The 213,434-nt window shown below is 38.5% G+C and overlaps 2 protein-coding genes across 7 annotated transcripts; one reads left to right on the top strand and one right to left on the bottom strand.

Moving 5' to 3' along the window:
* Positions 1-27,500: 27,500 nt before the first annotated feature.
* On the top strand, positions 27,501-171,923 carry cadm1b (cell adhesion molecule 1b). Of its 3 annotated transcripts, none has more exons than XM_062418713.1 (11): positions 27,501-27,799; positions 127,214-127,234; positions 132,595-132,741; positions 140,147-140,299; positions 141,672-141,809; positions 146,536-146,694; positions 148,034-148,130; positions 148,443-148,615; positions 157,673-157,723; positions 167,101-167,229; positions 167,391-171,923. In XM_062418713.1, the coding sequence occupies exons 1-11, from the start codon at positions 27,724-27,726 to the stop codon at positions 167,507-167,509; spliced, it is 1,263 nt and encodes a 420-aa protein (XP_062274697.1). In that variant the 5' UTR covers positions 27,501-27,723; the 3' UTR covers positions 167,510-171,923. The 3 variants fall into 3 exon arrangements, with proteins under 3 accessions (XP_062274697.1, XP_062274698.1, XP_062274696.1); XM_062418714.1 differs by lacking the exon at positions 27,501-27,799 and adding an exon at positions 72,264-72,355; XM_062418712.1 differs by lacking the exon at positions 27,501-27,799 and adding an exon at positions 115,665-115,792.
* A 9,776-nt stretch (positions 171,924-181,699) lies between these two features.
* On the bottom strand, positions 181,700-207,305 carry arhgap32a (Rho GTPase activating protein 32a). 4 transcript variants are annotated; one of them, XM_062418855.1, is made up of 22 exons: positions 207,055-207,305; positions 200,341-200,779; positions 199,301-199,406; positions 198,319-198,410; positions 197,973-198,057; positions 193,602-193,688; positions 193,358-193,495; positions 193,102-193,194; positions 192,294-192,416; positions 192,096-192,173; positions 191,521-191,602; positions 191,161-191,310; positions 189,544-189,646; positions 188,963-189,107; positions 188,488-188,570; positions 187,499-187,606; positions 187,194-187,339; positions 186,891-187,107; positions 186,215-186,363; positions 186,003-186,077; positions 185,187-185,891; positions 181,700-185,011 (listed from the first exon to the last, which is right to left on the bottom strand). In XM_062418855.1, exons 2-22 carry the CDS (start codon positions 200,427-200,429, stop codon positions 182,748-182,750), a joined length of 5,118 nt encoding a protein of 1,705 aa, XP_062274839.1. In that variant the 5' UTR covers positions 200,430-200,779; positions 207,055-207,305; the 3' UTR covers positions 181,700-182,747. The 4 variants fall into 4 exon arrangements, with proteins under 4 accessions (XP_062274839.1, XP_062274837.1, XP_062274835.1 ...); XM_062418853.1 differs by having other exon boundaries at positions 200,341-200,454; XM_062418851.1 differs by lacking the exon at positions 207,055-207,305 and adding an exon at positions 206,591-207,015 and having other exon boundaries at positions 200,341-200,454.
* Positions 207,306-213,434: the final 6,129 nt, after the last annotated feature.

Here is a 213,434-nt window from a genome sequence, read left to right as displayed (position 1 = left end):
AAACCATTTGCCAAGTTTAAAATTCATTTGACTGATTGGACTGGAAAGGGGCTGCAGAATACATTACAATACATACACACCAAATTAATTCATTACCAACTTGTAAAGCGTTTATTGATGGATTTCCAACATTTATAATTACCAAATAGAGAGTAGCCTGTAAACACAAGCTGTATGAATGTTTCACAATCTGACAATGCCAAAATGTGTTCTAAGGCTATATTGATGGCTTCTAATTGATCTGTAAAGAATTAATAAATCATTTATGTGTAAACCCTTTATAAATGGTGTGAGTGGTATCCATTATTGTATTAGGTCACTTCTGCCACTAATCCCAACTAGGATGATAGCCAGGAAGTCAATATTTATTTGTCACATTTATTTGTTCATTGAATTAACAGTTATGTTTCTGTAAATATGATCCCCTAACATGATGGTTTAAAGGCTGTTTCAAAGCCTTCAGCACACTGCCAGGAAGGCCTATATAGTCTCCATCTATTTTGTTTTATTTATTTTCCAAAAAAACATCTAAGAGAATGCAAACATATCAGAATGAACCTTGAAACCCCCACCATCTATAATTTCTGTGTAAGTGTATAATGTAAACTCCTCCTAAGGTCATTAAAACACCCACATTACCTGAAAAAGGGACTGGATGACCATGGTGTCTTCAATGGTTGCTGCGGTCCTGATAAAAAAGTCTTGGACAAATGTCCCAAGTGACCATGAACTGGCAAGGTTATTTCTTAATTAACTCAATTCATTATTTTTTAGTCTTATGGTTAGTATGTTAACCTCTGTCTGTATCTGAACCTGTTTTCAGAAACAGATGTGCAGATTAAATGAGCTGTAACATGTTATAATTTGTAAATGATAGCAAAAATATGAATTGTTTTAATTTTGTAGCTGTACAAGAGAACACAATGTTTTATTCATATACTGTTAACTAATAAATGACATGCAGCGTGTCTAACTTTAAAAATGCAAAACAAAGACCACCTTGCCTCTATATTTCTCTTGCTTTACTTTTTGAGAAGAATTACTGTGAGTTGAATCTCTCTTGACCCCCCTCATCCCACCAATGACCAAGAGCCCTTTGTGCAATGCACTTTTATTTAGGCTGTAAAGTGAATAGTACCTGAGAGAACACAGATGCAAGGGAAGAGAATCTTGTTTGCTTGCACAGTAGGGAGGTAGCGATCATTTGGCACCCTGAGAGAGCGGTTTGCCTTTGATTTGCACTGTTGGCCAGCAGAGAGATGCAATGGGCCAAAATTTAATAAACCCAAATCAATCTGTGGGCTGGCTGAAAATGTGTTGTGGTCTCTCACATTTTCTGCAACCTATCTTTTTGCAGTAATTCCCTGCAAACATAGCACCACAGGGAGTGTAGCCCCAAAAATGTTCACAGACATTTCAGTTCACTTTCCTCCCTTCCTCTTTTGACTACCCATATTCTAAGAAGTAGGAGCACAGTGGGTAAGATGGGTGGGTGGGTTTTAGGGTATTGTGGGGGAAAAGGAGGGGGATATGACAGCCGTTTGTGCCCCAGCATCACAGACAGGAAAAGAGTGACTCAGCTGATGACTCATGCATATAAATGCCCTCTGAATATACTGTAGTGTTTTATTCAGTGTGCATTGAAGTTGCAGAAACACTGACATGGCTTGTTTTTATTTGTAGGTGATCTTGTTAGCGTAACCACCCACTAATGTTTGAATATCCAGGAAAATGTTCTTTATAAGGATGAAAGAGTATCCATTTATAAATCAACAGCTGCAGTATAATTATCTATGGCCATGAAATCTCACAGGTCCAATCAGCTAAATTCTTTGTTATTAACTGATGAAAAGCTAAGCTGGAGAGGTCTTTCTCAATTAGTCAGTAGAAAACGGACAAAACCATTTGGTATTGTATTATTTGCATTACTCTCATTGTCTGTGTGCCGGCAGAGCTTGAATTGCCATATGATTACGTATTTATAAGAAATATATTTTGCATTTAAAAAAGATTGTATCCCCCCATGAGTTGTCAGCTCAAATCGAGCTAAAGTGAATATGATGTCTGTTTGTGGTAAAATACACACAATATGTTTTTTTCATCTTCTCAAATCGCCCCAAATCCCTTTTGAAAATTTCACTAAATCGATTCTCTTATTTCTAATGTTCAAACACATACAGCAGCATTAGTAGCGGTAGTAATACAAGTGGTCATGTTGGTAGACTGCAAAACCTCTATGTTTCTTTCTTTTCAAGCTCAGCTTTAATTCAATATAGAGAATATAGAGAAGCACAGGAAGTACACAAACATCTCTCTACAGCTCTCTCAAACTTCAAACGTATGTTTTGTTGTTTTCAGTAGCAATGCACCAGGCGGTCTGAAGGTGTTTCATGCTGTCTCTTTTGCTTTTACAGTATCTCTCCCAGTCTCCCTCTCTCTCCTGACTCCTCTCATCCTGTCTCACCCATTAAAACCATGACCACACATGCATATTCTCTTGAGCTTACGCCTACATGCACATACACATGAGCATTACATCCACATCTATCTATCTATCTATCTATCTATCTATCTATCTATCTATCTATCTATCTATCTATCTATCTATCTATCTATCTATCTATCTATCTATCTATCTATCTATCTATCTATCTATCTATCTATCTATCTATCTATCTATCTATCTATCTATCTATCTATCTATCCATCCATCCATCCATCCATCCATCCATCCATCCATCCATCCACCCACCCACCCACCCACCCACCCACCCACCCATCCATCCATCCATCCATCCATCCATCCATCCATCCATCCATCCATCCATCCATCCATCCATCCATCCATCCATCCATCCATCCATCCATCCATCTATCTATCTATCTATCTATCTATCTATCTATCTATCTATCTATCTATCTATCTATCTATCTATCTATCTATCTATCTATCTATCTATCTATCTATCTATCTCTATGGGTAAACTGGCCATACGGCGCTGGAGAGGATACATGTGAACATCCTCCTCTGTAGGTTTTAAAATAGCTTCTCTTACCTCCTCCACTACTGTAACAGAAGGCAACATATTGGTATGAACATGGGTTTCCAGGTCATGGGACAAAAAAAGAAGCCATTTAGGGAGTAGTATGCACACACATTTAGTATGTGTGTGCATACTACATGTTCTGCTCACATTAGTGTACCCAATGAAAAAAACATGGATGCTAAGATGACTGGTTAGATTAGTTTTAAAACCCCTCCCTCTTACTTACTCTTGTGGTGCATATTACATAATCAATTACTGCAAAAATCAGGCAAAAGAAAATCAATAAAAAACACACTATGGTGTTTTTGTGGATCAGTAGGCTGGTAGGTTTACAGCATCATTGCCTGGCTAAACAGTCATTTTTAAACATGCACCGTTGCATCATTATTCTATCATTTTTGTGAACGTGGTTGCATGTTATGCATATCAATCTCAAAAATAAACACTGAATATTCCTGTGATTAAAACATCAGCCTACCACAACCCAAATATTACAAGTTGAGGCACAGGTTGCAAAAGCTAATGGCTAATTGAATGTTCTGTGCACTCTAGATGAATGACTTGGTGAAAAGCTTTGAGAGGGCTTGGAGGATAGCTCCGTCATTCAATTATCACCTTTAGTGCAGAAAGACTGAGCTTCCGACAATCTCAGGACTAAGAAGTGCATATCAGTTAGCTTGAGTGCGAGATGGTGTTGTCAGACAGGGGATTCATTGTCCTGAGAGTCTGTCCTGCAAGGCACACAGGCCTCCTTTGTGGACTGCAGATATTAATCTGCGTAGACAGAGATCTGGAGGAGTCTGACTAAGCTCACATACAACCACACACATCAGCACACACAGAGACACAGACACAGAATGAACCATATACATATTCATTATGTAACAGCAAAAGAGAGAGTGCAGTGTCCAATCATGCAGCATGCGCCATCAGAACGAATTCCTTCTTTTGAGATGATTTACACAATGCATTCAAACTGACAGCTTGTCGTCACCACTGTAGATGTGTGGTGTCATTGCCAGATGTCATTGTGATGCTAAAACCAACTTCCATCATCACCAGTACAAAGAAGGCTTAGACTGCCAGACCAGTGACAACACTTTACCTCTGCCTCATCAGTATAACCCAGAATACAATAAATATATTCTGTAACCACACAGTGTGTCAGCTCGGTCACACAAAGAAACCTTCATGAAAAATGTTTGGAAAGTGAGTCCCTCAGTTGACATGATCAACACTCTTATTATATTATTACTGAAAATGTTTTCTTTTTCTTCTTTTTTTTGGGTGGCATCACACTATACACACAATATTAGAAGTCAGCTATAATTGCTGGATAAAATAAGTGGACAACCTTACAACAAACTAGGGTTGAATCAACATATTTCTCTGACACTGCCTCAGCATAAGCAAACAATATATGCTTCACAAATCCATTTATTCTTTTGCATTGGATTACACAGGTTTTCACTGTATTTTGTTCATTTCCTGTACCTATCTGCCTACATATGTCCTGAATCAAATCTAGAATTATACTTCATATTCAAATTGTAGAAATTTTGAACTTCCAAATCTGTTTCAGTTTTAAAGTAAACTACAGTAAGAGATGCATGCTTGTGACCTCATAAACACACCCAAAAAACCTTTTAACAAGATGTGAAATGTATCTCGGATATCTGCTGCCACCTAGGGATACAAACACATTACAGCATGGAAATGGAGCCTTTGATAAAATGGCAACGCAACCTCAAACAGCGATTTACATGTAATGTGATGTTTGTGACATTTGGTGGCAGCATATCTCTACCTTAAATGTGACACTCAACAGATTTTCTTCTCGCTGTGTCATTCATGCATGGACAGTGTACACATACAATTACATTAATAATTAATGAAAACAAATGTTGATCATTTTTCTACTGTAAAAGTGGTTTAATCTGGAAAATACTAGGTAGATGCACAATGGCACCAACCTGACTGATTCAACATCACAACAGGATGGGATGTTTAGCACGCTGGTCAATACAACTGCAGTGATATTTATTGAATCTAGCATGGTTGATGTTTGATTGATTGTTTTCTTATGTTGCATTACAGTTATTCCTGGAGGCCCAGTGTTTTTTATTTAAATCTCACCTGCACAACTCAGCAATTTACATCTGTTCTTTTAGTGTTTACATCATGATATTTTCTCTCTGTTTTCACACATCATGCTGCCTCTGTGATTTATCACTGTGCAGACACATTCAGCTAAATTTAAAGTGGCAGTACAAATGGCTATTCATATTATTGTAAAAACATCACTGGTAGTCCAGATAAAGATACAAGTTATTGTCTAATACATTAACCCTTACATGTTTCCTCTGAAACAAGTTTACAATCCAATTTGATGTTTGGTGGACAGTATACCTAATGAATCAAGCTGGTGAAAATAATAACACAAAAGGCTCTGAAATGTTTTGTATTTGTGTTAAATTTGACCATTGTAATGACATTTGGTAACTATTTCTAGTATAAGTAGAATGTGTTATGCTCTCAACAGCAGCCTTCATTGCCACCATTACCATAACACAGATACACCATTTACACACCGCCATAACAGACAAATTATTGTAATAAATCTCTGAAATTTCCCTAAATTTCAATCTGGTAATAACATTTAACACATGTGTATCTGAACAGGTGGCAAAGAGTTGGCGAGTGTTATAAATCCACCAAAATATAAGCAAGAGCCTCACCAAATACACTTGTCATTACCGATTCGAGTAACAGACTGATTTTTAAGACTTTCACCACAGTCTTCTCAAACATCCTGTAAACTGAGCTTAGCATGCGCCAGCTTCTGTAATGTGCAGTGACAGTTCGTATCAGATCCTCAGTCTTTCAAGAAGCCTGTCACTTTGGATTTCACTCAAGATGTATGACGAGCCTCTAACACACTCAAACCCCATTTCAAACCCCGGGCTATGCAGAATTCTACTCTCAGTCATCAAACTGTGTTCAAGATGCTCTCTGCAATACGGAAAGACCAAAGACTGTTCAACTAAAAGGATCAGAAATGCATGAAATATGTGTGCTTGATCAAAAGGATAATTTTTTGCATGTACAGTACAGAGATTGACAAAGTCTTTACACAAACAAGGATATACATCTTAAACAGGTTACAGGAAATATAATAATAATAATAATAATAATAATAATATTAGTGCAATCTGACTTGAACAAAATAGGTCATTGCTTTGCTTCAATGTGCACCCTGCATGTAAGTGCTGCACCTTAAAAGCAATGCTTATTTTCACTGTATGTATCAGTGCCAACTTTAATACTACTGGTATTATTAGGTGCCCAGAAGGAGTCCATAAACCTGAGCTGGATTCAGTGTTAGTTCATTCAGTCTTATGGCTTTTCAGTGTGTAGTGTTTATGTGAATCCTGTTACGGCCTCTACAAGCCTCTTGAGTCCTTCAGTGCTGTTATCCTGCAAACCAACCTGGAAGTTAACTCTCATTGGCTGCAGCTCCACTATAAATATAGTGAGGTTTTGAATGGGTCTTTAAACTGATACTGAAAATAAGGTGTGTGTTAAACATAGGCAGACAACAGCGAAAATACAACTGAGGTTGCAGCCATACCATCAACACTCAAGGATTGGCAATAGTGCTATAAGCTACTAATCTAAAAATATATCTCTACATACGATGAATATAAAACTTTGTCTACGTAATGTTTGTGTAATTTGTTCAGTGCTAGAGGAAAGATTTTTGGATTTACTGACAATTCATTATAGTGATGTGAGATTATGACAACCCCCCCCCCCCCAAAAAAAAGTTGACTTTCAAGGACTAAGCTATTAATTAGCAACTTACATCATCAGCATAGACAAATGCTTCAAAACTCTAAGTAGCATTTTAAAGGCTTAATTCATACCCTAATTATTTTCAGCTGAGGGAAATCAGGACTCAAAGTTGCAAACAACTCTGGAGTTCAAGACTCAAAAATGGACTGCTCATTAGCTTAGTGACTTTTTTTTCTTACACTATATGTGAAAAGCCAAAGCTGAGAGAAATGCATGAGTTTAATACTGTATTCAGTGATTCATTTACTCTGTGCTATCCTATGTTTTGAAAACCACAACTCTCTCAGGCTACCCACCTACCTGTTCTCTATAGCAGCAATAAATTGTAATCACAAATTTTCTTTTTGCACAACTTACATAAGTGTATAGCGACACATATTGTCATACACATAAAAAGGCAGACTGTTTTTATTACCACTGAAAAAGATACAATCTAATCACATTGAGACCTTGGACGAAGAATTGATTTGTTATACTGTTTGAGACACTGTAATGTTATTATTTTCTCCATATTTCAGAAGCAAATGTCTTCATGTGTGCTAATATAATATTGCATTGCTCTAACTCCACATCGGGAACTAAGGGCAAAGAGGTACCTTTGCATTACTCTAATTTTAAAGTACAATATGCACTTCAAACAGAATGTTTTACTTCTATTGATTGAGTGTGAAAGATAAGAACAAGGACATTTTGCCTATTGCTCATTTCCTTTGACCCCACTCACAATTCACAGCCTTTCAATCATCTCTCGGCTTGTCATATGAAAATAAGCTAAGAACCAGAATGACTGAGTTCTGAGGTAAGAAATATCAAACTTTTTTGTTGAATAACCACACAGCACTGAAGTTCAACAATAGTCCTTGTAATTATATGAATTATTATAATAGAAGAAAAGTGGACAAGTTCGTGTTTATGCAGCGTAAAGAGTCTAATCTAATGGAAGCAATTTGCCTAAGAGGTTGATATATAGAAAGTCCATCAGTTCTCGCCCTCTCTTAGAAACATTTGAAATCATGAAAGCATGTGCTATCTTTGAAGTGATTCCATAAATTTTTCATACCATTCTTCATTAGACCCTCCATCATGTAGTGAGAGGGAGGCGGACGTAGTGAAAGTCTTTAAGGTATTTTTTCTTTTGCACTTTGAAGTAATCAAGTTATATTTTACTCCAGTGAGTGTCACTGAGAGATGAGATCATAAGCATCAATTTATGTATGAAATCCATTTAAATATCATTTATGTGTTTCCAGCCAGGCTGTATTTCTGTATCTGAGCGTATGGGCGTAGTAATTCATGTTTGTGCAGAGTTGGATTCTTTGTTATGTATTTTTTTTCAAAACGTTATTTATTGACTTTCAAAACAGATAATCGATAACAAGTTATGCCACGTTTCAATTCTTTTCAATTCATTTTAGATGAATATAAACAGAACAAATAAAACAAGGAGAACAGCCCCAAAAAAACCCTAAACAAACAAACAAACAAATAAACAAAAAAATAAAGGTTTTGCAAAATGAATTGGTCATGAATGAGACAAAAAATGTAATAGTTACACAGCCACTATTAAAATAAACTTCTATTCATACAGATATTTACATACTGTATGAAATGGGGTACACAACAATAAAACACAAAATAAATTATTTGAATAATGTATCTTTTTCCTCTTTAACAAAGTAGAAAGTGTCTCTTATCCAAGAGTGATGGGTATCAGAAGCAGGGGAATTTACACCTGACATGAATCAGGCATCAAGCAAAAAGTGTTACAAATGCTTTCATATGATTTGCTGTTACAGGTGTAGGGGTGAATAATCAGTAATTGCAGATAGTTTGACATGGACTGAGATCATTTATGAAATTGTCCTTAATCCCTTTAAATACCACCAATCAAAAAGTGTCCAAAACATATGAATCTAATTGACAACATCTACCACAGACAAGATGCCCTCATCATATAGTATATCCTTGACAGTCTGACCTTAGTTAAGTGACAGTGGTAAATAATCTCACATTGTATTAACCCAAAGCTGATTCAAAGCTCTTCTGAAGTCATCCTCTTTCAATGAGAGTAAGAGACTATACAAAATCGAGATCATGCCCTTTATAGTAGGCAGTACTGTAGGGCCAGATAGGGGTCAATAGCTAGTGGTAGATTTGTGAAATGGGAGTAAAAACATGCTGGATAAAACTGAAAACCTAGTACCTCAACTAAAAAAAACTAAAACTAAAAGAAGAAGACTAAACCGCTCTAAAAGTTGTCCGAAAGATTATAACATTTAATACACTGTATGTAATTATTTTCCGTTTCATTTTTTGAATAGGGGGAGAGTATGTGCAAGATGAGACAGAGGAGGCATGTTTGGAGGAAGAAGATCCTATTACTATCCATTATGGAGGAAGCCTTCTACAGAGTAAGCCAAAACTGAAACAATCACAAGTTAAAGGCCAATAGTAGAATCTAAAATCAGCGCTTTTGGGTCAAGTCTGGTCAAGAGTGAAATCTTGTCATTCAGATATTAATTTATCAACTATACAAATAAAGAATTAGGGAAGAAAGATGGCGACCAGATTTAAGGTGTCACATATCCGACCAAATCAAGTAAATATTTTAGAGATATACACTAGAAGATCATCTGCGTGAAACGAAACACTTTTAATTACATATCTGAATATGCCTGTATGACCAATGAACGACATTGTGAGGGAAGTGTATATCCTCACCCAAGAAACAAATTCATCACCAAAACCAAGCTTCTGCAAAGACTGAGTAGTCAGTTTCCCACAGAAATCTATTGAAAATTAGTTTGCACCATCTTGCATGGAAAAAAGCTGCTTGGCTTGGTTCGGCAATTGCAACGGGCTCTTCCACCATCTGTCTAGCAATTCCAACAATTTGGGATCTGCTGTAACACCTGATGGTGTCTGGATTTTTGGAATCTGATGAGAGGAAGATGCCTGCAGATGGCTTGCTTTATTCGCATGCTTATAATGTATGTTTCTGGATTTATGCGAGAGATCTTCAACCTGACCGGAGGCAATAATATCATGTTTTGCTTTAAGGGACAGTTTCTGTTAAAAAATCTCTGGGGATGGGGACGCAGCATAAATATTGTCATACTGGGTTATTTGTTGACATCATTTATCCAGTTTCCCTTTTTTTAGATTCAGCTTTATAACTTCTATACTTGTAAAAGGGCCCTTAGCGCCTCGACCCCAGTCTGCACATCTCACACCTTCCTAGAAAAGTGTCTAATTGGCAAAGTAAGTGAAAAAAACCTGTGTGTGGGAACTATGGGTGAGAAGCTGCTTTAAGACACTAAGGGAGGAGGTGTAGAATCATGACCCTTAAATTACATTTTTATTGTGACATAAGCATGGACTGAAATCACATTTGTCTTCTGTGTTTTTGAGTGTCTTAGACATAAAGAACTTGCCATTCTCATTTTACTGTCTTGTGATGAGACGACAATCTATAAAAGAGCATCAGTCAAGGCAAGCAGTGCATAACAACGGCAGCCTCCTGGTTTGATATACCTGTCTTCATATCCATTTCACTGTGAAAAATGTCCTCATGTTATCGTTTGGCCAAATTTTGACAGAGAAGAAGAAGGAATGCAAATGCTGTGTGCTAATTAATTATAGTCTGATGGCTCAGCTGCCTGTATTTATCCACCTGGCCCATTAACTTTAAATTCAGGGAGTGGATTTTTCACTCTATTTCTACTATTAAAACAGCCAAGACATATATTTCTCAGTTCATTCTGCTGACAATTCTTGAAATTGATTGCCCTCATTAAACCGTTAAATTGCCTTTTTAAAAAATAAAATAAATAAATAAATAAATAAACAACCCTTGCAATTGCTTGTCAATACAGAGCCCTTTTACTAAGCTCATTTGATGATGCTATGGGTTGAAATTAGTGAGTCCTCATCAATTCAATCCCTGCCCCTAATTTCTAACTGAGCTCAGACAGTGTTCATATGCATGTCGCTTCTGCTTAATTCAATTCATCAGGAGAGAAAGAGACACACGAGGTACTTTCTGCCAGATTTTTACATTTGAGTCATGGTTAATACACTATAGAACAAAGAGTGACATGAAATATGTCAAATAAAAAATATCCTAACTGACGGGTCTGAATTTGGCTTTTTTGCTGTCCATCACTCACACAAAATTATCATTTTTATGAAAGAAAAGGCCAACCTGATTTTACAGGCAAACTGTGCATTAGCTGTCATGTTAAGGACCACATCCTGAAAAGCCAGATGACAGTTATCTCACAGAATGTGAGTGTACCACTTTCCTGATTTACAATATCCTGCTATTTTAATACCTACCAAATAAAATAACAGTTTCTAAATAGTGTTCACAGACAGGTGTTACAAAATAGGAACTCATCTCAAACAACTGGCCTTATTAATGCAATCTACCTTCCTAGTCTAGGAAAATGTACATAATGTACATAATGTAATGTAATGTAATGGGTTAGTGCCCTCATAATCAATGTTTTTGCATGAGACTTCTCCATTGACAATAACATTTGAACCAAAAAGTTGAGGATCTGCTTTTTCTCAACTATACAGTAAGTACAAAATAATTTCACATTAGATGATTCTTACTGCTGTTTTGAAGACATTTGCGGATTAATCCAAAATCCTCAATTAAACCAGAGACAAAATATTCTATTGGCTAACAGAATGTAATAAAAAATACACGAAGAAGACTTTCAAGGCATTAAGTTGCAACTCTTTTCTTTAGTCAAACAGAGAGATGGTAGCGCAGTACTACTTGTCTGCAACAAAATTGAAAACTGTATTATTAAATTAATTAAATCTATTATTTTATATCTTACCACATACTGATTTATTCATATTCATGTTGCATCGATTACTTCACAGACTGTAGCACAATATGAATCCTGGTGTTATTCATCAGTTGTCAAAATCATTAAGCCTTGTGAACATGCTGTAGCATTAATCACACTAATAGTTAGCATGCTAAAATCTGCATGGCTTTGTTGTATGACTGCTTGCCTCTGCTTTTACATGAGTGACACATTTCAAGATATACATTGAAAGAAATCTGCTAATCCTGGAGCTCTGTCACATATGGCTGTGTAGCTATGTCATTTTGCAATATCTAAGTTGCTTTACCTTTAAGTAAGTGGACTAGAGCTTAATTAGCACAAACAAACATCATCCAGCATCTTATTCCCCACAAATGTTTAGGCAAAAGCCCAAGGACTTGAAGTGCTATGAGTCTATTTTTTAAGTATTTATTATTTACAATAAAACACCAGAACAAGCAGAACATAAACACATAGTTCAAACCCTAATTGTCTTTGTTATGCTCGTGCATGCATAGTTATCAGTGCTCAGAGCCAGACAATGTGACTGGCAGCACATGTAAGCACAGACTTCTTGGTTATAAATTTTATGATTAATACAGACTGCGTTGTAATCTAGGAAGGCATCCTGGCATGAAGGATGAGGATTATATATTTTTCATCTAAGAAACTAATTGAAAAGGCCCATGATGGTGCTGTTATCACTCATGTCCCCAGCTGAGTTATGGCCAGGACGAGATATGACTGACAGAAAAAAGGGAGACTTAATGAACAGCAGGTGACTGTTGAATAGGCAGGTGCTGGACTGTAGACCTGGACATGTTTTAATAAAGATATCTCATATTAGTCAGTATTCAGCCATTCAGATTAAGTGATAATACCTGCAGTACTGTATGTTGCAAGCACTTTTGTAATGGATGAATAAGCAGGGGGAGTAATTATTTGGAAATAATACATGCAATATAACTCCTGTTCAGTTACAGGTGTAGCACAAGTAAATGTATTCACTTTGTTCTTAAAAGCTGCATCTGCATTGAAAAAAACTGTCTTTACATTAATTGCAGCCTACATGTTAACATATCAATAGAAAATATGATTATTTTGTGAACATAACTTTAATATTTCAAATTATTTATATATCAGTGATCATTTTGCAGTTGTGGATGAGCATGACCTATTGACGGATTCCTACAGGCAAACACTGCTCATTGTGTTAATTGAATGACCAAGCCAGCACTGTCAGGACAGGAACTGAACCCAGGTCTCTGCAGTGGTAGGTAGGTGTTTTGCCTCTGCACCCAGCATCCTTGATTCTACATCATACTGGAATTTCTTGGAGCCATAATTGGTGCTTGGGCACACATAGTTTTTGCCAACTTTTTTTTTGTTTTTCCTTGTGACTCCTATACCCCTAAAGTAATAGTTCCAACTTTAAGGGAAATTTGCTTTCTTGCCAAGAGATAGATGAAAAAACTGACACCACTTCACTTTTATGTTTGTACATTAAATATAAGCCAGACTGCCAGCTTAGTTTAACACAAAGACTGAAAACAGGGGGGAAACAGTTTGCTTTGCTCTGTCGAAAAGTAATACACAATGTTTTTACACTTTAATTTGTGTAGGCATTTAACAAAGAGGATATAATTAGTGAATACAATTAGTGGAGTTTCTGGTAGGCAGATTTTGTTCGTTTGGGTCAGAATTAGGTTAACTTTGGAGATAGCATTATGAGTATTGACATTTATAACTCTCAGCTATAACATTGTTTAACCTGGTTTAATTGTCCAAATCATACTGTGATGTATTATAAGACTATTTTATTTATATAAATTGTTGGACCTTGCAGATGATCTGGTAACCTGCAATCTACTGCCATTCTACTACATAATGTTTTGAAAAATATAATTTCAAATATGAAATAGCCATTCCTCTGATAATCATCTGCTGTCTACCCAATTATATACTGTTCTTGATGCGCTATATTAATGATTGTTTTTCTTGACTTAATCGAAGAGGTTAGGTTGGTGTAGAAATGCAGGGAACTTGTTTTAAATTTCTTCTTTTTCTGGGGGAGGACCCACAGACCCTCACTACCAACTGTGTCAGAGGAGCATAGATCTTTCTTATCCTATGTTTTGAAGGAAACTATTTGTAATGTCTGGAGTGTGTAACTAAAATGCTGCCAAATAACACAAATTAGCAAAAGGGAAAAGTGTTATGAAAAAGATGTTGGTTAATATGGCCAGAGAAAGAGAGGTCGTGTTTGGTCAATTGACCCCCCACGATAACAAATCTCTCTCCAAGCTGAAGTCAGAACTTGGCAGCCCTGTTATCTACTTGTAACCTGTCACAAATTACAGCCTTAGTGTGGGCATGAGTTATGAAAGGTTCAACTAAAGACACATTTTTCCTTCTCGAATTGTTGCATCTGAATTATTTTTAGATGCCTGAAGAGAAAAAATACTGTGAAAGTGACAGTATTCAGTATTTCACCTAAAATACGACAACATTTGGAGAAGATTCAGAGAAAATAAACTTAATTTTGTGTCACAGAAACATTTTCTTTGTTTTTATGCTTGTAATCAGTACTTAGATTTAACTTTGGACCTGATCCCCAGTTTGAAAATTACTGAAATAACACCTGTTCATGGCTGGTTACATCACGGAATGAAGCAATGAAATGTATCATCCATTCCTTAACTTTGTCCATCCAGCATAGCCAGAGATGTTCAGTAATTTGCAGTAGTTTTTAGCACTGTATGAGCATGACAGATGCTTTTGAGACCTGAGAGCGTTTCTTAGTGTTTCTGGGGAGGAATAAAAACTATTTCAGAAGGTGTAGTCAAGTCATTTTGGAAATCCTGAACAAGTGGCCTGTGAAGCTGACTCTAGATCAACCCACTTATTCCTGAATCTCTTACTTGCTGCTGAGATCATAGATAGTCACAGAGTTACAGTGACTTTTACACAGCAGTATTTAATAGGTAAGTTCTAGAAGTAATTGCCGTATCAATCACCCGTGAACCAACACAGATGAATAGACATTTCAGCAGTGAATAAAATGGGCATGTTAGTTTCATTACTATTTCTCACAGTGACCTGTTATCTCTCACAGAGGAAATATAAAGCAAAATTCATCCCTAGCTGAACATTCATTCGTAGTGTGTGAGCTATAGTGATGGGTATTATTAAGTTCCACTGAATAGGGCACAGCATATTTGATTCACTTTCATTTTCTAACTTAGTGTAGATTAGAATAGTGTAGCTAATGTTCTCTGTCAGATACAGAGGCAGAGGCATACACCTTATAAGCCAAATGTTGTTAAATAATATCAGAAACTAAGAATTGACTATTTTTAGTCAGAACACGAGAAAGATACCTAGTAATAATACGTTACATCAATTTATCTTTTTGGATTTTAGAGTGTTTCAGAGTGTTTTCGCAAAGTTCTATATAAATCATACTATTACAATAGTGTGTGAGACCGTAGGTAAATTCTTTGAAAGCAGGTTCAACCCTTAAGTAAGATTTTTTTATTTTCCACACTGTATGGCAACATCATATTGTATATACTGTATTGTTCCTTTTGTACCAACACTTTAAAGCAGATAACTCATATCTAAAATACCACCTTTTTCACCATTAAATCAACTTAAAAAAAAAACCAAAATCAAGTCATCAATGTATACACACTTCCTTGTAATACAACAGGTAATCTAGAATTGTGACTAGAATTTAAAATAAAAATCTTTGTCTGGGAACAGCACTCAGAACAACTTATTTGGGGTTTTGTATGATATTGACCACATGGGACATAGCAGTAGATTTCCATCAGGATAAAGAATTCTCTTGACTACTTGCTATGGACTTGCATCATGGTGACATAAAATAAGTGTATAACTTACCTTTTTGTTTCATCAGTATGACTCTACGTATGTGATGCAGCACTATTTATCCGACTATTAAAAACAAATTCCATCATACTTTGCAAATAAGGATTGATAGACCACAGTTTATACAGCATAAGTCAGTTCAGAGTCCGGCAGCAGCATCCACTTCTTTATCTTGCCTTTAAAGCCTGCCACTGGACATCCTGCTGGAGGACAAACCAAAGGTCAGATCGAGGAAGGTTGAGGATGAGTAAGGCAGTATCTGGAGGCCAGTCCAAGTGGTAGAGAGCGGAGCAGAGGCCGGTTTGGCTCCACATGCTAATGCATATGACCTTCCTGTATTTTTACTCAAGATTTTACACTTTCATCAAGGAAATGTTTGGAGAAATATTTTGTGTTAAAATAATGCTCATAACTGAAAAAAATCCAAACAAAGTATATGCTTAGATGAGGTGGTTGCTGTTTTGAGACTAAAATTATGACATTTTTAAGCTTATTAACAGGATACCACACTTGACCATTTGAAATGATGTAATATTTTTGCAAAAATGAATGTGCTTTTTACAAAAACAAAACAAATGTGAATGTGCAACAAAAATGAATGTGCTTTTTATTTTTAGGGTTCGTGAAGTTATCAGTGAAATGTGCTAAAAGTTGGAAGAGCACTCCCTGTGTTCATGTTAAATGATGTTTTGACCTACAGTATCTAGACTTGCAATGGGTATCAGACTGTACCATCTTAAGTATATCGAGCCTCATATCTACACCGCTTATGCTAAACTACAGTGGCTCGCCCAACCAGTTTAACGCAGCTTCAAAAACATCACGCCTGTCTTTACTTGTATCTAAGGCTCTGTACTGTATCACACTATAATCAATTCATTCAAATGTCTGTTTTTCCCTACTGAAACTGATTATTAAAGTTGATGCACATGCTCTACTTAGTTGGACCATCTGGCACTGACACTCAATAGCTGTGTGGTATAACTTGTATCTAATGTGTAATGATGACAGCCCTGCAGGTGGTGCAGGTCTTTCATTATTCTTGCATAAAAAAATATTATGTTTCAGTCCTGCATTTTGCAGGCAAACAAAAAACGATTAAAATTGTGAATTGATCCCAAGCTTGATTTTTTTGGCCATATTGCCCAGTTCTACTTGTACCTGCATCCAAACTGTATCCACTTATGTCTATAAAATCATTTAGTTTACTTGCTTCTCAAGCAGAACATGAATAAGAACCATATCTGAACCATAACATTGCATTGTGGTATTATTAAATAAATCGTGCTGCAGGGGCTATTCTTCTATTGAAATTAGATATTTTCTTAGGCATTTTTTTTGAACAGTTGAAAGTACAGACAGACAGAAAACGGGAGAGAGAGAGGTATAACATGCAACAAAGGTCTGCAGACACTGGAGTTCTGCTTGCAGGCTCCATATTTATGAAGTAATTGTATTTGGAAGTGTTTTTTCTTGTTTTGTCATCACATTCATGTCCAGATTATGATTAAAGTATATTTCTTATAAAACTCTAACTGTAACATTTTGTAACAGAATAAAAATAGTAATATTTGTACTTTGCGATTATCTAATAATGCTTTCATAAACATATTTTTGACAATATTGTGCAGCTAATTACAGATACATTAAATCTTCATTTTAGAGTTTACTTTAGCAGTGGGGACACTTGCATATACGTAATTATTTGTGTGTGGCTTTGTGTTTACGCAACTGAAAGCAAGAGAGATAAAACATTCTTTAGAGGTTTAGAGTATGTTATTATTCATGTCTTCATTATATGATGATGATGTCTACATACCAGGGGATTATGACCAAACTGCAGAGGTCTGGGAATACTGAGAATATGTGAACACAATTTTAAAATACTTAATTAGTGTGTGCTCAGTCAAACACTGGAACATTATACATGATGTTTTCCATATAGGGCTCAAAAGTATTTACTTTGCCAACATGACAAACATTGTAGGCCAACATACCAGGACAGTGCACATTGCTAATGAAGTATTTTGATAATTAGGGTCACTGTGTAAACACAAGCCATCATTCTCCCCTGCTCTCTGATTTAAATAATTCAAATGTGCAAATTAGATAATGAAACCAATTGCATTCTCTCATCATATTGTGTATCTCTTTTCAAATATGGCCTCTTTTAATTTACAGTGATTTGCTATCTGGTGCATTGCACTGTGTGAGTGATTATGAGAAGCTGGCATTGTAGTTTTCATTTTAGTAATGTACTGAGCTTGTCATGATTCAGTTCTGTTTCACACAGACTTTGCCCTGTAACATGCCCTACAGATCTCACTCTGAACAGTGAATATTTGCTTATACATGCATATCAATATGAGCCCACTCAACTGTGGAAGTATACAGTATAAAAAGGCAACTGCAACTCTGCTCTACTGTCTACTGTTTTTGACAAGAACGGAGTGAACTTTATCAACTGACTCATTCACTATACTGTATTTTGCTACCCTTAATTTAGAGTGGTTACTGGTGTGGATCCTCTTTCCATATATTTCACTTGACTCTGTGCAGTGCAAAGGCCTAATAACACACCTAAAGTGCAAAGACTGCTGGGCTCAGCCTTTGGAGAGACAACTGTAGTGTTGTGACTGTTCTTATTTTGTTTGCAGCTTTGTGGCAGGGCCAGTAATGTAGCTGTTGCTCTTCCATGCATCACTCTATTACAGTTTGCCTACATGTTGGAACCTGTGGATGGAGAGTCTGAGCCACAGTCTGAGCCACAGTATCGTGGAATGAAGGTCTTTCTTTATTTCCTCATGGCATCCACACTGCCCAATTGGTTCAACAGCTGATGTATGTACACAATTTACTGGGCTTTAATTGAGTCACAAAAATGTTGGCTTGAGTTGAATATATTTCAACTTTTGTGAAACTTCTGTGCTCCTCATGAAGCTTAAAATAAAGACAAAAGCTATAATTTATGTTGTTGCAAATGTCATTATACAGTTAAGTGGAACTCTGAAAACAGCTGATTGGTGGGGCACACAGATTGTGTTTTGGTAACCTGACACACTAGACTGTTTGTTACACAGAACCATCTTAGAAGTCGTTAATGGAAACTGTTTGGAAAAGGGCAGGCAGTTTCAAAAAATACTTGGCAGGTGATTGGATGAATCATCTATCTATCACCGTCTTACCTTGCGAGGAAGCTGGATTCGCAACGCTGATTGGACCGAACCATTTTTCACATGATGTTGTGATCTTACAAATCCAGCTTCCTTGCAAGGTATGTGTTTTGGAGCATTGGTTGCACTTTGTCTCAATTATACATGTCTAGGGTACAAATCTGGCTGGAGACCTTTGTTGCTTGTCTTTTCCCTATCTTGCCTCCTGATGTGCTTGCCTGTCAATTATTTCATTTGAAGAATAAAACACCTCTCAGTTGCTTTTGTTCCAACATGAAAATTCTGGAAATCAAACTAGCAATTACTTGAGACCCAAAAGAAAACTCTCTTGTCCTTTTACCTGTTTTACTGTGCCCAGCCCTTCACCTGGGTCTTGCATTCATGAGATTGCACACATCTATTGTAGTGGTTTCTTTTCTTTTCTTTTTTTTGGTTGCTTGCTAGCCTGTGTTTAAGCCATGGCAACATCTTCTAGCTAGGTTGGACGCCTTGTACAAGGCTAGTAGTAGATCAGAAGTGTCTTCACGTATTGACTGACAGCTGTGAACTCCCACCCCTGACTTTGGACTTCTCTGATTGATTAGAAGGATGAGACTTGCTTAAATACTTGACAGGGAACATCTCTGCACTGCTGCAGGCTGTTCAATGAGTGGTGTCACAGAAGCCTTTGACAATTCCACAGTAAAATATACTTTGTAGCCAATTAAATAATCTAAGAATAATAATAATAATCGAAAAATACTGTATCTTTAAGGGTAATGTTCAGGGTATTAGTGGAGCATTTTGAAGATCAGGATCAAGTATATTGTGTAAGTAGCTACTGTATCGTATTTAAGGTCACCCTAAATGCACCCAACCAGAGCACATAGCCCCAGTGGTATTATTCTCCTAACAATTCAACAGGAATTAAAACTGGGTAAATAGTTTAACATACCAGAATCACACCTTTAAAATGAGTTGCTCACTCTTTAAATTAATTAGTGTCACAGAATTATAAATGGACACAATTTTCACCAATGTCTTTACATATAGATTAACTGAGAATCATGAAAGCGTCATGGGACCTGAAAGCCGTGATCACTTCCTAACCTTCAGTGATTTTAGTTAATATAATATGCAGCTTAATTCATTATTGATGCATTTAAAATCCCTCCGTATGGCTTCACTTACCCTATTGTACAGGCACAGTAAAAAAAACAACGAGATATCTCAGTCGATCAGCCAACCAATTAACAATTCAACCTTTTAATCCAACATTTTAACACACTGTTAAAAGCTTATGGTTAATAGTTTACATCAAAATGGCTTTTTTGCTGATAAGAGGACATACCAGTTTGAGACTGAACTGTATGCCACTATACAATCTGATGATTATTAACAGGATTGTTGTTGGGAGATAGAGATATAAGTCCATGTCTTAATAGAACTACAAACAATACAAATAATTATGAATTTCATTTAAAAATAAATATCGTGTTACTTACCACACCTTTGGTTATGTGCTGCTAATTGGTCAATCACAGAAGCGCCACTGTTAGTAGAGGGAGAGGGAAGCAAAAGATACAGGTTTTTGACAGAAAGCTTTGGTAAATTGCAAGAATTTGAAAAACTTTTCATTTCAACTCCATGAAACTTGTTTCTTGTACCCTTGATACTAACAGAATGAGGGAGAGAGGGAGAAATACAAATATGAGACCCAATTAAGCAGGGCTAAAACACTGCTTTTCACACCTGATGAAATCCTGTCTGTTTTCATAAAGAGCCTCATACTGCAGTTCCCATTCATTTATTAAATAAGGGAACTTTTTAAACACAGGGGAAGAAAAGTAATTTGTAAAGCTAAGACTGTTGCTCGATGAGCTGTGTCTTCTCCACAGAGGAACTGAATTAAAAAATGAATAACAGTAGCCTTACAGGGTGAATTATTGTACCTATAATAATCTTTATTTGTTTGTTTATTTATTTAACAGAAACAAGATGTGAACATTTTTAGGAAGGGCAAAAGATATGAAATAGATGAAATATATTCACTGTGGTGTATCTACCTGTAACTGAGGCTGATATGCAGTCTCTCTCTCTCTGGTCAGGATTTTAAATTCCGGTTAAAACAACTAAACAAACAAATGGATTAAACCGATTCAGGATAACAAAACAACAATAGAGCAGTATAATCAGACTGTGTGCATGTGAATATTCATGTGTCCATGTGTATATGCATTGTACATAACTGTGCATGCATGGCATATGTGACTATAATACAAAAAAATCTACCACTGTTGTTGTTTTTAGAAGCGCCATAGTTTATTTTTTAACCATTTTCAACAGAATGTGGAGTACAGTAAAGACTGTACCTGTATTTATGGTTTCATAAAGGGTTGCTTAGCAGTACAGACACAGCACAAGATATTGTAGTGTAGTATTATCATAACAATGGAAATTTACATACAAATTAGGACACCATAAATTCCTCTTAACAATTTACAGGTCACTAACTATCTAATTATGTAATCAAATTAAAACTGAAATAAGACCTCCTGCTAATAATAATAATAATAATAATAATAATAATAATAAACTATTAAAAAACTATAAAGACAACAATATTTCAGCTAAAAATGGTAATGTATAAACTCATAATAGCTTGCATTTTAAATAGGATACAGACTTTATGAATGGTATCTCATTAGACATCTTTGTCTTCATGTTAGGGTCACTGAGTACAAATGCTCCGTCACCTTTGTCTGTAATCTTGGCAGCAAGACCTTCCAGCGGGCTTTTCATGTGGATCTCTGAGTTCAAATAGAGCTCTAATGTAATCTGGGGTCAAACAGTCATTGCTACAATAGCAGTCACTGAAATCTATGAGGAAATCAACAACACGCCAGTGGAGTAGATAAACTGGTAGATAGGATCTCTCTTATGAATTATTGAAGGCATAATGTTGTAGTGTTTTCATATCTTCTCTCAGGTGAATGAGGATATTGTTTTTTTTTGGTTTTTTTTAAGGAATACTGTTTAACAGAATAAGTATTTTTAATTTACTCAGAAAATTAATTGTCTTGTAAATCTATAACCATAAAACAGGTAGAAAGATATTAACAATTCCCTGTTTCTGAAAACATTTGCAGTTTATAATAAAAAAGGAGTGACTGGATGTTCCTAAGCCATATTATTGTCACTTTGATTTCAGTAATTGAAAAATGAAATTATTTTGATGTGTGAAAGCATAGTCTTTGAGACTAATTTGTGTATCCAATAGGATTACAGATGATTGCTACATGCACTGTCAAGGTTAAAGCATTTTATTGGATTTTCTGAGGTTTGATTCTTGCTGGCTTGGTCTTTGGTGTGTGTTTTGCAGTGTCATCACTGATGCACCGTCAAACAGACCTGGGGAAAAATATGAAGCACAAGATGCACTTTTTTTTAATGCTTTATTGTTTATGAAACATAGATGTCTGATGACATAAGGTCACACAAGTGGATCAAGAGTATGAATCCTGATCTGAAGTCTCAGGTCCATAACAGCATGTTTGGCCTCTGTGACATATATTTTGCCAGCACCAAAAATAAATTAGGTGTATCTCAAATCATTCATCTGGATTTTTGATGATAAAAGCTTAGTTTATGGGATTTTTCTGCCTAATTAATATGCAAATGTCTCCTAATCCATATGTGATTTAATTCTATTTAGAGGAAATGTGGTTATTTCCTCATACTGGCTCAATTAGGTAACATGTTGATATCTGTTTTAATGCTTTGAAGCCCAATGCAGTCTGTAGTCAACATTACACTACAGATTGAAATTTCTTGTTTTTGCTGCTAACAAGGTTTTATGAGGCTTTTGTTGCAAATTAATTGTTCTATACATGTGTATATGATGTTATTACAAATATTATATCATTGATTTCTCTCTGAAATCTAATGTGAAAAATGTAAGTGCACAGTGTTCTTCATTAACAGCAGGTAGCCTTCAACCGTTTGGCTCCCAGCAGAAATAGTCATGGACAGTTTGATGCTTATGATCCAACGCCTGCATTATGCTGTTCACTCTACTGTATATAGGTATTTTCAGCCAGGCGTTCCAGCTGTGCCAATAATTCCAGTAAAGCGTGACTATAATACATCACTGGTTGCTATGCCAACACGTGACCAGAGAGGTTTATTTTTTTTTCTTTCTTCCTTGTATTCACATCCATTTATACTAGTTTGGAGAAAATACTGTTTCCATCGCCTGTATTGGTAGATGTTGTATAATTGTTGCTTAAAATTTGATCTACATATTCTATTATGGTTGCAATTTAATTTCATATAGTTTTACTTTGATCTTGGGCTGAAATTTGTGGGTATACTTGTAGTTTTTTAAACTGTATGATCTTTGAGTTCTCTTAAACTTACATTACAGGATGCTGGACTGTTTCGCTACAAAACCTTTGATAATATGCTGGATGTCAGTCAGTCAATAAAAACTCAGCTTTAGGCTTCTGCAGCACCTCATGAATATATACTTTATTGTCACCTCTGGGCTTTGTATAAGCAATAGAGAAACTGTTGAACTTGTTTATAAGGGTATTGGTCAAAGTAAAGGATAAACAGTGGGAATAGTTCAATAAAAATAAAGGATACATGGTTGAAATAGTTAGCTAAAAGTAACAGAGGGGTTGAAACCTCCAGCTACTGCTACTCCATGTGTACGAATGTAAACTTGAACAAACCAACGTAGATGTTGACAGTTTAGTTGTATGAAAAAAATATAACATTTTATATAATTAACAGTGCTAAAGAACAGCCAATTTAAGTCAATTAAAGTGAATTTGGAACATGACGGTGGTGTTGATGAAGAGCCAACTTGTGTTTCTCTGTAATTGTCTACATCAGACAGAAAACCTTGGGAACCACTGCCCTGTAAGGCATATAGGCTACAGTGTGCTGGATTAGATGGACCACTTGGAGCCGATAAAAACATGAAAGTGGGTCAATACTATCCTTTCAAGCTCTGAAAGAGTTTGAAGTGGCCACAAAAAAATGCAGAGTGCATGTTTCTTTGTCTTTCAGAGGCTAGACTAATATAAATGAGAGGACTGAAACAATATTTCTCCTCCACATATACACAGACAAGGAATGCACACTCAGACTCATCCCCAGACTGACTTGACATACACTACACCCTGACAAATTTATTACCATTAAGCCTCTGTAAGGTACCATGTGACCCATGATTTATTACAATCACCTGCTGTACATCTGCAGGTTTGGGGGGATGCAAAATTGCTTGTATGTGCATTGGCAGATAAAATGTGTAGCATGTGTCTAACAATTAAGTATTTATGTATTATCTGTAGGGAAAACGACATAAAATGATGGACACCATTACTGTGTGCCATTTTCAAAAATGCACAGAAACATTTAATGTTTTACTATTTTCAATGTTCGACTGTGAGATATATATAATGTGTATTTGTGCAGGTGTGTTTGTTTGCTGGATGTTTTCTTTAGCAAACAATAATCGACAACTCATCATGTATGCCGTGAAAGTATTTCAGAGTTAGATTTACCTGTGATGAAAAAAGGATTTCCTTTCTCAAAAACATGTATGTAATTTGCAAGCGTTTTCTCCACAGGATGTATGTAAGTGTGACAAAAAAGAAGCAGGAAACCAATTGAGTGCACATGTTTCATCCCTCGAAGGCATAAAGAATTGATGACCTGTGGTGATATATTTGGAATATAATTTCCTGTAATAATTTGCTATGGGGGAAAAGAGATGAACATTTTGCAGTAATATACTGTTCTATCATATAAATGCTGTTGTGCTAAAATAAGTTTAAAAAGTGTATGTGAAACAGGATATACAGTATGGACAGGAAAGAGGCTTACAAACACATATTTCCGCATACATGATTACAGCCCATTATCCTGTCGTCAGTTTTGTCCTGCGACATATTTTACACATGTGAATCTTAGTATTTATTATGTGAGGAAAATTGAATTTTACATACCCCAGCCTGCTCACTTATGTGGTCTAAGCATGAGAAAATCTACATTTCATTTCAATAAGCCTTGTTCTTGCTCAGCCATTGAGGGTCACTTACAAGGGTCTGATTCAATTATTCTGCCTTTCACAACAGGAGGAAAACATTTTCATGGTGAATGGTTTGCCTAAATAGATTACCATCTCAAATAATTCAATTTCCGTTAATTTGATTGATTTCTTACCAAGGGGAAAAGAAATCTTAATTTAAAACCATTGCATTTCTAATCAAACATTAACTCAGAAAGAGGCCTGGGCGAAAATCTTTTATTACCAGTTTCCCCACTAATTTAAATAGAAAATGCTGACGGCTGCCCTATTGAATGGCACCACCAGTATTCAGAGTGTGACTAGCTCATACGCACGATCTCTAGAATAAACTACTTAACTGTTTGCGAGCTGCATGACCGTTCAGATTGAGCGCACACACTTTCCCCATACAGAGAATCTATGGCTGGCCATTACTACAGAGGATCCAGATGAAGCAGTTCAGTCATCTGATCCATTCGCATCCATTATTCATCCTGCTCGGGGAGACAGAAACGCTGGGCTTCTCTTCTCCTGGAGACCCCATCTATTCTCATGAAAGAAAGAATGCCAAGCAGTGGTGGAGTGAATCCTCGACACAGCAAAAGCACAAGGGAGAGACAGGGAGTGCAAACAAAAGTTAGCAGTGCAGTGTATCGGGAGCTTAAATTAACTATCAGGTACCTAAAATAATTACTAATCTTAAAAAAGAGAAAATATGAAATATAATTATTGAGAACACTTCCTCCAGGTGCACCTTGCAGACTGATGCCCATCAATGCTATGCTTGGGAGAGCAAAGCAGCCTGGCCGGGGCTGTGAGGAGAAAACACCTTGTGGAGACATTGTGTGAGTGGCAGGCAGAGCTGGCAAGCTGCCACAGATAATAACATCTGAAATAAATTTGATGTGTGGAATTCAATCTGTAGTGATAGGGACGGCTGCAGCATTAGAGTGAAGTTCTAAATGCTATCTACTCATCCATGGAATGAGGACTGACACGCAGTCTCAGAGAATAGATTGTGCAATTAGCAGCCTTTGTGCTGTTTTGACACAATGAAATAGGGAAATGAGATTCAACGTTGTCATGCACGGTTCTCTGTGGCTTTGTGATTCCCATAAGATATTCCAAATGTACCATGTTTCAGGTTAGAATAAGTTGGGGAGTTGAAACATTAGGAGATATAAGAAGGCACACAGAGAAGATGAAGAATGGATAGTTCATTTGGTCAGACTTGTTAATAATAGGCAGTATTTCATTTTCATGCAGGAAGTATATGTATGACTTTCATATGTGAAATTCTGCTGCGAGTAAAGCAATGACATACTTGTGGAGAAGCATGCCTTTGCTCTAGTACTATAGCAACTACAATTATAAGATGCAATACTCCATTCAAAGAAAAGGGGGCGCTCTTTGAGTAACATTGAACATAAGGACACAAACTGCAAACGTTATTGATAGTTCCTTTAATAAATGAAATCAGATTTCTTACAGATGACAACTGTCTTTTTATTGTTATTTGTTAGAGGATACATACACATATGTCTTATATTTTAGAAAAAAAACGTAATCCAAATGAATGACAATAAAGTTGTTTAACACAACATCTTGCAACTTGTTACAAATTGCAATTGTATTGTTTAGCTTTAATCCTATTGACTGGGGTCCCACCAGACCCCAGAGATATACTTTTTGTCATATCGCACAGGTTCATTATTTAATTATTACATTTTTTTCATTACTTTGTCCATCAGTTTGTTCCTAATGACCCTATCATTGTTTTCTGTTTGTTTTAAATTGTGATTTTTTAAAAATACAAATGCTTAGGGGCATTTGGGGCCCCAGTCAAAAGCACCAAATTACACCTATGCAGTTTTAATAGGTGGGACCATTTATTATGTTAATGTTTGCCAGAGGTCCTAATTTAAAGTATCAAACACTGTCAGTGGGGGTTAGGGGCACTCTGTCACTCATTTTAAAGGCTTTGTGGAAAGATTGTACTTTGGATAATAGCTGCAATTTGTATTAAAGAAAAGTATATTTCGTTTTACACAATATGCAAATTAACTGTAACTTTCCTAAAGTAATAGTAATGATATATATATATTTTTAATTGTTTTGAAAAGAAATAAGTTGACATTTTGCTATGATGGTTGTTTCTTACAATAGTTTATTCTTGGGATCCCTAGGGGCTCAGTTGTAGTATATGTATGCAAATATGTTGGTAAAAAAAGGGTCATATAAAAAAAACAACGTTAAAAGACAGCATCGTTTTCTTATCTGCAGCCTTTAAATTGCCCTAAAACACGCTACAACACACACAAACAGTGTACCTACTTTATAATAAACATAAACTAAACCCTGTGTTATCGCAGGGGAATGATTTGTGCTTCAGCTGTAAAAACCAAAGCACAGCCAGTCGAGTATAGGTTGGTCTCACCCAGATGAACTAACAGACTATAACCGTAAAAGAAGATTACTATAATATTCCTATAAAGTGTCTGTGGTTCTCGGTGGTGAGTTTATGGTTACCTCACCGCGCTCCATGGTGTTTTACACTTCACATGTTATCAATGTTATCATTCCCGCAATATTCCTATTGGGAATTACAGTGAGTCTTTGGTGTTTAATGGAGATATTTACAGACTGTGTTTTTAAAGAATTCTCCTGAGGTATCATTGTAATCCTATATTATTTCATAGGCCTAGATGTCATTGCAACATAATGCAGCCCAATATGATAGCAGGCTCCCTGCTTGAGCCCTCCCTCCGCCTCTCATGTGTCTACATTTTCATCCCATGGCCGTCTCTAGGTGATTTAGCGCCGCCAGTCTCAAGCAGGTGTCCAACATGGCGATCACGGGGAGCGGATCTCTCGCTATTTTTCTCTCTGTTTTCGTGATTTCAGGGGCGTTTCTCCCGAAAGGTAAGTTTTTGTGTGTTGTGTGTCTGTGATGCAGAATAACCCCTTCCACAGCTCAAGCCCGAGGAGTACCGGGGAGAAGTTGTGGTGCGTTTGCGCGTTAGATGCGCACAAGCTTCCCCTCAAATCTCAGCATCACTTTCTATTGCTGTGATACTGCTGGAGCTGCATGTCGACTTGAGAATATCCACGCTTCTTGTGACTGTCAGGTTTAGCTCGTATATTTACAGTTGATTGAAAGGGTGTTGTCTTTAGTTTCACTGAAAAAAGGCTAAAGAGGACTGCTATAAAAAGTAATGTGAGTGCTGCACAATTGCATAGACGGCAAGAGAGTGAGACCAGTAATCGTGTGAATGGTCGTATAAGTGTTTGGACCTGGGGCAAGTTAAAAGCAGTGCTCACTGTAACGCTCTTTATTATGACATGAGACCGATTCTCCGACCATGAAAGACTACGCACTCCTTCAGTCGTAGCCTACCGCATAAACCTCCACAGTCCCAACTCATTCCACTGTCTACAAATTGCTCAAGTCTGCGCTTCAGGTGCGCTTTGGAGGAAAACACGCATTGCAGCTCTAGCCTCTCACAGTGTCCTCTGGCCGCACAACTGCAGCCTCTGATGCCAGTGTGTGTTCCAGTCCGCAGTCTTCACTTCTCCTGCTGTCACTGAGGCTGGAGATGTAAATCTGCCACGTCGCTTTTGGCTTTACAGCGTGCGACTGCATGAGCCAGGGGCGCCTGGATGTGCACGACCATTGCAGTCCATGGTCCGATTATTTCCCCCAGTTATTCCACCGCGGTTGCATCAGAGTTGCATGCGTCAGTGTGTTTTTCCCCCACTTTTTTCCTGGAAAACGTATCTGCTGACAATACTGACGCATGTGTTGCAGTTAACATGTCAGCCTACAGCTGCTTTAAATCCCTCCCAGCGGTAGGATGGACATTGTTCTTGTGTTGTTAGCCCCCAGGTTGTTAAAATGGCAAGCAACAGTTGAGATGACAGGTTTTCACTTGAAGATTACTTGAGGGACCTTTTGTTTATTGGTTTAATTTCAGTTTCAGATAGCATTCTGCCACCAGTGGCTACAGTGGTGGTAGTATCTTCATCTCCCATCAACAGGTCTGCAGAAACTCATCAAAGCATGTGTGTGTGTGTGTGTCTGTGGTGAGATGGGGGACCTGCTCCCAAAATGAGGCTACTAGTTAAACTGAATTTTTAGACATTAGACATTTTTTTCACAGCTCACTGCTTACAAGGCTTTCATTTCACAGTTGTTGAATTTATTATGGTCTGTGTTGAATAGCAGTTGAATGACATTTACAGCATTGTCTAACGTCTCCTTGTCACATTAATTTAATTAACCTCTCAGTCAATTAAAATAATGCATCATGAATGCAATAACCTCCTGCTCAATACACCCTGGGTTGCAGCATTAGGGAACGGGTACATGGAGTCTCTTGGTTAAGGTGAAATCCCAAATCACATATGATATGATCTGAGGTTTTTCATTTGTGTGATTGTATTTGCAAAAGCTGCTTGGAGAAAAAACAACAACAACAAAAAAGTGCAAAGCCCTCACAGTGTTGAAGTGCTGACAGCCTTCTTTCCTGACACCTTCCAATTTGTCATTGTTAATAATCTAGAATAACTAGATTTTAATCTTTATCTGGTGAGAAAAGAATAATCCCACTTACTGGATGTGGTCTGACACAATCGACTTAATCTTGCTGGGTAGTTTATTATCAAGATACACTGATTATTATAGAGGGAATGAGAGACAGCTGGACATGAGGACAGAACACCATGAGGGAGAGTTGTTCCTGTGAGAACTGCTAAAGCTAAAGAGTTGCCTTGTTTGAGCATCCTGTTATGAAATGCTGAGACTTTGGCATTTCAACAAAGAATCTGCAACAAAGACTCATCCAGGCCTGTTGTAGCATATCAGATGGTCGTATTTCAGAAGGTTGCATAATCCCACTTATTGCCAGTTTAAAGTCATTCGTCAGGACTGAGTGATGGTGAAGTGGGTCAATACGAGCTGTCATGAAGCTTCAAGGCGCCGCTGAAGGAAAGGATCTCAGAGAAACAAAAGGAAACATACAGTTATTACGGTGCTATTGGTTGCCAGTTGGCATGTGACATGATGAGTGATTGAAGATGTCGGTCTCTGGCTGCCTATGGTGAGGTTTGGCTTTGAAACAGATACTGCTGAAATATGCTGGCAGTGTGCTGCTTTGCCCTCAAGATGTGCTTGTCTGTTTGTGTTCTGGAGGAGGTAGTTTTTTTATTTCATCAATTATCACACAAGTGTTGAGCTCTGTGGTTTTTCCCACAAGTATTCTGTCAGTGGTTGACACTTGGGGTTACAGGAACAGCAGCAGGAGCACGGAGCTAGGATCTCTGGTGGAAGGATTACTCACCTTATTTTCGCTCAAGCAGAAGTACCAATACAGCAGTGTAAACACACTATATTACTTATAAAAGTCCTACATTAATATTTAAATTGTAAAAATACTTAATTATCTACAGCAAAATATTCTTAAAGTATCAAAAGTTATCCATTATCCAGAACAATATCAGCTGTGAGCATTTCAGTCTCAATCTCAGACTTAATTATTTTTACATTCATTCAGTCATTAACAGTGCAGGTTAGCAGCATCTTAATGTCATAGTTATCCAAGGTGAAGCTCAATTGATCTTCTTTATAAATTGTAGATGATTATTTCTTTTTTCATGAGCTCATCTTTGGATTTGTATGTAAAGTCTTAATCTGTAAAGTAACATAACTATAGCAGTCCAATAAATGTAGTGGACTAAATACTACAACGTTAGCCTCTAAAATGTGATGAAAAATCCTGAAGCAGAAATATTCATGAAAAGTACTGTACTTGTAAATGTACATTTTTTACAGTACATTGCGCTGAGTAGGCGTGCAACTAGTTTGTTTTATTTTTTTGTTTATTTGTATCTCTTTTAGCTCAAGGCTACCAAGAGACTATTATAATCACAATAAGAACATTTTCAGAATATTACGGGCCTATAGCACACATATGTACATATATACACACCATATACAATATATAGATTGATTGTAATATGCTCACAGTCACACACTCAGTTGAGCTTAACTACATATGAAATACCCAGCATGTACACACACACACACACACACGCACACACACACACACACACACACACACACACACACACACACACACACACACACACACACACACACACACACACACACACACACACACACACACACACACACACACACACACAAATGTCTTGTTTTGTTTGACCAATAGATCATTATACATAGATCTGCTGTGTATAGATCTTCACTTTCACTTCACAATTGAAAGGCTGGAATAAAATAAATATCGGCATTTTGGCTTAAAAAATGACTCAAATGAATAATTGATTATCACAATTGTTGCAGAATAATTTTCTTGGTTTCATTTCTTCACAGAGCCACACACAGTACATCAGTGCTATCTCTCCTGAAGTGGTCTTCTTCTCTCTATCTATGGAATAGCACTTACAGTACAATACAGTGTTTCAGGATAAATTTAATACCGCACTTAATGGACCATTGATATGTGCCTGCTTATGAAGTATTTCATCGCCTGAACGTTGAGATCACCACAGTACATCATTTGTAACAATAATATACTCTTCTATTTAAAGAAATTGAATTTATTGCTCATTAAATTTACATTAAACTCTGCTTAATAAGCCTCACTCTAATTGCCAGATAATGCATGGCACTACTTTATGTGGTGGCAGCTAATCTTGCTGTTTAAAGGGAGGTGCTGGCAGAGAATTGGCAGCTGATACATGTGAAGAATTTAGCCACTGGTAGCAGATGTAAGTCATATGAGAAATACTGTTATCTTTTCACTGAGAACATCAAGCCTCTGTACTGTGTTGCTCTACTGTATCTGCTCTAAAATTTGCTTTTGTGTGCTGTGCATATGTGTAAAGGTGCATATCCTTGCCTGTAACACAAATGTATTGAAACCATCACTACCTTGTTGGAGCATGGCATTGTGCTAATGTGTGTCCAAGATCAAACTTCACACTCTCTTTGAGATAGCTTATAACATTTTTCTGAGCCCAAAGGGTCCTTGCAGCTCAGAAGTGAATAGGCAGATTTTGCTTTTTGTCCTTTAGACTCAGGTTGTAACAGGTCAGCCAGTGTACACAGAAAGAGGTTGGTTATGGAGGTCTGTGTTGGGAGAAGAAAAACATTGAAAGTGTCTTTCTATCCTTGACTTTCTATTCTTTTCAGTTTCTGAAAGACTCGCATCACTCCTTAAAAACATCACCTTGGGTGCTGGGTACAAGGGTTTTTATCCACATGCTTTATAGTGTGACCTTCAAGTAAATACTGCACCTGGCTGTTTTGTCAAGGTCAGAGAAGTGCTGCTGTAGACATGCTATCAATTTAAGTCATGTAGTAAATATGAAAAAAACAAACAAAACAAAAAAAACCCTGAAACCCTCAGGACATTTCTGTGGAGGGGATTTGTACCGCGGTGTCAAGCTGAATGACAAACTGAGGATGATCAAAAATGTGTCTGTCCATCTGTGTTGAAATGTAGAAAACAGTCAATTAGGAGAGACAGACAGATGACAGGCTCTTTCATGATTGTGGGGACAGAAGCTTTCATTCATAACTGTGCTGTGGTAATGAGGAGGAGAGCTGATGTCTCTGCTTATGAATATGACATTGTTCTCTGTGTTCCCTGGATCTGAGAGACCCCACTCTATTGGCTGTGTTGCTTAGACGCTAACAATCAAGTCCACAATGAAAAAAAAAAGGAAATGCAATGTTTTTGTTTTGAAAGGGGCATAGAGTGCACATTAGTATGGGTGATGGAACAATTACAAGCCACCATTAAGGCTGTGGTGCAGTCAGTTCCTGCTACATGAAGATACTGGCTAACTGCATTGGCCAAATTTTCTCTCAAACCTGTAACAGACCAACCATGTAGTTCAAACTACTTGTTTAAACAAATGAGAATCCAGTGCAGTTCCTATGTTGGAGGATCTAGATCATCCCTGGTCTGAAACACTACATTGCAGATGTCCCTCAATTGTATTTTACTCAGTTGTATGTTATTCAAGTCTTTATACCATTAAACTTTCCTTACATTTTACCACATTATACTGCATTGCCAGATCATTTTAAAATGAATGTTTTTGTAGGACAAGAGAAGACAACAAAATGCTGAATGTATGACATGATGGAGATTTCATGTGGAAGCCTTTTCCCTAAATGTTAAATAAGAAACTTTAATCCTTAGTCATTTAACAGTTTTGTTTATAATAGCAGACTGTTACATTACTTTTTTTTTACAGTACTTCAGGCAATCAGTTATCCTTTTTGTATTTCACAGTTTTCCAGTATACAACAAAAAAATCTTGAAAGCAGTTAAAATCAATAATTTTGTAACAATGGATGACATGACAATGAGTAATGTGAAAGGGGTCGATAGTAGTGGTGAACCTATAGATAATTAATTGAGAATTTCAGCCTGCAACTTTACTGTTTCCTGCTCATATCAGTGTGTTTTTTGGCCAAAGCATGCAGTATTTATTTCACCAAAAAAGCCCCACAAACACAGTGTACATGACCTGCCCAGCACCAAACAGCAGGCAGACACAGTTAGCAATTAGCTGGTGTGCATTTAACAGCTAAATAGTCAGATATTTCACTCTGGAGTTAGTGGTGACCAACGCAGTGGAGAGTAAATATTGGACTTATTCATCTTGTGGACAGAAACTTGACTTCATATGAGCAATAATGTTGCCCTGCGTCTGCTGGATGCGCAAATTGGTTTGCAAACATGTTTGCGGTATCAAGATGATGAGGTGTACAGCTTGTTTCTGGTCACTCCATGTGGCCAAAACATAAATTAATGCATATTTGACCCAAGGTCCACTTACTAGCTCTTTACAATGCTCTCAACTGCATCTTTACACCCAGGAAAAAGTTAGTATGTGGATTTTGAGTTTTTTTGAAACTTTTACTGTGCTTACCATATGTCACTCTCTGTGAAAATGGTACTGGGTGGTTGCATGTTCTAAAACATGAATTATTTGAAGTATTTCAATCTCTGTCTGCTACTATGATTTCACACACTATGTTTTCACTCATGTGAAGGTAACTAAAATGATTTCGGTATACCATATAATCATATAGCTATCCAACCCAGGTGTATCATTGCTCTGCTCTGATTCACCTAAGAGGGGCACAGCATCTATATTATCTCTATATTATGCCCATCATGTAATTCTATTGCCATGAAACACATCTTTTTGCTCCATAATGGCATCCTAAAAATTGCACTGACTGGCCTTAGGCTCTGCAGCATTTGTTAACTTTTTAAACCAAAAGTTGGGGATGCATCTCACATTATCAAAATTTACACTGATCAGCCCAAAGGGGCGCTCTACATAATTTGTTCACTCATCCATGTGTCATATGCAATATCTGAGACACCAGTGATCTGATTCTCACAAATATTAGATCTTGTATTTCATCACAGCACTCCAGCACTCATAATTACACTGTTTGGGCCAGAAGGAGGACATCAATTACATCTGAAAAATAGCACCTAAAAAGCATATTTATTACTGATTACTGTGCAGACAATGCCACTTTATGATTCACTTGCTGTATATTTTGGATTGTTTCTTAGTTTGGACCATCCAACATGTTTAATTATTTTCAGTAAGAAACTGTAATCAGATCAGTCACAGATAAAAAGAAACTCATCTAACAGAGAACCTTGAGACTGAGACCAGAACTCACAGCAGTAAGACTAAATAACTGTTGCTCAGTGTTGAGGAGAAAAGACTCTTTCCAAGAGAGAAATCTCTAATCAATAAATTCAGTTATTGAGCACTCGCTAATCCAGTGCTTGAATTGGAGTGAAAATCCAATCAGCAACTGCACAACATTCAGCTTTGAAAGAGATGTGTTTTTGTCTGGTTTAGTAAGAAGAATGAACGCTTATCGTTACGTGATTGGTCACATTTAGAGATTTGTGTTGAGAGCCTATTTTGAAGGCAACCTCATTGAAGGGAGTTGGCCAGCCCAATTTGGACTAGTGCTTTTTCTGCTGTGGTGTAATGGCAGACCATTCTGGAGGCAAAAGCTTTTCTGTGTCTGATGGAGCTCAGTTACAACTTGCATCCGAGGCAATAGGAGAGGAGCAGCACCTCTGTGTCTCCTCTCTGGGCTTGTTTGGGCAGACCCGTGCCTGATAAAACGACTGTAAGCAGCAGCAGCATGAAGGTGGAAGTAATGCACAATGCTGGAAAAAAACAAAAATATAAGTACTCCAAACCAGTAAGTACCCGTCCAACGCAAACATTACACTAATCAATAAATCTTGCATTGTTAATAGAAAGGCAACATGCTGCAGATGCCTTTCTAACAGTACAGTGAGTTTTTAAGACAGGTATACTCACTTAACACCATTTTCTCGAATCTGTCACTCCCTTTCTTGTTGGAGAGCTGTTTGCAAATGTATTTATGCAGACCTAATGAAATATTATTCCCTTACACAGCAGGATATAGCAAGACTTGAGGACAGCATTAGAATAGCCTGGACTTTCCACGTTTCTGCTTCTTTTCAGTAGTGCCCCCATTGCACACTAATGTCTCTCTAATTTTATTTGAACAGTACACTCAGGGATGCCAGGTGGAAAGAACAAAAGTCTTCTAAAGAAAGGATGCAGTGGAATACAATAGCTCTGCAATACATTCTACCTCACTTAAAATAAGGCTGATAGGGCTGCAAATAACAATGATTTTCATTATTGATTAGTCTACAAAATGTCAGAAAATAGAAAAAAAAGCTCACAATATCTTTCCAGAGCCCAAGGTGATGTCTTTCAATTATTTGTTTTGTCCGACCAACAGTCCAAATACCACAGACTTACAATGTAGAATGATAAAAAAAAACAGGGAAAAGCAGTCATCACATTTGAGAAGCAGAAACCAGAGAATATTTGAGCATTTTATTTGTGCTACTTCTTTACATTTTGACTCAATGCCTCCGTTCATTTTGGAATTGTATTTTGTGATGTTGCTGTATTGGACTGAATAACATTGATAGGCTTCTCATATTTTGTCCACCTTATTTAAACATTTGAGGAAACAAATAAAAAAAACCATATCAAAGGAATACTTCTATACAGCTAGAAGGCAGTTAGCATAGCTTAATATAAAGACTGGAAGTCTGGCTCTTTCCCTATAGCTAAAACAATCTCTTTCTTTTTCAGTTTCTTTGTATTCTTATATCAAAATCCAATCATGTTTTCATCATGTAAAAGAAATATAACGCCTGCTTATGTAGGCTTGAATCAACCAATTTCACAGTGCTAAGTTTGATTATGACACGCCCTCTTTTCAACATCCAAATCAAATCTCTCCCAACTTTATTTCTATCCTGTTTCACTCAAAAAATACATCATGATACAGAAATTCAATACTCTAAATTCTGTTTCATCTGAACTTTAAAGTGTCCAGGACTAATTGCCAGGCAGCCAGTCGAGACTCCAGGAAGTTACTGGTCTTGACAGAAAAGTAGCCCGATGTATTTTCCTGTAAAATGCTGAATTGCTATTTTCAATCTGTAGCTTTGGAACAAATTAAACAAACAAGATATAAAGTGTTAATTTTATGTTTGGACTGAATTCAAAGATTGAATTAATTGTTGTAGGGCCAGGGTAACTGTTTCCCCTTGTTTCCAATCTTCATGAAAACTTAAGCTAACTATCTGCTGGCTTCATAGCTAGCTTCATATTTAATGGACATGTAAATGAGTGGTATCAATCTTCTCATCTGATGCTCAGTGTGAAGAAGAATTTCCCAAAATGTCAACACCTCCCTGACACTTAACAGCAGTTACGAACATAAGTGCCAGAGACACATTGATATTTATTTGATATACTTGAAGTTTGATTGATGGGTTAACAAAATGAAAACTCCTGCAGTATTTCTGGAGTGCTGTACAGTTTCAGCAGATGGGTATTTTACATCTTCCTTTATTCCTGGTGATCACATAATAAGGACTGCTTGGGGGATAATTTGTGAGGAAAATGTGTGCAGTCACATATGCTCTTTTTTTTCTCTGTTTATATTTGCCAATAACCTTAGTTTTTTTTTTTAAGCAAAGCTGAAAAAGGTAATCGTTATAAAATTGACAATTGATGGATAACGTTTTGTCTCCTCTCAAGGTGAATCATGGGAAGATTTTGATACTGTTTACACAGAAGAAAGCTGTTGTCTGACAGGTTCGTGCTGCCTGCCTTGGGGGCATCATGCTCTTGAGTTATCAGCGTGACGATAGACCCATCTTAATTACTCTCAGATACCGCACTATAATCTGTCATTGTCAGGCTGATCAAGACTGTGCAAACCAAGCACTAAGACTCATTCACCCAAACCGAGAGCCTATTGATTACTTCTCATACTTGAGTCATTGCGCTGCGGAGGGACATGGGAGGCAATAGAGCTAATGGAAGGGGGAAACTCAAAGTCACATTGTTTACATCTAAGATGACAGGTAAATGTATTTGAAAGGAAATATGGCCTTGATCTATTGGTCCCCAAATACTAACAAGGAAAGTAAGCCCTGAGCTGCCAGACTATCAACTGCCCTGCTGTTCAAATGACCTATTTCTAAATCAAAACCATGTTTGTATTCAGCAGTTACACGTAATATAATATTTTGACTAACTGTAGCTTCTTTTGAAAAATTAAGGCTGGGTGGTAAAAACGATAACAAATGTTCGATAGATGTAAAGAATAATTTAAAACCACTAATACCAGTCTGGTTTCTTCAACTTTCAGTCAGGAGAAAAAAAATCGGCCTTTAAACTGGAAAGAAATAATGATTTCACCTTTATCGGGATCATTTCAAATATCAACTGATATGAAAAGGTCTTATTGTGATAACATTTTTGGCCATATAACCCAGCCCTAATAGACATATTTATTGATAAAAGGTTGCCTAAAACTTCCACAGCACACAAACACACCACTTATGTTTCACATCAAATCTGACACATGGCTGGGCTTTTGTAGGTGGTGGAGGTGGTGGTGATTACTATCATATATTTTTGAGTCTTTGGTATAATTTGTTTAATCCCCAAACTACTGTTTGCTGTAACATCTAAACTGATCTAAATGAAAGGCCTGCAGGCTGAAATTGTTTGACCTTGTATATAGTATTTAAGGTAGGCTATATTTACACCCCTGATTAAAGAGCTGGAGTTATACTGATCTGCATTGTGTGTTTCACATCCAACAGTATAGTCATGCTTTACTCCAGCGTTTTAAACATCACCAGTGTACACCGGTTGCTTGATCAGAAAATATTAGTCCTTGTAGTAAAATATGTTACGGTAATTGAGTGATACCAGGTATGTATAGGAATTACTGACTATGCTTCAAAAGAGAAAAGGGTGATTAACCAAAGCTCCAAACCATTTAAAAATATCCTTGCAAACTTATTTTGATAAATGAATCTATTAATTTAATAATTCATTTAACTAGTAACTTGCACCCAGTTGTTGTTTTTGCTCCTGTTATGCTACACTTTATAAAAATATATTCGCCTTTCTCTTTTCTTTTTTTCCTAAGAGGTCTAATAGGGGTTCTGAATTTTGTTGAGTGCCTCTTAATGAGCCATGGGCCTTAATGGAGTCAACAGTACAAGGTTTTCCTTTATCATAATGTGATGATGTTAGTTTTGTATTTTTTCTTCTTTTAACTTTCCTATTAAAAGTCTGATACAAGTGTTATTACTGCATGCAGTAGTTCTATTGGTAAAAGTAGAGATGGATCTCATTACTGGACCTCCATTAATGTGATTCATTTGTCAAGTTAAGCCGATTCCACTTGTCAGATTTTGACTTAGATTTTGAAGTTAATTCTGTCCCTTTGTTCTTCGTTCCACCAGTGTACCAATTTTCGGAATAAACGGAAAAGCGGTCAAATACGCTGTTTTGTTAATCTTTTCTGAAGTTTTATGGCTTTTTGTGAGGGACCACACCCACAACAATTAATCCAATCTTTCTATTCAGTTTTCTTAAAATCTACTCATAACATTTACAAGTATTTCTAAACAGAAACAATCAGGCAAAGATGCTGGTTTGAACTTGCAGCACTTTCTAAATTGGCACATGTTTCTGAAGACTGTATGCACTTTGTAGTGCTAAATTTACATATTTGCATGTGGACTCAAAGCTAGAGACCAACTTCTAGCAAGAGGGTCAAACTGCAGCACCCTTAGACCTCCCTCCTCAGACCACACATACATACATGTAGCTATTTATAGCTTTGTTGCTTCGCTTCGGTGTCACCCACAAGGTTGAAGCACAGCAACGAAAGCAGCGGTAACTGGCAGCGCAGTATTGCTCTGGCCTTACCAATTTTGGAACAAACTTTTAAATTGGGCTTTGTAGATCTAATATGAGTGGAGAAGAGTGAAGCAACTGGATTGCTTATTTCTTGCCTCAGATTGGTTCAGAAATAGATTTGGGTGAAATAAGTGAAGGTTTACGTACTTCATACAATGGACCCCTGCTACTCATGATCAACCCACACTGGTTCACAGACGTGGAGCCCCAGGAGGGAGGTCATGCTCAACCCCTATTGACTCACAGAGCTACAGGAGGGAGGTCTGCAGTTGGACCCTTCTCTAACTTACAGCTCTTGAGCAAGAGGGAACTTTGTCTTTTTGGACAGCGTGGTAGCGTGGTAGCCTGCAAGCAGAAATCCATAGTTTAATATGCAAACAAACCGAAGGAGCACACAAAGGTCATTCATCGTAGTAGATGTGCCCTCTGGTTTTTTTTTATTGTATACTCTCTTGTATAGTCTCATTTAGTTTTGACAGTCCATGAAGCTCTCACGTCGTGGCTCCATAAAATTAATTGCTCAATGTAATGTCTGCGCCCTCTCTTAACTGAGTTTCAAAGTGTTTCACAGAGCTACTGTGTACCAAAACACTTTCAAAAAAAGATTGCTTTTAACATGATGTGGAGAAGGATCTTTACAGTAACTACAAAATGTATCAACACAGCAGTATTGCGCTCAACCCTCAGTGTAGAGAACTTTGCTCTGTCCCTCATCTTGTGCATGGATATATAAGGTTGTTCTCCTTGTAAGTTTCATGTTTCTCTCTTAAAATGTTTCTCTCTTTTGTGAGAGTTACTAGTCCATTCATTCGAAGTATTGCCTGTACTGTGTGGCACTGCTATTTCCTTGTGTGACCTTCGAAGGCTATATTTTCCTGCGGGCTCATGATCCATAACACAGCTTTGCTCTCTGATTTTCTTGAAGTGCTGTTGTTCATAAACAGGATCATTATCTGTGGCTCGTAAATAGGATCATTACTGGAATTGTCTGTTTATGCCACCATAAACAGACAGTTACCCTCCCAGTTTGGCAGTTGTTATATTGTTACGTGCAGATTCAACCAAATCTAATTGAATGGCCCATAATAATAATTAATATAAATAATAATAATAATAAAGTAAAAAAAGAAAGATTAACAAAAAAAAAAAAAAAGCAACAGTTTAATCTACTCTTGTTTATTTGTTAAACCTGCAAATCTAATGTATGCATCATGATGCTTTCCTTTCAGTATATAACTCAAGCAGCTTTTGGCAGTTTATTTTCCTGCTGTATAATTTGCACTTACATTCCTGCACATCCTGGCTCAGATTCCTCTCGGGAGAAGCTCCTGCAAACTTTCAACACATTACCAAACTATACTTCATAATGAGGAGAGCTCCAAACCCTCTCACTGTTAATGTTTGTTAAAAGCTTCCTTCTAATTCCACACTTTTTCCATGTGCGCCCTAAGTGCGCTGCAAGCCTACAGCCACAAAAATGCCAAAAGTGTGCCACCACTCCCTTGATGACACAGCACACTTGCTTTGTGCCTCTAGTTCTCACTTGAGCGTATGTGTTTTGACACAGAATCACCACCTACACAATGATCAGGTTTAGATATGGTGTAGATTTACTCTTAAGATTTATATTTATATTTTTATTAGCATTCATTCATTCACCCTACATGCATGCCAATGACAGTTTTGAAGGATATATAAATCTAATGTTTTTAACTTGATTTGTAAAAGCACACAAGCACAAGTAGTTCAATAAGGTGTCTAGGGGTTTATATTTGTCTTTTTGTTATGAATTTTCAAGTACAGTAGAAATGTTGCATTTAATCCCAATAAACTGCATCTGAGAGAAATATATGAACACATTTTTTTTACAGCTTCAGTCCATGGTCTATACTTACCAAATGAAAAGTTCTGTTTTGTCAGCATAAGTCAAACTTAGCTGTGTACAGCAAACCTCTGAGGAAGACAGACCAGCTCCAGTCTAAAAACAGATATCAATAAATGTAAACAGCACTGGCCTAGGGATGTCATTAAAAAGAATGGCATGTCTAGACCTCATAAAACCAAAACATATTGTTATTTCGAAAGCAGCAGGAGTTATTGCCTGTGAGCACTAAGATGACATCCATCAATTTAGGGTTTTATTGGAAAATGTAGATAGGCTGCTTGGGAGATGTAAATGATTTACTTAGCATAAAGTTTTGCTTGAACAGGCAGGAAGATAGTTTAGTTAGTGAGGGCAGGGAAGTATGTGTGTGACAAAGGCGGTATTGAAGCAAAAGCTGATTTCCCAAGCCTGAGAGAATTGCGATCTGTGCATGAATAAATAGGCTGGACCTGGAGAACGTGGATTATTCTGGTTCAAATATCAGTAGACTTAAGGGTTGTCAAATGGCATACATGTGTAATAGGATTGTTGTACATGATTTCATTTTGTCACTTACACCCAAATGTCATCTTCTAAGGTTTGCTCTGATTGTTTCTCACTGTGTGCACACATTGCTGCTTTATTCTCTCTGCCTTTTTTAAATTGCATGTTCAGGCCAATTTAACTAAACATCCTCACATTTAAAATTATTTTCATATATTATCTAATGGTGTGATGGCAAATGAAAACTTAATTTGTAATAAAGACAGTTAATATGATAGAGCACACACAAATCACTAGTAACTTCATTACTGCCTGTGCAAAATGCAACGTGACAGCAACCTGAATAAATCCAATTAACATGAGAAACATTTTAGATTTGGTGGCACACAGAAGTTTGCAGAATTACACACCACAGCTTTTGAAATGCGACAGCTTCAAAATACAGAGCATTTGCATGCAGTTGTGTATCACTTTGACATGCTGGCCTCATCTTTCAGTATATCTCAAATCTACATTTATTCAAATGTGTTCAGTGCAGTGAAGGTTGACACTGCATAATCCATCAAAATATTACATTTGAAGAGAGAGGCTGGAATTATTTGAATCATCAGAAAGCAGCCCTGCTTGTGGTGGAGAGGCTCACTCTCAGATATTAGATAAGTTTGAAAGCCGAGGAACAAAAACTTTATTTTTATTTTTTATAGATACAGTATATGGCATGAAATCAGTCTTTCAGTCTGACCTTGTCTCTCTCTTTTCTAATACTACTGTGTGTCTCCAGTCACAAAACATAACACAGAGTAAATAATGCATTTTCTGTCAGTAGTACCCATGCAATAAAACAGTGTGTAGGTCCGTATACGGTGTAAACAATCTCTCTTTTTTTTAAAGAAAGAGTTGAATGTTGTGATGCCTTTGAATGTGTTTGTGTCTTTTCAGAGGAAAATCCTCATGATTCAGTATGAATACCATCACTCATCATTTTTCACGTCTGACCTAAATCAATGCTATATTTTTAATTGCTAAAACCTACTGTACTGTTAGACCTAAAATCATCTTCATACAAATTAAATTACTTCACATTTTAAGTAGAAGACAGAAAGAGTTTGCAACAAAAAGATGATATTTTAGATTCATTTTTATTCCAATTTGCAATAAACAGATTTTATTATTCACCTGTAACATTCATAAACATATATCTTGTACATTCTTTCTATTAATTTCCATTATTCATACATGTTGATCCTTTTAATGTTCTGTTGTTTTTATTTTGACAGGTGAAAAAGCAGGGGGACAGCACACATGGGTAGAGTGAGGGGTACGACATACATACTTAAAAAAAGGTTCATGTTTTAACTAATAAGCAGCAGCACCTAGAATGTATTTTGCTGCATTTATATATGACTTTCAGCTCCTGTTCTGGTTGCACAAAGATTTGTTCAATTGTAGTTTCACACTGAAATATCTTTATATTTATTTTCCACTGAGTCTACTCCTTTCTGCCTTAGCTTATATCTTAGATTGGCATGTTGGTGATGAACTGGAACTTTCAAATCTAAAATTGTCAAGTATAGCAAATATGTCAAAATATATTCACATCTCGCACACAACAGATCATTCTTTCCTTTTCAGTTACAAAGAGATGTAAATTTGGACTTACAGGTAAAGATGACAGCTCTTCTTTTAAGGGTTTATATCCTCCAGTCTTTTACCTTAGCTGTATTTTACTTTCCCATCAATTTAAGTCATGAAATCAATTAAAAAGGAATCTGGAAGAGAAAATCAAGATGTGTTTCAATGGCTGTCTTTTCAGTGACATTGTAAAAATACAACTAATAAACAACAACAACAAAAAAGAAGAGAAAAACAATGTTAGGGAAATAAGGTGTCTAATATATCCATACACAGTACATGTTTTAATATATGTCTTATGTCTCTGAAAATATGAAAAAAAGAATAACATAGACCAGATAAGACATATTTTATTAGATATGTGAAATTGTCCATTTTATGCTGTAATTCTGCAGAAAGTGCAGCTTGGAAATGGCAAGATTTGTTGTTGTTTCATATACAGACACCTGTGTTTTAGTTTTTCTCTTCAGACAGTAAATAACACTCATGCAGAGAAAAGAAGATATCTGTTTTGTTTTCTCTTTGACTACGGTAGATAACTTGTTGATTAGCAGCACAGGTAGAAGAAAAAAGAGCAGAGGGAACTTCCGTGGTTACTTGGGTGACACATTGAGCCCATGGCTGATGAACTGTTGAATGACAGTTGGTGGGCCCTCGGGGAATCACCTGTCTGTCAAAACTATATTGTAAGCGTAAGTGACATTATTAGGAAAAAGCTGTCACCCCTGTGCTTATATAACTTGTAAAGTTTTAGATGATATATTCACAGTAAACAAGCTATCTGATGGGTGACATGTTGTGTCCAGTGATTATGCGTAATTGTGTTTAATGATTCCCTAGACACACAAGCATGTCAGACAAACCAACCGCATGTTTGTTTTTGTCTCCTGCCATCGCTCTTTGTGTTGAGTAGGTCACCTTAGAATATTCATCACCTCTTATGTCATCAACACCAACGCAATTTGTGGCATAACATCTCCCTCTTCACTCCGCGGCGCTGTATTGCCGTACCCGGACCAGCTCGGCCATCAGGCATTGACAATGGCATAATTATGGAGTATTAAACGGTCACAATGACATATCAGTCAGACAATATATGCAAAATGCCACAGAGGCCTACTTGGTTTACCCTTAGTGTTGTCAGGATGGCGTGAAAAATGGAGGTTTGTTTGCTGGTGAATCATAATTACGACTGGTATTTATGTAGCCATCAAGCCTTCAGTCAAGAGGAGCTGCATTTGAAGGTGACTCTGGGATGCATCATATCAGACTGCGGACACAGTGAAACAAGGCTTTCAGACAAGCTGTCTCCTCTCACCCAGCCTTTTAAATCATCATCACTCTAGCCAGCTGTATGATAGTTCACATGATATATCACCTGTTAGAGCTGCAGCATATACGTACGCACCGCCAACAGACAGTGACAATGAGTCTGGCAGCAAGCCGTTGCTCATTTCAGAAGCCCCAGTCATTTCATGCTTTTGTTTCCTGTTATTAAGCTATTGCTCTCATGCTGTTGTGTTAAGCATTACTTAAACTGCCAGTTAGCTTTGGTGCATGTTTCTTTACTGTAGCCCTTTTTTGTCCAACGTGTTGCTTCAGTGATGTGGCCGGTTGATCTTTTGCATGGGGATGCTTCAATCAGCTTGGAGCAGCTTGTTAGACTGAAAATTCTGTCCAAAGCTCAGCTGTCTATATTTATACAGGCTGAGCAAACTGGCTATTGGTCAAGCTATTACAGCCTGGATCTTATCTCTATAGGTTTGACTACCAGTCTTATTGTTTTGGTTGTGATAACATTGTATTTGGAAATGTAGCTTTTCAACAGAGAATTTACACAAGCAATCAGTCTGTTCTGACCTCTTGGCCACCAGGACACACTAATCAGACAGACTGTAAACCAATAAATTCAAGTGAAACTGGCAATAATTCAATATGACAATTTATGGAGTTTCAGTGGAGTCAGTGTGTGATGACAATATCTCATAATTTTGTGACTATAAAAACCATAAGTAATTGTGGAATTTCTTTTTTTAGAGATGTTTTGTCACAACAGTACACAATTCACTGGTTTGAAAATTAGTTTGATTATTTTGTAGCATACATTTGCCATACTACTATATATCTATATTTGAAAATATCTTCATTAGTATTGTGGTTTGCAAGTGTTCTAAGATAAATGTTTATATCTCACATTGTCACTTTCATTTTACAGAGATATAGTTTGGCTTAGCCTAGCGCAGCATTTTTTATTTTACTGTAATTTTGTACAATTCTCTTCATATAGATTGTTTGTGTCATTCACAAAATCAATCAAAATATAAATAATAAATAAAAACATATTCTAGAATACTTATGGGTATTTGGGTGCATTAACATTTTCACTTTCACTCACAGAAAAGTAATTTAGATGATATGGTTAAAGCTTGAAACCTGTCAGATTGCCTGTATGATTGTGCCATGAACTCCATCATGGAGCTGAAACAATTTTTTGGATTGACAGAAAATTAATTGGCAGCTATGTTGAAAATAGTTTCAGTGATTTCTCAAGGAAACATGCCAAATATTGTCAAATGTAGATTTGAGTGAGTTAACTGGATATATTTGGATTTTAGACTGATGGGAAGCAAAGGGAGGAGGCTACCGCAAAAAACAAGTGACACTTTTCACTGTTTTTCTTACATTTTATGGACGAAATGATTAATTGATTAATTTAGACGATCAGTTTAAATTAACAATCATGTAAATAAATAATCATGATAATAATTATTCATAAATCACTGACCATCCAGGTAATAAAATCAACCAGTAATAACCAGAATAAACCTCACACTGACTATAAAAGTTTCCACAAATAGACCAATTAACTGAATATTTGTGTCTACTTGAAGTTTCCTGACTAAAGATGTTGCATTCTTCTTGTGAGAAAAAAGGTATGAAAGGTATGTTTTCCAGCTTCTAACACAAAGAACAGAAATGTTCTTCTCAGTAGAATCAGTGGGTCGCTGTAGTCACAAAAGAGAACTGCCTGATGTTTTTGTTAATAACACCCTGTTTGAAGTTTCCTGTACTTGGAGTCTAAACTTAATATACAAGACAGGACAGCATGATTATCTTTTTATGTAAAAGTACACTGCTGGGATGTCCTTGTTTCTTTTTTTCCCTATACCCCATTGCTTTGTTTCTCTCTTCACTCCTTTTTTATGTGCCACCGTCACTTATTACTGTTAGAGGGCAAGTGTGTGTCTGGCCTCAGCTGGGCATTATCCTGGCCCAGATTGTCCTTGGACCCCCATGTCTGTCTTCTAACCACGGCTGTAGCAGCATCATATATCACCGGCTATTCTTAAAGCTTTTCTTACCATTGATTGATCCACTTTATTCTGATTCAGTAATGATCAAAAGCAAAGCAACAAAGCATTTTATAGAGGTAATTACTCACTCATTAGCCATATGTTTGACAAGTATGCCCTCCTGGCATTGGAAACCTCTCTATTAATCATAAACAGATATCTGACAAAGGGGATGATGAAATGATGAAATATATATCCTGACTGAGAATCAGTAAGATCATATTATTGATGGATTACAGAGCAAGCTGTCACAAAATGGCTCAGTCTTTACTTGATATATGACTGCAGAGAATATATTTTGGGTCATTTTTGCTGCCGTCATATTTCTTTGCAGTCATCATTATCAGTCTGACCTGCTCCGGGAGTGTTTCTCCCCATTCAAACACCCAGATGTCAACACATACAGCTTGTTATAACTGAAACAATCTAAACAAATGATCTCGCTGGCCACCTAAACATGTTTTCCTCTGCATAATATGAAGATGAAACCAACCCCCCCCCCCCCCCCCCCCTCCCCGCTCAAAACAGCAACCCGCTCTGCGTCTCCTGTCTTGCTGGGCGATCTCCCCAGGCTGTGAGGACAAGACAGGACAGGAGAGGATAAATTACAGCCACAGAGCCTCGGCTCCCTCTCTCATGCTTTCATTTGCACCAGCAATTAATCAGCCATCACTGGAGAGCTCTTGCATGTCAGGCTGAGGATTTTATTAGGGATGTCCTTTATGGGCCTTAATGAGACTTATGTCTTCCTTGAGTATTTCATTTGCTGCACATAGCCTGGCTGCTTGTAACCTTGAGGTGAAGAGTTTTTTTCCACAACAGTAGAGCTTGGCAGGGCTTTGTTACTCACCTCTCAATGATCTTGACTTTATTCTCTCTTTCATCCGCTAGCTGTCTCCCTCACTATTACAAATCCTCCTGTCTTGCGGTTATCTAATTTTAGATACAATTAAGACTGATTTGTTTTGTTTATGCTGACGTTACTCCTTTCTCCAGTTTGAAATGCAGCGCTAAGTGAGCTATTGAAAATGTGGCAAATCACCTTCCATTTTGTGAAATGCAGACGACAGCTATGCATCTCAATTATTTTATTTTAAAATAATCATGATCAGTCAAACATAACAGATTGGACGTCTGGAGTTCAATGGGATTGGCTTCTTGGAAATTACACAAGGAGCAATGTAACTCAAGCATCTCGTGTATTTCCATTATATTCCACTCACAGAGCTAAACGTCTGATTTTACAATAAAGAAATATCCATAAATCTTTGAAAAACCCAGAAGGCCATTTTAGAAAACCTTCCCCTGTTCTGAAGGTATTTCAAAGACTCTTTTGTCCATATGGGTGATTAAATATTCTTTCTGTTAGCCAGACATGATAGACCTATCTCTTCAATCAATTTGTACAACATTAACTAAAATTTAAAAAGTTTATAATCAGCTTGGCCTACACTGGGATATATATTTATATTTTACTTTTGTTTTTATAATAACTAGTGTTCGATATTTTGCCTATGTTTTACAAAAAGTGCTATTGGTGTTATTAGTTGCTATGGTGATGTCCAATCTGGTGGTGGATCTGCCTGTCTGGTCCAGACTGACATAGCTCAACAACTATTGGATAGATTGAGACATTCATGGAGAGGATGAATCATCATGACATATTGTTGTAACCCCACCATCAGCTTAAGATTTCAATTTGTCCAATACTTTGTTTATGACCAAATACCCTCTGTAGTAATGACATAACCGTCAACCTCAGCTGTGTTTTGTGCTAATAAGGAAATGTTATCATGTTAGCAGGCAACACTAAAATTACATTACACCCATGTGTTAGTATTTCCATTGTCATGTTAGCCAAGCTGCTTCTATAAGTATAGTTACACAGAGCTGGTTGTCTTGTGAAAATATTTATTTGTTCAGATAATCTGATGCTTTGCTCTATGACTCAAATGTAATGGTCAAAAATGAAATGGAACAAACTGGGGCTAACAGTAATGCTAAAAAACATATTTAGGGCTGCTATGTTTGTCTTGTTTAGTTCAATTACAAACCATTGCAGACTTACAGAATGGCCATGTTTACTTTCTGATGAAAATGCAGGGCAACAAATCAAAAAGTTTATTCCCCCTTTGACTATTTTCTCCCTTTATCATTGTGCTGTTTTGTCTGTGCCCAAACAGCACCAGCTACAATCACAGTCAAAAAATACTCAAAGTGGGCGTTACCCAGCTAACCATAACCACAGAGTCAGCCAGTAGGAGGATATGGAAGCCATCTGGTAGCATTTTTACAGTATGGTGTGGCAGTTTGCCCATGTTTTCTACAGGAAGGGTCGTATGACGGTCATGAAAGAGAACGTCTCTGTAAATCTCCAAGGACACAGACATGAATATTCTCTGTCCAATTTTCTGGGTCAGACGTAGCTCAACCAAAGTACGTGACCTGATCACATCTGTCACCAGGTTGTGCATGTGCGTGAATGATCAAACTATGTGACCTTTAAAACTTAAATGATATCTTAGCAGTTCTTTAAGCCACATTTGCAATATGTGATGAAACCATTTGGGGGAGAGGTTTTAAAATTACAGTGTCTGCCCTCTTTTTTCGTTCTTTTTTCAAAGATACCATATGTTAATACGTAGGACATTTTACTGGGCTGCTACAAAGTTTTGAAACTGTTTGAAGAACTAAATTTGGAACTAAATGTGACTGAAAGAAAAGCAGAAATGTAATACTTAAAAAAGCTAATGGTCCACAGCATAAAGGTTTAGAAGCCTACATTTACTCAAGCACTGTGCTTAAATACAAATTTGAGGTACTTGAACATGCAACATTATTTGAATGGGACCCTTCTACATAAAGAGCATTTTCATGTATGATTCCTTAAGTACATTTTGCTGGTAATACTTCTGTACTTTTCACTTAAATAAGGATCTCTCATTTTGAAAAGTCTCTAATACCAGTTGTCCTCTCTTTTCTGTTTAATTATAATTGCCTGAAATACTGAACATGTTGTAACAGAACGGAGAAGATGTAGCCCTTTAATTTAGGTCACACATGCCCACACAGACATACAGATAAAATAATATGAATATCTGCATATCAATGACTTTTAGTTTAAACAAACTGGCCAAAGACTCTCTCTCTCTCTCTCTCTCTCTCTCTCTCTCTCTCTCTCTCTCTCTCTCTCTCTCTCTCTCTCTCTCTCTCTCTCTCTCTCTCTCACATACACACACAGTCCATTTCTCGCTGACCACACATCGATGGCCAGCTGTGCTCCCTGTTTGACAGCCAGGTGGTTCAGTCTTTGGAGCGCAGCAGCTCCAGTTAATTAAGGTTACCCATTTGGATCTTGTCAATGGCTAATTTGCAGATGAAAAAGATTCAAAAACTTTTTCTTACTTCAGCAGCCTAAGCATTGTTTTTGTCTTCCCTAATGGCTTGGGCCTGTCAAGTGGAACATGACTGAACAGCGCCACAAACTCAGTCTTCAGATGCATGGATGGAGAAAGTTTACTTAGAGAAAAGCTGCAGCCGAGAATCAATATTGGACTTAGACAGGCTATTTACAGTACCTTGATAATGTTTGACAGAGGCTTTCAGTGTAGTTAGCATCAGGAGATCACTGGCCAAATCATTTTGTGAAGAGCAAGTGACTGATAGGAACAGATCAGGATGGTTTTAATTCTACTTGATTAAAAATGATTTTAAAATGTTTTATATTTACAAAAGGCTTTTTAAAAATTATATTCTTTTGCTTACTGTTTTCTGGGAATATTGCTTCTCAGATGACAATTGAAATGGACAATTTTCTCCATAGGTCTGGAACTACAGAATTCAATATCATCACATTATTAAATCTTAAATATTACATCTGAAGCTGCTCTGAAATACCGGTGAGAGACTTTGTGAACCTATTGATGTTTTTTTTAAATTCCCATGCATGCCTCATATTCCATGATAGTTGTTATTATGAACCAGTTAAAATATACCCTTACCCCTAGAGAGTCTTCCTAGATGCCCTTACTCTTGGACTGCATCTCACAATTAATTATCTGTGGAGAAGCGGCATATTTCTTGAGTCTGCTTCGAGGAGAAAACAAATCATATCCATGTAAATACATACATTAATAGGTCTGGAACTGGTAGATGTCTTTTGGGAAAGTGGCTGAAAGGAAAATGATGATTTATATTTTACTCACCAGGACTGTGAGCTTTTTTGCCTGTGCAGAATGTGGAAGAAAATGAGGTGCAGCCTTTTTTGCATTTTTAACCCAATTAATTTGTAGTTTGAGGTGTGACAGCAGTAAGAAGCACAAGTGGAGGAGCAGAATAATCAAATGACTCCCTCCCTGAGATTTAATAAACCAGAAAGTGCTAATTTCACCTTTCATTGCGTGCGGTATTTAATGCCTAAAGAAAGCATATCTAACTTTTCATCATGTGCCCAGTATGCCTACTGTTTGGAGCTGCATGCATTATGCTGCACAGTGCCCTTGGCAGCTGAGAACAGACGAGAAACTGAGCAGAACACAGTGACCCACGTTGTTAAGACATTGATCTTAAATAAACAAACACAGTAAATCTCTGCAAATATTTCTCTTCCATACACAGAAAAGACCAAAGCTCCTAAATATTTGTCAATAGTTTAGTGATAAATGGGTCAACATTGATGAGCCTCAGTTAGAGCCTGCTGTAGCTTGGTAAAAAATTTTAAACACACAATTATGTTTAGAGAATCAGCCAAACTCCGACTTAATTTTACAAGCTTTTTCCAGCTTTCTAAGCTGGGGCACATACGAGGATAAAAGCATTAAAGTATAGTATACAAGTTACACACCTTTCTCAGCATGTGAAAACATCTTAACAAAATGTCTGACTTAGGTGTTATTTTTCATAGTATCTTAAACTAGAACTGATGTCTTTAAACTATGGCTGCCACACATTTTCATTGTTGATCAATCTGGTGATTATGTTCAGGAGTAAGCCTTCACAGTAAGGGTAAATATTCAAAGAATTGTGAGACATGTCCAATACATTTCTCATATTCTATGATGAGGGCACCCGCTTCGAATGTTGTCACTCAGCTGAAGGGGCACTATCAGTGGTTATCAGCCTCATATATGTGGGTTAGAAGGGGCCTGCTACACGTACTAGTAGGTTCAGAAGGGTGTTATTATCCAAATTACTTGTTCATTTCAGACTAACAGTCCAATACCCAAGGATATTCAAATAACTGTCATATAAGACAAAGAAAAGCAGCAAATCCTCGCATTTGAGTAACTGGAACCTGTAAATGTTTGTCAGTTTTGTTTGAAAAAAAAGAAGAAGGTGTTTGCTACTCAATTTTCTGTTGTCAGCACTACTTTGTCCTTCCCATTAAGTTAAGTCTTGCTGTTTCACTCACCAATAAACAGGTAGGACTGCACAAAACTAAATCCTTCACTTGAAACATTTTTCACTCACAGCTCAATAAAAAAACCTTTGTACAAGTAATTTACATCTTAACTAACAGAGGCATTCATATAAAATGGAAACTTGGTGTGCCTTACAAGATTCAAGGGGAAAATAAAGGAGGCAGAGTGAGTGACTTTTCAGCACAGCCACCCACCAGCTGCCGGAACATAAATAGTAATGTATCATTATGGCTGCGCTGAGGGAAAACACCCTATGTTTTAGTTCTTTGCGGAGGTCATGTGGCAATCGGTGGGTGTGTTCATGCAGCTCTCGCTTGGAAAAACAGGCTAAATTAGACCTTTATGAGGCAGCCACGTAGACCCTCAAAATCTTACAGTGGCACTTATGGAGATTTTGTTTTTACTGATTTCCCTTTAAGACTAAGAGAACAGTTTTTTCTCTGCCATTGATTGATCTGACACTGGATACTGATGGAATTGACCCTGAAATAAATTGATTTGTCTGCTTCTTATTTATGTCCCATAAATATCATGCAGGAGATTTCTTTTGCTTAAATGAGTTGATGGCGGTAAAAAGAAAGAAAAAAAAAAAGATCAATGAATCTTTCTGTTTTTGCTGCACATACTCAGCTGCAGGTTTGTCTGGAAAGAGGCTCTGTGGCAGATGACTCTTGGTGTGCCCCCCCACATGATGCAACACACCGCAAGTCCATATTTCTTTGAACTTGGGCTTTCATGGTAGTCTACCAAATATTGTTTTGTTGCCTTTCTTTTATTTATTTATTTAGTTATTTAGTTTAGCAGTTGCTACAAATAAAGTGTCAGTAGATAGAAGTTGGAAAAGCACTGATGTCGAATACTGCTATTACTTTTCTGATTAGGATCTGTGTCATTTCTGATATTTAGATTGGATTTAAATTGGAAGGATTCTTATATAAGTGCACATAATTGTAAAGTTGTCAGAGACAAAACTGTATATTCTCACGGTATCTCACTCTCTGGGCTTTAATCTTGAGATCTAGACAGCAAATACCAAAAGAGAGACGAACAGTGGTGATACAATCTGACAGTGCAAAGAGAGGAAGTCATCTTAAAAAAAAAAAAGAAAAAGGAAAAAAAAAAAGAGATGGTAAGGGGATTAAAGTTTGTTTGTTTCACTGGATCTCTTCTCTGAAAATATTACTTTTGGATTCGGAATCAGCTGTTCCACAACATCTGAGTGATTGCATAATATGACTGCTTTTCTTTTATTTCTTTTTTCATCATGTCACGAGCACAGTTTATCATTAGACTGTTCTATTTTCTTGCAGCATTTATTTATTTATTTATTTATTTTTTTTTATATGTATATCTGACATAGAAATATTTGGCTGCCACGATCTTTGACAGAGTGCTGATGAATTCCTGGAATGAGTTTCATGAAGTGGCCTGTCTTCCCCAAGTGAGAGCGACTGTTAAATATGCATGGCTGAAAAATAAATGAAGCAGCCTTCTAAGGAAATGTTGATGTTCATAAGGGACTTCCATATGATTTACAAGTCTGTTTTATTGGGTAGTTTCAATTTTGATAAGCAGTCATCGAAATTCAGATCTGTTTCTCTCCCAGTGCAGTACCTCTCACAAAATGGAAGCTGTTTAACTTGGTTAGTTTTGTCTTTGGGTGTGTAAAAGCATTGATTTATCTATGGATGACACTGTTGTGTTACCAGTGGTCAGAGGTGATGGGATGTTGGCAGTGATTGTCTTGTGTTTACCTGTCAGGGCTGACTTATGAGGGATTTTCCCTTAGATTTTTCAAAGAAAGTTGGATTCAATCACTGAGTTGGCTCATTCTGAACAGTTCTTTAAATCTTACAGTTTTACTCATACTGGCCCAGTCTGCAATGAGCATATCCATATCTCTCTGCAGCTTTATGGTTAAACCAATACCAACAAAAACATTCAACAGCTTCAAAGTTTTGGGACTTTGCAGTGTGGTAGACTGCTAGATTCAATTGTTGTTCATATCAGTATATTTTTGTGGTCATGATTTAGATAAGCCTTTAATAACATACAAAACCACTAGTGATGCAGAGGCAAAATACTCAGACTCCACTGCAGAGGTCCAGGTTCACTTTCTGTGTGCTTGTACATTTCAAAGCAGAGAGTGTCAGTGTTTGTTCATGACTTGTGGAAATGTAATCAAATCAAAAGTGGGGGCAGAAAGACCCAGTGTGAAAAGACCTATTTATTTTGAGGTATTTTGGGGGCGTCTGTGGGGGGACAAAGATGGGCACAACATACACAAAAGATCTGCAGCATGATGCTGACTGAATATGTTGTGGTCAATGGTTAGCACCTTAACCTCTAGGCCACCGAGGCAAGCCAAGACCAGGAGACAACTGCGCCTGATCCGAAAAACACAAATGCTGGCAGCAGCATGATGCGACACCAATTCATGAGCAGCCACAGTCTAAAGGACCAGCAATACATCTTTTTCTTTTTTCCAGTGTCTCAATTACAGTATGCTGTGATGGAGCCTCTGGTTATGTAGCTGAATATGAGCGCAAGAAGAGCAATAATAATTTATTGGTATAATTAAGGAAACCCAAAGCCATTAAACCATTAAAAAAGAAAAAAGAAATCTCTACAAATTTGTGACATTACCCTTCAAAAGTCTACTCTCACATGAACAGATGTAAGCTTTTTGCACGTCTTTTACCACAGACTGAAGATCGAAAAGTAATTTCTAAAATATGTAATAAACTGAAACAAAGTGAGGTTTTGTTGGTCAGTTATCAGTCGTTATAGTGCTGAGCCAGCTGAACTCGTAGGACAAATGATCTCAAGTCCATGAAAAACAATTGACCACGCTAATTAAATAAAGAGTACATTTAGGGATTTGGGGAAAATTTAGAGATGAAAATGAAAGAAGATAAGAGCTAAAGGAGTGGTTTTATACTCTGCATGTGTTAATCCTTCCCAGTGGAGCTCCTCATTGACAGGTGGGGAACAGCGACAAGATGGGGCATGAGATGTCTATCAGAAGAGGGACGTGACTGTTTAAATCAGGGGTAGAGTTAGCAGTGACATGTACAGGGGAGTCAGATGTTTCAAAATTGGGGAGGAACTGGGGGGTTGAAAATTATTTGCAAATATTGTACAAAACACCTAAAATTTGAGTAGTATACTGTAGTAGTGCCTTATTAAATGTGTTATTGGTTTTTACCAACACTATAAACAGGTAACACCCTGACATTCTCGCATCTCAATCCCAAAAAATACCACCACAAATGCTGTTGATGAGCAAAAAGCAACACAGAGTTCTACACAATGCTTTTCATTCACACTCGATGATGCAGTTCACAGCTGTCAGAGATTTAGACATAGTTCAAACAGCCATAGTTTCTGACATCTTCACTGATGAAGAGTACTGAAAAGAACTAAAGATAAATTCACACTCACTTCACACCTCACCCATCACACTGAGCTTCTACTATCATTTGACATGATAGGCATTCACAGGTTTCATATAAATTCTCTAAAAGGAGAGTGTTTATTTTGTTGCTGCCGCTGATGCTTTTAATGTTGCTTTTTCCTTTTTTCCTTTTTTTTTTTCGGGTCAAGTGATTTGTTTTTCCAAAATGATCTTTAGGGCAGAGAGTGTGTCCACGTTGTAATTTACAAGTGACTAGATCAGATTTGTGTGCTTGGACAGTATAATCATTTGCTGTCATGGTTGTCATAGTAATGACACGGACGAGTGTGCACATAGACAAGCGTGTTTCTTTCCAGCAGCAGGGTACAAGAAGCATATGGATGTTTCACTCCAGTGAGATTTGAGTTGCATTTGAATCCACTTTGACCACAGTTCAATCTGACCCATTTTGTTCTATTTGTTGTTGTAAAATCTGACTTGCATCCATCACGCTCTAAATCAATACATCATGGACCATCAGATGACACCATTTAAAAACATTTTAAAGCATTCAGCTGTATTTCAGAGAGTGTTTATGACTGCACATGCTCTTTTTCATCAATGTACTTTTTTAATTTAACATTTGGTTAATGAGTATAAGCCTGCGTCAGCATACAGAATGTCGTTCTTCTGCCATTTCATCAGACAGACTATCCATTAAGCTTGTGGTTCAGTAAATGTGGTACAAACAAACGAAAATATGCTTCCTCTAAAGAATGTCTGGGCTCAGCCTGAAAGAGAGGGTGAGGAGCTCAGACATCAGGGGGGAGCCCATAGTAGAGCTCTTTCACATTGAAAGTAGCCAGCTGAGGTGGTTGGGCACCTGACTAGGCTGCCTCCCGGATCTCGGGGCAGATTCAGAAAACACTGGAGGGATTACATATCTCTTTTGGTCTGGGAACCCCTGGGGGTCCCTCAGGAGAGGCTGGAGGGCGTTGCTGGGGTTAAGGATTTCTGGGTTTCTTTACTCAGTCTGTTGCCACTGTGACCCGGTCCCCGATAAGCGGCAGAAAATGGATGGATAAATGGATGGATACAGCTGCAACAATTAGTCGATTAATCAATTAGTTCCCAACTATTAAATTAATCAAACAATGTTGATAAACGATTCATTTTTTGACTAATGTTTCATATTTTAAAACATCCCATAATTTAATTCACTGAAATGTAAACATTTTCTGGTTTCTGTAGTCTCCTGTTATAGTAAACTGAATATCCTGTGGCTGTGGACTGTTTGTCTAGACAAAAGAAGACATTTGAGGACATCATCTTGGGCTTTGGGAAACAGGGATTGACATTTTTCACCATTTCCTGACATTTTATAGATCAAAAAATGAATGATTAACCGAGAAAATAATTGACAGATTAATCAGTAATGAAGATAATTGTTAGTTGCAGCCATACATGAATCAAGACTGATGTTTTGACTACTGAATGAATCACATGGTCTATTAAATGTCAGAACATAGACACAGATTTCCTCCAAGATTAGGTCTAAATATTCCGTTTAAAAAGTTGGAATTAAAGATTTTTATTTTTATTTTTGTTTAAAAAGTGAAAAAGTTAATTTCAGTCCAATGTCTATTCAAATAATCAAGTAACGTTTTCAAGTCTAATTCTGATACCATGTCAGTGATGCTTTGATAGTATTACTCTTTTTTGTGAGTCGGTATGACAATCAGTGACATCTTTGTGCCATTTAAATTATATTATACACTATATATTGTCCTCAAAAATTCCCACTGAAAAGTAGAGTTCACGGCTTATACTGTCTGTAAGGCATTGCATTGTATAGATATACCTGTAAGCAATGGCACAAAATGAGGATTCTTAAGTGTCCAAGGCCTCAATTTAATGCTCACTGTATATGTTATATTGTATGAAACATAGTCGGACTGGCCATCGGGACCACTGGGAGAAATAATCCCAGTCTGTCTCTGGTATGGGGAGTAGTAAATGAGCGAATGAAGGGGTGATGTTGGACACTCAAGATCTGAATTTGAAGAAAAGCAAATGGTGATATGTACAGAAATGATGTGAAATTAGGCTTTCATGCCTAACTATTATAAATTTCAATTCAATAGGCAGTGTTGAAAAACTATAGATCATTTTATAAGCAGATGAATCCCAACTTCTAGGCCTGTAGTCTCGTGCTACCAGACAATCACAGATCTCCCCCTTCTAAAGTCTGGGGATTTCTAAATGCACAGTAGTTTCAATGTTAATGACAGTGAGAATGGCTGCTAACAAACCTATGCCCCTTACATTTTGTGAAGGACATGCCTTACTGGAAATTATGCTTTCCTTCTATTTTCCTCCATAGTGAATTGAATGTCACCACCCCAATATGATGGACTGCCTTAAATATTTTGGATGGGTTCTGCAATGCAGGGTTTTGTAAAAAAAACAAAACAAAAACACAACTTTCTAATTGTTTCCACCCTGTTTTAAAAATGAAACCTGGGAAATTGTCTTTATGAGCTTTTAGAGACTGACCTGTGAGTCTATAGTAGGCCTTTTTCCGCAGAAGACATTTTGACATTTTCACAGTAGAAAAACACAGGTGTAAATAATACAATTGAATGTGGCTCAGTCTGATTTAGCTGCTTCTGGTTAAGGGTCCTGGTATTGTGCATGCAAGCTCACTGTTGGAACTCATGAATATAACAAAGCCATTGTTAACGTTATTAGTAACGCCTGTGCTTTACCTGCTATCACAGTGCTGTTAAAAAAAGGTCTGTCTGCTTAACGTTTGTGCCAGATATGGGAACAGAGGGTGTAATTTCTTAAAATGTATGTCTCAATTTGCTACAAGCATTTGAAAGAAATGTATCTTTTGTTTCAACACTTTATTGGTGGATGTATGACAAAGAAAGACTGGTACAGCACTTCAAACTGACTTTTTTAATTGCCACACAGAGTTTTCGGGCAAGACGCTTTTCTTCAGCATGTGTACTATAAAACTGCCAGTATACACACTAAAGAGGGGCGTCTTGCCCTAAACGTTCATGTGGCTATAAAAAAGTCAATATGGAGTGCTGTCCTTGTCTTTCTTTTTCAGCATTAACCACTTTAAGGATCCAGCAGCCAGTGTTAATGGTATTATTGTGAATTGAAGGTGTTGTATCTTATTTTTCATGAATATACATTAAACCATAAACAGACAAAGACCAATATACAGGTATGTCAATAAATCTATTACAAAAAAACGAAAAAACTGCCCTGTCCCCACCTGCCTGACTATACAAAATTACATAAATAAATAAAACAAAATAAAACAATTTAAAAACAAAGCACCATTAAATCAAACTACAGAGACCCAATTACAAATACTTCAGCAGTCAGAGTAGTCAGTGATCTGAAGGGACAGGCACTGTAGGCAGAAAATGTATATATCTTTGATATTTCCATTTTGGGATTCATCCGAGTAAATCAGCATGGAAGCTTTATATTTATATGTATTTTTGTTCTGCGGGGTGCTTTATGAGTCATCTTAGTAATATATCATTAAATTAGGGTGGTTTTACTGGAGAATAAAAATATCATATATGAAAAAAAAATATTTGCAGTATGTTATCAAGTGTTCAGGAAGTCACACTGTGACAGATTTGAGTAAAATGTGTTATCATTCATTTACACAAGGAAACTGTGAACCACAATATCTCCATATGATCACGCTGTCATGTCATACAACTCTCAGTTCATCTTATTGATTGTAGGACGCAGTTTTCTTTTTTATTTCCGGCAGTGCACAAAACAGACTCTCTTGTGGCTTTAAGCTCGCCTCGCCCCGAATCATCTCATCCGATATTCTGCCTATTCCTTTCCCTGGGATTATGAATAAAATAATCATTGTTTGCTCAATGAAATTTCTACCTCACTTCCCTCTGCTGATGATTATCTTGTTTAAAGTATATCAGCTGGAAAATATACTCTGTAATTTGAATGCCAATGATTCCACCAAATATGTTTGGGGAGAAACATAATACTGAGCGCTCTTATTGCTTTTTTATCTTTAGAAATGCATTCACAGTTTCCATTCAGAGGCTCAAGATTGTATGAAATGTGCAATTAGACAATCCTTGCACCTGTGAATATGACCTTTATAGTGTGAGAATAGACTCTGACAGCATGTGCATGTCTGATCATTGTTTCCTGATAAACAAATGTGTGTGTGTGTGTGTGTGTGTGTGTGTGTGTGTGTGTGTGTGTGTGTGTGAGTGTGTGTGTGTGTGTGTGTGTGTGTGTGTGTGTGTGTGTGTGTGTGTGTGTGTGTGTGTGTGTGTGTATTAGAGTATCTGAGCTTGTGAATAATGTGTGTGTGTATGCAGCTCTGTATATCATATGTGTGGGAGATTGCTGGTTAGCTTTGCTCTACTTCAGCATTGGCCTATAGCTCCCTTTGCTCTCCCAGAGGATTTAATGAAGATGGCCAAGTGAGGGTCAGTGACCCCTCTCTCCAGAGCTCACAAAAGCTTTTGCTGGTCATTATACTCCTCAAGGGCTCTATTTTGTAAACAAATATTACTCAATGCATGTGTGTGTGTGTATGTAGCAATGTGCGTGGGGAGGGCTTCAGTTTAATGTGGGTGGCAGGGTCAGTGGATGTGTGAATTGAATGACTGTCAGGTTTCAGACTCTAGCCTCTCCTGCTAATGCTCAGCCATCTGGCTGTAATGCAGAAGTGATGGATTGGACTCTTTTCAAAGTGTTTTCTAGAGTTTTCTGGACAGATTTGATCTAGAAAAACGCACGCTATCATCTTTGGAAGTTCTCAACGGGTTCTAACTATAAGTGATCCTTTTTTCTTAATCTTAGCTCATCGCCTATTAAGGATGAGCAGTTAAAATGTCGGGCAAAATGCTCCAGCACGTCCAGCATTCCTATCAGCAATGTTTTGGCTGATATCTCCCCTGAAGGATAATTAAGTAAAATTAATATTCAATTGTGATAACTTTAAGTCTGTCTAGTTTCTGCATCAGTGCTGCAAAGATAAGCCTTTAACTACAGTGCTCTGTCTACTGTAGGAGTTGAAATGAATAATCTGTCCCCGGTTCTGCTGGCTTGAATTTCTGGAGTGAGTTAGACAGATGGTTATAGCTGGGATTTCAAAGTGATGGAGTAAAACTAACGTTGCCTGCCTTCGCCAACTCTAATTCTTTCATCCCAGTGAGTTGCACTTAACGAAAGCAGTCCCTTGTTGCCTAAATGAAAGTGCACAACAAAGCGAATCTGCTGACTGTCACTACTCAGCACATCAGCCTGCTTGGGTGCCATGCCATACTGAGCAGAGCAAAATGAAGCAGCTTTCTGCACTCGACTGCTTCTTCCTTCAGGCTGGTGGAGCCCAGAGTCCAGAGAGGTAAATGGATGAATGGAGGCTTTATGGAGATGAGGAAGTGTAATGGTACTCTCCTCTCAATCCTGTCGGCTGCAACAGTAGCTCTCTGTGTCTTTTATCAGACACATGAAAGGAGGACAATAAGCCTCTCTGCTATCAACAATATGGTGTCATTTGAAGCAGATTATCCCTCTGTTGAGGAAGAGGAAAATAAAAGACTAGGAGACAATGGATAGAGTTAGGCGCCAAGGTTTCTCCTCCCGTGAGGAAATCCTCCGTTCTGCTTTGTCTTATTTCAAAAAATCTCATCTGCCAAAGTGCCCACTCATTGCCATTGTCATGAAAAATTTAACACTCATTTTCCTTATATAAATGCCAAATTTGAAGTTTTCTAGGGGCACAAGCTACATTTGACTTGAATTTGAATGAGTCTTAAATTCTTTTAATATCTAATTATTGTCTATTAATTCATCACTATTGCTCATACATATTTTTGTTTTGCTTAGTTGTTGTCAGTAGGACAGATAATGACTTAACTATAGAGTAAAAAAAAAATCTAATCAAAATTGCTATTAGATCTGTGCCTTTTTAATATTGCTGAAGCCAACTGACAATGTGTCCTAGAGATTTGCACTAATCTGACCTAATTTAGCATCACAAATTGAACACAACTAATAATTTGACATTAATGAGTTAAATTAGTTTATTTTAAATGTCAGCACAGTCTGTGCCAAATGCAGCATAATGGTACTGCATATTTCATGTTTTTTAGGCTCTTCGTGGAATTTCCAAGCACTCCATAAGTAAGAGAGCCATGCAGCATTGTCTCAAGGTGTGCTTCAGTTATGAAAAAGCACATAAAAAACAGAAACCACAAAGTACCTACTTGTATACAGTGCATGGACAAATGAAAATAAATAGAGCGTTCGTAGTTATGGAGTTTATTTTATAATGCTAAAGTTTTATCTCAGATTACAATGCATGTTAATCTTGGTCATCATTTTGTAATGACGCTATTGTACATTAGCAGAGAAAAAATACTTTTAATTTAGTCAATAAATCCAATGAAAATAGTTTTGATCAAATGCATTTATAATTACATGCCTGTGACATGTTTTATGGGAAAGGCTAATATTAAAGGTTGTGTTCACAAACAATTTTTCAAGTATTTCCTAAAACAATAGTATCATGGTTTTCATGTGAACACAAACACATTCCTCCTGTTCATACTGGAAATTAAGAGATCTCTCCATAATGCACTTTCAATGTAAGTAATGGGGGACAAAATCCACAGTCCTCCTTCCCTACAAAACCATATTTAAAAGTTTATTTGAAGCTGGTATGAGCCTTCAGCTTTTCAAGTTAGTCAAATCAAGTCCATACCATTCAAAGTGAGAGTATTTTTAGTGCCCAATTCCCTCATTTTGTTTGATCATTCCACTGAAGTCGAACTGGAAAACACTGTCCATGAACTACAAAGACTGTAGCTGTGGAAGATATCCATTTTATTTGACTAAGACTGCTGAAGCCTCATATTATTATGAAACTGTAGATGCATTTATGCTCAAAATAAACATTTTGACCCCCATCACTTAGATTATCAGCACATTAGGAGGAGATCCTATAATGGGCAGTATGAACAGGAAGAATAATTACATCAAGAAAAAACTGTTCATTGTTCATATGGGCACCTGACAAATGTTTATGGCAAATTTGAAAAAAACTGTGAACTTTTCCTTTAAGTTGTACAGCCTACCTTTAAAGCATCATCACAAATTTCACTTCACCCAAACACCACTCAGTATCTCTTTGTAAATAGACCACCTGTAAGTAGACCCCAGTTTCAAATGAAAGTAAACTCTAAAAGCCCAACTGAACCTTCAAGCTGATAAGTGAACTTTAATCTCTCCTCCTTATAAATTCCAGTTTGGCCTGCCTGCACACAGTTTACATTGTGCTCTGTTTCCCCCTTGGGTCAAATATAAAGTTCACCCATCTATCATCCATCTTCCCTCTCTCAAAAATCATCTGTAGAGAGGCTGTTAAAACCTCCTCCATCACAGCTTTGAAACAAGCCCGAGGCTTTAAAAGGTGTTGATGTCGATGTCCAAATTGAGACTGAATATAGGAGTTGAGTAGCAGAGTTTTTCCACTTCTAACCACTACTTATCGAGCTGTACACATTCTTTCTCAAAGTACTTGTAAAGTACATAAAATATATAGCTTGTGGAGAAGGTTTTGCATTTTTTATTATCTTTCGCTCCGCTGAATTTGGCTGGTGTTCACTTGTTTAATGGTCTTGTTTGATGTAGGACATGAAACAGTGACGGGTCTGATGGTATTTTGCTGAAAAAATATTATGTTTGTCGGGGTAAATATATTATTATTTTTAAAATGTATGGTAACAGGAAGACATTTTTTCACAGACTTTGTTTATATATGGTGTAGTCATATTCCATATACTCTCACACTTAATTCATGTAAAAGGGTCACTGATGAACACTTTGAGATTTTTAAATAAAACAAAAATGGCAGTTTTAAAGAAATAAATCTAGGCTTGATGTGATGAAATGCTGTGATGTTTGAAGCATGACAGTGATTATAATCAAAGTTATAAGATCTGTGCTGTTGAGGGAGATACGTGCGTGAGCAAAGAGAGTTTACGTGTGTATAAACTTGAGAGAGAAAGAGAGAGAGGCAGAAAAAGAGATGAAGACAGCAGAGAACAAATTATTGGGATCAAGCCAGATGCTTCAGGTCTCCATAGAAACTCCCCACACTTTACACTCTTCTCTATTTCCCCTCCATTTCTTTATTTATTTTGTTGTCAGCAGTTCCAGAATAACTTAATTAAAGCCAAGGCAGGCTAGCATGCTGTGAGAGATGACAGGAGGCCTGAGATGATTTGTGATGGATTACTGCATTTTATCTTCCCTTTATTTACTCTGTTGAAATGCACTGAGGCTTGCTATAATGCCAAATGAATGTGTGATAAACAGTGTTTTTGTGTTTGCTCAAAATGATTTAACAAACAAGTCTTTGCAAATATGGATGAGAATTCCCCCCCCCCCTTACTTTATACATAATCCATGTTTTTGTTTTGAACTGGTGTCCTGCTGTCTGTGCAGATAAAAGTGGTGGCAGCAGCAGTGGGTACCTGTAAAAAGCTCAGCTGCAGAGCTCCAGTGATAAACACGACTCTTAATTGGACATCATGGGGGGAGTAAAAGCACATCATCTTCGCTTGAACTGATTAACTAGCAAAGTTTGTTTTTCTGTTTATTTTCTGTTTATATAACATTATCCTGATAATGCCACACAGTACAAGGTCACTGAGATTTCTGAACACACAAATTAGCATCAGTGATAAATTCAAAGTTGAGCATGATTTCATGCCTGAGGGGTTTTTTAAAACAGGTATACATCTTAAACCCTCAAGGTTAGGCCCTATAGGCAAAAAATATTTTCCCCCCACCTACACCTACTTCTGAAATCAGAAAATAAAGAGTTTCAGTCTCTGCTCATGAAAAAAACTTTAACTTAGACTTATATCATCTCCTGACTGAGCTGTCACACACTGTCAGTCAACGTGCTGTATCAAGAGCTCTGTCAATCAGAGATGAGAAGTTTTTTATTATGCTATGTCAGTGGTAAACTATTGAACATGTCTTGGATGTTTGTGACTGAAGCTTCAAAACGAAGTTTAGAGTGGATGCACTCCAGTCCCTTCTTATTCTGTGACTGTTGCCCCAATTCAGAATATCATCCCCACTGTTGTAGAGAGAATAACTTTTCTTTAACAGCTCCTGAGCACTGTGGCAGTTGGGGTGAAACTCTCTGCAGGCTTAAAGTTCAATAATCTGAACCTATGAGGGGCACTGGGTTGGTTAACTGGGGTGGACGTTTGTTCCAAAACATTGTTTTTTCTTTTGGTAATGTAGTATACAGAGCTGCCACTACCTCCGTATTGCACTTAAGACAGTGTAACTGGGCTTTGGCTTTGTGGTTTTCTCTTCCTACTAATGGACTGTCCTCAGCCAGGGGTGCTATCCATCACATGCACTACCTGAAGTCTGGAGCCTCTATAAAGATTAGGACTGTTAAGAGAAGATGGATGGCCCTTGTCGCCGCCAAGCATCATCCCCAAATGCCTAAATTAAATCTAGAAATTCTCATGGGGAGTTTAGAGTAGCTTAGTAATAGCAGACATGAGGCAGGGCTAGCCTCGCCCTGACTATCATTACCGTGGCACATCTTGAAATATTTATGAAAACTGTGAATATTACCTTTAAGAGCCGTTTTAATGTTAGTTGAAGTGGACTTAAAAGGTGGGAAAAAATCTCACCTTGGTTCAATTCCCAGTGGGATCTTTGTGGCATAAGACACATTCTCAATAGGCAGAGAAAAGCAGTGAAGCTAACTGGCTCTTTCCTCAACCACCACCAACCCTCTCATCTTTTTTCTTTCTTTCTCGCCTCTGGGAATTAGTCAAAGAGCGAAACAATCGTTAAAGAAGTCCATATTAGATTGACCTTTGTTTCTCAGCTTACACCTCTTTTGGTCTTTTAAAAGGTTTGTTGGTCCTGTGGCCTTTTAAAGCCAGTGATTATGGATTTGTTTCCTCTCATTGAGATGGTTGACTAAGGTGGCATGGTTTTAATTCGCCATTGGAACCTCTTTAAAAAGAAGCACACCCAGTTTAATAGATGCAAAGCTTCCTCTGGTTTGTAGAAGTATTGCTGGGGGGGGTGGGCTGGGGGGACTACACGATTGTGGCATTGCCTGTTGCCTTTTTACCACCAGTACAGCAGATACACTTACTATGAATGAATGAATACATGATTTAATTAGTTACCACTAATTATATAGAGTATTCATACATAAACATGTTAGTATGTTTTCAATGACTGCCAGACAAATGCTAGTATTTGCTCCTCCAAATTCAGATCATTTGATGGTTAAAAGTTAAGATCAGACAGAATTGTTTTCCCATACTTTTTCCAGGCACACCCCTTGACTGAAGGACAGATTATCGTAATATGAATATATAAATTTGATACAAGACCCTCCATCTGTATGTTTGATGATACTACACTGAATATGCGGATGTACTGTCAGTGTCAAATGAAGGGAGAGGGTTATTTCCTGGAAATCTGGGAGCTTGAATAACAGACCTCCTGACTAATAACATTTGAACATTTTGCATTCAAAGCAGTTCTTACATCGCTAAGACTAAGTCCTTTCATGCAGCGGCTTCATAATTGATTAAATATTCAAGATGTGCAGCTGTGCTGATGCTGAACTATTCATTTTTTAATGTTTTGGGATTTTATTAGGTCAAAACTTAAGACTGGGTGTTTTCTCAGTCTCAGAGTAGTCAAGTCCAAGTTAAGTCTCAATCATAGATGTAGGTGGGTTATGGTTTGACATCACACATTGGTTTGTGTTGAGTTGCAGCTTGTGGTCAGTACCATCTCTTCCATTTGTAGTCAGGACGTTTTAAATAAGGATTGAGGTGTGTTGCCTACCTCACACCAAAGTAAATGTCAGCTAACTGGGAAAACTGAGCGGTGCACACTTGCTCCAACATTAGTTACTTTAGCTAAATTGTTCTCAGAGGACAGGTGTCATAGTCAAGTAACATAAAAGCTAGTAAATATTAGAGTGAATAGTACGACTCGTGCAAGAGCCTCCCAGAGCCGAGGAGAGAAGCAGGTGAGCAAACTGTCAATCACAGCTGTCAATCAACACCCACACAGCAGTCATCAAATCCTATTAACAGAGCAATCATTTTCAAAGTGACCACCAGAGCACTTATAAGGAGGCCTGAATTTAGGGACCATAATGACTGATTAAAAAAATGATTGACTCAGTATTTTTAGAGAGAAGTTGAAGCTTTTTGAATGGTAGTTAATTGGAGCAAGGGATTTTTTGGAGCCAGCATACCGGCTGTCATTGACATTTCACATTAAGTTCGGATACTTCCGCCTTGGCTTTAACTCAAGCCATGGTATTGTCAGTCTGAGGTCTGAAGCTGCAAGTTTGCTGCTTTGCTTTATGTACAGTCGACCATAAATTCACAAAGCAGTGTTTCAATTCAGCATCAGTAGATTGGTTGCTAAGGTTTTCAAAAATTCCTCTAATCTAGTTTTTTCAAGTGGTGTTAAGTTACAGTCAGTGCAAATCAACACTTTCTGCTGAGGTTTCAAAATAAAAGTCATGTAAAGTTATAGAATATCCTGGAAAGACTTTTATTGTGAAATATCTCAACAGGAAGTGTTGTTCTTCATTGATGCTATAACAACAAAAGAGGAAGCAGTAAAATGGAAAAGACTTAATTAACATAATTAATGAATGAAAACAGTTCTGTTGGAGAAGGCTCAGAGTGGTGAGTACAAAATTAGTCTACTGGTGTACTGTAAAACCCACTCTATTCCTTCCTAGTACTTTTCTGATTATGTTCAATAGTCTGTCTTGTGTAAAATACAGTACCCCAACTCTTGTTCCACACTTAGCCCAGGGGAGAGTTGCTGCCAGTCATTTTCAGTTTGAAGTGTAATGAACTGCCACCAATCTTTCCTCCATGGTTTCTACTATAACATTCAAATCAAACATCAAGAATCTCACGCTGCTGTTGCAGCAGTCAGTGGTAAGTCTCTCTCCTCCCCTTATGTCAATGCATCATGAAAGGTTTTTGTAATATTTTTTTCCCCTGCTAGCAGTGTAAAGCCCCATGTGTATCATGTCTGAGTGCTGCAAGGGTGGGAAAGAGTAGCTTTTCTCATTTCCTCTGACTGTTTTGGAACTGAATCACATTAGCACAGTGACAGGGAGTATGACTAGACCATAAAACATCCCGCTTTGCCTCTGTCCAAATGAGAGATGTGTCTGCTCAACACTGCAGGTGCTTGCAGGAGCTGAATGATGCAACGAGAATATTGAAAATTAGTCTCTCTGGCATTCCTTTTTAGACCAGCCTCAGCGCTGCATCTCACTCATGGATGGTTCACATTTACCAGCTTATCAGATTTAAAACCATCATTACTGTACCGAGCACTTGCTGTTTTATGGGGGCTTTTGTGCATCGACTCTTCCGGCTTGGAGACACTGTTGAGCTGGGCTAGCAGACCTGGACAGTGCCAGTTGTGGGTAACAGGCCAAGATCTGTCAGGGGACCAGACTGTTATTATCTGCGATGAAAATCCATGCTATCCTGACGGCTACAATTAGTGTCAGCTGGGGTATTGAGTCTTTAAAAAGGACTCCTGGCCTTTTGGCTCCCAGCCTGTCTGGCTATAGATGTCTCTAATGAGTCATTAGCCGCATGGCCTCTCCTCTCATGAGTCCACCCCATAATGGCACACCTTTCATCTATTTTACAGAGAGGCTGTCGTTGGTCATTAGTACAGCTCTGAAGTCCTATTACCTTTACGTCAATGATGAATGAATAGAATGCGGCTGCCAAGAACAATATCTCTTCGTATCCTGTGGTCAGCCATGACTCTTTTTTAATTCAATTTCTCCTCCACCATTACGTGTAATTGATAATTGATGTGGTCCAACTTCATTGTCAGAAGATGTAGATTTTTTTCCCCTTTTTTCTTTTTTTCTTACTAAAACCACAGGGCAGATTGTCATTCCCATGTGTTCACCAGGGGTATGTTTTGTTGTCTCCAGTTTGCTGTCACAGATGATGATTTGACACTGATGTGATCCACAGGGAGCTGCAGCTCATGGAGAGAAACCTTCTATAATAATAATCTCGCCCATGCCACTCAGTATTGCTTCCATGCCCTTGTCTCACGGTGAAATTATTCATTATTGTTATTTTCTCTTCATGTCTTTGTTTTTGACACAGGAGTAAATTGTAAATGTGTGCTATGGATTGACAACCCTGGGCAAGCACAAAGTCATCAGTTCAAAACTGAGGGCAATATCGATAGGGTTCAGAAGCATATTTTGCATAACACTGCCTGAGGACATTTTTTAACTTCAATTGAATGCAGCTTCTCACCAGAGCGTCAGTTTAACCAGACTCCAGAGCCGTCAGTCATTCACACCCTTACATATTGTATTGATTAAATTGTAAATGCTATATGTGTATTTAAATATAGAATAAACACAACACAGCTGGAAATGTCACATAGAATCATAAAGTAATTGTTTTAGGGTTGAGGTTAATTGATTAACAATAATGAGATGATTTATTGTTAATCGGTGGTCTTAGCTGACAAATCTGGCTTTTTAATTGAACAGACAGAATTGCTTTGCCTTTATTATCCTCAGACAGAGGTGGGAAGAAGTCACACATGTACAAGTCACAAGCAAGTCTCAGGTCTTAACCTTCAAGTCTCAAGCAAGTCCCAAGTTACTGTGGTGAGAATCAAGCAAGTCAAGTCCTCATAAGTCAAGCAAGACAAGTCAAGTCATTGCTGAAAACCTACCCCATTTTCTACATTTAAATCAGTTAAAAGACAGTCATCATGAAAAGTTGAGATTTATTTTTGAACACTAAGGAAAACGTTTGCAGCTTGCAGCTTAAACCTTAAATCTTACTTATATATGACATTTTGTGGAAACCAATAACAAGCCTCCTAAATGAACAACTATGGAGACTGAAATTACAATATAACACTATAGCTCTAAAAGTCTCTAACGTGATAACAGAAGTACAACTCAAAACATTTACATCACAATATTAAACCTCCTGCCCTGGCTTCCTTTTAGAAGAGTTACACCATTTCTCCTGGGCCTATTAACACATCTGTCTAAGGTGCTTATTTTATGACACTGTGTCATTGCTTTCCTACTTCAAGGTGCAGTTTGTAAAATTTAGTGGCATTTAGTAGAATGGACTTGGCAGCAATGAAATATCATATTTATAAGTATGTTTTAATTAGTGTGTATAGTCACCTGAAAATAAGAATCGTTGTGTTTTCATTAGCTTAGAATGAGCCATTTATATCAACATAGGAAGCATGGATCACACATTGCACTAGAAATCACCCAATCACATTTCAAAGACAAGACATAGCTTTTCAATATCTAGAAAAATACACATATTTAATAAAAAAAATGTCAAGTCCTTTTGAGTCTCAAATCATGAATACCAAGTCAAGGTCAAGTTGAGTCTTTTATCAATCTCAGTCAAATAAGTCTTAAGTCCTCAAATGTGTTATTCGAGTCTGATTCAAGTCATTCTGAGTCCCTCACCTCTGCCCTCAGATGAAGCTATTCACACATCTTGGAAAACAGTAACTGAAAATAAAAGCAATTTTAACTTATATATTGTATATTGTATATAAGTAATTCCATTTTGATGGGTGGTATGGGAAGTATAGTCTGAACACTGTATCACTACCTTTATATGGCCATACAACCTTTCTGCAAAAACATTTTGGCTAATCCAGTCAATTAAAAACCTTGTGAATTAAGGTACTTCACCACATTTATGCAAAAATCCTAAGAATTAAATTACAGAAGTGTAATACAACCAGAGTTATTAAAGTCATAGTTGTATAAATGGTGTGCAAAAAATCTCTAATGGTAGACAAATAAATATTGTCTAGCAGTTTTTACCATTTTGTCCAACCTTATCAACTATCATATATGATCAGTAGTACTGTTTGTTTAGGCTTCAGTTGGAGTCTGCAGATATCTGCACTTGTATAACTTTGTTAAAGTTGTGACCTTGGTAGGCAGGTCTGCTTAGCTGTTGCAAATTCATGGCTGAGAGCGCTTTGTAAAACTGGAAACAATCTTTGCTCCGAACACTGCACGGGGCTCTTTGGTTGTCCCATCAAGGCCACTGAACGACAGTGACAGGGTCGCCTTGTGAAGTATTGACAACAGTGAAAGCACTGGAATAAACGCAGAAGTGAAAAGATAACGTTCATGTACAATGAGGTTTTACAGTGGAAATCAGTGATAGTTATTTTATTATTTATGGGTAAATACAACGTGAAAAGTTGGCTTGCATTTGAGATTGTCCTTTCAAGACTGACTGAAAGCTGATGTTTATGTTATTGAATGGGCAGTGGCCAGCTCCCACCATGAGAGACCCACTAAGGTGGACAACCATGAACTTACTGACCCACCAATGCATTTTGACTGATTATCACTAGCAGTCTAGACAATGTACTTTGGTCTCATGTCTCCCAGGCTTTGTGTGGGTTAGTCTGTCTGTGAGTGGATCTTTGTCCTGCTCTATTGGCTGTCACAGCTCAGCCAATTTAAAAAATAGAGAAAAGACCATCTCAAGAGCACCTGGGGTCCACAGTCCAATAGAATGAAAGGTGGAGGCCTTTTTTTATTGATTAACCCTGATCAGCCAACTGGGTACCCAGCTAACTTAACCCTCTCACATATATTCCAAAGCTAACAGCAATGCAAAGCTAACAGCAATGGTTCATTCTTATTCCTTCCACAGAATGCCTCACATATATATTTCTACTGTTATACAGCATTGATGGATATTTTCTTTATGAATTCATTCAATCTTTTTCCTCTCTGGAACCCTTATGTCAGACGTTTGCATAATTTATGGCTCCAGATAGTTAAATGTGGTTCACATCTGTTGTCTCTTTTAGGCAAAATAACCACTTGTGCCAACAGTAGGTACTTGATTGATCAAGATCCCATTCACTGAGGTTCTCCACACACGACATGCATCTCCATTTATTTTCTCTCAGTAGTCGTTCAGCATCCTTCCTTCTATTGTTCATTAGCCTTGTTTGTGTGCCTGCTTGGCTTGGTGGAGGGTTGTGATGTCCCTTAAATGGGTACAAATAAGCCGAGAAATGGATAAGAGAGTGTGAAAAATCAAGCTGTGTGATGTAACATCCGGCACTGGAAGACATCCTTGTCTTTTGACCGAGATGAGTGAAAAACACTTCACACAGGGCTGTGGACTGAATGCAGGACTGAATCCCTCTCAGCTTAGAGCACAGACGCCCTGCAAACTGCTCTCTTTTTCTTTCGTTCCTCTCCTTGGGCTTACCATAGTTATTCCTGCTTGGTGAATAATTAGGAAAATAAGATAGCAGATCAACAGTCTTTGCCATCTTAGTCATGATTAATATGCTTGTAGTTAATTTTTTTCCATATTCTTGATACAATACAATACAATACAATATACTTTATTGTCCCACTTAGGGAAATTTGTCTTGGACTCAGCAACTGCACCATAAATTAACTCCAATTGTTCCCAGGCAAACACACATGTATTGACCTGCATTACTGCCCCTGTTTAGACACATTAGAAAATGCTGAACACCAGAATATATGGGATAATCTCCCTTATCCCCATTTCAATTGAAGCTAGAGAGGGTTAAAACTCCATGGCAGTACACTGTGCAGAGGAGAGATTGGCTAATCTGTGAAACGGAGTCCGCTGCTCACTAGAATATTATGCTCACTGATTTAATGTCCTCTCTGTCTTTTTCTCCTAGGTAAGCACTTTCTCGCTGCTGTGTCAGGGGAAGGGGGTCGGGTCGCTAGTCGTGGCGGCATGCCTACGAGGGCTGGGATGACTTATTGAGGTGATGTACTGCAGTGTGTCCACTCACAACAGAATGGCTGGTAGCGTTGATTTCTCAACACATTGACAACCGAGGACTCGGGCCTGGAAATATAAAGCTCTGAGAGTACCTATACTTCTCACACCCAGTTAAGTAGTTTATCCAGTTAGGTTTCTTAAAGGGAAATTCCACTTTCTTACAGTCTGGATCATTTGTTTGTGGTTTTGGATATTGTACTCTTCAAGTTAAATGCTAAGATCTGTGAACAGATACATTCACACGCCTAAAAAGAAGCCCAGCAGGACAGGATACATGAGCGGTCAGACAATCAGAGGTTTTATACAAACCCTGGGGTTAGAAAAAACTTATTTGGAAGAGTAAATAAGTAGTAAATAAAGGGAGACTGTAGAATTATTACCTATCACCATTTAACTTCATCTTCTTTTTCCTTGGGGGGAAATATGTGTCTGGCAGTCAAGTAACAGATTGAATGCACAGAATTGAACATAAAATAAATAAAACAAAATGCATAAAACATATGAATAAGTAAAATATATCCATAAACCTAACACACAAATCCTATATAATTACAGCATGTAAAAATTAAAGTACAATTATAATACAGAATATTTTTCAAAATTCGATTAACTAGATTAGATGTTTTGTTTGCAGGAATATTCATGAAGGATATATATTTTGGAGGGAGGCTCACTGCAAAGCTATAGTTGGAATCACAATGTTAAGGCTCTCCTTTGTCAAAACTAAATAGAGATGACAGAATAAAGAAATGTGGCATGTTAATTAACAACCTTTACCTTTAATATTTTTCATTTGTCATCCATGGCTGTGTTGTGCACTTCTTAACTGATTAACTTCTCATAGTACAAGTAAATAAGCTAGCACAGCTACCAAACAGTACAGTCCCAAAAAGTGTGGCCCCTTGAGAATCGTCACATACTTCCAGGTTTAACTTTGACCTACTGTAGGCCTTTTTACTTTTGCACATACACATTTATTTTGTGCCATGAGTAATAATTATACACAATTTGTATGGGCTCACCTTAAGTTTGACCTGCAAATAAAATGATTTTAGAGATTCTGCTAAAACTGAATCAGCACTTGGTGGTAAGTTATCAATTGGAAGTTAAAACTTTATTCACATTTGTGTTGCCCTGTCGGCCCTTACAAAAACATTACCATGTTCATGTAAGATGTTATTACTCATGGGGCGGTATCAGCACAAAACAGCAGTTAATATTCCAGTAACCCTGCAGTTTTGACACTGAGATAGAACTACTTCCACATCAGTGCAGCAGTCAGGTTGTGGTGTGGTCTGCTGAGCCTCCATTATGCATGAGGCCTGACCACCCTTCACCAGCTGTCACTGAGCTGACCACTGAATCCCATCTGGACTCTGGGGGACGTCACCGTAGTCCATCAGGGAGGCTGTAAGATGAGCCCACTGACACGGAAACTCCCACCTCAGATCCCACTTACTGCAGCCCTGCCTCTCCCCTCAGTCAATACCCTACTCCTCTCTCCCTTTGAGGCTGGGTTTCTCTCATTCCTTGGTTCAAAGGTCAGGCTACTTCTCTGATCAAGTATCTCGAAAGCCATTTTTCTCTCTCCAGGCACTGGTTGTTTCCAACATGAGCTTATGTTAGGGGGAAGAATGTAACTCATCCTGGCTATTTTAGTGCTCCAGTATGTCTTACTGTAGTCTAATGAAGAAAAATCCCAAAAATCCTTCCACATGTAAATCAGCTTTCAGGATACACTGATAGTGTATAAGCTTGGTGCATGGCCAATCCTCTCTAAAATAGTTAACCGTCCCTTTGCCCCTGCTGTATTGATGATGTCATGGCTCTGATAATCACCGTCTGTGTTGCAAGTACAGTATTGTCTATTCAGCATGTCTAAAAGTGTCCCTTTGGAGCAGATGGTGCTGGAGGCAGGAGACCAACCCTTCTCTCACCTCAATCTGGATAGCAGGGCTCATCACTCCCAGTCTGGATGGGATGGAAAAGAGTTTGCTCAAGGCAAAAGAAAAGGCAGCACCCTTGTGAGGCTAGAAATGCTAAAAACACACTTTATATGTAAAACTATAGATTTGTAAAACTGTAAAGATCTATTTACACACCTGTTATCTTTGGGTTCAGAGTGGCTCTCCCCCCAAATCTATTTAGGGTGACATATGTTTGAATGAGTCTCCCATCTAATATCCTTAGGAAGTCTATAGATTAGTGTTAATAAGCACATACTGTCTTGCAAATGTACATTACACACAGCCTGTCATCATCAAAACGTCTTAGGAATAATCCTTATCAGACAGTCTTTGTGCTCTAACCATCTGATTAAAGAAAATTGAAGGGACTCCTTTATTGCTTTTGCACTGCAGCTGTGAAAGCTAATTAGAAATGTGACCAGTTCCTTCACCCCAAGAAATATCTCAGTTACATTTTTAACATTTAGCAGCATAAAAGTCTTTTGTTGAACGTGTGTGTGTGTGTGTGTGTGTGTGTGTGTGTGTGTGTGTGTGTGTGTGCGCGTGCGTGTGTGCGTGCGTGTGTGCGTGTGTGTGTGTGTGTGTGTGTGTGTGTGTGTACACAGTATGTGGATGTGTGCTTCCTGCTGGTAAGTAATTAATAACGGATCGTCAAAAAGAGATGAACTTTTTTGTATTGTGTGAAGAAAATAATTTCAAATGACAAAATGCAAATTACTGTATGTTACAACTTCAAGAACCAAATTGTTTTTAATTAGTTAATAGTTTTTTCCACATGTTATATCCTCCTGTTTTTGGGTCAATAACACCAGCAGAATTATAAAGTTACAGGCATTTACTAAGAATCCGTATGTGCAGTTTTTATTTAACATTTACATTTTGTGTTTAACTGCTCTGCATTTCAGAGGGACTGTGCTCTTTTGATAACACCACATATTTCTAAAGGCTGCGTCGTCCTGCCAGTAGCCACTAACTTTGCAGTGTAAGATTTTACATGCGGATGAGCTCATAAAACTTGATGCATTGTTAGAGTTTAAACCGGCCAGCAGTATATGGAGTTGTGAGGCTGTCTATAAGTGGCCTCAAGCTTCACTCACCCCTGCAAGAGCTCAATACAAATACAATATTTAATCATATTTTACATAAATTATAAATATGATCTTAGTTTAAATTTGACCAAAATTATAATAATACTCTATTTATAGAAGCTTGAAAAGACAATTACTTTGTATTTAAGTGTCTTGCTTGCTGTAGTCTGATAAAACAGTTTTAAATGTAGCAGTACGTGAGGAAATATCAAAACTCTTAAATATATAAATATTTTTATGCCCTAAATCTGCACCAAAATCCGATCACCTGTCCTATGAATCACGACATTGCACCATGTAGTTTGCAGGTTCTTTAGATTGTTCTGCCAACAGAGCAATAAACAAGACATAAAACATAATCTCAGGTGTAAAATTCGACTGATGTGCCTCGCTAGATCATCAGCATCATCACTCTTTCAACAGTAAAATAATGGCTCAAAATGGTACAAATACATCCAATATATAAACACCTTATGACGGTTTCACAATTATATTGGATACAGATTGCAAAATTTGATTGTGTGTTCTGCGTCTGATGAACCCCATCTTTTTGTTACTGTTTACCATTTTCTTTACAAACAAAACTTAAATGTGCCAACTGCTACGCGGTTAAAGCAGCAGTACCAGTAAATGCTGGAGCTTAGAGGATACACAGCATTTCTCATCTCTCAGTGGAAGTAACACCAAAGCAGTGTACTCTGCACGGTGTCTACTAATGAAGTGGCATGTCTGAGCAAACACTGGTATTATAACTCATCTACATTTGTCTGCCTTTGTTAAGTCGGTGACTCGTTGGTATTTCTCAAACAGACTAACTGGGATTAACCTGCCCCACTCACGGAGTGAGAGCTGTAGGTCCCCATCAAATGAGAGAATATTTTTTGTGTCTGCCAGCTATTGAATTTGAATATCATTCATAATTTTGTTTCTAATATTAAAGGTCACATTAGCATTTGTGTTGATGAGTAGTTGGTATGCAGGGCCTATAGCACTTTGCATCTCTGCTGTTGTTGCTGGGTAGATCAAAGTTGGATTGGTTGCTGAGGTTCCTGGATAAATGCACTTCACATTGTAAATTATACGAACATGTGCTTGTTCTGGTAATGGTTTAACACCATAATATATTGTAAGTAATACAAATTAGAATTAAGAATTAAAAACCTTTATAGTTCATTTAATGCTCAGCTTCAAAACCAATATGTATAGATGTTCATGATCAACAGATTAATGGAAATGACTTTTCAGTACTATACTGTAAGTGCATTAGAGGTTTGAGAAATTTGTCATTCCATGTTAATAACTGTGTCCAAATCATGCATTAATTCAGTGCAGCGAGTTATTATATAACTGCAGCTGCGGGTCGTTGGAAAATCAAGGTTTTCAGATGTACAGGTATATTTTAAATAAATCATGAACTTGAATACTTTTTGCAATTTTCTTTCTGGTCTGTGCAAGTATTTGAAGAGTTGTTTTAGAAGAATGCATCAAAGCCTTTCCTGGTATCTGAGTAATGAGTTAATGCATCAGGATGAAACATCCATCCATCTGTTCATCCATTTTCTATACAGCTTATCCTCTGCAGGTTCACAGGGGGCTGGAGCATATCCCAGCATGCATTGAGAGTGAGAGGCAGTGTACACCTTAGGCAGGTCACAAGTGCATTACTAGACAAAAATATAGGCAGAAAATAATATACATTTGGTAATTATTTCATGTAATGGTGCATGTACAATATAAAACATAAATGACAGCATTTGCTGTATTTTACCCAAAAGAGGTCACAATAAAAACATACTATATATCCAATAACAGAACAGCACTAAAATGATACAGTGTGTACAGTATATCATGCCCATATCAAGAAGAGTTTGTGTAATTTAGAGGAAATCACACATACTGCATGAGGAAACCAATGTAAACTCACACACCAACCTCTATGGATTTGGAAACAAAAAACATTTGTGTGAGACGACAGTTACTGTGCCACCAATGAAGAAACAAAATCCAATACATTAACCAACATAAAAATACTGTAGACTGACAGCTTAAAGTGCTCCTGCTCATCTGTCTAGCAGCACCATTTTACTTTGCCTGTTAGCATATATTGAAGGAACTGTGTTGCACAGATATCCACTAAGTTTTACTCTAATAATGTCTTCATGTATTTTATTGAATGTGGGTGTTCGCAATCAAGAATTATGTGCCTGTACAGCACAAATACACTCAGTATGTCTTAGAGTGCATGTGTATGTTTGTGTGTAAGCTCTCTTGCTATTTTGTGTCAGTGCATAGAGTATCTGTGTTTTTTTTAATAAATCCATTTTCCTTGGTTGTCAGCACTAACGTTACTGTCAGCAACAGTTGATGAAGCTCCACTCTGCTGTAAGACCCTCTGATCTATCAGCTGTGACGTAATGCTCTCCTCAATCACCAGCCCTGGGAACTGTAAATCAGAGTGCTGCTGCTCTGCGTGGTGCTAATGTTGGATCCCTGCTCCCTGCTCAACCACCTAGCTCATCTACAGTCCAAACAGCAAGAGAACACCGGGATGATTGCTTGAGATCTTAATCACTTCTAATGACCTTGCTTTTCAAGACTATATTTAAAGCTCTTACATTTAGAAACTGATAAAATAAGATCAACATATAACAGACAATACCTCTATTAAACCTCTGAAATAGATATTCAGCTGTTTTTTTAGTGGCACTTGTCGGGATTGTTATTAAAGGGACGACTGAACCCAAACTGAAACAGCAGGATGTGATCATGAACATGTCAGCACTTTTCAGATGATTTGACAAATTTACTTTTGTTCCACACGGGACATGATCTTGTTACAGCAGGGAGGCAGGGAAGTTGATGTCACATTGTTGGAATTGATGTAGAATGGACAAGAGAGAGGCTTGTGGGACTCAGGGTGATAAGAGAAGAAGAAGATGAGTATCCATCTGGCTTGACAGTAACTCAATTAAGCATACCGGATACTGCATTTGTCGTTGCTGGGGACAGCTGGTGGCCAAACTTAGGGACTAGGATGTAGTTTTTCATATTTGGGTTAACACTGACGTAAAAGTGTAGTGAAGGAGTGATGAGTCAGAGTGGATTTGTATGGGCACTTAGCTAGACAAGTAATGCTTTGTCCTAGAAGTCCAGAGGCCAGATGAATAACACTGTATAGATTAATAATTACAACTGTGTGCACACACAAAGACAGATATAAGCATTTTTTGTCCTGTCAGAATTGTAAAGCTGTGCATACGCATTGTCCTGTTTCATAAATCTCACTCATTGTGGAACTAGGCACATGTGCAAAAGCTCCATCTCCAATCCTGCAATTAGCCATGAATGGATAAAGACACACCCTGAACCAGCCGCTTTCATATCAGTATTCTATCAGTCTTCAGACCTGTCAATGAAACAAACAGGAAAGATGAAAGGCAGTTTCCTCAGCTGTGTTGCATCCACGAGGTTCTCCAACAGCATACGAACAGCTATCATTATGTGCAGTGATTACATGGCTGTGGGGCTACTTATAGTGTTCATATTATTAATTCATCAGACTTATAACCCTTCATGAGCAGTGACATCTCATCGTCTTTATAAAATATTAACAATGTTATCAATGGTTAGCGTTTTAGCAAAAACTGACGTTACAGGGTGGGTCGCAGTAAAGGATTAAGAAAATAATATTATTAACAGCATAATGATGCATCCTAAAAAAACACCTCAAAGAAATTTTGAGCCTGTCCACTGCTGTTACATGGTCAGGATCCATCTGGGCATAGTTGTTGTAAATAAGCATAATGAATAATGCTTAACTATGCCAGGATAATGGAGATAACAGTTGTTGGTGTTTATTCTCCAGTCACAATAAACCATTGCAGAAGAAGAGAGCACAACAACATGACATAATTAAAAACTAAGGAGATTGTTTTTTTTTAAAGTGGAAAAATTGATGAAATGATGGAAACATGGCATTCATGTTGTTTGAGAAACATTACAGTCTACTCACTTTTTTTTAATGCTGCCATTTGCTGTCTTCAGTAGAAGCTTGAGTGATGTTTATTTCAGTTAAATTGAAACATCATTAAGGACACAGCTCATGCAGGGCCACAATACAATAAAACATAATTTAAAAAGTCAAATGCTTCATGTACACCATGATTTATTTTCACATTTTACATTTTTATTGATATACACCAACTCTCCTGCCTAAACCAGGCATTAAAACCTTTTTGTGATATTTCAACCTTTTTTTTTTGTCCAGTTTCCACAACTTCTTAGATTTGATGGATGGAAATGCATGTACTGATTGAATCTAGCAGTAACTGACTGAAAAGCAGTTGCTCTAATAAGCAGGGAGTAATGAGACAATGGGTAACAGCTGAAACAGGTGAATGATGTATGCAACGGAGAAAACAGTATCGGCAATTGGAAAATCATCCTCAAGAGGAAGCATTTCTGCTCTGCGGGCACATGCAGTATAGTATCTGCGAGCAGAAAGGCATCATCGCAAGGGAGCATTTCTGCTTTGCATGCACAAATGCAGTCCAACAAGCACGGGGCTGTGACGAGCGCCTTACCTACGAGCTTGCAACTGCTCAACGCTTGTTTGCTCGTAAAGTTGACTTTTGAAAGTTTAGAGGTAGGGATATGGCTGACATTTCTACTTTGATTGGTCACTTTTAATACTAACCATGACCTTTGATTGGCTATTTGGTTTGATCACTGTCACAGTCAGAGACAGGGAGAACAACCATTTTAGGTCTAAGCTTGATAGAGGAAGTCAAACCAAAGGAAATCAAAGTTTTTATAGGTTCTGATTCCAGTAGTTCACTAATAAGTATTAAATACATGCAGTCAGATACAAGGCAAGACACGGTTCTTGACATAGTTAATACAATATTCAGAATTAAGAGAGCAGGATTAGAAATTAAATTCATGTGGATTCCTGCACATATTGGTGTAGTTGGAGCTGGCAGATAAATATGCAAACGGAGCAACAGCAGAAAGAGAAATAATTATGGTCATAAAATATAGCAAGGCTGAAGTTAAACATATAATCAAATCAGAAATGAAAAATGAATGGCAGGAACAGTGGGATAGAGGAAATAAGGGCTGATGATACTACAGCATTCAAGGAAAAGTGGGAAAAATGAGAGGAAGCAATAGTAATAAAAAGGAGGTTGGTCACACCAGTCTGAACAGTACATTAAACATAATGAATAAGCTACGGGAAGATGTGAAAATGTTGGACTACAGGAGACGGAGCATACAATTTTATACTGTCCTAGATATCAACAAGAAAGACAGACACTTAAAATTACACTGCAAAGGATCACATGACACTAGTTAGATACGTTCAGGTGATGCAGGGTATGGGGCTATTTTCAGATTTTTAGAAAACACAGGACTAAATTGGAGAATTTGATGTAATAGTATAGTAACCATTCAAATCCACACTCCAATCCAGAAGGTGGTGGTAATGCACCTGAAAGCTGTTTGCCAGCTACCATTAAACAACAAAAGAAATCAGCCACTTTCTATTCCATCCCCGCCTTCAAAGTCTCAAAAGTCAACTTAATAAGCAAGCAAGTGTTGAGCAGTTGCAAGCGCGTAGGGAGGGTGGAGCTTGTGCTTGTCACAGCCCTGTGCTTGCAGAACCACCTTTGTGCTTGCGGGGCAAAACATATTCCCTTGCAAGGATGGTTTCCCACTCACCGATACTGTTCTGTGCGTTCCTGTCACGTGTCTGGTTTTCATGTGCGTAGGTTTTGAGAGTACTTAACCACCATAGGTCCCGCTATGAGAGACCTCGGGTAGACGTTCGGGAACTAGGAGCGAGGATGCAAATAGAGGTAGAGATGGAGCCTCAGTCTTGACACTGTGATCTCTGACCTCTTTTATCATATTTCCTTTCTTTTGTCATTTATGGAAGATGTGGCCACTGCCTGACAAGCAGCAGTGTTGCAACATATACATCATAAGGATCATAAGAGAGCTGACGTGTTGTGCAGTATAATGTAATCACAGTGTATTGTATCATGAAAATGTGTACATTTGCACAATTCAGTAGCTGCAGACAATGTTTTTTAGTGTGTCTTTAATCTTTAAAGAGTTACACAGTTAATTTAATGACTCTCTCAAAATCGTATTGCCATGAAAAACACCACTGAAAAATATCCAATTTCAAGCCACAACACATTCTACCATAGCAACCCACATGTGAGCTGATCTGTAACATAGAAGCTCCAGAGCAAAGTGAATGCTATCAACCATGATTCTCGAGTAAAAAGCTTTATCAACATTTCCTCAGGGCAACAAGGTCAGATGCATCTTCACAATCCAAAAGATAAATGGATCGGGTTTCCATGCCACATGTAGTTCAGGGCCTAGTCTGCCAGCAGCCACATAAACATAGGCTTTCGCGCATTAAACACAGGATGCTCGGTCTAGTGAGGCTTGTCAAAACACAAAATGTCCCCAAGCGAAGGGAGTGGTTTGAAATGATCGATGGACACTGAAGGGGACATTACCATTGATTCAAGTGACCTGCAGATTTTCTCTGCTCTTGCTTTGTGGGATGAATGCAGGGTGTTTACATTCAGGTTTGAAAATCAGTGATGGTGGGATTAGATTAAATTGCCACCTGTGGTAGTTCTGGTTTTTAAGGAAGCAGTAGTTCCGCACAGGTGTTTACAGAGAGAGGAAGACTGTTTACTGTCAACATGTGACTTTACACAAATTTACACATCAAAGTGTGATTTTAAATGTGATACCATATACAGTGTGGCTTCATTTTCCTGCCCTGACTCCCCTGGGATATTGGCGTGAATATCCCTTATGTGTCTATATCTGTTTAACTTGTTGTTATTGCAACAGGTGTTGCCCACAGATAAAATATGGAGTGAGAAATATGATTTTTGGTTGAAGGATAGACATTTCTTATCTCAGATAACCACTTTACTTCTGTCATAGCCTGTCTCTCCCTCTGAGTTTAGCTGTTAAAAATTGTGTTTGAGCAGGCTAGTGTATGTTTGACATGCAGGTTGCATGTTTGTGCGCTGCATTCAGTCTAAGATATATGAACCAAATATTGTAAGCTGAGTGAAGAATTTTCAGCTTTGAATAAAAATCAGATTCAAACCCAATTAATATGGAACTGAAATTAGAATGTTCTTGATGTTTTGGGTAAGGAAATATTAACTATGATGACGTTGCTGCGATTGCGAATATTTTTCCATTTTCCAAGACCGAATAAAACTGTTTTTTGACATGTTTGTGGAAACAGAGTCTGAAGCTTCAAGCTTCTGGATGGGCATCTCCCGTGGCAATTGACATACGAGAGCCACCATTGCTAGGAGATGAGCTGTCAGCTTCTGTTGTGCGCCGCTGACCGGTGCACATCATTGTTCTGTAGCTTTCAGAACTGTCAAAAAAAAAAAAAAAAAAAAAAAAACTTCTCTTTGGTAATTGCAATTTATACCAAAGTAAACATGTCAACACAAACTCTGGAGTGTAAGGATATATTATTTTGTATCAAACTGAATTTTCATTTAACTTTAAACATATTGCATGAATAATTTTCAATTATATATATCTTTATTTTATTGTGATTCATTTTAGTGTTTTTTAACACTTCCTGTGTTTTTTAACACCAGCAGTTGCCAGTGATTGTTGGGTTTCACAACTTTTCTGTGAACAGGTTAGCGTTCCAATTTGAAAGAGTGCGCTCCAAGCCACTGAGGCCTGGAAGAGATTTGCTATCGAAAATCTCAAAATCAAGTCAGGAGCAAAACTGAACATGAAGATGAAGTAACCTCTCAGCAAGACATTTGGAGAGGCAAGATCCTACAGGCTGGTCTGTTGGTGTTACGTATAGAGGTATTGGCTCCAGATCCTTTCTGTTTATAAAGCTGGCGGGTGCGGAGCATGGGGTGGAGACTGTGGAGATCTCTGATATTTGGCAAAGTCAACAGTGGTAACAGGAGGATACTTCATCATAGTCACAGTCACTGTCAGGTACCTGAGACCTTGCCAGCTTTTTCAATTTCTCCTGGTCTCATAGCAATTTGCCAAGCGGAGAAATAGCGATTGAATTGCAATCTGTGTGTAATTTTATTTGTATAACACAGTGGAGAGAGTGACCTAAATTGGGCTGAAGGACACCCACAGAGATATAACCAATAATACAGAGGTGCTATCTTGTATGCCTGCCACTGGAGAAATGCCTCTTAGTTGCTTTGAAGAGGTCACCAGATGGCATGAAAGTCACTAGTCTCTCCCTCGACAAACTGGAAGCCTATTTAGTGGGGACTGTTGTTTACTTTCTGGTGTGAAAGTGTTGGCATGTCTTTGCTATCATGGCACCTAAACAGAGCTTTAGTTTAGGCTGCAAAGAGACAAAGTACCAGATGACTTGCAAATATTAAAGGGTTGATTCATGTACATTACAAAAAAATCAGATCAAGTACATATCCATGAAGATATTTTGGTCGTATGTGCTTAAGTCTTCAGATATCAATGTCTGAATTTTTCAAATGTATTGTTAATTTATGAACACCACAAAGTACATTGCATTTACCTCAGTTGAATTGTGGTATACAGTATAGAGCCCATAAAGTTGGAATAAAATATGTTTTACTTCTTCTCATGAAATGATGTGACAATGTGATTTATTCTTGATAGATAAAGTGTATATATTCTCAAAATTGTATTGATCAATCTCATTGCACCTGGTCAAAGGTGATTAGTGATGTGTATAAATAGAAAATAAAAAGAGGAATGTGTCTGAAAACAAAATTATTCCAACTTTATGGGCAACAGTGTATGTAAAGCAGCACTGCAGATGAATCAAAACTAAAGCTTCAATGACTTGTTGATTGATCAATTTTTTTGATTTACAAAAAAATAATCTGCAAATTTTTTGATTATCTATTAATAATTGAAATAACTGAAATAATTTCCCCAGCAAGCAAGCTAAGCACTCTCTGGCTCCAGCTTCTCAAATGTGAGCTTTTTTTGTTTGTCTTTTCTCAAAGAACACTGAATATTTTTGCTTTGGTCTATTATTTGGACAAAACAAATCATTCCTTCGGCTTAGGAAAATTATTATGGTAATTTTATGGACGAAACGATTAACCTGAGCTGGCAAGAAATATTTTGGGCACCGATTTGATTATAAGATGTAAGTTGATCAGCTTTATGGCTCAACATAGGCAGGATGGTTGGTCTATAGTGGTTCTTGGTTGGCCCTTTGTTGGCATGCTATCTTGAATGTGAGCTACCTCCTCCCTTCAGCTCCAGCTAGTTTATTATACTACATTTGACAGTCACAACGCCCCACGAAATGCTTTTATCACCGTGCTGTTGATTATTTAAATAATTTAATTTGAAATAAATGCTTACTGCAAATCTTCTTAATTACTATTAATGGCCTAGTAATTTTGAAAGATCCATTATTACAGCTAACAGGGAATTGGTAACGATACAAAATAATCACTAATGGAAATCCTTGTCAAAACCTTGGTATATAAAACCAAGAATTAATGAGAAAATGTGATTTTTTATGTTTTGGGGTTTTTTTTTTGTTATTTGGGTGACACTCAGCTTTTAACAGTTTGCTTGTATGGTTTTAATAGTTTTCCCAATTTGGTTGTCACTTCAGGCTGATCCTCCAGGCAGTCACAGGACAGCCTCGGATGGCATTGTGTCAGGATAAGTGCAGTTCACTTGGAGCATGTCAAACAGCAGTATTGGGTTAATGGATTTCCTGTGTGTCCCACTGGGTTGTTTCACTATCGACAGGAGAGTGGCTCAAGTCCTGCCATTCACAAAGTGGGGAGCAGATAACACAGGGAAAGAAAGCAGCCAGTGCCACAGTTCACCTGTCACTCCGGCTCCTGTTCCAAATGGCTGCTGTTGATTTAACTGATTGGAGACAGGCCCACTTAAACAAAACAGAGTGTGGGCGTCCCACTGAGAGTGTTACAGAGACAAAACACGTTGGTATAACGGGCCTCTTGTTTACTCTAACATGGCAGACATGACCTTTCGTGAGCATTTCAAATAACCGGTGGGACCTGACAGAGACTAAGTTGGGCTTAGAGAGGAAGTTCCTGCTAGCGCTGACATTACTGGCCATCTGCTTTAACTGGTCAACTGGGAAAGCAGTGTACAGTAGAAGAAGGCAATTAAAACTGTGCAGCAGCTTCAGAATGTATTTTTAGTCTTTTGGGCTTGACTAAAAAAAGTTATTTCTCCTGGACATCATTTAAATTTTTTTATCTTGAGGTCCTCATTAATTGTTGTACTCATAAATTGTAAAGCTTGACCCGTTCTCCATGTATTGGTTTGTTTTTTCATCTAAAATGTAAAAAAAGTTTAAAAAATAAATAAAAATTCCGCAGTGCAAGTTGATGTCTACAAATAACGTTTTTAGTCCAACTAACAATCCCAAAGCCCAAAATATTCCGATTAGCAGTTAGAAAAAAGAAAACAGCAAAAAACCTCACCACTGAAAAGCCAGAACATGGGAGTACAGTACTTGGCTTGAGAAATAACAACTAATTAGCCAGTAGTCATAATAGCTATATCTTATTCATAGTTCTAAGTTATATTTCATGTGCACTTATATGAAATTAAGTATATGAAGTATTGCTCTGGTTAAACCACAGCTTATCACTTTTTGACTAGAATATGATTATTAAACAGTAAATTGTACATCTGTGTTGGAGAGTGGTGAACGCACAAAGTATTGAATGTGTTTGGAAACACTCTCCATTCTCTGCTATTGAGAAATTTTGATCAGGGTTGTCAGGTCCCAGCTGAAGGTGATAATGTCATCTAATGTATTCCTTCTTCCACTCAGTGAATGCAAAATTCCCTGCCCACCACAAGTAACAATTTTATAAAACCCAACACTCATTTGTTCTGTGATCTTTGAATGTGAGGAAAGTAACAGATTGCAGCTTTAAGACGTGTTTTTATCGCTGCCTTGGATTTCCTGGAAAATTAATTGCACACATTTTCAGTGCTGTGTTAAGCTTTTCTTTATAGATGGGCATGGCTAACTCTCCGTGTTTTGTGTTTTGTGACTCTGCTTCTTTTATGGCTGTGTGTAATCAGACTGCTGTCCTTCTCTGGATTAATAATAGCTGTTATTTCACGAGGTGCTACTGTACCAGCGTGGCTGTGTTCCAAGATGTCATTTGGCCAGAGAGCATGAACCAGCAGCAAAATGAATGACTGCATATCCCATTACCCCCAGTGCTGGGTTTGCATTTTGTCCTCTCTCGCGGAGCTAAACTGAAGGATATTTCTACAAAAAAAAGCCCAGAGTATCTTTAGAGCAGAAGAAAGAAAGTGTGAGATTTCTTTTCCTCAACACCCTGCTGATTTACGCCTCGTCTTATCCTTAAATGAGAATGAAAGCTTGTGAAATACTGGTTATTGCTGGTTGCATAGCTAACAGCGGGAATAATGTAATGACATGTTAAGATTCAGAGTGAAGAGTTTGGACCAGCAGGATAGCAGAGTGACCTCAGCCCAGCTAAGTGATGGTCTCAGCTCGGCTCCATCTGCCCATTGTGTTTGCCCTTGGCAACCCAACATAGTTGCTGGTGTTGGTGAGTTAATGAGGACTGCGGAAAGGTTAAGTAAACAGGAGGGGCCAGCCTAACAGGAAAATTACTACTGCCATCATCACAGACCGTAGCTGAGCAGAGCTCGGGCTGCTCTCATCATTATGTCATTCATCAGCTCTGATTTTAATGATGCGTGGGTAATATTGAACTGTAGATTACAGCTGCATGCCAGTACTACATATTGGCACCCCTGGCTGCTGAAATGATTTGAATTCTAATTGAAGTCCACATTTCTGAGGAAGGTAAAGAAGTACAACCCGACTATTTTTGCTCTCTTTTGAAGCATACAGTGTCTGTGAAGCAGAGTGGAGGGAAAGTGGCCGTTTTCAGTCTTGCCATCCCTCATGGTTTGACCCGCTCCTTGGAGCTTCTCCTCAGGACGAACACAGCCTGCCGACTCCCTACATACCATGATGGATGAAGAGATTGTTATTCAGCATTCCTAGGCTCCGCTCGGCTGCCAAGCTGCTGTCTCTTCCGATGGCCATTGTTCTCCGGTCGGCTGGAAGAGTCACCTTTATCCGATTGAAATAAATGAGATATACTCAAACTGAGACATTAATTACAAAGTTTATCTCCCGGCTAAAGTACACTAATAAAGGACTCTAATAAGGCATCCATCATAGCTAGACTCTGTGGATGTGGCTAAGGGCACTGGCCAGAGGTCACCTGATTTGATGAATGACAGTCACGTATGATGCAACAAAAGATATTATAGATCTCTCCTTCCACACGCAATTCTAATTCATATAAGCTCCAGGTATGTATGCATTTTGATACAACACTGACTAATAATTGCAGATTCTAATGTATTTCAGCAAAAAAAAAAAGTGTTTAAGTGACCCTGTCTGTTATGAACTTTACTCATATTTTTTTCTGTGCACCATTCAGATCCCTATCCCAGCATTCATGGCTGTTTTCAGGGATACAATTCTAAACTTCCTGAAGTCGACCACCTCAATGTCAGCCAACAGTAGAGCTAGTTGTTCACCCGCAGTATGTTTGCTTGTAAAAGCAAAAACCAAGCACAACAACTGTAACTACTATTTTTGTGTGCTTGCCTGCAGACAATTATGACAAATGTGCAGTCTGCACTGCCGGCACTAGCTGCTGACTGCTGCAGGCCAGGCCATGCCAGAAATCGGTCCTGCTTCTTCAGAGATAAACTGAAAGAAATAACCAACACCAACAGGACCCAAAGAGAACAGTTGATTCATCTTTTTTGTTAGTGAACTCTATGACCTTCAAAGATCATTTGGTTGTTGAGTTGAACAGCAACATTACAGTATATGATAGAAGTCATTTTTGTCCACATGCTCCATTACTGTTAAAAAACAATGACTTTGAGCTATGTTGTCTTCAGCCCCTTGTGACCAAACAACATGGTGGTGGACTAAAGACTAAAGGCTACAGCCATATAAGATCAGTGCTCTGTATCAGATTATGCATTTAATGCAAGCTGGATGAGTTTCTTCAGAGCCTATGTTGATGTTTTATGTCAGTTTTTCCAATGTATCACACGAGAATGATCCCTTTTCAACTGATCCCTAACCCTTATGCCCTAACCCTGCAAATAATAAGATAATATTAATGATCACACTCCATATTCAGCTTAAACTCTGGTTGTGTTTAATACCGGTTAGATACAGACATACAGATTCTTTTTACGTTAGATGTTAGAGTGGGACCTATGGGACCACACACTTGGATCACAGGTGATATACAAGGTGGTTCAACAAGAACACATTTCTCAGAGCTCTGAGCTGTTGTTGCAACAAAGCAAATGAAGCGTTCTCCAACATGAAAAATGTCCACAAAAGTGTTTTATTTTTTTAAAGAATAGTGTGTATTTTTTAGGATTTCAGTGAGCCTAATGATTTAAAACTATGGCAAAGATGTTGTTTCCAAAGCAGATGCATATATGGGACTACAAATAGAACTCTTTGCATGCTCTACTAAGTCTTTAAGAGCCTTTTTTTTCTTGTACAGAGAAGCAAATTGTCCATGCAGTGCAATTTAAGTGACCATATTGTGCCTTTTGGCAGCGACTCAGAATGACTGACATCTCCACTGCTGCTCTGCTCTGCTAAGATTGCACCAGCTGTCTCCCGTTTGCTTTCTAATGTCTTCTTTGTTAACATTTTATCAACCGTCTGATAATGGCGTAACTGGAGGGCAGGCTCCCTCCAGCACTGGACTACAATGGCATAGAAGATGCTTTGCAAAGATCTGCTGTATGCATGTGTCAAAGGAAAACAGTTATAGGGCAAGAAAATGCCAACTCTGCTGGTGATCGGGACATTAATAAATAATAATTACCATTTTCTGCATGGTCAATAATAAATAAAATGTTTAAGAGTTTATTTATGAGCATGAACAATAGAAGTGAAGCCACAATAGTTTAATCTAATTAGCTTTTAATGGTCAGCACAAGTACATACTGTACATCCTCATCAGTGTCTCTCTGCCTCACAATAAATGGGTACGACATGGAGTGACATATTTAGAGACCAAAAGAGATGGGGCATGAATTGTTAATAAGAAACATAAGGCAATCTGTTAAAAGGAATTAAAGCAAAGTGTTTGTGGTTTAAATTGTGTATTTTAATCATAAAACAGGTGTCCTCATGCATGTCATACATCATGCAAACATAAAAGCTTATTCATCAGTGAAAGAAAATGACCAGCATACTCAAGTGTACTACTTACAATATGCAAAATAGTAGCTTCCCCTCATATGCAAAACAGCCCTTTTACTCCTTAAGATCTATTATTCACTTTCTTGCTTGCATATCCAATTACTAAATGAGCTTTGCCTCATTCCAATGACTCTAAAAAATTCCTCGTGGGGAAAAAAAAAACTCTGTGGCAGCAATTAGTAACACCAGAGGGTAACATGGCTTGTTTTCTTGTCTCTCATATTGTCTTCCTTTGGTGTCATTAATCACAGAATCCATGGGCTGTGATCTGCGCTGATCATCCAGTTAAATTTAAACTTGCTTCTTCCCAAGAACAGAATACATTACAGTACTTAAGCTACATGCACACAAATGTTCTGAAGATTAAATTAAGACTCTTCATTGTCATTTCTCAGTACTCACATAAAATGAACTGAAATTGATCCTCTACATTTGACCCATACAATACACACACAGCACTGCCTGGGGGCCAACTCCAGTTCTTTTTGCCAATGCCTTGGTCAAGAAACTGACAGCAGTAATAACCCTAATATACATGTCTTTGATGGTGGGAGGAAACAGGAGCATCTGGCGGAAACAATAGGAGAACATGCAAATTCCACACAGAGAGGGTTGGAACCCTGAACCTTCTAACTGTGAGGCAACAGTGCGAACCACTGAGTCACCACGCTGCCCGTGCATATACTTCTGGCATATGAAATTGAGTCCAGTGCTTCCTGTGGAAAACTTTTGCCAGTTAGGGTCTACAAGAGGCTCTGTTTTGGCAAAGAACCAGACAAGATACACTGCCTGTATCATAATGATCTCCCACTGTTTAGTTCCACATAATGCATGCTGTGTACATGTGGTTTGTTTGAAAGGACTGTGCCATCTTGTAAAATGAAAATAATGTTACAGGACCTTGTTCCTTTTTCTCACTGCAACAGAAGTTCACCCCTGCAGGCTGACCAAAGCTCTGTGGTTTGCCCAGGGCAAGCTGTCTTGCTCCTGCCTCTGCGGCTCATCTGTCATTGGCCAGACTTAAAGCTGCTGGATCTTTGCCTGAAGACTTTTAAAACTCTGGCGAGAGGTCATACATTGAATTAGAAAAGCCAGTGGGGGAAATATCTTGGTGCTGGAGCAAACACAAGTATTAAACTGCATTTCTGTGGCAGCAGTGCCTCAAGCTTTGCTTGCCCTGTAGGTCTGGACCTGGTCTGTCATGTGAATTTGTAGTTTATTTTCAGGGAAAACATATTTAAATATCAGGGTTGAGTCCACTGTTCAGTTGACATGTCATTCGGTATTGATTTTGTGGTGTCACCAAGTCTCTCTCTCTCTCTCTCTCTCTCTCTCTCTCTCTCTCTCTCTCTCTCTCTCTCTCTCTCTCTCTCTCTCTCTCTCTCTCTCTCTCTTTCTTGTTTTTGACATACTTTATTTGAAATATACAAAATATATTGTATATGAATGTGTGTATGTAGGCATGCATTTGAATGAAAGTAGCCAAACAGAAGAGCCTCAAGTGTTGTGCAAAGCTGGTGGTGTTCAGAATGGCACAAGAGAATAATTAAGTATACTGGAAAACTAACCAGCAACTGAAATGTGGGGAAAGCACAGGCCTCCTTCACAGCAGCATCTCTCCACTTCAAGTGCGGAAGTGTTTGTCATTCAGCTTAATAAGGTGGCCTCAACAGGGAGCACACCAGCAACCTCAGAACTGAGAGCCTGGGTTGGGGTTATGGTGGGTTTATGGCTGCATTTTGCACATTTGCAATAAATAGATTTGCATAGGGCTGCATATGGAGTTGTAGGAATCAGCTTGCCACAAAAGCTTTCTGCAGGAGTAACATTTCCTCTAAAGTATCTGGTCCTATGAACAAGTATTTGTGCATTAAATATGCATGCAGTTTTATATGCAACCTAAGAGAAGCAAAAATAATGTCATATTCTTATGATCTTTCTACAAACAATATGGATTGCAAGAAAAGTTAATAATATTAAAAGCGTAGTTTATCTAGCAATTAAGTTGCCATGTGTTACACCAGAGGTTCTCGACCATTTGTACCTTAAGGTCTACTTCTGATTGTTAAAAACTTTCTCAGTACTACCTTCCCAAATAAATGAGAGAAAAAACACAACATGACAAAAAAGGAGAAAGAATGAACTGGACTGTAAATATGTGTTACACCACTGTCAGCTGTAATGACCAAAATAAATATTTGGCTTACCCTCAGTGAGACACTTGGGCTTGCCTCTGGGAAATAATGAGATCAATTCGTGGTGGGAACGGTGAGAGGCTGACACGCAGAGTAGCATTCAAAGTTGCTTTCAGTTTGTTCCTTGCCTTTGATTTTGGGACTGTCACAATGGAAAACCCTGACTCACATAAATAGGTGGTGGTGAAACGCAACAGCAATTTGATTGCCCGTTCTGACAGAGAGGTATTGACTGGCAGCCAGTATCAAGAAAGACGTAAGGTTAAGATGAAGTTTCGGGCTGCTGTCTGCTGATAGTTCCATCAGTTCATTTTCCAACACAGTGGATGTCTTCTGAAGCAGGATCCACAGAGAAAGGGTCCAAAATCCAAAGGTTTCCCTGTCGTGAGTCCTCTGGGAAGTAGTCTGCAAACTTTAGTGACAACTGAGTCAAATGCTGGGTTATAACACTGGATAAGTTGACATGTGGAGAGGCTTCACACTTAAGAATGAAACATGTCCGATCACCCCTCATTGACTCCTCTGTTCCAAATAATACATTTTTCTTGAGGCCCTCAATTTTGTCTGTGATGTTTCTGCCTTGCATTAATATACTGAGCTGATTTAACTGATCAAATATACCTGGTAAGTAAACCAGTTTTGCAAAAATGTTGCCATCAGTTTAATGCCCAGCAAGAGAGGAGTGCAGCTCATCTCTTCCGGAAAGGTGTGCACTTCTTTTCTCAGTTCAAATAGGCGATCAAGCACATGTCCCCTTGAAAGCCACCGTACTTCCCTGTGGTAAAAGCTGTGAATGATCTACATCAAGCCATTCACACAGAGCAGCAAAACACCTTGAGTTGAGTGCATGTTTCTTAATTTAGTTCACAATTTTCACAGCCACATGTATGACTTCATTCACATCTGGTGACATCTGCTTTGTTGCTAGACTTTCCCTATGTAAGAAACAATGCATCCACCTGACATCTGGCGCCCTCTCTTGGATCTGTTTGACAACACCATACTGTATTCATGTCATTAATGCAGCGCCTTCTGTGGGAACACCTGTACAATATTTACAGTCAAGACCCTTTTTAGTTCACGTAATCATTGATGCAGCACATTATTAGGGCCCGAGCGGCGACTGCAAGTCGCCTGGCGAAAGCCCTATTGAAATTGTAATGTTTATTATTATTATTAGGGCCCGAGCGGCGACTGCAAGTCGCCTGGCGAAAGCCCTATTGAAATTGTAATGTTTATTATTATTATTATTATTATTATTATTATTATTATTATTATTATTATTATTATTCCGACATTTCGTGCCCCAATTTCGCCCCTTTCCCAAATGCGAAAATGCTTATACTTTTGCACGGACGTCCGGCCTCATCCGAAATTCGATATTTTTGGGTGGTCGCACATGGTCGACGCAGAATGGCGGAATAGCGCCCCCTACAAAGTCCAAAAATGCCCATAGGGAATTTTGCTAACTTTGTCCTATGCTCACAAAATTCGGTACACATATGTTTTATACCCACATATGCAAAAAAGCCTCTTGACCTCATGACCTCAACCCAACAGGAAGTCGGCCATTTTGGTTTTGATTTTTCCCGCCTAAAATTAACTCCTCCCACAGCGTTCGACCGATCAAGTTCAAATTAGGTACGCAACATCTCCAGACCTAGCTGAGCTTAAGTTGTGCTCTGCGCATCCGTAGGTCAAAGGGCGTGTCTGCCAGGGCTCAACTAACTTTGGCGTGCTCGCCATGTACATACGAGTGGCTCTCACGCCCACATACTTCATCCAATCAGCTTCAAACTTGCTGGACATGATGATGGCTCCGCCCTGAACGTCCCGATATATTAACTTCCCACGTAAATCAACGCGCCCCCCGGTGGTAACAAGAAGTGAACTTAAATTCATGAAAAATACATAGTTGACCCCATCAACTTCATTCCACTTCTAAAACATGCAGAACCAGTTGGTGAAGCTACATTATGAACACTGTGAAGCTACGAGTAATGGCGTCCCTGTGGGGGCGTGGCTACCATCAATTCCTCGCCATGAAAATACGTTTGGCTTTTTGATGGCTTTATTGAACACGTATCATCATGAAAATTGATACACAGGTCCAGGGTGGAGACCTCTTCCATCTGATAGGGGTGTCGCTCATGTCGCCCCCTAGTGGAAACAGGAAGTGCCATTTTTTGCATCAACATTGTCCGATTTCCACGAAACTTCACATGTGTGATGAGGGACTGACCCTGAACACACCTGCATGCATCCCATTACTGCCCCCTGGTGGATGAACCATCAACCTCTCATAACTCCTTCATGCTTTGTCCAATTCACTCCAAACTTCACATGACTGATGAGTGGCCGCCCTGAACACACCAGACCACACCAGACCATATGTGTAACTACCTGTGACTGCCCCCTACTGGATGAACGAAACATTGCATTTTTGGCCTCCTTCCAGGTTTTTTCTAACTTTCTGCTTCACGCCACAGCCCCGCCATGCCTCAGGCCCCGCGGTGGCATGGGTGAGCGAGGGCCCGCCATCGCCGCTTGCGGCTTTAATATTATTGTTGCTGTTGTTCTCATGAAGCCCTGTGCAAAACAAATCTTACAAAAACTGACAATAAAGCCGCATTGCTAACATCGCTCAACTCGTCCAGCCGTATGGCAAAGAATGGGCTTGCTGTTATTCTTTATTCTTGTGCTCACGGTGTCATTTGAGAGGTGTATTGACTGAATTTTGGAAGCAGCTGCTTCCCCCAGTAACTCTCATCACATATCAACAGCGCTAGGCAAAATAAGCATCTGCAATGGTAAAGGGTTTCTTGCTATGAGCTACACAAGCAGCAATCATATAGCTTGCTTTTGACTGAGTTGTTAATGTTCTGTTGTGCCTGAAGCCAATCCCTTTTCCTTAGGAAAAAATGTGTTTGGCTTCCCAACACATCCTGGGTGCTTTGTCTGTAAGTGTCTCAGTAGCTTCGATGGTTGTGACGCGTCATTTGACAGGATTTCACCACATTCAACTTTCAGTTCTTGTGCTTTCAGTTCAGCATCACAGCCTGCCATTGTGAATTCAAATTTAATTTATCTAAGGGTCATATTTCCTGGCAACACGTTTGTCTCTACCTGATGATGTGTCATGATTTGCAAGGTGATATTGAAACGCAACTGGTAATTGAAATTATGCATTTTAATTTGTTGTTTTTTATTCATGCCCAAATTTACATGGAAAAATAGCTAGCTTTATAAATTACAAAAAATATTTCATTTTAATTTAACCATTTGGCAATACCCACTGCCTCTTCGGCCCACTAGATGGTGTGCTGAGGCCCACTCGTTGAGAATGACTATGCTACACAACAAATACTGTAAGCCACATAATCTGCTTTTTTTTGTGGCATGTGTTACTCCAGGAAAGAAAACAAATATGAAAAGAGTCTGTGTTTTTGAGGTGTTACTAAGATACATGGATGGTTTGAGCTAAATACTAATGTCAGCATGCTAACATACTCTCCATAACAGTGTACGTCAAAGATTATTGTGTAACGTTTACCATCATCACCTTTTCAGTTTAGCATGTTATGGTTAGCATCTGCTAATCAGCATTGAACACAAAATACAACTGAGGCTGATGGGAATGCCATTCATTTTGCAGGAAGGTGTATAACTTGTTGGACAAATAAAATGATGATGACACTAGATAATGAAAAGTTAAAGGATCACTAAAATTATGAGGAATCATCCTGTTGAGGACATGAATGTGTGCGCCAAATTTCATGACAACACATTGTGACATGGATTATTATGCATTATTATTCACTCAAACCACAAATGTTAACCTCATGGTGGCGCTAGAGGAAAAGTCAACATCATTTGATTACATCATCTGGGGACTAAACATAAAACATTTGGTCCAATTCATGTGTAGGATGTGGTACAATGGATTGCCATCCATCCAGTTTGTGAAGATATTACACTTTTTATACACATTTATACGTTTTTTTAAAAGTCGGTTTATTACCTCGCAATTTTGGTTAATGTTAGTTTTGCCTTGACTTGTATGCTGTCACAATTAGAGTTTTATCCTGCTGTATCTTTGTGTTTTCTTTTCTTATTTGGGTGTAAATTCCATAGAAACAAAACAGTAAGCATCAAAAAAAGAGAAAAACTGTATGAAAAAATTAAGGACTTCAGAAAGAAAGATGGTGACACTTCTGCGGCAAAAGAAAACAACTTAATCTTAGTGGAGTGGAGTGATAGCCTTACATGTTGTTGTCCTTAATTATTCATCTTAATCACTGAATTGTAAATATGTTTGAATAAATCATTTAATAATGGCTGACAATTAATGGAGGAAACTACTGTATGGTAGTATGGTCATTCATTATTAAAATAGCTCCCCACTTATTATTAAGATTGTGATGTTGGGGTCAGTAAAGTTCATAATTTAAACCCTCAGCTCTGTTGACTGAACCTGAAGTTGAATTGCCTGAAGGAAAACTTTAAACTTTAAAATGTAATTTCTCTCATTGAGTTCAAAGCCTTAGTTAGGGCTGTATAAGATAAATCTTTTGGGAGTTATTGTTTTGCATGTTGTTATCCTCCAGTCTGTGTCACTGATCTCTTATCTCGCTCCTTCTGTCTAATTCTAATTTTAAGGCCATGAGAGTGTTTTTGTAATATGATAATGCATTGTTTGTCTGAAACTTCCTATGTGGTGCCCTCTTGCTCACATCTGGTCTGCAAAAATATTTTATCTCATTAAAGAATAAATTAGAGAATATTTAAAAAAAAATCCCTGCTGGTGTCAGTCCAGAGTGGCTTTTAGTTCCAAACTTCACCAAATGGTCTGTCTAGCAATGGATGCTGCCAGCCATTTATTTCATGCTGTATCAGGATTCAGAGAGTGCAATCTGCACATGTCATAGAGGCATTAAGAATTAGATGACTGCAGAGTGAAGGAAGATAGCCAGATGATGTTGATAGTCGAGGTCTCTAGGTAGAGGCATGTATTGCAGTTTAATACACACTATCCCCTGTACATACTGAAAAGTATGTGGACGCCCTAATGAAGCATGCTAAAAGCCAGACGTTACACCCAAATGTAATTTTGACTCAAATCTCTGCACTCTAATATGCTGTTGTTACAAACACCACTCTTCTGTTGAGGCTTTCCATGTGGTTGTGAAACGTACCTGTAGAGGTTTGCTCACATTCAGCCACAAGAGCATTAGTAAGATTATATATTGTTGTTGTCCTCTAATGTCCAAATTATCTAACATCCAATTCATCCCAAAGGTGTTGGATGGGGTCGTGTTTGCGGCTCTGTACAGGCTAGTCAAGTTCTTTCAACTAAAATGAAAGGTGCTTCTTTATACTGTAGACCTTCCTTTGTGCAGGATGGCATGTCACGCTGAAACAGGGTTGACCTTTCCCAAATTGTTGCAACAAAATTAGAGGCACACTGTTGTTTCAAATCTCATTGTATTAAAATGTACGTCCCCTTTATTCACAATATGCTTATGGTCATCTTTTTTTTCACTAGCAGTCAGTCTATTTAATTGTTTATTTAACTGTGTATTATGTATTTAATTACTTGAAAGGACAGCATAGGAAATGACGCATGCATGTAATAGTTTGATCTCACTGATAACAGCCTCATTCTTTACAGTTTGCTCTCTCTACACTCCATCTGAGCTCTATTAAGTTACTGTTAATGCAAATACAATTCCTAATGCTGCTGCTTCACAAAATATGGGGTGGTTTTAAATGTCCAAACCATGAAAAACTGTTCCAGACTAAAAGTACCCATATGTATGGCAGGACAGAAAGAGAGAGAAGACAAACAAAAATGGTCCTCAGTGAGATTTATATGGTATTTGCCTCACAGCCTCTGTCCAACAGGATGCATTGTGAGCAACTTTTTAAAAAACATTTGATGAGTAATACATATGACAGTGACTTTTTGACATTAAAAAAATAGCATGCAGTGAAATTCAAATAGGATCATAATTGTGAGGAAGTAGTAGTAGGAGATGTTGACAAGACACATGTTTGTTCATTGGGTTGTAATAATCTGTAATCAGAGCACAGCAAATGCATTTTTATCAAACTGTTTTGTAGTGCAGATAGATTTGAAAAATTGCCTTAGGACTGTGATCAAACACTGGATTCACATCACCTCAAACAGCCAGTATTAGAACATTTTGTAAACAGTATTTATCTGTAATCGCCGTCTTTTTTTTCTGACATAGTAAAAAGAAACTCACAGGGTAAGACCCTTTTCTTTTTCTTATGTGGAGGCTGGCATTTAGAGTGGAGATGAGTCAGTGCAATGTTTTATACAAATACTGTTGACTTTAGAAATGAGACCTTTGGGAGTAAGTAGTTCTTCAAATAGCCATAGAGATGGGCATTTCCCCAGAGAGAAGGTATGTCCTACTTTGCTCAGCAGTGAGAGACAATTTATATTCTTTGATGTGTGTTGCAGTAAAGGATTTTGAAAGTTGGATCAAGACAAAGAAAGTGTTAAATCCTGAGCCCTGTTCACACCTGATATTAACATGCATCTCGGATGATCCGATCACAAGTGGACAGCTCTTAGTACGCCAGCTCACCCCTGGCATTAGAATGCATCTCCGCATGCATCTCGAGTGACCACTTATGATCGGATCTCACTCCCTGATCTATATGCAAATAAACACCAACATCATTTCCACTTGCAAAGACTAAATGCATTGTTGTTAATCAACGGGAGGCAGCAATGCACTTTCCCATGCCTAGTCTGCCGGAAATTAAAAGAAGAAGAACTTTGCAAAGACCTTACTGTGCGGGCAAAATCAACTCTTCGGCCCAAATGGTGAAACACAGAGATCAGAGGAGAAGAGAGAAACTGAGCGTGACCATAAATGACAGGAAAACGCAGTAGAGAATCTCACACTGAGCTAGAATGAAACGAGTGCCCATGAATTAGGTAAATAACATAAACAAACATAATCTCTCCTGCGCAGACTAGGAATTAGTTTAGTTTTTTTTTTTTTTTTTAAAGCTTAGATGGAGTTAAAAAATATGATTAAAATCAAGTGTTTTATTTATTCACAAGATTTTGTAAGAAATAAACATTATTATTTAATTATTCAAGTCTTTATTTTGTAGTGATAGAGGATACAGGTTGACCCCTAAAGGCCTGTGTTTTTATAATGTTTTTACTTTTAGTCAATATTCCAAGCCAGTGTGTGCATGTATTTAACCCCATCTTCTAGACACCATAACTAAATGCTCTCATCAAATACATTACATTACATACACATAAAGCATGAACATACATGTAAACCCCAATTTTTTTCTTTCCATTCATTTTGTCTTTGTCTTGCTTTGCATCCTTTTTTAATGGTAACTTTAGACTTAACTATAAGTCGAATGTTATGAAATTCGTTATTTTGGTATTTTGCATATTGTTGAGCTATTCTGTCATCATCTATGAGCCGTACTTCAAGCCAACAGGCAGGCATGATATTGAATAAGACTGAACTTAATAGAATTGACACAATAAAGTGACTTGTAATATTATCATTTTTGAGTAGATTTAAAGTCCTTTGATACTGATTGAAAGTTATTAAACTATTAAAGTAGAACTTAATGAATTGTTGCCAGATATTTAACAAATCTAAATCAGTTTTTGTCAGAAATTATGTTCATATTAATCAAGTTTCCATTTAAGATTGATTTGGGTTTATTACATATTTAGCATTAACAGACATTTTGTCTTTGTTTTAGTAATCTATTCAATGTATTTTAATCAACGTTTTTTTTACTTGCCTGTTGCCTGTATGCAGTACCACATAAGATATAATATAAGGTTTTATGATCACTTTAATTATCATTAAGGGAAGAAACCAGGCTGCAAAAATGCAAAATCCTAATCAGTTTGGAATAAATTTAGAAAGCTAATTACAGTTTTGAGGCAAAGTGGACTGTCTTCATCTCAATAGCAATAGTGACTGAGGATCATGGGTAATGTAGCCTTCTGCTATCTAAAACTGGCACAAAAAAACGTATTTTTTTTATATAGAAGGAGAAGTCATTAAAACTGATGGCCATACTATTAACTTATCATATTTTTGAGTTATAAAGGACACTATAGAATTGTTAAAGATGTAATAAAAAATTTAAAAAATGTATACGATGACAGTGAGGAAAATATTTCTGGGCAGCAAGTCTACCACCAGAATGATGCTTAAAGTGTCTTACAGCGCTGCGGTCGGGTTAACATCTGAATCAACGGAAAGCTAACAGTTGTTCTGGTTGTTTAATATTGCCACAGATGGGTTTACATTTGAGTTAGTTGAAAGCCTGGTGCTTCTCATACAGACACTAAAGGGCACCTTGAGCATCAGTAATCAGATGCCGAGAGGCGTGACATAGCAGTAGTATTTAATGATCTGGGAATGAGAACGGTTGTAAAAACCCATTTACATGTATAAAATACAGCAGCATGTTTTGCAAAATGGTAAGCAGTGATGTAAAGTACATGTGACTTAGAGAATGTGGGATAAAACATGCACAACCATACGTTTTCCTCATGTTTAGGAAAAGATTTGGGTTTTGGCTGACTAATGATAAAATAAATTGTGCATTAAGTCAGAATCTATTTTTCCTTTTTATTTAACCAGATAGTGAACTTAATTTATAGCAGACAGCTTTCATATACTGCAAGGGATCTGAATAAATGACATACTGATCATTTTACCCTTGCTGGTGATGATATACTGTATACTGTATACCTTCCAAAACTTACATTTACCATCACCAGCAACACAGTTCTTGCCATTTCAGAATATCTTTGTTATTTGGTACATAAATTGTAATATACTGCTCACTCACAGTTATGTGTTGGAAATACTTTGTTGTGTGTGGTTTGCTGCCGTGTATTGAGCACAAACCACGGACGCTTTCAGATGCAGACTTGTGTACATCTGTGCTGTTAAGTAAGCCCGGCATTGAACATGCACATTTACTGCTTTTTTATGTGTGTACATAAACATTTTAATGAACACAAGTGCTGTACTATGAAATCCCCAGACTCCTACTCACTACAATACATGCAGCCTTTTTAACTTCTGACTCAAGGCCAGTTTTTTTTTATCCTGCAGTGACACATTCAAGTACAATGCATTAATAGCTTTGAATGGCAGTCAAATTGCTACCAAAGATTACCTGATGTTCCCATCTATCCTTTCTGTCACCTATTTCATGCAGTGACTTAGGAGATGCAAAGGTTTGGGGCAAACAGTAATGTAGCAATAACTGAACTGCATTATGTCATTAAACACAGGTTTTATAAGTACGGTCTGCGGATTAGTTTTTTTAAATTATGGTGCATGTTTTTCAAATTTCATTTCAACAAGTTTCTTTACCCTCTCCATTAAACTTCAGCTTTCCAGGGTAATAATAACACTCTATCCTCTGTGATAATTGAGGTAACTCAGAATTTGCACAGTGCTGTTGAGATCAGAGCAACATTGGGCATGTGTATTAAAAAAAAAAAAACCCACAAAAGCCACAGCATGTGTGATGCTTGTGAAACACTGTGTATTTGATGGAAAAATATTTAAAGTGGAAAAGATTTATGTGAACAGTGATGCAGAATAAATTGTGATTTTTTCCACAGTGTGACCATAATTAGTGAAAGACAGGATGAAGGTAGTGTGGTATACATCTGTTGTGGTTTCTGTTTCTCGTGTTAGTATCACAAAACAACAATCTTATGATGTATTAAATTGTGGGTTTTCCTGCTGTAATAATTCCAGTTCATACTGGCTGTTTAAAGTGCGTTCAATGTAAGTGATGGAGACAAAATCCACAGTCTACGTTTTGTGCAAAAATGTATTCTGAAGTTGATCTGACGCTAATATGTAGCTTTAGCAGTCTAAGTTAGTCTAATCGAGTGGATGTCTTTCAATATAATAGTCTTTTTAGTTAGAAAATGTGCTCTCTATGTTACTGTCCCTCCACTGCTGCTCAACAGGGAAACACTGTCTGAGGAAATGAAAGGAAGGAATTATGTACTAAAAGACTAACTGTGGAAAATATCCACTGTTTTGAGACAGATTTGAAAAAATGTGATCCTGTCCTTTAATGAACATGATGCTGTTGTGGAACTGTGGAAAGTACATTTATAAATCTTTGAAGCTGAAAAAAAAGTCACTTAATACACTAGTGTCAAAATTTTGTAGGCACACTAGCGGCATGGCTCTATGGATGGAAATGTCAGCCTGTTGTTCCACTACTAAAATATCTCTACAAGCATTGAATGGCCATTAAATGTTGTACAGAGTATTCATCCTATTGACTTTTGTGTACTCCTGAGCGGGGCCATGGCCAGAATTGTAGAAGTACTGAGGTCAGGAGTACTAGCCTTGCTAGGGGGGGTTGGAGTCTTGCTCTCCTCTTTCCTCCAAGAAAATGTTAAGGCTATAGTATAAATCTATGCATTTTAATACATTTTGAGAGTAACAAAAATCACTTATATAATGTCAGTCCTAACACATATAAAAATTGGTCTAGAATCCAACACAAGCTACCTCACAAATATGGCTAATTTTGAAAATTGTCTTTTTCAGTTCAGTTTCTTGTTGCATTAAATCACTTTCATTGTCAAACAAATTAAGTAGAGGAGCACCACTGCAGTATCTTTCAAGTTACCCGACAAGTGTTCTAACACTCATTACTCAAGTTCATCCAAACAATAAGCCATATTCTGAAAGTTACAAAGGGCACGACAGTGAAAAATGATTGCATAAAATATTGTAGAATGGAGGGAGAAGACTGTAATGGCCAGGACCCCTGACCCCAACTGCAACATAAAAATGTGAGATGAAAAAGATATGTTGAAAAAAGATTTCTGAAGATTTCTGAAAATATTTCTGACATGTATGTCAAGTTATTACTATTAATCTGCAAAACATAACTCATTCATGGACTGTAATGCAGGAAGTATGGGTTCTTCTGTGTCCCTAATGGCAGAGGGTACAGTGTTAAAGTAGACATATGGAAAATGGATTGTGCCTAGTCTTTGTATGGGTTTGGCAGGCTGAAATGTTATTTAGCCGCTGGGGGACAATGATATAAACACAGTACTCCTTGGTGTTTGGCAGGGGTTTGAAGTCTTCAGATTAACTAGCCTAAACAAGCTGTTCAGGATTATGATGATATCACAATGGGGACACTTGCAATGAATTAGCATTGATTAGTTGGGCTTTTTGGAGTCAGTAACACCGCCTAGCTAATGTGTTTTAGCCTACTCTCCAATTTGTAATTACTACTTTTTTTAGTCTTGGGTGTGGCGTAGCCATCCAGGGATGGAAATAATTAATTTTAAATTGCTTCACTCACCAAAAATGGTGTGTTCAATACAGAAAGGAAGAGGTGCTGGAAAATGTTTAACTTGGAAAATCACAATTTTATTCAAACTTATTTATTTGGAAAAATGGGTTTGGGTTAGGGTTAAAACACAATTAACATGTTCCACAGATTCAAGGAAGTTTTATAAAATTGTTGAGAAGTTAAATAGGCCATAATATGTAAATAATACCAATACATAATATGTCCTTTAAGAAATAAAATACCGTCAATGTAATTCTTATTTGCAATCAAATAAAAATAAGACATATTTCTCATTATTGATCAATGGATTACAGTGATGAATGAGGTATTTTGGTGATAATCACTGGACACGCAACTATCTATATGTGCCTCATATCCTGTACATTTCCTATCCGCAAAGTTCTGATAAATGAAGGTACATTAGGGAGTAAAAGGAAATATTTTCATTCCAAAAACTTGACAATGACCCAGAAGAGACTTAGACTACATCTCTTTCACAAATGCTAACATTTGTATTGTGGATGCAAGCTGTATGCCCTGATGTGATTCTTCATCACCATGACGCTCGCACAAGGGCTATAAAGGGTCACTTTTGTAGTAGGTGATAACACACAGCGTAGCATAACAGCAGCAAGGTATACTAAATGTTTATTCAGAGCAGCTGCCGTGCAATGAAACTTTATTATAATGTATTAGCCTATTTCTGCCACTGAAAATGTCAGAGCAGAAACTCCTAATTGATTCTGTGTTCACAAATTTGTTACATTTTGAAAGCATATAGGTTAATAGTTTGTGAGCTCAGATCTTGAATGCAGTTGCTGCTTCTGTTCCTGTAGTGGTAAAAACATTCATTCCTTTCAGGATGAATTGTAATAACTTTGGTGTTTCCTTAACTTCTCATCTAGCAACATAATAAGGTAAAAATGTCAGTTTGTTCAATAGAAATACATAATAAAACAAATACCTGCACATACTTAAATGACATTCCCATCAGTCTCACTTTTACTTTGTGTTTGGAGCTAATTTGTATGCTAACCCGCTAAACTAATAAGAACACAGTACAGTTTCACAGAGCTGCTAGCATGCCTGTAGACTCTTGGTAAAGATATCTAGCACTACACCATTAGTAATACACATTATAATATCTAATGTCACAATCAATTGTAGAAAATAACTAGCCTACGAACATTTACTGAAGTTGTGTTCCCACTGTAAGTGCAGTTCTGAGATACTTGTAGCCCACTTTAATAAAGTATTTCAAATTGATGCTGTTTTTAAACTCTACTAAAAAGTTGCTAAATGGTTGATTTGTATTTTTCCGCCCTTGAAGATCAATATCATTATCATAAAATGAGCTCCACGTCTAACAGCAATATATTTAAAGTGCTGCTTTTTAAATTTAAAGTAAACTTTGCAGATTGAAGTGGAGAGTTAATCTGCTCTACAACTGAACTATACTCAAAATTAAATTTAGCATTACCCCATCATTAAAAATAGAATGAAAATGCATAATGAGAACAAGTGTTTCGGCAAAAGCAGAAGACTTGAACTTTACCTCATGTCACTTATTTATACAGCCACACGGACCTCTACGCCAACGTACCATAGTGAGCAGAGAGTACATTACATTAATCTGACTAATGAGCTATCACATTAAATAAATAAATCTACAAGAACAATAATGTATTTTACTAAGAAATGCTAAAGGCCACTCTGATGAAAAATTACCTCTAAAAAGTCTTAGCCTATAGAATAAATCTGACTTCCCTGTTTTGTTGGCACGTGGATGCCATGTGAGGTTGATTTTAATAATTGATCACCAGAAAGTGCTGGGAGAGAGCTTTGTTGATAAGCAAAATAATAGGTTTTTGTTTTTGAATCACAACATCCTATCGATCCTCTTTGAATAACGCTTAGTGGAGGAGTCACAGACTTAGAGATTATTTATGGATCCTTCTTGACCTTAGTATTTCCCTGGGAGACTGTGCTTACAGCTATGAAATTGACTGCCAAATCTGCACACCTACAATGGTTAAATCTAAAGTGACAGCCACAATAAGAGTGGAGAGATTAGAAGTTCTCAGCTTTATTTTGTTTCTATCCTACAGAGACATACATCATCATCAGCAACAACTAAAGTGGAGCAGCCTCACCTGTAGGGCAGCTTGTATGTCACCTTTCATCCATCAACACTTATTTGCTTGAAACACAGACTGCACCAGAACATAGTGAATATTTTGCATTATACCTGATTCCTTTTCAAATCAAAGTTTAAATATGTGGTATATATATATATTATATATTAAAATATATATGGTGTATATGGTATAGATATATTGTGCAGAATACCAGTCTTCTGGCAGCTTATGGGCATTTTAGAGGCTTTGTAAAAGCAAAAAAAAGAAGAAGTAGAAGAAGAAGTAAATATTTTAGCTTTTAGTGGCCCAACATGGAATCCTAAATATTATCCTTCGTTCTATGGTCTGCAAAAGAACTACTCTTGTCATTATTTCTTAATTTCCGTTGCTCCCTTTCCTTGTCGGTTCACACAATCTGCAGATTTTTGGGTCGAAGTGAAGATGCCCAGAAACAAAATGGTTTAAAGATTTGTTTTATAGAGTGGGCTCTATCTACCCGCTGTGCCAAACGAATACACAGCAGTTTGAGAGAGCAATCAAATGAAAATGGAAATCTGAGCACATTAAAGATGAAGCTCATTTTTCCCTTAAGAGTGAGTGAGTGTTCTGCCAAAATATGCGATTCCCTATTTCACTGCAACTGTACCGAGTGCACGCTGGCAGATGTTCACAGTCTTCCTCTGTTATACATTGTTTAACCTTCTACTGTGCTGGATGCAGAGTTTACTTTACAGGGCAATAAGTCACACTTTATACAAGTTTTATAAGTTGTTATTGGCTAACTATTTTAGTATGTGAGGTTATAGGTTTGAACTGTAACTGGGACATACACTGTGTGGGAGCCAAGACTGAAGTATATCAGAGTTTAGAGTAACCTCAGAGGTTGCCCCGCTCTTTATTTGATTTGGGGAAGGTTACACTTAATCAATCTCCAGCCAAACTTGTGTAAGATAGCGTTTGCCAAAATCATCATCAAATACTTTTTTCTCGCAAAAAAGAGGCAAACAGCATGAATCGTGTTCTGCTGGTCAAAGGATAGATAGATAGATAGATAAATAGATAGATAGATAGATAGATAGATAGATAGATAGATAGATAGATAGATAGATAGATAGATAGATAGATAGATAGATAGATAGATAGATAGATAGATAGATAGATAGATAGATAGATAGATAGATAGATAGATAGATAGATAGATAGATAGATAGATAGATATTCTTTATTGTCCGCAAAGGGAAATTCATTTCGCTCAGGTCAGTACCATATATTGAAATGAATAGATACATACAATACAATCAATTTTAAAAATGTTCTCTGTATTAAGCATACAAATTGTTCAACGGTTATACCAGGGCATATTTTATAATACTTGGACTAAAAGATTTGAAATATAAGAACAATCTTCATTTTCATGTCTTACAAATGGATCATAAGCTGGAAAGGAGACTGACAGTAAGCTTTAGCCTCAGCTCTTAATGTCATGAATGTAGCCCCATGTGCTTATACTTCAGACATTTACAGGTGTTTTTTTTCATTCAAGATGGAGTGCTGCACTTTTGTCTACCCCTTCTGGCAGTGAGAGTAATCACAAAAATAATGTTGACACATTCTTACAGCATGGGCTCCGCTGTTGCCTACTCTGTCTCAACTGCTGCAGCTAAAAACATTGGTTACATTGTTTTTAAGTGTCACATAACCTCCGCAAAAGACTCTTTTCGCTATCAGAATTTAGTCCGATAACATTTGGAAAGTCTAGATGAGCCACACAATTATATAATTGTATCCCCATTCAAGCTGGCAGAGAAACTGGACGTTAACTGGCTCAGTGAATACAGTGAAATACAGAGATTTACCTGGCGATGATTCATTGTGTGAACTTGTTCGGCAAGCGATGAATTTAACAGACATTCAATTATACATAAAAGTTCCACACTGCAGGTTTAAATGAATCAGGTGGAAAAATGAACAAGACTGGAGACAGTTTTCAACCAACTCACAGAGAGTTTGAGTTAGCATTAAGTTGTGCTACCTAAAGCTTCAGTGGATAAAATGCAACAGTTGTCATATCAGCAGACTATAGATTGAAGATGTTAAGATTGTTTAAAAAATGACTGTGATGTTTCAGTGTTAAATGTGATGCCATAATAAGCACCATAATATTACCAAAAACAAAACAGTAACTACGGGGGAGCAGGGTTTGAATTTTTGGGCTACCAGACTGTAAAAATTAATTTGAATATTGCCACTTACATGACATTTATTAGCAACCTAATTTACAGCTGTGGAAGTGATGGGTTTAAAAAATGTTTATTAATGACTTATTTTCATTTCAGGTACAGACTTAACCAACACAATCAGGATTTATTAAGTAATAATTAATGGAATAAATGCTTCACTATTCATAACTGGATTATTACTAAAATGAGAGGATCAACACCAGCAAGGAGAATATTTCACAACTGGCAACATGTTCTTATCAGCAATTTAGAGGTGATATATAATGTAAAGCATCAGTAAATGACTACTTAATCATTAACATAGCCATTAGTTGTCAAACCTTTTATGAAGGTCCTTTTTGAATGTGGTGCCTATAGTTTTATATATATATACTAGGTGATAATACGTCACATATCTAATAGTTCCTTTACTTCAAAAGGGTATAATACTGTGATCAGAAAGACTTCTGTCAAATGCCTGTTTGTGCAGCATCAAGGATTTAATGCTGTTTTCTTAACTTCGCTTCCGTGGTTAAAAGAAAAAAAAGCCTTTGAAGGTACAGTTCCTTCCACGGGTTTATTTAGAGGTAAAGTTAGTTTCTCTTTTTAAAAGTTATACCTTTCAACACACCCGACTGAGGCAAGAAATTCAAAGAATCTGGAGGCAGAGACAAAGAGCTGAAGTGATGAAAGAGTGAGACACAGAGAAGAGCAGCAAAGAAGGAGAGGGTGGATGCCAGTTAAACAGGATAGTTGTCACTATAAAACAGCTGCTGATCTGTAATGACATTGATATATTCATGAGATAATCCTTGTATATGTGTTCATCCTTCTTCTTGGCATGCTGAATCAATACAGACAAAGTAGCTACATCTACAAAATATCTACGTGAGAAATTCTTGCAGCTGTACATTTTGTTGATGTGAAGCTTCAGTTGTGACGGTTGAATATTAATGAATCACTTCGACTGTGTGTATCTGTACATTCAACCAGGACACGGGTTTTAATATGCAGTTGGGGGGACCAAGTATTAGCAGTGGATTACAGGTGACTAGCAGGCCTTTGAATCTCTTTCCTGTGATACCCTTTGAATGTGTTCACTGGCTTTGAAGTGATGTCAGTTTTAAAATATCTCATTCCTTTTATGTTTAACCATGGGTGTTTGCGTTCAAGGATTCTTTTTTTTTTTTTTCTAAAGGGAGGAGATGAAAGCATCACAACAGTCAGCATCCATCAAAGAGTGAAAAAGTCTGGGAAAAGTCCCACACATAACGAAGCATGACTTGTTAAAACACAACATGAGTGCTGGTGGAGGCTGTTGTGTCTGCGCTGGGTGATTAGGGTGCAGTAGCGGGTTAAAGTGTTGAATGACAGGCGGATCCTGACAGAGCTCGCTAGCTGCTCTGTCACTGAATTTGATCGACTGGTTGTGTGTTTTGCAGCAGTAATGAGCTTTACACTATGTGCGTAATGTGCCAGGAGCTGATTCGTATGCTGGATGAGCTAGCTAATTGTTCACAGTGCACATTCCCCCAGTCCCATGGCTCCTCTGATTTGGATTCATTTAGCCTTTATTTTACCTCATTATACAGGCCTGTGTTATTGCCAGGTTGTATGTGAGGTATTTTGCATTGTTGAAACTGACTCTGGTAATTAAATTTTAAAAATCAGCTGTAGTACTCAGCACCTCTTAAATACAAAGCAGAGTGGGAAGGTGCAAATTTAAAGGACCTATTATGCTCATTTCCAGCTCTAGATTTTTATTCCTGGACTCCACTTGAGTATTTTTGCATGATTCACAGTTACCCTTTTTGCAGCTCGTCAGCTCAGCCTCTGTCTCTTAACAGACTGTCTTAGCTCCTGTCTCTTAAGCACCCCCCCCAAATGAGTCCACTTTCTTCTGATTGGCCAGCTTCAGAAAGACTGCCAAGGGGTTGTGTTAAGTTACAGTTGATGCAAACAAATATTTCCTGCTTTACTGCTTCATATTAAAGTATTTTAAATTACCAAATAACGGGAAACTTAACGGGTAATGAAACCTGTTCCTCGCTGAATTGGCAGAGCTTCATTTGTGGGACGAAACCCCAATTAACACAACAAAATATGGAGATATTTGCAGCCATTTGCTCATCAGATCAGTTAGAAATAATTCAGAACTTGCGCACTGTGCGTGGAGCAGATGACCATATATGGAATTATGTCACAAGCCACAGTCGGCTCAGGCTGAAAGTAGAAAAACATGTTGGAAACCAAGAGTACAGAGCAGTTTGAAGCCAGTGCTTCTTGCTCACAGGGATTACTTCTGCATATGTTTGCCTCATTATTTGACACTTTGGCCATGTTTAATGTGATCATCCAACATTGTAACTTTATATGACTGGAAATAAGGAAAACATAATGGGTCCCCTTTAAACTGATAAACTGGTTTTGATATGTGATTTCATTTACTGCAAGATGAACTGGGTCGACTTCAATTGAATTGATGCTGAAAAAATATCCTCCTGTCAATTTATTTTATTGCTCTCTACTACAAGCTGCCCAATAAGTATTTCATTAATTCCTCATATCACAACAAAATGCACAAAATCCCAAGCCAACAATATGCAATCGTTTCACCTTGTACACAACATTTGAGGAGCAGTTGTGAGGAAGTAACAATTGGAAGCTTGGAAGAGGATTCAGAGCTGCAGTTCAGTAGGTCTGTAAGCTGAGGGATGAAAATGTTCTCTGATGCTGATCCTGCAGTTGCTCTGGATCCCAAACAGCAGCACAGAGAACTGACAAAACCGGGTATTTACACTGGCATTCCAGTAGCAGTCTCTTGCCTGCCCAAAGCAAACAATACCCTGTGCCCCTAGCCCCGATCTTCCTGGAATACACAATCTCACCAGTGTGTTTAGTTTTAGGCATAAGAATCCCTATAGATGCCATTTTTTGTGGTCATCAAACAGCCCTAACAGCCTGTCCTGCTGTATTAGCAGTATGGTTGAACCTGACATAAACGCATTGCAGTTAAATTTGAAAGAAGGAACTCCTGAGTAGTGATTCATGAGTGCTGGGGAGTTTCCACAGTGCTATCAGCCCACAGCAACATTCAGACCATTTCTATAAGGATGAGTTTTCCCTGTTAATCATCATATTTGATTCATCTTCTTCTCTTTCTACATGACTGTGTGCATGAACGTACATGTGTGTGTGTAAGTTTGTGTGATGCTTCTCTGTAGCTTGGCAGCTACCATTGTGTGGGCAATGCACCCCCGAGGTTAGTACCCCACAAAGCAAGTAATGGCACTAAGCATGCAGATAGAGGACTGATTTAGACTGAGAGGCGTCCCTAATCTTACAAGGTGTCAGCAGTGTTGTGCCACAGATTAGCAGACTCTCTTTATTTCCTCTAAAATCATCACCTCCTCTGTGTTCATCACCTCCCCCGGCAAGAACCATTGCTGCGCAACATCCTACATTCACATTTTATTATTGTTATTAGTGATAACACCTGGATTATTATTGTTGTTTTTAGCAGCAGTAGTCATAGTTTTTTAAGACTCATGACTTTAGGGCTGGGTATCAAATCTGACTGAAAAGACTGTCAACTAACAAAAACTGGAAGTGAATGTCTGGTCAGATTATAAATCTTTGACAATTTTTAATTCTTCTGAGTAAAGTTCTTTTACGGCTGCTCATATTTAGTCAACATCTTACATTTCAGAAATGTGAATCATATCTGGATAAGTATTGAACATTTGCAACTGATACCCAGCAGGATACAAGCAGTGGTGGAGACTAAGTACAATCACTAAAGCACTTTCTTAAAGGTATCCAGTTTTTATTATTGTAAACAAACAAAAGCTATCCTTGAGGCCTACAAAATGTGTTGAATGTATTTCCTTCCTTCTAAAACATTTGCAAAGTTGATGTTAAAAGCATGTTAAATCCTGCATTGTTGTCCATATGTACTAGCTTGGACTCTCCTTATTTGTTGCCTTTTCTGAACTTCTGTGTTTCTTGGCACATTGCACTACCCTGTAGATTAATGGAATAGTTTGAAACCATTGACAAGAATGTGTGTCACGTCAACCGCATGCATCTGTGTTATCAAGGCAAGCTAAATGGGAACCCACCCACAAAATAACAAACAAAAATTATCAAGTTTTAAAGGGAAAATAGTTTTTAAAAATTTTTACTCTGCTACATTTATTTGACAGCTGTTACTTGGAATATTAAGATTTTAAAACCTGTAACAGTTTGATTCAATGATAATCACTGTGTGTTCAATGTGTGCTACTCACAGTCATTTGATTCATTGTTAATATAAAAAGTATTGATCAGATCAGCTTTAAGTAAAGGATCTGAATACTTCCTCTATCACTGTGCTCACACATGACGAACTGCATTATTTACAAAATACACTGTGATTTTTAAATGCACACAGACAGCTGAAGCAGTGATAGATATACATCTTTATCGGAGGCTGGAAGTGCAGGCAGAGATAAGTGAAGCTTGTGTGATGTGATCATATTAGTATGTCTGCTGACTTGAAGGTACAGACACAGTGTGCTGTATAGCCGCACAGATGCAATGAGCTCCTGTGAATATGTGTGAGTCTGTCAGTCTGTTGGACTCTGGTTTACTTGGCATGCGCTTGATTGGTGAGGAGTCTTTGATGTTGTGCTGCAAGATCTAAAGCTCTGATCTGGAGCATGACAGAGATGACATTATGTGAGACTGCATCAGGAGATTTGGCACATACAATATCGCGTCTCTGCCCGAAACCACACAACATCATAGCCACATGTTCCCTCTGTACTCATATTCTCATCCTACTCTCAAAGCAAATTGACTCGTTGCCATTAGAATAAGCTGCAAACATTACCTTGAAAGTGACAGGACAATGTATGCTAATGGTGTTGGAGCTATGGTCGCACAGTGCATCCCCAAAGTAGTTACAAAGGTGTCTTAGCTGTTTCTGAGATATATGTGGAAAAGCCATTACAACTTAAACTGTGTAAATTGCTGCAACCAAATGTGACCACCCTAAATCATGTGGGTGGAACACTAACAACGAAGTCAAACTCGCTTGAAATAGAAACACAGACAAACACAACGCTGCATATAAATGTGTGTATACTTGCTGTTGCATTATATTGTTCATTTATTTTACACTCTGTGCCAGTGGGGGCACATGAAGATTAAAGAGGTATCTTTAACCTATGGAAGCGGGAAACAGTGGTGACAGAAATATCAGAGAACAAGAGCAAACAGGGACTGTGGTGAGAAAACGACAAAGGCAGCAGAGGGGACGAGGATTTAGAAACAGTTTGACTGATCATGAAGGTGCAGATATTCCCCTAACAAGCTTAGCAAGCTGAGCCTCTAAAGGTTTCTTTTTGAAAGTGTTGACCAACTGTTGTTAACCCACAGATACACACAAAGACAACATAAACAGTGCAGATACCATATTTTAGAACACTTTTAGACTGTCTCGCACTGGGAGTAAGTTAGCAAAGTTAGTTTTCAAGTTAGTCAAAGGCAGCAAGCTCCTGCACAGTATGAGGGCTGAATCCAGATATCAAGCTGATATTGGCCTTTGCAGCAATAGCATAGCAATATAAGGTAATTTACAAGTCAGTTGCAAAAAAATATATTTTATCACTTACCCCTAGTAGTTTATAGCCAAGTATGTTTGGGTATTATTTCCCAATTTTTTCAGATTTTCGCCTCCACCCCAATTCAATGAAAATAAATAGGAATTTTGTTTCTGGTCCTCACACTGAGTCCTAAAAGTAAGCAAGCATCCAACTATCACGTTGCCTAACAAAACACTGCATGCTCTCTGTCCACACCGAATCTGTTTAATTTGCACTTCTGTTACATCATGTTAACAAACCTGCTGTGCACTCAAGATCAGACCGGAGACATAACCACTCCAGTAAAAGAGTAGGAGTACTTGCTACTTCTGTTTGTATTTTATATTGTGATATTTAAATGTTTCTTTACTGGAAATGACAGAAAAGATAGCCAACAGCAACTTAACCAGACGATCTCCCTCAACCAGCTCCTACCCTATTTAGGTTTTTATAGTTTTTATAGAGATAACTCTATGATACTCTATGATACCTCCTTAAATGAATCAGCTGTTCCTCCTCCATGACGCGCTTTGAAGATGAAACAACAAGAGGTAAATAGAAACAGGGCGTCCAACTAACGTTTTAGATTGCTATTTTTCTTGTCTTTTAAAGTGAACAATATTTCATTTTCTTATGTATGGAAGTGCATAATGAAAATGGCAATAAAGGAAATCTTGAAATCCTGAAGTTCAGCTCAAAACGGCAACCTGCAGTGCAGAGATGTAGCTGTTGATTGTTTTAAATTGTAAAATGTCCAGCCCAGTAACCCTGGGTATTATGCCAACATCAAACACGTTTTATGTTCAGTGCTAATTTCATTGCCAGTGCATTAAACAGGGTGCCTTTTATGTAGCTAGATGGATTGTAAGTTGTGGAAGGTGGGGTAGTGGCTGGACGTTTAGCATATTAGTCATTAGAGTTTACATACCATCAGACCTTTTGATTCATCTCAACTATGATCTTTCCCAACCTTAATCATGCTGTAGTTGCCAAGTGCAGGTATTGTAGAAAGACAATGTTAATAACGTGCATTGGACATAAAAACATTGCTGAACTGAATGTTATTCTGGGTTTTGTAGCATCATCCAATATTAACTTTAAATCTGCTGTGAGTATACAACTACTGAAGGTTCAGTGGGGAAAGCAGCACTAGTCACCCAAGCTGCAAAAAGGAAAGAAAACATGTCAGTATACAGTTCTTAGACAATTCAGATGTTACATTTAAAATTCACTGAAAATAAACTGTGCTTTTGAAATATGCACAGTATGAATATGTTTATAGATCTCCCAGCTCTCACGCTATCTACAGTATATGTCACTTGGCATATTCTTCCTTTTGTCTACGAAAATAGTCTTTAGGCAACAAGTCAAACAGAAATGAACTTGGGCAAGCTTGTTTGCCTTTGATTTACTTCTTCTAGATATGGTCTCCCTTTGATCACATGCTTTGGCTTGTTTCTTCTCACATTCAACAAACATACAGTCACAGGGATTGGTGACTAAATTGCCAATTGGTATGAAAGCAAATGTAAACCCCAGCAAGGCTCACAGTCACTGAGGCTAATTGGAATCCAAATATAGAATAATAAACCTGCGCTTTGCCCACACTACTGGTCGTCATGGTTATACCTCCTTGGGGATAAGTTTGAATGCCGACACCAGTCAGACTCATAGCGGCGTTGCTTTTTTTTCCTCTCAGTGTGTTTGAGTTTGCATGCGTGTTTCTGGCCTGTCATTGCGGCACATCAGCAGTCGTAACAGGCGGTCCCTATGGAGGGCAGACTGACAGGTATGTAATGATCAAAGAGGCCGTTTCCTGTGTTTCATGTTGGGCTCAGAGAGAGACACATCTGTACTGTCGGTGCCTCTGCTTTTTAATGGGCTCAGGTTGCAGATAGCACTCGCTCATCTCACACATACACACACACGTGGATGCCTGTGCGTACGAGCACAAACTTTAGTCATTTCCAGACTCCTCACATTAACAGCTACTAACACATTTCTCAGATTCAGCCTCACTCTCCCTGGTGCCACACTCCCTCCCTTCTAATAAATCGCTGAACTCTTGCCGCCTGCACGCCGATTCTCAGTCATCCCGAACTGTCATATGAACTGTATCGCACATCCATAAAATATTAACCTGAAGGGAAAACACAGGCAAAGCCCCCCCCCCAAGTAAGCAGGACTATCTCTCTGACTCAGGTGCCAGGCTACTCACAGATATCTTACCCTCAATCTTGTGTCCACAGTTGCCAGTGGCTGTGTGGACAAGTTGTACTCTGCTCTGCTCTGTTCAACCTGCCAGTTTCTGTTTAATCAATTGAAGAAATTCAGATTGTATTTGAGAGAGGCCAAATCTCATCTCAGATTGGATGTTGTTGGAAATGAAGTGTATCCTTGAGGATGGGTGTAAAAACAGCTTCACTTTATCTGGAAGATTAAAACTTCAGGGTCACGGTAATCTGTTTTAATGAAACTGTCAAGTAATCCAAGATTCTTTCAACTCAGTGTGTCACACAGGTATTTTAGGCACTCAGTGGTGTGTGTGTGTGTGTATGCATGTATTTCTGCTGTCTGAATTAATGCATGATTTTTAAATTACTGATTGGCAGACTAAAGGGTTATGTGATTGCTTTGAGAGGTAAATTAACTAGCAATTAACCAATGTTAAGGTAATGACTTAGCCAATCAAATAAAACTACTCAAAGCAGGTAAGAGAAGCATGAAGAGCTGATTTAATCATCTATAAGAACTACTTTTTTATGCACATGTTTGATCTCATAGCCCTCTTAATTTTGCAGGAGCAGAAGGTTTATTTTTGTTCCCATTTATACGGGAAACTCAATATATTTGTAAGATTTACACCTTTGTACCACTGGCCATGAACAGTGACCTGACAAGACTCAATAGGCCTTTTCTTGATGGAGACTTTAAGTGAAGAAGATTTAGTCATGATTTGCTCAAATGTCATTGGACAAACTCTTTTTCTTAACAATCTTTTCTATTTATTGATCTTTGCTGAGGAAAAAAAAAAAACTTTTCAAAACTATCAGTTTCTAAATAAATCTGCAAGAAAAATAGCTTGTGAAGATGCAGAATTATGCATGTGTTGTTGGTTTTTGATGTTATTCTTTCATTAAACAACATACACATGAGTACACATTTGTATGCAGCAAAATATGTATAGCGCAGTTGTGAAAATGCACCAGGGTTATCCCCTTAATATTAAATTTCTTTAATTTCCAGTCAAATAAGCTTAAGGTTGGAAAAAATAAATGTTTTTTCAACTGTTCACTGAAGCTATACAAAGTGAAATATTCAAACCCATGATTCTGTTTTTGCAGCTGTGCCATTCAATGAACTGGAAATATTCTAGATGTCGTATTCACAATTTTATACACATTTCCACAAAAATCCAGCCTGAAATATTTAGTGTCTTTGGATACTTTGGGATCTTGGCAAGAATTTGAAAGAAAATTCTGTGGGTTTGAACAGGGCTACACAGCATGCATTTGTATTGACTGGTCCACCAGTGGTACAGTGGTATTTAAGATGTTAGATGCAGTTTAAACATACGTGTATAGTTTGCTCATTGGTTTGACACATATTTTATTGAGCTTCTTCCATTTTCAGCGGATGTTTCCCACACTTAAATCTCGTAGCAGGAACTGAGCTTGCAAAATGTAGCTTGCAGTTACTCACAGTTAAATCAAATTGGATTACGGATTATGAAAATAAGATTGCAAACTGTTGTAAAGCATGACGAGTTAAACCAATTTATTTTGTATGACATGTATCTATATATTATTTAAATGTACCAAAGTGTGCAGGAGGACATTTTCTTACTGTAACATGTCCTGAGTCTGTATTCCACTTCCAGAGAGGGCTTGTCAACAAACACCAATGAACCCAAGGCTGACCCTTTTTTTTACACAGCCAAGACTGGCAGCTGATCCCTCTGAAAACTAGCAGAATCGCTGAAAGGGGGAAGGGATGTGTAGCTGGGGAGCATGGAAAGCTTCAAATGATTGATAGCTATTTGTTTTGCCTGCTTAATACAACATAAACTCTCCAGCGATTCATCACCAGAGTGAGGGTTTTTCACGGTGCCTCTGCAAAGCCCACTAAAAATAATTCATTTTCTGTGAGCTACGAGCCAGGCGCTAATGTTAAATATTCATGCGGGTCCAGTCTAAATGATGTGGCCATTGGCACACAGTTAGAGCACACTCTGTGGAAGGGAGGAAATGTCAAGCTGTGAATAAATGAATGCAGTGAAGCCGTATATTATCCTGCCATTGTGAATTTACTATAGTTGCCATTTTGTACGGCCACTTCAAATAGATCTCTTTTATAATCAATACACTCGCTAAAACATCGAGCATATTGCCACGTTGGCAATAATCTGGACTTGTTGTGTTTGCTCATCCTTTTTTCACTGTTTGTATTTGTTGCCTAATTTGTGCCTCATGAATGTTAACAGGGGACTTTGTGTTGTAATAGTCGGTGTGTTTAGAGAAAACACACTATCAAAGCTACTAAGTCGACTCCCTTCGGAGACGTTGATGCAGTGCGAGCTCACAGCTCACACAAGCTCACATTAGATCAATATGGCTTGTGCCTATGCAGCTGTTATGGTTTGATTCGTATTGACTGGGACATCAGTCAAGTGCATTCATTTCTGAGATGTTTTGACATCATGGCATGCTGATATGGAGAAGATGTTGTCATGGCTGCACAGAAATTGTTTTTGAGACGTTATAGGTCATCCTCTGCCATGATAATAGTAAGCACAGTGGAGGGAAAGGGCAAAATATAATAGAACTTACTGGGTTGAGTATCCATTTAGAGGAACTCAAATAGAGAGCATAATGTCCGCTGTGCATCATTTGGATGGAATGGGAAATGTTAAATGGCCTCATATTGACAGACACACTCTACCAGTATTCATTTTTATCACACGCACGCACGCACACACACACACACACACACACACACACGTGTCCACCGCTCACATTCACACACACATTTCCTCCTGCAGTCTCTGACTAATGAGGCCTAGGGCTGGAGATGGTTCCATCAAGGAACTTCCCCCTCTTTCTCTCTCGCTAACACACACTCTCTCACTCTCGCTCTCTCCTCTCTCAAACACGCACCTGATTGATAGCAGTGATTTGACTGAGAAAAGGGAAATGGGAAATTGAAAAATGGTTGAAGAAGATTGGAAACAACGTGCTGATTATAAACTCTGTGAGGAAACAAAAGGCCTTCCCTCTGCCTTTTCTCTTAGCACTGAGGTAGCAGGTGTGTGTCTGACAGGTGCCTGATTGAGGCGCACAAAAGACATTACAACTGTAAACAAATGGACGTGTTTAGCGTCCCCGGATGCAGTTAACGTTTTGGGCTGATAGGTGTGATTATGAGTATATGAGCAGAGGCAGCGAGAGAATGGGCACAGGTGTTAAGGAGAGTGGAGCAGAAAAGCAGCCATGTTATTGTTGTGATGATAATAATCCATCTATACAATTAATGGTATGTCATCACCAAGGTCATCAGCCTTGGGGGATGTGTTTAATATGTCTCCTATTGTAATAGAGCCTCTCTGCTGCAGACGGATACACAGGAGGCAGAAGACCACACAGATTTATCATCATGGAAAATAAAAAAAATGCATGATGTAAAAATGAGAGCGACAATCAGTGGGTTTTAAATTCTCTGATTTACAAAATAACCTCAATTACCTCCATGCCATCACCATTTATTTTGGTCTTTTTATGTTTATGTTCTCATGTTTCAGGATGAAAAACAATAGCACTTTTATAACAGCGGCATAAATTAGTGGCTACCTCCTTCTGAAAAGGCTTTGTGTATTCCATAAATGAGGGAGCGTCTTGGCTGAGGCCCCGGTGGTTTAATATTCTCTGAGAGCTTCCAGACAGTGAGTGGTGGTGCAGCAGCTGTCTCTTGACCCTGCCGGACCCCCACTTACCCCTCTGACCACCTCCTTTCCACTGGGCAGGCTGTGGCGATGACAAGCCTGTCAGAAGCTTCTCCTAATGTCCTAATTACCTCTCTCTCGCTCACACACACACACACACACACACACACACACACACACACACACACACACACACACATATATACACACCCACAGAAACGCTTGTGCAGATGTACACACATTCATAGTGAGTAAGCAGATATGCTGGCAGACAGGCTAGAAAGCAAACACACCATTGCTTCTGTCTACACTGCTCATGTGAGATTTCCTGGCAAGAGACCACGCTATAGTTGAGGTGTTACAGCATCTCCAGAATAGGAAAAAAAACCCTCAAGACTCTTTGGAGGCTTTGATTCGAAACGTTCTGCGTATGTTTTGATCCGGGCAGCACTGCTTGTTGAATCACAGCTTCAGTTTCTCTCCTGTGGTAACAAACGCAGTGCACCTGCCGCAACTTTCTTTCAAAAACTGAGGCCGGGGCTGAAAAGAGGCTTCGCAGTGCCTGCTGCCTCTGAAGAGAACAACACAAAAGATACAGCGACACCCGAAATAGACAATCTGAATGAGATTTGATGTGTCACTTCGCCAGAGGTTAAGCTTTGCCTCTGCTTTAAGCAACAATCTCTCTCTGCTGGATGTTTTGGGTGCACAGCACACAGCCGCTGCTGCACTTAAGTCCATGATCAGTCAACCAGTCTTGTTAACATAACAGAGTGGATGATTGTGCCTAGTAGGAAAAGGAAATCATTGTACCTCCTAGGGAATGCAGTTGGTCGAAGATTTATAGACCTCTGAAGTCACTGCATTTGTCACAATCAGCATGACTTAATAGTGTGTTACTATAATGCTCTTCCTGCTTCATATTATTTTGATTTGACACATCCTGCCTCATAGAGTAGTCTTCTTTCATTATGTCAAATTACCTTTTGATAGATGTGTCACCGGGATATTAAGCACCCGCTGCCTACTTTATTCACTTTTATTTTGCATTTTGATGCAGTTTATTTGTGTAACAGGGAGAGCTTCATGTCTGTCATGTGAATCTGTGTAGAACAGCAGCCTGGCACCTACAGTAGTTAGAAATGTGTTCACGCTCTCCCTTTTTTGTTGACATGACTGCGAAAGCTGAACACTACCTCATCTGTACAGAGGTATCATTAAAGTGGCTGGTTGCTATTTGCCGCTTCTTCTTTTTTATTTTTTTTTCAGCTGCAAAGAGAATTTCATGTGTTGTGAGTGACAGGACCCAGTCGTGTACATGTTAGGATTACACACCTTGTTTTGCTTTCAAAGACTTGACTGATTCTCAGGTGACTTAATTTGTGCCTTTTAATCATAACAACATCCATCTATTGTTATTTATGTGCAATTGTAGATGCCCATAGCACTTTACTTAGAGGAGACAGGCTAACAAATTCAATATATCTGTTTTTATCTGCCAGCATTTCTGAAGGATTATCCTTTAATCTCTCAGAGTAAAAGCTGTATTCAGCTACATGTGTCCTCCTGGCTTTTCATGAGTATAACACAAACACCCAGGCCATAGATTGGAAGCTTACAAAGCATATTCCATTAACAGTGAGCAATTAACCTCCTCTGAGGGGATATTTACTAAATCTCCTTTTTATTACAGTTTATCGAGCAGGAACACACTTTGCATCTCCTGTAAACCTACCTGATTAATATGTTTCAGTCGACTCTGCAGAGCATTAATCTGAATATTCCCAGTGGTGTTTACGGGTGATATCTCTGTTTCTCTCCATTTCTGATATCTTATTGACAGTTTGGTCTGGATTAAGTTGTACCTGAGGGCTGATAATAAAAGCAGCAAGTCAAGTGTGCGAATAAAATGCAACTAAATTACAGTTGTGACTAAAGCACAAAATAACATTTTTTACAGTAGGACAAAACAAGCCAGTTGCTGGTTTTGAATATGGATCTGTTCTGCAATTTTATGACTTCTTGTTCAATTTTGTTAAGCAAACCCGATCTAGATCAACTTACTAGCTTTTTCAGAGCTTTTAACTTCATGTTGTGGTCTTCATCACAATGGGTTAATCTGACTCAATCATCAATAACATGTCAGAAAATAATGGAAAAAATGTCTAAGCTGACATAACATTCTGTTAGAATTCAGTCGGCTATTTTAGAGGACTAGAAAATCCATGAAATATTCATATTTTATTCATTTATTTATTGTATTACTTAAAAAATTACTTCAACAATTAATCAGCTACAGTATCAAAATTGTTGCCCGATTAGGCTAATTGTCTGTAGTTTGAATAATTGGTTAATCATTTCAGCTCTAGTAGGGAGTGTGCTCAGTCGTAATGGAGAATGTGGTCATTGCATCTGCTGATAGAGACCTTGTCAAATGGTTGAAATCTCCAGAAAATGCAAATATGTTTGTTTTGCCAAACCTCCAGTAATAGCTGCCATTTACAAAATAAAGGACATTTATATACTATGTTTTGTAGATAATAATTTACATTATTTTTGGTGCGTTAAGAATAACTATGCCTCACAACAAACACCAGCATACAGTGTTTTTTCTTTTTCCCTCAACATTTCAAGCTCTTTGATCGTTGTCTTTTGTGAAAATCCTGACCCCACAAGTTGTCTGTGTTCACTGGGTCCACTCTGCTGGACCTCGCTTCTCCGTCTGATTTCCTTGAAGAGAAAAAGTCTGAAGTCCACCTCTGATCCATCTAATTAAATCAAAACACAGTGGGCTACAAACAGTAAGACGACATCATGCCATACACACACACACACACACACACACACACACACACACACACACACACACACACACACACGCACACACACACACACACACACAAACGTAACCAATATGGATCTCTATGGGGAACTACTGATTTCCAGCATACAACCCTGTTGTGTCCTCTTACACAACGCGATCACACACTAGGTTGACATGTAACACGCTGCAGATCATGAGCATAAATAAGCAAGGGAATGTTTTACCTGAGAGGAAGAACATTAATTCAAAGGCATCACACTAGTACTAAGAAGAAATGTTGCCTCATTAGTGTTACCCCACTGCTTTTACTGAGCAGTAACGATGGGGAGAGAGAGAGAGAGGCTATGTGCCACTCTTAGCATACAGACATTCTGTCTCCTGAGATCCTAGATTGCCTCAGCGAATAAAAAATAGTGCAGATTATTATGGATTCATTGGGGTGGTAATGGGTTGAACCCTTTGCCTGAATGCCCAAACACTTAAAGCCTCACCTCTTATAGAAAACATAATGCACTACAAGAATATGCCCTTTCAAATGTTCACAATGCGTCTGTTTTTAGCTGAAATTTGGCATCCCTGTAGGTGGAAAAGCAGGAAATGTTCCACTTTTCTCTCTCTGAACATAATACTGCTCATTGTGTGGAACAGGAGGATGAGATTGGGATGAAAAGAAGAAGAGGTGACGAGACAAGGACAGACATTATTTGGTGGACGGTTGGCCTGCCTGCTCTCATCCCGGGTGATTGACAGATTGGTGCAATGGCTGCTACTCGCGTGAATGCCATCACACGCATTTCCCCAGAAATCTGTCTATCAGCACTGTCTAAGCAGAGCGACAGCCATGACATCTAATCACAGGCGAGCTGCCACCTCATAACTTCTACCTAATGTGCTGCAGGTACTGAGGAGAGAAGGGGAGCACAGCAGACACAGCGCCACCACGCTATTTATAGCCCCTTCAGAGGCCACCAGCAGGAAGTGGCCCATACTGAAGAGTTAGGGAAGGTGTCACTACACTATATCACAAGTCTCTCTGTTTAGATATAGGTCTCTGTTGACAAGATTAAACACTGAGATGCCCTGGTATCACAGTGATACATTTTTCTGGGTTACACTCCTGACAAAGTAACATAAAATGAGGGCAGATCTACTACATATACAAGATGATAATGAGTCATTTACATAATGTTGCTACAACATTATAATTACCTGGCAATTAAAGCAGCTCAAAAGCCTCATTATGAGCTGTCCTACGGGCTGGTTCGACTGGGACACATATGGTGTTGTAGTGAGGACAATCCCTTTCTTTAATTCCACAAAGAGACAAGGTGGGTGTTGGTCTAGACCTCTCGCAGTGGGGGTGACAGAGTTGAGGCTGGCCAGACCAAGCACTGGTGCACCCAACCTTCTGAGAGACTGATGACTGGGATGGTCCAACCATTGTAGCCAAATTTGTAGATTTAATGCAGTAGTCACCTTATGACTGTGCTGCCATTTATGACTGTGGATAGTGACATTTTTATAACAGAAAGTAAACAAATATGGTGCGTAAGACAAGATTTTATTTTTATTGTGTGACCAAATTAGTGTTGTTTAACCTCTTTGCATTGGTATTAGAATCACCTTGACAGTTAATTAGTCACGAAGTTCATGCTGAATGATTGAATGACATGCTGAACTAAGACCTGCTGCCATGCCATGTGTTTTCTGAATATTTTATAGAATACACTATTACATACAATTTTATCACAGTTATCATAATTGACCATAGTGAGGGACTAAAATATGTGAATGTTCATGTATAAAGTTGAATTTATTCCCTAAAATCAGGAAATGTAAGCTGCCATTTTAATCACAAAAGATAAACAGCCATTTTAGTTAGAAAAGTCCCAAACCATGTTTACCCCTGAGAACAAAAAAATGAATATTCATTAAAGATTTTGGCGTGAAGTGCCTCTCCACACCCAAAACTCAGCCTACTTTTGCGAGCTGATAAAAGGAACTTTCTTTCGTCTGACTGGTTCTCATCTAAACTCACCAAACTCTGCTATAGTTTGACTTAGTTTTTATAAACGTGTTCTTTATTCTTCTTTTGTTTCCAAGCCTAAAGTACGCACGCTTTTTAATCTTTTTCTAAAACAACTCAGCTTGCACCTCTGTTACAAACTGAAGGAACCATTTCTTTTTTTCTTTTTATATTTTTGTACCACAATGGTCCTGTTGTTACAGTATTTTTAAAGCTTTGTCACCTGTTTTGCTTCTCAGAGCGAAGCCTGACACTGAGATGTCACCGTGGAGGAGCCTGTCTGAGCAGCGTGTGTCCTTTATGGAACCTCTTGCTTTTCATTTCAGTGGCCATGTTAGCAGGTTAGAGCAGCCACACAGTTGCATGAACTGTGTATCTCATGCAGGCCCCACATGCAGCTGCAGCAGCATGCCATCTAGAGATTCTGCATTTCGCCTATTTTTTCCACATGACACGTGTGGTTTTCAGCAAATAAAAATGAAAATGATCAGTTCATATTGATGATATAGTCACATTCACATTATAGCAGGAACATTACACTTTCATTACAGTTTTAATGTCTTTATCTGTGGAATATGTCCCAGACATGAAAAAAATATAAAGTGTCACCACTGTAGGTCACCCTGCGTGATGTTCAGCGGGGCAGGGAGCCTCTTTGGCTGGGAACTCCAGCGCAGAGAGTCAGTGACACACGCAGCTTCTTTTCTAGACTCCTGCTCGCTCTCTGTGATATTAGTTCAAACAGGGCCTCCTGCCTGTTGTTTCACCCACTTCCAGACAGAGATTTGGTTTTGTTATTTTCCTCATTTGTTGTCAGTTTCCCTTCTGACAGTGGAGTTTGTTTGTCAGAGTGTGTTTGGCTTGTTTGGGGAACTTGGTGTCATCTGGAGGGATTTTCTTCACTTAAAGCAGTGATAGTCGGGGTTTAACTGATAGAATAACCAATATAATCAATAAAAAACCCTATGCTGTGTAAGTAGTGTATGTGGCTGACACAGTAACCCAAACCACCATGCCTGTCAGAGAGAAAGCCATTTTCACCTCACGTAAATTATTTTCACAATTGAGTACACACTTACTGTAACATAGTTCTGTCTAAACAATGTGTAGCTGTTGTGCAGTGCGGACACAGCACTGCACAACAGCTTCTGAATCAGCTGACACAGACTTATCTCAATACTCCAATGAGTAGGCAAAATCCATATCTTTCTGTGATAAGAGTTGATGTCACATAGAAATAATTCCCTCAGAGAAGTTGATTATTGCACCTAGCATCCTGCCGTTCTTTCATAACTCTAAACCACATACTTCAATTCACTATCGCCAACTGCGTGCTGAGTTTGTCTCACCATTTATAGATCTTATATTTATGTTTTATTCTTTTCTTGCATTATCTACTTCTTATTAAAGGGCACATTTGTAAGATTTAGTGCCATCTAGTGGAATAGACTCAGCAGAAATGGAATATAATATTCATATTTTTTTTTAATTAGTGCATTATCCCATGAAAAAAGGAATTGTTGTATTTTTGTTACATCAATATGAGGCATAGACCAAACCAGACAAAGCAAACACTGGCTCAAGAAAGGGATTTTTGGTTTCTTGACAGTTTTCCTACACACTCCTACAAGGGGAGGAGGGAGGGGTATTCATTTGGTTGCAATCTGCAACCAAATCCTGGTCACACTGGTTCTTTAATATCTCATTCCTTCAGTTATTAATAGACATTTAGCAATAAATGAATGTCTTAATTTATTGGCAGACATTGCCTGTGTGTACGCTTTAAAGCAGGAGACAAAGATCAGGAAGTATCACAACTCCTGGTTTTTAGATTAAGTTTAAGTTTTAGATTTAGTTTAACTTGGTATCTTTATTTCCTTTCAAATTGAAGGTCGGTGCCCTGATTTCTTTATGAGTGCGTAAAGAAATTGAATCCTAAAGCAGTAATATTACTACAGTGTGCTCACTCAAGCTTGAGTTTCAGTCTGGCTATCAACCTTGATCACTTGTGACTTCTTTTTGTTCAAATCACTTTCAGCTGAAGTTGAATTTCCCCAGAAGCCTCATTATGTTGAATTATCACATGATGAAGACAAAGTTTTGACTGACACTCGAAGTTTTAAAGAAGGCGAGACTTAAACCGTGTGAGTTATTGTGGACAATGTTCAAAATTTGTTTCCCATCGTGTGTGTGATTTGTCACTCACACTTTTTGTCCCGAGGGATTTGCTGACATGTTGAAAATGCACAAAGGAGTATAACAAGGACATGTGTCATACCTTACACCCTTATTACGCCGGCAATGACAAGTGAGACAAGCAGTCACTTCAACATATGATACTGAAGCTCACATTGCTCACAGAGTAAAAAAGCCCAAAGTCGGTGTGAAATGTCAGTATAATAAAAGATGGTGTGTAAAATATAGAAATGTAGATATGGATGTGCAGTAGAGGGCAGGGGAGGAGATATGTGTGTGAGGGGGGTGCAGGGGGTTGTTTATGAATAGTAGACAATGAATGATGGAAGCTCTCCCGAGGGTACAGGCCCTGAGCACTGCTGCAGGGACTTGGGAACATGCCAGTCTCCCATGCCCTGTGAGATGCCAGTTTGGGTGGGCACTGTTCCGAATGGGTGCTCTCTTCTCCAGGATACACCGCGGATCCCAGGGGAGTGTCTCCAGGCAGTGGCTGCTCCAGAGCGGGGCTAGCTAGAATCTAAATCAGTGACATGGGGGAGAAAAACAAAGTCCAGTATTCCCTCTGTTCTTCCATCTAAATGTAACACACAGAGAAATGACTGAAGAGAGAAAAATGCTTCATTATGTCTTGATTGCACACACCTGTGGAAAAATAGAAAGGCTGGATTATAAAAAAAATACTCATTATGACGCCTTTTTTATTTGTCTTGATTGGTGGAAAAATTACACAAATAGCATATGGAGCTTGAATTTAATGAATTTCAGCACTCCTGTTTAGAAATTATGAATACATTTCTTGTTACCAATGAAATATGGCACTCTACTTGCATTCTGTCTGCTCACAACCTGTCTGTTTTCTTCTTTTCTGCTCTCGTCCCTGCCTGGCTGCAACAGGAGCTGCTGAAACCGTGACAGGTACTTTTTCTTTTTGCTACCTGCTGTTCATTTGGAAGAGCTTACTTCTGTCTGTCTGTCTGTCTGTCTGTCTGTCTGTCTGTCTGTCTGTCTGTCTGTCTGTCTGTCTGTCTGTCTGTCTGTCTGTCTGTCTGTCTGTCTGTCTGTCTGTCTGTCTGTCTGTCTGTCTGTCTGTCTGTCTGTCTGTCTGTCTGTCTGTCTGTCTGTTGATTGGCTGTCCATCCCAGTCTGTTCATCTGTGCATATTTACATGAATGGTTGGTTTTGATGATGGTATTTTCTTTTTTAGGAAGGAGGAGAGAGGCGCACACATAACACAGATGCAGTATTTTCATTTTTAATTTCATGAATCAATATTTCACCACATGTAAAAGTAGATTTCAGTGTCTGTTCAGGCCACTTGGTTGCCAGTTCAGTTGTTTTTTTGACACATGTACAACTTCACTAAAGTTACTCACAAATTTGCTCTAAGTCAGATGTTTACGTCCAGTTCTTTGACAGCAGCATTTCTTCCTTGTACACAGCTGGAATGAATCTTGGGAAAGCAAAAACTTTTCCATAGCAAAAACAAAAATATAAACCAAACGATATAATACAATTGGCCAAAGTGTCTGTATCAAGCCAAAGTAACAGACTGCCAAATAATAAGCTTTTTACTCAGGTCAACACAACTATACGACAAAGTACCAACGATGGCCTTCAAAGTTACACACATATTGTATATATACTTAAAGCAAAAAAAAAAATAGTATCACTCACAAAGCAAAAGTTACTACTAATAGAATAATTCATAACAGTAAGATAAATACTCAAACAACATTCGGCTTATATAACATATCGACTCTGACAGGAAACTGAGCTATGACTGCGCAGCTGTCTCCTCCTTCCTCCAATGTCTACCGGCAAACTAACACCTCACTACAACAAGTAACAGTTGTTCATTGTGTTTTCTTCAACATGGTGTAAGCTTACTGTGAATTATCTAAAGTCATTATCTGATTTTAACTGATGCCAAGATAGGGTAAAAAGTAAGAAAACATATTTAAATGGCTAGTACTACTAATCATTTGTCATACTTTGTACAGTTGTTACAGCCAACAAATTGTAACTGTCCCTCAAGGACATTCAACACTTTTAACCACACATTAGAAATTGCCAGGTACACTCCTTCTGAAAAAATGTAGCTTGAAATGTGGTTCTTCTCCTAATAATAAGTAATATTGTAACACTTAAACATGTCCTTGGGAGGCAGACTGTATCACTTTCTAAAAATGCACCCTTTATGAATGGTTTATATATCATTAATAAATGCTCAATACATTGTAAATAGATGGATTTTAGTCCAGTTCTTTTCCAGAAGGTAAGTGGTCATGCAGTCCAATCAGTCAAAGGGAACCTGGCAACCAAAACGTATTAATCGTTCACATTACCTTACCATGTCATTAGGTCCAACTTATAAATTATTCGTGGAGGGAGCTTTTCTAGACAATGGAACGCAATTATTTTATATAAGACTGTATATTGATCATTTCATGCATATCAGAATAAACAACACATATTTTGTCACATTTGAATTGGGCGAAGAGGAAAACATGTTTTTCTCAGGTCGAATGGTCTTATTTTCCAGTCATTTTGCAGCATCATTATACAATCAGTTACACGGAGCTTCTGAAAGACCTCATCTTTGCTGAAGAAGAAAAAAGATGGTCAAATTAGTGGGTATGAAATTTTGAAACCTTCCCATGCAAGGGGTCTAGGAGAAATGGCACAGAGCTAATTATACCCTAAGACAGTCTCCTTCTTACTTGTGAACATCCTTAAAACAGCATTTCATCATGAGGATCAGGCTTTAATGACTGAGCAGGATAAAGACACAGCAGTAAAAAGGCAGCATCAGAGCGGGAGAGAGAGAAACTTTTATTGTTAATGACTGCCTATAGTCCTGGTTGTTCCTTGAAAGGACATGACTGCTGCAGACAGCAGTGACTCAAGGGAGAGGAATTGGGGGCTGGCTGTCCTGCTTTTTGCTGCCCCTTTCATGTCTTTTGATGTGAAAACAAGAGAAAAAAGTTCAAAGGGAGAACCAACTTGATTCAAAAGGTGCCTGTCTCCGAACTTCTGATGGAGGAGCCGGTCTGATAATATTTCCTGATTTCGTCAACTTTTGTTAAAATTGGTTGGGGTTGGTGCTGTTTTGCATTTTGAGTACAGCTGATGAGCCGAGCTTCTATGCCAGACACTTGATGCCAGATTGTACATCCCCTCAGAGAGCGCACAGACTTTTGAAGGTCTGTATTTCCCTCTGACTGTTTCATTCAGTATGTTGTGATGCAGGAACAGGAGGGCAGCCATGTGTAGAGATACAGGCACTTTACTCTTCCAGACAGCTGCTGGAATGAGTGTGAATTTATCAGCCAGTCATCTGTGCCATGCCTCTGCCCACTCCCCCTCCATCCCCACCCACCACCCAGAATTAATGACTGCCTCTCCTCATTTGCACCCAATCATGACCAGGATGCCGAGGCAATTGAAAATGTTTACTCCAATTGCGAAAACCCTCCATGTTCCACAAAGTGGCCTGTTTTCACTTTGATGGGATTGCTAATCACAGCAACGTTATTTATTGGAGATGAGCCTAGGCTAGGATATTGGAGGGGGACCAACCTTGCTTGGGGCTGCTAAACCTTATGGATAATTTATCTATTGCATTCCCTTTCTCTCAGTCCAACAGATTGGGAGCAGTATAACCTTGCTTTGAGGCTGCTCTATGTTGCTGTTTTGACTGCCAAATATATTACTTTTATAGTGATGAAATAAAATAGACATCAAAACACTTCACATTGCTTTCACCCCCTCTTCTGCAGTGCTTAGTATATGTATACAGCTTCAGCACAGTTGATATCATTACTTTTAAATTACAACATACTTTTCAGCACTTCAAATTAAGATTATTTTGATTCGATACTCACAATTCAAGTATTCCACAAATCATTTTTAAAAGTTTAGATGGTAAAAAATATACGCTGATACACTCTCATTCCTTAAGTCATTCTTTAATTTAGTGGTTCAAACTCCTAGGCCAAAGAAAAGTATTGACCCTCATAACATGTGTTATTGAGCTGTGAAGAAACAATATGATTTAATGATTTAAGGGGAAGGAAGAATAATAATTATCCTTTGGGGCTGGGATTACAGGTCACTTGCTGTGATAGCAGAGTTAGTTAGAGTTAAGGGTAATGTTAGCGGCTCTGTCCTAATCTTCATTGGGAAGGTTTGCGCTTCAGCTACCCCAGCCAACAAGTTGTGTCTAAAAAACACATAGATTAATCCTCATTCTAAAAGGATCTTTTCTTGAAAAGTAAAAAGTGAAATTTACTGTTTGAAAATAAGAACAATTACATGTAAATCTAACCTCTGTCTTGCTATGTTATAATGACATATCAAAGTGGTCTTATGTGTTCTTACTTGTTATATACTTTTTAAATATTTGGAGTAACTGGGCACTTTGCAAGAACAATGCTGTTTAAAAAAATGTTTAAAAAAAATTCCATGTCTTGTATAATTCAGCCTTTTAGGATAATATAATGTATGTAACCATTAAGTGCGTATTTAACACCTTTTTACGGTGATATGTTTTAAAATGACTCACTAAAAACACAATAATCTAGACACAAAGTTGGCAACCAACTAATGGAGCTAACATTTATAACATCATCAGTCATGTCCTGTGTTTCTCTCACTGCTGCAACTGAACAGCCAAAATTACTTTAAAAAAACATTTAGAGTTTGAGAGGGAGTTTCCACAGAAAAGAAAAGGAAGATAAAAAAGGCCTAACATATGTATTATATCCAAACATACTTTTATATATTTTATATATATTGCCCCCAGTGGCTGTCAGGAGGTATTGCCTTGTATACCCTTGTCTACAGTAAATACTGAGCAAAACTTAACCAATTTAACCATATAACTTGTTTGTATAACTTAGTTTTTTTTTTTAACTATCTTTGAAGGCAAAGCATTGTGTGAGAAGCAAAGATAAAGCATCATATATCAAACATATACCATATACCACAACAGAAGTATGATATTGGAGAGTTCCTCCAATCAAAATGTATGTATTAAAGTGACATGATGTCCGGAACTCCCAAACAGACATCTGTGGATATGGATAGATATGGAAAAGTAAACAAATACATTTTTGAACATGATCTGGGTCTGTTTTCACCTATTACTTTCCTTTTGTCCTGAGCCATGAGCCCTTGCAACAGAGTGGAATGAAATGGGTAGTTCATTGCATCAGACAGGTCTGAGGAGCTTTCCTCCACAGGAGGTTAATTTCTTATTGCTTGCCGCATTCACAGAGTTCATTTTGAATCATGTTAGTTTGGCTGTCTATTCCCATTATCACTATCTGACAATGCAGGTGTTTTTTTTTTTTTGCTCCACTTTGTAAATGTCAGAATGCAATAGAGGTGTCTGACAACTCGGGCATGCAAATGTGCTTTTGATGTTTTTGTGGGGCTGTGGCTGAGAGTGTTGTTCCTCTGCTGGTGTAAATTTGAGGCATTAAAACGTATTATCCATTCTCCTTACATTTTTTTTTTGGCTCCTGCCAGATAAATATAGCACAAGGTGACTTTTGATTCTCTTCTTCTTTCTCTTAGAAAACAGGGAAAACAAAACAAGCTTTTTGTGTGGGGGGTTTTGGTGTGAGGTGTAAGTTACGATGACAAGGGTCCAGGGCCTGTCTGTGGCAACAATGCCAGTTTACAGAGAGTGACTCAAATGCTTACAGCACTTTTATTCCTCGAGATACAGAACAGAACCGCTGAGCACACTGAGCACACATTGGTCACATGGAACCTCAGATGGAGGGCTCTGATAAAGCTTAACCAAAAACAGCATCCAGCTTGGCTCATCTCTATGTTCTCTCTCCCTCTCTGTTTAACCCCCCCTTTCTTCTGCCCCTCCTCCACCCCGCCCATATATACTGTACTACTTGCCACTTTCTTACACTCTTTCTTTGTCTCGTTTTCTTCCTACCCTCTCCTCTCTCCCTACCTTCGTGGGCAGCAGAGCTTACAGCCCATCTGGCACTGACTCACAGGGCCCACTCTGAGCTGGGGGAGATCAATAGTGACAAACATTGCACATAGCTCTTATATTAAAAGGATTAGACATGGCTGCAAACAGACAATTTACACGGCCTATTCACGTGTCTTTACACTGTGCATGTGTTGACATGCAGTCCCTAAAGTATGACATATAAATATTTGATAGGCTCTAAATATCCAGACAGGAGTGTTTGTCTCCCATTTTAAATTTCATTTTTCGTTCTGTATTTGTCTGTTTTGTGAAGTTGAAGGTCAGAACCTGGCGACTGACAATGTGTCAGTGATTGAGGGGGAAATGGCCACCATCAGCTGCAGAGTGAAGAACAACGATGACTCTGTCATTCAGCTGCTCAACCCCAACCGACAGACCATCTACTTCAAAGATGTTAGACGTAAGTGCTTGTGCCTCAGACAAAATGTTAGTATCATCAAGTAATCACAATGTCTTAAAAATGCAAATACGTACGTCCCGTACAAAAATTGAGAGAACTATGTTTTTCCACTGTAAATGGATGGATGGTAAGTGGCATGACTTAAGTTTGATGAAAACCTTTTGTTGAATTCATAAATAAGTGTGTGTGTGTGTGTGTGTGTGTGTGTGTGTGTGTGTGTGTGTGTGTGTGTGTTTGTGTGTGTGTGTATATATATATATATATGTGTGTATATGTACAGCGGGTAAAATAAGTATTGAACACATCATCATTTTTCTCAGTAAATATATTTCCATAGGTGCTATTGACATGAAATTTTCACCAGATGTCAGTAACAACCCAAGTAACATTTACATACAAAGACACCAAAATAAATAAGTTCAGAAATTAAGTTATGTGTAATAAAATGGAATGACACAGGGAAAAAATATTGAACGTGCTTAGTGAAATTTATTTAACACTTCGTACAAAAGCCTTTGTTGGTAATGACAGCTTCAAGATGCCTCCTGTATGGAGAAACTAGTCTCATGCATTGCTCAGGTGGGATTTTGGCCCATTGTTCCACACAAACAGTCTTCAAATATTGAAGGTTCCGTGGGCCTCTTCTATGAACTCTGATCTTTAGTTCATTCCATAGATTTTCTATTGGATTCAAGTCAGGTGATTGGCTGGGCCATTGTAGCAGTTATATTTCCTTTCCCTGAAACCTATTGAGAGTTTCCTTGGCTGTGTGTTTGGCGTCATTGTCTTGCTGAAATGTCCACCCTTGTTTCATCTTTATCATCCTTGGTAGATGGTGGCAGATTTTTATCAAGAATGTCTCAGTACATTTTTCCATTCATCCTTCCTTCAATTATATGAAGTTTGCCAGTGCTGTATGCTGAAAAACAGCCCCACACCATGATGTTCCCACCTCCAAACTTCACTGTTGGTATGGTGTTTTTGGGGTGATGTGCAGTGCCATTTGACCTCCAAACATGGTGTGTATTATGGCATCAAAAGAGTTAAATTTTGGTCTCATCTGACCAGACTATATTCTCCCAGTATTTCACAGGTTTGTCTAAATGTTGTGCAGCAAACTTTAAACTCACTTCAACATGCTTTTCTTCAGCAATTGAGAATTAAACACCTTTTTATTGGCCATCAGTTGGGAATGAACCAGTTGATATTGATTTGCAAGTGGCAGGATTGCTGTCTTTTCTGTTCTATTACTGATAGATTTTAGCTGGTGTTTTGGCTTTCTATGCCTTTTTGCATCTCCCTTTCTTCGTATGTTCAATACTTTTTCCCTGTGTCATTTCACATAATAACACATAACTTAATTTATGGACACCTATGGTTTGATTGCTGTGCATGTGTGTATTGCATGGGTTGTCACTGACGTCTGGTGAACATTTCATGTCAATAGCACCTTTAGAAATGTATTTACTAAGAAAAATGTTGACATGTTCAATACTTATTTTACCCGCTGTATATGTATACATACACACATATGTATGTGTTTATAAGTGTACTTGATCAGACAAAACAACTATAACAATAAGTGATTAATAAAAAACAAAATCAAGTCTGTCCTTGGACAATAGGCAGGTGTCCAAATGAACATTAACACATTTTTCCTTGCTGTAATCATTCTTTCTGCAAAAATGTATTTAAAAGTTTATTTGAAACTAATATGAAGCTTCAACCAAAATTAGCCAAATCAAGTCAACATCTTTCAAAGTTACTGTTGTTTTGGTGCCAAATTCCCTTATTTTGTCATAGTCCTTCCACTGCAGCTGAACAGGAAAACACTCTGTTGAGTCACAAAGATGAAATTTCATACTAGAAAGACTACAACTGTGGAACACTTTACTTGAATAACTGAGACAGCTGAAGCCTCAAATTATCTTCAGATACAGTTTTTAAAACGTTTGCTCAAATCAAGGACTGTGATTTTGTCCCCCATCATTTTGTCACTCATCACTAACATTGTCAGTGCATTTGGAGGGACATTTTTAATGGTTAGTATGAACAGGAGGAATGATTACAGCACCTGGGCACCTGACTATTGTTTTAAGACACACATGAAAACTCTCAACCTATCCTTTAACTTTTGACAGGAAAAGCTTGTAGAAATGACAGAGCTCTCATTGCACCTCAAAATCCAGTTTGTTTGTTGAAGAGTATACTCCTCACATGACTGTTTCCACAACATGTTTGCATTTCAGACTATGTGAATTTGTGTTACACAAGAAGAGCTGCCACCACACTGTTAGTCATAGAATTCTTATGTCCAAGTTATATAGCTTCAATTTTCCTTCAGATCCACTTAAATGGATATAATCATATGTCTTAAATCAATCTCAGTACTGTAATACGAGTACTGAAGCATCAATCAAATGACCTCTGTCTAGCCACAGGTGTACTATGTGGATGTATCCTGGGTTCATTGCTATTTACATTATATATCAATGATTTGCCATCTGTATGTCCTGACACCAACTATATGCGGATGACACTGTAATTTATGTAAATGGTAACAGTATGACACAAGTTGCTAAATCATAAAACTCAGTGGTTTATGTAACAGCATGGTTAAAGCAAATCTGTTTTTTCAACTAAATATGTCAAAAACAGTGTACATATTTTTCTTCAAGACAAACAGTTGTAGTGTGTAGCCAGGTGTCTTTGTACTAAGGGAGTGGATACAGGCCGTGTCAGAATGTAATTACCTCAGAGTTCTGATAGATTCCAATCTTTCCTTCAAGACTCAGGTGAAAAAGGTCTGTATTCAAGTCAAATTTGTTCTTACAAATTTCAAGTTGATTTGAGATTACATGCCAACTGAGGTAGCTAAGATTGTATGTTCATTTCCCATCCCTACTCTAAAACCATTACAGTCCAATATTAAAAAATATCAGGGCTTGATTTTTCCTCCTCTGAGATAGTTTGTCAGTATAAGGACAACACATATATTGGTTCACAAGAGGGAATTGCATTACCCCACCCAGAAAAAAGTACTTTAAGTCATTTTGCAATCTTTGTTAAAGCTGAATGAAACTCCATCCCAGCAACTATTAGAAAACTGGACACATATGGTTTATTTAGAGCTCATTGAAAAAAGAAAAAGGTTAATTAATACTTAGATTCACAGGTCAGTTTCTAAACGTTGTAGAGACTGAGAACAATCTTCCATGTTTTGTTGTTAAAACTGGGTGGAAACAGTTGGATAGCTTTTAAAAGTCCTGCATTGCAGATCCAATCAGAAGTCTTTAATGTGGCCCTTCATACTAAGTGGTGACATGCATGGTTTATTAGCAGTCGTTCTTGTCGCTGTTCAAGCAACTGCTGTGCATTTAGAAATCCCCAGACTATAGTAGGCAGAGATCTATGATTGTCTGGTATCACCAGACTAATTAGCACTCAGTTCTGCCAGCACTACAACTCCATTGCACCTTACTGTCCTCAGTCTGTCTGTGCTAAACTTCTCTTGCTGTCTGCTATCACCTGTGGCTATCTTGCTATCGCCGGTCTGCCCTTATGTACCTGCATGCATGTCATATTATGGTCTTGCCTTGATTGTGTCATTTTATTTATTTTATATACTGTGCATGCTTTTTATGTAGTAGCTTCTGCTTTGCATGAGTTAGTGTCTAACAATGCAACATAATGTGGTCTTATTTAGCCCATATTTCTACTAACATTAATATCCCTCAAATTATTGTTTTGCTTGTCTTGAATTATGAGCCTCTTTGTTGCATGTTTTAAATAGTAATGATAGTGTAGTATAAGGTATAAATCTTGTGCATTTACAGCAATATTTATTAATGTGCAGTATCCCTGTTAAATAAAACAACAAATAAAATAAATAAATAAATAACCATTGTATTTTTCATAGATATGTGGTTTTGTGTTGGTTTCACATTTCAAGGCACTCTGTACTAAAGGCATTTTTCTGCTTTTTATCGTCACATTGAAGGTATCAGATATCACTACAAGATCAGCTTTAGTTTTGAGTTAGATCGTGTGTGCAAACATGATTCCATCTGTCCTTGACTTTTTGCCTCTTTAACACAAGTCATTAAGCTCAGATTGCGGCAAGATTAATATGAGATAATTCTCAGTGCTACCATAATGGGAATACTTTTGTGTCCTTGTCACTGTTCGATTTTACGATAATCTCTTAGATTAGGATATTGAACATTATGATTATGCATGAGCATATGGGCTACTTTTACTTTGAACCAAGTTTTTGTCTCTGCTTTTTTTTACTTGTTTGTATCTGGGATCTGAGCCAAGATTCAAGGTGAACGAGAAACACCCTTCATTTCAGTTTATATTGCTTCCCAGCTGTTATTTCACATGTCGAGGTAGCGAGATGTGTGTTCCATTTTCTCACTTGCGAAGAGCATCGGGGGAGCTTGAGTACACATCTTTGTCATATTTGTACAAAATACCCAAAGCTACCTGAGAATATGGCAGAAAAGAATGTATTGATATAAAGCATAGGTCATGTTGTGCTCTACATCTTAAACAAATATTTATTCTGACACCAAGGAGTAGATAGAGGCTGAGGATCATTTCAGTTTATAAAAGCAACAATGAATAATTAGCTGTTATATCTAGGTAACAATCAATATTAGCTCTGCTCTGAAATCTTTCCACGAGGTTAAGACAACCTTTTTCTCTTCACTCTTTATTGAGCTGCTCCACGTGGGCTTGTAAACATGTCATTTTCTCTGCTTTAGTCAATGCAGTGCCATGTCAATTACAAAACATAAAAGGTTTTGTTTATCTGCAATTAGATCTGAATTTATGTCAGATTTCTGACAGGTTGCTAGACTGTTATTGGGCAGCTGCCGCTGTGTGTTTGTGTTCCTCATAATGGGGTCTAGTGAACCCCATGGCAGGGCTATTCTAGGCTCTGTTCCTGAAGGATTGCTGGTTCTGTGGGGACCCCCCTCAGCCAGTGGCATTGTTACCTGTCAACAGGGCCGCTCTACACAGTGGCAGATCTTTGTATACAAGGAAGTACACAGCAGCAGCGTAGAGACACACCAGGAGCTACAAGAGAACCAGCTAGAACTGAAACGGCAGCTACAGAAACAGATACCCACACAAATACCAAAGCCATAAGGGCTTTACAGTACCAATGAAGGGTAAATAAACAAATCTCTGTTGCAGCAAATGAAGACAAATTATGTCATAGGCAGAGGCACAGTGAATCTTTTTAGGATGAGCCATCTATTCGGCTAGATATATATGTAAAATGACATGCAATTCGGAGGTGTCATATGTAATGGGAAAAATTAGCTTTTATCAGTGAAGGTGGACTTGGATGGTGATACAATATCACACCAATATTTATTCACTGCAGCCATCCTCAAGAGTTGTCTGGCTTTGTATTATCATGATTTAATGTTAAAAGTGAAATTCATACAAAAGTCTATCCCTGAAAACCCTTTTTCAAATCTTATTTATTTGTCTGTTCTCTAACATTAAACAGTCATGGCTAATTAAGAAACAATCAGTTCAACCAAGTTTGGCAAAAACATCCTTAATAGTAAGGAGTTTAAAAACTGCTAATGCATCAGGACCGTGTCGGTGTTGTTTGATCAGATTTGATTAACAATTGTGATTGGACATTCACACATCCCATCTTATATACACATTTTCAAACTTGTGCCGAGTACACTTCAAACCTGTGAAACTAGCAAGTAAAAAACAAGAAAAAATTGAAAAATCACCTCTACAAAATAACAAAAACCGTTCTAACTTTGGCAGAAAGTATTCTGTATATAGACTATTGACCATAGCAAGAAGATGATTAGGAAAATATACTTTCAGGGCCTTTAAAAGGTGCATGTTAAAATGTACCGCATGAAAAAAGTCAATGTTCATGCCATTTGCATTGAGTCCAATGGATTTCAAAGCCAACAGGTTTCCACTGTGAAAACACAAGTTTTCACTTCTTTGTCCATCTACTCTTTAAAATAAATAAAATATGGCAAGATACACTTCTTGTCTTGGGTCTTTGGTACCATTTTAAATCATCTATGTATCTTGTAAGTCCAGATGCAGCTTGAATCAGAATACAATCTGTTTTTGGTATTCTTATATGAGAACAAAGTGAATACCTGTGGAATTCAGACTGTGGTTATTCAAAACCCACAAGTTGAATATGTCAACTTGCACTTAAGAAATTCTGACAGGTTTATTTCTCATTTTCTGATTTTGCTTTGACCAAATTATTAATAAAGAAAGTAATTAGCACATTAATGATTATGAACATAACTATTAATTGCAGTCCAAATATGTATAGCGATGTTGAACATTCCTCAACACTAAACAATAAATATAACATACTGTGTACCCAACATGCTCCTGGGTAAGCAGTTATGAAACTGCCTTGTTTAAACTACATACAGTGCCTCAGAAGTGAAGGATTTCCCTCCCAAGCAGGTGCTGTGACTCTCAAAGTGCATCAGTGTCATTGTTTCCCTTTGAGGAGAGACTTCCAAAGAGCTCTCAAATTATATTGGGGATGAGATTTCATGTTGACACTGCCCCGAGACCTTGGGTAATGATCATGATGCTAAGTGTAAAGCCTGAAGGGAATAACAAACTCCCCGGGCTTTAAACAGGGGCTGAATAGAGTTTGTTAGCTCGACAGATGCAGAGAGGACTTGATAAAGAAGGCAGGTCAAAACATCAAAAGGGCTCCCAATCAAATCAGCTAAAGCTGTTTATGTAAAAGAGTGCTCAGGGATGAGGGCTGACTCAAATGAAAAGCAGTGTGAAGATGGCTAACCTAGTTTGATGACATTAAAATAAAATTCAGCCAAGCCCTATTGGCATTAGTATACAGATTCTTGGCTAATTTTGATTTAGAGTTTCAGGCCTCCACCCCTCTCTACCTCTGCGCTGTGATTTAATTCATTATGTATGTTTGAATGCCTCTCCTTTTTCTGGAATATGAGAGTTTGATGCATCCATCCATGACCAGCAACAGCCCATTTTAAGGGTTCCTAGCTTGTTAGGGGTCCTCATGAGCACTCTTCACACTTTCCTGTCTTTGCGAGTGCTCCATGGACTGTAAAGCTACTTTATGAATCAACTTGTATGAATCATTTTTGAAACTCTTTTCTTTTACTCAATTAAGGAGAAAGCCCACAAATGGGCAGCCCTCTCCCTCTGCTCTCTCCCTCCCCTCCATCTCTGTCTCATTTTCTCCTTTGTCTTCCTCCATCCCCTCTCTCATTCTCACCCCTCTCCACTTACCGCTCCCCGACCCCCATCCCTTTCCCTTTCTCACTCCGTGTCTCACGTTTGTGTCCCTGTACTCTATATCCTCACTGTCTCTGTCTCACATCTATCCCCACAGCTCTGAAGGACAGCCGGTTCCAGCTGGTGAATTTCTCTGACAACGAACTGCGGGTGTCTCTGTCCAATGTGTCACTCTCCGATGAGGGACGCTATGTGTGCCAGCTCTACACGGATCCTCCTCAGGAAGCCTACGCAGACATCACTGTCCTGGGTAGGTGTGAGGGTTTCATGTGTGAAGATCACATAACACACATATGTGGTCACACCCCTCCTCACACACACAAACTCATACACACTTATTGTATTTTCCTCTGTTATAGATTGTGAATATGATATAATAGTAATATTTGATCCTGTTATCTTTAGCAACTGAAACAAAATGTCAGCCAATTAGGCTCTCGTCGTGCTCAACAGCATAACGAAAAGGAGCAGATGCTGAAACTGATGGCTCAGACCGCGTTGGTTTTGGCAGCTGTGTTGACTCTGTGAATCCCAGTGAATGTTGACTTGGCTTCTCCAAACGATTCCCTATTGAGAGTCAGCTGTGCCACACTTTGATGCTTTGGAGTGAAATTACTCCAGTTAAGCTTTATTATACATGCAGACATCCTGGGAGATTGAAAGGAATTAAAAGCACTTTAAAGTAATTACTCTAGTTGTACAATTGAAACCTAGCTTCAGTATTTCTGAACCAAGGGTTGCAATGAAGAGTGCTTGAAATAAAAACACCCCACTGACTTCTTGCTTTCAAGTGAGTTCAGCAAGTTTTCTATGATGACTAACAAACGATGAGGGACAACTGTGCCTTGTCCTACTCTGAGTAAATGCAACTATGTTTTGCCACTTACAGTATGAAACTTTAGCAAAGCAGAATACTGGGCTTCAAACAAGAACATTTTTTTTAATCTTATTGAAAATGTCTTACTTTTTTCTGTGAGGTGATTGTTCCAAGTGGGATTCAGCAAACTTTTAAACTGTAACTGCACAACCTGTTCGCAAAAACCCTCTTTTCAGCCACCTGTTCATGAGAAGGTATGCATTAATGAGATGTGATCATTAGCATAATCAATGCCCCCATATTGCAATAGAAGGCTCTGTGGGAAAGTTTCATTCACAAAAATACAGAAGAGTAAAAGAGGATTTTCACACCGCAGAGCTTCAGGTGCCGCTGTTGGAAATCAGCAAACGAATAGATACAGACACATTTAGTGTCAGAGTGAATTAGATGCCATCATAATCTCAATAAACTGGCAAGCCATGATGCACATTGCACTGATATGGCCAACATTTAATGTTTATTTTAATTTTTGATGTCTATTTTAGTCGATTTTGGTAACATTTAATCTCCGAATTCATTAAGATTAAGGCATCATAACTAAAATAAATGTACTATCTCTTAATATCTTGGATGAAACATCTTGCCCATTTTTGAATTTATATAGAGAAAAGTAAATATGAGACAACAGGTGAATACAAAAAGTTGCATGTGCCATTTAACAAATGATTTAATGCAAGTGTTTCTTCTTTGAAGCCCATTGGATAAGTGCATAAATGTGATATGTTGCCATGCTGGTGTCTCTCAGTCCCACCAGGAAGCCCAATCATCGAGAGCCATGAGGATATGGTCAGAGAGGGGAACGAGACGGAGCTCACCTGCACAGCCATGGGCAGCAAGCCAGCTGCCTCCATCAGATGGATGAAAGGGGAGGAAGAACTGACAGGTCAGTAGAATAACAGCCTCCCCCAGTTTGCTTCACACTCTCCAGGCCTGTCTACTTCCCTACAACTCCGGGTCTCTGGAGGCGCTTTCTCTGTGAACAAAATGTAGTTCTCTAAAACATTAATGTGTGATGTACTGATTATGTTGACTGACATGTATAGAAAGTATGGAGGATAATCATGCCTGGCATGTATAGCTGGAGGAAGGATGTGCATTATTTCGTTCTTTCTTTTTTTTATACTTGTGCAAAATCCCTTGTCCATAAGCCTGGGCTGCTTGCGCAGCAACAACATGTAATGGTCAAACTCTGCATTCACTGCTGTGAGAGCTGCGATCCAGCCTCATGTTATGCTTCTCATAAATCGTACAAACCATTTGCCTCAAAGGCTCTTCCATACTGTCATTTTCATTTCAGATTTTAGGTTGCTTACTGTAAATATTTACTTTGAACATTTACACCTTGACTGCTGGTGAAATTCTGTTGTTAAAGTGGAAAACCCTTAATCTATTCTATTCATGTGAAACCATCTATACATGGTAAAAATGGTTATGAACTCATATCTACACATTTCATTCTTCATTTCAGCGCCTTTAATCTTTTGTAGGCTTCTGCAGAGAGGGTCATATAATCTGGGGTGGTGAAAAATCATTATTGCCTCTCAGTTTTTATTAAGGACCATCAGTTATTCATTATGTACCTATTGTACAGCAGCAAGGGGGGGGGATATTCATTTTTAGTCATATTGTATTTACACAGAGTGGATATCTCTGGGCTTGTTGTCAAATTATATATGTACTAGAATGGAGAGGATTCATTTGGCTTGTTGAGAGATGAAATATTTAGAAGAGCGAATCTGAAGCTAAATGCCATCTGTGCCTCCAGTGTTCCCTACAGGAGTCGAAGTCAATTTCTGTTTATGAGTTGTTGAGTCCTGTGTGTGTTGAGAGACAACAGGATGGTTAGATCAGCGAAATGCCATTGAGATGCTGAGCAGGGCTAATCCATAGTGGCAGTGGATACATAAAGAGAGCCACAGAGTCACGTCCTCCTGTACCCCAGGAAACACAAATCACGGCTCATTATGGAAGTACAATTCATTAGCTCTTGCGCGTATAGAGATTAAAAGGCTCACATCATACAAGTTTTATGGAATCTCTGTGATCATGTTTGTCTTACGTCTGTGTGCAGGAAAGACAGCCATTATGGAAAGAAAGAAATCTGCTGGCTAATTTAAACACACTTCCAAATTGACGGAATTGGTTTTGAAACCATTTATCATGCTGGCAGGTACAGCACTGATGGGCTCTGGCCTGAGAGACTCAACACACAAGGTGGCGAAATGCTTGTTAGCATAAATGACAGCTGCAAGATTATTTAAATATAGTGGAGCCTGGCTCATCTGAAACTGTTTCTCAGCCAGCTTGCATATGTGTTTGTATGGGGTCATATGAAAGTGCACACAGAAGATTCCTTCAGAAATGGGAAGAGTTAGTAGACTTTATACGTTTGTTTTTTAAATTTAATTAGAAATATTTAGTTTTGATTTAGCTGGAAAACATGTTAAAATACACTTTAAAAGTGCACTCAACTATTAAAGCTGCAATTTGAAATTCAGCTTTGAAATATTTTGGATGATGGCAATTTTCTTGAAAGATCACTTTGGGAATCAGATACAAGTTCTTTTTTCAAGAGATTTTCTGGCATAGACGCCTTTATTTGACAGTAGAGAGATAGGAAATTATGGGAGAGAGAGGGGGGTGTGACATGCAGAAAGGTCCGCCGGCCGGGACTTGAACCAGGGTCCACTGCGTATATGGCATGCGCTCTTAACCACTCTACCTGCGCGCCCAGATAAAAGTTTTGTTCACTTATTTCTCTTGTAATTTTATATGTTGAATATAGTATGTATGCATATTGTAAGAGCTTTAACTTGGAGTTATATACTTGACCTTTGAAATACATATACACTATGTGATCAGATATTCTAAATTCAAGGCTGTTTCCAGAGCTTTTAACCATAGCCCATGGCCTTCTTTAACAAATGGAACTCAGAATGTTTTATAAGAGCTGCTTTTGTTACAAATATATCAATCAATCTTTTAAAAGTAATATTAAAGTTTGATGATTTGATGATAATTTTACATTATTGTTTCTTAATTGATTAATTAGCATCTATATATATTATCTGAATTGCAGCCTACTTCACTAATGCTTATGCCACTGCTATAGCAATATTCTTTTGAGGCACATGATCACAGCCTGATAAGCCCTCAAGTGTGTTGGCAGGCAGAAGACTCGGGTGAGGAGCTGACTGAGGACAGTGTCACCCTGAGAAGAGGTTATGCTTGATTGCACTGGGATTGATCAGTGGTTGATGCTCACAAGAGCGTTTGATTTGACATCTCTGCTGCAACACTCAAATCTCCTCTGCAGTCAGATTTGAGTCCCCTCCACGACCTGATCAGCAGTTGTTTTCCTCATCTAATTGACAAGCGTTGGTTGGCCTGTACAGTGATAATGACTCTGTACGAGTCTGATCTTCAAAACTTGAGTCAGAAGTCTCAGAAGTTTCTAAACACTTTTTCATATTAAAATTATTTGTAAGAAGAATCATCACCAAAAATAATTGATACCAGATGTCAGATTTACAGATCTTTTTTTGTCATGCCAGTTCTAAGACCAGAGGAAGCTATGCTATTTTCCTGACCTTGAAATGTGTTTTGCCTCTCTGTTTGGTATTTTGCATTGACAAGGGACTTTCATGCAGACAAATAGGCTCTTTGATATTACACTGAAAATAGACCAAAGATCAGTCCTGTTGTTTTTCATCACCAGTGATGGCGTCATTACAAATTTTTTAGAGATATTTTTTAATCTTTTATTTATTTTTTATACATTTTATTGTAGCCAACAACAACAGACAGTAGTTGTAGATTATCATTATGCATGACTGGACTTTTGATAACTCACATGTAAATTAGAACCACAAAAACATGTAATTTGCCTTTGGCTTCGGGCAATTATTCAAACCAAAATTTATCGAATTTCAGTGAACTCATGTTAATATGATCATACAGTCTCACGCTATCACTCTACAAATTTTGGTCTTTCAAATGTATGATTATGGGCGAACTGTCATTAAAGTTCCTGTTTGACAAATATATTTGCTATCATGTAATATCTGTTTGATTATGTATTTGATTATTTTATGTGTGATTTTCTCTACTTGTATATGCTGTGATGCATATTAATATTGAGATAATGATTTCAACCATACTGCCTACCCCTGCTTTGTTGGCTCTACGCTACTTTGACGTTACCAAGGCAACAATATTATTTTTCTGTTTTGAAAAGGCAGAACTGTTTGAGTCGTTTAAGTAAAGCATCACTCTGATTCATCATCATTCTTCAAACAGTGTGAGACAATTATTACGACTGGTTGAGAAGACAATGACTAATCACCACACCCTCCAATTTATATTGCACATCATCTAATTATAAGCCAGGTGTGCTATGAAATGTCCTCGTTGACCTTAAAAAGGTGTTATAGTGCTGCAGTTTGGCCTTTAGAATAGAGACTAATTTCTGTTTTTATTTGATGATGGAGAAGGTGTTACCGCCACTCACAGCTCTCTAGTTTAACTTAATTTTTGGTGCTGATTTGCTGTACTAACCATCAATACTTGCAGTGATTTTTAGAGTGAAATCAAATCACTTAAATGCTACACTACAGTTAATAGCTTTCAGGGAACAAACAAATCCATAACTGCAAACTTGCTCATCTTTGGTTTCACATAATTTGAACATTAATAAATAAACTGTTGTTTACCATCTGATTAATTCTGTAACAAGATGATCACTTTTTCAGACTGAAAGGCAGCTTTTTATTTGGTATCATCACACTATCATACTTTTAATCGGTGCTGTTATGTACAGTGCTTACTCTTTTTTAACGGTCTGTGTGCTTTTCAAACAGCCTGTTCTTTCACCACAGTTGATCAAATTTAATACCCTCAAGCGCATTGACCACTTACCAATCCCATCCCACTACTTTAAATTTTATGTAGGCAGGTCTTGGGTGGGTGGGTGTGTGTTACTTGGGGTTAATATCCATCAAGAGGCCACATATGTGTGTATTGGTGATCATCAACTGTGGAACAACAGTGTTTTGCCCTCCCTGAGTCCAGCCGGGCTCCCCTGTGACTAGGCTGAAATGGAAGTGTGCTGCAGGTCAGAGTGGGGCTGTAATTATTTCCTCACTTCATTAAGTGAGAGTAAACCATCACACTCAGCACTGCTGCTAATGCGATGCCCCTGTGGCATTGTAATGCTCTCTAAATGAATGCCCCTCTGACAGCCTAGGGCCTAGTGGGCAGCAGATTACTGCAGGGTTAGCCCCAACAATGCTCAGCCCTCAAGATGCAGAGGCATTCATAATCAGGCTGATATGACCCAGCCGCTCCTTGCTGCTCTTGTCAGAATAGAAGGCCTTAGGCCTGTCTGAATCCTCTAAAGTCTCGTTCAGGCGCCACATCACTGAATAATAAATTAAATGTAAATGCCATTTGAAAGCACTCAACTTTGACAGGTAATGTGCTCTTAATAGCTATGACTATTTGCTCATTATGGTCAGTGCTGGTTGTGCTGCTGCAGGATTTGACATTTGTTTTTCAGCTGTTAACTTTTCCATCTGATGTTTGTGGTGTTTTGGGGTTTTTTTCTGTAGGTGAGACAACAGTTGAGGAGACGTATGACAGGATGTTTACTGTCACCAGCCGAGTAAGATTTTCTGTCACCAAAGAGGATGATGGAGTACCAGTGGACTGCATCATTGACCACCCAGCTGCAAAGGACCTCCTAGCTCAAAGACATTTAGAAGTGCTGTGTGAGTGACCTAAAACTGTTCTTTTTCAAGCCTAGAAGTAGAGCCAAGACCTGCACTGAAAATGTAAAAGTAAATTTCAAGTATTATATGCCTACTGCAAACACTTCTGACAATTAAACAGTACTACCCACGAAAAGTTAAGGACAGCTAATCGGATGATAGACCCCTAGGCTGTCAACTTTGGAAACCTATGGAACCTTACTGAAAATCCATGGGGCAGAACAGATACTCCACTGCTCACATTTCATATTGCCTACAAATGGCTGCATCTTTAGTGACTGACTAGTGGATCGTCTGCTGCAAAAAATTACACTAATGAGAGCTGTAACTACAACATTAGTAGACTTGTTGGCCTGCCATTGACAACAATGAACAAAAAGCATGTAAAACATGCGCCATAGAGCTAAGGGAAACCAGAGTCGTGTGCTAATTCACCTGAGGTTTATGGCTATGAGTGACCCTTACAAGTAATGATTTAATTCACTGTAATGTAAAAATATTGATTATATTGATTTATTTGGCTAAATATATATTGCCCTGATGATTACAGTGCGTTTAAGGTTGCTGTGGCAATTGGGGGTGCTTTTGGAACAGTCCAGATTAATAGACAGGATTTTTTCCGTCAGCTGCCTGGTTATTTATTTGTGGGGCTACTATAATTGCTGGGAGGCCTATAGCTCAGTCTGGTCCAGGTGTTTATCCTCTGACCACCATATCATAGATGCACTACATGTTTTGTTTTGATATTTATCTATAGATCATGAAACCTGGCATTCAAATCTTACAGCCTAGAGGTGTCTTGTCCCATGAGATACAGTCACCACAAGCGGATAAAAACATTTTTTTGCTCAGGTGTCAAATGATGTTTAGGCATTCTATAAATTGTGGTTTGATTGAAGAGGTAATACAAGCTGCTATGCACTGTTAAACATCAAAGAAAGGTTAAGGTACCCCTTTGTAGTCTGTCTAGAATATTCATTTTTTTTTCCAGGTAGACAACTGTTTTGTCTGACCTTTCAAGGAAAAAGAGAAAGCTTGACTGGAACCGCTTGACATTTTGGTAATCTTTGGCTAGCACTGATAAGGGGAAAAATCTTTTTGCTGTAAGGTACTGTAGACTGGGTGTCGACAGAGCACATAGGATAATCATTTTATCCTCCTCCATGTTTCACTCTTGGCTGTGTTGCTTTCATTTACAAGTCTGTTTCTACCAGCGCTTGGCTGTTAAGTGCAATAATAATTTTAGTTTTAGTTGTAGGTAGGCTATGAGGAAAAAGGTGTTCTTGTTGTAACATATGACGCTGAAATATTGTCAGTATCCATCTTTTTTTATTTCCAGATAAACCAGAAGTGAAGATCGTGGTGGCATATCCTGAAGGATTACCAAGAGAGGGTGACAATCTAGATTTGACATGTATCGCAGAAGGAAAACCACAGTGAGTACACACATAGGTGACAGCACTTCTAAACCTCAAATCACAATACAAATTTCTGTTCAGTTTCAGATTTTCTGTTTATGTACGTCATTGTCTATGTACATGTTCTGCCAGTCAGATCACCCCCTTAACCTTTAACATTTCATTGTACCATTTAAATGTTACCAGTTGTTAGCATGCTATATAAAGTACATCATTAGACAGGGCCTACCAATGGCCCTCCTCAGACAATCTCAGCTTTGACCTTTATTTCAGATTTCTAGCATGGATAGACAGCTCCTGAGTGATGTGTGTGGTATTTATGCTCTACAGTCCCCATCAGATCAACTGGCTGAGAGTAGACGAGGATGTGCCGCCTCACGCTGTGGTCACCGGCTCTGATCTCTACATCGAGAACCTCAACAAGTCTTACAACGGCACCTATCGCTGTGTGGCTTCCAATGCTGTGGGAGAAGCCTACGATGACTACATCCTCTATGTATATGGTATGCATTACGCCTCATTGCACTTGATGCTCAAATGCCTCCATCACTCTTTTACACCAGGAGACAGTCTGTATTGCTAATACAGAAAGGTTTATAGACTTAACTGCCTACAGTAGCTTTGGCAGTCGGGGGATTGTATTGGAGTGATAAGGATTTACAGCATTCGTGCAACAAACAGAATCACATTTCAAACATATATGGATGTAAGCCATTATTGAGAGTAACAGGGAGCTTAAAATCACAGAAGATAGCTGCATTTTACAAATCCACAGAGCTCCAAATTTATGTTTAAGATTTGAGCTGCCACTGTACTATTAATGCATGATGAATTTGAACCGTACCTACTAGAAAGTAATGTATAAAGTTGCTGTTGACTTTGGACTAGCCTGTGAGAAACCCATGAAAGTGGGATTTTATAGATTTATATTGTTGAGTTTGTGCTGCAGAAAAATGGAGCCTGTAGGATAAAAACAGACTGTCTTAGCGAGTATGGTCAAATAGCTGACCCAGGAGAAGCCTATGGTCACATTCTCCCATTGATTCACAGTCCATACTGCTGACAAATTTGAGAATGTGTGGATAAAAACAGCCTATATCGGCAAGTACAGTCAAATTGTAGACCTGGAGGAAGCCTATGTTCATATTATCCCATTCACTCAAAGTCCATACTACTGAAAAATCTAAGAATGTGTTTTGGTGCGACCTTTAGCCAGTTCCAGCAGACTCTGGTGTTATCAGGCCTTTTCCATTACTACTGTTCCAGACTGTGAAACAGTTTACCCATCAATTGTCAAATCTTCCCAATCTATTCCCACTATACTGTGTCTTAAATCCCATCCTTTCACAACAGCATTTGGGTCTCCTTAATTATTATTATGACTTCCTGATTGTTTTCATTTAATCTGTCAAATTTCTCTGTAAAGCACTTTGGTCAACATTTGTTTTAATAATAAACTGACCTAGGGTCAGAGGTCAGCATTGACCTTTGCTCCACTTTGATTGCAATGATTTGCACAGCCAGTCACTAGAAACACTGATGCAGTGAGTGGACAAGTCATTATTTTTGCGATATACCATCAGTTGTTTACAGCACCAGACTACAAACCACAGCATCACTGTCATACACTGTTTACAGTGTGTGATCACTGCTGAATATTAATTTATTGCCCACAATGGAGCCAAGACATCACATCCTTTTTCGGGGCTGAATATGCTGCAATATCAGCGTAATATCAACTCTGTAGAGGTTTATACACATTCAATATGTTCCTAATAGCAAGTCCCACTCCACTCAGTTCAGTTTTTCTTTTTGTTCCTTCATTTGGTTGTTTAAGCTTCAATGTGTAGATTAATGTGTGCTGACTTTGACACAAAATCACCCATGGAGTTCTTAGTAAGGTAGGAGACATGTTGTGTCCAGCAGTTAAACTTTGCCATGAACAATATTTGCATTATCATACATGTATCATTCAATGAATGGAGGAAGAGGAGATATAATGTTAAGGATTGTTAATCAGGTAACTGAACATTTATTCAGAAAAAAACATTTCAGACATAATTTATTGTTCTAAACAGGGAATTTGTATGTCTTAAAATATGTTCAGTTGGGATCTTTAACCAAAAAAAACACCATTTGTCAATTGACTGTAAACACTTTGTCTCATAGCTGAAATTTGACTTCATATTTCCACAGTGAAGATGGACTTTGGTTCTGTTGACTGATATTGAAGTGGGTGGAATTTCAATGTGTTCTGCAGACGAACAGTAAAGGGCAATAGAGGGACCATCTCTCCCTGGACTAGACTTTAAATGTCGCAGACAGTTTGTTCCCCTTGTTTTGAACCTCTCCTCACTGAAGCTTCTTCTTTTTTTTACCAAAACATCAAGTCAAGACAAGTCAAAGCATTTATTGTCATCTGCACAGTTAAAACAAGTTTCCCTGTGCAATGACATTCTTCCTTTTCCTTCCACTCTTTTTTATTTTTTAAACACAAGGTATAGAAAACAAAAAGTATAAAAATAAAATAAAAATAAATATGATATCAAGAGGAGAGAGGACGGGGTGAGGTGGGGGGCAGGGCAAAGTGAAGCTTATTTTATGGGGAGGTGGGTTAGGGTGGAGGCAGGGGCAATGGATTGGATCTGTTGATCAGTTTGATGGCCTGAGAATAAAAGCTGTCCCTCAGCCTAGAGGTCCTGCATTTCACACTTGTGTACCTCCTGCCAGAGAGCATAAGTGTGAAACCTCTGTTGGGGATGAATGGAGTCTTTGATGATGCTGCAAGCATCATCTTTGGACACTCCAGTGGTAGATGTCCCGCAGAGATGGTAGGAGCACCCTGATGATCTGCTCAGCAGTCTTTACCACTCTCTGCAGGCATTTGTGGTCAAAGGCACTGCGGTTCCAATACCACACAGGGATGCAGCTGGTGAAGATGCTCTCTATGTTGCTACTGAAGAAGCTGAAGAATCCTCTGTGACATGCTGAATTCCCTCAGTCTCCTTAGAAAGGAAAGCTGCTGTTTTTGCTTTCTTGACCAGCTGGGTGGAGGTCCACTGATGTGGACACCCATGAATTTAAAGCTGCTGACCCTCTACACCTCCGACTCACGGATTGTCAGGGGTTGATGAGGTCTTCTCTCTTTCCTCATGCCCACTATCATCTCCTTGGTCTTATCTTTTTTGGTCTCCTGTATGCCGTTTCATTACCCCCAGTGATCAGACCAATGACTGTGGTGTCGTCAGCAAATTTCAGGATAGTGTTGTCCTTGTATGAGTCACTGCAGTCCTGGCTGTGTAGGGTAAAGCATGGGGCTGAGTATGCATCCTTGTGGGGTGCCAGTGTTCATCATCACACAGTTTGAGGTTAGATTTCCAACTCTGCCAGTGAGGAAATCCAACAGCTAGTCACAGATTGTGGGGTTAAGGCCAAGATGTTTTTTTACAAGTTTGTGGGGGAGGACTGAGCTGTAATCGATAAAAAGCATTCTGATGTAAGCATCTTTTGTTTTCCAGGTGAAAGAGGGCTACTGTATGTGCAGAGCTACAGAGATAGTGGATTTGTTGGGGTGGTATGCACACTGCAGAGGGTCCAGAGACTCAGGTGTATTACTCTGGATGTGGGCCAGAACCACTCTCACAAAGCACTTCATTAAGTTTGGAGTGCAACTGGCCTGTAGTCATGCAGACAAGTGACTGGGCTTCTTTTCGGGACTGGGATGATGGTGGAGATTTTTAGAACATGATTGTCAGAGATGGCATACTGATTTTCAACTCATCAAAATCCAAAACAATCAATTTCATTACATTAAACCAAACATATAAAATAACTAAATGTACAAATAAAAACAAATTGACTGATACATAAAATAAGGGAGGCTACTGCTACTGAATTCATTCAGCTACAATCACATATAATCTCTAAAAGTTTAAACTTTTTTTGCAAACATCTCAACTGTTTAAAGGTGCACCAGGCATCTTTGCACTTGAATCCCCAAGGGGGGAACAGCAGGAGACAACTGTTTGAAGTTTTGCAAGAAGGACTTCATCTTTTATAAATCATGTAACGTGGCATCAGCGATGTATACACATCCTTGGACCTTAATTTCCTATTTTTGGTGGCTGGCGGGGGTGATGAGGATGAGGGGGAAAATAAATTTGCAGCAGGTGCAGCCATTGTTGGTGAGTTTAGCTTTCTCTCCTTGGAGCTCTTGCTCCCTGCTGCTTAGAAGAGCGTTTTGTATTTCGCTCCCAATTTTCAATTTGTTTCTACCTGTGTGTAAAGAACATTGTCTGGCAGTGACCATACCAAACACCAGGAATGAGGGTGACTCTACTCTATAGACTCTCAAGTAGTATGTACAAAATATTATTTTCCGCATCTCTAGTCTGTTATGCAAACATTAGACTGAATGAGTTTTCTTTTGTTTTACTTGGAAAGCTTAAACTAGTGTCTTGTTTCATTGTAAGGCTTATATTCATTAGTTTTAACTTAGTGAAAATGTACCCCAAAAATATATTTAATGTATGGCCCATGTCCATACTTATGGTTGTTTGAGGAATGAGTCATTGCAAAAGAAACGTTGTAATTGTCCTGGTTATCTTTCAAACATGGCCACACTGAAAAAAGGACACCTGTCTCTATTTTTTTTATGAAAACTATATAACAAACCCAAACTCTGGTGGGTTATGCAATAGTACAAAAGCATACCATTATATCTGATTCATCACACATTGATGCAGATTGTGAGATTTAGGTGCTGAAAACAACACTCATGCTTAAACCCAATATGTGAGCAGCAGGACCAAACGAGAGGAGTTGGGGTGCAGAGTGTATTATGTTAAAAGCAAAGCTTTTGTTGAAAATGGGCTCATTGTGGATTTTGTGAGAGAGACGATTGCAGGTTTCAGACTGGTGATATTGTTTCGATCATTACTCAGTCGGCTTGTTTAGGTCATGTTGACAGCCATGAACTGTGTGTCAAAGACCAGCAGTGTAACATTTCTTTTTTGTGTGTTTGTTTATTTGTTTGTTTGTTTGTCGGGCAGATGAGCAAATGCTTATGACAGTTGTTGAAAATGTGCATTTGTGAAAATAAATGCACTTGTAATGGTTTTGACGTCAGTGCAATCTCAACAATTGTAGGGGAGGCAGTGAATAGGTTTTTAATGGAAAGGCATAGCTTTGGGAAGAACCTGTCAAAAAGCAGTGTTTTTAAATGAGTGTTGTGGATGCAGGTTTTTGACTATGTAAGAGAACAGTAACCTGAGACTAAATTTCCACACCTGGAAACTTTCAGAACTTGTGAATTAACAGCCTCCTGAAAACTTTATTGCTGTTGATGATGTATTGAATTTGAAGGAAGAATTTACTGTGTGTGGTTTAAGGAATGTCTTATAAAGCGAGCTTCAAACACTGTATAGGATCTCACTAATCCAAATCTCTGAGGTTCAAAGCATTCATAGAAGCACTGGTCTTCTAGTTTTTCATCGTTGAAATATTTTTGGTTACATATAAAAGTAAATCCCATCAAGCAGTTAATGGAACATACTGATTTTCATATTATCATATGTCTTATGTTCAGAAATTCTGTTGGTCCTGGAGGTTCTGGTGGTCAGAGAAATAATGTGTTTGTTTCACCAGCCGACATGTGTGACTTTGTCACTGTGACATAGGTTTCCTGTGACTCCCATAACTCTGCCGCCCCATGGTTATTCATCATTGTGCTCTGCTAGGCAGATGATGACATCTGCTTGTTCCCAATGGACCCATAATGATCACTCCCAAACAAAAGGACAGCATATGCCAGCAAATAGCTCACTCAAGGCAGACTTATTCAAGCTATCATGACTAAATTCCAAAGTGTTGTGTAAAGATTCCTTTGCAACTGAGGAATCTCATGTGTCATATTTTATGAACAAGGTGTAAAATGCTTAAATTTATTACATTCTTGAAGACAGATCTTTAAAATAATAATATAAAACTGCAATTGCAAAGACATTTTCACTGAATTGCCTGCAGGTATTATAAAGGTCATGAATGATGTGTGTCTGCTGCTGTTAAATTCATGTATCATTCGCTCCATGCTGCACCCATACTGTAACAGTTGCATGAATTAAGGAAAAGCAAATTGGAAGCTGATGTTCTCTGCTCCAGAATAAAACAATTCTCTTTACCTACAGTATCCACGTCATCAATGTTGTTGCCTTTGGCCATGACATCTTCAATTAGTAACTTCCTATCCACATATTTTGCCAATTTCCATTAACACTGCATCTTGTGTGTGCGAGTGTTGAATGTGCTATGACTTCAGCTCATAATAATGAGACGCAGGAGATTGGTAAAATGTGCTCATAACCGCATATAATTATGTCTGCGACTCCCACTCCTCTTTTCTGGAGGATTTAATGCCAGACCAAATCATGTTGTGGTCCATATGAGGGTTTGTTGTCCCAGACTAATCATGCTTGCTACAGTGGCTTAATTAGTGTTTCTGCACATAGATTACTCATAGCATGATAACCTTGTGCTGTTTCTGTGTAGTATCCACCAACCCTCCACTCCCCTGCCAAACACTAACTTAAGTGTCATATTTTTCTGCAAAATTAGCATCTTTCTTCTCTTATTTGTCATTTTTGTCACTGTTTGTTTTGTAATGTATGAGTTCTTTCTCCCTTAAAGCCATCATATACCTGTCAAAAGACGCCTTTTATTTAACCAACTGCATGCAACAAATAGCTTTATTTTAATGAGTTGTTTTGTTCTTGATAATATTCTCTTGCACGCATTATTGATATAAAGCCAAGCGGAATCGTCCATCAATTCTCTTTCATCCTGCTGCCACCCTCTACCAATGCTAGTCCTCCTGGCTCTTCCTATTTCAAAGAGAGTAATGACCTTTCACTGTGCGACAGCTCGGACAGGTGTGAGGCCGATGTAAATCCACGTCAAATCAAGTTCTATTGTGTTGCGTTTATTGTATGTGGCTGGTCGAAAGAGGCTTGTCATGCTGTTCTCCGCGAGGGTGTGTCGGCAGCAGACTGTAAAATGTGCCCCCTGGCTGGTGTCTGGTCAGGGAGAGAGCTGGTCAGAGAGAGGCCTTTCTCTCTCAGAGGTGACCTGGTGCTATAACTCACACATACTGCCTGTTGACAGGAGAACAATGCTGCCTTTACCACCATGGTTTAGCCCGCAGTTGACTCTTTGACCTATAAATCTTCTATGGACAAAAAGTCAAAGATTCACAAGCTACTGGAAATTTGAGGTTTTTCAGGGTTTTGACATAACACGAGCAGACAGGTCTTCCTGTTTATTATGAAAGGCTGTTGTGCTGTTGTTGTTGACTATTTCTGCCAGTTTTAAGAAAACCTTTATTAATCATCATGTAAAGGATTTTTTAAGCAAGAGAAAATAGACAAACGAAAAGCTAAATGTCTACCCTGCTGTTGTGTTGGCAAGCAGGTTTAAGCAGGCATAGATAAACAATTTCTCCTACATTGGTTCACTTTATGGTTAAATTTTCTCATATCAAATTCCTCACCGATACAAATGCTCCCTGAAAATATGGCCTCTCCAAAATACACTCATATTTCAGCCCTCATAATGCTGAGCCCAGAGTCATCCAGCCTGGAAATTGCCCATGGAGAATTCTTGTTCGGCTGGATATTATATGTGCCACATCCTATCCTGGCCTTGTGAAGACCCTTTTCCCTGAATGGCCAATTTCCCTCTTCCAGACACCTACATTTCAGCTATCAGACTGCCTTCGGTCACAGGGAAAGAAATCTAGCCCACCCCCCTCTTCAAATACTGTCAGAGGAGAATCTCTTCCTGATACCCTGATACCCCCCTACCACTATCAACACCACCTCCGCCATACACTCCATCCCCAGTGGCAACATTATTCTGTCCTTGATGTTTTATCATTAGTTTGGGAGTGTGTGGTCCCCCACTGCTGTCTTTTGATGGAGTGCAGACAGTAAAGGCATGGATACAGCCAGCCAATTTCCCCTGCTGCGGCTCTCCCACAGCAAGGGGTCGTGCTATCTTTCCCCTGCACCAGAGCCAGTCATATATTCCCCTGATGAGGAAGCTTTCAGCCCTCCTTAGTACCATTGCATACCTGAATTGCCCTCCATTTTGTCTTTCTGATTATTTTGTTTTGGGGGTTAGTGACAGGCCTAATCAGTACAGTGTGGGGCGGGGGATGCTGCTCGGGGCTCTGCTGTGCTGCAGCGGGAGACCACCAGAGTGGTTTAATTTGCAGTTTGACTTAATTATTGAGAGACTCTCTGGAAAATAGCAATTGCAATACTTCTCCATGATTGCCAGTCATTATTATTCATAGTTAATTACAAAATGTATGAAAAAGAAATACAATAGCGTACCATAATGAAATATAATAAAAGTCCATGCAGTACAGTGAAATATCAGCATCATTTTCCTTGGATTTTTAGCCACACTAGCAGCATAGCTATGGATTGCAGTGATGGTCTGTCAGTCTGTCGGTCAACCATTTTTGTTCTGACTGACATATCTCAACAACTACTGGATGGATTATAATGAAATGTTGTACTGACATTCATGGTTCCCAGATGATGTATGCTGAATACTTTGGTGTTTCCCTGATGCAGCGGTTGACATTTTAGTTTTTTAGTGAAATGTCTCAAATATTAGTCTACTGGATGGATTGTCATGAAATTTTGTGCAGTCTTTTGTGGTTCCCAGAGGATGGATCATCATACCTTTGGTTATCTCAAATGTATGGGTATCAACCTAATTAATTGGCACACTTTCTTTCCCCAGAAATGTATGTTTCCCAGATAATCTATCGTAAATACTTAAGTGGTACCCTGTTCTGTCACTTTTTGTGGTTAAGATTGAACTGTCTTTACTTTTGGATGGATTGCCATGAAATTTAGTCTAGACATTCATAGATAGATAGATATATAGATAGATAGATAGATAGATTGATAGATAGATAGATAGATAGATAGATAGATAGATAGATAGATAGATAGATAGATAGATAGATAGATAGATAGATAGATAGATAGATAGATAGATAGATAGATAGATAGATAGATAGATAGATAGATAGATAGATAGATAGATAGATAGATAGATAGATAGATAGATAGATAGATAGATAGATAGATAGATAGATAGACAGATAGAACTTTATTCATCCCCGAAGGGAAATTCAACTGTCTAGGAGCTCATCAGAACATAAAAACATAACAAACAACAACACTTCCACTCAGACAACAATAGCAAGATGAAATTAATTTAAAATAAATTAAGTGCAAAAAAAGAGGATGAAGAATTTTTCAGCATGCTGATGTTAGCTTTTAGCTGGAAGCACCACTGTGCCCAAGTACAGGGTCACAGAGCTGCTGGCACAGTTTCTTAGTCTCTCACCACAGTAGCTAAAACATGTGCATGTTATGATTTTTATAGTATAGCTTCTCATCTTCAATGACTTTTGTCTTTCTTTACTCTTGCCTTTCTTTATTTCTTATTCATGTTCTTTATTTTTTTTTACTCTTTTCATCTAGATGCTCCCACTACTCTCCCCACACCCACCACCAATCCAGTCAACACGCAAGGTACTGTATGCCCCCACTACTGTCCCTCTCAGCAATCATGTGTGTATGTGTGTGTCTGTGTGTGTGTGTGAGCTTGCATGCACGTTCGATCAGGTGATCAGGGAGAGAAAGAGTGGAGCCTTGTACCTAAGGCTAGGAGAAACTGTGGATGGCCAGTTTTAATCAGATAGCGCTGCTGATAGGTGACATTGAGGACAGGCAGCACAGGGTTGTCAGAGACACCTGTCATAGCCCTTTCCTGTCACATGTTTGATCTAAGAAAATGTAGAGACTCTGCTTTGCTGTGCTGCTATCTTATCAGCATCTACAGCGATATCTCAACTGGCCCATCCATCATACTATAATGCTGTTTACATTTCCCCTACAAATGCCAATCACACTTCGACTTTGCAATAGCCCAAAAATATCAATAACTATTTTCTCAAAGACATATGAAATGAATAAAAGGCAGTTCATTTGCCAACCTTCTGATCACACAATTTTAAACTTTTGATTTAGCTCCAAACGTACCTTATTGTAAACCATTTAAAAAATCACTATTATTTCAAAAGCACCGCTAAGGCTAGACAGATGGAGAGGCAACCTTGGGAGTTGACATTTGGATATGCCAGAATGTGACATTTTAATACAAAAACTTCCCTTAAAGAATAGATCAGTTTATCAGTAGCTTCTTTGTAGATACAGCAATTTTGGCCTTTTGTCAGTTCATACAGACCTAAAAATGATGTGTGTCAATATAAAAATAATAGGTTTGCAATTCAATGTGAGAAGGCATCAAAAGCTCCAATATTGTAATTATGGCAACTTCTATTTATTCTTTCAGTTGATTAATCATTTGGGCTATTAAATATAATATTTGTTTTTTATGTGTTCATTTATTACAATGTGAGTAGTCACATAAAGGATTGCCGTCTACTTGTGTGTCTCTAGAGTTTTTTAATATTCACAGTGAGAATGCACTTCACCACACATTACTTTTGTTTGAAATTTCTACCTGCTTTTTTCTTTTTAAAGCCATACTATGCAGGATTTATTGATTGCTGCTTGTAAACGCAACATTCAAAGCTGGTTCCTCCTCGCCCATCTCAGTGACACCAGTGCAAGCTGCGCAAAAGAGAAAGCAGTGGTGGTTGAGCAAGCTAGAGAGTGAATAAAGGCAGCGAGCAGCAGTAGCACGAACAAACCCATGAATCAGATAAATAAAACATTATTTTCTGATTGTTTCACAGCGGTTATTCTCTAAAGCATAAATAAACACACCCACCCCTCGCACAACCCTGCGGGAAGAAGCTGCATTGCCGGATTTTGTGTGAATGCAGCCGAGGCGCACGCCTATCATGTCTGCTGTAGCCTCTCTGCTCTGCACGTGTGTGTGTGTGTGTGTGTGTGTGTGTGTGTGTGTGTGTGTGTGTGTAGCTTATCCCTGCCCTCGGTCAAACAGACACAACCAGCAGAGGAGCAGCACTCTGCAAATAGAGGAGAGAGACAGAGAAGCAGGGGAAATACTGAAGCACATAAAAATACACAAAAATCACCTGGTTGCTACACTACAATTCCTGACCTTACACCTTGCGCGCCTTTATTGGCTAGGGGCTTCGCACCCATTGCCTAAAGGCTGACAGCCAGAAATGTCCCCAACACAGCAAATAAGAAAATAAGACAATGCAAGCAAAGGGCAGGGTCAGGGTCAGGGTAGATACATATAATGCCACACACTTGTGAGACAACTAGTCATGATGAGATAAGTGCTGATTGAGAGGGATTCTTTTAGTAAGAGTCTATACATCTAATTTTTTTTAAGGAAATTCCTGCACAGTATGCCTTTAAATCTTAGCAGTATGACAATTATTATGCTGCTTGGATACAGCGTCATTTCACTTTTCTGACTCATGGTAGAGTCAAAAAGGAAGTTGCAGAACTGTGCATTGCTCTGCATTTCTCCATAAACTTTTCTCATCGGAGTAACACTGATGCAGTCGTCTCCATTTTTTCCCAGTGTAACATTCCAGTAATTTCCAAAAGACAGGCTTGAAAGAGGATTTACCGTGATTTATGCAGTACATGCTGGGAGGATGTAATTGAGCTTTCTTGCAGTTCACTACTCTTCTAAATACCCTGTCACAGGGGCAATGCTAAGCTGGCTTGCGGTAGATTGCTTTAGCACTACCTTAATCAGCATAACAGCGCAGTATAGTGTTTTCCACTCACCAAAAAGGATGTATACAGCATGATTTCTTATTCATTCATTAGAACCAGTGTGGGAAACAGCACAGTCACCGCCACCATCAGCTGTAATTCTGTTGTAATCAGAAACCAATGAGCTTCTACTCTATTTGATCCTTGTTTTAAATGTGCAATTAATAATAATTTTCAGTTATTGTCACATAGATATTAAAGGTTTTTTTTTTGGAAAATATATACATTTTGTATGTTTGTCAACTGATCATAATTGGAATTTGCTTACACATTACAGATTTAAGCCAGAAAATTATGAATGATCAAATATCACATTGTAGATGTAGTTGTTGTCGAGTGTTAGTAAGTGTATTAGACAAAGTTTGGAATTTGTGCTCCCTATTTATCCACCTTTAGATCCCAGATTGCACTTTTAAACCCTTTTTATGCCATATTTTGATAGCTCCCCCTATATCTGAGACGTACAAAAGAATACATTCAGCTTTCAAGTTGCTAAAAGGAAACCTAAGAGGGCTTCTGGTAAATGTTAATGCCCTACCTCTTCTTTATTTGGCTCTTAATTGGTGTATAAATATTGGCTTTAATTCCCAAAATGCAATGATTCACTTGCTAGATTTCCCTAATGGTGTAGACTTTCAAGTGAGGCACCAGTTCAAGGCCCTAATATGGTTTTGTACTGTGGGGGAGCAAATGCCAAGTTAAAGCTCAGAATCTCACAGTTGTTTGTCTTCTGTGCTTGTTTCATGTTCAGAAAGTGTCAGAAGAGTTCACATTGTCAGGTCTTTAGATGTCTTAGAAGATGCAGATTGTGTGTGTAGACCTCTTGGGAGAGATAAGTCACCCTTTTATAAGAACAGTCTTTCATGTGTTTGAAAGTGTTTAGACCTGTTGCCTTCATATATGTTTTCATTGAATATTTATACTAAAACAAAAATCTTTAAGTTGACATCTTGCATGAAGAAAAAGTTGCCAAATATGCTTGGTACTGATCCAAATACTAGATTCAGACATCTCACACACTAGTATGCAGCTGCCTCTTATAATATAGCTAAAACACACATTTTAGTATGACTAAAGCTTGCAGAGTACTACTTTCAAGATGGATAGTGGATGCTTGCAACATCACAGAAAATTGCACTCCACAAGTTTTTTGTCAGTGGTTGTATTTCTTTTGGGCAGAGGGTGGAATTTACCCAGAATCCCTAGCTCTGAAGGAATAAAGTGAGTCTGTGGCGATAATGCTCCAGCTCGTCAGATGCTCAGAGATGATCCAAGGCAGGGACATTATATCCTGGCTAAGCCTCCAGTAACCCCCCCTCTCCCCCAGCTTGTCGAGAGGAGCCAGAGGAAAGACATGGAACAAGGAATTATGTTGTAGACTTGATTGAAAAGACCCTATGTCTCCGCAAATCTGCAGTCCAGGGTAAACTGTTGTTTAGCATGCTACAGTAAGACGTCAGCTGAATATTATTGAACAATATAAAAACTCAGTCATATCAAGAATTAAACATTAACAATGTTTTTGGGTGTGATGAGTAAAAGGGGATTTTCTGAGGTCAACACAGCCCTCTGCTTTATCGACACTGCAACGCTGTAAATTAACTGCCAATAAGAGCTTTGCAAGCAAACATTACACGATACATGAACCTGCACCTGGCCTCTATACTGCACCCTTTAGACTTGATAATACAACAAACAATAATGTAGTTTTTATTGCTTGCTTGGCTAAGCCAGCAGGGATTTGTAAATCCGTCGGACTTTAACATGTGGTGCACAGAATACATACAGAGCATGACTTCAGGATTATTCACATGTCTTTGTTGTAACAAACACATTGGAAAGCACATAATAAATCCAGTGTTTTAGTGCCAAATGGTATTGTAGGAGCCCATTTTTTGTCAGGTTTTCATGCATGTTTTGTTTGCTGTGTGTTAGATATTGGCAGGTTTTCACTGCTGTTCAGTCTTGGTATTCAAATCTTACTGCCTGTACACCATTGACTTCCACAAAGACTTTTATGAGTGCAGTTAGTATTCGACATAATTAGTCATTAAACATTTACCACAGTTGTTTTAAATCTCACATGTATCATTCCTCTTTGAAGTATTTCATTGGAAAAATTAAAGAATCATTTAGAAATGCAAATTAGTTTTTTTTTCTCACATTTGTTTACTCTTATTCCCAGTTGAAATTGTGTTTTTTCTGACCCGCAGTTTTTTATCTTTGCTTTAAACAGTTATTAAAGAAAGAAAATATTATAAGGGTCCATTTTAATTGGACTCCAGGGAAAAGGTTTGTAATGCCAGCCCACCCTGTTTCACTGCAGTAATGTTGTTTTTTTCATGGAGTTGTTGTAAATGATTATGGGCCCTACTTAGCACATTGTTTTTTTGCAAATGCTATGTGACTGTAATGTGCCAGTGAATTCACATTGTGTCTGAATTTTATTCCTTCGTACTTTTGTGGCACGTTATCGGTCAAACTATTGTAAGAAAAGCAGTGATCTCTATTAGTTTGTCAACCTTTTCCTTGCCTTGATCTCGGCCAGGGAAAAACACATTTAAGGAGAAGTATGAAGTGGAGATGAGTGCAATGGGCTTTTGTGTGGAGAATTTTGCCAATCTCAAAAGATACAATAAACTGCCATCGAGGACTTCAAGTTCACTGTCACATTTTTTCCATTTTATTAGTTGTAGTCAAACCTTCACTTGTATTTCACCACCTCTGTTAAATGTCACAGCTTGTATTTGTACATCTTCAAATCATTGTTTGTGGTATTACAAAGGACTCCGGAAATCTATTTAGCAAGCGAGCAGTGGCATTGGAATTCTACTGAGGACAATATTGTGCTCTGTTGATGGTCTGCTACAACAGCAATACGAAAAATGATTTGGTGAAGATTGTATGCTCATCTCATTATGTTCATTTCCTTTTCGAACTGCAACAAATACAAAAGACACGGATGTTAGCAGTTCGGTGCTGCAGAATGGGTATTGACGGTCCTTAAGTTGATTCTGCAGCAATGTCCCATTGTCCTGCCACTGCCCAGCAAAGGGTTAGTGCGGGAGTCTATTCAGTGCAAGTGACGGGTTTGCTCTGTCAATGCAGGAGAGTCATTGTTTCAATTATATCCATGTAATTACATCTATAAATTGTAATGTGTTTGTGTGTGTGGGTTAGCATAAGTGTGTGTGAGAGATATGCCTTGTAATTTGAGCAGAAAACTATTAAAAGAAAAAAAGATGGGAAAACTGAAATTATGTCCCATATAATCATCCTGGTGACAAGCTCGGGGCTCTGATCTCCCGACTGACAGATACTCCAATAGGATGCTCTGTTACTGACCAGAGTGACAATTAGTCATTCCAGTACAGAGACAGAAAGGTGCGACAGTAAAGCATGTGGTACTGGGAGTGGAGCAGTACAGCGGAGCAGATTTCACCAACGCACAGACACAGGCATCAGTTGCAAATCCTCTTTATTCCCCCATAAATCCCCACGGCTGTGCACATCCTGTCAGGACGCCGGTGTGGGCATGTCAGCACTCCCAGATCGAGCCATGAGCAGAGCTGTGCCGGCGGTATGGACACCATCTACATTACAGACATCAAATTCTACTTATTTTAAGTGTGATGCCACAAAGGCTGCTGTAATAATATTGCTTGTCATTTATTTATTTATTTATTTTCTATTTTAAGCACCTTATGAATGCATTAAACATGGGTGTCCTCAGGGAATCACACTCTTGATCTTGGGTGTTAGAGCAGCAAATGACAAATCTACACAGGAAGAGGAATTATAGTTATGACAATGTGACACTTTATAAAGAAATTCTGTTGTCTTTGAGGTCAGGGTCACATACAAAACATCACTTTTTGAGACTAAACCTGGACCCTCAAACCTGGACTCAAATGAAAAATAAACACGTGAATAGATCTCTTTGGCAAAACTGAACTTGACATGTTGTTATATTATGAAACATTATATTGTAAGATGTCCCTAGTTACATGTTCATCACCTATGAAGTGAATTTGCACTTTTTTGTTGGGGGTTTGACAGTAGATTTGGGAATGGTTGTTGCTCAGCAGGTAGAGTGGATCATCCAATAATCACAGGGTTGGCTGTTGATTACAGGGATTTCCTGTCCACATTTCAAGTGTCTTTGAGCAAGACACTTAAGACTCCAATTCCTCCCAATGGTTATCAGGCCAGTGTAATGTAGTGTGCAACCAGTGGTGTAGATGTGAATGGGTGATTGGATACAAGTGATATATACATGCACGAAAGAATAATTTTTGACAAAAAATTCTTATTACAAGATCTGATTACTTGTTTCTTCCTCAGCATTCTCCAAAGTTCTCCAAATCAAATGAGAAAATACGTCATTTGTACATGCAGAGTGACAAAGACATGTTTCATGATTTTCATGATTTAACATCATCGCAGTAATTGGAAGAACATCATCATATCTCAATACCTTTCACAGCTGTTAAAATTACTGTCAAAAAACTAACATGATATGATAAACGGTGTGATGAGAAAATATCATGGTTTAGGGTCAAAATGAAGGCTTCCTTATTGTTAGAGGACCTTTGTCGTCATCATTACAATAATGATCCCATGGTTAAAATTAGGGGATGATAATGGTCTTGATGAAATAAATATGTACTTCATTTGGATCATTTCCTGATTTCTTTCCCCCTAATTTTCTTGGGAGGATATTCTCTGTTTAAAAATGACCCAAAGCATAGCAGCAGAATCTGAGACACACATGGTCCCTAGTATTAGAAAGACTTAAATGTTGCACCCCACGTTTGCACCCATAATGCAACAAATGTTTTTCCACCAATATCATGAGACCCTCCCTGCCTGGTAAATTCCTCCATCTTTCAGATTTTGTACTATACCTCCAGTCTGTACCAAAAAGCTTTCTGTTAAAATTAGTTTTCACAAAGTCCAAACTATTAATGATATCATCAGGGGTTATTTTTGCTCCACAGTCAAAGAATACTATACAACTGTTTTCACAGTCTGAGTTGATTTGTGACTTTTGTGTTTAATATCATCACACAATAAACTTGGGACCTCTGTAATGTATTGTGTTATGTAACATGTCTCATATTCTCCTTCCATTATAACACGGTATTGCAGCAACATCACAGATTGAATGAAAATGAGCATTACAGTTATATATATCTCATGGCTATTCCATTTGAAAATCGTTCCACATAATGTACTGCCAATCATGTTTTTGTGGCATTCCCCAGTAATAAATAAAGAACTGCCAAACAGACAACAAGTATTCAATACTGAACATAATATTAGCAGTCCGATATGCAACCAACCGTAACAGCTGATACTGTAGGTGTTATCAGATTTTTGGTCTCTCCCTGACATTTTTTGATACATTCTGGGTGCGTACACCGGGTGGATTTTTCTACCTGTTAAATAACACTCTCCCTCTGTGTGTAGAGGCAGCAGAGACCCTGCATGTTTCCTTGCAGATGTGTCAAACGTTAGACAGAAGGGAGCAAGGTGAGGGCAGTAAGGTGTGGGGGCGAATCGAAGGGGAGGAGACAGAACTGTGCACAGGCCATTTAGTGGGTGTATGTTCATTAGCATGGAGCATGGGCTGTTCCCTCTCCTCAGGGAATGAGCTGTGCTATCTGACATCCCCGATACAGTAAACAAACTGCGCCTTGCACATCCCTCCTTCACACACACCGACGCACAGCCACGACTTGCACCGTGAAGACGAGTCCATCTTAAGAGAGCGTTCAACTGAAACAAAACTTTTCTCATTAATTAGTTTCATTGCAGTTCTACTTCCAAGTTGTCCTCACGCTAAGTGAATGCAACTTGAATAAGGTGTTGTTTTCAGACGAGAATGTGAATGTGTCACTTGTCTTAGAGGCCCTCAGCTCAACCTATTACGCCCTCACAGTGTTGAGAAATTCTGCACTCTCCGCTCGTCTCTTATCAAAATCATTCAAGTTCAGAGCATGACTAGTGAGATTGATGGAAAATTGAGCTGCTCTCTCATGCAGCAAAGAACAGCCATTCCCTTACCCGCCACTCCTCCATCAGTCCAAATGTGCACAGATATAGACTATTGATAAATGCCTCTGAACTATTCTGAGACTGGAAATTTAAGGGCTTCAAATTTTGCCTTGTTCTTCTGTGGTGCACGGATAAATCTGGCTAAATGCTAGACAGTGATACTCTTTGACACCTGAGGCAGCCACGTATTTCTCTGCATGGGGACATTGGGGGCAATTTATCTCCAGACTTGTGTCTATTTCTGATGATTGAACCCTATAACTTCCAGAAATCGCCTCTTAAATCGCAATATATTTTACAGTGTGTGAACTCTCTCTGAAATTGCAGACGGTGTCTACTGTTTCATGGTGTAATAACTGTCTTAAAACATTTCTCAACATCACTCACTCAAGAGGCTCAGGCAGCTATTTGGCCTATATGGCACTGAAAGCATTCATGTGACGAGCCGGGTTCAACGGTGTGTATGGTTAATAATTTAGACAGACATACATGTTCAAGTAATAGATAGTTTTTTGTATATTTTATGAATACAGTCTTTATGCTAAGCTAAGTCAACTAACTCTCCCAAAATGATGAACTATTCCTGTAATGTATGTGAATGGATTTGAATTTGAATGGTTTTGTGGACAATGTGACTCCACAAAAAGGAAGGAAAATAGTGAAGAAAAAATCAGACAGATTAAAAATTCTTGTTATTAGGGAAAATCCTCATTCTGGGTATTACCAATCCTAATTATTGGCGGGTTTTTGCAGCATTTGTCTGTAAGTAACAACAAAATGTTTTAATAGCCTATTTTTGGGCTCCTTGGTTACCAATTGTAAACCATTTTTCAGCCTCCATGGACCAACTTATGCCATTGTATTATCTAGTTTCTATTGGGAAACAACATAAGGTGGCATTTCTCTCAGCCACCTATTCAAGTTTTTCATCTCTGTCTTAGGTCATGCAAAAATGCTCTGAAAGAAAACAAACTGATTTCATTTATTTGGCAGTCTAATGAAGTAATGGTCGGACCACAGCTTCCAGTGTGGTCCGTGTCTGTGTGAGGGTATTAGCTTTGAGACTGGCTGAGAGGGTTTACTGATCATGAAATTATTTACGGTTATTGTCCTGTTTTCAGACTCCAGAGCCGGCGAGGGGGCACCACAGAAAATTGACCATGCTGTCATTGGAGGAGTGGTTGCCGTGGTGATGTTTGCCATCCTCTGTGCACTCATTGTGCTTGGTCGATACTTTGCCAGACACAAAGGTAAAACACCGGCAATGCAATCATACTTGATCATGAACACAACTCAGAGTTCAAGTGTTTTTTTGTTGCAAGTGGAGTGTAATAGGCTTGAAGTGCACAAGAGGAGGAGGAAGAGGAGGAGCAGGAGTGTGTGTGGCTAATTTGTCTGTACTCCTGCACAGGCACTTACTTCACACATGAAGCCAAAGGGGCAGACGACGCAGCTGATGCAGACACGGCCATCATCAACGCGGAGGGAGGACACAACAATACAGACGAGAAGAAGGAGTACTATATCTAAACAGGACAGGCCAGGAGAGACGGGTGGGGATGCTGCTGGTTGTGGTGGTGGTGTTGGAGCATTATGTGTAACTCATGGGTTACGAGAAGGCTTGGGGGCAGGGAGGGCAAGATTTAAAGAGGAAGAGAAGAAAGAGAAAGTGGTAAGTAGGACTGGCATGGCCAAGTGGTAAGAATAGGCGTTGCTGAGTCTCCTATCCGACCCTTCCTGGACTGCCGGGGCCTATTCTGTACAGTTCAATTATTTTACAGACAATTTTGTGCCTTGTTCTATTTCTTTTGTTTATTTTGTTGTTTCCCCCCTTCACATGCTTGTTGGATTGGATTTTATTTTTCTCCATGTACTCCACCTGATCCTTTGTTGCATTTGGCTTTCGGAGGAGATTAAATGGGCCTGGTGTTTGTCTATGTGTGCTGCAGCTAGCTTTTAGCTCGAGAGTAGCTGTGCACTAGGAGCCAGCTCATCCACACTTTTTTTTTTTTTTTTTTTTGAGTAATCTCCAGAGTTCAGTGACTGGAACACAGTGTCAACACATTTCTCCCTGCTGGGTCAAAGTCCAACCGTCCCTGCAAATTCATCACATTGCCTCTCCCATACATGCAGGTCTGATTGGTTTCAATGTGTTTCAGCACAGATTTCACTCAAACCCAGGGTCAGGTTCACTGTGTTGATTAATAATGTAACGATTGTGAGTGATCATGCTCGTCATAGAATGTATTTGTCTCTGAAAGTCAAGTACAGTAGGAGTGTGGTTAAGTATAATTTCACACCAAACTGCAAAGTACATCTGGTCCTGCATTGGTTTCAAGAAGACATCTGACAAGTAGTAGATGTAAGGTCAGTTTAGTATTTGTGTAGGATTTGTGGAGTGCAGTCTAAGACACCATGACAGCTGTAATGTGCTGTGATATAGCGATAACATTTCTACTGAAAAAAATCAGAACTGTTCATTCTTTTCTTAAAGCTCTGAATCATGTTTTTCTGCCCATTGGGAGAACAACACTAAATAAACAATGGCAGATAACGTCTCTTGTCATCTGCTTTTTATGTTGTCATTAACCAAACATCTGCTCATGAGACTATTAAAAGAAATCCTCAGCCTTTTGTGAAATACACTTTTATATTTGTCCGTTAAATATGAAGCTACAGACAGGAGATGGTTAGCTTAGCTAAGCATTAAGACTGGAAACAGGGAGAAACAGTTGGCTTGGCTCGGTCCAAAGGTGGGAAATGCAACATACCAGGTTTACTGGACTATTTCCTGGCGAAGAAAAAAAGGTTAGTCCAGTTAGTTAGTGCTCATACACTACTGTTTTTGTAAGGACTAAATAAACAAGATATAAAGTGTTAATCACTGAGGTTTAGAGGTTGCAGCTGGCAGGTTTTGTTGCTAACAGTTTTCATCCCATTTCAAATCTTTGTGCTAAGCTAAGCTAACTGGCTGCTGGCAGTAACTTCATATTTACATTACAAATATGGAATTGTAAACTTTTCATCTAACTCTCACATATAGCCTAAGCTCATTTCCCAAAATGTCAAACTATTTTAAAAGCATTGCCTTTATCTAGAATTACTTAATCATTATTTTTGTCACTCTTTTTCATCCATGGCATGGCATGGAAGGACCAAAAACATGGCAGAAAAGTTTGCTCTATTAATTACGGAGCCAAAAGACATCTTGTCTGTGGGCAGCACTGTTGGTTTAAGGGTCAGATTTACTCTGAGAACACAATCTAGTACCTAAAAGAGTGACTGGTCCTGCTGCATTGATCATAAAATCTTTTTAAAATGTATTATTTGTTAGATATTGATATGGCCTGCTGTGTCCACTTTTGGTTTAAACATAAATCTTCACATTTTCATACTAGCTACATAGTTAACCCTGGACCAAATATGGTAATTATGCATGTGCGTACATACAGTGCATATTATTTGTATAAAGTAAAGGCTGACAGCAAAAGTCCACTTTACAGACTGCTCCTCTCTATTGATCTAATTGATTTTTTATCTGATAATACAGGATATTGACTGTTTAAAAAGCCCCATCATCACTCCCTATGCTCTGTTATTGGTTGGGGGCTACACACCCACTGCCCAAAGGTTGACGCCCTGAAATGTCCTGAACACTGCAAAACAATAGAATACAGGCAGAGGGCAGAGTCTCTGCAGAGACACCGCCACACACTTCTAGAAGGTCATAAGTGATGATTGAGAGGGATTATTTTGTACAAGTCTGTACAATGTATTTTTTTGTGAAAATCCTACTCATTCTTCCCTCAACTGGAAATCTTACAAGGACTTTGGTATTTTCCAAGGTTTTATCTTTTGAATTGATTGAGCCGTGTTCAAGGGAAGAATGTTACACTTTCAATGGCACGGTTTCCTTTCAGTGATGTATAAGGTATCAGAGTAGGTCCGTGTCAATACTCATAGAAAGTGAAAAAAAAAAGTTTTTTTATTTTTTATTTCCTGGCTCCTTGCTACACTCTATGACTTGTTTGCCCTTGCCCATACAAGAGTAAAAAGACATTCAGTCATTGCAAACATTAATTAGTTAAAATTCCTTGCTCTCTGTAAAGAAATGTTACCTTTGGGTGCTCTTTGATAACTTGTAAAGGCTCTTGGCCTAACAAGTTATCAAAGATTTGTGTGGAGCTTTAGACTTGGTTTGGGAAAGATAATTTTCTTACTGTCATCCTGCAGCCTCAAACCTTCACAGGGGAGCCGTTTACTGTTACAAATGTCCTTTTCTCACCAACACAAATCAGAAGATCCTACATTAGAAGACAGAGACGCAGTGTGCGCACCGTGCATGCTTCATGCTTCTGACTCAGTCACAGCTAGAAGAATAAAACCTGTTTGGTAATTAGTGAGTGATTTCATTGTATTGCCTGAATAAGAAAAAAAAAACAGTAAATGTATTATGAAAAAGGATAACCACTGCCTTAAACCCACCTCTTGATACTTATCATTATAAAGGAAAAGACTGAAGGACTTAATTTAGTGCCTTCTTTGATTTTGAGGCATATGGTTAGTATCGTACAGTATCCTCATGTACACTCTACAGTATCTCTTGTATAGTTCTTGTCCTTTCTAACTTACAGGGCCAATACTCATCCACGTTGTCTGTATTCACGCATCATAGACTCACATTACAACCTGGAGCCTAAAAAGCTGAATGAGTTTGATGTTGCAAAAAAAAAAAAAAAGAAGAAAAGAAAAAAGGAAAAAAAAAGTATTTCTTTGTTTATCAGGGTGGTGTGGCAGCTTCCACTGACTAGAATGTCATGTGCCAGGATGTAGTATTTATTGTCTTAATTCGTGATCACGTTTTACAAAAGAATCTCAATTTGGTCATAATTATTTTTCTCTGCTTCACTTCACTTTATTATTTATTTGGATATATTCAAGGACAAGGCTCATAAGTAAATATCAGAGAGAAATACAGTACTTTCAGGAGTGTCAGTGTCATGGAAACAGTTATCTGCATGACACATTTTATTTTGGGATTTGATATTTATCTTAAATGATTTAAAAGTGAGTGCTGCTTTTAATCGAGAAACATTAAAGATCGTGAAAAGCATCATTCTAATCCAATTTTTCGTTTTTTTTAGTATGTTTGTTTTCACTCTCTCAGGTTCATGAGTGTTAATAGTTGTGTTTTTGCATCTCAGGTAGAATGCAAATTTAAGGCCCCAGTATATACTGTAGTACCACAGCTATTCAAAAAGTGAAGAAACCACAAGATGTACATGTTTTTTCTCAGTTGTACATGTTTATGTGTTCTTAATATGGTGCACTGTTACAGTAAACGTTAAATATAATTTTGCATAGACCTAGTTCACAAATAAAGAAAACTAGATTTGTTAAGCAGACGAAAATTATGTACAGTCAGTGTCAACAAAATCACAACAATGTTCATAAAACTTCTTCTTCTTCTTCTTCCACTGTACCACTTTGCTCATAGAGTATCAGTTATTTAGTAATTATAGGATGTGACCACAGACAGTCAATCAAGCATCTGTTTGCATTCAATCAATTCATGCATACATTTTCATAGATGAAAAGATGGTGTATTTACTGTGACATGAAGTTTTATGAATGACCTGTAACATGTCTTGGATATTTGGATGAAACTCATGTTTAACGCCTGGGAAGGGAGAGAGGATGAGAGGGATGGAGGGGGTTTGGTTGTTTTATTACCCCAAAATTGTTGTTGTTGTTTTTCTAGTTTTGTTTTGTTTTGTTGTTGAATCTTAAATTTCTCTCTGTACCCAGGCGACATTTTTTTCTTTTGTGTAGTGAAGAAGATGTTTCTCATACGACCATGCATATTTTGTATTGGTTCACCAACATTTTTACAAAAGGAAAAAAAAATCAGAAGAGTACTTGTCTTAATAAAAAGATATCAATGTTTAAAGCGCTGTGTTGTTGTGACTTGATCAAAAATGTGGTTTCACTTTGTCGTCCTGTCCTGCTCGCAGACTGCAGAATTTATTAACTTGTCTGTGTTGTCAACGTCTGTCTAACGCACTGAATACATTAGCTGGATTTGAAAATGTTCACTTCATCCTGAGCTGCTGATACTTGTCAAACTCCCAGAGAAGAAAGAGTCGAGGCAAAAGTACTGTACCGAAGTGGATTCAGTGTGTGGGGGAGAAGCAGCAGCAGCAATCTGAGCTCCCATCAGTGACTGACACATACACTGTGGTACAGATAGAGGCGAGAAACGTTTTAAATAACGCCAAGACTGACACTGACAGGCTCAGGGGCCCCTGTTAAGGTTTTTCGGGCTGAACACGTAGATGTTAGCGATTTGACAAATTGATAGGCATTTCGAGGAACAAGACCTAATTCATAACCATAAGCTATTCTGTCATCATAATTCTGTCAGTGACACAATTTCCACATTACTTTAAGTGATCCATGCCAAGTAAAGGTCAACAACATTATTCAAACTTTAATGGGAATAGTTTAACCTTAGAATCCAGCCACTTTTCTCCCTTACTCATACAATCATTGCAATATAATGCTTCCCTCAAGGAAGATTAAATAGGTGCCTATTGATTTTTTATATTTTATTTTTTGGAAACATGACAGATTACAGGATTTCCTCTATATTTATTAATATTTCCTCCACCGAATCAAGAGGTTAAACCCTTTAAATTAAACCATTACAATCAGAGGCAGGTACGAGGATTTGCTGTTGAGCTGGATCAGCTGTCATTGCATTATGAATGCATGAATGTTGAGGGGTGATGTTTCAGTTAGATGCTGCTAATTCCATTTAAATGTTCAATTTTAATTTGGAATGACATGTTTAAGTGTAATTAGCACAATGGGGAAATTGAGAGTGAACGAATGTCTGAGCATGGCTTGTTTAGTTGGTTAATTGATTGATTGAGATTGATAGCATGTAGCACTTGGCTTGGCTGAGGTATAATTAAATGATGTGGGAATAAATAGTGGGTGAACAAAGGCGAACGCAACAGACTCTGCCACACTTATCTCCCTCTATAGCTCCTGTCTAGCACAAATATTCAAGGACTTACATAATGCTTGTTTAACAAGACGACAAATTCTTCCATTGTGCTGCTTTTCAAACTACATTTTTATTCCTCAAGGAGAATGAAAAGCTCAAGGGATTTTTTTCACATCGATTTTTTTCTTAAAGACTTTTTCTATTGGAGATAAAAAAAAACATCTACCTGAAACTGAAAAGGTGTGATGACAGCTGACAGAGGAACGTTTTTTTTAGGGATTGACATTCACTTTGAATCAATTTCCACTGTTTCAATTCGCCAAACTCTGTAAAGCTGTGAAAACATCTCTGTCAAATTACATTTTACATCATGCAGTAAGTTTGTCAGAGCATCAAGACATTTTAAATGTTTATCAATTATTTTAAATAATGGCTGCATTTTTATATTTCAGTGCATTACATACAGTACATTACTAAGATTATACAAGAAGTCAGAATTTCAAATTATTTAAAGCAGGCTTTTTGTTTTGTTTACATTATAAATAAGCTAAATTCTATAAATATAGATAATGTAGGCTGCAGTCTATGTTTACAATGCTGTAAATCCTATTCATAAGAATTAAAATGATTGTGATTGCACCCAATCACCCAGTTTACTTTTCTTGTCAACCACAACTGTTTTATTCAAGGCACCAAACACTGGATATTTACAGTAAATTACTTGTAAATGTACTGTATTCATCTAAAATTGAGTGCATCATACCTATACTGTAACTCTGAAAAGCCCATACCATTACAATAAACCCATGTCAGCACACTGCAACCTTTTGACCATAATCAAAAGAAAATCAATTGCATTTCTTTTCTTGCATTGTGTTTCTCCTTTTTTCTGTCCACCACTGCTCTACATCAGACACTTATGGCGGTGGTTGTGGGGTAATCACAAATGAAGTTACGGTACTGCTCACCTTGGCACTATTGTTCAGATCATTTAAAATGATTTGCACTCACATGTTGCATTGATTCAGTGATCTGTGTACAATGGCAGAAGACACTGGGAGATCTTTTATTTTAAGTACCAGTGCAACCATGTAAAAATACCTCATTACAAGTAAGGGTCCTGCATTCAAAACCCTTAACAGCAAAATGCATTCAAGAAAACTGCTAGCTGTGAATGGTGTATTGTTATAGCCTATATTAAATTGATGGATTGTTAACACTAATGCATCTATGCATAAGTAGGATTTCTTGTTGTGGTTGGTCAATGCGGAGCTATAGTTTTAACTACTTCACATATAAAGTTCAGTGGTTCAAGACCTAGTGATCTACTGGGTCACAAGAGAAATCTTGGGGGTGGGGGTCAAAGATGATTAATGGCATCAGAAAGAAGGGGGAGAAATTCAATAACCTGATAAACAAGTCTATTCACGTTAAGCATTTTTCTTAAATCTTTTATGTTTTGGGAAATATTGGATAATTTCACCTCTTTGAGCCCAAGCAATTATTTAAATGAAACATCTGAGAGGTTAAAAGAGGGTAAATGCCTCTTTGGTGGAACTGCTAACAACTTATAGACATCCGAATTGTGAAAAACAGCTTTTTGTAAGGGGTCACAAGCCATAAAGTTTGGAAACCACTGGTTTAACAATTAATTATATATTACAAGCTTATCCTATTTGTTTTAGATACAATCTTAAATTGAAAAGTAACAGCTTTCAGATAAATGTAGTGTAGAATAAAAAGTACAACATTTCCCTCTGACATGTAGAGGAGTAGAAGTATGATGTAACATGAACTATAAAAACTAAAGAATAGTACAACTACTTGTACTTTAAGTATACTACTTGAGTGAATGCACTTACGGTAGATACTCTACCACCCTTACTACACTCGCTAGAAAGCATTGAAACTGTGCTAACATGAGCATTTTTCTTTTTTTTTTAATTAAAGGATTTTCTCTTTACATTACGTTTTGCACATTGAAACTCCGCTGTAACTCTCTGTAAGATAAATGACATTTCAGGAAGAAAAAACAATAAACAACACAAAAAACTGCACCCGATCCAACAATGCCAAGACATGCCAAGAGGAGGTTGGCATCATCTGAAAACATCATCTGACTGCTTTTGGATCTTCAAAGTCTTTTTGCTATATATAACTATCAATGTTGAGAGAAAAATGCCAAGTCATTTTCCATGAAACAGATGAGTTAGTTGTTTCAAACAATGATGAAGGACAAGCACCTGAAGCCTAAGATAACCACAACACAATTATCTCCGACTGTTACAGTATGACCCAGAGAAATCTGCATTAATTAAAGCACACACTACCAGCCTGTTAATCCTGTAGGAAAGTGTCAGGGAGAAGAGACTTGTGTTTGTGAGGTGATTAACTCCAAACCTGAAAAATGCTGTGAACAGCACTATAGGCTCTAATGCCAGCGATGTTGCTGCTTGATGTTTAATACTCCGATGCTTAATCAGACACTGATGTTTTTGGTCCAGAGGCAGGAAATGTGCCGGGTGTTGATGTGGAAGTTTTAAGGTGTGATTTATTCGAAAAAGCGAAGACAAAATTGTTTCCCCCCCCCCCCAAAAAAAAAAGGTTAAGTGTTTCAGACAAGGAAATCTGTAATTATCTGCTGAGCTTAAGCTTTAAGCAGCATCCTCTGAAGTTCCCTCAACCAAATCTCAAGGTGACTCCGTTCTGCAGAAGCAAAGAGAAGTTTTCTTTGGCAAATTTACATTGATGTTCCGCTTCATAGCCACCACCCAGATACAATAAGCAAGGAAAACACATCCAAATCTTTTCCTCTTATCATTTATTCTGCAACGACTGTGCATAATCTTTATATCATATTTAGTATTGTTGATGCATAATTCATTTTCGTTTAAAGCAGATTTTTAATTTGAAACACTTAGATAGCTGCTGGTGATTATCTTTTTTGAGATAGCCGTAAAACAAAAAAATGCTATTGTTGCACTACAAGTTTATTTAGTCTTCCAGCTTCGTTCTGATACACAGCCAACTCCTCTATGGATGCTTTTTTTTCTTCTTTTTGCATTTATGTTTTGTGTGTGTGTTTCACTTGTCAGCATATGAAAGTGTTCTATTTTTGTGGGACAGCCTGATACAGTCTAAAAAAATGCCTGTACACAGCCTTGAAGTCAGTCACAGGGAGCCTTAGTGAGCTGGTGAGTTGCTGCAGGAACATTGCCACCTCTATAATTTATCAGTCTGAGTCTATTTTCACTTATTAGATTAATTAGTTAGGTAATTAAAAGTTACATGTTTTAATTAAATTGGCATTGAATTCAAACACAGGGCCTCCAACTGGAAAGAAAGGCATCATGGGATAAAGTTCATCAGCTTGAATGAGCTTAAATTCAATTCCATTTGGCAAGATGTAGACAAATTTAAAAATGATCTGTTTCATGCTCTGTAACTGTTGCCCCTCACTTTTTCATAAGCAACAAAGAATAACACACTGCATATTAAGGAAACTTGGATACGAAGATATACTGAGAGGCGTTTGGTCCTCAGCTTTCTTTGTTCAGCTGGATATCTGTTCATCCAGTTCGTCCGTGTGGTTATCTCATGCACATCCACACCAAGCTCACGTTCACACAACAGTTCACATTGCACACACATGCAGAACGTCAGAAACCGTGATGAGACAAGGAAAGCCACCATCAAAAGCTTAATTCTTGTACTATCACTGCATATTCATTTTAAGACATAAAAGCCTGAGTCTGAGATGTGTTAAGTACAGTGTTAGTGCGCTCTTAGCATGTCATTGTGATATGAACAAAAGAAAATTGAGACAAGAAAAAATGTGTACAGAAAGGAATAAAAGAGACGAGTTAATGGAAACAAGATAGAACACAATTTTCTTCACCGGTTAATTAGTATTTTGAGGAATAGTAGTAGTACCAAGAATAATGCGTTATTTTAAGGATTTTATTTTAGTCCTTGAGTAATTATAGCAAACGTGCTGGTGAACAGTGTTCTCCAATTATGTTGATAATTACTTTTAAACACATCATTAAGTCCTTTACCTCTATTCAACAATAATTTTCACTTCTTGCTCCATGTGGTAGAGGTTTGTTTTGCGCTTCATGTTAGTTTTTGTGGTAATTTTCTGCAATTCTGTGTGTAGTTGATCCAAATCTGCATTATTTACCTCTAATTAAAAACTAAAGAGGTTTTTTATTGATGCTTAGGGAACATTGTACTGATTGAAAGTTTATTTTGTTTTCAGCAGAAGGGGAAGGTAATTTAATTAGTTTACTTTTAAGCATATTACTTGTTACATGTGCTTTCTAAGTGATTTAGTGGTTGCTGAGATATTTTTTTTCAGAAAAAATGTTTAACTTTCACCCTAAAGCATATTTGATTTAGTCCAATTTAAAAAGGGCATGTCAGAAAGATAAATTATATTCGAGCATGCTTTGTTTCTTAAAGTAGAAATTAAATTGAGGTCTTAAATGCATAAATTAAATACTTGTGAAATTACAGGTGGAGCCTGAAGCAAGTCTCCAAGTTCTCTGTCTGTTAAATTACTGAATGAATGTAATTACTTTCCCACTCAGATATAGGTTTTCTTAACAACATATCATTTCCATACATGTCTGTGGTTGCATCCAGTAACCAGGATGCAACATTAGTGACAGTTCATCTTAATTGAATCTGCATAGGGACTGTGTCTGAGTGTGTTTACTCTGGCCTTTCATCTGATGGTTTCCTCAGTGATCCAGATGGGGGATTAAAACAAACAATTTTTCTTTATTTTTGATGAATAAAACCCACTCCTATTTGCTCATTAGTAATGCCCTATGGTTTTAAAATTTTAACAAAATTCAAAATCATCGAACTGTATTCAGCACCGTAGAGCCATGCCGAAAATACCAGATGTATCATTTACAATAAATGCCCCAAATGGATTCACACAGCTAAAGCTTATTCAACTGGTTGTTACCTTTTGAACCAACTGTAATGCCTTGGATAATTACATTCTGTTTCTCAGGCTATTATTCATCAGTTAAAGGTCAAGAGCATTATTTGCAACACAAACTGAGCCTTGCATTGTAGAGACCGGCACACAGTCTACTCTAGTTGCTTAGTCACTTTGATACGCATGTGAATGTCAAATTAGAAAACCGAGCCCTAATAGGCAGCCATTACTGCAAGTGAGGAGCCTAAACCAGAGGTCTAATCACTTATTCAATCACTAAGCATTGTGTCCCTGTTCTCCCACCCAGCCACCACTGCAGTCACTAAAAATCAGCTGATTTTCTATTTCAAACAAACATGGATACAGTTGAATAGAATATATTTCTACCCATAGTCAAGGCTTAATTGGTTATCTGAAGTACTATCAAGGCTCTCTTGGTTGCTGTAAATAAATTAGAACCCATTGTCATGTTAACTAGGTAATTAAGCAAGCCACAGATGATCTCCAAGGACTCTCTTTCTCTTATAAGTAACACTGCGGCATTCAAGCGAGTAGAAAATAAAATCTTAAATATATTTCAGAAATGTGCAGCTTTTCCTGACTACATAGTCAATGAGATGTTGGAAAGAAAACAGGAGCACGCCTACAAGTAGAAACTGCCATTTCCTCATTTCCCTCTTGTGAAACTCATCACCGAAGCATCAGCATTGAGGACAATGTGGCACCCAGCCAGAGTGGTAAGAGTGAGAACCAGACTTTTCCTCTGTGCCTGACTACAGTCACACGTACAAGGAAAAAGTGCCAAAAAGTGCCGCTTTAGCTTGTAATAAGCTCAGGTACTGCTTTATGTGCTCACTAAAACATCTATTTTAAGGCACAATTTCAGGCCATCACACAGTGCTATATACAGAGGCAGCATTTTAAAAGATAATACTTCTTTATACATATTCACTAGAAGGAAAGAAAAAAAAATCAACCCATATTTAGACTGATATGAATTCCAAAATAAGCCCCGGCAGGATTCATATCTTCTAAAGAGAATTTTTCAGAAGTAGAGGCTTACTGCACCATTTTACTTTAGAGTTACTTAAGTATGCTCTGCACTTCACAGTCAAGATCCATCAAAGAAACAATGAGGAAGTGTACATTCATAAAGTTCCGATAATGTTTTGTAATGGAACATTACACTGTAATGAACAACCAAAAATGGTTCTTTACGGAGCCACTAAAGTGCTGTGAACCAGAGAAGCACAGCTACTGCCATGTGCTATATTACTAATATATCAGCAGTCTGCAGTCACAGTGAGATCCATTAAGGATTTTAAATTGTTCTCTAGAATATAAAGAGTCTATAATGCACAATTTTGTTCACAAAACAACTCTAAAGAGTCATCTCCTCAAGTGTGTAGGGCAACTATTATCCCACGGATCATCTTCCCCTAGAGAGGTGACAGTCCTTTCACCTTGCACCTGCTGGTGTTTGGCACCACATACCTCACACATCCCATCTCTGCATCTGGACCAGACCAGATGTTCTTGAATAATTTCTCATACAGGTGAAAGTTCTTACCCTTCGTCACTTAACTCGGCTTGATCCACATTCCTTTCAATTCAGGCTCATCAAGAAATGTGCTGCTCAGATAGTTCTTTCTTTACAACCTTCGCTTCACTGAGGGGAGACAAACCTAGATGAAGGGACATCGGAGAGCCTTTTTTCCCACTCATTTCATCTGCCCCCCACTGAAAAATAAGACTTTAACCTGAACTTGAAAGGTAGCATGTCTCAAATACATCACCTTGTCCAAAAAACAGATGGCTGTCTAGCAGGGCAACAATTCTTTCTCTGAAATGTTGAATAATACATGCATATCTAGCTGTGATCCAGCGAATTCAATAGCCTATAGAAAAGGATTGCTCTCAACGTAAACCATTTTGCTAGAGGCCGTTCTCTTTCCTCGGGTCCGGTCTCCCATAAATAATTTGCCTTCAACCTTCACATGCATAAAAATGGCAACTTGTTGGTTATGAGAGAGAACAGTGAGGATGCACTTTGAATGCCAATGTGGCAATGAATAAACAATGGCTCACTGCTCCAGGAGCAATGCAGAGCTGCCAGGAGACATTGCTCAGAGTCCACAGGCTCTCTTAATGGTTTTCGCCACAGACCAAGCCTTTCAGTCAGCTGTGAATGGGAGGCTGTTTTGATCAAGGGTGGAACACTTTAATAATTTCTAACAAAGCAACAATTCCCAAGGCACTTTGAACAACCTTGGCTGATTCATCCTGATAATCCTACAATGGGCTTTCTATAGTAGTAACCTTGTGGTATATAAGGACCACTGTCACTCATTTTCTGACGATGTATGAATCATTTACAGTTGAAGTCACTGCAACAGTTAACTGGAGGAATATACAGCTCTCAATCAATGTATCGTTTGTATGTTGTTACACTCAAACTGTGGAGTTGTTATGATATATTCTATTGAAAATTTAAAAGCAACAGAGGCAATGAAACTCAGGATGTTTATGAACTGATTTGAGATGTCAGAGAAGCAAATCAAAGTGTGCGATCTCTCCAGAATGCAAAGGGAGCTTTGCCATGTCTGAAGTGCTGCAGTGACACCTGCTGGTAGGTAGACGCCACCGTGAAACTGCAAGTACTCTTAATGTAGTGGTTCCTCTTTGGAGGTCAGGAGCCCTTCAAGGGCTCAAAAAATACAGTCTGGACAGTAAGTATGTAGACAGTTACACATTCTTTTCTTCAGGCTCTGTGGTTTAGCACAAAGTAATGGATACTACATTAAAGGGGAGCTAATATACTCATTTCCAGCTCTATATTTTAATTCTGGAACTCCACCACAGTAGCTTTGGATGATTCAGTTAAAAAAAAGTCCTTATGTATCTTATACTGGCCATTTATGCAGCCCCTCAGTTCAGCACCTGCCTCTTACAAGGCAATTTTAGCTCCTGTCTCTTTAAGACTACCATCTCATTGAGCCAACTCTGCTCTGATTGGCCAACTTCAGGAAGCCTGTGGAGGGGCAGATTTATCAGAGCCGTGTTAAATTACTGCTGGTGAAAACCTAACATCTCCTGCTTTACTTCTTCACATTAAAAGCATTTAAATTACTAAATAATGGGAGATTAATGGGAGCATTCAGAGCAGTCTGAGGCTGGTGATTGCTTACAGGGACTACTTCTACATATGTTTACCTCATTATTTGACACTTTTAATACACATTTAATATGAACATCTGACATTGTAACATTATGAAAAAGTATAATATGTCCCCTTTAAAGTGCCAAGTCTCAGCTTTGAGTTGGTTTAAATCAGTACAAAAAGCTGTGTGCCATCTCAATGTTCATGCACAAAAGGTCAGGTCAGAAACAATTGATTCTATTTAGACTGAGGTGGAGTTGTCTGTCAATAATTTAAATGTAGTATCCTTCGTTTTATTTCCAACTGAATGTGCTGACACACAGCTTGAAGCACAAAAAATGCGTAACTGTACAAATACTGGACTGCAAGTATGAGTGTTTCCCAGATGAATGAAAGGATAAGTAGGACAAAAACCCCACCAATTTTAATCACTGTTTTCCAAATGTTTCCTTCTTATTTAATCTAAAAATGATTCATTGCTGTTTCTTGTGATGAAGGGTCACAAGAGGCAACTGCTTAATTTTGAGAGCTCAAAAGGCAGATCTCTCTCCACTAAACTATAAATTAAGGACACAAGAGGTCAGCAAACAATAATCATTGATAATATATCTTTATTTCTTTTAAGACGCTCACTAAAATAACCCATTTAACATGTCTTAACAGAATGTCCTCATCTACATGTTTGGACTTGAAATAGCATCTTTAATGAATAAAACATCATATTTTATGTAAAACACCACAATGTTAAAAGTTCCCTAAAAGAGGAAAGAAAATTTCATTTTTGTGACAAAACCACAATGCCATACAAAATACACTTCTTAATGAATGAGCTGATTTGCATTTATGTATAGCATGTTTTGCCCAGGTAGCTTTAACACATATGATAGCATTCATTGTTATTTAAAGATTGCATTATACAATGTGTGGTAAAGGGGGTAAAAAGTTGAAAACCACGAGGTTATCTTCCATTTTACCTCTCCAAAAAGTGCTAATTTAGTATTTAATGATGATTCAGAGCAAGCCGTTTCTTACAGAAAAAAAAATATATACTGTATATCAAGAGGCTTCATGTACACCACGTTAAGACAATGTGTTTCAGACACAATTATCCTCAAAAGTGCTTGTTGAAGTCTGAACAGACTAGAATAGAAAACAAAATGTACAGTACATTGGCCACATGTTAGCTGTGTGTTATTTATACAAATATACATTTAAAATGAATGTTATTTTATGCACATTCCTTATATGTACTTTAAAATCATATAGATAAAACCATTTGTTACTTTACCTTGTCGTCCCTTGTTTTTTTAGACATTAAATAAAATATATCAGCCATTATTTTCTCAAACATGCCTCTTACTGTTACACTCACATCTCTAAATTTAAGACAATATCTGCATATGATTCATTTGTTCTTTTTGAGCTCCCTTAAGCACAACTGTAAAATATGACACTACCAGCAACAGTATGAATCCCCAGAAGCAGCAGCAGCAGCGGCTTTACCTCACACTTTTTTAGCAGCTCCTGAATGAAGGTTAAAACAAACACACTTTCAATGCAACAGTCTGTTGATCTGGCAGAGGATAAAGTGCTGTTCTCCTTTGGCCCCGATGTGGAATTAGATAAAAACCAGAAGTCAGAATCACTCATAGACCCCGGCCTCTGATCTCAATGCAGCATGATAAAAAGCCTCATGACCCAGAGCCTTAGAAAGCAGTCTGTGACCATGGGGAGACTTACAACCCTGGCCAGGCAAATATCCGGCCACGGCTTTACCAGATCTTATGGGTTTAGGTTTGGGAGCTGCGTAATACCCCTCCATGTGGTCATATTGTGTGGGCCTGACTTTAGTGCTCTGAGTCCTTCTGTTTGGCTGAGTGGAAAAGGATCCCAGATGTTCAGGATCCAGAGGGGATTTGGCGTGGAAATGATAGTAGTGGCGATTTTCTCTGGTGCTCTGCGAGCGGCCTGGTCTCCTGAGGATACTGGGTTTCAACATACCAGAGTAGTTGTTGACAGTATTGGTCATCATCAATCGATCCTGGTCATGACCTCGTGTATGGCTTCTGTCATTGTGCTGGATATTCTTGGGGTTAGCACAGCCCCCTTCAGGAGGGGAGGGGACTTTACGTAGCGCTGGCTGCTGCAAGGAGCTCTCTTTAATATGAATCCGCCTCGATGCTCCTGCCTCTGCACTGGATCGGTGACCACATTGCTGCCGGATGCCCTCGGGGTCTGCCTGTTGGGACCTGGGGGACGTTGGGGATGTGGCTACAACATTTTGACTTTCTGTCCTGTTGGTGGAGAGGAGGCAGGCGTTTCCAGGATCTGACTTGCTCCTTGTGTGCATAATCTCTCTGCCTCTTGAGTCTGTCTGTGAGTTAGGACTCTCATAGGGAGACACTGGACATGTGTTTTTACGCCTGCATTTACTCCCCTGCTTGACTGGTTGATAAACGACTCTCTCAAAAACTTCTGCATCTCTAGCCTCATACACTACCGTGTCCCGGCTCTCTATGTAAAGCTCCTTGTTGACAGGGGGGACATGATGTGGAGAGTAGTTGTAGTAATCCGATTGTCCACTTCCCCTTGTGGAACGTACTGTGTAAGACTGACTGTGTCGGATACCACTTTGGCGGCATGGCTCCACGTAATAACAGGAGCCATCTCTTGGGCTCATATCAGCGTAGCGGTTGTAATGATAGTCAGCATGAGCATTCTCAAACTGTGGTCGAACAGGCTGAAGACCAGTTTGAACCAGTCTTTGATAGGGTGCCTCCTGGCTTGAAGTCTGCTCAACATAAAACATGGTGTCAGGGGGCAGGACTTCTGTTTCTGGCGGCTCATAGTGACTAATCTGAGGGGCATGGAAGGAGCGAGCCCTCCGGATGGCTGGGTGCCCCACTATTCTATCGTCTGACCTCTGCCATTGGCCTTGTTGCCTGTGGCAGCCACTGATAAGGTGCTCATCTCTATTGTAACGTCTGTACTGAGGTGACAAAGGGTGCCTTAAACCTAAAGTGCTGTAGCGGCTTTCAGAGGACTGCATGTGCATGCTTTTTGGCCCCGAAAGGTGATGTGGCAGAGCATCGGGCCGAGGGCAGTGAGGTGCAGGCATTCGTCCAGCTTGAATCGGCCGATGATGATGATAGTGATTACTGTAGACATCCTCAACCAGGTCCAGAGGTCTGTCCTCCTCTGGGCTGTAGTTATGGGTTGATGATGTCTGTAATGGACGTGGAAGGGCCTCCTCAATCGAAGCAGGCATGGAGGTCTCAGCCAGAACAGCGCGGAAATTAAAGACATTGATAGAGTCGGTGTTGACATATATGGGAGAAGTTGAGGGGCTCTGAGTGGAGCAGACAGGCTGAGTAGGTGTTGAAACCCCAACACTCTGATATGTGGGTTCTGCCTGTGTGACACCTCTATGCACTTGCTCTTTTTCCTTTCTGCGGTCCCTCATTTCTGCACTGCCGTCATCCAAGCTCCCTGACCCAAGGGGGCTGACATTAGGTGTGAAATTGCACATGGTTTCCTGTGCGTCAGTGACCTGCAACGGCTCCGAGCAGAGGTGCGCCGGTAGGAAATGAACAGGACGAGGGTAGCAGTGGCTCTCCACAGGGCCGTGCGCTGATTTTTGCCACTGTGGGACAGCAGAGACATGAGGGCCGCAGTACTCCTGGGGGTACACTTTAAGATCGAGAACAGAGGGCCGAGGGGGTCTGTCCTGGGAGTGAGGAGCTTCCTGCCTCTGGACAGGGTGTGTGGAGACATTGTTTCTTCTCTGGGAGCCACTACTGGCCTTCTGGGCAGATTCAGCCAAAGCCAAAGCCAACTTGCGTGCAGCACTCGTCAAGGGAGGATGAGGAGGGAGAACAGACACTGAACTCATAAGTCTATCTGTTCCTGGGGAGGGATAAGACAAACAACGCTACAGTATGACAGGACAAACAAAGCTATGGTAAGACATGATGGGACAAGACACAAAAGCTTTCATAAGAAACTAGAGAATGCATTATTATTTAAATACATACTAACTATATACAGTATATGCATGCTGTTAAAGAGGAGTGATACTGACCTGGATCAGGCATATTCTGTGCAGACTGACTGAGGTCTGTCAGGGCTGATGCCTGGCTCACTGTGCTGAGTGGGCTGCAGTGTTGGTAAGGTGATCTGGGTTCCTTTCCATCTGCCACGGCAGTTTCACGCTTCTCCACTGGGGGAGAAGAGGAGGGAAGAGGTGGAGGAGAGGATGTTGCCACTCCGAATGATGTGGAGGCGGATGCAGTCTGAACATCTGCTTGTGTCTTAAAGGATTTCTTCCTGAGTTTAGGAGAAAGCGGCTTGGAGGTAACTTTCCTCCCACCTTTACCGAGAGCCGTGCTAATATCTGGTGACTGAAAGCAGCTCATGTCGTTGTTGTTTGGAGAGGAGATTGGCTCTGATTCACTGAAACAACCTGCGCCCTTTCTCCATTTATTTCCGTCTTTGTTGTGTTGCGGTCCAGGTGTCGCAGAGGCCGGACTGCACTGAAAAGACATGGGGTCAAAGTCCAAAGTAGAGATGCCTGCAGCTGGTGGACAGAGGTCGAGATCATCGTCCTGATGTGGAGGTGAGACACATGCTGCAGTACGGACACGATCAGCACCATTATAACTCTCATTTAATGAGTGGGTTCTGTGGTCATCTTTACTTCTGGTGTTGCGCAGGTCATCTCTACTGACTGCAGAAATAGCCTCACTAGTCGAACGAGGTCTGAGGCGGCGGTAGCTTGGAGGTTCCCCTGGGACGTAAAAAAAACACTTGGATATTTAGACTGAGTCTTCACAAAAACACATATCATGTAAATCACTGGGAGGCAGCTGTTGTCGACAAAATGTTGATAAATAATTACCTTCGACATTGTGCAAAGAGGTGAGAGATTCCTCGCTTTTGGTAGAGCGCAATGTACCACTATCTCCTCTTCCACCTACAAATGTTTTCAGAGCAAATTATTTTCCCCAATAAAATAAATCTTTGAACATTCCAACACACTGTAGTGTCCATTGACAAGATAAAAATGATTTAAAAAGTTTTCTGTCTGTGTAACAGCTGAAGTGATCTGACCTGGCAGTGCAATGCTCTTTATCTCGTTAGGCTCGCTGGGGTGTCGCTTCAATTTACGTTTAGACACAGAGTGGGACTTTCCCAGGTGGAAAAAGGAGAGCCAGTTCCCCACAGGAGACTTCTTAGCCTTAGCAGGAGGCCGCTTGTTGCTGCAACACAGAAACAAATCATCTTTAACACTGGTCTTTTCATTCAACAAATAAGATTACCTCATTTATTTACATAAGCAGAAATGAATAAAAATTACAAAAACAAAAGATTAGGGCTATAACTATTTAATTTGTTGATTTAAAAAAAGACTTGTTAGTGGGCAGTTCATAGTGAAAAATAAATCCCAAGTATCAAATTGCTTCTTTGGTCTGACAGTCCAAGATCCAAAGATATTTAATTTCAAGGATATAAAACAGAAAAAAGCAACAGATCTTCTCATTTACTGAGCTGAAATTAGGGAACGTTTGGTATTTTTGCTTGATAAATAATTTGATTAATTGATTATGAACATTGTTGTGTAGTAACTTTCTGTCAAATGGACTACTGATTAAAGGACTGTTATACTGTTTCAGAACTAAAAATGAGACAATATCAGCGCAGTACAATGAACAATGAAAAATCACAAATGTTGATATCATTAGTAATGCTCAAGAAGGAGAATAATTGAAATATGAAACAATACAACTACCTCTCCAGCGGGAGCTCGATGACTGTATGGAACTTGCCGAGAAGAGCTCCAGGTCCCTCCCCCACCTCGATGTAGTCGCTGGGGGTGAGGCAGGGGGTGGTGGCTGGAGAGCCGAGCTGTGCTTGAGTGCGAGCCTGAGCCTCCTCCAGAGACAATAACTTTGTGGACGGGGAGCAGACAAGCAGAGACTTGGGTCTGGATAAAGTGTTGTTACCTAAAGACAAAGTTTTCAGATTGTGTTACATACTGTATTTTCTCAAAAGAGATGCCATATGTTATCTTGTTTCCATTTTCACCTACCGGTGCTTTCCCGTATGATGGCATTGAGTTTCTGGCTGAAGAGAGCCTCAGTGTTGTTGAGGATGAACTCTACCACCACTGACTGGATACGCACCTCCATGAATGCTGCTGTGCCGCTAAAACAGGCCGACTCAATCTGTCTGGACCTGAAACACAGTTACAGTGCAGACCAACCTATTTCACAGCTCTGAGACCACTGAGACATGACCCACTTCATTGTTATAGCAGGTATAAATGAAACAGCAATTCTAATGGTGCTAAATTAACAGTTTGCATTCAGCTACACACTGGCAGTGATAATTCACCTGAGGAGGTTAGGCGCCCATACAATTGCCAGGTTTTTAGTGTGCATGTTAGTGATAGGGCTGAAGGTGGCCAGGTGGGAGAGATGTCTCATGAGGAACTCCAGAGTCCTGTAAATAAAGGAAATTCAAACATGTAATATAAACTTCACATATAAAATAAAAAAATTCCTTTTGGCAGTAAAGATAGTTGGAATATAAGAGAGGGTCAAAGGGGTCATATAACACTGTTATGCTGCCTGTTACCAGCAGATGGAGGCATTAGTCATGAGTGCAGTCCACCAGTTTAGATGCATGATTAAAAGGTCCCCTCCAGACATATTTGGAGACTCTAAAAATAATCTGCTTTCACTAATAACTTGTGCCTAATGTTGTTTTTTGTTGTTGTTGTTTTTTTAAAGTTAAATTACCTCCTTAAAAAAAATCTTTTTAAAAAAGATATTAATTATTCATTTAATTTTATTAAAATCCAGAGTCTATGTATATGTAATATTGTTCCTTTCAAAAGTTTAACTGATGGACTCGAGATGTCTGCATATCTGTATGTGCACTCCTTGAAGTTTTGTATTGGACCACAACTGGCTCCAAACTAGTTGTGATATCACAACTCAAGCTCATAAACATTGCTCTTTCAGCAGACTAATGTGAAAACAGTCCTCTAGCATCAAACTTTGCATATGAAGTAATAAGAAAAAAAAATGTTTTGACTGGAGGAAGAATTTAAATTAACTTTGCATACTTTGTTAAAAGAAACTACGTAGAGGGAGAACGTTGTGTTGTACTCTTTGGTCATCAGAATGACATTTTTGGGGATTTATTTTACATATGACTGCATTTTTATTTTTCCTGGGACAGTGTGTTCAGACAAATCAAATCAGCACAACACCAGAGACAGTTGGACCTGTTCTCTCCAATGCTGTGCATCATTTTCAGGATATTAAAAAAATTCCATTTCAAGCCACCAGGGTACAACACAGAGCTTTATACTGGACCTGTAATGAGGAGGTGGCAGCTGCTGGATGACATTGTGGATTTTGACCAGCCTCTCCTCATCTGTGGCTGCAGACACAGCCTCCTGTGAAGACAGAGGATAAAGCACACATCACAGAGAGGCTGATAATCACAGCAGAGGGAGTTGCCTTAACATTCCCGCTCTCTTTTCCCTTTTATATTCAGAGCAGCCAGTGTTCTGACTTGCTTAATCTGCTATTCGGTTTTAGCATGCCTATCCCCCTGCTGTTCTTAGAGAGCTCAACATAATGCAATGACCCCATTTCAAGCAGCACTTCAAAATGAGATGGAATTGTTTAAATAGTTTCTCCAAATGATTTGATTATCACTAAGTAAGTGGAAATTTTTACCCTGCATACTTTTCTCCTCACAATGCATGACCCCTATTCCAGTTCCCACTCTCATATTTATCCCGAGCACAAATCCCTGTCCCAGTTACAAAGTCCTGGTCCTTACTGAGAATCTGTCGTAGAGCTGGTAGGTTAGCAGAGGGTTGGGCAGCTCTCTAAAGTACAGCTTGCAGAGGGAGCCCACTGAATGGATATCCTGTCTGAAGACATCTCTGGTGAGGTCTGGGATCTGTTCCGAGTCAAACTCATGTCTAGTGGGAGAAAGAAAGAAGAAGAAAATATAGAACAGAGTGGGAGCCCTCCTACTGCCCATCTGTCTGTATAAAAACATAAAAACAAGGAGGACATTTCAAAGATAAAAGCTACTCTTTGCTGAATAATTTGCATGGTGAATTCATTATATAACTATAAAATTATAGTGAAAGGGTGCTTTAAAGGGATAATACAAATACAGCTGCCAACTTTGCACATCCTATTTCACAAAACATGACCAAAAAAAGCAGGATTTTCTAGGATTTCCAGGATTATCCTCTTTAACATCCTCAGTATGTAAAGGATCTTACACAGACACCTACAAGTTGTTGGGATGGAGTTACCAAGTCACTTGCCACAGGAACTAAAAGTTAGCAGCTCTTTGCTTTGACCTGACAGACAACATTTAAAATCATGAACAGAATGGGCACAAACCTGAGTTTCTGGATGTTGGAGGAGATCCCAGACAGTCTGTAGATTCCGTCCACAACTCCATTCTTCTCAATGAATTCAGCGCAGCTCTTAACAACCTGTGGCACTACAGGAGAGAGTAGACAGTCACAAGAGGATGCTACATGTAGGTTATAGGCTTCTATAAAACAGACAGACACAGAAAATGTAATTCTGTTATGTGCTTTCACGAAGTGAGGGTGCGTCACTTAGTCACAGTCTAGCGCAAATGTTCCTCACCACCTGTGGGTGCTGTATACACACACTGCATTTAATAACTCTATTTATATAGCATTTATTTAGAGCACTTTACAATATTTCGGCAGCTGATTCACCCTGGCAAGCAAGCTACCATGAAAGGTACTGGCACAACCATCGGGGCCAATTTGGGCTTCAGTATCTTGCCACTTCAACATGTAGAGGAGTATTCGGAGAATGAAGCACCAGCCTTCTGAGTAACAGACAACCCGGTCTATCACCTAAACCATAGCTGCCCATGTTATAATACAACTTTATGCAATCATATGCTTCAACATTTAAAATCCTACCCAAATTATGTTAAAATGATATAGGTCTGGTGTTTTTTTAAAATGTTTTTTTGTTTTTACTATTAACAAATTCCCAAATATAAAAAACAACAACTAACAAGTTTAGCCTGTGCTGGACCTCCATTGTTGTCCAAAAAACATTAAAAACATGTAAACTCATCACACTGTTGCACTGCGTGACATGTGTGTGGGAGTGAATGCAGTTCTTTTTATGGGATTAGTTGACATTAACAAAACACAGAGTACGCTAGTCCATCCTTTACATACTGTATCACTTAGGTCTACATAAAATATTCCTACATCAGAGGGGTCACATTATGATTAAAGAGGACATATCATGCACATTTTCAGGCCCATGTTTTTATTCTGGGGCTCCACTCGACTACTTTTGCATGACCTACAGTTCGAAAAACTCTTAATTTAACTTATACTGCTTTTTTATCCAGTCCCTCAGTTCAGCCTTTCTCTGAATCTGCCGTTATAGCTCCTGTCTCCTCAAGTCCCCCCCCTCCTGATGAGCCCACTCTGTTCTGATTGGTTAGCTCCTGGAAGCTGCCCCTCGCCAGGCTTCCAGTAACTTCAGAGGTTATGTATACAAACAATAGTAGTCAACTTTAGCTTCTTTTTCACGTTCTTTATATGAAACTGTATATGGTTGAAGTGCAAGCTGACATTTTAAGGAGTCACAAGCCACTAGCGTAAAGTTAATGATTGAACATAGACAGTTGAAATTACTGTGTGCTTTGCACCCTTCTTATACCATACATTTCAACAGATCTGCAAAACAGAAATAAAGACAGAGCTCTTTGCAGTTCTACAAGGATCAATGCAAAAGCACAGCCTGCTGGCAAACATAAAAACAGTCATTCACACCACTGACTCAATTCACATCAAACTTCACAGCAATGTATCACAAATCCACTGTACAGCAGCAGATTCACTCAGTAATCCTGTCTCAGGGTCAATTTGAAAATGTGAAAGATTTCAGTGTGAACTCCCAGCAGGTAAGAATTACACAATGGAAAATAAAAAGAGCCACTGAAGGATATTTTACCTTCATGTCCTGAGTTGTGGAGATGTTCCCCCAGGTCACAGCCAAAGACTCTCTCTCTGAGGATACCACGCTGCCGCAGCTTCTGAGGTGGTGGTCGTGACTTCATAAAAGTCCTCAGGAACGTAACCAGTTTTCCATGCTTCTTACACACTGATTAGGAAGGCACACACACACACACACACACACACACACACACACACACACACACACACACACACACACACACACACACGCACACACACGCACACACACACACATAATCGTCACTTTAAATGAATCCATCTCATATCCCAGAAGCAGGTCTTAAATAAATCATCAACAGCAGGATAGACATATGCTTAGAAGGAAAGAGAAGAGTACCTGGCTTCGGCACAGAGCTTTGAACACTGGGGGGAATCTTGTCATTTATCAGTTCAACACAGTCACAGGGGAAGAAACCAACCTGCAAGTAGAAAGAGAGAGAGGATGAACAGAGTAAAGAAGAGAGACAGATATGGTGATACACTCGTATGTTCAAAAGACTGGTGGGGGGTGTGGAGCTGTAGCAGACTGGCGTAGGGTGAAAGTGCAGAAATAGGTCAGTAAGCATCAGGACGCGGAACTGCTTCAGGGCATAAAATATCTACTCTACATCTTTTTGTGGCAAGCATCTTTTGGTGTCAGTCATCTGTAATGACAAACTAGCCTCTTTTTGCTAGTGTGATTTTAAAGACAATTTTTCTTGAGCTCATACAATAAACATTAACAAACACAAAGCCAAAAGGCAGTATGCTTTTATCTGTCAGTATGACACAATTTACAAAATACAATTTGGAAGAGGAAACATTGTATTTAATCGCATGTATTTTCACTGGAAGATAAGACAAATGATTGAACATTAGCTTCTTCGTCCATCTCATATGACCACAATGTGAATGAAGCTGCAGATGTTTTACCTGAAAGCCATGTTTCCCTCTCCACCAGCCTGTGTCTTCTTTAGGAGGCATGTCTATGACTGACACAATGTCCCCAACCTGTTACACAAAGAGTGTGATCAGGAGCATAAAGTCTGATCACAGCTGAACACATTAAAACAACATCATGATGGGATCAGAAATATACATATTCAGTACAGCCAGTTAAAAAGACCTTACCTCAAAGGTCAACTCGTCTGTGGCCTGAGCTGTGTAACGTTTAGTGACATGTGCAGCGGCGATGGCAGGAACGTTGATTGAGGATTCTTCAGACACCAACAGATGGTTCCCCTTGTTGTCGATCTAATATAGATAAATAAAAATAAACACTTAAACAACAGTGTGACACTTGAAGAAGAGGAATGTTAGCCTTGTTTAGCTCAAAGACTGGAAGCAGAGAGGTAGCCAGTCTAGCTTCATTAAAAGTAATAGAATGTGAAGCAACAAAGCACAATACATTTTCTTCCACCTGAATTTGCATTAATCTAATTTGTATTTTTCCTGGCAGCAGGCCCTCGGTGCACCAAAAATCAGCCAATCATGAATTTATTAAGTTTTTTCACAAATCAGTTTACAGGAAAGTGGACACACAGAAGTGTTTTCCAGCCAGTTCCCACAAGTTAAGTACACATATCAATGAATTTAAAACACCAGACACCTCCCACAAGAAACATCATAATTCAATCAAGTCGACTGATTTTACACAGCCTGTCCAGCAGAGTTACCACATTTACTCACAATAAACTGTAGTCACTTGCTAACTGGAATTATCTGGTTATTGTGCTGAGCCAAGCCAAAATGTTCTGGCTAATTATTTGAGATTATGAAATTAGTGATCAAATAAATAGCTGACAGGGAAAACAAGTATATTAACAAATATTTAAAAAAAAAAAAAAAATGAATAATTGAATTGTGAATATTTAAAAAATTGAGTTATGGAGGAAGCAATACCAAAAATGATCACACCACTGAAAAGAAGCACTTATACCTCCATCCATGTTAGTACTGGACCACAGTTGATCTTGTTGTCAGCGATGACTGAGAAGTGGGACAGGTAGGTTGCCAGCATCTTGGTTACAGACTGAAGGGAGACACAAGATCCGTCAAGATTTAGTAATATTTGACATCTAAAAAAACAGCCAATTGTTAACAAATTAATCCCAAATATAAGAGAGATTTTAGTTTGAATCAGACAATTGTTTATGTTGAAGATTAAAGATAATGGAACTATAGCTCTATGGTACCTCAACAGTGTCCTTTAATATGTCGTATCTCTGGAGCTCGCTGAGCTCGGAGTAGCGGCGGTCATAGATACACAGATGTAGGTGTTTGTCCAGAACCCGGAAGTCTTCATAGGATCTTGTCACCAGCCAGTTTCGACCCTAACAAAGAAAAGAAGGAGGAACTGCAGTTAGCTTGAAGAAATCAATACATTTGTGATATTATACCAAATACAGACCTCTATTTCACAAATGTAAGTAATAGTACCTGGCAAGTGATTTGGACCAGGAAGACCAGCTCTTTTGAGTCCAGACCAGCCTTCGGTCCTTCACCCTGCCCCTCTGCGAAGGCCAACTGAGAAGGAAAAAAAAGTAGTAAAGTAGAAAAAGAGAGAGAGCTAATATTTAAAGGGCCCATCTTCTAAATAATGGATGTGTATAATACAGCAACCTTGTCTGTGACTTGATATACAAGAAGAACACCATGTCCAACCCCATTTTTCCATGAAATAGTAAAACCACTTTCACACTGAGCGGTGGATTGTAATATGGAAACCTTGAAAAGTTAAGCAACAAAGAATCATGGGAAGAATGCATGAAAGAAAAGCAAGTCAGCATTAAACAATAATTATATATATAATAAAGCTTTCTTTTATGAAAAAGTTACCTTCATGAATTCTGATCGATTTTTTAATTTGACAGCTTTCATTGTATGTTTTTTTTTTAGGAATATATGTATACTTCCTCAGCCTCCAACATACATGGTCACCCATAAAGTTGGAATAAAATATTGTTTACCTCTTTCCATGAAATGATTGTGAAAATGTGATTTATTCTTGATAGAAGTGTAAATATTTTCAAAATTGTATTGATCAATATCATTGCACCTGGTCAAAGGTGATTGCTGATGTGTATATATAGAAAATAAAAAGAGGAATGTGTCTGAAAACAAAATTATTCCAACTTTATGGGCGACCGTGTAGATGTGATTCATATTCTCAATTCACCATAAATCCTGCAGTATGAAATGTATAATACATAAGCTGCTGAGATATCAATGCTTGGAGGCGATGTAGATTTAGCATCGACTTTTTTCTCTTCCTCAACCATCCTCCTTACCAATTTTCTACATGGCCCAAAACTGAGAAGATCAAAGCTTGGCAGGAGTTTGGGAATACATTGATAGACATTACTGTAGAAGAGACTTCAAAGGCCTCCAAGCCAAGGGAAGTTCTGGATATTTATAACAGTTAGTGTCTCATCCAGATACACTGTTACACAACACACAGCGACCTAGTTACTGCTCAACTGTAATACAGCAAACTGGACTGACAAAAAACGCAGATTGTGAAAATTCTTCTTGAATAAGTCATGATGAAGGAGCACTGATGCACAGCGAGGATTTGTTTGAGATAATACTCCCAAGCAAACAGCTACATTAAGTACTGAAGAGTGTCAAGAGGCCAAAAGGATGATGGGAAGCAGGAAGAGTAATACAGTAATGAAGTGGCAAAGAATTACAGATAATTCAAGATCCATTGTGATTCAAACAAGAACCTAGCTTTTTTTAAAAATGTGAAATGATGAATAAAACAACGTTTTTTTATAGGCATGCTCGAGCATCACTTCTAGCATCACTTTCGTCATGATGCTAATACCTCAAAGGCTAGTCTAAACACAGCTCAACTCATTGTACTGAAACATTATACCATTCCATTATGGTATTTATTCATAAACATCTGGCACAAGAAGCTCAAACTGATCATGTCACAATGTTACCTGCCACTACAGCATCTCAGATATCCATCCGCAGCTGGAGGAAGTGGCTCTGCCTTTGTGTGCAGTCGCAGTCCTGGACCCCAGTAAGCTCCTCCAACAAGCCAAATCTTGGCTGAGGGGAGCAGGGTTTAAATGTTGCTCCTTGCTCGCCTGTTTGCCATTCCCTTCCGCCTTACGTAAAATGCTCAGTCACAGGTCTTTGGATCACCACGCACTCATTGCTCCATTCAAAGCAGAAAATATGAAAAGAGGATGCTTCCCACTGTGTGTCTTACCCCCGTTCCTGCCTCTCTCTTTTGCTCTCTTCCCCCTCCTCCCTCTCCTGTACTCTGCCTCCATCGCCCTCCCCCCAGCACCCTCTCCATCTTGCCCTCTCTTTCTCTCTCTCTCTCTCTCTGCCTCGCTCTCTCTCTCTCGCTCTCTCTCTCTCTCTGGTGACAAAGGGGGTTTTGGCAGTAAATGGGCTCAAATAGCAAAGACAGATGCACAAGCTCATCCTTCATACAGAGGCAAAGCTGCACAAGATAGATAGACGGCCCCTTCTTCATTTCAAAACAATCCTCATTCATTCCGTTCTCAAGGCGAGACTGGAGCTAATCTGGAGTGGAATCAGTCGGGCAGGCTGCAGACAGAGGCAGCCTGCTGTCCTTGTGCTATTCTGTGATTAGGATACATGAGACCCGATCAGTACCCTCCCTCCCTTCCTCCAGCCAACAGTCTGTGCATATAGAGACAGGCAAATGCATCATGTGAAATATCACAAGAACAAAGACTAATTTCTCGCAATTAAGGCAAGAAATTAATCAAAAATAACACGTAGTTGTAAAAATGTATTATAACATTGTGCACAGTGGCTACCATGTATTTATATGTGTGTGCAGACAGTGTGTACAGCTTTCAGTGTCTCTTCATCTCCCCAGACTGATATTCTTCATCCAGCTCAGATCGGCTTTTGTTCTCCCTGTGGAGCTTTTCAAGGTCATTGAAACTGCTTGGCTGCTTCACTTCCCTCCTCCCCACTGATGGAGCCATCACAGTCATGGCAACCGCAGGAAGACATTTACCCAACAGAGTGAGTGCATCCTGGGATTTAAATGCAGTCCACCCTGCTACACTGTAGTCCACTAATGGTATACAGTACATTGGGATTCAGCCCCTCAGCATGCACGCACAGCTCATGCATCCTTTTGTGTTGAGCTCCATAGACAGCTTCCAGTCGTGGAGGGACGACTGCTGCACTCTGCTGGCAAACAAGCTGAACTGCACTGAGGTTAACCAGGCAGCTAAGATCCACTCCCATTCATGACTGAGCAATCACTATTGCTCCACTGCTTTTTGTTATCAGTGCAGCAAACAAGCTGTTTTAAACTTAAAAGGCACCGCACACCTATGAATTACCCACACAGGTGAAATTAATAACCTCGGGGCTGTGAGGGAGTATGCAGACTGACATCTCCCTGACTCTCTTGTTAGCTTTGTTGCACCCGTTACAGCAGGACAAATTATACCTTTATCATCCTTACTAGTACATGGAGTCTGGTGACATCACATAGTGCCACCTTTAAGCTGATCAAACGTGTAATCAGTCAGAATATGTGAACACCAGTGTGGGTGTGCAGGCCCTTTAACATCTATGCAATGGTCAGGTTAGCTCATTAAAGTCTATTATAACAGAGTCCAGGACCATAGAATTTTCAAGCCTTTGCAGATAACGTTTGCAATTTGCAGCATTTCTCTAAATTAACATGTGTATATGGAATGAAGAGTAAGAGTCATGCTAGCATATTGGTGAGGTACTTAGACACAACAGTGTTTTGAGCTAAACGCTAATGTCAGCATTAAAAACTGTTATAATGACAATGCTAACATTTTTAAAAATAAATAGCATTGCCATCAAAGTTCAGGATGTTAATATGCTAACATTTGCCAATTAGCACTAAACACATAGTTCCACTGAAGCTGATTGAATAGTTTTGCAGGTATTTGGTCATAAAGCAATATGAAAAGTTACATGAAAACTCAGGGGATTACTGAAGGGTAGATTGCCTATGGACCAAGAATGTCGCTACAAAAGTTTGTGTCAATCTAGAAAGCTCATGTTGAGATATTTCACAGGATAAGTGAAAATTTTGACCTACTGATAGTGCTGGACCAAAGGTCAGTGCATCACTAGTCATTAACAGTAAATCCCCTTAAATTCATGGTAATCTATGCAATAGTTGGACCAATATTTCAGTCTGGACCGACTGACCGTGCAACACTGCCATTCTTACAACAGCACAAAATAGTATTTATATATATAATAGTTTATTCTCACACCTGTTACTGCTTTGTCAGCACAGGTTTTTACTTTCAAATAAGTCATCTACAATTCCTTGATGGACTGAACTATCTAACAATGAATATATTGTATCTCATTTACTCACTGGTTTACACTTATTGGCAGGATCACAGGTTTCAAGTGATCAGATGAGCCTGATATTAATATATTTAAAGTGTGAGAATTAGCATTCTGGTGGGCTTGGATTATGGCTTTATCATGAATACGAACAATGTAATTTGTGGTGCAAATGATGTATGCATGGCAGGCAATCACCCTGGACCAATTCATATTTTTATATCTCCACAGATACTGTTACACTGACAGCTCATATCAGAGATTTTAGGAGAAAAGGGGATAAAACCAGGGCTGTCCAGAGAAGACAAACACGGATATTGATTCCAGTGTCACATTACATTTCAAGAATGATGCATTTCTAGAGCAATTTACCAAAATGGCCATTGAGCCTGAGCCAACGACACAATTACTAAACATAGATCTTTGCTGCAGAAGTCGCACTGTAAGTATTTTAGCGCTCACCTGAACGTTGCCAAAGTCAACAGTCTCATAGTGGAAATGGGCACACTCTGCCAACCTGGGGAAGTGACCTCTGGGGAACGTCAGCCTAAAAACACACACAACAGCACCTCATCAGTATTCAACACACTGACACTGTGATGGAGAGAAAAGCAAAAGGGAAAGAGACCAAAAGAGGGAAAAGAAAGCAATCAAGGCCTATGTGTGAGAGCAGGGTTACTGATGCAGCAGGCGGACTTGTCTGTCTGTGCCTCGCCCATCATTTTATAGCTCCTCATTTCACTGGCCTGGATAAGAGCCCTGGTTTACAGCCTATAATAGCAGCAACACTGTCACAGGGAGCACCTACTTCTTCATGTTCTTGACCTTCATGCTAGCTGTGCTGACGCAGGAGCGCAGGAGGGGCTCGGCTGGGTGCTCTGTGATGTCATCACTCCTTACCTGTCAAACAGAGAGAGCGGATATCAATAAGTGTCAGTCAGACACTGGATGACTGGCAGAGAGGTGATTATAGTCAACAGTAATCATGTTGATCACCATAAAACTAGGGGTTGCATAAAAGCATGCATGACACAGACTTAGACATCTGTACAGTCCTGAGTTGTAAATCTGTATAGATTCATTTCTGCGATCCTGTGCTGTTATGTTATGTTATGTTATGTTATGTTATGTTATGTTATGTTATGTTATGTTATGTTATGTTATGTTATGTTATGTTACATTGCCTACATGAACCCATGAACATAGTTGTTCCTAAAACATGTCTGTATATCGGTTAACTATGTTATTAATACTATCAATGATGGTAATGTTTATGTCTTGTTCTGTTCATTTTGTCCAGTTTGTCAATTGATTAGTTTTGGTTGTGTAATATGATGTCTAATTTGAAAATTGTATGAAAGAAAGGAATACGTGTAAAAAGAAACTCCACTGTACTTAAGATGCAATTGAAATGCTCAAGTCATGTTTTGTAACTTGTCCATGAAACTTGTATTCCACTCACAAGTGAATAATTCCCTAAAAGAGGTGAAGATGTAAAGAAAAACATGCAGTGGCAGCCTTGTAAAACTTGAATAACCTTTAGTTAACAGAGAGGGAGGGGATTATGACATCACTCATCATGAAGTACAACGTTTTCATAACACCTTTACCTCAGCTGTTCTAAGACATGCCACCTCACTCATTCAAAACCTGAGGGTGAGACGTCAACTCATCAACTGATTTCACATCATGGAAGAAGGGCCACGTGTCAGTTGGTATGTGTTTATGTATTTTTGTGGCGGTTGATGACTCAGAGTTGTGTGTGTGTGTTTGTGTGTGTAGGCGTGTACCATGGCAGTGGATGTCTCCTGTGGTTGATTGTCTTCTGGAGGATTATTGTTTGTGGCTTCAGGTAAGGCATCATCTTTGTCCAAGTCAGTGGATGAAAACACATCTCTGCAGAAACACACAGGGTGATTTGAGGAATAAAGATACAAGAAATATGGCATTCTATGTTGCCAGCATCTTCAGGGTGTAATGTGAAGGTTTTAAACAAAACCTGCATTTTTTTAAAAATACAGCAGAGGGAGCAAGTGAGGGAGATGAATTCACAATATGTGGCTTGGGCTCAAATCATGACATTGCACCAGCATGGCCCAGAAAACATGTTGTACTAGGACTGTGGTGTTTGAATCTCTAATATCATCCATAAAACATGAGAAAAATAATCATCTGTCCCCAAACAGATCTAGATGAGAACAAAATACAGTAAATTCCTCCTTGATACAGATTAGTCTCAAAGATGGCAGCATGTGACACCGTGGTAGGGTCAACAAAAAGCCACAGCAGCTTTTGAATGCGCTCAGGAGAGCAAAGCTTGTGTATTCAGAGAGCCATAAAGGCAATCCACCCACAAGGGAGTGCTTTACAAAACCTTCACTAAAATGTGACTCAATGTAGTCGGAGGGTGAGGTCCATTCAGCTGAACTTTTATGAGCAACAAAGGCAGAGAGACAAGAGGAGAGAGACAGGCCTTGATTTGTCACAGTGATTCAGCGTGATGAGATCAGGGCATGAGGATCACTGACACAAATTATGAGTTATGTGATGCATACAGGCATGATGTAAATCTGTAAGATGCAGTGCGCTTTAGATCTAATGAAGGTTTAGACACAAACTGTTTTTTCTATTTTCTCTGTCTCACTCAGAGAACAGGGTCATGTTCTAGTTTTACCACTAAAATGCTCCTACTTTTATTCATGTAGCATCTCACACATAAATTACCCTGCATGGACATACACACATTTATTCCTCTTTGTACACATCACACATGGTTTCTAAATGATTCCGTTCAGCTGACATGAGTGCAGAGAAAAAGAGAGTAACTCACCCCTCAAGGACGTCACTACTTCCTGGTTCTCTCTGGGGTCCTGAGGCAGCATTCTCAATCACCGCGGCAACCACACATCCAGCCTCCATGATACTGTCTTTCTGCAACAGCCCACTGTAGAGCACGTGAGTGGGAGGGAAGGGAGAGAGAGAGCGAGGGAAGGGAGGAAGGGAGGAGAATGGGTGGGTGGGTGAAGAGCAGAGGATGAGAGGTAGAGTCCGATGCAATGAAACTGCCAGACGTTAACCCACTTGAGGCTGCAGCTTGTATGACTCTCAAGGCTAGAAACCACAGAGCCCAGACGGTAATCTGCAATGACATCATGCTTCAGTGCTGGGGCTGCTTCAATGATAATGCATGTCAGGCACCGAATTCATAGGATGGTTTAGTTTTCACGAGAATATCCGCTTCTTCTTCATGTAACACTGACAGGTTTTAGCTGGAAAAAACAGAAATAACCTCTCTTGTCAAGGAATGTCAGGATTGTCACAGCAACTTCAGTCCAATTATGTCTCTGGATAAGAAGTGCCCATTTTTTGCTTTTAACAGTCATCAGTGCATTATTTTTATTATCATGTAGTATGTAGTAAATGTAGTATTTTTTCCGGACTGCATACAATCTTAGCATGAAGAGTGGGCTACTATTTAAGAATAATCCACCCTGAAATGAAAATCATGTCATTTGGATGATGTGCACAAAACACAGTGAGTTAACACCCCTGGGTCCATCCTGGCTTTCTTCCACATTATTCATGACGGTGTAAACATTATTTTACTTTTACAATAAAAGCAAAACACATGCAAACATACACCTTGAACAATCTAAAGATGGGTTAACACATATCCAATATTAATTAATTATATTTTGCACCCTGGCAGAGATCTGGACCTATACACAGATGGTGGCAAGGTTGAATAACCAACTGGGCAAAGTGAGCAACTGCCCTGGGGCCCCAGCAACCCGAAAAACATCCAGGTTTACTGTATTTTAACTGATTATATATGCAATTTGACTAGTTGCAAATTTGCGTCAGTAAAGTACAATGCCAAATATGGTGGGTTCTGCATTGTCTTGTGCTCCATTACTTGAAGGACTACTTAGTGTGCATAGATATGTCCACATGCTGTTGTGCTGGGTTGTTTTTGTGGTTTCTGCAATTTATTGAGAAACCACATATATGTCCATATATGTCCACATGCTGTTGTCCTGGGTTGTTTTTTGTGGTTTCTGCAATTTATTGAGGTTTCCAGACAACAAAAATCCAGCAATATTACTGTATTCCATGAAATACTGTTATTTGCCCCCCTTTTTTAATGTATGTGTTTACAATATCTGGATAATATTCAGCCCAGTGGATTGATACTCAGACAGTTCCTATCAGGAGAATATGAGAGTATCAGACTCCATTATTACTACTCCACTCTGTACAGTAAACAAACAAAAGGAATGCCCTGACCAAGTGAAACTAGACTCTTCATTATCTTCCTCCACAAGTGTCCCATAAATAGCAATAAACAGTCTTTGGGGCATGTTGGCACAAAAACACCTCAGAGGTCTGGATACAGCACTTAAAAAATCCCACCAATTAACACTGAAACAGTTTTAGCTCTTCTCTAAGCAGGTCTGCTAATCAACATAGAAATGTTTGGAGTAACGAGTGGATTCATCAGCCCCAACCACTGCTGTAGTAGCAGTTTCCCACCAGCCCCTCTGGCCCGTAGCCTCACTGAGTTGCAGTTGACTGACTTCCACAAGGCCTCCTGACTCAGCAGAATGTGAGCAGGCAGACAGGGATACAGGCCAGATCGGACTCCACTCTATCCACATCTCATACAGTATCTCCTCTCTAATAGACATTGTAACCTTGCCAGAGGATAGCCGATGCATTAAATGGACAGCAAATGAAGTCACTGTTAAAAAAACGTTGCATTCAATACTGTTTTATAGAGGTCAATTGGGGAAAACGCCTTTGGAAATTCATATGAATGAATAGTGTGTATTATGATTCATTGTAATATAATTATGGCTCCAAGTACATCTTAAAATTGCCCCTCAAATAAAAAAAAAAATGTTTTTGTCTTGTTTCTTCAGTTGGATGTTTGAGTTTCACTGTGCGCAATGATGTTTGTGCAGAGTTTGACACTTAATTATCCCTCTGCTCATTGTCAGATTTTAAGGGGTGAACCTATGAACAGGATTTGGGACATCACAACTGGTTTAGAGGACAATCCTGGTCCAGTATTCCACTTGTGCATCACAAGTACATCACAAGTGTGATGTGGAAACTTGAAGCCTCCAGTGGACATACACTGAGAATGGACTTTTCAGTGAGGCTGAAGACGTCTTGTGTTCAGCAGTTAAATTTCTAAAATTAAATATATTTGTTTATTTATAGGTAATAGCACTTTAATGAGGGCGAAGTAGATGATGTTTTAAGGATTTTATGATGGTAATTATACTTTTTGTGGGGGATCTTTAAATATTAACAATACAACACAAAAACAAAGTTGTTCTTCACAGTTATCATGATAACATATTTACCTCATAAAATGTTGTCTATGTGGTGCTAATAAAGCAGACACGATTCCTAGCAACTGCCTACATTCCTTGATAAAAAATTTTTTTTAAATGTTGTGAGGTATGCAGTGCCACGCCTGACCTTGCTGATTGCACCCCATCAGACAGTGAGTCTGATTTCAAGTGTAGGAACATGTTGTACTTCATATCACGGAGGTAGCTGTGTCATGAGCTTTGGCTTTCATCTGAAAGACCTTGTGGGAGAAGAGCACATGAACACATGAACAACTGAATGCACTCATGAGAAGCACCTCTTAATATCATGAAAACCACATTTACATGAAAAGTAGACTGTTTTGGCAAACGCCACAAATAGCCCAGTCTATAAAAAGACAAGATGTTCAGCAGAAGCTGTCACGATTGTAGAAATGTTGGAAGGTGATCTTGCTCTTTATAGTATCACGTGTATCATTGTCTAACATAGAAACTGACACCAGCACAAATTCTCGGACACACTGGTCCAATGTTAGAAATCTTGGGATCAAATCTACACACAGCTACTGCACACATCATCTTTCCGCTGCTTCTCTATCAGTTGTATCCGAAGTATTCAGAAATACTATTCTAGATTCAAGAATAAAGAAGACTTCTACCTGTCACACTTAATGAGAGAGACATGGCTCTGATGTCAGGAGACTGGAACAGCACAGAAGGATGTCGCCCTGATATCTGATGGCCTACATGGCGTTTTCAAGAAAAATAGGGCAGCCTACACAATCATGCTGTTTATGAAACCGGTATTATGTGTTGACATGAAGAATGGCTGCCTACATATGTTCAGCTACAAACAGACAACAGATGTGTCTAAGTGAGTCATAGATTATTTATCCCATATAAAAGGAATATGGAAATATGCCTTATAAGAAGGAGAGGGAACATAAAAACTGCTATTTTTTTATTTTATATAGTTTGACAATTCAAACTCCATCCAAACACAATGACACCTAATTATTAAATCTTATGTGGCCAAAATATGGATATCAAGCATTACTTTTATTAAACTGAAGTGATTACAGAACTGAAATAACATCAAAATGCCTCCAGTTCATCATTTAAGGTGGGCTGTTTTTGACACACATAACAGAGAAAGATTTTCATAAAAGAAACTTCAGACTAGCTAGTTAGAGTAGGGCTAGGGCTGCAACTTAGTTCGTTTTCATTATTGATTAATCTGTTGATTATTTTCAAATGTTATTTTTGTGCTGACCAAAGATATTCAGTTTAGTATCACAGAAAACTAAATAAACCAAAAAAAAAAATCACATTTAAGAAGCTGGAATTAGTGAATTTTGTATTTTTTTCTTTTTAAAAAGTCAATCATATAAATTGACTGATCAATTAAATGACTAATTGTTGCAGCTATAGAAGGTACAGTAATAAACCTGTTATGTCATTATCTTTGTAAGCTTACATAACTGTACTCTTTGGAAATGAAGCTGCAAACACCAGTACATCAAAGTGGATGAGGAATACGGTTGCTCATATTAACTGGGGTTTTTTAAGTACTTGAGGGGAACAGAAAAAAACAGACAATGACATCATTGCACGTTGTCCAACTCGTTAGAAATCATTGGTCATGTTTGTGTCCACCTGATGAATGTAGTTCCAATATTTACTCCCCTTCTAGCTCTGTCTTTGGTCTCCACTTACCCCAGAGGAAAATATACAGCTTTTTAACTGCTAAATGCTCCTCTATGTTCACCAGCCGGTCGCAAAGTTTGTCTGTATGCTGTCTGCTGGACAGGTAGCGTAGAGTGGTTTTATCAGAGCTGCTGCTTCTGGAAACTACACTGATGAGAGTGTTGAAAGTGAACTAAAAACACAGTTGAAGCCAGAAAAAAACAAAACAAAGAGCTAAAGGATGCTAAAAATGCTCCATAGAGCTGAGGAGAACTGCAGAGTTGAGGGATAATTCTCTGTCGGTTCATCACTACAAGCACTGTACTGAACTGCACTAACATACACAGAGTCATGTTATCCATTGTAAATATAAAAGTATTGATTATAGCAGCTTTAATTGCACCTTTAACATGTCTTGAATATGATGTGTGCTCTCCCCCAGAGGATTTGACAGGCCTGTGTTGTCAACGAGGGGGAAAGTTAGTTTCATGCTCTCATTCTGGGCTTTGGAATGCAGTCAACACAAGCGAGAGACGCAGTGGAGAAAGGTCTGTGGTTGCCATGGCAACCTCTCCCGTCCATCGTGACTTGATGCTTCTCCAGACGGAGGATGAGGTAGCAAGAGGGAGGGAAATTAGGCCTTGGAAGAACCTTTGGCCACAAGCTTTGAGTCACCCATTCTGCCTGAGGCGATGAAATCATCGTTGCTATACCCTGCAGATTTCGCTGTCGCCTCAGCGAGCCACAATGCAGACCATTTTAAAACCAGCCATATTCATTGGAGCTTGGGTCAGTGCTTTACTTCTTTGGGGGAGGAGAAGGTGGGGGTCATATGATCCTATAATCTTCTTGAAATCTACCAGAGTGAGATTAACTTTATTTCATCTCACACTGAGTCGGTGTCACAGCTCAATCTCTGTCCTGCAACCTTCAGAGTCCCAGTGATCACAGATGAAGGGCAGAGAGCAGGGTGAACAGCAGGGCGATTAAGTTGTAGACAACAAAGACCCAAATATTTAATCAACAAGCTGAGCTGTCACTCAGGATGACAACCTAAGCCTTACAATGAATTATAGGCCTCACTTACTTGCTCTGTGTTAGACTAATGATGTGCTTAAAATAGGTTAAAGGGAACTTTTACTAAGCAGGACAACGACGTTAATGAGATATTTTAAGAATATTACAGTGATTCTTGAAGATATCAGGACACCACTTTGCTATCTGCTCACTACTTCAGTATTGAGTGTCATAGAAACTCCCACACAATGATACAAGATCACAGTAACCTGTACTACTATTTGATGCAATCCAATACAACATCCCTGCAACAATTACTGGCTTTGTAAAGCACTTACCATCTATGCCATAGATGTGGTCATGTTTTAAGCTTAGGTTTTTACTGTTGTAAACTGCATTATATCTTTAAACTCCAAATATTTACCTATTATTTTGTACTGTACAGTACTGTTTATTGTGAGCACTGGCTTCACAATACAGTATATTGCAGGGCTGCAACTACTGATTATTGTCCTTATTGATTTATCTGCTGATCATTTTCTTCAATAAATGTTTCGTCTATAAAATGTCAGAAAATGCCCATGACAGTTTTTTAAAGCCCAAGCCAATAACTTCAAATATCTTGTTCTTTCAAACAAACAGCCAAAAACACAAATATTTTCAGTACACTATCATATGAGACACAGAAACAGCAAAACCTCACAACTGAGGTACTGGATGTAGGTATGTCTGGCATTTTTGCTTAACAAAAAAAAAAAGCTATGAATTAACTATGATTAATTGATTAATTTTCTGTCAATCCTAGTTTATAATCAGGTATTGTAGCTCTGTAATATACCTAACATGTATCATTTATGTATGATTTTGCACCTACACCTTCCAGCACAGACATAAGCTATGATAAGTATATTGTGGACGCAGGCGTCACAATAATCCAATAGAGCAACACAATGTACTGTACAGCCTCAAAATCAAAATACACATAAACACATAATCTTCAAAAATACATTCATAAAATCATCAAGCCTCACATACACTTGTTGCAGGATTGTTGCCTTGTATTGCATTAGAGGTGATTTTGTGCCCACCCACTGCATTACAGTGATTCCTAGAAGAAGAAAAAAACAGCACAGAAATCCTTTCCTCCGATAAACTTTTCATAACCTGTGGTGCAATCAAACAGACATTACCAGTAGCCTACTCTAAAAGAGCTGAAAGCTCGCCTGGGGAAAGTTTACCGCACACACAGGTGTACTCTGACCTGTTGGGCCTGACAGTCTGATGTCTGCTGGTGAGCTTCATGGGGCCACACACACACACACACACACACACACACAGACACACACACACACACGGCTCCTTCGTCCATTTCAATGTTGATTGGCTGATCAAGACTAAATACCTCAGCCTGATGTTCAGGAGGCATATTCAGGGCAGTGACAACATCTGTCTATACAGTTCGTGATAGTGTGTGACAATCCCTATTCCAAAGAGCTTACCTGCCACTGTTCACGTTGCTCCTCTCTCCTGCCTCCTCTATGCTGCACAGCGCTGAGCTTCTCGACGAGGAAGCATGTTGTCAGCATCGCACTGCAGAAACACTCAGCTCGGACGCAAGCTCAGATGACAGCTGGTTATCTGAGGTAGGTGATCATAACCAAAAAACTACGATCGGCTGCGACATCGCCGAGGCAGCTGTGTGGGTGAGAGCCACGACTGCCCGACTGGCTGCTGTGAATCTGCACCCTGAACCGGGAGCGCGCACGACTGATTTCGTGCCCGCGCCCTGGGATGTTTTAGCCCCAGGGATTCCCAGACCTTTTCAATGTCAAGGACCTGAATATGAGGTAAGTCTGAGAGTATGCACGGAGCCCTTGTTTTATAAAATTCACCAGCCCGAGGAGCCCCATCTGGCAAGTTGTGTGGTGTTAGGTAATGCTTGGTACTGGATTACATAACCATCTAGTGTAGGTGGGGTGGTAACAGTGAGAGGAGTGAAACCTGGTGTGCAAATCACTCATCCTAATACATCATCTCATTGTGCTTGTCCATCAGAGATAATGTGAAATTGAGCTATTCCTCTTTTTTTCTTGTTTTTTCTGGTGGGCGTTTGGCTTTATGATCTAGTTTAGTCCCTGCAACACTATCTTAACACTGGCATTTTGGGGGGGTTCATTAATCAAAACATTATTGTACAGAAAATGGATCAGAAAATGAATCTCCAACTTTCATCAATTGACATATATGCAATTTTTCAGGCATACATGACTAACACTGTTTGTATTTTCTTTTAGGATATATGTTTAGACTCTCCATTTTTGCCAGAATTTGATGTGCAGATCTATAGCGTGCCACTCTCTGTTAAATATGAGGTATCTTATCTAAGCTAAGCATAAAACCTGGAAAAGAGTCTGCCTCTATCCAAAAGAAATCAAAACAATAATCTATTCAATTATTTAATCAATTCAAAAAACAACAGGTAGCAGTAGATCCAGTAAAGACTCAGCTGGTGGCTGCCTGACAGTCATACTAGGAAGTTTCCTGGAAGGAGGCCAGGAGAAATACTCAGGCCCATAACCTGCAACTTTTCATTTTTTACACTTCTTTATTTAATCAAATTTCAGAAACGAGATATGTGCATTAGTGAGTTTTAGAGCCATTGGTTGGGGGTGCTTTGTCCCTTTGGACAAACCCAGACTAGTTGTTTCCCCCTGTTTAAGGTCTTTATGCTAAACTAAGCCACATGGATGCTAGCTGTAGCCATAGAGTATACTGGTAGAGATGAGGTCGGTGTCCTTCTTATTTTATCTAATCCTCAGTAGGAAAGGATTACATATTTCCAAAATGTCAAATTGTTCCTTTAAATGTGAGGTATTCTTGTTTTTTTCTATTTACATAGCAAACTGAATATTTGTGTTTTGGATTGTTAGACAGAAAAAACAAGGGCCTCTGGGAAATTGTGATAGACATTTTTCACAGTTTTATTACATCTTTTAGACCAACTGATCATTCACAATGATTACCCCTAGAACAGCCCTAGAATAAAGTCACCTATATGAATAATGTAATACTGATAGGGGCATATTCAGGTAAATGTATGAGACTAGGCCTGTAAAGGTTAGTTTGTTTACCAGTGGATTAACTGCACCTTCTATATTCCTAAAGTGTATGCAGATGGCTGCTCATTTGTTTGTTTGTGAGCCTGCCTGGGAGAATTTGAACGAAAGTACAAAGGTCACTATGACAGACCTCATCCCCTTTCAAGTTATTTGTTTTCCTTGTTCTTGCAGAGCCGCCACACATTCCAATCCTTAATATTTGGGTGGAGATGGCAGGCCAAGGGTCAAAATATAAATCATTGAACATGCATGCATTAAAACTACCTTTAGCACTTCTTATGTATAGACTAGGCTAAAACTGTTCTGAATTCAATAGATAATAATTGTTATTTAAGATTTTTAATCATGGCACTTTAACTTCAGTGTGTCCTAGAAATAAAAACTAAACTAAAATAAAGAAAAAATCCTGACCTGATTAAGCTTACTTCTGTCATTACTTTATGTCCCCCACTATCTGCCAAACACTTACCCCCTGTGTCCAGCACATGAACTGCACCGTTCTCACAGACAGGATCAGAGCAGCGTTTGTTCCGAGTGACAAAACCACAAGAAATAATTAAAACCTCTTTTGATTTTTTTATTATATCAAAATACAAAAATTTGAGAGGAAAATTTTGTATGGGACTAAGCATTTGAAATGATATGGTGACATGAGTACAACACTGCTTTCATATTCTCACAGACATGCCATAGATAGAGCATAGATCATGTGCTAGGCCCATGTCTACGTCATGATGAGCCATCAGGAGTGAGCCTGTGCGTTTTTCCCTTGTCGCCTGAGATGGCGGCTCTGATTATATCCAGGCCAGTTGTTAACAGGCCCGAGTGGTTTTACATTATAGTTCATTCAGGTTTCTGTTTACTCTAAAAGAGACAAGATCCATGGCAGTTGAACATGAAGAGTGAGTAAGACATGATCTCAGATCAGACGATACAGAATTCACTGGACAGCAGTGGCAAACGAGAAGAAAGTAATACAAATATTATACATAAGGCTTTGGTACAGCACCATACAGTATGAGTTAATTGCTCACAAAAAGTTAAGTGAAGCGTAATACCTGATGTAGTGACAGAACAGAACAGCAAGTCTAAAGACAGACCAACAAAAGAGAAACATCAGGTTATTGTTTTAAAACAGAGAAAAGTTTAAAAAAAAGAAAAGTTTTTGCTTTGAAATATTTACATATGAACATCGTTGAATACGTGTTTCAACCACAATAAGAAGATTATGGAAACAGATTATGCATAAAAAAATCAGAATACAGAATGTAAACGTGATGCACAGCACAGAGTTCTGTGGATGAAAATGAAATGAAATGTAGTAAATTTTCTTCCTTTAAGCACTACTTGGTTTGCTTGAGTATGAGCATTAGCTAAAACAGTCAACTATGTAGTGCTTATTGTAGCCTACGATAATAATACATTCTAGTTTCTCAGTGCTGGTACACATGAAAAAACAGAGAATATAGAAAATACTACATAGTCTATTTTCTGTCCAATAACAACCAGCTCAGATGTCCATGAATGATTGCTAAATAGGCGTTTTTGTATTGTCTCTACATGCAAGATTAATACAATAAAAAATCAAATCTGTTCTAAGTATCATCCTACCGGCACCTAGTGATGCACTAAAAGCTGTAAGCAGAAAAATTGGAGAGAGAGAGAGAAAGAGAGAGAGAGAAAAAAAAATTGAGCTAACAGTACGTCCAAAGCAGCCCTCTTAAACTGTACATGTTTCTGTTGAATATGCAAAAAAGAGCCCGGAAGACGACATCCATTCGTAAAACCCATGGAGAGGATGTATGAGTTAACAGCTTTCCCAATACCTTTTATACCAGGAGAATCAGCAATAAATACAAATGTGGTCTGGTGACTACTCATGGCTATAATGTACAGTACTAGTAGGAATTCTACCTTCAAAAAGGTGGTGAGATGACGCAGTAGTGTGCTTGAAAAACAGTGCTGTTAACCACAGATTGTAGATCTACAGGAAGTGTGTGTGTGTGTGTAGAAAAGATCCCCTTGTGACCTGACGATGCTCTCAGATTCCCTCCCATGTGTCCTGTGGCGCGTACTACAGTAGTCTAAAATCAGGTTATGTTTCTCCTTTTAGGCTGGGTTAATATTCTCAATATCATCACAAATATACTTTAGAGAGGGTACCTTGGAAGCACAGACAGACATTGCAAACACACTATAGAAACAGGTCATCTTGAGTTAATTTGAAAGTAGCATCACAAGTCTCTATTATTTGAGATTATACTACTATTTTTCCAGTATTGGCTATCACTGTCATCACACCATGTTATGATAAGGATCTATTGTGTCTACCGGAGCTTAGTTTAGTTGCTCAAACACACAGGGCTGAAAAACAGTTGCTTGTGAAAAAAAAAAAAATCAAATGAAAAATCTTTAGACCTCTATTCTACAGCACCACGAAGTTAGACATAGCACCAAGTTGTAAATGTTCAAAGCAACTATGCCCTACACACTTTTCTTTATCAAACTAATGTAAACACAATTTCCTCCACAGCACATATTGTACATGACTATGGCATGTCTGTGACTCTTAGAAAAAAAGTTTTCCTTCAGTTTATTTGCTTTAGACACCTGAAGGCGAAGAGATCTGGAGCGAATCTATATGTGTGCTCATGAACGGGCAAAATATGGTATTACTTGTTCCAGAAATATTACAGAGGGCAACACACATCTGCTTCTAAAGCTTTTTCCAATGGGCATTCACGTACTATACATCAGAGAAAATACTACTCAACTTGTGCAGCCAGCGGGCTATGGCAATAATACATTGTACGGTACTAACATTAAGGTTTCTTTTCTTCTCAGATAAAATAATGTCTGCTAAAGTATGACAAATGAGGCACCTTAAAATGTTTTAAAAACATTATCCACTTAAAGCCGTACTGTAAGCAAATACTTTTTATATATAATCTAATTTCTTTTTCCTTGGGATTCTCCCGTCTTTTCATACATCCTCATACAAGAACATCTTCCTGTAAAACATGGTTTGATTTATCTTTACAAATACAATACACACCATGTACAGTACATAACAAATATAGATTTTTTTCCTCATATCTTACATGAAACCAATTACGCTCACGTTCAGGCAATCATCACTTTCTCACTCGTCAAAAGAGATTTCAGCGTAAGCAGACATTGAGTCGATTCATTCACGTGGATATTTGTTGGAAAACCTCTGATTTGTTGGTAGCAGACGGAGATCTATCTGATATGTCTTTGAATGATTGAACTAGCTTCAACAACAAAAAGGAAAACTGTTGGGGTTTTTTGTAGAGCAAAGGGAGCTCGGCTCAGAACTTGTGTGGGGCCCTCCGGTTATTACTTCTTGTTTAAATGCATACAGGAAAAGCACGGAGAAGTTAAACAATTTGGACTTGTGTGCCAACTGGTCATCTCACCAATCGCAGCTGCACTATTAACAACGTAATGTGTCATTCAATGTACTGTGACATCAGGACATTCATTTCCTGTACAGCAAAACATACATTCATTATCGGTTAGTGTCGAAAATTAACAAACATACAGAGAAGTAGCTTGCAAGTAATATACAGTTGTTAAAGATAAACAGTCAGGGTGGCCATTGTTTGAATATTTCCCCATTGCTTTGAGTTAACAGCACTTTCTAACTTTATGAAGCAATCACATTCTCACCTAACAGCTGCTGTTAAACATTAACATCCTTACTATACCCCTGTGTTCTTTCTACATGAAACTCATGTTCAGCACTGTACTTTTCCACTGAAATTACATTTATTTGATTTGCCTGTTTCGGATATAAACTTCTGTATTTTTTTTTTTTAACCCATAAGATTCTATTTTACTTGGATATACACAGTTGAAGCAGGTACCCATTTAAAATATAAATGTAAAAAAACAAAACAAAACAAGAGTCATGCATCCTTTGGGGCATTTCCTCTTATGTGTCCTTGGCAGAGAAAGTAAAAACACACGTGATATTGGAGTCCCTCACTCCCCGAAGAGACAAACATGAGAAGGCGAAGGAAAAGGCAGTTGATTCTTATGTTAGAAAAAACAAAAGAGAAAAAGGCAAAAAAAAGGCACCTCAAGATGTGCCACATTTCACAAATGATTCCTTAATAATGAAATACATACTACAGTACACTTCACAATTCATCACCCTGTTCTTCTACAAGTCCAACCTCTCTGTTTAGCATGTAAGTCCCAAATTATTTTGAGAGTTCTCATGAAGGCTATGGTCTTTGTCTTAATACAGTGATGTTATGACACTGAGCCATCAAGCACCAAAATTAAGACAGTGTCTTCTAATGGTTGGCGTTGGAGAGTAAAACAAAGTAAAACACAAATAAAAGCTTCTAAATTAGATCAAGTTAGGCCATATTATCCATTTGAATGAGTGCGACGTGTGATAAAAACCTTTTTATCCATACTTTTCATATGTAAAAAGGTCAAGTACGTACAGTATACCACAAGAATTACAGCAACTCTGCGTTTACTCTGAGGTATATTTTGTGGTAAGAACCCTGTGTTTAAATACTGACACTATTTGTATTGTAGGAAAGGTAGACTCATGTCCCTGTCCGAGGACGCACCAGGCTTAACAGTACACTGTATCACTGAAAAACCTAAATATATGGACCCCTCAATGACCAGTGAGTGAAAAATCTTTAACGTGTTGTGACATACTCAACCAACACATTTTTATTACTGTAGGAGGAAGCTTAATTCCCTTGTTTTAC

The sequence above is a fragment of the Scomber scombrus genome, chromosome 5, assembly GCF_963691925.1.
Source record: "Scomber scombrus chromosome 5, fScoSco1.1, whole genome shotgun sequence".
NCBI classification, from domain to species: domain Eukaryota; kingdom Metazoa; phylum Chordata; class Actinopteri; order Scombriformes; family Scombridae; genus Scomber; species Scomber scombrus.
This window is presented reverse-complemented; position numbering and strand designations above follow the sequence as displayed.

Excerpts from the sequence above, each read along its gene's own strand:
- cadm1b (XM_062418712.1), top strand. The coding sequence starts at position 115,708 with ATGTTGTTGGAAATGAAGTGTATCCTTGAGGATGGGTGTAAAAACAGC. Across the intron at positions 127,235-132,594 it reads AGCTGCTGAAACCGTGACAG|TTGAAGGTCAGAACCTGGCG; the intron begins GTACTTTTTCTT and ends TGTTTTGTGAAG. Across the intron at positions 148,131-148,442 it reads ATCGCAGAAGGAAAACCACA|TCCCCATCAGATCAACTGGC; the intron begins GTGAGTACACAC and ends TATGCTCTACAG.
- arhgap32a (XM_062418851.1), bottom strand. The coding sequence starts at position 206,652 with ATGCAGTGGGTGGGCACAAAATCACCTCTAATGCAATACAAGGCAACA. Across the intron at positions 198,058-198,318 it reads AAGGTCAAGAACATGAAGAA|GCTGACGTTCCCCAGAGGTC; the intron begins GTAGGTGCTCCC and ends GTGTGTTTTTAG. Across the intron at positions 187,108-187,193 it reads CATCATACGGGAAAGCACCG|GTAACAACACTTTATCCAGA; the intron begins GTAGGTGAAAAT and ends CTTTGTCTTTAG.